Below are 288,358 nucleotides of genomic sequence, written 5' to 3' on the forward strand. Positions count from 1 at the left end.
AGGGCAGAGGTCTCACGGAAGAGATTAGTGCCCTTACAATGGGCTCGAGGGAGGGGCAGTGCCCCTTGCTTCTCTTCTGGCATGTGAGGACACAGTTTGTCCTCTCCGGAGGAGGCAGAGACTGGGCCCTCAGCAGACTGGAGTCATCTTGGTCTTGTACTTCCTGCCTCCAGAGCTGTGAGGAAACAAATTTCCCTTCTTTTTAAAGTAACCAGCTTAAGGTATTTTTTTCCAGCGATCTAAAGGGACTGAGACATTGTCTGGACTGGGGTTTCCTGTCTAGAAGATGGGTCTGTTGTGGATTCCATGAGGTCATATGGATCTTCTGCATTTGGTTCTAGCTAAGTAAGTGTGATCATAGGTAAATTCAGGTCTGTGTGTGTAGATCTATGTCTGTGTGTACAGCTACCTATAAAGTTTTATTAGCAAGCTAGAACAACAGCAACATGGCACCATGAGCCTCTCCCTGGGGCTGGGGCACCTGATTTGCCTGCCTCACTGCAAGGCTGTGCCCACATGACGCCTGGGGCAGAAGATGTGCTCCCAGCAGCACTTGCATCCTGATGGTTCTGACCCTCACCTGAAACAGCAAGAAATCCAGCTTCAGGCGGTGAGTCTTGGTTCAGGTGTTGATGGTACAGCACGGTCAGGAGGCCTTGCTTGCTGGGGGGGCTTCCCCAGTCACGAGGTCCCCTGGCCCCAACCCCCACTGTGAGCACACTGTGGAAGCCAAGCTCTGTGAAAGCTCCCTGGAAGTGGATGATGTATGGTATTAATAAAGGAGATGTGAAATATTCTATCAGGATGTTCATGCCAGAACCATGCTGGGAAGCACTGTGACCTCCCCTTCAGGTCTCTGCTGCATAAGAGTTGCCAAAGGGTTTACTTCCCCACGAAAGATCCTGCATTCAGACCCCCAGACTGGGTGGGGGCCCAAGAATTTGCCTTGCCAAGCTGTGGGGGCAGAGGGGCTGTTCAACAGGATTGCTAAGCTGGTAGGAGGTATCTCTTTAGCTTCTCTTGTGGGAGGCCTGCCTGTGATAAGGCTGAGAGAGACAGAGAAAGGGAGGGGAGGGAGGGAGAGGGGAGGGGAGAGAGGAGAAGAGGGGGAGAAGAAGGAGAAGGGGAAAGGCGAGAGGGAGAGAGAGAGGGAGGGAGAGAGAGAGAGAGCATGCCTGGATCAAGCCATAGCTGAAGCCATCAATTCAGGTATCTCAGAAATACGAACCTGTAAGCCCCAGTACATTCCCTCATTTTTCTTACAGCAGATGGATTGCGGTTGTAAGAGTCTTGAACGCCACAGGGATCATTACCTAAGAGGTAGAGAAATAAGGAGCATGTGAACCTGCTCATCTGTCTGCCCCAGGCTGCTGCTGTGCGGGCCCTGGGTCCAGTGCTGGGGGACAAGGGCGAATTATGTCCTCTGTCACAGATGTTGCTGTGAGGGTAAACATGAGACCAAGACACTGCCCTGTGCTGAGTGTCGGGGGAAGGGCTTCCCAGAGGAGGCGACACAGAGCTTGTCGCAGGAGAGAGAGAGTGGGCACGGCCATCAGTGAGTTGGGTGGCCAGTTTCGCTATGCTGGGGCTGGGCAGGGCAGTGGGCAGATAGCTGCAGTCCCCAGGGCTCTGGCAGGGCCCCAGGGCTGGCCCTTCTGCAGGGAGCGCTGGCAGGAAGAGGGTGGAGGGAAACTCAGGAGGACACGCGCGGCTGCGAACAGCAGAGAAGGAGGGAGAAAGTCCATTTTATAGCCCCAAATGGTAAAACTGTGTCCCTTTTCTTACGCAGTTGGACTTCTGGCAACTGAGCTCAAGACTGATGCACGCTGTGTCTTAGGGTGCTCTCCTGGGCTGAGCAGGGCCTGGAGCAGGCAGATGTGCTCACAGCTGCCCGGTGCCAGGATACCACAGCCACTGTCCTGCTCAGTCCAGCCCTGGGCTTTGGTGTCCAGGCGGGAGAAACTTGGCTCTGTTGAGCTTTTCAAAATAAAGTGGTTTTTATTTCATATTCACGAGAGAGGTTGCAAAAGAGACTCAGGGTCGCTGCTTTTCATATTATTTATGCATTTGCCCCCCCATCTCTCTTCCCAAAAGCAAGTCACAAAAGGGCCTTTGTTCTCCACAAGTTCAAAGCCAGCTCCTCCAAGGGGAGACTTCTGGGCGATCACACGGGAGGCTGCTGTTCCAACGGCTGGCTGTCAGAGCAGAAATACGGTCCGAGTCAGGGTTCCGGCAGTTTGCACGCTGCAGGAGCCGCCTGAATGGTTTCCAGTGTGACCTGGGCTGAGGGGCCAGGCTGGGGCAGGGGGAGCAGCCTGAATCCGCCTTGGCACACCTCGCCTCCATGGCTTCGGTTTCCTCATCAGCAGAACCGAGCGTGTGTACGCTGGACTCCATCAGAGGGTTCCATGGGGCGCCTGGGGTCGTCTTAGAAACAGGTGGGCTCGGGGGTACCCTGCCCTCTTCTGCCCTTCTGAAGGCTTGAGGGGTTGAGTGTGCAGGTCAGATTTTGTTTCAGGCAAACTTACTTTAAATAAAAGTTTGCAAAGAGCAGGCCCAGATCACGGTGAGGTCCTGGGAGATGCAGGGTCCGGGGTAGTGGGAGGGTCAGAGACTCAGGGCCTGGGAGCCTGTGCAGCCTTTAGCAGGTCCCTGGCTGCCTGGGGCTCCCCTGTCCTTCTGGAACCTGCAGTCCTGGCTGCCCGATAGGAGCCATGCCCAGGCGGGGACTGTAGTGCCCAGAGGTGCAGAGGGGGTCAGCCCCTGCCTGGTGGAGCCAGCAGAGCTTGGACAGGGGGACGTTTGCCTGTTAGACCTGGAGCTCTTGGTCCCTGTCCCCTGAGGAGGTATGTCAGGAACTCAGCACGGGGCACTCCAGCATCCCAGAGGAAATGGAGCAGGCAGCGCCTTTGGCCTCAGTCAAGTGTGGTCTCTGGTCTCCATGGTGGCCCTGAGCTGGGAGAACCCGTGGTGATGTCAGTTGCGAGCCTCATCTGGGAGGTCCAGGACACAGCAGACCCGCCGGGACCCTCGGTGAGGACACCCAGCTTCCTTGGCCACACAGCTATCCCTGGCAGGATCCAGGCCTGGATGGGGGCGTCCTGGGCTCTCCTGTCCCTGGGTGCAGCCCCTGCAGGCCTGGCCACTAGGCCCAGGGCCCATGAGCTCTCAGCGTTCAGGTCGGCTCCTTCCCAAGGCACCTGGAGTCTCCACCACCTGTCCTGCCTTTGTGGCTCTTGTTCATCCATGCACAGCAGGCTGCTAGCGAGAGTGTGGGGTGCCTGTCCTTCCCTGTGGGAGGGCAGAGAGGCGTTTCTCCGGGTCCAGGATGGTGCGGGAGAAGGCTGAGAGTGGGAGTGGGAGGTGCTGCAGGAAAACCAAACCTTCCCTGTCCCAGTACCTGCCCCGGAGATACAGCTCTTCCTGGTGAGGGCCCTGGTGGGAGGGAGCGGGGGGCAGGGGGGGGGGAGGTGGCTCCCACGTGAGCTGCTGGAAGCCCAAGCGGGAGCATCTGTGAGGTCCTCCCCACTAGGCCCAGGGCCCAGCTCTTCCTGGAGCATTGAGCTCGGCCTGCAGAGCCGGAGCCCGCCCCAGAGGGAGGCTGACAGTGAGGCCCCAGCCGGGCTTCTCAGGCATGGACTTCCTGTGACTGCCAGACTGCATCGAGTCCTGGGGACCCAGACCTTGCCTTTCTTGCTGGCCTCCCAACAGTTGCTGGCCGTTGAGACCTCTGATAAATATCGGCTCCGGGAGTTGAGACACAGGGCCCTGGAGCAGTTCAGTGTGGGCAAGGGACACTGTAGGAAAACCACAGCTCAGGGGTGGCCCGTCCGCTCACACCGTTTCTGTGAAAGCAGCTATTTCGACAGTAACGGCTTCCCCACCCAGAAAGGCCACCATGGGGTGCAGGTCATCTCTGAGAGCCCGGGCTGTCCATCCCCACTGCAGTGCCCCGTGGGAGGCCTGAGGCCCCTGGTTCACCTGGGGGCCCCGAGCAGCTGCGGTTGTCCACTGCCCGAGGACAGCTTGCAGTGCTCCCTGTTTTACCCCCAGGAAAACCAAGGTTAGGATCAGGGCTGCTGATCATGCCAGGGTCCCTGCCTCTCTGCCTGGACTCTCTTTACTACACGGTGCTGGCGAGGGGAGGACTCACATTTAACTGAGTCATAGGGAGCAGGCTGCGAGCTACCCACTTTCCCTGGGTTCCCATGGTGCCAAGTCCAGCCAGTGAGTAGCAGCCCATTTTGCAGGATGGAGGTCGCAGCCCAGAGAGGCTAAGAAACTCCTAAGCAAGGGTCACAACTCAGGCCTGCTTCACCCCAAGAGCCCATCCTGTGGGCTCTGCTGCCTTCCTGCACAGCTTCCCCTACTACTTTGCCTGGCTGCCCAGAGGCAGCCCCTGGGGAGTTTAAGAAAAGGCTCAGGACTGGACCCAGATCCACTAGCTGGAGTGCAGTGGGTGACGGGGCATCAGGGCTGCTCAGAGGTCCCCAGGGCTTTCTCAGCAGCCTGGTTGAAAATCACAGCTCAAAGAGGAGCCCCATCCACCTCCTCCTCCTGTGCCATGCAGGGTCAGCGAGGAGGGAGCTTGGCAAACACCCCCTCCAGCTTCCTGACCCCCCAGTCTGACAGGGGATGACTCGTCCCTGTGGGCCCAAGGAGCTGCCTCTGCCTGTCGTGGTCTGGCACAGCCTTGCTCATTTAACCCCGTTAATCATCCCCCCTGAGGAGCTCTCTGTGGGGAGGAACCATCTGTGGCACGGTGGTGTCCCTTGGTGAGTCTAGGACGGCACCGGGAGGCTCATCATCCAAGAGGGTAGAGCAAGCGAATGAACAGGGGGACCCATCATCAGCGTAGAGATGTCCTTTCTCAATTGATAAAAGCCCTCCTTCCAGCCTCCCTGGGAATGGGAGGGGCAGCAGTCCCAAACTAGTGCCCAGGTCAGCCAGGACTAGCCCGGGGATCCAGAGATCTGGGAAACATTGAGCAACTTGTCCCCTAAACTGCCCGAGGGCGGGTTAAGCCTTTGGTGCACTCCTCCTCGGTGGAGAAGCAGAAACCACCCAATGCGAACAGTTTGCAGGATTTGCAAATCCTGCCCTGCGGGTGCCCCTGTAACCCTGCTTTCCTGCCCAGCAGCTGCACACCTCCATTCTGAGGGGGCAGCCACCTCCGAGGGGGAGCTGCCTGCCTGCCTGCGATGGGTAACTGAGCTCGCTCCTCCCTCTGAAGCCCGAGGCTGCCACTAAACGCCTCCCGTCTCAGGCTCCAGGCAGGTACAGGGCTGGCTGGGCAAGAGGCCTCCGGAGCTCGGGCCTCCCAGGAGTCCCCAAACTTGCACGAGGTCCTCCCTGAGCTGTTCACAGCCCCAGTGCCCAGGCCCCCACCAATCCACCCCATACTGTGGGGTGGCCCCACCACTGAGATGCTGGATTGAGCTTCTGGCTGCTTTTTGTTAAGGGTCAGAAAGGGCAGTTTGATGACATGGAGGGACACCAGGATGGAGGTTTTAAGGTGCCGATGGCCCCAGGAAGGTCAAGGTGTCTGGTGGCCCCTGATAACAGTGAAGGCTATGAGTAGGGTCGGAGGGTCCTACGAGGGGGCCCAGCTGGATGTGGGTGCTCAGGAAGCGGGGATGGGTTTGACTGAGCTGGCAGTGAGCAGACTCTGGAAGGGAAGAGGAGAGGGCTGCAGGGAAGGGGTCCCAGGCCGCTGGCGAGTCCCCAGACAAACACCAGGGGAGGCCAGTTGAGCTGACATGCTGACAGAAGGCACACCTTAGGGAGCTGGAATTTCAGGCTGCAGGTAAAGGACACCAGGAGCAACTTTTGTCCACAGGTCACCTTCCTCTGAGTCCTGTGGGCTAGGTGCTGGCTGCCCTCCGCCAGTGCCCATGGGAGCGACAGGCCCCAAGAGCAGCCGCTGCTGAGCCCTGGTGCGTCCCTTGCAGCCCTGGGCGTTTCCAAGCTGCTACTGGAGCCTGGCTGTTGCCCAGTGAACTCCGCCAGGGCAGAAGCTAAACTGGCCACCAAATAAGATTCCCCGGGGCCCCAGCACCTGGCCAGCCTGGGGGACAAGGCCATGGCTCTCGGGTCTTTGTTCAGACTCTGCGCCTGGCCAAGGAGAAGCCAGCGCCTCAAAGTCGGGCCCGCTGGGCCGGGCTGAAAGGGCTGCTTCATGAATTGTGCACGAGGTCATTCAGAGAGGGACCATGCGGTTGCTGCTCTGGCTAGAGATAAGGCCCTCACACCCAGCCTCACTTTCCAAGATTCTCAGTGATATGATGGGTGGTGTTTGTGAAAGGAGTTTGAAAATTTCAGGGCATAAATAAATCAGCAGATAAAGACAGGCCCTCTCTCCGGGCCTGGCGTCTCCTGGTGTGTTTTCACTGAGCTGGCTCTTCCTGGGACATCAGTGAGCCATCTGGGTCCTTGTTGACATCAGTACTGTTTTCTGGATTGTGGCAACTGGCGCCTTAGCCCCTCCTTTACATTGTGGGTTTCAGACATGTCTCAGTGACAAGAAAGGTGACTGAGGCACACACACACACACATACACACACACACTTACATGTGTTCAGTGTGACCAATTATGTCATGTGCTGCAGATAACATGAGTGACTGACAGACCACATGTGAGACAGGGGTCCAGTAAAATTATAATGGAACTGAGAAATTCCAATTTCTTTGTGATGTCATTACATCTTTCTGCAAAGTACTAGTCATAGTTTGTGGTGGTGAAAGTATAGCTCACACAATTACGCACAGGGTCTAATGCTTGATAATGACAATAAACAACTGTTGCTGATTTGTATATCAACTATACTATACCTTTTTTTCTTTAAATTCAAGGTCTCGCTTTGTAGTTCAGGCTGGCCTCGAACTCAGGGCGATCCTAGTGCCTCCCGAGTGCTGGGAATACAGATGTGCACCACATGCCTGGCATACACTTTTAATGTTACTTAAAAGTATCCTCCAACTAATATTAAACAAGAGCGGACTGTGAATAGTGCTGTGTTATGCCGACAGCAGCTTCCTCCAGTTTGTGTTTCAAGTCCTGTGCTGGCATCCAGAGCCCAAGAGGAGTGACTGACCTAGACCAGTGGTGGTGAACCTACAGCATGCGTGCCACAGCCGGCTGTTTGTTATCACTGAAAGCCCTAAAAGGTTTGCCACCACTGACCTAGACCATGGCGTTTGGCCTGAGTCTGCTCTGTGTTGGTAGCACAATGATGAAATTGTCTAACAATGCACTTCTTACAACTTATTCTGTGGTTTAGAGCCGACTGCTTGTGCTTCTACATCGGAGCCCACATCATGTTGACTCATGTTGCTAGTTACCTTAATTTAGTGCAAGTCTTAGGAGCAAAGCCTTTGCCAGCTCTAGCTCAAAGTTCTTAACTGTTAACCATTTGCAACTAATCATCTGTGTGAGTCAGAGTTTCCTTAATATGCTCTAACTAGAAAAAATACAAAAGTAAATAGGAAAACAAGGCCAATATAAATCCATGAACCAAACTCAAATTTTTAATTGCATCCCTGGTCTGGTCCAGGCTCAAATACATCTCAATCTTAAAGAAACACTAACCAGGTAAAAATTTTCACATTTATTTACATCTTCTTGAAACATTTAAGTATTTGGCCTATCGAAGGTTTTACTAAAATCTCCATGCACATCCTCATTTTTTAATCCTCTGAAATCCCAGGGAAATGCCCACATTCCTAGCTTATTATTCCCCATCTCAGTGCCTCCCTCACTGGCTCCTCCTCCCTGGATTTGCTACTTGTTCTCCATCCTCACTGTTCAATTTTTCTTTTCTGATAATCCCCTCCCTTGACCTTTGTTCTCTGACTGAGAGCTAAGGTGAGTGAAGGATGAGCAACCTCCCAAGTTAATGATTTGTATGCTGTTCCATTACGGTTACACAGTTGAACACATAAAATCCACGTATACCTGTAAACTTCTGCTTCTTTCTGCTTATATGTTACCAATCTGTATTCTGTTTCATTTTTAAACACACAATTAAAGGAGTAAAGCATGGAAGGAAGAAGCCCAGGGAGGGAGTGGTTGTCTGGATTTGTCCCTCAATCCAGGAAGACGATGTCCAACTGGGGCTCCAAACTTCGTGGGGCTCCACCCTGGTCCAGAGCAGACCCCCTCCGATTTCCCACCCTCTGAGTTCCCATATGATACTCACCTGGTGCCATCCCGATGACTTGGCTTTCTGGAAATTCCAGCCACAATCCTCCTGAGGAATCAATGTCTCAGCCCCTTGAGAAGAGCACCCTAAAGGTCAATGAATGAACTGTAAGTTCTGTTTTAAAATCTGAGTCTGCTGTGAGTTTAATTGCCCGACTCAGTTTCCCCTCCCTCACCATCCTCCTCTTGTGACTCGGGGACAGGACCCAAGGCTAGCCAGGAACCACAGATGTTGCTGATGGAATGACACCCTGGGGCTTCCAGGTGAAAACCCAGATCATCTCCTTGTCCACTTTCTTCACAGTGGAATCAGATAAGGACAATGCCTGAACCATCATTCACTTGTGACGAGTGGGAGTCCCTGGCCCAAGGCATTCAGCTTCACCACCAGGGTGTGCCCGTGGAGGGTGAGAGTAGCCAGTTCACATCCGGAAAGAGCTTCTCTAGTGAGGACTGATGGTGGACGCATTGGACTTCAAGGGCTCATGTGGTGCCAGACACCAGACATGAGGAACTCCGCGTACAGGGAAACGTCCCTCATGACTAGGTCTGAATGCCAGGGCTCCTTCCTGGATGCTTGGCTGCCCCCTTGGGATGTCCATTTGATGTGAAGGGTTCTTTCTGGAGCAGCTGGACCTCGAAGTGGTTTGCCTGTCCAGATGTCTGAGGAGGGGTCCTGTTGCAGCTGACCCTGGGTACTCTCATCTCTAGCCTGGCTCTGCTATGGAGCACGTTCCGTTCCACTCTGGAGAGTGTGCGTCCCTCGGTTTGGGGTGGTCAAGGGAATGAGTCCTATGATAACATACAAGGCTGTTCTGCAGGCAGCAATTTTGCAAATGAAGCAGAGTACAGATGGCGACTCAGAGCCCCCCAGCTTCCCAAACATGACCCAGAAAATGTGCTTCAGAGAGACTGGAATATCTGCACATTCTCGTCTATTTCTATGGAAAGTGCAGTGTTTACTGCCCAAACCCTGGAAGCAGCGTTAGCCCCATGAGTGTGGCAGCCCTGGGTGTTCCATGGGGCAGGGCAACCACCATGTTGCTGCTTGCTCATTTGGTTTTGAGTTCATTGTCAACTCCAAAATGTGTCTGAGAGGGACGGTGCTTTTAATTTAGAAGTGCTGCATGGTGCCTACTCAGTTCCCATTCACTCACGGAGCCTTACAGAAAACTAAAGCACTCCGTAACACGGCAGGAAATCAAGATTCTATTTAGTATTCAAAGTCAGTAGCCATTTCCAAGGCAAAACTTTCTGTCTTGGTGTAATGAGCCTAGATTTCCCTCCCTTCCCTTCCTTTCCCTTCCCTCGCCTTTTCGTTTCTTTTTCTTTTCTTCCCTCCTTCCCCTCCTTCCTTCTTTTTCTTCCTGTCAGTATGGAGGATTGAGCCCAGGGCCTTAGCACTGAGTTACATCCCAGCTCTCTATTTATTCATTTAATTTTAATTTTAACAGAGTCCCCACAAGTTGCTCAGTTGCCCTGACTGGGTTAGAACTTTCCATCCTCCTTCCTCAGCATCTCAGAGTACTGTGATCACAGGGATGGGGCACTATGCCTGGCTTGGCCTGGATTTTCTATTTTAATGCTATTTTTAGTGAGTATTAACAATACATGCTTCAGATTTATCAGAGGATCTTTCAAATACGTCAAACACAATCTGTGGGGATGATGAATATTGCTCTGGGGTCTGGTTGCTCTGCAACCTATGAGGGAGAATATTCTGGGTTTTCTGGTTCACAGATCATGGTTCTAGGTGTGGGAATCTGTGTGCTTCCTTCCAGCGCCATGCCTGTGTCAGACATCACCAATCCATCACAGTATGTCTACCCTGGTTCACAAACCTTCCCAATAGCTGGCTGCGGACAGTGTTTTCAGTGAACCTCTTGGCCTGTTTTCCTCTTGAAGTATAAATAGTATCCAACAATTATTGAGTGAGTGCCAGGCACTGAAGTAGATGCTGGGAATCGATGGTGAACACAAGAGAAAACATCTCTGCTTTGGTGCCGTTTGCTATTTCAGTGGGGCTGCACAGGAAGGGCCCACGGGAACAAATGCACCATTTCGCCAGTGGTGGACAGAGGCTGGAGCCAGGAGGCTTTGTCCTGGGGATGTTTAGAAAAGTGGCATTTGGGACCTGGAGGGCAGGTGGGGGATGCAGGACCTGGGAAAGGGCGTGTTGAGGGCATGGAAGACCAGTTTGGCAGTGTAGCATCAGCGAATCACAAGACAGAATGACAACAAATTCAGCTTAGAGATCTTAACTGGCTTTTATTTGTGGTTCTAAAATAGAATGAGTGCTCCCATGGATGACCGAGCAGGGAAGTCTGTCTGTGTAGACAAATGGGCTCCAGAAAGCAGAAACAAAACCCAAAGCGGATTGGCTGCTTTCAAGCTGCTTCCTCATAGGGTAAAAACAGAAAAGTCCTCAGCCTGCCGGCCCAGATCCACTGGGGCCCTTTTGATTAGTTGCTGCCAATCTCCTGGTTTTGTTTGGAAGTCAGCCTGGTTTGGAGTTCAGTTTGGTTACATGGCACTTAGCATGAGGGACTCCATTCTGGCTTGGTCCACTGAGGCCTAGTACAGAGGGTTGGTTCAGAACAACGGGCTCCTGTGCACTTCATGGGGCAGGGCGGTGAGTCTGGACAAGCAAGAGGAGAGACCAGACAGGGCCTTGCAGGCCACACTGAGGACTGCTGTCATCACTGAGGAAAAGGAAAGCAGCCCCTGGGCCTCGAGCTGGGCCTAGTACTGTTGGGGCTGCCTGGCGCTCCCCCCGCACCTGGTGTCCTGTGGGCACTAACAGTCTCACAGAGAACCAACCCGGGCGAGGTCCTCCTCGACGTGAGTATGACAGGGCGAGGCCTCTCAAGACTGTGCCTAAGCACTGACAGGAACCAGGTCACTGCACAACCCAGAGGCCGGCAGTCATCGCCTTCCAGGTGGAATGAGCGAGGTGGCATCCTTACCTCCCCCCGGCTGCCTCCCTGCAGAGGAGGTATGTGGGGACACCACTCACAGCGCTCTCCCTCCCTGCGTCCTGCCTTCCCCAAAGGCACTCGTGTGAGCCAAGCCCTCAGAGTCTTCTGCCCTGTTCGGTGGGACCCGTGGCCGCCCAGGGTGTGGGTGTCCTCCCTGCGACATTGAAGATGCACGCGCCTGTTTCCCTGTGGCGGCTTTCAGTGGCGTCCGCAGGAACCGTGGGCGGGGAAGGGGAGATGGAAGCATCTTCTCTTCTTCTTCCGCCTCCGCCTCCACCTCCACCTCCACCTCCTCCTCTCACTCCAGTTCTGACCCCATCCTCACCGGGAGAAGAGGGGAAGATGGCAGGGCAGCTGTCATCTAATCACCATTGTCCTTGTGGCCTGGTGTGGGCAGCCTTCTTTTCCGGGCACGAGTTCCCCTGGGGATGCCTCATGCCACTGTCCCCAGGGCAGGCCGTGCTGAGTGCCCTAACTGGGTGGACTCATTTCCCCGTGGGCTGGCACCTCTGGCCTCACCAGCTGCCCAGCACTATGGCCCCATCTCTCTTTTTTTTTTTTTGGTACCAGGGATAGAACTCCGGTCCTTGTGGTTGTGCAGCAGGCAGGGAAACCACTGGGCTAAATCCCCAGCCCCAGTGGGCCCATCTCTTCTGGTCTGACCCTGGAGGTGCAGTCTGACTTGGCCCCTGCCCTGCTGTCAGAGTAGGGTGCCGGCCCAGTGTATGTTCTTAGATTTCCTGGGTTATGGGGTCCTCCACCCACCGTATGTCCAACTCTGCACAGAAAACATAGCAGGAGTCTGTGGGTTCCTTTTGAGCCCTGGTCATGTGATTGAAGGCGAAAAGGAACACATTCTCTATTCTCCTCCGCTTTGCAGGGTGAAGGTGGGACTCATACCATAACTTCTCGCTTAATTCCAGTTCTCACCTCCAAAGCCCCTGGAGCTGCAGAGCCTCAGTGTGGGACTCCAGGGTCCTCATTTGGCGTGGGGAACTGCTTGTGCTGCTCTATGGAGGAGACTTCTGCAGTGATTCATGTGCTGGGCTCTTGACCTCTCCACCACAGGCTGTTCTGTCCTGAGCAGGTCAGTTCCAGGCAGGCTGGGCAGGAGCCCTTCCTGTCCTCCCTTTTGCCCTGGCCCCTTGGCAGGACCTGCAGCCTCCACGTCTCAGAGCAGGCCCAGAATGAATGAGCTCCTGTCCTGCCTTCAGCTCATGCTTGTCTCTGGCCTCAGGCCTGAGAACCAGAGGGTTTGCATCTGTCCCACTTCCCCTGGCACCGGGGACCCCAGCTGTCACCATGGAGCAGACCTCCAGAGCCAGCCTTGTTTGTGGGACCTGGCCAAGGAAGGAGCTACAGTGCCCATGACAGATGGCTTCTGATGGTGAGGAGCAGCTGTGACAGCCACCAACATTCTGGGAGCCAGTGTTGTCCTTGCTGAAGGCAAGTAGACTCTGGCTATCCTCCTGAGAAGCATGACCATTTGGTCTGAGGGGACAGTGGCATCTCAGTTTCCCTAGCAGTGGCTAAGCAGGCTTCCAATTCCCCAGCTGCCCACTCTGCCCAGCAGGGAAAGCCATGCCAGGGCTCATCTGCAGACAGCCTGCAGTGTCCCCTGCCATACTTAGAAAGGGTGAGTATATAACCAGGGACTGGCACAAGCAGGAGAGGCCAGTTGTCTTCTGGGGTCTTCCAGCCAAATCAGGCTGTCAAAGCGCCTCGCTGAATCCCAACAGAGAGACCCTTTGCCTTCAGCTGGGAATATGGGTTCCTGATCTGGTGTGGATTCTCTTCCAGTGGCATTTGGAGAGAGGCCTGGGCCCTTGGAGCCTGCCACCCATTGTGTGATCCCAGTCACCCCACTGCTCTGAGCATCAGGTGTTTTATTGGCAAAATAGGCAACAGGTAAATAATGCGTACTCAGCAGCTTCTCGATTGGCACCATTTCTGCAGCCTCCTACCTCTGGCATTTGACTGTCCTGAGCACTGTCACCGCCACACCCATGGTGACTATGCCAGGGCCACTGGCCAGCCCCATGAGTGAGTTTTTAGTTGGCTGCAAAACCCCCAGGCCCTCGGCTGCATACATGGCTCCTCTCCTGCCTTCTTGGGGTTTGGCTCTGTGGCAGGTTCTTGATTAGATGTGGCACAGATAGATGTAATCGGAGGAGAGTTCACTCCTGGATTTTACATCTGAAATTGAATTTGCATGAACTTCTGCAACCAACGAGAGGAAATAACTAACATTTTATTGAAAACTTCCTTGGGCCAGGTGATTTACACACATTTTCTTATTGGATCTTCACAGCAGTCCTGTAAGACAGAGTTTGAGAATAGCTGAAAAGCCCCAAATCTGAAACTTTCTGAGCACTGCCACAGTATCACAACTGGACAGTTCCACAGCATGACTCTTATTTCATGGAGAGAATTACTTACAATATTTTATAGAATTATCTTTAGGCTATACATATAAAGCATACATGAAACATAAATGAATTTAGTCACATTCCCACAATATCTCAATGTAAATGCTATGTAAATAGTCATATTATATTGTTTAGGGAATAACAAAAATGAAAAAGTATACATATTCAGTATAGATGCATTTCCCCCCAATACTTTTGATTCACAGGCACAGAGGGCAAACTGTACCTTAGAATCTTTGCATCCATGACCATGTGTAGTCTTCCAGTTTTGGTATTAAGTTCTGTTCTTCTTGGAAAATGTGTTGGCTTATTTTATATTTTGTTGTATGCTCTGAAATAGTTTACCTCAGATGGTAATTGCTTCCTAAAGGTTAGGTAGAGAGTGCATATAAAAATGAGTGGGTCTGGGTACTTTATTAAAAATAGGTGAATCATTCATTTCTACCCAAAACTGTTTCTATTGATCTATCCATGTTTTCAGTATCTTCTTAAGCCTTTTGGGAACAAGTTTCAATAAATTTTTCTTCTACTGTTTCTTTTTGTGTTTTTCTGACTCACTCTTCTTAGGGACCTTGTATTAGATAGTTTTTAACTCCTGCATCTATCTATCCTCCATCCCTCTCCACATTTCCTTCATACATCTCATGTCTTTGTCTTTTTGTATGATATTCTGAAGGCTGCTTTGTCCTTAATTTTAAGAACTATTCTTCAGGGTTGTCCATCTCTATTTTGATAATCAAATGTCTAGTTTTGAAGAGCTTTCATTGGCTCTCTTTTTTATAGCAGCCTGATCTTTTTCTAAATATATTTATTATGCTTTAAAACCTTCATCTCTTTGTCTCAATACCTTACTTTTAAAAAGTATTTTCTTGGTTGGGATTCTTACCTCTATGTTGTAGTGGGTTTTTCTCAGTTATTTAGAATGTTTTCATGAAGTGCCCATCTTAGACTCTGGGATTTCCTGTTGGTGCCTTTGTTAAGTGGTTTATCCATTTCCTGCAGCTATTGTGGGTGAGAAGCAGGAATGTGTTGCCTGGTGAGGAGGGCCACTGAATGGTCTTCTGAATGGAGACACCCTAAGACAGAGTTGGGGCTCTGTCTGTCCCCTGTACCTGTCCTGGATAAACTAGAAGCACTCTAAAGCTGTTCCCTCAATTTCTAGAATTTGAGGCTTTGTTTTCCTCTTCAGTCTGATCCCAAGTTTTTAGACCTCTGGTCCACTTTGCATCTGTGCTCTGGTTGACTATTGCTATTGCTATATTATTATTGCTGAGCAGCAGATCATTCTAAATTACAGTGGCTGTGGTAACAGTCATTTGTATTGTTCTCTCATGGCCATGCGAGTTGATTAGGTTCATCTAGGTAGCTCTTGCTCAGAGGCTTCCATAGGATCGCAGTGAGTTGGTGGCTGGGGCCCAACTCCTCTAGGGTGTGAGAAGGAACATCATCTCCATGAGTCTTGAGCTTTCTCACAGCATGGAGTCTCACAAGCACGGTCAGAAGTCCAGGCAGAAATGGAATCAGATTTTATGAACCATGGCTTCACTTCCGCTGCAGTCATGTCACAGTTCCACTAAGGCTCCAGGAGAAGAAACAGAGACCCCAGTGATGGATGGGAAGTGTCAGAGTCTCTTGTAAGAAAAGCATGTGTAATGAAACATATTCTTATAGCCATCTTGGAAAATACAGCCAGTTACAACTCCCTTTTCCCTAGCAGTGCCAGGAATTAATTTATTCTCCTAAACACCTTTTTTGTATGTTTTAGAATTTAGGGGAGAAGCAGGAGGACAAATATTGTTCATCAGTCACCTTGATGCAATCTCCCCACATCATTCATTCATTCCTGGGTTTTCTGGCTACTGTTCTAACTTATTGTTTATAGCATCTCATCTTCTTGGTGCTACCTACACCCAACCCCTGGGACAGTTGGTTGTACAGGCTTGAGGTGGAGGCTTGTTCTGTTCTCCTGACCTCATCCAGCAGGAACCAGAAGTGGGCCCAGTCCCAGGGACAAGCCACAAATCTCAGAGCTCGTCACCAGCTCTGCTGACCCCCACCACCTCAGATCTCTTCTAGACCACCATGATCTCCCAGTTGGGGTTGCTCTGGGGCATTCTCACTTGTGGTCATCCATACAGGAGAGCCACAGCCACCTAGGAGCTGATGGACAGTATTTCTGGTAGGAATGGCTTGACCCACTTTGAATTCTTTCTCTTGTGTCTTGCTCTTGATGCGTCCAGTAAGCAGAAAGGGCACCTGGAAGTACACCCCCACGCTTGGCTGCTCTCTCTCCCTTCTCTGGCTCAGTCCTGCAGATGGAGGCTGGCGAGCTGCCACATCACCACTCAGCCATAGGGGCGCCTCAGGGGAGGGGCAGCATGGTGGGCCTGAGGAGGGTACTGAAGCCCCATCAGGCTAGAATTAGGGTCTGGGAGCTAACGGCCTATGCTGGGCACCATGGTGGCAGCTCAGAATTGAGAAGGTGTCACCCTGCTCAGCTCAGCAGGGCTCTGAGCTTGTCTAAATGATGGAAGGAGCCTCCAGTCCAGAGCCCAGGCAGAGAAGGCACCTCCTAAAGATGGATTTGCTTTCTGTGAAAGAAGGGAAACCCTAACTCTGTAATAATGATTTTCATTCTATCTTGATCTCTTCTCACCAACAGGCCTGGATTAGTGCTGCTGTTTGGTCCGATGTGACAATGAACTGAACTTGTGTGGCAACGTGAAATAATGACAAATAACCTCCTTCGTGTTAAATTTCCTACCTTCTCTCAGAAGAGAAATATGGCCCCTGCACCAGATCTCGGGCAAAATCTGTGGTCTTCTGACTTCATTCCTACATGAAAGCTTCCACTGGAACAAGATGGGCACATGCAAGGCTGGCCCTGTGGTCTCAGGCACACACAGGACAAAGTGCGTGTCGGGAGGCAGGAGCAGTGCACAGCTATTTTGAAATCTGTGAGCATTTCTCTTTGAATGCTGTCCACTGCACTCTCCCAAGATCTCTCCCTTCAGGCCATCTGCGAAAGGCACAGTGCCCTGGAGCAGCATTTTAAAAAGCTGATTTGGTCTAGGCTTTAAAAAAGAAAATCAAAAGAAAACAAACACCCACCCCCCACAGTGAACAACAACTTTTTCCCAGGCTGGTCAGCACTGTGGCCAGGTTGCTCCGGCAACAACACATTTTGGGGGGGCAGCTTCGCTGGGCCTTTGTTTCCCAGGTGCATTGCGGGGATGGGAGAAGGTCAAGGGTGTTTCCGGCTCCACATCCTGTGAGGCCAAACCCGCACCTCGGAGCTCTCTCCCGCTCGAGTCCCGGCTGGCCTCTCAGCAGGGAGAATAACAGCATCTGTGTGGCAGCTTCTCGGGGCTCCTGCCTGCAGACAGTCTGGTGGCCAGCAAAGGCAGCTGCTGACTTCCTGTGGCCCCGGCTGCTGTTGGTCAGTTGGGCCCTGGAGCTGGGAGCTTTGGTCAGGCTCCCAGCCCCCTGGCAAACCCACCTAATAGCCACAGCCACCTGCTTGCCGTCCTTTCTCCTTTCCTACAAACTTCTGTCCTTTCTGCTCCTGAGGGTTCACAGTGGCCAATGACAGAAGGATCCCAGCAGCAGTCTGGGCCAGAAACAAATGGCAAATACAAGGTGTGTTTCCTGTCCAAGTTTGCCACCCCACAGCCGCAGTAGTTTGCTTTTGGCACTCTGGAGGCATTGGTTGCTATCGTAGCCCATGACTCTTGAGCCCTCATTCAACCATCTGGCCCAGAAACATTGAGCCAGCGTGAGCGGCCAGTCCTTGGTCACCAGCCTCTTTCTCAGGCCTGAAGGGCTGCTGACTGGTTCCCTGGGCCTGGAGCCATGGCAGCTCATGGTGAAGCTGTGCCCTGAGAGACAGCACTCAGGTCCCTGAGGAAGGGTCATTAATCTGCCGAGGAAGGGTCGGCTCTCCAATCACCCTTGGCCTCTTGGGTCCCAACAGCATTTGGAGTAAGAAGGTTGATTGCTGCAGCTTTCTGACCCTCTTTCTTGGCCACTTGTTCCAGTCACTGCTGTGTGGTAATAAACCATCCCAAAACTTAGTAGTATATGACAGTGTCTTCCCACAATATGGTCCTGTGGGTCTGGAATTTGGAGAGAGCACAGCAGGGACATTTGTCTTTACCCTGTAATGTCTGAGGCCTCAACTTCAAAGATTCCATGGTTGAGGAGGATGAAACGTCTAGAACCATCTGAAGGTGTCTTCTCCAGTGATGACCTTTGTGCAGCTTGGGCTCCCTCACAGCATGGCGGCCTCATCTGGTGGCTCAGGGCTTCAGAAGTGAGTGCCCACACTCACTACCTTTTTTGACTGAGTTTTGGAAGTCAGGCCGCTTCATCTCTACCCCGTTCTATTGTTTAGAAAAAGTCATAGACCCTCATGATTCAAGGAGGGAAGGACAAAGATGCCACCTCTGAATGGGACAGATGAGGGATGTGAGATCTGCTGTGGTCATCTGACACAGTCCCCCTGGCTTGCCTTTCTGCTCAGCCCACCCACAATCCAGCTGCACAGACAGGCGTAACAGCTGCTGGGCAGTTCCTCACAGGCCCAGGAGGGAGCTGGGCCCCAGAGCATGGGGGGACCTCTTTCTCTTTCCTCACAGCTGGGCAAGTTCAGGGTTAACAGGAGCCCAAGGGCCACTGGATTTAGTGAATTATCCTGGCCTGCCTGGGCCTGGCCAGCCTCCCTCAAAATCTGTGGCTGCTCCTGTGGCTTTGGGTCTTGTGTTTCTTGGCTCTCGATTTGTGGTGCTGGAAGGAGGGCTGCCCAGCAGAGCCTCACCCTGGAGCCAACCAGGGTGGGGGCTGGAGGGTCCCCCAGAGACCCAGAGCTTCCTGCCGACAGCCTCCCTCTGTAGCTGAGGGTGAGGGGCCTTGGGACTGCACCTTTTTCCATCCCTTGCCCTGGCTGTGTAAGGGACAGGCTCTGCTTTGCAGAATAATTTCTGTGATGGTAGCGGAGTTCTGAGGAGTACTGAGGTCAGGGCAAGGATTGGTAGGTCCCAGCTGTGAACATCCGGGGTCTTTGTAGTTCTAGAAGCTATTTTTGTCCAGAGGCTGTTACAGGAACAATTATTTTTTTCCTCCAGCTTCCTGACTCCTCCTCCATTATCTCCTCTGTTCCTTTGTGTCATGACACTCAGGTCACCAAAGGCCCCCAGAGTGGACCCAGGGCCCTGCCTGGCCATGTGCCTGGCCATTAGGCTGCATGTGAGAGGGACTGAATCGTGTGTGTGCACAGCATACGACGTGCACACTGGAAAGCACACACATGCGCACACATCACATGCTTGTCACAGAGAGCAGATTTAACAAGCTTGTGATAGAAGTGCAGAGAAGCCAAGTTACAGTTTTACAACTTTCTTGCACAAGGAATGCAAGCCGTCCATGAGAAAGTTTCCAGAAGAGCCCCTTTCCCGCCCCCAGGCACACAGGGCTCCTGTGGGCCTCCGGCCGCGGCTGTGCTGCCGCGGGGGTTGGTGTTTGCTCATGTCCACACGCGGCCACAAGGGTTCCTTCTCTCCCAGGTGGGGTCATACTCGGGAACACTTGGTAAAGTAAGCTCATCACGCCCACAAACTCTTCTCAGAAGGCCCAGGAGCCCAGGGGCATCCATTTCTCTGCCAGCCCAGCCCAGGGCTGGTGGGAACTCAGGACAGCGCTGCTCTGCACGGGGCGCCCCCTGGCGGCGACGGTGAGAACTGCACCCGAGAGTGGAATGTTGGTAAGGGGTGCAGAAGCTGAAAGACTTCCCTCTTCCTGGGGCGCCGGCGAAGGGACAGGAGTTCTTATATTTTGGCAAACAGCGGCTCTTCTTGGCCAGGCCCCCAGCTGCTGGTTACCATGGTTGGCTGAGCTCTTCCATGGCAGTTGGAGAGGCAGGGTCCTGCCATCACAGGCTCTGGGGAGCAAAACGTGTCACCTGCGCGGAGACCCCACGGAAGTCTCTGCACCCAGCCCCCAGGCGCCACTCTGAATCAACCCTCCTGTCTCCCCGAAAGTCCTCACAGTCCGGGCCTGACCTTCATGCAGCTCCTTCCGGGGAGGGGGAGGAGGCGGTGGCGCGGTTTTGTCTGGCCAGGGTGGGAGTCTCTCTGAAGGGGCTTGCTGCCTGAGTACGGGTGGCAGGGACAGCCTTGGGCAGTGGCTGAGGACGGGAATGGTCATGGCCAAGCGCTGACTCTGGGTGTCCTCCATGACTTGAGCAGTGGACAGGAGGCGGAGACAATGCTTGCTCTGGATACGCAAAGGCTGCCAGGGTGAGAGAGTGTGCGCATGAGTGTGAGTGACACGGGTCTTCGGCTGCAGTCTGTGGATGTTCCCAGGAAGTGCTGACGGGAAAGGCTCAGGGGCCTCCTTCCTGCACCAGGGTGGCAGCTGGTGATCCCCTGGTCAGCCAAGAGACACTGCCCCCGAGGGACGTGACGCCCACAGGACCCTCTCAGTGGAGGTCTCTGGTGCCCACACCCTTACTGCCGAGTCCTCACTGTGTGCCCCACTGTGTGCAATAGCTAGCTCAGCCCTGTCACTTTCCTGCTTTGTCAAGCAGGGAACAGGGGTGTCAGAGGCCGAGACATTTGTCCTGGGTTTGGGTGGGCAATGGCAGAGGCAAGATTGGAACCTGGGTCTGTGTCTCCAAACCCTGCCCGTCCACCATATTGAGGAACAGCCTTTGGGCTGGGTTCCAGCAAATCCTTTGGTCCTTGGTGCAACCCCAAGGGGGAGGTTTGGGATAAACGGGGCGCTGGGCTTTGGGGTGACAGGGCCAAGCAGAGGCCCCTGTGCTCAGCTGTCCCTCCCTGTGCTCAGGGGTCCCGGGCTCCTCTCTTGTGATGGAGGGTGGCAGTTTGCCAAGTGCATGCTACTGGTTCCCCTTTCACGGGGACAACTCTGCACATGTCACCAGCAATGTGAAGGCTGCTCCAGTCTTTCATGCGCTCCCCAGGTCCACCGAGGAGCAGATACATTTCCGTGAGGGCAGCACACACCTCAGTGTACTTTAGATCAAATGTAAATGATTTTTATAAATAAAATCTAGACAGTGAGTCCATTTGCTTTCACTTCTCCAGCCACCTCTGAGTTGAGGCGTTCGGGCCCGAGGCGGCTCTTGCAGAGGTGGGGGTGGTTTCTGGTTCCAACCATCCCACCTCTTGTCTCCTCCTCTAGTCTCCTCTGCAGCCCCCGGGCGGAGGCTGCGCTGTGCAAGCAGAAGGGTGTCAGAGCAGGCCTTGGCTGCACTTGGCGGAGGGCCATTCCGGCCAGTGGGATGGGTGTCGCTTCACCCTGCAAGGTACACACCACTTCTCAGAGGAGGACGTGCAGAGGCTGGCTCTGCCCTGTGCTGTGGACACCAGGGCCACATGCAGCGCTGTCTAGGGTCCTCTTCTGGGACTGGTGTGGGCTTGGAAGGCAGGGGTCAGACATAGCAGAAAGTGCCTCCTGGAAAGTCAATCATACCCGGCCTGCCAGGACTAGGAGAAGCACTGTGAAGTTCCAGATGACGCCAGAGAGGGCGCTGAACCTGAGTCCAGGAGGGACACACTGGGAGTCCCAAATCCCATCTGCAGCCAGAGTTCAAAGATACAAATTTCGTGCTGGCCCCAGCTGAGAAACGCCAGACCTTCTTGCTGGCTTTGGGCTTTGGTTTCCTTAGGAATGTGGTGAAGAGCTGAGTGGAGCCAGGTAATGTGGTGCTTGCGAGCCCAGGAACATGCATCCGAGGCTCATGAAACCAAGGAAATGGATCACTGATGTTGAGGGCTGGATGAGCTGCACATTTGTTGCTCTTGCTGTGCCCCACTGCGCCGAGTCACATGGAGTTCTGTCCCTGGAAGCCTCCCACGTGTAGGCCAGGACGCCAAGGCCCTGCTGTGCTTTGGTGTCTCTCAAGGTCCCTGTGTTAAGGTGGGGCTGCTGGGAGGTGGAGCTGGTGGGAAGTGCTTGGGTCACAGGAGATGTGCCCTTGAGGGGCCTTAGGGACCCTGGTACTTCCAGTCTTTTTCTTTGCTTCCTGGGTCTGAGGTGAATTTCTGCCCCACTGTGTGCTCACCACCACTGTCATCGGGCACCCCCACCCTCTCCCCAGTCTGGGGCTGCAACCCCTGGAACAGTGAGCTAAGTCAGCCTTTTGTCTTGTAGGGTAGTTATCTCAGGCATTTCATTTCTAGTGATGGGAAGCTGATTAATGCAGGCCAGGGAGCTACCAAGTGGTGGGCCGTGGCCACTGGGGTGGAGAATATGGCGACTCCCCTAGAGGAGAGTGGCCATGAGGCCCCAGGCCTTGGCCACCGTGGGCATGCATTGATCTAGCTGAAGAAAGAACCTGGCCATCACCAGTGAGGGGCACAGAGAGGGGCACTGATGGAACATTGGTGGCATGGGCTGGGAGCGCCCTGGTCCCACCGAGCGCTCTGAGGGACCACGGCTCTTGGGAGCAGCCCATGGAGGGCTAGTGTATCCCAGAACCAATGGAGCCTTGGGCCAAGGGTCTGAGCTAGCCTAGACGCGGAAGTAGGGATCTGAGGAGCATGTGGGGACAGGTGTCCAGAGGGAGCTGGATGACAGCCATAAATCCAGGCAGTGGAAATAGCAGAACACACTGGGCCACCAGCATTTACCAAGCACCTCCTGAGAGAGCTCCACGGAGAAGGAGGCCACCCACAAGAGAGGGAGAGGTGGTCATGTGAGTCTGGGCCCTGGGCCTTAGTCCTTGTAAATGGCAGGCAGGGAAGTGGGGTCTGGATGGCGGCGATCTGAAAGTCCTCCAATATGCAGCGCGCAGCTGGAAGCCTGGCCCTGGAGGCTGACAGAAGCCGCTGCCAGCTCTGTGGGGTCTATGCTGGGTGGGCACTGCCCGGTGCATGCCATCCATGCTTGTGGGAGGTGTGGTGTCTGTGGCAGCTGCCCTCTCTCTCATTCGGAAACTTGGACCCAGGAGGTGGGTTTGGAGGGTGTGCAAATCCCCTTCCAGGTATCCCAGTGCCCCTGGGTCTGACCAGACTCTCCTGAGGCCTGGCACCTATGCCACTGGCATTCAAGGGTCAACATTCACGAGGGCTGGGATTGGATGGGCCAGCAGCAGCCCCCACCCAAGGCAGAAGTGTTGGCTCCAGGAAATGGCTTCTGTGTCTCACCATGAGGGTTTCATCCTCTGCACCGCAGAATGTGCCTCATACAGCCTCTCCTGGGAGAAATAAGATTCCTGTTCAGCCTTACAGGAACAAGATGACTGGCTATCACTTGAATAGTGGATTATTTCTGGATTCTGGAAGCTGGATCTCCAACAAAAGTACTCTTTTGTCTGCTAGAATGCTCAGAGTCCCAAAGCGGACTAATCGCAGCAAGATTGTGCACTCGTTGGTCCAGTAGTAACTCTATAGTTATGAAAAGTGAATATTTTTACAGCTGATTTTTTTTCTTTTTACAAAATAAATAATTGGGACAAGCCAGAAGAAAAAGAATAAAAATGAGCACTAATCTCACGTCAGAAATTACCATTAGTAACAGTCTGGTCTATGTCTTTCTTGCCTTTTCATCTATATCTATACGTTGATAAATAAAAAATATTCTGAACAATTTCTTATTAACATGAATCCCAAGGCTTCCCTGCTTCACTTACTATATTGCAAGCGCATTTTCTTTTCTTTAAACGGCTGGTTGTTATATTGCATAGGTGCCACCATAGCGCCTTTGGAATGAGGAGGGTATTTTGGACTGAACTGTGACCCTTGAAAATGCATATCCTAAACTCCCGACCCCTTGTTCTTCAGAATGTGACTTCACTACTTCCTGTAGGTAAGAGAGGACATCTGAGCAATGATGTCAGAAACAGCTTTCCTGCACCCTGCCTTTCCCCCCAGAAAGGCTCAAGACCTCAGGGGCCACGGTGCCCAACTGTGGGCTCCTGATTGGGTCTGCATTCTCCAGTCACTAGGTAGGGAGAAGAGGCCTAGGTGTCCAGGCGGGGTAGTGGCGGGCTGTCCCAGCCTCTCAGAGGTGGCTGATTCGTCCCACACCTTGTAGCCTCACTCTGCAGAGTCGCACAGGTACGTGCCTGGCACGGCACCTGTCTGTCTGTCTTTCATCACTCACATCTCTTCGGGGACCTCTGGGCTCCTAGGGTGCAGGGGAGGGGGCCGTCCAGCCTGGGAGAGAGGTGACTGTGCTTTGTGGGGAGGGTGGTACAGGACGCCTCATCCTCTGGATCTTCCGGCCTCTAGCTCTGAGGTGAGGGCATTCCAGCAAAGCCGAAGCGACTCCGTCCTGTCTACTTCTGACTGACAGATGTGAGCACACCTGGATGCCCGCTGGGTGCTGCTGGATCGTGTCACTGTCTGCATGCTGTGAGCCTCCCGACTGTCTGTACTAAACATGAGCTAACCCGTCTAAATGCTAACACGCTGCTTCTACATTGAACACGTCACTTTGGTTTGGGGCGCTAAGGGGGATTGGATGCAGGGCTATGCAGGGCTTTATCAGTGAGCTAACATCCTCGGCCCTTTCTACTTATTAATTTTTGTTTTGAGTCAAGGCCTTGCTCTATTGCCTAGACTCACCTTGAACTTGTGACCTTCCTGCCTCAGTCTCCCCAGTAGGTGGGGTTACAGGCATGATGAGCCACTGTGCCTGACTTGAATACATAACACTCGAGTCCTGATAATTTCTCCAATTAAACACTGATTTTAAATTCTTACTAAATCCCACTTGTAAACATTTAATTAAAATCAAAGTCTAAAATATCAGGCCAACTTCACACCTTAAGAAAGAGACAAACATCTAAAATATTATATTGGTCACACAGCAAATGCAATTGTCTCTTGGTATCCACAGAGAAGTGGTTCTAGGACCACCTGTGGGCATCAAAGGCTGCAGATGCTAAGTCCCTGAAATAAAATGGTGCAGTATTTGCATAGAACATACACAGTCTTCCCAAATACTTTAAATCACCTCTAGATTGCTTATAATACCCCATACAAAGCAAATGCTACGTACATAGCTGGAATACAGCATCATTTAGGGAAGAATGCCAAGAGCCGATGTATGTTTGGTACAGACACCTGTTTGTTTTTATTCCAAGATGAAATGTTTATCCCTCAGAGTTTTAGGCCCCACAGAGTTTCAGGCCCCACAGATGCGGAGAGACCACTGTGCTCTAAAGCTACCCATGCTGAGGTCGTAAGTTCCTTCTTTCCTCCTTACCCCATACCAACTTCTCACTGGTGTTCATAGCTCTTCCCAGGGTGTCCAAGCCTTCCTAGGCCTGCAGTAACCTCTGCCGAGCCCAGGAGGAGAGGCCAGGCCTCAGTGTGGCTGGATAAGGATGCGGACACAGTTCTCTCTGGGCAGGGGCTGGAACCCGAGCCCAGGCATCAGCCTGAGTGTCTTTTCCTCACAAAGAGCTCAGTGGTCTCAGCTGTGGACTGCCAGAAACTCTGGCATTTCCCAAACCTTTGTGTGTTTGCAGGCTGATATCCCCCGGGTAAAACGTCTCAAAGACACATTGATCTGCTTCGCTAGCTTCATGGAAAACACATCTTGCTAGCATCTGAATAGGCCAAGTCCAGGTTCCTTCCTCAGGCGTGTGCTGAGAGGGGGTGGGGATCTCATTCTCAGGACTGTCTGGGGACAGCCGGCTCTCTGCATCCTCCGGCCATCACTGCTGGCCACCCCCTTTCTAGCTAGTGGTCAGGGTGGCCACTGAGCAGCGAGACCTGCTCCTTCCAAGAGCATGTTCCTCAGGTTCACTTTTTCTTCTTACCCACACAGGAGCCATGTTTTACAAGGTAACCTTACACATGGGCTGGAAGGAGACACCACTTGTTTATAGGCACACGCCTCTAGCCTTCAGAGCCATCGCAGAGCACACTTGTGCTGAGAGATCTAACTTCCTTATACATTACAACTATCATTTATGTGCTTTGTAATAACTTGTCTTTTGTGCGCCACTGCCTTTCATTGGATATCATTGCATTGTGTTATTTCAATAATGAGTTAACAGTCGTCACAGCTGGGCCAGAGTGAGCTCCTTTTCAGACAACTCCTTTGGCTTTTGACTACTGCCCTAAAAGCCTTTGAATATCTGGGCTGTTCCAGGCCCGTTGTAAATTTTTTGTGTGTACATACGCATGTATAGTACAGGTGTGTGGGTATGGTATGGTGTGTGCATATGTATTTGTGCGATGTGTATATGTGTGTAGTGCATACATGTGCTGAATGTATCTGTATATGTGCATATGTGTATATATGCATGCCTTGTGTGTGCAGTGGGTCTCTGTACCTCTGTGTATGCTGTGCTACGTGTGTGTGTGTGGTCTTGCTCCACAGTCGCAGGTTCCAGACCTAGAAGAGTGTACAAGTTTTGGTGATGTACGAAAGTGCTACTCTTTAGGTCACTCTTAATGATGGAGCTAGAAAATATCTTTGATGACCATAGGCATCTACTTCCTTTTTAAATAAGCTGTGCGCTTGACAACAAGAGTCCATCCCAGAGGTCCGAGTCCCTCCCCGCCTGGGTCTGGTCTTCTTGAAGCTCCTGTGATGTTTCCACCTGCCCACACCTTTCTTTTACGGTGGAACTTCTCTGCCAGTGGAGACTTCACCTCTCTGCCCCTTCCCTTCAGGTGCTGCCTGTCTCGGGGAGCCGGAGCCAGTGGTGCTGGTACGGAAGGCTGGGGGCATTAGAGCCACAAACCCATCAGGACAGGCTGAGTGAGCTGTGTTAACAGAGCCCCCAGGTCCCGGTTCCCAGTTCCCAGCTTTACCCTTTGCATCCATGTGGGTCGTCTGAGAGCTGCGGGATGAAGCTGCATTTCCTTAGAACGAAGGCAGATTGAGAGCTCCTCAGCTCATGCTTTGGATTTCAGGGCAGTGGAATGGGGCACGTGGGAAGCTCGCATAAACAGTGCAGGTGACAGATGTCCCTTCTCAGCACTGGCTTGCCATCCCTAGTCACAGGGCCTCTCCCTACCCACTAACCGACCGCTGTGGACTACGAAATGCAGCCTGATGAGCCTTGGTGACAGCCTGCCAGCGGCCAGGCGGAAATTTATCTTATTTTATTCTTATTTCATTTTTCCAAACATGTTCCCCAAAATGAGGCTCCTAAATATTGCTATCATCTTATACATGAATCAGTCTATTTTTGTGTGTGCACCTTAACTCAATCATCAAACAAAGGTGTTAGTAAAAGTTTGGCCAATATTTCAGAAAGCACAAATTTATTCTGACAGGCGGGCTATTTCACAGCCACAGAACCAGGCCTGCTTCTCAGGGAAGATTTCACAGAAGGTCTTGGGCTGGTGGGGAGCTGGGCCAGGGCAGTAGCACATGGTCTCCCCTGGTCCCCAGCCCATCCTGATGGAGGAACAGTCATGGCTGTTTCACTGAGAAGAAACCAGGGCCACAGAGGCGGGCAACTTACGAAAGGTGAGGCTTCAACTCCACATCAAAGCCATCAAACCCTAAATTTGGGCCTTTGGGGGCTGAGGCTGAGTCCCAGGCCCCTTTGCAGCCGTGTTTTGGTACAAAATGACTGCTTACTGCCCCGGGGAACGCTCACAGATCACACCCTGCTCTCGTGACTGCAGAAGTCAGTGCTGGGGCCTGTGCAGCCACACTGCGTAGCCCTGCCTGAACACGCACAGGTGTGTGTGAGCGCCGGCCTACCTGCGAACTTGCAGTCTTCCGGGAGGGCCAATGGAAAATGTATCTGAACACTGAGGAATTGGATTTGCCTGTAGCCATTGGGAACTGAAAGATGCAGGCATAACGAGGAAGTGTTTTTTTAAAATCTCATGATGTCATGAGAAGCCGTTGGTCTGCAGCCAGGGCTGGGGCAGAGAGCTGCCTCCCATCACCATCCCAGGGGCCTCCCAGCACCCCAAGGAGGAGCCCCGTCTTGTTGTTCTTACAAGGTACAGGGAGGCACCGGTGGGGCCGAAAGGGCTCTTCTCGATTCAGCCCCTCACCATCATGTCCACATTGCCCTGGATGGAGCTCAGCCCAGGGCCAGTTCTGCCTGCAAAGGTGCCTGGGAAACTAAGTGCCAGAACAGTCAAGGTCTGCCATTGAGCAGAAGTGGTGCAGCTACAAATTCTGCCACAGTGCTTGTCAAAGTGCTACTATCGCTAATGCACTCCCCCACGTCCCCCTAGATTTGGCTTGACTTGGCTTTGGATGGGAACTATCATTAGGCGTTTAGAGGTGCAGGGAGTGTCAGGCCCAGGCCCTGGCATGCTGGAAGATGTGCTCCTTCCAGGGCTGCAGCACGCTCACATCTGGGAGTTCATGCTTGCAGGTTTTCCTGAGCCTTGGGGGAGTCTGTTTCATGACATTGCCTCTGAGGCTGCCCAAATGCTTCCTGCGTGAGGAATGACCTGCATAGCAGCATGCACTCTGGCCCTGGAGGACAGAGAAGTAGGGTCTGCTACGCCTCCAGGTAGGGTCATTGCCAAAATCCTGCAGGTTCCAGCATCTGTAGTCAGGGAAGGTGGTGCCAGCCCAGCCAGCAAGCAGTGCATCCAACAGGTTGCTGCTTTCTGGCATGCAGCACAGTGGATGGGAGGCCTGAGTGTTGTCTGCTAGGCAGGGAAGGCATTGACCCTGTTCCTGGGCTGTGTGCTCTCCTGATGGCAGGACGAGGGGACACCAGGGTCAGAACTCACTGATCTTGGCTGGCTGACCCTAGCCCCTCACACCCGTCCGGTCCTGTGCACATCCACCTTGCCTGGGGCTGTTCCTGCATCTCAAAGACAGCCAGGGTGGTTACAGGTCAGCCTGACCTTGGAGGCGAGGCGGACAGGACAGGGTTGCTGCGGGGCTGGCCTTGCCTGGGATGGACCTGACACCCCCCACAGGTTCCGACGGACTCAGGGTGAGGCGCTTCCTTCCTGGGTCCAGGGGAGAAGTCCCTTTCAGCTTGGATCACCACCATAAAAAGGTGTGCATGCAATTCAGAGTGCAGGGAAAAAGGTATAAAGTAAAAATAAAGGGCCTTTCCCTCCATGCCAGACCTTAATTCTCTTCCCCAGAGGCACTGTAAGTCTACAAGGTTCTCAGCATCCTCTGGGATAGTTTTCACGTGCATAGGCGTAGCTCTGGGATATTTTTTATGCGAATGGTAACTAAATACACACTGCACAGCAAGGTTCTTTTTAAAGACAAAATACGCATACTATACCACAGAGAGCGTTTCAGAGCAGCACATTCAGCACTGCCTCTTTCTCATCAGGCTGCAGCGCATCAGACTGTCACTCATACAGAAATTTGACTTCTCCCCTGAGAGGTTGGGAGGTTTCTTGTTTCAGCCATTATGAGAGATGCTGCAATAAACACCCCTGCTCTGCAATTGTGAGGACTGTCAAAAATATTTTAGGATTAAACAGGTGAGTGGAACTTCAGGTCACAGTGTATGTGTGGATCGGAAACAGTAGCATATTCTGCCAAATGCCCTCTGTGAAGTGACCTCATGTAGATCACTTCCCTTTGGTCTCTCCTCCTGCACTCAAGCAGTCAAAGTGGTTCTTTAGGAGACTGTCTGAGTCCTGCTTAAAACTGCCAGAAGCTGCACCAGAGACTCACAGTTATAGCTCTGGGTTTGATGAGTCCCTGAGCTCTCCTGTCGCTTTCACGGGTCTCTCCAAAGAATCTGCTCAGCCCCACCACAGGGCCTTTGCATGTACAAGCCTTTCCACCTGGGGCCTTGAGAGCCCCACACAAATGCCCTTCTCAGATGGTGCTTCCCCACGCAGGGATCCCACAGCCTCAGTGAAATGCAGCCCCTCCGTCACTAGCGAACCATTTCTTTTTGTGTTCATTGTCACCCCACACAGCACAAGTAAGCTCCCAGAAGCTGAGGTTCTCATCTGTATGATAACCTGTGTCCTAGTCATGATGTCTGACATGTAGGAGGTGTGCAAGAAGTAACTGCTGACCCTTGAGCCTTTGCAGTGTGAGGGCAGCAGATGGCATTTGATTGCAGTCTTGTGACTGCTGGGTGGAGCTGCATTTCTTTGTGACAGTTGCCTGTTCAGCCCTTTCCCACTTTCCTATAGGGTTTTCTCTTTTTAATTAAGAAGTACAGACTCTTTGCGTGCAATATAAGTGAGCTATGTCTCTGTTTTGTTGCAAATATTTTTCCTAGTTGGTTGCCCACCTTTGGACTATGTAGTAAGTTTTCCAATTAAGTTCCTAATTTTCATGCAGCCAAGTTCACTGGCCATTTCCTGGATGGTTTTGAAGCATGGTGTGAAGAAGTCTGCTCCTCCGGCTCTGTAGGGCTCTCATCCCAGGGGCCCAGGCCAGGGCAGAGCTGAGCCCATGGGCAGGAGCAAGAGGGCTAGGCTGTGGGAGAGCCTCAGTGTCTGCAAAGCTGCCAGGCTGCAGGTCTGTGACACAGGGCATAGATGACTGAGGGTCGGACAGGACCTGGACTGCCTTTGGGGGGCAAGTGGACAGCTTGGGGTATGGGCATAGGTAGAGAGCAGAGATCCCCAAGGCCCTGCTGGGGAGCAGCGTGGGAGAAGGTGGTGAGGTGGGTGAGAGGCACAGACTTTCCACCCCCAGGACTTGGGGCCCAGGCTCAGAAAAGGAAGTGGGGACCCCAAGCCTGTGGCAAACGAACTGCCAGGGGCAGCTGCAGGCTGTCAGCAGTGGGCTGAGAAGGGGCGCCCACTCCTGCCCGAGAAGGCCTGAGCCTGCACTGCTGTCACAGCACTCAAGAGACTGAGTCCACAGCTGCATTCTTGAGAGTCTGTTTATTTTCAGATACAAGGACTCACATCTGCCTGCACACCCCAGCAAATCCCACGTTTGATCTTTATAATTTAATTTTAGCAGTTTCAAGAACTTGAGGCAGAGTTTGCTCTTACATCCAAACTCCCCGTCCTGGATCAAGCAGCCTTAAATAATCACTCTGGGCGAAGATGTGGCTGCCTGTGCATGTGTGTGTGTGCATGCACACCATTTATACAAATGTTGCTGTTGTGCCCATCCGTCCCCTGTGAACAACTTCATTTTTCACAGTCTGCCATCCACATGTGCAGTAAATGTTTAGCAAATCCATGATTTGGTATAAGCCCCCTACAATGTGATTTCACAACCAGAGGTGACCGCTGAGATATTACTTATTCTGTTAAAGTGATAAACAAGATTATGATGTTCAAACAAATAGGGATTGTGCTCCAGCTGCGTCCAAGTTATTTTACCAGGCTATAAACACATGGCCCTTTCTCTAGGCCCGCAGATGGGGTTTCCCTTTCCCTTTGTTGGTGGGAGAAAAATGAAGGTGAGTGGCCCTCTCATACTGGGCTTCCCGGCTGTGGCACTTGAAGGAGCTCATTCATTCCCCGGGTTGGGTGACAGTCCTCGCCCAGCATCCTGAGTGGGGTTTCCCACACAGACTTCGCTGAGCGGAGATACCTGATCTCGGCTTGCCCGACCCGGGCCCCACTCTGGGGACTCTGGAGCTTGTGAAATGGGCTGAGAGGCTGGGGTGTTGGGGAAGGGGCAGGGGTCCAGCCCTCCTCCTGCCCTGCCCAAACTGCTCCTCACCTGAGTCTCTAGTGTAATTCCATCTGAGACGGGGGCTGAAAACCCCACGGGCAGCTCCACTATGCCAAGGAGGACCTGCCTCCTTTTGGGGGACCCAGCCCACAATGGGGTCCCCCTCCCTTGCTCCTAGAGCCCATGGAAGGCGGGGAGGTGCCTCTCGAGGACCCCACTGCGTTCCCTTAGGCTGTAAACCAGCAACAGGAAGGCGGAGTGCTTGGGTGAGTGCCCTGCAGAACCTGAGAACTCCACACCCGCGCCACCAGGCAGGTAACTTCTCGGCACTTCTTAGCAGGTCGGGGTTAGGAGGAAAACCCCTAGACTTCTGGGTCCCCGGAGACTGCAGCGGGCCGGGAGGCTGCAGTCCCGGCCAGCCGGGCCACACCAGGCTTCTTCGGCAGGAATTACCTTCTCTTGCGCGCGCAGGCCTCCAGCCGGCCGAGCTCTTCGCAGGAATGGTAGAAAATGTCAAAGTCCCTGGCGCCCCAGCCCCTCCAGACAGCCAGGCACCACTCTGTGTTTTCGTTCTCAAAGCCACACACCACGGTGTCCTTTGCCACCACAGCTGCATCCACCAGCAGCCTGCAGAGAGAGGGGTCTGAGGAAACTCATGGGGTCCCCACTTGGTCGGGCTGGGACCCTTCCCCTGCACATCCTCAGAGCTGGCTAAGGAGACCGTGCCAGCCTGGCTCTGGGATGTGTTCCAGTGCCCTCCAGTCTGGGCCCACAGGGGGGCTGAGGCATCATAAACCTCACAAAGGCCGAGGGCATCAATTCACGCTCATGGGCTCTGTCAGTGAGGGACTGACTCTGGAAGGTAACGCATGCTTCCATCCTTGCCTTCAGAACTCGAAGTGCCCAGAAAATGCCATCAGCCTGAATTCCCACCATGGCACGGCCCGTGACTGAGCTGAAGTCAGTCAGTTTCTTTGCTACAGCTCTATGGGATTGTCTGTTCCACTCCTACATGCTTAGGAAACACAAAGCTGTGGACTGATGTGCGTGATCCGTGAGTACCAGTTTCCTCAGGGCCTCAGTGGGCAGCTCCTGCAGCCTCCCTGCCTGTGGGATGCTGTAGGGCTGGCGGGTCACCTCTGGGCACGTGCCATCTGCATGCATCCTGCTGGGCACCGAGGCTTCCTGCAACCAGGGTGCCCAGAGGCCTCTGACTCCCCCATGGCCTTGCCAGGTCCTGCCTTTCAGGGGGCTGCCTGGGCAAAACTTGGCTTTGGGGGATGAACAGGAAAAAGACCACTAGGTAAAAATTAAGGGACACTCACAGCAAGCACAGTAAGGTCAACCAACCTGGGTTTGGCACACCCACTTGATCCCCGAAACCCAATCTGCTAGCTGGGGACTACTTTGGCTCAAGTCTGCCACAGACACTCAGCCAGGGCTTAGGAGCAGACCATAATCTAGTTTCTAGAACCATTCTCAGAGCCCCGGGAGTCACTGAGAAAGCTCAAGTGTGGCAGGCCAGGGAGTAAAACTGCCAGGAAGTCTCCTTGGTCACTGTCTTGCTGTGGGGGAAACAGGCCAAATGGGATTTCTCCACCTTTGCATGCTCCATATAAAATAAAGACCTTTGTCTACAGATGAGCAGTAGCTCATGCTGCAGAGAAACAGGCCTAGTGTGAAGTGGAAAGGCTCCAAAGTACACGTGCAAGCACATGTGCACACACAGGCACACTCAGGCGTATGTACTCAATTTGAATTCATTGAATCAAGGGCTTTTCAAGGGGAGATTTACTGCCTCGGCCCCAGAGTCAGCGTACACGGCGATATTGTTGGGAACTGTGGCCCAGGGCCAGGCCCACATCTCGGCCACGTAGATGGTAACTTAGCCAAGCTGTCCTTACAGATATGCGAAGGTTGGGCACCGCCACGCCTCCTGGTGGTACCCGCCCCAGGCTTGGCCACGTGAGGAGTGACTGTGGCATGTCACCTGGCTCGACAGTGCTGGTGTGCAGGTGGGTCACCCTGGCAGGAAGGGTGGTGAGTCACTGGCAGGGACCCCTGTTTCTCCTGCACGCAGCCCTGGAGGCAGACCTGGTGTACAGGGACACCAGGCACCCAGAGGAAGGCGGCCTTGGCTACAGGCTGAAGCTCAACTTAGCCGGTGTTTGCTGAGTCCCCCAGAAGGACCCGGAAGGACTTCATCTGCCCAAAGGACCCCAGCTGGTCCCTGCTTTGCCCCCGCAGGGCTGCTGGGCTATCACCAGGGACCCTGGATTCCCCATGCTGCTCCCCTGGGTCCCCTAGCAGCCTCCTTCTGTCTTACCCATGTGGAGTCAGTTCTCGGGCTTTTAAGACAGCGATGACTCGGCCCCGCTGGGCACCCGAATCCTTCTCCAGGCCAATGACGATAATATCTCCGCCATGCCTAGGAAACCGAAACCAAGGAAGGGAAGTGGTTTGTCCACGGCCAGCCATACTCTCCAGGGGGAATGGCACTGTCAGGAGGTAAGAAACATGCGGTCTCTGCCATGGGACTGAGTTACAGGGAGGGCACAGCCTTCGAGGCAGATGAGCACTTTCCAGGTCAGAAACCTAGTAGCAGGGGACTGCGTGGCTCTCCTTTTATGGCATCTGCAGCTCTCTGGTGGGCAGATGAGCTTTTGGGGCCCACGCTTAGATTTGCTGAAGAGCTCCCTGCTGACTGCAGAAGGAAGGAGCAAATCCTTCCGCAGAAGCAGCCCGATGGACTTGCTTGGTTTCTGCCCACCCTGCTCCTGAGGCCAAAGCAGCAGGCAACCTGGATGTCCGCCCAGTCCAGGACGCTTACCTGGGAACCCAGATGAGGTCTCTGACGGCGAGGACCTTCACGGCCTGCAGGTGCTGGCTGAGCGGCTCCCCATCCATGGGGGTCAGGTCATGCTCAGACCTGCCCGAGGTGGCGCTGGGCTCCTGCAGCCGCTCCGGGTCCTCGCAGTCTGTGGAGAAAGGCATGCTGGGACTGCTGGCTGGTGGGCTGAGCAGGCTGGAGGGTGGGGACGAGGAGTAGGAGGACATGGAGCAATAGTCAGTCAGTGAGTCCTGGTGGGTCAAGATCTGTGTGCCCAGCTCCTCACTGTACATGATGCTCACATCTGCGATGCAGTCTCCCTCGGGCTCCTGTGGGCTGGCTGTGTGGCTATGCAGCGCTTCTGGACCTGAGGGCCGCACGGGGAACATGTCCCTGAGGGGGCTGGGGTCCCCGCAGGAGTACCGGGCACACAGCTGGTAGGTAGCCGAATGGTACATCACCAGGGAGTTGGTCTTGTCATCCAAGCACCAGACGACTTCCTCCCCTCTGCAGTCCGAGCTGCACACGACCGATGTGATGGCCGAGGGGGTGGTGTAGGGCTCCAGCCGCCTGCTGATGTCCAGGGCTGCGCAGTCGATGACGAGGAGGCCTGGCCCGTTGCTGTACCAGACCTCTGACCCGCTGTTGACCACCTCCATGGCCTTCACCGCGTAGGGGTTCTGCCGCGCATCGTCGTCTGGGATGCCGAACTTGGACCTATTGGCTGTGTGTGAGCACAGGTAGGAGCAACTCTCCCTCGGGACGCCCCGCACCACCGGGAACACGGCCACGAGCCCATCAGCCAGGCCTGCCAGCACCAGGAAGGAGTTCTGTGGGAGGAGAGAGGGGTGCATGAAGCCCCACTGTAGCAGAGAAACAGAGGGGCAGTGGTCCATCTCTCTACATATCCCGGACAGGCATGCGACGTCTGTGAATGTCCCCAAGGAGCAAAGTTCTCAGAAAGGCTGGGTCGGCCAGCAGCAGCCCTGGGCCCAGGACCCAGAGGTGCCGGAGGCCCAGCCTGGTGCAGCCACACTCAGCCCACCTGCTCCAAGGCCAGAGATGTGCCATGGAGGAACAGTGCCCATGGCACTAACCAGGTCACCAGGCCCACAATGCCACCTCCGAGGGGCTGACTTCTTGCAGCAGGAGCAGCAGGGGGCTCTGTCTTTTCCTCAAGGCCACCAAAGCCTCATGGTGCCCTCCCTCATGAGAACACTGCTTGTTCCTGTGACAACAGCTATGGGCATTGTGGGGGTCTGCTCACTGCCACTCTAGGCAGAATGCTCCATGAAACCTGGGGAGGGTCCCCATGCCCACCACTGTCCCCTGGTGTTGGCTGGGTTCAGGAACAGCTAAGTCTCATTCATTTCTGTGGCCCTGGGACGCCACTTGGTTTTCTGCTTCAAGTGGGCAATGAATGCATGTTTGCTGAACTAATTCCGAAAGAAATCACTTCCAACTCATCTTTCTCCTGGAGGCACGTCTGGTCCAATGTACCCACATTCTCAGCTCAGGAACCCCCCGAGATGCCCACAGTACAGCTGATACTTACAGGGTCCTCAGGGCACCCCTACGTCTGCAATAAAGCGTAACTTCTTTGGCAGTCACTGGGTAGAGGCCGCTGGGCAGAGGGCAAAGTTCTAGGGACTGAATGATGGGGCCCCTGTGGGCCACCAGGGCGTCTCTCAGGGCAGAGTGGGAACAGGGCACGGTGGGAGGCAGAAGAGCTCTGCAGGGCAAAGCGGGAGTCAGGACAGTGCAGGGGCTGGGCCTGGTACCAGCGAGGTGAGCTGCAGAAAGCTGCCTTGTTGGCAGTCAGGGAAGTCAGGAGGTTGGGCTGTCCCAGGTACCAGAGTGACAGTCTCCCGCTCAACATCAGGCCAATAAGCTCTCAGAAAGTTTATCAAAATGCACATTTGCGATTTTAGGGAAAGAAAGCAGCCAAGGCAAACAGGCTCAGAGTCTCTGTCCCGAGTCCCACCTCGGCCTCGCCAGCGTGCTGAGCGCCACGTCCAGGCTGGGTGTGAACGTGTGCGTGCAACAATGCAGGGGTCTGCCCTGCACGGCCGCGGGCAGCCAGGCCTCCAAGGGGGCAGGCACCCCAAGCAGGAGGCTCTGCACAGAGCAGGCTTTATTCCCCCCAGTCGTACAGGAGGTGGCGCCCTGGCTCAGGGCTCTGGCTGCTGATGGCCTTCAATGACGCTTTGTGTCCTGAGCTCGCCATCCCCATCTATGGGGCCACGACCCTAAATGAAGCTAAGGTTCACTTCACACTGGTGTTTCTTTTTAAAGAAATGAAACTAGAACAGGGTGGAGAGAAGAGCTGATGTGTTTCGTGACTGTCAGGAGGTCTTAGTAATGCTCTCCATTTCCAAGGGCACTGGCCCGGCGCTCCGGGCATCTTTCCATCCCGCATTCCCCCGTTACTGGGATGGACTGACGACAGTCCACACGTTTTGAGCAGCAGCACCGGCAACTGCTCCCTGTGTGCTGACTGAGGGCACCTGTGGTTTAAACAGGCCTGGCAGGGACGGACCACGCCGGCATTGCCTGAGCAATGCTGGGACCCTGGGAGGGCAGCAGAGTCTGGGAAAGACAGGTAACTGCCTGCCCCGCGGAGGACAGGTCACAGCCTCAACTCTGAGAACTGAACAGGCAGGGGCAGAGAAGGGGTGTGGGCGGGGCTGTTCTTGGCTGGATGGAGGGGCCTGAGCCCGGGGAGCAGGCGCCAGCAGGGGGCCACCTAACCCGCTCTGCCAGGGCCGGGGAGAGCGCTGGGTGGCCAGGCTTGGGGGACTAAGAGGGGAAGTCGGCCTGGTCTGCTGGGAAGGAAACACTGGTCTGGGATGGACAGTGAGCCCCGGGGAGGAGGCGGGGAGGGCAAGAGAGCAGGCTCCCCACAGATCAGAAGCGGGGCCTGCCAGGGCCTGGCGACTGATGGCCGTGGGAAGGCACTGGCTTGGGCAGCCGGGGAAGAGCCTCTTGGTGTCACTGCTACCAGGGGGAGGCGGGGCCTCACACAGCGGCACACTTGCGCCAACACGCATTGCAGCTGAGCCGGGCTGTGGTCTCCGCTTGTGGACAGGAGATGTCCGTGCTAATGGAGGCCTCCTAAGTCTCTAGGGCAGCCTGTGACCGGGCTGGCGGCCCCCGAGGGTGTGGCTGTCCTGCTTCCCAGCCAGACACACCTGGGAGATCCACCCAAACCTGACAGAGGGCGGTCAGAGACCCGCACGCCCACTCCCCCCGCCTCACCTTCTTAATAACAGGAACCGCCAAGAAGCAGGTGACGACAGCTGGAGTGTCCAAGGCCTGCTGGGGCGCGTTCAGGGGGCACATGCCCTTGAGGCTGTAGATGTAGATCTTCTGGTCCTGCAGAGGCAGACGGGCCCACCGTGAGACCCAGGGTGGGAGGGAGCACCTGGCATTTCCCAATACGGTGCGCCCAGCCTGGGGGCTCCTCTTGGTGCCTTAAGCGAAGTGGGTGGAGGCTGCCTGCTTGTTAATGTAGTTCTGTTCTTTGTAGAAATTTTGGAAAACACAGACTAGCCTAGAGAAGAAAAATTAAATTGCCCATATTTCATTTCCCAGAGAAAACCAGCCCTGGGATTTGGGGGCAGAACCTCTCTGAAGTTGTGTGTGTGTGTGTGTGTGTGTGTGTGTGTGCACACGTGCGCACATGCACACGGTACCTGCAAAGGCAGGACTTTTTTGGTACTAAGGATCGAACTCAGGACCTTGTGCTTTCGAGGCAGGCGGTGGAACCACTGAGCTAAATCCTCAGCAGGTAGGATTTTAATACAATGCTGCCTTCTCACTTTTGGGATTTGTTGCTTGTTTTCACAGTACTAGGAGTCAAACCCAGGGCCTCAGGTGCGGTAGCGAGGCAAGCGCTGTACCTTGAGCTGCATTCCCTGCCCTTTCACTTTTCTTCCTGCTTGCTAAACGGGGGTGGCACAGGGCACCACTGCACTCCTCTCAGAAGGACCGCAACTCGGGCAATCTACTGACAGAGGCTGTTTGTCTCCAAGTTTTCACTACTGTGAGTTATACTGAATTAGTATCAGTATCCCCCCATCATGTGTTTGTGTCTCTTAGCTATTTTCTGGGAATAAATTCTTCGAATTGAAATTAGCAAGGCTTACATGGCATGCGTAGTTTTGAGATTTCTGACACATACTGAGCCATACTTCCAAATGTCACGTCTTTCTAGACCGCACCAACCTCTCCCCTCTGCATAACTTCAGAACATCTGGATTTGGACATTCCTCTCTGCGTTTCTCAGGAGACCTGGGGCTTTCCAGGGACTTCCCCGATGAGAAGGCAAAGGCCTTCAGAGCAGAGAGGATGTGCGGCGTGGACACAGCAGCGTCATGGGAAGCCCAGGCATGTCAAACCTGTCTTCTCCAGCTGAGTCTATGCCCAACACTCATCATCCAGAACCTCAGCCAGCAGCAGCGGCAGGAAGGAGCCAGGGCAGGCAGGGCTGAGCCCCCGGGGACATGCTGCTGCCTCACAGGGCGGATGGCATTGCTCTGGGGTTGTCCCGGGATGAGCTTCGGGTTACCAGAAAGCCAAGTTGACCTGGTCCCCCTGGGGGTGGCACAGTGGTGGAGCCTGCCCCATGGGGGCCTGCATGTGGGCCGCTACCTCGGTGGCCGTCCACAGCGAGCTCTGGACCTTGATCTGGCAGCTCAGCTTCATGCCGGCACAGGCCATCCTCTGCACTTCCAGAAGCCCCTTCTCCGTGTTCACCACCGTGTAATTCCTACGGTCGGCAACAGGCAGGTGGTCAGTTCTCGGTGGCCCCTCAGCTGCCACGATGGCCTCAGAAGAGGGCCTCGACCCATGTGCCTCCTTCAGCCCTGGAAACCAAGGTCTCATCTTGCTGTGCTCTGAGAGGCTCAGGAAGTGACTTCCACGCCCTGGGGTGAGCTGGGCTGTGCCTGCTGTGCAGGGCCTGGACATCGCAGGCAGAGCACGGACATCCCCAAAGTGAGGAAAGCCTCTTTTCTTTCTGCTACCTCTGGGGGTTGGAACAGCTGTCCCAGCTTAAGGAGGGGCATTTCCACAAAGACTACTCCCTGCCCCCCATGAGTGTGGGAAGCCCCTCCAGGCCAAGGAGACCAGGCCGAGGCTAAAGACAAGGTGAGCGGGTCGATCAGGGCCCTTCCTGTCGTTAGTGGGACCGGTTTGGCCCTGAGTCCCTCTGATACACCACCCGAAAGAGCCTCCTTGCTCCCTGTGTGTCAAATGTTCAAAGTCCGGGTCTGGCCCAGACCTGGGATCAGCCATTCCTCTGATGAGCCCTGGTTTCCTGGGTCCTAGGATGCTCATGGGTATCTAGGCAGATACCCCTTCTTGTTTCTAGGCCTCTTCAGCTCGATCATGAGGCCATCCAACTTCAATTCAGAACTTCACTTACTTTCTACACACTCTACCTTACATTTACTTTACATCTACTTCCCCTTTAGCTCATGTTGAAAATCACTTTCCAATGACAGCCACACAATTATTCATTAACTTTCCCCCACAGCCACAAATACTATCTTAAGAATAGGAATAATAAAACCAATATAATTACTGGAAATGGTTTTAACATACAGTCCTCCCTTGGTATTGGCAGGGCCCCCTCATCCCCCTTAAATATTCAAATCTATAGGTACTAAGGTCTCTTACATAAAATGCACAGTGTTTGCTTAGATCCTGGGCACATCCTCCTGCATACTTTAAACCAGCTCTAGATGACTTAAAATACTTAATGCAATTAAACTTATGTAAATAGCTGTATTGTTTAGGGTCTAGCGAGACACCAGAAAGTCACACATGTTCAGTAAAGATGCAATTGTATTGAATATTTTCAATCAGCAGGAGGTTGAATCTGTGGATGCAGACTGGGTGGATAGAGGCCAGTAGTATAGGTTTGCTTTTGGTTTGATCTTTAGAATGTATCCTGACAGAAAGGGACAGTCACTGGCCATATCTTAGGGACTTTTAGTGCATCACTTCTTAGTGAGTGTCTGTGTCATATCCCTCGGTCCTAGAGGCACAAAATCTGATGCCAACCTTGCCCGGAATGACGTAAGGGAAATTGCAAAGTTCCTCCTGTTGACCTCATTCCTACACAAGCTCAGCTCTATCTAAGCCTTGCCTGGTTCCAGCACTTTCCAGTGTTTGCCCTCGGGCTCATGGGAAGATGATTCTTGCCTGAGGATTTCTCAGCAGGCAGATAGAAGGGGCAGCAGACTTGGCCACAGTGGAAGGTTCTCTCATGATGGTGACTTCCTGGGGACTTCAGTCTCTTTCCCATGCCCTGGCCCCTGCATCTTGGGACCTCCTCTTTGTCCCTCAAAGGTCCTTTCCCAATCTCACCCCAGCCACCCCCACCCAAGGCTGCACCCAGGTCCTGCCTTTGCTACTGACTGCACCCTTCCTATCCACACCATGCCAAGCATCCTGCCTGACCACGACCACCCAGCTTTTCAGCGCACTCCGCCTCGCACAGTGCCTCCCCAAGGATCCATCTGACACCACAAGACTGGGCCCCCTTCCTCCCCAGTTCATGACCTTACTTAGGCTTCAGGGTCCTTTTCTATAACTGCCTCCTCAAAGACATCCTCAGCTCCTGTCGGCCCTCCCTGTGGGCAAATCCACCACTTTTAAGATCACTTAATTGCCTGCCTGCAGCCTGGGGGAGCAGGACGTGCTGGAGAAAGCCGTGTAACCAGGCTGGTGGCTCTAGCGCCTCAGTGCCCTGCAGGCACCCTGGATTTCCTCACGCCACACGCCCATCCATATAGTCTCTTTCCTTCTGCAAACCTTTTCCTCCCGCTCCACTGAGAAAGAGCGGCCCCTAGAAGGGAATGTCTGTGGCCCTTACTTCAGAGGGGCCCTCTGGCTGGCTCCGGGTCCCCTCCCTCTCACTGTGCAGCCGCTTTACTCTGGATGCTGCCCGCTGCCCGCTAAGGCATCACTGAACATCCTGCACAATCAGGCTGTGAACAGCTTCATCTCAAAGCACAGCTCTCTGGACTCGTGTTCCCCACACACCTGGCAGAGACCATCGTTTCTTGGCTTCTCTTAACCACAAAACTGTACGTGCTGACTCAGTTTCTCTCTTCCTGCTGTTCTGAATGGACTCTAAGCAGGCTCTGGACCACTGAACAATAATCACCATGGTCATTCTCAAATTCCACCCTGACTACAAGCTGGGCAGGGCAGGGCAGGGCAGGGCGGGCGGCAGGAGGTTACCTGGATTCCTCTTTCCCGTCCCAAAACACCACCGTGTAGGCTTGGCCCTGGGAGGAGAAGAAGGCTGTCTGCCTCCCACAGGGCAGCAGGTACATGAAGGTGGCGAAGGTTGGGTCCTTCATCTGGCTCACCACGGACAGGGCCAGCGGGCGCTGCAGAGAGAGCCACGGGCATGAGCGTGCTGGGCCTGTACCCACGGTGTCAGCTCTCGGCCTGGGGGTGAGGGGAATCTGCTCATTCAGGGCCAAGCCCTAACAGGAAGCTGAAGGGACTTGGGACACCAGGAGCAAACTCCTCTGGGCAGCCCGGTCACTGCCAGCCCCAGTAACTTGAGCTCAGCCAGTTAGGCTCCCCTTAATCCCAAGTATTCCACACCATGCCCCCAGTGCATGAAACTAGCTCTGCTTGATTTGATAAATGAGCTTTAACCTTGAAACTAGGGCCTTCTCCAAATCACACAATAAACCAGCTTTAACCGCCTTTTCATGAGCAAAGTTGTTCCCCACTACCTTACAAAGAGGTATTTACATCCCCTCTGCTCTTGTATAGGGATTATATTGCTACAATACACAGTGAATGGGCCTGCAAAAGGTTCCGGATTTCAGGGCATTTTGGATTTTGGATTAGAGATAATCAAACAGTAAAGTCTACACAAATATTTTGAAATCTGAAATATTTCTGGTCCCAAGCATTGCAGATGAGGAATATTCAACCTTTACTTTTTCACATGGTGAAATGACAAAAATTGGGGAGGAAAAGAAAATTAGTTTTTCCTGAGAGTGACACACATAGAACACAAAACTGAGCAGGTTAGCAGAAACTGTCTCTTCCTACGAGAGGCAAATAGAGAACGTGGCAGGACTGCTCTTGGTAAGAAGGATGGTGGTCACCACACAGCCTCCCACCCACAGGGGCAGGAGGCCCCAGCCCCAGGCTCTGCTCCCAGGTACCTTCTCGGGCTTCGTGTCCCAGCACTCCGTCATGAGCACCTGGAGTCGGTGGAACTGCACCTCCTCTGGCTGCCCCAGAAGGGGGCGGATGCCTTTGGACAGCTTCTTGGCAATCTGAAGCTGGTGGTGACCCAGCGCAGGGCGCTGTCCTGACAGCAACTCGTAGAGCACCATTCCATAGGAGAACATGTCTACCTGGCCGGAAAGGCAAGTCAAGTCAGGTCCCCTGCCTGGGCAGCTTGCTTTGCAAGCTGGCCCTGAGGTGGAGAGAGAGGAGAGACACAATTAGACAAAGAAAACATGGGCCCAGACGAAAGGGAGACCAGCATCGATCCATCCACCAGCTTTGCTATTTTCATCTGTTCAATCAGCCAACCAACCATCCTGGCCACCTGTCTTTCTGTCCTCTAGCTATTAATTCCCCCATCTGGCCATCCATCCATCCTTTTGAGCACACGTTCTTCTATTCATCCATCTATTTTTCATCCATCCATCCATCTATACGCCCACTTGTCCTATACTCTTATCCATCCATCCTCTATATTTTTTCCACCCATCCCCCCATCCATCCGACTGCCTATCCTGTCTGTCTGTCCATCCATCCATCCATTCATCAATCCAATAAATACCTACTAAGAGCTTGCTAACCATCAGGTGCTGATTAAGGGCTCCAAGGGTGCCAAGACCCTTGGTTTAACAGGCTTGGCACTGGATGGACCACGAACACAACTCCTAAAAAGCAGAGTGTCTCCTACATCTCAGCCTGTAGTCTCCTTTCATTTTAATTGCATAAAAAAGACCCAGCAAAGAAAGTTATGCAGGCTCCTGTAAGCATCAAGAAATAGCTTTTTAGCAGAAAAATGGCTGAGATAGACTTGAAAAATATTAAGGTGAATATTTTTGTTACAATCTTAGTTTCTAGGAGAACACCACGTCTGAGTCACTTGCTACGAAGAAGCTCTTATTTCTGTTGCTGTGCTGCACCTTTTCTATGTTGGGGAACATACAGCTACAGGTGCCAAGTTAACCCACAGGTGCTTAGGTCATTCTCAAAGCAATCAGTCAGTGACACATCTGAAAATCACCTAGGAACAAGAAATTACAAATGAGGGGTGTTTCAATCCTGGGTGACTAATTAACAGGGCTGGCGGTAGTTGTAAAATATGCAATATGAGATGATTTTGAGGTGTCTGTGTGCATTTGCCAACTCACTAACAGGTTAGCACTTAAAATGTGAGAAGACAGGCATTTAGCTGTTGTCTGAACCGAGGCCGGCTGTGCAGCTGCCTGTGGGGGCCTTGTGCAGGTAGGTCTGCCGGCAAGAAAGTACTCTCTCCTGGCTTGGCATGTGCCTTGGCTAGTACCTTGTGGTGGCCTGACCGATGGCCAGGCCCCTTTACTACTGTATTCTTTCTGCTTTTCTGAAGCCCTTCTGGCTCGAGCCAGAGCCTCCTGTGTTGAGCAGAGGAGTCAGAGACAAGTGTGCCGAGGGGACTGAGCTTGGAAGGGCCAGGTGCTCCAGGTCTGCCTGGCTGGCTCCAGATGGGACCTCAGCATCAGCCCGGCAGGGCAGGCTGGGGAGGGCAGTGGGCTGGGCTGGTACCTTCTCATCATACACAATCCGAGGCCTGATCTCCGGGGCCTGGTAGCCGGGCGTGCCCTCCACACCCAGGGCGCCCTCATGAAAGGACTGCCTCGAGATCCCGTAGTCTGACAGCTTGATGTTGATGTGCTCCTTGACATCCAGGGACCACACGAGAATGTTGTCCGACTTCAGGTCACAAAAGATGATGTTCTTCTTGTGCAGATAAGCCAAGCCTGAGGCAATCTGGTAGGCTATTTTTTGGGTTAGCATGTGTCCCAGGGGCATGAAGGAAGAATCTAAAATGACAATTTTAATCTTTGATAGAATCAAATCAGCATGATAGCAACTGTTTTCCAGTCTTCTCTTCTATTTCCTTGCTAGTTTGTCTTCCAAGGCCCCATGTGTTAAACGCTTGGTCTCAAGCCTGTGGTTCTACTGGGAAGTGGGGGAACTTTTAGGAGGTGGAGCTAAGTGAGAAGAAGTTAGGTCATGAGGGTTGTGGCCCTGAAGGGGACACTGGGACCCAGTCCCTCCTTTCCTTTTGCTTCCTGGCTAACATGAACTAAGCTGTCTTTTCTGCCACATACTCCTGCCACGATGTGCTGTGCTGCCACAGGCCCAACGCAACAGGGCCAAGCCACCATGGACTGAAACCTCTGAAACTATGAGCCAAAATAAACCTTTATTCCTTACAAGTTGTTTAGCTCAAGTATTTTTATCACAACGATGGAAAGCTGACAAACATATCCCCTAATGTTTTGTATTCCATGAACACATCTTCAGTACTCTCCAGGGCCTTCTTAGGTGAAATGGGATTTAAGACAGAAGTGCTACTCATCAGTGCTCCTTTCACAGCATCTCAGGCCTGGAATTCCTGGCATTTTTACTAAACAAGCAAGGATTCAAAGCCCCAGAGTTGATCTCAGGCCATCATTGTATTGCTGGCAAGAGGTGAGCTGCAGGTGTAGGATGTCACTAAAAAATTTATTTTTGAGTATTTAGTGATTGATTTACATAGCATTTCTTCCCCAGTAAAGAGACAGCTACCTCCCGTATTTTGGCAGCAGTTTAGAATTTGGTTACCCATTTCTCAAGGTAAGGTCTCTTTACATTTCTTTAAAAAGTAAGATATGATATAATTGATGCCAGTTCTCAGCCTTATCAATGGCAGGGAGTGAGGTGCATTAGGGTTAGAGAAGGGATTTATTTACACACCTGGTGGGATTGAGGTGCCAGCTGTAGTTGCCTAGGTCTACCGAAGGCTCCTTCATTGTTTTTTTTTTTTTTGGTACCGGGGATCGAACTCGGGACCTTGCACTTGTGAGGTGGGCCTGGAACCACTGAGCTCCATCTCCGGCAACTCCCTCATTTGAGGCCTGGTGCCCTCCCAGTGCGGACTATTATTATCCTTCTTTCATAGGCAACGCCAATTGTACAGCAACTTGATTTAATAAAGAAATGCCTAGTATATTAGCAAAGCACACTTCTGGGTAGACCATCGAGGTGTGACCTTGGGTGCTATATTTGGGTCCTCTGTCCCTTCTTCTCTAGTGCTGTTCCCCTGCTCTGCTTCCTGGCCACCATGAATTCAGCAGCTTGGCTCTGCCACACCCTTCCACCATATTTCTGCCTTGGAGCCAGCAGACCATGGACTAATACCCTGAAATAGTGAGCCAAATTAATCTTCTCTAAATTGCAGATGCCAGGAGTTGTGTCCCAGTGTCAGGAAAGCTGACTAATTCACAAATGAAGCAGTCTCATAGATTATGGCAGGGAACCAAGACTTGAAACCTGGTTCTCCTGTCTCCAAAGTATGAACTCCTCAGGCTTGGCCAATGCTACCATCAGTGCTTATACTGGGTAAGATGACTTGCTATGGGACAGGGCACACTCTGGGCTTAATAAGGACCTCTAGTTCTACTTTTGTAGAACTTCCTGTGGCCCCTAGTGGCAGGGCCCAGGTAGCCCCCAGTGGAATGTTCTCTGAGGGCAGGTGGGTACCTCTGGCATTCTCAGACAGCACGGTGTTGAGGCTGCTGAGCGGGGCAAGCTCCAGGGCAAAACAGAGTGGGTGGATGCTAATGCCGACGAGTGCCACGATGCATGGGTGGTGCAGGGCATGCAGCATGCTGGCCTCTTGCCGGAACTCCGAGAAGTTCTTCATGGCGTCCGTGGCCCGCAGGTGCCTCAGCATGGTGTCTGCAGGGGTGAGATGTGAGTACAGCCATCAGGCACCAGGGAGGACAACAGTGCAGGGCATGAGCTGCCCCACTGGACCTGGGGCTAGTGGGACCCAGCCTAGACTCACTAGGCAGCCAGCCCAGGGCACGAGTTAGGGGCCTGTGGCACTGAGAGCCACCCACAGTGACCAAGATGGGGGTGCAGGGATTACACTCCAGGCACATGTTATCTGACGGACTGCAGCGATACTGCCCAGAATTTGGTCCCAAAAGGCAACACTGTGGGCTGACACCAAGCTCCTTCCCTCTCGGGTGCTAACATGGCCATCATTTGGCAGCTCCTGTGCGACCATCTACTAAGGCCTACTTGGCCCCTTGATGGAGGACTGCCACATGCCCACCCCTGTCACCGAGAGAGAGATCTTGTAGCCCTAAATTCACACCTAGCTGCCAGCCATCTGTGGGCCCCAACTGTATCTTACTCCTTCTGCACCCCTGGGTCTCACTCAGAGCCTGGCCCAGGAGATTCTGGAGTGTAATAAGGTCCCTTCCTCTCCACCATCACAGACATTGAGCATTCGGCCACTGCCGGTCACCTGATTCCTTACCAAGTAGCCTGTGGAGAACCACCGCGTTGAAGACCCCTGGCTACAGCCTGCTACAGCCCTTTTCCTTCTCCTCACTAGCCCTGGCGTGATAATTATAGAAGTGAAGGCAGTGCCAGTTGCACAAAGATAATTTCTTTCTAATTGGCTTTAAACGATGTAACTGGAGTTCAGCCAAGGTGCTGATGGAAGAGCGGTAATGTAGGGCCAGCACTGCCCCCGGTAACAGTGCCCCTGAGGCCCAAAAAGTGACCGATGAGGGGAAGAAGCTAAGATATGGGCCATGTCAGCACTGAAGCATCGAGACTTATTAGAACAAAGTCTTCTTCTCAGCAGTATGAAGTTGCTTATAGCAACATACTAAGTTACCCATTAAGCTGTTACGGAAATGTGATGGTTTTGTGTTTGATGCATGAATGCCTTGTTCCTCTCTTGGTAGCTACCCTGCAGAATTGACTGTTCCCGTGCATTCAACCACGACCCTCTGCCCATATTCCACTTATGCCTCTGTTCCTTGTACATTCAATAAAAGCTGAGAGCTGCAGTGGATAACTGCCCTCTGTTTCTCGGAGCAATTGGCCACCCCACAGCCCTTTTACAACTGCAGTTTTCTCTTGGTTTCATTTTCAGCTGTGTGCCACATCACTGAGTAGGAGACTGAAACTTTCGCAAGGGTCTTCAGTAACTGGGGGCCCCAACAGTAGCCAGGGCCACTAAAGGTGGACAGCATCACCACTCTCTCATCGCCACTGGCCTGTGACAGTCTCCTCAGACCCGGGGAAAAGGCCTGCAGGTGGTGACAGACAATTCCAACACCATGCTGTAACCCTCTTCCGATGCCCTTGAAATTCACCCCCACGTGACGACCGGCAGGAGACCCTGGAGAGGTCAGGAGACATCCGCCAGGCTGAGTGGCTCACACAGCAACAGCTGGCTGAGGCCACCAGGGCGCGTCCAGATCCTGGTTATCTTCTGTGTCCTGTGTCATCCCTCCCCCGACCCGTTAGATTTTAAAATTGAGATTGTGAGATGTGAAAGTTCAAACAACATGAAAACCTCGGTGAGGAAAGACCACCAGCTGTGCCAGATCTATGCATGTGGGGGCCATTTGGTTTTTAAGCACACAGGTTTTGTTTTCCACTATGGGTCTTTAACCCATTGAGAATGTACTTTTTAGGGTGGTGAGAGATCAGGTCCAAATTTGCACCTAATTTAGCCAAGATGGTGACCTGCGATGCCACCTCTGCTACGTGCTGGCTTCCTGTACTGCACAGCCTGTCTCCGTCCCCAGAAAGGCCTGGGCTTACCCCGGGAGAACATGGCCCCAAAGCCTGTGGATTGTAAGTCATACATGTGGGAGGAGTCCTTTTTCCTTTGGCTTTCACTGTACGATAGTCTTAGTTTCTGGACTTGTCTTATTGCACCTGCATTTTACAGTCTGTCAAATTACACGAATGTACACCCTGTTGGAGCCCAGATAAGAACTAAGCTGAATGATACAGTGGTTATTTCTCAAAACCTTAAGGTTTTTATTGCTGCTACAGAGGAAATTTGCTGTGTATGGGAAGGCGGCTGCATTCCCGTATTTGGCTCACATCTAGCAATTTTAGGGAACTCTTATTGTCTGACACTTCTCAACAAATCTGCTAAGATTTCCTGTGCAGAAAGTCACATTCTCATCAGACAATTATTATTTTGTCTCTTCCTTTGTGATCTGTGTTCTTTATATTTTTCTGTGATTCTAATTTTTCTACTGAGAGTATGAATCACCTTATTATTACAAAAGTAACCTGTCCTGAGCCAGGAGGAGTGAGAGATGAGGTCGTAGCTGGCAGGGGTGCTGAGGCCTCCCCAGCACCTGCAGTGGCTGGCATCACACAGTGCCATAGTCTGACTGTGTCCTCCGAAGGGCACGCACTTATGCCCAGTGAAGGAAGTGTTGGGAGGTGGCGCCTGGTAAGAGGTGACTGGGTCATCAAGGCTCTGATCCCATAATGGATTCGTGGGGCTATGGCAAGGTGAACTGGATGCCTCAGGAGTGGGCTTGTTACAAACCCAAGGTCAGCCCACCCTTGCTCTCTGTCTGGCATGCTCTCTTCCTTTCCCACCTTCCACCTTGGGGTGATGCAGTGTGACGCCCCTCACCAGCAGCCAGCCCATCTTCTCTGGCCTCCCAATCTCAAGAACCCTAAGCTAAATACACTTCCCTTGCTTACAGGTTATGCAGCGTGGAGTACTCTGTTAAAGCAGCAGGAAGAGTCTAGACAGGTGCTGATGGGCCCTTCTTGGTGGAGAACATCCCTGAACTATGCAGTTGAGTGGGGCTGAGGGTGCCATCTCTGGTGTGGGCAAGAGGGAGCTCCTTTCCTTCTGGGGGTGGGAGGGTGGGGGGAGCGTCCCACTCCACCCATCTGGAGTACCCAGCTGATCCCAGCTCAGGAGACCACAATGAGGGGTCCTGCAGGGGAGGACCCACTTAGGCCTCACTGTCTGCCTACCATGTGCCAGCATGTACTGGGCACAGGGCAGACAGAAATAGCAAGGGTGGCCCTGCTCTTGGGGACTCACATCTCCAAGAATGACTTCCAGACCTCGCTTGGCCTGGCCCTCCAGCCTGTCCCCAACCTGCCAGGCAGAAAGCCCTGAGCCCACGCTGCCTTACCCACCCTTCTCCCTTCCTGCCTCCTGAGTGGGTGACCTCAGGGCCCCCTAAGGTGGCTCGGAGCTTGGATGGAGGAAGCACACATGCAAAAACAGTGCTGGGCTGGGGCCATGTTACCTGCGGGTGCATTAGCGAAATTCTTGAATTTCTTGATGTGGAATCGCTTCACAGCCACGGGCTGGCCCTGGTACCGGGCGCGGTAGATGACGGTGCCGCTGCCACCCTGGCCCAGGATGCTGCTCTCATCCTCGCTGTGCTCCAGCTTGCTGTTCTCCAGGAAAAGCCTGTGCACACACAGCTCAGGGGTCAGCCCGGGTGACCTGACTTGGGTGGGCTGAGCTGGGTCCTGGGCTGGGACATTTCTTCCTGGGGGACAGTCGCAGTTCAAAGCCGTCTGTAAGGTTGGACTGATCTGGGCTGATCCCACCACATGCCTACGGCAAAGCTGGGCAGCCTATGCAGCCTTGCCAGGCCTCGGTCACTTCCTTGGTAAAGCAGACTCACATCAGGAGCTGCCCAAGAGATGCCATGCTGCCTGGTTCTGGGTGAAGCCTCTAAATACAGTGGGCAACAAGGGTGTCCTTGCATGTTTTACTCTGAAAGATTTTGTGCTTTGAGAGCGGCCTCCCTCAGCCAAACTGCACTGACTCACTGCAGGTTAGTCATTTCTCCACTCTGTGTTAGGTAAAGGCTGTAAAAACACTGCCAGGCAGAGCTTCTGATCCGCATGACTGTGTCCCACCCTCTGGGAGTTTCAGCCGCCTGGTCTATGTGCTCTAATCCCAGGAAGAGACAGTTTCTGTTGGCCTTTTGGCAATGTTGCCAGTTGTTCTTGGACCCCTCGCCCTTCTCTGCAGACCCCTGTGCATCTGCAGGCTCTCAACGAAGAAGGCCAGGCCTGCGTGGGTAGAGGCCTCGAGCCTTCTGGGCATCCCAGATGGGACCAGGGCAGAGGATCAGGGTGGTAGGCCCTCCATGGGCTCAGATTCTCTGGGCTCCGGGGCCAGCATGCAAGGCTTGGGCCTTTGTGGGCACCCTGTACTTCCTGACCACCTCCGGGCTCTCACCCGGATGCCCTGCCTCTGCCTCCTGCTCCTTGCGACTCTTCTTTTTCTTCAGGAACGTGGGGTGCAAAGAAAGCAAGGGAAATTGGTGGGAGGGAAGGGAAAGAATAAGGGGAAAAGGCCACCTGCTCTGCTGAGGTCCACCTCAGTGCCTCACAGCAACCCTACTGGGCGCCTTGCCAACCAGGCAAGGTGGATCCCACAGGCCACCCAGTCCTGCAGGTGCAGCTGTTTCCTGTGCCTTCAGGAGCAGGCTTTGCAGACACTCGGACTCAACTTCGTCACCTCTACACCCACTGCAGCCCTCGGGGGCTTGGCAGAAAACAGTCTGAGGCCCACCAAAACTGCCTGCTTGGGAAGAGTAGGTGTTTGGGAACTCCCCAAGATGGGCACGGGGACCCAGGCTGGGGGTCCCTGTTTGGACTTGTGCAGACTCAGAAGTCTGTAGGAGCTCTGCCTGCCAAACTACGAGATGGATGGGCCCCAGCTGAAGTCCAGAGTGCCTCTGTTGGACTGGGAATGCTGTGCTTTTCAACTTCCTGCCAAGAAACTTCATTTCATGCAACAGCCCGAGATCAGATCCAAGTCACCAGGGACAGTCCAATAAATTCCACCCTCAGTTGGGGTCTCTAAACTGAGTCATAAACATAACAAGATTCAGCAAATAAATAAACATTCTAAAGCTTTGGGGGACCCCCATAGGGCATCTCCCTAAATAAACTGGATTTGTGTTTACACGAAACCGCAGGTGGGCTCTGAGAACAGACCACTCCTATCAAAACTCTGCGAAGGGGGAGTCATTTTACAGAGTGGTGTTCGTCATGCCCACCCAGGAGATACTGAAAAGAACCAGGGGAGGAATCATCTAACGCAGGAAGCATTTCCTTTATTTATTTGTCACCATGTTTGGTGCTGGGGCTGAGCCCAGGGCTTCGTGCACAGTAAGCACATGCTCCACCACTAAGCTCCACCTCCAGACCCCTCTTTCTTTGACAGATTCACCCAGAAGCATTCTTTGGAATCCCAATTCTCTAAAATTACAGTACATTCCACTTGTGCTTGGAGCAATGTGGAAATATAAGAATACAAATATTCTTATCAAAAAAGTCTAATTTTCTTTAAATAAAATTTATAGGCAATATAGCATGCCTTTTCCCCCTCTGCATGGTACCAGGGGTTGAACTCAGGGCCTTAGCACTAGGCTACATCTCCAGTCCTTTCTTATGCGGGGTCTTGGTGAGTCACTAAGTTGCCCAGGCTGGGCTTGTGATCCTCCTGCCTGCTTCCCAGAGTGCCAGGATTACAAGTGTGGGCCACCATGCCTGGTTGATAGCATGCCTCTGAGGGACAAGGCTACAGAAACTTAGAACTCCAAAAAAGTTGACATCAGATTGTCTTTGAGAACACCAAATCATAGGTTCGGGTTCCCATTGACCAAAGACGATGGCATCTTTTACCATCGACTTGGATTTCATGGCCATTTCCTACTGGGTTGGGCCCACGAGATGTTTTCTCCAGAATTCTCTCCCCAGTTACGACAGAGATGAGTACAGGCAGAACCAACTCTAAGAACAGAGTTAGAGGATCCAAATGGTCGGCCTGAGGGCGGCAGATAGGAGTCAGCATTTGCCCAAAAAGGACAAGGAAGCTGTAGGTTTGGGAGCACTGTCCTCAAGGGCCAGGGAACAGGCCTATAGTTACCTTCCATTCCTCCAGCCTGCAGTGCGGCAGGAGTCAGCAGAAGGGGCACTAACTTCTGGGAGGGGAGAAAAAGCAGGGCCACAGACGGCTGCACCTGCAAAGTGCCCAGAGGCACCTGCCGCGCCTCCAAAGTGGAAAGCTAAGGACCCTGTTTGCTCCTGGCAGCCTGGGATGCAACCTAAGTCACCTGCGATGTGGTGGGAGGCAGTGGCTGGAGTGACTGCTGCCACCGGGCAGTGGGGCAGCCACTGCAGTGACCCTGGGTCTGCCCTGGGACCTACTGGCACCCGACAGCAAAGAGCACAGTCCTGGGACCTGCACTGTGTCCGAGGAGGGGCCATGGCAGCATACCTGGCCGGAAAGTCGGTCATGAACAGCTCGGGGACCAGCTCCTGGAGCGGGACTGGGAGGTCCGGGTGTCTGGGGCAGGAGATGAAGTCCCGCTCGATGGCTGTCAGCACGCAGTCTTCCATGTCGAAGTACTGCACGCCCTCCGACTTCTCACTGGGGTCAGCGTGCTGCACCCAGGATGTCTCGCACACAGGGCAGGGCACGTACTGCTCCATGAGTGGGGTCCCGTCACTTTCCGTGGCCGTCAGGGCTAGATGGGGACAGAGCAGGAGCCAGGTCATGCAGAGTGGTTGAGCGGCAGCCCCCGGGGGCCGGCTTCACAGCACTGGTCTATCTGCCCTTGCCTGGACCTCAGGCGGTGTCCGAAGCTGGTCACACACCAGTGCCTTTAGAGTGCAACTGTTGATCCTGAAAGATTCCCCATGGAGAGGGTGGGGACGCGCCTCAGAGTCCCCTGGTGGCCAAAGGCAGCGCAGGGGCCTCACAGCCCCGCAGCCCCGGGCAGGCTGACAGAAGAGGTGCAAGGAGAGGGCAGGGACCCCACCTGGTGGGATTTTGTTCCCCCAAAGAAGCAGCCCCTCCTTGACTTCTAAAGAAACCTAAGCATGATCAGAGGCTTGGTTCCAGCATGTTCTCTTACCAGGAAACCACTGATCGATCAGAGAATTCACATGATCCGTGATAAACGCCATCGCTGAGAAGTCCCTCATTTCTGACTGGCAAATGATTTTAATCCCTCCACTCTTTTTCTTTTTCCAGTTCACATCGGAAGATTCCACACTGTAATGGGAAACAAAAAGAGGCCCACTGTGACCCTGTGGAGCAGACCGTGGGGTGAGCTCCCTCCCTGGAAGAATGGACCAAGAGGCGGGGGACACAGAGAGGCCAGAGCTGTCGGGGGGCTCCGCTAGTCATGATCCATGTGTGTGGGCCTGCTTTGTCCTCGTGCCCACAGCAAGAAGTCTGCAGTGAGGATGCTCAGGGCGGGTGTGACCCTCAGCTGTGACCCCAGGAAGCTCTTTACTCTCTGAACAGTGTCCATCCATCAGGTGGAAGTGTGAACTTTAAATGAGAACATCTACATGGAACCTATAGGCACAAAGAATGGCTCAAATCAGACCCTCTGGGGAGTTACTTTCTCCCCTCTCCTCCTTCTCACAGAGCTAAAGATTCCTTTGCAAAGGTCACTGGAACCATTAAATAATCTTGTGTGCTGATCACTCATTAGGTCTGTTCAGCTGAATTTGTTTCTTTCTCTCTTTCTAAAAAACCCCAAAAGCATCTTGCTGGTCACAGAGGACCCCAGTGCCTCCTTGTCCCCACTGTTCTGGCTCCTTCTCTCAGAGAGGGAGGTGGACTGGACGGCCCCACCTCAGCGACCATGCGAGGTGCCCCAGGCTCCCCCTGCTGCCACATCTGCCCTGGCTTTTCCTGTCCCGTGAAGGGAGTGACCTCAGGGACATGTTCAGGGAGGGTCTGGCATTTCTGGCAAGCAGCCACCATGAGAGCCTCTCAGAAGCAGGATTTCAGACCCAGGTAAGTGAGGCATCTTGTGGGGCTGTCAGGGGGTCCTCGCCACGTCATGGGGTGACCCAGGATGTTCCCACCTGAGGTAGCCCCCATCGAAAGTGACCAGGAGCCCTTCCTGCCAGTAGATGGTCTGGTTCCTCTTCACTCTGAATGTGCTGCAGCGGTTTCTCTGGTTCCCTGTAAAACTGTAAATGGTGACTTTCCTGTTTCTGCTTTTAGTATTCTTCTTGTTCTCAAAAAGCTGAAAGACAGAGAGAAAAGACCCTGCCTGAGCATTCCAGCTCTGTGCTGACCCGGAGCAGAGCTCTGAGCGGCCGGCCGGGCTCCATCTTGATAAATCACCATGGGCTCCCCACCGCCTCCTCCCACGCCTGCCCCATGGCTCCGCTGCCAAATTAACGCTCCCTCGTCTGCAGGGGTCTCCAGGGCACCCTGGAAACAGAGTTTTCCAAGCAATTGGAAATAGGCTTTCCTTAAAAAAAAAAACATGGTTCACTTCCGGCCTTCGTAAGTAATGTGGGCAAGAGAAAAATATAAGAGAGAAAATAAAATACCAGTTAAACAGCAAGCAGAGAGATCATTAAGATTTTGGTATCTGTAATTCCAGGCTTTTTTCTAACTACATATATGTTTAAAAAGCAGCTGAGTCCAGATTATATTCCTGTCTTTGTGTACTTTCTGGGCTGAGGAGGTAGCTCAGTGGTACAGATGGAGTACTGTGCTCAAGGGATTGGGTTCAATTCCAACACCACCAAAAATGTATACTTTAAAATACATTACTTTTCTTACACCATTAAACACTCACTTAAAACTCATTTTTCTAAAGCTAGGAAGTACATTAATTTCCTGAACAATCCCCTTCTCTTGCATATTTAGGTTGATTCCAATCTTTTGCTCTTTCAAACTTGCCATAATGAATATGCAAAAACACAGAGATTTCTCTGGTTTCAAAAGGTTTCCTTCGTTGGGATATTCAGTCCATGGATGGGATTACAGGTTAAAGGGCCTGAATGCTTTAAGGCTCTGGATGCATACTGAGGAAACTGGCTTTTGAAATGCGACCGTCCTATGCTGTGACCACCTGTGTCCCTCTCTGGGGCCAGGGACTGCAGTTTAGCTCTTTGCTAATTCCACAGGCGCCAAGTGGCGTCTCTGCTGTGTGAATCTGCATGCCTCTGATTGCTGATGAGACTGAACCCTTCTCCTCGGTCACCAGTCTGAATTTCAATAGGATTCTTTGCAAGGGATTGGCTGAGTAGGAGGGCTGACCCTGTGCCCAGCTAGGCCCCACTGGAGAGCTCAGCTTCTGAGGGTACTGGTGCTTCCTGACCCCCCATCCAGAACGCAGCAGGACACAGGGTTCACACAGAGGGCAGACAGCCTGCTAAGACCCTAGCCCGCACCCCCTCTTCCAGCCGGTACACACTCCTGGCCTCCTAAACAAAGCTGTCTGCTAAGAAAGGCTGCAAGTTCTGATTGATTTTCAGGCTCTTGCATTTATTTTTTCCCCATCTTAATGGATTAGCAAGATCAAAGAGCATCTTTATTGCACCAAGAAGTTATAATTTAATAAGGGGATTCTAATTAGAATGGCAGAAGTAAACTCACACAGAGGTCAACGTCAAAAGGAGGCAAGGTCAGGGTTTATGCCAAGGGTTCACAAACTGCAGAGCAGAGTGTGTCAGAATCCCGAGGGCTTGTCAAAACCAGAATGGAGGGCTCCACCCTGGAGGTTCTGAGGCAGCAGGTTTGTACTGGGGCCTGAGGATTTGTGTATCTCAGATGTTCCCATGTGATTCTGCTGGTCGGGGAACCCCACTTTGAGAACCACTGTCCTTGGTAACTATTACTCCCATGAACTGTCTTACATGAAATTAATGTGGCCCAACACTCAGGCTGCCTCTCTGTAACCCACAAGAACCCGCAGGACAGCACCTTGGGTCAGGTCTTCATTATTTCCAGTGGTTCTCAAGCTCCACTGCAGAGCAGAATCACCTGGGAGATTTAAAAACACTGATGGCAGCCAGGCATGGTGGCACACACTTGTAATCTCAGCACTCTGGAAGGCTGAGGTAGGAGGGTCGCAAGTTCAAGTCCAGCCTTAGCAAATTAGTGAGACCCTGTCTCAAAAATAAAAAAGGCTGGGGAAGTAGCTCAGTTGTGAAGACCCTGGGTTCAATCCCCAGCATCATCCCCCCCAAAATGTGAGGATGCCTCACCAAGATTCTAATTTGAGTGCCTCAAGAAGGCTGTGTCCCCTGAGTCTGGTACAGCCAGGACAGCAAGACCAGACTTCCAAAGTCATGGGCCAGTGGGGAATGGCTGGAAACGCCAACCCTGGTCCCAGTCCACACTCAATGATTTGGAACTGCTGGGGGCAGGCCCAGCAATGAGTATTCTCATTAGAAAGGGCCCTCCAGGTGTTCTGGAGCAGGCAGCCCTCTAGAAAACCTGCTCTGCCAAAGCCAAGTGTGAGCTGATTTGGTATTCACAGGACGGTTCAATGGCTCTGACCCGAGTTGCCTCCGGGCCCCAAATCACCAGCATGGTGGCAGGAGAATGATCTTCAATCAGGTCCCATTAACAAAATCAACACATCCCTCCCTACGGTACGTTTGCAGGAGCCCGCAGCCTCCCTGTGCAGAGGCCCCAGCTACCTGCAGATCCATTTCAGCCAAGCTGATCAGCATCCGCGCGATGAACCTTTGCCAGAAGCCGACCGGCACAAAGCTCATCTTGAACACCCTCTGGATAGTGTTGGCTGCAGGATGTCGCGTGCCGTGCATGTCCAGGCCGGGTTTGGATGGAAGGAGGTGTGGCAGGAGGTAGCTGAAACACATCAAGGGGACTGGTGACCAGTGTGGCCCAGGCTTTGTGGACAGCTGCCCTGGGGTGGGGTCATCTCTGCTGACACGACTCAGGCTGCAGGTGCCTTCCTAACAGAGCCTCAGGATCCTAGTTTTCAAACAAGAGGGTGAGTTATACGCTGAGAATAAATGCTGTACAAGAAAATGAAGACGGGCACTGTGAAGACATTTATCAAGGTTTCTAAGAGAGACTAGAATGATGTGAAGGGAAGACGTGAACACATCTGTGGTCATAAAAATGTCAGACACACCAAACGAGTTGATTCTGGGCAAGCTTGGCTGTGGTTGGGGATTCACGTCACATTGACTTTGGTTGGTGGAGCAAAAACAAATACAGCTGCACAGTTCTAAGGACAATGCAGATATTGGGGTCAGAGTAATGTTTTTTGTGTCCTGGGAGTTGTTTATTATTCTTGGCTAAATGAGATAACGCAACTGCCTTAAAAGTTAGAATGCAGCTGTTTTGTGCAAAAGAGGGACATTTTATGAGAGCACTCATGGTCATCATAAAAGCACTGTGTCATGTGTGATCGAGGAGTTCATGTCTGCTGTTCTTTGAGAACAGCTGAAACCTGGGAGGTCCTTCCCAGCATGTGCGGGCATCCTCTGTGCTGTGAAGCTTGCGGGCAGGCACGGGGTGGTCACAGGCAGGGGCAGCCGTGGGGAACCCCATGGGTGTGCAAAGCTGGACTCTTATCAAAGGCCTTGCCTTCAGCTCTCCTAACCCTCTTAAAATAAATCCATTCCAGTCCAATAAATGCCTTTAGAACTTTCTGGAAGAGATTCCCTAAAATCTTACACAGTTAGCCCTTCATATCTGTGAGTTCTATACCTATGGATTCAAACAACTTCAGGTCGAAGATATTTTAAAACATCTTGTCTGTACTGAATGTGTACAGATTTTTCTTTGTCGTTATTTCCTAAACAATGGTTCCTTACACTGTATCAGGCGTTCTAAGGCATCTAAAGATGGCTTAGTACATGGAGGGTTGTGATGGTTCTATATGCAAATGTGATGCCATTTTATATGAGACTTGAGCTTCGGTGGATGCTGGTGTCCTGTGAGGTCTTGGAACCAATTTCCATTGCTACTGAGGGTGACTATACAAGGAAAAGCCCAGGACAGCCTGGTGGCCTGAGTACAGAGGTGTAAATTCCAGCCTTGACTTGCTCCGTCTGTGTCTTGAGCACCCACGGGAAGTCATGGGATCCCGACGTGGCCAGGCTGGTGAGGATGGACAGGGGTGACCCAGCACACACAGGTGGGCAGGCTTGAGGTCCCTTTTCACCGCTGTGGGTCTTGGGTGAAAGGACACTGCCGACCACCTGGGTGGATCCCGCTCTGAGTCCCTGCCTCTCCACTCTAACATCCTGTCTTATTTCCTCACAGGCCGAAAATTCCTTGTTTATTTGTCTGTTCAGACTCCTTCTCCCAAACAGGAGGCCCCACCACTGCCTACGGCTGTGTCCTTCTACTTGGACCACCCATGTCACGCTGGCTTTAAGTGCCCAGTGGAAGTGGCTTCCTGCTTCTTGGTTTCCTCGTAGGTGTGTACCTGGCAAGGGGAGGGAACCCATACCAGTGCCCTGCTCACAGCACGTTGCACATCGAACGGCGCCCAACGACATTTCTGAAGGCAGAGATGATTTAGAAGCTGACCTGGAAAAGGAAGATTCCTAGTCTGAGTGGCCACAGAAGCCAGATCCCATAGGGAGCAGAGTCCCTGGGGAGACGCTACTTGTTGAGGAGCATTTAAGATTTGGGAAAGGCTGTCCCGGGGGTGAATTGACAGTCAGCAGGATTGGACTTCAGAGGTGAATTATTCACATGTTTCTCATATATATTTTTTTGGTACTGGGGATTGAACTCAGGACCTTGTGCTTTCGAGGCAGGTGGCAGAACTACTGAGCTAAATGCCCGGCCCTTAATTTTTTTTTTTTCTTTTGGTACCGGGGATCGAACTCTGGTCCTTGCGCTTACGCAGCAGGCAGCAAAACCACTGAGCTAAATCCCTGGCCCTCACATGTTTGATGAGTGTAAATCAACCAAACCCAAGGCAGGGCAGAGTCTGTACTCAGGAGGTGGGCGGGCTCATGCGACCCTGCTGAGATGAATCAATGTGCAACTGTGCCCTTCCCAGGGTTGTCCAAAACTTCTGCCTAGAAGTGCAAACCCTCAAAGGCAAACATGCTTTCAGGAGGGCCATCACCCCCTGAATGTTTCCCCAGGGACTAGCGGGCTACAGACTGCAGGTGGAGGACCCAGCACCCACGGAATGGCACAGTCCCCGGGTCCGTCTGCCTTGAGTCAGAGACGGGAGTGTGGACCTTACAAAAGCTCATGGTGCAAGAAGCTGGAACTCGCCTAGGCACAAGGGAGCCATCGTGGGCTGGGATGGAAAATGCTGTGCTCTTCATGGCTTTGTGTAGAACCAGACTCTGCAGCGACTGTGCCGCCTGCAGACACTGGATGCCCGTGGAGCTCTTAGGTGTGAGAGACACAGTTCTAAGTACCTTATATGTATTACCTAATTTCATCCCCACAACAACTATAATACTAGTTGGTAACAATGGAGAAGGAGAAAGATGCCCAGCAGTCTGGTGCTGTGTTCTAACCCACTGCACAGTGAGCCGCCCTGAGCACTTGGCAGTATGCTGGCTGACTTTATCACCCAGCAAAATACCCAGACAAAAAGAGATAGGTACCGATGTATCAATATTCTGCATTAGCACACAGACAACTGGTTTGCTTTACTGAATGCCAACATCTCCTCATTCCTCTAATCCATTGATAAAGTAACCAGAAAATCGGTAGATCTTGGCTTTGTCAGATTAGGCTCCTGAATCTTGAACTTTTTTGTGAACCAAAGCCAAGGATGCCCCTGGGCATGGGATGAAGGGCCAAAGGGTGATGAATTCTTCTCTGTGGAGGACGCTTCTCTTTTTAGGACCCTGCTCATGGCTCCCATGAAATCAGGGGAGCAAGGATACGAGCCCCCCCACCCCGCCCTGGTCCCCCAAGGCCAAGTGGGGCCCCAGGCAGAAGGGCCTTAGCGTCTTGCCGCTGGCTCCCAGGAGGCTGAGTCCACCCAACAGAACCTCTGGGCTGGGAACACAAGGTCCAGACCAGGTGCTCGCACTTTCCAGTGGGCGTCCCTCATCCCTGCGGGGCTCTGCAGTCAGGGAGCAGGAAGGCAAGGTGGCCTTTGGCAAATGCATAACAAAGGTTTGAGGGCTTGGAGTATCAGCTGCTCCCTCCCTGGTCAATGCCAGCATCAAACCCAGCTATCGGATGAAACAAAGGAGGACAAGCAGGCCTTGAGTACGGAGCTGGCTTAGGGGAGCACTTCCCAGCACTGGGCAGCCCCCAGGGGTCTAACTTCCACATGCTCCCCCATGCCTGGTTTCTCGGGGGTCCCACTGCTGAGAAGGAAGGGCAGGACTGGGGAGATCTGGAAAATCACAGGCCCGGGAAGCGTCCACAGAAGGAGGTGATGATTCGCCACTGTGCAGAGGTCTCTGACCGCCCCCAGGACATGCACAATCACCCGCTCCACGTGGTGACAGTGCTGTTCCTGTCATGTAACCACACGGGCTGCGTCTGGAAGCCAGGTTCTGCCTTCAGCACCCTCACTACGTACCCTATTTTCATTCACTGTATATCCGAGCCAGCAACCCTCTCCAAGATGAACCCCCGGAAATGTTTTAAATGCCATTCTTACAGGTTTCCCCAAACCTTTTCAAAAAATAGATTTCTTCCAACTGCCTGGAAAGAGAAGTCCAGGGCACCGGAGGGACCATTCTGCCACCCCAGGCCGGCAGCAGGACAGCACCTGGTGTTGGGGTGGTGAGAGGGACACCAAGACCCCTGGAAATTTGTTCAGGGCACCAGTGGTCCCAGACTGCAACCTTCTTCCAGGGGCCACCAGCACAGCCGGGCTGTGGCTTTACCTGTCATTGGCGACAGGCAGGGCGATCTCAAACTTGGCCAGGAACTGGAAGTACTGCTCCTCAGTCTGCTTTGTGAAGCCTGTCCCCACCAGCAGCATCCTGAGGTCCTCCGCTCGGATCACCCCGTTCTTGGCTACCGAGCGAGAGCCCTTAATGTTGAAGATCCTCTGCAGACACTCGGACAGCCAAATGGGGTCGAGGAAGTAAAGGTTCCGCAGGCCGTGGCTGGTGTCGGGGAAGTGCAGGAGCGTCCCAGTTTCTATGAGGAAGTTGATGGCTGCCAGGGCCAGAGGGGAGCAGTGTTAGCTGGAGAGGGCAAAAGGGACTCTGCGGTGATCCTGTTCCCAAGGGGTCTGGTCGCTCACTCTTCCCAGGAAGAAACTGGCTCCCCTGAGCTGCTGGATCCCTCAGGTGGGTGGGCAGCCGGAGCTCGGGTACCCCAGAGGACCCTGCACTCCCACCAACACCCCGCGCTGGGAGCTAATGGGCAACTACAGGCCATTCCTTTTTTTTCTAGAATTCCATCTCTGCAAATTGTTCTACCTGCCAAAATGGACCCGAGGCCCTAAAATAAAATACGCAGTGCTTTGTCAGTCATTGGCAGATGCGTGCACAGCTGTGAAAGAACTCGCAGGTGAGCACGTTTATGACTGAGGTGAACAAGGCAATGTTCCGCCTCCTCGCCACAGCGCTCTTCCTATGAATGAGTGTCTCTTTAGTGATCCATTTAGTGCCATATTTTTAAAAAATGTTAAGCCTTTTAGTGATTTCCCTGTTTCCAACAACCCTTCAGCATAGTGCCAAAGCACTGTGTGGGGTTCCTAAGCTTGAGAAGATTGTGATGCGCTTTCCTGAGAAAACACTTGTGTTAGATAAACACTGTTCAGGCACAGGTTACAGGCGCTGTTGGCTGCAAGTTCTGTGTTAACAAATCAACCACATATGTTAAATAAGTGGTTCTCGCCTGTAATCTCAGCATTGTGGGAGGCTGGGGCAGGAGGATTCCAAGTTTGAGAGCAGCTTGGGCAGCTTTGTGATTTAGCAAGATTCTGTCTCAAAAAGCTCTGGGGATGTAGCTCAGGGCAGAGACTGTGGGTTCAACTCTCAGTACTACAAAAGAAAAGGAGAAGGAGAGGAAAAAGAAGAAGAAGCCTCTCTGTATGCATAATACAAGGTTAAGTTCTGATCAGCTGATGAAACTGCTGTGTCCAGAGGTTCAAAGGGACCTGACCCTGCACTTCCCTGTGGTTTACCATCCACTAACTCAGTGGCTGTGACCACAGCTGCCGTGAATAATGCGGGTGAGCAGTAGTTGTTTAGCCTCTGTCTGCCCTCAGTACCCACCCAGAGGCTGCTGTAGATCTGTGTGTGTTCTCTCTGCCCAGGGAAAGGACAGGCAGGAACAAAGGCAGGAGAAACCAAGGAAAGGAGAAAAGAAGGCAGAACACAGGCAGGGCTCTGGGCTTCACTCAGAACCTGTCACCCGTGTTCGGAGTCAGACTACAGCTCTCAAGGGTAGAAGGCTCTTTTCCATGGGTGCCCACGGCCCCCTGCCCAGGGACTCTGGCTCTGCCCAGCCTTCCAGGGTCCCCCGCGCAGTGCCCATTGCATGGCCACCCCCAGGCCTACCAGACTGCAGGTCCTCGTAGTCTTTGATGTCGTTGCCGGGCGTCTGCCCCACCAGCTGCTCCAGCTGCCTGTCCGTCAGGTATTGCACGTCGTCTCCCTGGCTGCGGCGGTGCTGCTCTGCCAGCACGGCCTCCTGCAGGCTCAGGTAGCTCCTGGGGATCTGGGGACAGGTGGCCTTGGCTGGGTCCCTCAGGCCCAAGGCATGGAGCCAGCTCAGACAACCCCATCCCGGCCCCTGGTCTGAACTGAGGCCCCTCGGTCCCACCATCCATCCATCCTTCCCCAGTCCTACTTGGAACTTTGGACCCTTAGACATAGACATGTGTTTCACAGCACAGCAAAAGGGGAGCGCAGCTCTCGACAGTGGGAAGCAGACTCCTCGGCGTACGCACCAGCCTCCCCGCAAGCCGCTGGCAGCCGATGGTGCTGCCCACGTCCTTCATGTTGCATGTGACATGGAAGATCAGCTGCCGTAGCCCCTCCTGGCCTTCTAGGCTCTTGCAGGAGATCTCACTGCATGTACAGAAAGATGCGCGCTTAGTCATGTGCTCTGCAGGGGCCCGCGGTGGCCTCTGTTTGCCCGAGGTTTGTCCTCCACACTGGGAAATGTGGGGGGCTCAGGAGAGAAGGCATAGGGGTTTATGGATGCCTTTCTCAGTGCAGAGCTGGTGCTGGGTGCCCAAGACATTTGCGTTGGTCTGTCTCCCCAACATGGCCATTTTAGGAGGAGGAAAGTGAAGCACTGAGGTACAAGGTAACCTCCAAGGATACTAGCTGGGAAGCAGCAAACTCAGGCTGGACCCAGGGCTCTGGGTTGGAGTCAGTGCTATTACCACAGACCCTCAGGTGTCCTCAGGGCATAGCAGGAACAGCCAAGCCTGCTTCTGCATGCTGAGCCAGGTGACAGGCCTCAGGCTGGCTCCCAAATCGGCATCCAAGGCACTATGTCCAGAGAGAGGAACCAGAGAGCCACCGTGCAGCGGCAGCAATGCCCTCTCTGTTCTCATCAGACCACCTGCTTAATTTATGGAGCCTTAGTTTCACTGTCTGCAAAGTGGGTACAACAGCCCCTATAACCTGCATGCTGTGGTGAGATTCCAAGACAGAAGGTGAGTGGAGTGACAAGCCCAGGTGGCTCATCCTTCCCCACTCTACAGGCCCCTCCCCAGACCATCTCCTTCCAGATTCAACAGCCTCGGGGGCCCCTGGGGTCAACATGACTCCCCTGTCCTCTGCTGACCTGTGAGAGGGATGGTAGTGCCCGAGTTCCCAACTCTTAGTCCCATGGCACTGGCCACGGTGCTGGTGAGAGGACCCAGAGAGGCAGGTGCCTGGTGGGCCATGCCCTGCCTAGGGCCTCGCTCTCCACCCAGAGGTGCCCAGCCAGCCTCAGGAGCCCTGTGCAAGCAGATCCCAGGCAACATGGACAACTCAGTGGCCAGCGAGCACACAGAGGCTGGCATGAACAGGAGGACTCACTGTAAGTGTTTGAAAGTGATGTCCGGGAAGCCAGTGGCTCTGGACCCCGAGGGTGAGCGGCACAGGGCCAGCACATAGGCGCGAAGAGTTGCAATTCTCTCTACTCGGAATTTGGCTTCAATTAAGTCCAGGTGTGTTCCGACCACCAGCACCACTGCATTGGGGGCCTTGGCCTGCGACAGAAAACCCCACAGCTGAGCCCTGTCCTCATCCAGTGAATAAGGGTCAGGAAACACTTCCAAGGGGTGCAGGTATTCCAGGGTTGGATGCTCAGTCACCATGCTGCAGCCTGCCATCTCAAGGGCCTGCTATGCACTTAGGAGGTTTGGGGGTTCTCCTCAACTTCCTCCATGCAGGGGGTGCTAGTTCAGACACAGGGAAGGTATCTGAAGCTTTCAGAAATTCCCTGCCAACCTGAGACCAGGGGTCCATGATACCCCCTTTGGCACCCAGGGTGTGTGTGTGGTGTGGGGGGGTGTCCCTAAATTTAAAGTAAGAAAATTACAAGGGCACCCCAATCCTCAGGCTGGAAAGGAGTCTGAGAGCTCCACTGCGAAAGTCAGGTAAGACCATGATTCTGAGGTGCTCTGTGAAAGCCCCTCAAAATGCATAGCATTTCTCCCTGACACGATCCCCTTTTTCTCAGTACAGGGGGCTCCTGGAGCAGTGGTGAGGACCCCTGTGATGCTCTGGGGACTGAGGAAAGAAGGGAAGAGCCGGTGCCTCTCACCTCGATGCTGAGCAGCCAGAACTGCAGGCTGGCCAGAGCCTCCTCTCCCAGCGCCAGGTTCCAGACCACCACGTACAGGGCCTTGTCCGTGAAGAAGCACTGGTTGACGGTGGCCATGCTGGCAGGGCCCCCGATGTCCCACACGTTGAATTCCACGGACTCAACCTACTTGAGCAACAAGGCAGGACAGGGAGGCATTTTAGAGATCAAGGTTTTAGTAGACCGAGCTGAGAAAACTGATCAACTTCAAATGCTGTGCTTGGGGCTGTGAAGGAGATGTGGCCACGGAGAAGTCAGGGACAGCCCGATGTGTCTCCTGGAGATCAGTAATCCAGAGAGGGGCAGGGGCCCCGTGGCACCAGGGTGGACTTCCGGGGGCGTCTAGCTCCTGCTAACTGGCTTCCTGGAGAGGAGACCTGGGGTGTACTGAAGAGCACTGTGCTCGGTCAGGAGACAATGGCTGCACCACCACCATTAACCTCCTCCTGTGGGAAGGCGGGACTCAGGGGCTGTCTCTGAACTCATGTAGGTCAGAGGGCTGCGCCCACCAAGGAGAATGGGAAACTCCCCTGATGTGGGAAGCAAATAACAGAGGAACTGCTGGGCTGCTGGGAAAGCTGTGTAAACGGCGGTTTCTCTGTCATCCTATTAGGTCACAGCTGGCCTGAGCACTAAGGCCGCAGCTGGCAGAGCAAGGAGGAGTCACTTCCACGATGCAGCACTGGGGCCTCCATGACACAGACAGCGAGCTGACCTGGCTCAGTGTAAAGATGAAAGCAGACAGCTGTGCTCAACTGGTGAAAGGTCAGCCACACGGAGAGTTTTGGGGCTCAGCAGCCACAGGACGGGCTGGCCATCCCTCGGTTATGGGAGGGGGGATTTTGTAATGGCAGGCAGGACGTGCATAGGAAAAATAGAAATGCGATCTCACCCCTCAGGCCTCAGAAAACCATTCGTGAAAAAACAGCTGGAAGAAAATGAGACTGAGTCACTGGTTAAAAAGCGAAGCCAGAGCATGTGCAGAAGATTCTGGTTATTTAGAGAACCTTCGGACGTGAGTCAGCTAGATTCCCTGTCGGGGTGTTCTGGGTGGGCCTGGTACTACTTATCTAATTGTTCTGACTGTAACACACAGGGCTCCATTTTGTTTGTTTTTATGTTGGAGACAGCGGTCAGGGCCTCGCCCATGCTAAGCCCTGCTCTGCTGCTGAGCAGCACCCCGACCCCAAGTGCTCCACTTTAAGAGGACCAGTTTCTGAGTTCCCTGGTACTAGAATACAATTCAGTTCGTTTCTTGAACTGCATTTTCCTGATTTGGAAAGTGGTTTTGTGTGAAAAATCAGCAGAGAAACCTACCCCTTAGCTTTCACTGTGCTTGGGGACTATGGAAAAAATCATGCTGCATGTCAACAAGGCCCCTTGGTGGCCCCTACACTGACCTCCTCCTTGGACCCAGGACCCTGGAGTCACCACAGGCAGCAGTAACACAAATGTGGCAGACAAGGATGGCACTGTCTGTGCATCTTCCTAACCACCCCATGCCACATCCGGGGTGGAGAGCCCCTGAACTCCAGACTCGCCTCTGCTTACAGAGCAAGAAAATGCCCATTTCCATTTGCTGGGTACTAAATGGACAAGAGGGTGAGGCATGGAGTCCTTGGACCTTGGGGTGAAAGCAGAACCAGGGAGGACAGAGCAATAATTCCAGCGATGCTTTCTGAGCCTTCTTGCTAGGGGACAGGCAGATTCTGGGGCGTACTTTGTTCTCAGCCCTTGGTGGGGGGAGCACCCCAGACCATTTGTCCGAGTCTTTGGGGCCAGGGGGTGGTGAGGTCCAAGCACTGCTGTCTTTTAAAGCCCCCCCCCCCCGGGGAATCTCATAGAAAGCCCGGGTTAGGAGCCCCTGGCTCACAGCCTCAGCTTAATTACCATAGAAAAACTACAACGTCGTGTAAAGAGTAGATCTGCTGTCCTTGGCAGGAGCTGGGATGGAACAAGACACAGCACACAGCCGCCCCCGCAAACATCCAGGACTTTGGACAAGAGGTGGAGAAGACCCTGGGCTCTCAGGGGAGAAGGAGAAGGCCCCCAGGAAAGTTCCTCCCTCCCAGGGGCTCTGCCTGCTGACCACCCTTGACCTTGGCTTTGGAGCCTGCCGGCCTCTGGAGCTCCCACTTGGTCGTCCGGATGGTGGCCTCGCTGTGCGCCACCTGGGAGGCCCTGCCGCTCTGCAAGATCTCCAGGAGGGTGGACTTGCCCTGGCGCGGGGGACCCACGACGATCATCTTCATCACCTTGCACTTCTCTGCTCTCCGCAGCTGAGCCCGCAGGAAAGACAGCATTGCTTTGGGGCCTGTGCGAATCACAAAGGGGGAGTGGAGGCCGCTGCTAAGGGACACAGGGGCCCACGCTCACGTCTCTCAGGAGGCCAACCCCTGCTGCAAAGGGTTGCCTCCTATGTGTTCTAAGTGGACAGCTAAGGAAGATGGCCTGATCTGTGGAGGGAGGCCAAGATCCCAATCGGCCCAGAAGTGAAGTATGAAAGTGAAGACAGGTACTTTTACCACCTTGGTAACTACTGCTCTGGGGACAACTTCACAGCCACTTTCCAACCTCATGACGCTGGGCCCCATGGGTCACCCTAGAGCCTGGCAGGTGGATCTGAGTTACTTTCCCAAGGAGAGGCCCAGGTCCAGAGCCCTACCTTCTTTCCTGATCTCCGCAGGCACGTTGCTGATGCTCAAGTCTTCCACGTCCAGCTGCCAGAGGTTGCTCAGCTGCCCCAGCTCAGAAGGGAGCTCTCGGAGGCCAGGGTTGCTGGGGTGCACACACGTACACACACATATGTACACACACACACACACATAGCTCCCATCAGCCTCTGGGGACTGCAAGGCCTGCTGTTGGCCTCCACCCCAGCCCCACACCTTGGAGCCTGATTTCAATGTCCCATTTAAACACTAAGCCCAACACCTTCTCCCTTTCTCCCTGGATCATCAGTGGTACAAATGACAGTTCTGCCTTGCAAGTCTCCATGGCTTAGAACCGAGTCCCCTCCCTAAATCTCCTCATCTCTTTTACCAGCTGCACTACCATCAGGATGACCATGGCCTCCTCATGAAGAGGCAGAGTGTCTTTAAGATGAACATAAAGTCGGGTCTGGTGGTGCATGGGAGGCTGAAGCAGGAGGATCACAAGCATGAGACTAGCCTGGGCAACTCAGCAATTTAGGCAGATCCTGTCTTGAAATAATAAAGGGCTGGAAATGTAGCTCAGTGCAAAGGTCCTGTGTTCAGTCCTTGGTACCAGAATAAAAATGGATTACCATGATAGTTTATATTCTCATCAAGTTTTGCACACTGCCTCCAGCCCTGAAGTACCTGGCAGGTGGTGGGTGCTCAGTAAATGGAAGGGTGGAGGAGTGAGTGGTCCTCTCATTACAGCATGCACAAAGAAGCAAAGCGAGCATCACCCCTCTCCCCTCCACCTGCTTCAGACCATTCCCAGTCTGAAAATCTCACTACTGGCTCTGGTAAGTAGATGGCTTCTTTCTGCCCACCTTCTGTGTCCCCAGGTGACCTAAGGAAGGAGGTCATCCGGCCTCACTTGGCAGGCAGGACCAGGCACCTGCTCTTGCCATGGCTTACTTTCCCAAGTAGAGCTCCGATAAGCTCTTCAGCAGGCAAACCGAGGGCGGGACTGCATCCAGGTGATTGTCATTCAGACACAGGACTTCTAAAGACTCACTCAAGAAGGTTGGAAATTCCAGCACGCACCCTGGAAATAAATGGCAAAGCACATCACTGCATATTTTTAAATGATTCTAGACCATCAGACATGGACAGCAAGTGGCTGTATAAACTGGTGGAACCTCCAGAGGGTGTTCTGGCAGTCATATCAGAATTCAAAGCTCATCTCACCGACCTAGTAATTCCAGTTCTACAGACATCCTTGCATGCACGTGTGGCAAAGATGTGATAATGAGGACGCTCGAAGGCTCACTGCTTGCAATAGCAAAGAGAGAGGACAACCACAGGTCCAGGGGCCAGGCACAATTTTTTCAAAGGGCCAGATCCCATTTTCCAATGGGGTAGGTCACATGTATGGGTGTGAAGGGACACTCAAAAGCTACTGATGAAATGAAAATGCAATGTATCGAATCAGGCTTCTAGGTTTATTAGCATAACAGAAAATGTCTGCAGACCTGCATGTACACACGTGTCATATGCCTGCACACACACACACAATGTACACATGCACCTGTATGCATTACAGATGTGTGCTAGACAAAGAAACAATTGTTAGCCACAGGAATTCCATCACGGTCTCTGGAGAAGGGTCTTAACTACAGGATTGTACATTCATCCCACGGCCTTCAGCGCTGTTTGATAGTTTTGTTTTCATATATACATGGATTACTTCCTTCAATGAAAAGAGGCTAGTTAATTAGAAAAACAATACTGTGGGCTAAGTCTTTATGGTGCCTAAGATAGCACTGAAAATCCAGCTGACTATTTAGTATTCAAATGACTTCATTAATTAAGCTAATTATCAGATCACCATGAAAAGCTTGTCAAATCTGCTGTTTCCGAGGCACGGGCATTTGTGTCGAGAAAGAATGTGGCTGAGGGCTTGGAAATGCACACTAAATCGAATCAGAGGTTTAGATTTCAGCAGAATCTCTGAAGGGCCTTCAGAGGCAGGGAGAGTGCATGGGAGGGCACACCCTGGAGCTCAGGGAATTCAAGATAAAAGGAATGCCTCAAAGTCCTCTCTGGTCCCCTGCCAGAGAAGGAAGATACAAAAGCCAGGATTCTCTTGTTGGGTTGAAACCATGTTTGGTTCCCCTTGATTAGAACTGCCTCTCATCTCTGCCTTTGCTCCACACAGGAGCAACAGTATCAACAGCAGTGGGGTAACCAGGCCTCAGAGAACATCCTAGGAGAGACCACAGTGGAATACCAAGATGGATACCTAGAAAACAGCTAGCAGCAGTGTGAAGGGGACTCACTGCAGGGGCTCCTGTGGAAGTAAACTAGCAGCGGACTTTTTTTTGGTACCAGGGATCAAACTCAGGATCTTGTGCTTGTGAGACAGGAACCACTAAGCTAAATCCCCGGCCCAAGGCAGCAGACTTTTAAAGATGGCTACTAGACCCTGTGCTAAAAAGGTAGATAGTTGTTCTACAGCATTTGCTTAGGGGACAATGACAAGGCGGGAAACCCTGTATGTGTTCAGTACAGATGCAGATTCAGTTCAAAAAGGTTTCTTTTCTTCCTTCAGTGAAGAGGGATGATCCATGTTAGCCTGCCCCACATCACATCTTTCATGAAAGAACATCCATCACAGAAAAGTTTGCTCTCTTCCCAGAGAAAGGGAGCATTCTAAACACCTGGTCTGAGGGTTTTCCAAGCTGAGGGTTTCACCCTGGTGTTTATGAAGCTTCTTCAAGTGATGGGTGAGTGAAGAAGGAGCTACTGCTCCAGAGAGAGGCAACATCTGTCACATACACCCAGCCTAGTCAAAAATGACGGAAACTGGGCCGGGAAGAACACAGCTTGAGGTATTTATGAACTGTAGTTATTTACTCCTAAGTTATTTATGACTCTGCTGGTTTGAATTCTACCCTAAAAATGGCCATCCAAGTTATTTTTGGACAAGGCCACGACACAAATATGACCACCTGAATTTACATAAATCATTCTAGAATTTTACTCTCCATCTGCAAACAAGTTGTCTGTTACAGACAATTCTTTGCCTCGGGGCCTACTTAGGTAAAGTTTGCAGGTTCACACCCCCAACTCCTGCCTTCTTCTCACCTTTCTAGATGAAACTGAAAGCATCAAGAAGCCCAAGCCACCACACACCTCTGCCAGGGAACCCTCCAAGGGGGTGGACTCCTTCCCTGGCTCTCCAGACCTGCTCCTCGGGACACCAGCAAAGCCACTGCCCGGCACCTGGGTGCCTGTTCCTATGCTGTGCTTCACCGAGTACCTTGACCCTCTTGTCCATGGCTGGTCCTCTGAGTGAGGGCCCCTCCATGGTGCCAGGAAGGGGTCTGATTTCTACACTGGGGGCATATTCCAGCATAAAGCTCAGCCCACCCGCAAGTGGCTCTGTGTGACCACGATGCACCCCAACCCCCCTCTCATGCCTTCCATCCCATTTGGCACCAGTGAGACGATGGGGCTTGTCTCTCCTCTCTTCCAAGAGAAATCCCTACATCTGCACTCAGATTCTACAGCCCTAAGGCCCTTCATTAAGACAGGTCCAGTTATAAAATCACACTTGTATTTCCTTATTAATGTGCTAAGGGTCTTCTCCTCTAGCTCCTGGTTGTCCAGACTTCCTTTCCTGCAAACTGTTTATACCTGTTGCTCATTTTTTTTAACCTATTGAGTTGCCTTTTTTCTTTTAAAAAAATCAATTTGTAAGCATTCTTTGCATGTTAAGGACTCGCGCCAATTTGTGTTGCAGCAATTCTTGCTGCAAACATTTCTTCTTTGCCTGATGACTTTGTTTATAATTCATTTTATTGAACAAAACTTTTCAATTCTGACAGAGTCAAAGATTCTTCTCTTTTTAAAAAATGGTTTCTGGATTTCCCAGCTAGCTTTTTTTTTTAAAAAAAATTTGAGACAGAGTCTCGCTATGTAGTTCAGACTGGCCTTGAACTCACAGAGATCCTCCTGCCTCAGCCTTCCAAGTGCTGGGATTACAGGTGTGTGCTACTCCTGGCTGGCTTGAAAAGGTCTTCCTCTTCCTCAAACTATACACATATATTTTCTTAAGTGTTATTTTTTCTTTTCACTTAAACCTGCTATCTACATGAAAACTTTTTTTTAAGCTATAGGAATCAAATCCAGGATCTTTACACTAAGCTACATCTCTACCCTTTTAAATTTTTTATTTTGTGTTGCTCATCCTGGGTGTGAATGAGATCCTCCTGTCTCAGCTTCCCAGAGTCCTGGGATTACAGGTGTTCATCACCATGCCTGGCTCACACAGAAACTTTTGTGGTTGATGTTCTGATTGTATGTTTCCTCTGGTAGCTAGATACTCAATTATACCAATACCATTAAAACAATAAAACATTCTTTCCTACTAAACTGCGATGCCAGCTTTGTTGTACAGTATTAAATTCCTATACAGCTGTCCCTCAGTATCCACAGAGCTCCCCACAGATATAAAAATCCATGGATGCTCAAGGCCCATACAAAATGGCAAAGTATTTGCACTGAACTTATATACACCCTCTCACGTACTTCAGATGACTTATAATGCCTAATACAATGTACATGCTATGCAAATAACTGTTCTACTGTTTGCTTAGGGGACAATGACAAGGGGAAAGCCTGTACATGTTCAGCACAGATGCAATTTTTTGTTAATGTTTTCAATCCAAGGTTGGCTGAATCTGTAGCTATAGAATCTGCAGACACAGACAACTGGCTGTATTTACTTAGGCTTAGTTTTGGATTCTCCTGTCTATTCCACCAACAGGCTGTTACTTTTCCAGTCATGTACAACCAGACAGTCATGTATGACCAATCTGTATGCACACACACATCAGTCCACCCAAAAGCGTGACAGGTGGATGGACAGTCTAGTTCTCCTCCTGCAGACGTGTCCTGGCCTCCGCTACATTTCTCATCCCTCTCTCACCACCTGTATTTTCCAACATCAATCCACTGTGCCAAAGAAGAAAGCTATGACTCACCTAACACGACCTGAATTTTTATGGAACAGTATCCCGACAGGTAATCCTGTGAATGTAGCTGGGTTCAGAAGTCTGAGCTTTGACCAAAATGTCAATCCCATAGAAACAGAGAAGAGAACAGTGGCTAGCAGAGCCCAGGAAGGGCATGGGATGGACAGAGCATGGTTAGGGGAACAGGGGTGCAGTTGGATGTGAAGAACGATGTCTTCAACATAATTCTGCAGTAGCAGAATTATGGCTGCCAACAACTGAATGTATATTTCAAAACTGCCAGATACATGAGGTGACAGAAATGCCAACTGCCTGGATCTGATTGCAGTATTGAAACGTCAACTGTATCCTGTAAGTATGTACAATTACTATGTATCAGTTAAAGATAAAAACATATCAAAAAGACAAAGAAAGAAGTGTTCTTTGAGGTTAAAAAGGTGAACCGGCAGTCTGCTGTGAGGGACAGGTCCATGCCTTCCCCTGCACCTCATGAAAGATAACAGACAAAGAACTTCTTTCCCTAGAAATATCCTATGCTGAGCTGCTGGCTGTGTGATTGGAACAAAAACTCTAGAAAAGTTCTGTTTCTGGCGAACTAGGGAGACCGCAGGCCCTTCTGCAACCTCAGACCAGCCTCGGCCCATGGGGCCTAGCATGGCTCCGACCCCTTGTGGACACTGCAAAACGTTACAGCATGGCAGGGAGGACTTAGCAGCATGGGGCTGGAGCCCCAGGGTCCTGAGTGGAAACCCAGCTCTGCCACACGACCTAGGACAAATCAGTCAACCTCTGCGCTACAGGCAGAAGTGTGTCCCCCCAAATGCAAATGTGGGGGCCTAACCCCCAGCGTGGTGATATCTGGAGGCTGGGCCTTTGGGAAGCAATTAGGTTTAGACCCTTGAGGTCTTGAGGGTGGGCCCTCGGGCTGATAGACATCCTTACAGAGGCAGAAGAGTCCAGAGCTCTTGTCTCTCCAGCATGTGAGGACACTGAGCTGGCAGCCATCCTCCCCGGTTTACCAGAACCCAGCCATGCTGGCGCCTTCAGCACAGTGAGACAGTCGATGGGAGCTGTGAAGCTGCCCCATCCGTGGCCTTCTGTGACGGCAGCCTGAACGGCCTAACATACCCTGGACGCCTCCATTTCCTCCTGAGCAGAATGAGGCGCTGCAGTCCACACCTCATGCTGTGAGGATTAGATTCCAACTTGGAAGTGGCCGCTGCTACCAGCATCCCCGGACTCCAAACTGGAAACCAGAGCCTTGGGACATGGGCACGGCACACACACGCGTGACCTGAGTAATAGACCGTGCACTTTTGCATTTCTCAGCCAACCCCGGCCACCTCTGGCACTCCAACAGGGCACCGAAGGGGACTCCACGCCCGCACACACCTGGCTCTGACCCTGAACGCTGGCGGCCTCTGGTGGTGAAAAAGGAAATGCGCTTTGTTTTAAGTCCATCTTCACTTCTGTAGGGAGAAAAGAGCCAACATCTGAGAACAGCATGACAAAGACAGTAAAACGTGGGCTGAGACTATATAACACGGAGCCTTGGAGAAGGCAGGCAATTCCCGAAGCAGGTGTTTGTGGCTCTGCAGCTTATATGAAGCAGGGAGAGCACAGGGTCCTTTTGGGAAAAGCATTTTAGAAAGGATGAGCTAACGTGGGCTTGACTGCTGGTTCCCATTCTCAGGCTGTTCCACTCCAGCAGGTGCCAGGGTTTCTGTGCCCAGCGCATTCCAGCGGCTGCTGCTCCCCGAGCACCACCCCAAAGGAAACTCCCTCTGGGTGTCTTTCTGCTGAGATGCCGTGGCAGCATCGACCTTCAGCAAATGACCTGGGGCGGGTCTCCCTGCTGGATGACCACTGGGCCTGTCTCCTCTCCACCCTTTCAGCCTTTCCTGGAAGGCTTTGGGTGGGTTCTTTTCAGTCAGTCTACACCCACGTTAGCTAGTGACTGGCAAAGACTTTTGTACAGAATTTTAGTTTCAGCTAAAGTGAGAGGCAAGAGTGTTCAGCAGCCTTTAAAAATTAGATACCAAAGCTCACTGTCATGGGCTGAATTGTGTCCCCCAGATTTCGTTTGTTGAAGTCCTAACCCTCAGGATCTGAGGACGAGGCTGTACTTGGAGATGAAAGTTGAGCATCTCTAATCCAGAAGTCTGAGATCCAAAACTTCTCCGAAATCCTACTTCTGTAAGTACCACAGTGGAAAGTTCCACACCTGACCTCGTGTGAAGGGTCCCAGTCAAAGCACAGGCACACTGAACATACCAGGTAAGCAACCCTCAGGCTATGTCTATAAGGTGCATGTAAAACATAAATGCATTTGTGTTAGACTCAGGTGCCCTCCCCAAGATGTCGCAGGATGTAAATGAAAATATTCCCAGTCCAAACACTCCTGGCACCAAGCATTTCGGATGAAGGAAACCCAACATGTACCGAAGTAGGGTCTTTAAAGAGGTGAGTGGGCTGTAATCCAATGTGACTGGCGTCCTTATACGAAGAGGAAATTCATCCACTGACCCACACAGAGGGAGACTCTGAGAGACATGTGGAGAAGATATCTCCAAGCCAAGGGAGAGGTCACAGGAGAAACCAGGCCTGCTGACACCCTGACCTCGGATTTGCAGCCCCAGCACTGTAAGCAGCTAGTTCTGCTGGGTGAACCCCCAGCCCGTGGTCCTGTGGGCCCGGCATGGACACTAGAACATCTCCCGGGCCTGTCCACTGTGGTCTGACACACTTAGGGACACACAACCCCTTCTTACTTGCCAAATTGGTTTCTGGAGAGGTCCAGGGTTTTGAGCTGTCTGCAGGTCCACTTCTCTGGAGGAGGCAGGGCCACCAGCTGGTTTCCCTGTATCCTCAAGAACATGAGGGCCTGGAGAGAGGGAGGGAGAGAGAGGCAAAGATGGCATCACATACAGAAATGGAGGGGAGACTGAGGAGAAAAGTCAGTCAGCTGCCTCACAGAGCATGGCCAAAGGGTTGTAGCTGATTCCTCTTTACAGAGGTACCAAGTATGTGGGGTCTGAACAACTTAGGACCTGGGTTCAATCCCCTGTACTACAAAAACAGCAGCAAAACAAAACACGAACAAACACACAGGAGATTTCATCATAGCAGATGGAACGAAGTGTCTCCCTAAGAACGTCCCTCCAGATGCAGGAGGACCAACTGCGAAATGAAAGGAGTCCTAGCAGTTCCAAGAGTTCTGAAGTCCCAAGAGTCACCATTAGTGGTGGCCTCTCCTGGGAATAGCGCCTGGCCTGGTACACACAGAGTCTCCTCTCCATCCCATCCTGGTGACCTCCTGGGCCGGCTCAGGTCTCAGGGACAGAGGGAGAAAGGCTGTGACACTGAAGGTGACCTGCCCGGCAACACGTCCTCTGCTGGTCAGCACAGGGTCCCTGGGGTGCCCTGGGGGTGGCTCAACTTTCAGTCCTCTGCCCGCTGCTCCCAGGTCCACGGGAGCCCCTGTCACCGAGGGGGACTACACTTGACTTGTGGCACATTTTTCTTTAGTGGGAGCGTCAGAGACACACCGTCGCCCTTCTTGACGGCATCACAAGGACCCTGCCTGTCCCATGCACAGCTGCGTGGCCCAGGAGGACAGCCAGGCCGCTGTCCCCCACGAAACCCTGCTCCTTGAGTTTCTGATTCCTTCCCGTTGAAGGGCGGACATCACCACCCAACATCAGGACCAGGGTGGTGGCCTCTGTGGCTGGCTCAGGCTTGGGGCTGGCGCTGGGGACATGGGGGTCCTCCCAAGGCCCTGGTTGTAAAAGGAGACCATGAGTGAACGTGAACTTCCTCACAGCCCAGTGCTGAGATTCTGGGAAAGGCTGTGTCCCTCCTGGTGGCTACTTCTGCACTATGTGGGAGTCAGAAATCCAAGACTGCAAGGTGGTGCAAAGCAAGGAAAACACTCAGAACAGGGACCTAATGGCTGTGGACTCCTCGCCAGGAGAGCACTGAGGCCAGAGGGACACGGGTCCTCGCCGACTCCTTGAGTGGCCCTTTCTCCTCTAGCTGTGTAGTGCATGGGTCCCTTTCTTTGGCCAGTGTTTGCCCATGGGCTTATGACTCCAGGGTCCCTCCTCTCTGATAACTGCATGTTGAAGGGACCTTTGCTACCTTTTGGGGACCCTCAGGGAGAGATGGTGGTGGTCTCGGCTGCTGTGTGTCCTCAGACAGTCACTTTGCCTGCAGAGTGTGGCCTATGCATCCACCACCAGGCCCTGGAGCAGGGGCTGCCCTGATGCCTTGGGCAGGCACTCAGCAGTCCCTGTTCTGGGGCTGAACTGGGCTCAGTCTGATGCATCTGACCACAGTCTGCCGAAGGCCCACAGATAGCCTCGGGTGAGCTGGGTGTAGGCACAAGGGCTCTGGGAAAGCCCACCCCCAAGTTCAGGGTGCTTCTGCCCCAGTGGGACTCCCCAGGAACAAGGAAGGGACAGTGCCAGAGACAGTCAGGATGGAGTGGCCACTGGGCAGTGCATGAATGTTTCAACATGGAAGGAAGTCCTGGGTGGCTACTCTAGTTTGGATCTGGAATGGTCCCCAAAGGCCCCAAAGTTTGGACTCCAGGCCATGGTCCCATTGGGAAGTACTGGAACCTCTGGGAGGAGGAAGTTAGGCTGTCGTGGACAGAAGGGAACAGCAGGAATCTGCTCCTTCCTCCTCTTTCTTTTGGGTATAGCCATGAGGTGGGCAGCTCTGCTCTACCAGCCCCACGCTCCCTGCCATGATGTTCTGCCCACTGCAGTCCCCAAAGCATCTGACTGTGGACTGAAACTTCTAAAACTCTGAGCCAAAATAAACTTTTCCTCAATATAAGTTGGTTGCCTCAGGTATTTGTGACATTAATGGAAAGCTGACGAACAGAACAAACCCATAATTCCACCACCCTGAGGCCCCTGCACTCCCACCTCCCCATCTTTGCTTATGACCACGAGTACTTTTTATGAACTTTTCCTTCATCCCTTTTCCTTAATTGTTTCAGAAGCTCAGGAAAGGCATACAGATTCCACTGCGTTGTGGAGTCATTTTTGTCACTGAAGCTGAACATGAGAAATAAAGTGCCGTTAGACTTACATCAAGCTGGAAAAGTCCTATGGGAACTTCTTTCAGTGCGTTTTCTGAAAAATCCACATCCTTAAGGTGGCTTTTCCAAAAGATACACATTTTGTCTGGCAGAGATTCCAGGGCATTTTTGGATGCTTTACAACATTTCTAGGAGATTGAGGAGAAAGAAATGAGTATTAATTAGCCCTTTCAATGCAAAGATGCCTATCAGACTGCAAATTTAGTGTTAAAAATAAGACCATTGTAAACAGGGCCCTGTCACAAATAAGGAGCAGTGTGAGTTCAGAGGCCATGAGCTCTTGCTGGCCCCATGGTCCTGCCCCGCTCCGAGGAAGGGATGGGAATGGCGTTTTCTGGGGAGACAAAGGTGGCTCACAGTCCTTCCCTTCCACCCCAGAACACCCATCTGCCCCATTGTTGCTGGAAATAATGGAATGATTCAGAGCCATGCTGGAGCTGGTTTCCCACACACACATGGTCAAATGAGAGATGCTAACGTGAGCGAGGGAGAATTTCCTGGTTGAAAACCAACAGCAGTAAAGCACACGTATTCTTTATGCTGTTCTACACTCCATCTGTTTTCACAAGCCAAGTCTCCAAGAAACAAAAACATCATTTAGCTGGCAGTGGTGCCAATGCAGATTGTTTCTTATTCTTATTGGATTTTATAGTTCTCCTAAAAGAACTGATCCCGCCCCCTGCTCTGTGGGTGGAACCATCATGCTGCGCCAGGGTGCAACCTGCCGCTGCAAAAAGCTCCACAGTGTTATTGTGTGGCTCATGGCCCAGAGCCAGGAGAGCTGGCTTACAGGTGAGCTACCTGCCCGAGACACTTGGCCTTGCTGCAATGTCGAGCGACAGGGCTCAGCTGCATGGGAGCAACAACCCTGGTTCCCGGCGTGGCCTCCAGGAGACGAAGGGAGAGACTTCGTGGAGAGAGCCGTGCCAGGTTCCCTGGAAACAGAGGTGACTGTGGCCGTGTGTGACACTAACCAAGGGGCAGGCCCAGGGGTCTGGGAACACCTTCAGACTGTTTCTGGAGACATTCAGGCAGCTGAGCGATTTGAAAGAATGCAGGAAAACAGCAGGGAGTTCTGTCAGTTTATTGTCAGATATGTCAAGTTCCTGTAGCTTCCGAAGACCAATCCAGTTGGTGGCTAGGGGGAGGAAAAAATATGAGTCGGTCAAAAGAGAATATTTTTGTCAGGAAAATGACTTAATTACATCGGGTCACTGATGATGAAACATACCACTTTCTTCTTCGAACAATTTTTCTAAATAATTTTTAGATGCTGTCAGTTTTTGAAGTTTTGAGAGGTGCAAGAATCCAGGCGGGAGGTGGGACAACTTGTTGCTGGAAATATCAATGTCAAGCAGCCTGGGGTGGGGGAAGAGGGACGCCAAGTCGTCAGATGAAAGAGGCAAACAGCACTTTACAATTTTCTCTGTAAATGAGGTATTACTTTTTCCCCCACACGTGGTCAGAGTGTGCACTAGAAATGTGGCACATGTGATATGTATTCACTCGGTTAACGGTTGCCACATCTGGTATGCAGAGGATGGAGTCTCTCCTTGGCGGTCCTGTTCCCACTGACCAACAGGGATTAAAATGTGCGATGGAGCAAAGTAAGACGGTGCCCTGCCAGCTAATGGAAGACCGCAGAGCAGGGGCCGAGCTTTTCAGACCCTCGTGGGCTCATTTATCCAGCCCAAGTTAAAGAACCTATGCAGATAGTCGTTGCTCTTTTAAGTTTCTGGTGCACAACACATGCCTATGAGCCCAAGTTCTTTCCAACATCCTTGTCCCTTACTTCACTTAGAGGCTTGGCTTGTGCAACCAGCTCAAATCCTTTATGGTAAGAGGCTTTGCAGATATGGATACTGAATGAGTAAGTTAAGTAGGTTCTTTCCCTACCCATGCAGCTTCGGGCAGAAGGTTCAGGCCTCTCCGAATGCCCCCGAGAAAGCAGGCAGAGCCCACGCTGTCCCCGCACTGCCAAGTCCCAGAGAGCAGACCCTTTCTCCCAGGCCCGTCCCACCATTCCTGGGGTGGAGTAAAGGTTTCCACCAGCCCAGGACGCTCTCGCCTCCCTCCTCTATTCCTGTGCAGGATTAAGGTGGGCATCTCGGGCAGGCAGTTCTGTGGCCCTTCGTGTGCTGTGCAGCCTTGGCCAGACCATCTCTCTAGACTTCTCCGAGTTCACTGAAAAGGGCCACAAAGGGCCTTGCTCCTTTGCTCCCGAGAGCTTGTGTAGGAGCTGGCAGAACTTCCTTCTCACATTTTAGCCAGAACTTTTGTTTCAAAACCACAAACCCAGGAGCCCATGCAGAAGGTCAGTGGGGGTGGCTGGGGTGCACTGGGGGCCCACCTGGAGCAGATGATCTCGTCCGATGACTGCACACTGGGCAGCTCTCCCAGCTGGTTGTCTGAGAGGTTCAGCTTCTGGAGGTTGATGAGTCCCCAGGGGATGACGGAGGGGAGGGAAGCCAGGCAGTTGGCAGAAAGATCGAGCTCTGTGATCTGGCAGGAGATGTCTATGAGCCAGTCGAGATTCACCCAGGGCAACCTGAGATGGGACCATTTCACACGCAGTGGCTGATGGTAGAGAAAAAGGAACCATACACGTGAATGGTGAGCCTATGTGAAATGCTGGGGCTGAGTTCATGTTGTCTCTCCAGTGCCCACCTCGGTGGGCAGAGGCTGCCCCCACCTACTCTGACCTCCTCCCGAGTCTTGCAGGGATCCATGCATGGCACCAGCAAGTCACCCTCCAGCCTCTAGAGAGCACAGGTGGGCTCAGAGCCAACCCTTCCTATGCTGGTCCTCGAAAGGGAGGACAGGGTAGCAGGAATCACCCATGTAAGAAAGGGAGGCTCCCTGAGGCTTGGAGGAGCCTCTCCTAGGCGGACATGAAGACTGAGGATGCAAACTTGGTCTGTGACCTCTTTTGAGGGCCCCCTTTTCTAGGACGAGGGCAGCTGGCATGTCCACCTGTACTGTGCCAGGCCACACTGCATGCTTGTGAACAGGCTGCTTCCAGAATAAGTGACTGAATATATAAACGAAGAGTGGCCACAGTTAGAAACAGGGAAGTCGAGGGAGCTCTTCCTTCAACTATAAACAGCACCACCCTAATGATTATCTGTGTTTAAACTCAGGAGATCAATACCAGCAAGAGACAGAATGGGAGGCATTAGGAGTCATGGGCGTCTGACCCTTTCAATACTGGCAGCCTGAGTTATCCAGGGTTCCTCTTCCTCGTCCTTTTTCTGTTTGCCCTTCTGCCTGTTCCTGCTGCTACTGTCCCGTGATCTTCAATAAATGTAGCTACTTACTACGAGGTGTACGCTTGACAATCCCTTGTCATGCACAAGAACATGGACTATTTTTGGTCCATTCAACTGTAACAGCACAATATATAAAACCAGACATCTGACCCACAGCCTAGAGCAACAGGACTAGGAAACCAACTCTTTTAGCTATAATAAATAGCCCAGACAGCCAACCTGCTGCCAGACATGAAGAAAGTAAGCTGTACTAACAATTCAGGGAGCTAAACAATAACTGCTGTGACATTCAGCCCCATACAGCCAGGACTGTTCATAACTGGCAGCTTCCCCAAGTGTCAACCCTACTTCCAACTGAGAACAACCAGGGAAAGCTAACTGTGCCCCTTAGCCAATCCCTTAGGTGCTCCAGCTTCCCAGGCCAACGGCCTGCTATAAGGCTACCGAAGCCTCCCCTTTCTTCACTCTAAAGCCTTCCCATTCCTCTGATGCTTTGAGTCTCTCCATATGCAGGTGACAGCAGCCGACTCTTCTTCCCCTGGTAAGCCCAGAATAATGCTTTTCTCATTTGGTTAGTCTCTGTTTATTTCCACAAGAGGAAGTCAGGAAGCCCAGTGGTTCGCTGGTGTAGAGCAGCTAAACGGATCTGGCTAAATACATACTAGCGGGACTTTTTTCTTCCTTCTTGATTATCAAAGAATTTGGGCTCAATTAGGTTTCTGGGGAGAGGAAATCTGCTTTTTGGCTTGTTTCTCCAAAGCAAGTGGAAATCCATAACGGAAAATTAGAGGAGCAGAAATATAAACAGAAATTAGTGCTTTGCAAATGGGAAAATGTAAGAACCCGCAGGGACTGCGGGAAAGGTACCAATAATGTGGGATAAGATGGCCTTCCAAATTGGCAGCAACTACGGGGGCGGGGGCGGGGGGGGGGGGCGCCATCTGGCCACTAGACGGCGCTGTGTACCTTGTCTTTATCTCTCCCACAGCCAAAACCTGGAGCTGGGCTGGGCGTGCCCTCCCCGGCTCCTGTTCCTCCCCTCCCTTGCTTTTCTCTTTTTCCCTCTCTGTGCGTTATGTATACACAGTATATCACTTTGAAAATTTAAAAACCCCGATTCATCAATTTTTAATACACGTCACATTTACTTATTTGTTCCTCTCTCCCAACATACACACACACACACACACACACACACACACACACTTCTGTTTTTGCTGAATTATTTGCAAGTAAATGATACATCATGACATTCCACCCCTAGACACTTCAGTACACACCTCTGAACGGGAATATTATCTGTACGGGATTCTAATTTTCAATATACAACATCAATACAATGTTATCAAGTCCAAAGTTTACATACAAATATTCCCAGCTAACCCAGAATGTCCTTTATAACTATTCTGTGTCCTAATACAACACAGGGTCCTGTCAAGAATCACACCGCAAAGCCAGGCGTGGTGGTGCACACCTGTAATCCCAGCACATGGGAGGCTGAAGCAGGAGGATTATCGTGAGGTCGAGGCCAGCCTGGGCTACATAGTGAGTTCAAGGCCAGCCTGCACTACAAAGTGAGACTCTGTCTCAAAAAATCAAATCAAAACAAGACAAAAATCACACACTGTATTTAGTTGTCATGTTTCTTTACTTCTCTTCAATTTGAAGGATCCTCAAACCTTTGAATTGTTTTGACATTGGCATCGCAATTTTCAAGTAACTCCAGCTGTCTTTATAGAAAAATCCCATGATATGTATTTACTCAATTGTTTGGTAAAGTTTAGTTGATTCAAGTTAAGCATTCCTTCCGGGGTTTGTTTGGAGACGTGTCGAGTTCCTACCTACACCACCAGGGGGCGCCACACCTTAAGGTGCAGCCTCTCAGGTCCCTCCTTTGGAAGGCACATTTTACCCTTTGTGATTCACAAGCAAGCTGCAAGGTGATATTTGGGCACTGAATATTCGGTGTTCCTGTGTTTCTTCCAGTGGGTGTAACATCCAGGATCTGAGTGGTCTGAATCAATCAAACCACAACAGTGGCTGTAAAGCGGTGATTTTTCCCAAACGGCCATTCCTTCTACATTTATTGCCTGGCATTCTTTGTGCAGAAGAGCGCCCCCTTCCACGCTGAAGTGTCACCATGGACTCCTGGGTTCTTTTTTACTAAAAGTATTATAATTCATTTTATCATCATTATTATTTTTATTATTTTCTGGTACTGGGGATCAAACTTGGGACCCTGCGACTGAGAGGCAGGTGGCAGCATCACTGAGCTAAATCCCCAGACCCTTATCATTATTTCTTTTAATATCCAAAATTTGTCCAGAGGGAGCCGTGTGTGTGTGTGTGTGTGTGTGTGTCTGTGTGAGTGTGTGTCTGTGTGAGTGTGTGTGTGTCTCCTGTGTTCCTCTGACACCTCCATATCAGTGTCTGGGTGTTTCCTTACTTCTGGCAAAACAAGATGCTCCAGTCTCCATTTATACTGTTCAAACCCTGCCATTGGCTTTGGTTCCCTTTAGTGGAAAATGGGATTTAGAAACTAAGATCTGAATGTTAGGGGTACTTGTCACTTGTGAGGCAGGTGTCACTGCTTGTTGTCCTGGTGATTAGACACAGTTTTCTATTTCCCTGAGTGCATTCTGACACCCCCAATTCAAACCCAGCCACATGGGCTTCTAACCTTTCCATGATTCAGGACTGCACCACCCTTCAGATGCAAGGTGAAAAGGAAGTTTCAAAACCAAGCAGGAGGGTGGTTTTGGTTTTGATTCTGACAATGCATCTCAAGTATCTTTTCAAAGTCTTCTAAGTAAAACTCTGCAGGACAAAAGAATTTAATTGTTACTATGACATGAGCCAACAGTACAAATGACTCAGACATCCCTGGGTGATCACCTAAGATGCTGCTATCTCTAGAATGGGAATCTCCCTCCTGCCATCTCCATGTACCGGGACCTGGATCTGCAGCCTTCAGCTGCATAGGGAGGAAGCCTCCATCTTAGCTGACGTAACTAATGCCCTGTGCTCTGGACAACTCACAGCAGAAGTGACACATTCCCGCAGTCCATCCAGCTCAAGTCCCCTGTACCTCCCCACTGTGCCACGCAGACTCAGCCCAAGTTCATCTCTCCTGCTGCAGCAAGCAGCATGGCTAAACAGAAGGGCATGGCAGAGGAAAGGCCCTTACCCCTGGCAGCCAGGAAGTGGTGACCCTTCTCAGTCACAGCCAGGGACCCAGTTCCAAATGGGGCCTAACTTAGAAGTCTTATTATCAGAGGTCAGACACAAAGAAACCCAGTGGGTGTAGGACCTAGAAAGAGCTCTAGGAATGGGCAGCAGCCTCTGGTTCTTCCCCTTCCTCCTGTCTAGGGAAGTCAGGGGTACACACAGTCATTCACTTTTTCTGGTAGAATGATCACCCCAAAAGAAGCATGGGAGAGTTCCACGCAAGTTTTCTTTCTTGGCTGGGCGGTCACTGTCACACTCATGAATCCATGGAGGTCAACAAGCCCTTGAGCGAGGGCAGCCAAAGGAGCATACACACCTACACATCCACACACACCTCTTCCCTCTGAGTCCTACACTTCCTGAATCTTGGTTCTGTCTGCAGTATCTGCAGCTTTATTTCCACCCACTTCTGACAGATGGTTGATACATAGACCTCTGACCAACAAGCCCCAACAGAAGTATTAAAAAGGAGAAGTCTGAAAACACAAAGACACATTTGGAAGACTGACAAATTGCAAAAGGATGCATGCCGGACTAGATGGAGGTAGGAAAACATGTAAGACTTCTAGGTTAGATAAGAAATGTTCCCCAGAGTCTCACGAGTTTGGAAGGTGACTGGCCCCTGGGGTGCTGTATAATGAGTCTGGCAGCTGAGCGTGCTGTTAGGAGGTGGGGCCTGTTTGGAGCTGGGTCCCTGGCGGTGACCAGGAAGGGTGCACTGCTTCCTGGCTGCCAGGGGTAAGGGCCTTTCCTCTGCCGAGCTCCTTCGCCATGCTGTTTCTGCCTCGGAGCCAGCCAACCATGGACTGATTCCTCTACAAGTCAGGAGCCAGAATAAACCTCTTCTCCTGTAAGTTGTGGGTATCAAATGTTTTGTCCCAACAATGGGAAAGTGACCAATACACTGGTCTTGGGTTGGTTTGAAAAGCTGGGATTTACACAATTTATTATCTTTTTGGTGCAAGGGCATCACAGGGTGCCCAAGTATTTACAAAGTGCCAGCGAGAAAGGAGAAAGGACACACAATTAGAATGATGTTCAAACACTTGATGCAGAAACAGGCCCCGCCAGCCCTGAAGTGCTCATGGCTTGTTTGTGTTTAGCCCAGGCAGAGTCACAATAAACAAGGTTCTGAGGGAGCATAGCCAACCACTGTATAATCCAGTCCAGGAAGAGTGAGCTGCAAAATCAAGGACAGCTGGCTGCAGGGCCCCCACCAACCCAACAGTGCACTGGTTCAGCCACTCTCACCCTGGAGTAAACAGACGGAAAATGTGCTCATGTTTGTCTTCGAGCTCGAGCCCTTTAAATGTCGGGCCAAACAAAAGGGAGTGCACTCTCCCCAGGAGCGTGTCTTAGCAACTTGTTTTCCAAGGGGGCGGTGGTGATGAGAATCATTGCAGGAAGGATTCGATTTAGTTAAGGGGCTACACATTCATGACCATCAGAGATGCATAAGAAAGGGCTCCCATCTGGTGCTGGACGCTACTGCCCAGGAAGGCGATTATCCACCCAGATACAAGGCTTCTTGCAGCCACTGGACATACAGTGTCTGAGTGACACTGGGCCACGATGACATCCCTTATGTTTTTCTTTTTTGCCTGTGCAACCCTACTGGTTAAAGACAAAAATTGTTAAGTGAAGGGCTGAGTCCACAGTGCTTTTAGCCTGGCTATGAGGCTCAGTGATTCAGGTTTAAAACTGGTCTGCAGCAGATGCAGAAAAGATGCCCAGACTCCCAGGACAGGCAGGAAACCCTGTCCCTGTTTGATTCTGCTGGGTAGAGTGCAGCCCTGTGGAATGGAGTTCAAATGTTCATTCCCCACCAGATCTCTGCTGACCCCACAACACAGGATTCACAGCTCTTCTCCCTGTGTTCTCATCCTCGCTTAGCTGATGGCTGAGGCAGAATCAGCTCCCCTGGAGCCTGTGAGCCTCTTGAAGGCACAGAACACTGCTCACTGACAGCAGTGAGTGGATGTTTATTCAATGAAGACACAGGTGTCAAAGTAGGGGGGCCCAGAGCATGCTCTAAAATGTATCTGTCAGCCCTTGGCCCACATAAACCCCATGATTTTTCCTCCGTAGTTAAGCAGGGTCATAGTGGAAGTCACCTTCTCCTTGTTGAGCTGGCCGGGGAGACATGCGCCACATTCTGATATGCGAAGGAACAAGAACAGTAAGGATCCAGAGAAGCTGCACAAGGTGGCCCACGTGCATTATGCTGACCGGTTGGGGTCAATTCCAAGCTTGTGAACCTTGGCTGGGAATGCAGACCCTCAGAAGCAGCCCTGAGTGACAGGGACCGAGCTGGGCAGGGACCCAGCCATGCAAGACAGAACCCCTGTGCATGGCAGGGCGGGAACAGAACCAGAAGCGTGGGCCTTGTCCTCGCCAGCAGGTGAAATCCTCAGTGAAGTCTTCCAAGCACCTGCTTTTTAAGTCCTTGGACTGTGGTAGAGACAGGCTCTTGAGGAGGGGCATTTAAAATGGAAGGATGAGAAGGACGCTGAAACCTGGCTGGCCATCTGCCTGGCATCTGGAGTGGCCCATGGCGGGTGAACCCAGGCTGAGCACAATGGAGCAATGGCCTTGAGGACAGCTGATGGGTTGAAGCGTGTCCTTCCAGAAAGGTATGCTGAAGTCCTAACCCCTAGTGCCTCAGTGATGACCTCCATCAGGAACAGAGCTTTACCGAAGGGGTCCGGCTACAGTGAGATTATTCAGGTGGGCCCTCATCCCCCCTCCCCGGTGTCCTGAGGGAAGGAGGAACTGGGACACAGAAGATGGGAAGACAATGTAAGGATGCACAGGAGAAGGCACCCATGACTGCAGGAGTTCTATAAGCCAAGGAATGTCAAGGACTGCAGGCAAACACCAGCAGATGAAGAGGCAAGGAAGTATCCTGCTCGGAGCTTCTGGAAGAAGCCAACACTGCCAACACCTTGCTTTTGGACTTCTGGCTTCCAGAACTGCAAGAGAACAAATCTGTGTTGTTTTAAGCTATCATGTTTTTGGTACTGTTATGGCAGCCCTAGGAGACTCACTCAGGTGGTAACAAGGCAAGTGAACTAGAAGGATGCTATTATAGTTTGGGTCTGGAATGTCCCCAAAGGTCCATGGGTTAAAGGCTTAGTTCCCAGCTTGCTGCTATTGGAAGTGGTGGAGCCTTTAAGAGGTGGGGTCTAGGGAGAGGTCTTCCAGTCACTGGGGGCGTGGCCTTGAAGGAGATACAAGGACTCAGCCATGAACTGAGCAGCTTGCTTAGTACTTCCTGCTACAATGTACTGTCTTGCCACAGACCTAAAACAACAGGGCCAGTTTATCATGGACTAAAACCTATGAAGCTGAGACAAAATAAGCATTTTCTTTTCATAAGTTACTTTACCTCAGGTATTTTGTTATAGTGACTAAAAGCTGACTAAAAAAAATGGAGAAATTGTGACCTGAAAACCTGGAACATTACATCAACTCGGACCCACAGATTAAGAAAGAAAAAAAAAGGAACCAATTCTTAAAAACCAAAAAGATGCTTGTTGAGATAGATAGAAAATTTAAAAGGTAATTAAAATTACCATTAAATTAGGAGAGAGCTGTGAAAACTTTACGGTATAAAAGGAGAATTTCAAAAAGGACTTGAGAATAAATAGTGCAGACAGCAGGGAAGGGAGGGACTTAAAAAGGGAGGGGTGAGAATTTCCTTCTAAACTTAGAGGAGTTTATGCAAATTACTGAATGAGAGAAAAAGATAAAATCAGTTCCAACAGCAACAAAATCAGCGCTAAAAATACTGTAAATATCAGAATTAGCAGTGGTTAGCTGCTCATATAATATTAAACAAATGAAGAAAGGAAATATCACCATGGAAACTAGATAAATGAGAAATGTTAAATACAAAAATTATTTACAAGACTAACTTCTGATTGTATATTGAAGAATCAACTCACAGCAATCTGTGCTATCTATAAGGGCAGTGTGATGGTTAATTTTGGGTGTCAATTTCAGTGGACTGAGGAATACCCAGGGAGCTGGGGAAGCATTGTTTATGCACGTGTCTATGAGATGTTTCTGGCTTTTGAGTCAGTAGGCTGAGTGGGCAGACCTGATCTCAAAGTAGGCAGGTGCCATCCAACCAGCTGTGGCCCAGAGAGAACAGAAAGGCAGGAGAGGGGTGATTTTCCTTCTCTCTCCTGCAGCTGGGATGCTCTTCCCCTACCTTGTATATTAGAACTCCAAGCTCTCTGGCTTTTGGATTGTAAGACTTATACCGGTGGTCCTCTGGGTTCTCAGCCCTTCATGCTTGAACTGAGCAATGTTATTAGCAACCCAAAGTCTCCAGTTGCCAGATGGCCTGTAATGGGAATTCTCATCCTTCTTAATTGCACGTGCCAGTTCCTCTAATAAACCCCCTCCAACTGATTGAATGATCCATCAATCCATCGATCAATCCATCCATCCATCGATCGATCCATCCATCCATCCTACTGCTTCTGTTTCTCTGCAGAACCCTGACTAGCACAGGCACAAGAAAGACCAGACTGAAGGTGAACAACTTGGAAGTTGAACTGTGATTAGCTGGCAACACCTTCTTGGTGACTTCTTGCAGGGCATACAAAAAACACCTTTTCAACTGATCCTTCCAGTAACCTTTAAGGCTGGTGCAACTTGTGAAACAAAACAAAACAACACAGAACCTTAGAGAGGCGACCTGTTTCTGTTATGAACCAGGACTGTAGTTCAGATGACTGATGCTTGATCTGGCTCCCTTTGTCCTGTACCACCACGTCACATGGGCATGCACAAACTGGCAGAACAATTCAAAGGTGCTAGGAGGGAAAACCATGGCAGCACAATAGGTGATAGAAGACAACCACGACCCCAAAATACAGCAATGCTAAATCTTCATTTTTCAACACAGGTCTGAGTAAGTAAAAGGAAAATGAGTAAAAACAAAAGAGCAATGCTCTATCAGATTATGAGAGATAAAATACACAAAGAACAAATAGAGGAATTATAAAAGCACACACACTGGGAGATCACCAAAGGGCAGGATGAGAGAATGAATTCCATTTTCAAGTGATAGGAAAGTCACTCATTAATCGATTAGATTCTGAGAAATGAAGGAAAAGTAAATAAAAAGGCAAGACTCCTACACATTGTATCCCTTATCCTATGTATCTTTTGGCTAGCAAAAAGCAAATTAAAGAAGAAATAAATCAGTGATGAAAAGAAGACTAAAAAGTACCCAACTGTTTGGACAATGAAACAGATAATTTTAAATAATACTTGAATTGACAAGGAAAAACCAATATATAACAGAACAGAATTTTTGTAACAGTGAAAACCTCTCAAATAATGGAGAAGAGAACCCAAAACTCTAATCAGTTTAAAAAGAAAAAATGAAACATCATAAACTAGCTCTGCTCCACTTAGAACAGAAAGCTAAAAGAAGGTTGGAAAATGAAAATAATTGCACTAAGAATAGAAAAACCAAACTGAAGTAAAACCAATGAAATTGACAAATAAAATCAAAGGTTTTTGAAAAATAGTAAAATTGATAATCAGTTGTTTAAATTAAAAATAAAACATACTCTAATAAGCTGTGAGTAAAAATGACAAAAACAACCAAAGGAAAACCAGTGTTTAAATAAGGGGAGCTTTATCTTCAGTCATAGCTAACAAAATAACAATGTTGAAATGTAAGATTTACTTAAAAAAATAAAAGTCCTCAAAATGATACAATAAGAGAGAAATAATACATGAGGGAAACAAGGAAAATAACTGAAGAACTGCCCTAAAAGTCTCCTAATTCAATATAAATTGTTTTCAATCAAATCGTTCAAAGAACAAGTGTCCCTGTCTTATATAAATGGTTGCTTAATATTGGACTCACTTTTGTTTATGAGTTGAAACTAGTAATTTTGCAAGGGTGATGTATGTACATGGATGCAGAAACTGCCATAAAATCTTTTTCAATAAACCACAACCAGACCAAACACAAATGACTCAGTTCTGAGCCCACGCAGGACTCCACATCGACAAACCAGAACATGGTGGTGACAGAGAACAGCAAGGAAAGGGAGCCTCATGCTCCTCCTTTGACTGTTGGAATGCCAAAAGGTCTTTAGTAAGGTTTACCACTTTTTCTTCTCTAAAATTCTTTAAAGTAGGTCAACAGAGGGGTTTTCTCCCAAAAACAAACATTTTGCTTGCCTCTCTGTTGTAGTATTTCAGTTATTCCTTTTAAGATAGGAAACTTAGAAGAAATCTCTCATCGGTAGTCCCAATTTAAGAATTTTGCCAATAGCTACCTGAGAGAAACAAAACAAAACAAAACAAAACCAAGCAATAAAAATATTATCTGTAGTTAACTAAGCTGCTTACTATTGACAGTATCCTCAGTTTCCTCAACTTTTACATAAAGACTTCTACCTCACAGGATTATATATGGATTAAAATAGAATACATGCCAAAGTACTTTTAACACATTCACAATGGGGCTATAATTCCTATGTCTTGCTGCTAGACAGCTTTGAACCACTGGTACATGCATGACTTCCCCATCAGGTGGCATGGGACAGTCCCATCAGGTGGTAGAAGTCTCCAGACGGGACAGTCCTGAATGTACCACTGACGGTCCAAGCCAGGAGGAACAATTAAAGGTATGATGTCCTAGGTAAACAGAAGGGTGGTTATTACATATAAAAAATTTCTACCATCAATTCTTTTTTTTTTTTTTTGGTACCGAGGATCGAACTCGGGTCCTTGTGCTTGTGCAGCAGGCGACGAAACCACTGAGCTAAATCCCTGGCCCTCTACCATCAATTCTTCCATTCACCTATTTATGGAAACATCCATCCATCCAACCATGTAACCATCCTTCCAATCATGTATCCATGTATCCATCCATCCATCCATCCACTCTCCTATCCATCCATCTATTAATCTTGTTTCAGGCCCTGCAGTGAGAGGCAAACACAGGGTGAGAAAAGGTGGCCAAGGTCCCTGCTTCCAACAAGCTTCTGGTCAAGTAGAGGAAATGACATCAACCAAGAATGTAATCCTAACAGACAACCCTGAACTTTGCTATGAATGAAGCAGACAGGGAGCTCTGAGAGGTATAAGGAGGTGTGTAGCAGTCTGGTGTGGTGCAGGAAGCCCTTCATGAGGATGTTGTATGGGGCTAAGATCTGGAAGGTGTCCCAGGGTCCAGGAGGCTGTGTTGAGTGTTGAGGAGGCAGGTCTGCTTTTCTCCTGGCTAGGTGGGGCCCACCTGCTGGACAGTATGGTCTCTCCCTGCTATTGGACATTTTGGGGTCTCTTCTCCCTCAAGTTTCTACTTCTTTTTTTTTTTTTGGTACTGGGGATCGAACTCGGGACCTTGCACTTGTGAGGCAGGTGCCAGAACCACTGAGCTAAATCCCTAGCCCCTCAAGTTTCTACTTAAAAATAACAGCCTTGGACCACATTTGTGGTGATCATTATTTATTTCTTTTGAATTATGTCCTTAGAGGTATTGTTCAGAAAGGAAATACCAAATTCAGAGTAGCTCACTGGAAGAAAAAAATAGCTCTTGTCACATGATATCAATTACTTTTGCACACATGGAACCGGTTTTCAGTGCCAGGAGCATGATACTGGTGTGCTCATTTCTCTGAAACCCTTCCAAGTGTCTTATTCAGCATTTCTATTTATTTTTGCTAGTTTAATAGGTGTGGGACAATGCTTTTAAGTTGTGTTAATTTGAATTTCTATAATTGCCAGTAAGGTTGTATATGTTTCTATGCCATGATTTGCTATCTGTGTCTTTTCATATGTCAATTAACCAACTGTTTCTCTCAATTTCTTACCCAGTGGAATCCGTGAACGCCCTGATGGCCAAGGTGTGGACTTGGCCTGGTTGCTGTTCAGTCCCAAGCATCTACTGGGTGGTTCACAAACGCTGGCTGAATGTATCCCAACCATCAGTTCACACATACTGTGTCAATGATCTGGATTTACGGCTTTGTCACTTTTTTTCAAATGTTTTCTTTGTTTTGAGTTAGGATCTCACTATGTTACCTGGGCTGATCTTAAAAGGAAGAGCTCAAGCTATCCTCCCACCTTAGCCTTCCACATAGCTGAATTATAGGTGTGTGTCACCATACCTGGCTTATTGCCTTTCTCTCAGACATATTTTTTAAAAATATATTTTAGTAAAAATCATTTTGCTTTACTTTTTTTTTTGCAGTACTAAAAATTGAACCCAGGGGTTTACACATGCTAAGCAAGTTCTCTACCACCAAGATACATCCCCAGATGTATTTTTATATTTTTACTTTTTAATTTTGATGAGGGTGGTCTCACTAAGTCACCCAGGCTAGCCTTAAACTCATAAACTTTCTGCCTCAGCCTCCTGAGTAGTTGGGATTACAGGCATGTGCCACTACATATCTATTTGCTTTACTATTTACATCACCCTGCCCGGAACTTTTTTTTCTTTTTTGGTACCAGGGATTGAACTCGGGTCCTTGCGCTTACGGGGCAGGCGGCAGCACCACTGAGCTAAATCCCCAGCCCTGCTTCACTATTTAAATACATTCACATTATATCTCATTATATATCTTTATATTTGGAAGTATATATTTAAAATTTATAAACAATCATCCTTTTATAACTGAAATAAGTGTGCTTTTAAATATATATAGATAAAGATATATAGACAAAGGTGAATAGATATTCTGATAATTTCCAATACTTAATTCTACCCTGTCTGGAATGTATTTGCATCATCATTAATATAAATCTCTATGCTAATATCCAACAGTTCAAACAACATTGAATTCTTTTACTCATTTATTTTCTTATTCTTTTCTAATTTGTCATATAAATTCAGATAGTTTCACTATTTCTCATGTTTATTTTATTATTCATTTTCTACATTTTTAACTGAATAGGAATGATTTATATAATTGCAGATTTCTATTGTGACTCAAAACCTAGGAGGACAAGATGAATTCCTATCTGAAATATTCAGGATTTAGAAACCAGAGAAAATGCACACTTGTATAACATACGTGTAGACACAGCTGCTGGCTTTATTCATAGGGGATATGTTTTATGACCCCCAATAGATCCCTGAAATCACAGGTAGTACTGAATTCTCTACTGTATATACTTGGCTTTTTCCTATACATACATATCTATGACATAAATTTAATTTTTAAATTAGGCACAAAAAATAAAAAATTAAAACAAAATACTATAATAAAAGTTATATGAATGCTCACAAAATAGCTTTTTGTATATCTGAATTGCAAGCATGAATACTCTTAAGCTTTTGTGCCACAATTAGTAAAATAAGGGCTACTTGACCACAAGCATGAGAACCTCAAGAGCCCATCAGGCAGGTAGTGTATACAGCATGGATACACTGGACAAGGGCATGATTCACATCCTGGGTGAGATGGAACAGAATACTGTAAGATTTCATCACAATACTCAGAATGGTATGAAGTTTAAAACTGATGCAATTTTAAACTTTATGATTTTTTTCTAGAATTTTCCATTTAATATTTTTGAACCAAGGCTGCCTATGGAAAACTAAAACCATAGAATGTGAAGCCTCAGATAAGGAAGGACCACTGCAATGAGTTGAATTCCTTACCAGGGAACAAGAAAAGCAGAATTGATGGGCACGTGCCAGGCACAGGCCTGAGTTCGCTTTTGTGACTATCAGAGAGCAGCTGAGAGCTTTTTCTTCTCCTCACACGTGGTGAAAAGGCCAGGCCATGGGGACTCATTCTGTTCCCTTGTCTGCCTCTTCCCCATGGAGCCTAGCTGGTCCAACTTGTCGGGGAAAACTGGTTTCTAGCCTGCCACAAGAAACAGCACCACCAGATGGTGGCACTGCCTGTGGAAATGCTCTGGAAAGCATCAAAGTCTAGAATAAAACCTCTGCACCAAATATGAGCCCTTATCTGGGGCTAGAGTGTCCCCAGAGGCCCCAAGTGTCCCTCAGGAATGGCACCCAGCTGCTGGCCATCAGGCACACTGGCAACTCTCTGCCCTAACTGAGCTGATGAGATCAGCACAGGCCGTAGGCCCAGCAGGACAGAAAGGCCTTCCTTGCTGCTTTCTACCCTTTCTGAGCATCCTGCAAACACTCGGATCTGCAGGTGAAGGAAAATGTGTGGCCAGGGTGCTTGCGTTTGGGCACCAAGGTAGGGAGATGAATGCTGGCCATCCGGAACTTGTAAACTACAAAAGCCAGAGCGAATCCCCAAAGTAATAACAATAATAATAAATATAAGTGCACTCTATCTTTAGGTTTGCTGCCAGATTTGAAAGAGGAAATTAACAATTTCCCCATTGGCTTGTTTCAAAATTAATTTCAGCTCTTGTTTATTTCTAGTATTTAAAGCAGGCCCAGTGAGTCCTCCTGCGTGGCACTCTAATAGCTGAATTGGTGTGAGTGTCATGGTTATTCTAGGTCCTGACTAAGTCTTTCTTGGCATTTCTGAGTTTTCCTACTCCTTTCTGGGTGTCAGAGCAAAAAGTTATATTTTGTGGCAACACAGAAACATTGACAGGATGTTCATTACGAACACATGTCTTGTTAGACATTCAGGCAAGAGTTTGGTGGCTTTAAGAGGACCACTGCACAGCCAGGGAAATGACTGTGCCAGCTCTGGCTTGGCTTTACTTTTGCTCTTCTAAAAGTGCTTCCTACCAGCCCAGATCATGCGGTGTGGTTCTGGAACCTTCCTTATCCAAACACCAACAAAACGCAAGGGGCCAGCTGCTACCCATGGAAAATCAACGTGGGCTTCTGTGCAGCCCTCCGATTGCCAGCAGACGGGGATTCTAGCAGTCTGAGGACCAGGTAATGCCTGATCCAGGAACATCCATGAGGGCCACCGAAACTGAACCAGCCATGTTTTCCACTGAGGCAGCAATGGCATTAAAAAGTAGGCAGTTGGGAAAGCAGAGCACAAACACACAGACAAGATGGCAACACAGGACAGTCACCCTAAAGTGTCACAGTGTGGCTTTACAGACTGGCTGCACCGGTACTGTGGTCAGCATAGGTCACCTGTGCCTTGGTGTGACTGCTACTTCATGAGGCCGTTGCTGTGAATGCCAAAATGTCACGGGCATCTGCAGCCCATCCACACTGTCAGCAAAGCACTCATCTAATGCCCATCATTAGGAATTAAATATTCGGAACCAAAAATGTTAGTTCAGTGCCACGGCATACCTGGCAAAGCAGGAGACTTACCTCTGGCTCCCGGGCCATTGTTCCTGCATGCTGAGCTCTCCTGGGCTGCCCCATCTCTCCTTTCTTTGGCCAGCAGCAGAGGGAATGTGTTGTTACAAGACAGAGATCACAGGGCAGCTGGACACACCCATTCCAAGCCCTTGCCCTTTGAAATTCACTTGAATCACAAAAATAACACCTGCTTTGGGGAAGCACAAGGAGCCCTTATGACTCATGCTGTGGTGAAATTTCATTTCCTTTCCTGTGTAGACCCAGAAAAGCCAAGGAGAGGAAAAGCAACACTGTCTTTTCACTGGCAAAGTGCAATCATCACTTTGGTACCCTTGGCCAACCCTGGCACATGTAGTGGGAGTTACCCCACAGGAAGGATCCCAGACAGAGAGGTGACCATTTCTGCTTTTCACTTCATGCCAAGAAAATTAAAGCCACTGGCTCTAAACCTTGGGTACATGCTGGAATCCCCTGGGCAATGTTTAAAACTCCTGATGCCATGTCCCACTCAGAGGTTTAGATTTAGTCAGTAGAGGAGGTGGCTTGAGTGTTGAGGTTTTAAAACTCCCGGGCATTGCAAGGTGCAGAAAAGCAAGGATCGCTTGTTTCCATGAAAACTAGAAGCCACGGATCAGAAACTGAGAAACAGGGAAAGCTCTGCTTTCAGGAGACTTAGGTGCTCTTCTTATCTGGGTGTCCCACTATCTAGTATTACTGTCTTTGCACAAGGAATATATGTCTTTGTACCTCCATATTTTCATGTGTAAAACACATTATATTCCTAGCAATGCTTACTGATGTGCTGTGAAGATCAAATGCAATAAGACAAGGCTGAGAAAAACACCAAGAACTACATAAAGGCAAGGGTTAGATGATCATTATTTTCTTTGGCAACGTGAGGCTGACAGCAATAATATCAATATTTATTGCATTTACTCTACACCAGGTCCTGTGTTAAGTGCACAGTTCCCTCCACGGTGGGCATTATGATTCTGTTTTAATGCTTAGAAAACCAACCAAGACACAGGAAGGTAACAAGGTACAGAAAGTGGAATATCAGTATTCGTTAGCAACAAGGAGACTCAGAAGAGTAAGAGAAGGGTAAAAGGAAGTAGCAACAAATATAAACAAGGATGGAAAGAACAAACCAATATGGCACTTCTCCAACAAATGTGAAGTACATGGATTCTTTCAAAAGACACACCGCTAGGATTAAAAACTGAATGCTCTTTATATGAGACAAAGAAAAAGGCTGAAAATAAAGGTCTGAGAAAACTTGTTCCAGGTGGATGCAAAGAAAAGAGGAGGATATGGACATGTGGAGAACAGTCAGCTCCCAGAACAGGGTACCAATAGGACCGAAGTGATGATTTGCTTCAATGAAGATGGGTGACTCTGGGTCACAAAGCCATCACCCACGTATGCGAGGCAAAACCAGGTATGTGAATCAGTAGAAAGCCAATAGGATACTTTCCTAATGAAAACTCTAGTGAAATGAATACATGGAAACTACCTAAATTTAATAAGTATCTACTTAGCAAAAACCCACAGCAAATGCTCATAAATTGCTGACACCAAGACCTTTAAAATCAGGAACCAGATGGACGCATCTGCTGTAATTATGACTACTCAAGTTTTTAAATTTCCAATGATATACAAGAAGGCATGAATATAGTAAGTTATACAAATACTGAAAGAGAAAAACTAGTTTTGAATTTGCAGATGATGTTATCATATAACTAAGTGTCTCGGGGAACTTTATTAAAAACTAGCAAAATTAATAATGTAAGGGGACTGTTAAAACAAATAATGAGAGACAAGCGTGATGGTGCATGCCTATAATCCCAGCACCAGAGAGGCTGAGGCAGGAGGATCTCCAGTTCGAGGCCTGGGCTACACAGTGAGTTCAGGGCCAGCCTGAACTACAAAGGAAGACCCTGCCTCAAAAAAACAAAAATCAAAAACCATACATAAGGAAAGAACTCATTTCCACAACAGTAACATCAGGTTGGAAGTAGCAATGGGAAAGATTATATCTAGTCCATTCCAATGGTGACAAAAATGATAATCCCAAATAAACAAGGAAGCCCAAGATCTTTAGGAACAAGACCATAAAAACTCATTAAAGAACAACAAAGCTACATCAAGTGACCATGGGAACTGTACAAAATAGAACAAATGTCTAATGGTAACTCTGAAAAAATGAGTAGAAAATTTGTATTAACAAATTATAAGACTTAAATGAAGTGCTCATAATAAAAAGTGTAGCATTTGCCTGAAAGAAGAACAGACTAGAGTACCAGTGCTTGAAAATCCAAAATGTACACAAATACATGTGAAAATGCTAAAGGCGACATTTCAATTCAGAGAGGAAAGGAAGTTTTATTTTTAAAATTGTGCTGGAATAACTGGCCATCCATCTAGAACTGATGAGAGCTAGACACCCTTTCCTCATATAACACACACGGTAAATACCAGAAAAACTAAAAGACATAATATAAAAAGTAAATGAGGGCAAGGGATTTAGCTCAGTGGCACTGAGCCTGCCTTGCAAGTGCAAGGTTCTGAGTTCAATACTCAGTACTGCAAAAAACAAAACAAAAGTAAATGAGTAGAAATGTGTCTCCAGGAGAGTAATTATATAAAATTAGAGTGAAGGTGCCCTTCTTATACAGCCTAGGTTCCATAAAGGAGAAGATAAGCATATTTGAGTCTATATTCCTTTTCTGGGGAGTGGGGGGTTCAGGGGATCGAACTCAGGACCTTGTGCCCGCGAGGCAGGCAGCGGCACCACTGAGCTAAATCCCTGGCCCCTTGAGTCTATATTCTTAGGCCTTTCTATCACAAAATCTAACAGAGAAAAGAAAAATAATGGATTGGGAAAAACACTTGGCAACATATAGGATCAACAAAGGCTTACAATCCTTAATGTTCAAAAGACCTTCCAAAGTGACAAGGAAAAGATAAACAGCTGCTTAAAAAAATAATCAACAAACATTAACAGGCAGCTACATAAGAGGAATGCAAATAGTTTGTGAACATATGAAAAATATGTTCAAGATCATCGGTAATAAAAACATGGAAATTGAAACAACAGATGTTGTTTTGACTTAACAGGCTGGTGAAAATGAGAAGGCTCCAGTGTATCTAATGCTGACCAAGACATGGCGACAGAGATTCCCGGGTACGCCAGTGAAAGTCCGACTCCAAGGTTTTGGGGCAGTCCATAATCGCAAAGCCTGTACTCTTAGGACTCGGATCTGCACAGCAAATACAGCCTGGCTCTATTACAAGGGGCCCCCAACAGAAATGATCCAAATGTGCACCTGTAGAAGGGGGAGTCACCTAACTGACAATGGCTTTGTTGATAAAACGCATGTATTTAAAAGAATGAGTTACATCAGCTAATCTACAGGGAGTCTAAGGGAAAGCTGTTTTAAAAAGTCAAGTTGAATATAACGTAAATAATACAAGTTGTTTTTTTTTTATTAAAATAGAAAACTAAAACTAATCCCTGTATGGGTTTATAAATGCTTATACAGCTTTACATATACAAAAGCGCGAAGACTGGTAAATTATGTACATCAAGGGAGGCAGACTGGTAATTTTTATTACATTTCCCCCAGCAGCAAGTGCATGATAACTTTTGTTAACTTAAAAATGTAATAAAGGAAATGTTAAAAAAAGATATTGGTAAAAATTACGGCCTATTCAACCAGTTTTGGAAAATGTGAGCAAATAGTAGCGGACACTGGGGTTTCAGGCCCCACCCCACAGGCAGCGAGCACTTACGGTTTTCCCCGCACGGCTGCCGGGCAGGACGCTGGCTTCAATGAAATACTTCCTGAGCAGATGCCGGCTGGGGTCAGGACTGTCCAGGAGGATGTAGGAGCAGAAAAACGCCCCGTGCCGAAGCAGGAATATGGCAATGTCTTCATTCCCTAATGGGATGAAATACAGAAAGCTAAGGACAGCCGGTTATGGGGGTGCATGCTTACAATCCCAGCATCCTGGGAGGCTGAGGCAGAAAAATATCAAGTCCAACTTGGGCGACTTAGTAAGATTCTGTCTCAACATAAAAAACGGGCTGGGGATGTACCTCAGTGCAAAGGCCATGGGTTCGATCGCCAGCACTGGACGAAGTAAATAAATAAATAAAAAAGCAAGCAACTTAAGGACATGCAGACGAGAAACGGGTCCCTGCTGCCCAAAGTGGCAGAGCCCCCTCTGCACCCTGTGACTTTCTCCTTTCCTTCCCCGGGGCGCCGAGTTCCCGGCAGCCAGAGGACTTCTGTGGGACTCTGCTCCCTGAGCGCTCATAGGGGCCCATTCGCAAAGTTGGTCCCTGTCACCGAAATCCCCTGCAGGGCAGGGAGGGGGGAAGGAGGAGGCTGCACAGGTTTCCAAGAAGAAACAGAAGAGGCGGCTGCAAAACTTCCCCTCGGTGCCAGGGCGGCGGGGGCGTCACAGCCGCTGCGGGAAGAGGGACGCGCGCACGCACCTGCCTTGATGGCGGCGTAGAGCGGCAGGCGCACGATGACCGGGAACTCGTTCCTCCGCACCGCGTAGCTCTGCGGGTCGGCCCCGTGCGTCAGGACCAGGAGCTTCACGACGCCCAGGTGCCCTCGCTGGCAAGCCAAGGCCAGCATCCAGTTCAGCAGGCGCTGCGGGCTGGAGGGACCTGCGGAGGCGACTGCGGAAGTGAGGCGAGCGAACTGCCCGCACCCGCGCCATCTGCTTCCACCTCAGAAGGAAAACAGAGCTGCTCCGTCCCAGCTGGCCGAGTTCTGGGGAGCGGACTTGACCCAACCCGCAGCACCACGAACCCACCTGCCTGTCAGAGTGCGGAGAGCAGACAAGCAAGATCCACAGTGCTACTCACACTGTGATCCTAACTGAATAAAAAAAGGTACGCGTGGAAATCAGGACTGGACTCCCGCGGGGCTTTGGAGACAGACAGCCCAGGGTGTAACTATCATAGCTGTGTAATTCTGGACACATTCCGTAACCTCGCTCTACCTCAGTTTATCTGTCAGGAAGTGGGTAGAATATCACCATCCTCTCAAGTGTAATGCGAGGGTTACATAACAATGTATGTGGCGCGCCTGGGTCAATAGATCCCAAGTCATATTATGTCTTCACGTTATCAGGGCACTATGACTGGCACTTCTCAATTATCTGTTATAGATATCACATATAATATATATTACTTTATATATATTTTTAAAAGCTTTAACAAAAGAGATACATCTAGCTCTGCAGCCTGAAAGGGTTAGGATTACTTCCTGAAAGAACCGCCTCGCCTCCTTAATTCCAGGACAAAACAACACTTAGCACATCAAATGCACAGGGACCGCATGGACTGAAGTGTTACCCTGTCTTCAAGTTCAAAATAGCCCCGGATCTTTGTGCTCGTGTTGCCATGGAAAAATGGCCTCATCTGAAACTTCCCAGAGTGCAAAGTTCTGAGGGACCAAAGTGGTCTCAGCTGGGTGAGGGTGCCCTCCCGCTCTGTGGTGGACACCGACCAGGAAACAGATACGGATGAAAGCGATTGCAGTTCACGGAATAAGCATCGGGCACAGAACCTGGGCTGCAGCGGGTGTCGGCCCTCCAGTTACCCTCCACCACCACCCAGAATGAATGACTCAAGCTATACTAACAGCACACGTGATCCCTAATCCGTTCCCTGCATGGTTATCAAGGCAAGAGAAAGAGTCCTCACGCTGCGGCCTTTCCTTGAGATGCAGATGTGTCAATCTCGAGATAGGTTGTTATAGTTCAGAACCACGGCTTTAAGAAATCAGAGGAAACCATGGCTCAGAGAGGCCGGAAACTTGCTGAAGGCCCTACAGTTGGTAAATGGCAAAGTCAAGACTTAAATCCTGTTTTGTCTGAAGCCAAAGCACGGATTCTTTGAGGCCTAAACCTGACACTCAGAGGAAGCCCCAGTTTGGTGTCCACTCCTCTTCCCCTGCCAACAGCTCTGCAGACTAGCAATTACAGCCCGACAGAGTTCAAAGAACCTCTCCTATCAACTTCTCATCGCTGTTCTCCTCAAGCCTTACTTCCTCCTCTGGCTGCCTCCTGTTTGTCTTCTGGCTTACTTTGTTCCTGCCCAAGCTGTCTTTCTTCCCCCGCAGCATGGGAGTTCCCAGCAGCACACACTGTTCTGCCCGTCTGTGCACTTCCTGTGGGGCCCACCACAATGTCCTGGAATCCTTCAGTTCTCAACAACCGCCCAGAGACGAAAGACAGGATGCCCTGGGAGCAGATGAAAACCATGCTGAGTCCCAGCCTAGCTTTCTGCCTGTGAAAGTAGGCAACCCAAACCCTCCTCTAGTTTGTGAGCTAAGTAAACTCCTATTCACCCTACAAAGCCTCTGTCAGATGTCAGCCTCTCTCTGCAGACTCAGTCCAGTATGTGTGCTGCCAGACCTCTGTGTAAAGACTCCAACCTCAGCATGATTACATTGCTGGTGTAGACTCTTTGGGGCTAGAACAGAGCTAATCTGATCTTGGGGGTCTCTAAAAAAGGGTCAGCCTTTGGCTCCTGAAGGCTGCCCAGGCTCCTCTCTGCCCTTTTATGTCTTGCCTCATCTTGTCCCCTTCTGTGGGCCCTAAGATTGTCCTGATTTCTACCTACAACCTCATTCCCCCTCCAGCGTATGAGAGGGCCCCATCTTGGAAGTAACTGAGAATAGATCTGTCTCAAAACACACAGGTGGGCACTGGCAAAAGAAATGCCACATGATGACTGGGGCTCAATGAAAAATGAAAAAAGAAACAGGGCCCTTTGTTTAAAATGATGAAAAATAAGAGGATGGTAACTATGAGTATTAAACCAAGAGTGAGGCCATTCTAGGTGCACAAAGCCATCCCTGATCCCCAGCAAACTTCCAACTCCCAAAGACTGTTTCTTGGTTCTGCCCAGACTCATAGTTGTAGCACTGCCTGCCTGGACTTGTCTGTTATTGCTGAGCTCAGGCCACTGTGGGAGATTACAGGAACCAGGACACCTTGAGACGACCAGAGGCAGAACTACAGATGGAACACAGCCCAGCTCATCCATACACTGAAATATCACCCAGCCATAAAAAGAATGAGCTACTGAGTCATGAAAACACATGGAAGAACTTTAAATGTCTGTCGTTAGGTAAAAGACATCAATCAGGCTAGATTCAGTGGGATTCCAACCCTAGGACATTCTAGAAGAGGCAAAACTATGGAGTCAGTAAAAGATCAGTGGCTGCTAAGAGCTAGGGGAGGAAGGGATGAACGACACAGGGCAGTGAAACTATTCTGTGTGACACAGTAATGGTGGATACATGTTGTTTTACATTTGTCAAAATTCACAGAATATGTGATGTTGAGAATAAGTCCTACTGTACACTGAGGAGTTCGGTAATAATATATCAATATCGGCTTATCAATGAAAACAAATGCACCATACTAATGCAAAATGGAAATAACAGGGGAAACTGTGTGTGGAGGGGTATATGGGAACACTACATTCCTATCAATTTTTTTAAATCCTAAAACTGTCCTAAAAGCAGTCAATCAAAAACCAAGCTGCACAGGCCTATATTCTTTGCAAGTATGATCATGAGTGCTTCCCTCATGGGTCAATGGGGGAAAGTACAGGACATCTGCAGACACCTTTGTTTGGGGTGCCAGTTGGATGCCCCAGATTTCCTGATCTCATTGCTGAAATCATGAAGAAACAAGAATTTTGGTTGTAGCCTAAGAAGAGGGCCCAGGGGGGAGGTAAGGAGCGAGTGCACTGTGATTTACCTGACAAGGACTCAAGCAGCTCCTGCACAACTTCCGTGTGCCCAAAATGTGCAGCCACGACGGCTGCATTGTCATCAGTGGGCTCCGTGGACAGCTCCACCCGTTTCTCGGTGAGTAGATACCGGACCGTCTCTAGATCCCCATGGGCCGCTGAGATGCTCAGGAGCTGACCCTGGTCAAAACACAACAGGGCTTCCGTGAGACAGGCTCTGTCTAGAACCACCAAGCGAAGTGACTTTAATGGCCAGGGCAAGACTGGACCTTCCCAGCCCAGGTTGGCAACACCTGCCATGCTCAGCTGTGGCTGTCCCAAGGGGCAGCACGGGAATGGAAATTCACGTGATTTCAGAGACCTCGTACAAAAGGTAAACTAGCTCATTTGCAAAGTTGATTATGTGTTGAAAAAACAATCTTTAATGTACATAGATTCTCCTCGGTCTATAGTGAGTTACATTCCAAATGAACCCATCATAAATTGAAAATTCTATAAGTCAAAAATGCATTGGGTCCCCTAACATAACGTACCCTAGCTTAGCAACTCAACACCCTGGAGTATCAGCTGTTTCCCCTGGTGACTGTAGCTCCCTCTGAGCTGTGGCTTGGTGTCCCTGGCCAGCACCATGAGAGAGGATTGGACAGCATAGCATAGACTGGGAAAGGAGCAAACCTCAAAACCCAAGTGTGATTTTTACTCATAGCATGTGGTTTTCACCAAGTCCCAAAATCATTATGAGGGGTGATCAAGTAATATGGTGAATGTTTAAATTTATTTTTTTAAAAAAACTTATTACCTTAAAAGACACACTGCCAACAATGATAGGATAAGTGTGTTCAAAGAGATAAGAGTATTTTGTGTATTATGAGGGGGATTAACAGAAATGTGTCTTTTATTGTAATATATATTTTAATTTAAACATTCACTGTATTTACTGATCTACAACCTTCATTGATCAAACACTTATGGGAATGTCTGTCAAATAAAATATTATGGTGTGTGCTCATCCACCTTATTCTCCAGATCTGGCACCAAGTGACTCCTGGCTCTTCCCCAAAGTCAAAATGGCCAGGAAAGGTGGAGATTTTGAGTCGATTCAGGACATCGAGGCAGCCACAACTGCACAACTAAAGGGCACTTCCAGAACGGCTCCACAAAATGGCAAGAGAATGATGGGGTGAGTGTGTGGGAAGCAAAGGGAGTACTTTGAGGGGGATTAGTGGCAATGTGTCTTTTACTCTAATAAAGTTTGTAAAACATTAGCATTCACTGTATTTGTTTTTCTTTTTTTGGTACCGGGGATCGAACTCGGGACCTTGCACTTACAAGGGAGGTGCCGGAACCGCTGAGCTAAATCCCCGGCCCATTCACTGTATTTTTATCACATTTCCTAAGTCAAACCACTGTGAGTTGGAAATAATATTAACATTTCTTCTGTTTCTGTCTCCTTCCCCTCTCCCTCCTCTTCCTCCTCTTGGTTTTATTTTTTGAGAAAAGGTCCTCTGTAGTTCAGACTGGCCTTGAGCTTGGTGTGTAACTCAGGCTGGGCTCAAACTGCCTCAGCCTCCCAAGTGCTGGGATTACACACATGCACCATCATACCAGGCTGTTGACTTCTTTAATGTGGCTTGGAAAATGTGATACTGTCTATGTGGTTTACATTCTATTTCTACTGAACAGCACTATCCTTGGCCATCTGCTTTGTGAGGATCAGGACCGTGTGAGTGTCCCCTCCTGACATACAACCAGAGCTCAACTGCCAAGTGATTCAAGTTGAGTGAATTTAGGAAAAGGGGGAGCAAGTAAACTCTGTGAAGGTCCTTCCTACAGGTTACTGTCAGTGGACTGTGACAGATGAGGAGACTGGACAGAGCCAAAGGTCCTCCAGGAGCCTACAGTGGGACTCTGGACTTGGTAATCCAGAGGAAGAGACCTAGTGGAAATGGACCTCACCTGAGTGCTGACTGCGTTCCAGCCACTCTGGTATACGGAAGCCCCGTGAGGCATACAGTGTACTACTAACACATGGCAAGGATACAGAGGTTCAGAGAGGTTTCATAACTCGCTTAAGTTCACACAGCCCACCAGTGGCTGTCACAGGCTGATGTAAAATGGCTCTGATGTTTCACAGGCTCCTGGAGTCTACAACAAGGATGCTCAGGTGGATGCTGGGTTGGTGGGTGACATGTGAGATGGGTTGCTGGCATTTTAGGTCCTTCTGGAATGTGGCTGCTTCCACAGACTTGAGCATCAGCATGTTCAAGGAGGTGGAAGGACACAGCTGCTGCCACCATCATTTAGAGAGGACCTACTATGTGTAAGATGCAAGGCTGAGCCCAGATGGTGGCAGGCAGTTTCCAGAACCTGTGTTCTCTCCATTCTACCCGAGACCTTCTGGAAAAGGCGGGACATGGACGACTCACGTACTGTGAGTGCAGTGGATGGGCAGGTGATGGGCCATACAAATGCAAAGCAAGGTGAGAGACAATGTCGGAGGCTGGAATTATTTGGAGGATGGTAGAAAATCACAGATTCAATATGACCAGAAAAGAACCCACCCACCTGCTACTCTGTCAGGGTGGGGTCCTGCAGCTCTGCCATTCCAGGAAAGCAGTTGCATTATGGAGAAAACCCACAGTGATTGATTAAGTGACTCATTCAGCTAACAGCTGTCTAGACTCCAGGCGATTACAGGCTTAAAAGCCCCATCCTCACCTGGTAGGTGATGTCACAGAGCCAGCCCAAGGCCAAGAGGGACCCAGAAGGCGGGAAGGGCTGGGGCCGTCTCCCTGGCTGGAGACAGCCTGGAGAACCCTGTGGTATGCATTCACTGTAATTCAGTATAAAATAGAAAGCAGGGCTCCTTTTATGCCTCTACTTCTCAAATGCCCTCTCAAAGGCAAGCACTCTTGCTTCTAGAGTTTTCTAGGCCTTCTAGAATATGCTTATCCATACATACGGGTAATCCATTTGGAACCAAATGTTCTTTTTACCTAATGTAATGACTTTTTATCACTGACAAAAAAATGTAAGGAAATTTTGTGTTCAGTTAATGAACTGCCACTTGATCACACTCCTATGACTGTCCCCAGACCAAGGAGCAGAATATTGCCTGTGCCCAGAAACCATGTTGTATCCCCTTTCCTGTCACTGCCCTACCAGGAGGAACCACTATCCTGATGGCCAGCACCATAGATTTCTTTTGCCAGTTTTCCGACATCATAACAATGAAATTATACTTCACATGGTGTTTCTGAAGCTTTCTGGTATGAAACTGTGATTCACAGGAAGTTGCAAAAATAATACTGGGAGGGGGCCGGGGATTTAGCTCAGTGGTGCCGCAGCCTGCCTCACAAGCAGAAGGTCCCGAGTTCGATCCCAAGTATAAAAAAAAAATAATACTGGGAGAACCTGAGTGGCCTTCATCCAGGTTCTCCAGTGGTAACACCTTCCAATACTGCAGTGCTATATCAAAACCAGGAACGTGATGTTAGTACAAGGCAGGTGCACAGTTCTGCCATTCTGTCATATGTGTAGACTTAAGTCATTACTGCCACAGTCGAGATAAAGAACTTTCATTTGCAAAGGCATCTCCCTCATGCTATCTCTTTAAAGTCTTATGTATTCTCCTCTTCTCCACTACACCTACGCCCGGGCAACCACTAATCTCTATTGCATTTCTGTAATTTTGTGGAATTACAAAATGGAATCACATATGCACTGCCTTTGGAGATTTGGTTGGTTGCCCCCGACTCAGCAAATTGCCCTTGAGATCATCTGAGATGCTGCATATTTCCACAGAGTGCCTTTATGTGGCCCATTAGTAGCCCTTGTCACCCACCTGCCAAGAGTTTCTGACTATATCTAGTTTATGACCATTACCAAAAAAATCCTGCTCTGAACAATCTTGAACTTATTTTAGCGGTACCCAAGTTTCATTTCTCTAGAATAAACGCTCAGTTCAATTGCTGTGTCATAATGTAAGCATATTTTTAGTTTTTAAAGAAACTACCAAACTATTTCCAGAGTTTCCGTATCATTTTACATTCTTACCAGTAACAAAGGAGAGATATTATTCCTCTGCGTTCTCATCAGAATTGGGCACTGCCACTACATGTTGGTTATTTTAGCCATTCTGTTAGGCGCAATGCAATGTCTCATCATGATTTTAATTAGTATTTGTCTAATGGCTGTGATGCTGAACAGCTTTCATGTGTGTGTTTGCTGCCTGTTCAGCAAAAGGTTTTTTCATGCATTTCATATATTTTTGAAATGAATTGTTTGATTTTTAATGTTCAGTTTTTAGAGATTGTTCATCTTCTAGGTATGAGTCCTTTGTCAGGTGTGTAGTTAACAATTATTTCCTCCTATTCTATAGCTTGTCTTTTTATCCTCTTAACAGAATATTTCTCAGAGCAAACATTTCAGTTCTCATGCAGTCCGATTTATCAATTTTTAGTGGATAATTTCTTTTACAGATTTTCTATGTAGACTACCATGTCATCTGTAAAGACAGGACAGGTTTACCGTTTTCCTCTCAGATCTATACACCTTTTATTTAATTTCCTTGCCTTATTGCATTGGCTATAAATTTCAATAGTACACTGGACAGGATTATATTAAATATAATTATGTTATAATTATTCTTGAACGGAATTCCCAGTATCCTTGGAAATCCTTGCCTTTGTCCTGATGTTGGGGGGAAGCAGCCTTTCACCATCGCTATGGTTTCAATATGGCTTCTCCCCTCCAGAATTCATACTCAGATTTGACTGCCACCCTGGTGATTAGGTCACTGAGAGCAATTAAGGCCTTGGCATGGGAGGGGATTGTTCTTCCAGGAGCAGGTTATTAAGCAAGGCTGCCTCTTGTGGTTGTCTCTTCCATGCACACTGCTTGCTGTTCTCTTTTCTGCCGTATTACGATGCATCTCACAGTCTGTTCCAGGGCTCCATCTTGGACTTTCAGCCTCGAGCACAATGAGCCAAATGAAAACAGAACCCAAAAAACAACCCCTCCTTTCTTTTCCTTCCTTTCCCTCTCTTTCTGTTCCCTTCCCACCCTTCCTTTCATATTCCCAGCCCCCTTTTTTATATTTTAGTTGAAGACAACGCCTCATTAAATTGCCCAGATTGGTCTCAAACTTACCATCTATCCTCTTGCATTAGCCTTCCATGTAGCTGGGATCATCACTATCCTGGTTTATTCTTATAAATTTCCCAGTCTTAGGTATTTTGTTAGAAGCAATAGAAAATAGATTAAGACCATCATCAAATATGATGTTAGTTGTAGTTTTTTGATTTTTTAAGATTTCATAGGTTTTTTAATTCGGTTGAGGAAATTCCCCTTTATTCTTTTATTTTTATTTTTATTTATTTTTATTTTTTTGGTACCAGGGATTGAACTCGGGACCTTGTGCTCAGGCAGGTGGTGGAACCACTGAGCTAAATCCCTGGCCCATCCCCTTTATTCTTAACATTCTTAACTTTCTACGAGTTTTTAAATTATGAGTGAGTATTGAATTTTTCAAATGCTTTTCCCAATTTCTCTTTTTTTTTTAATTTAAAAAATTTTTTGTTTTGTTTTGTTTTTTGAGACAGGGTCTCGCTATGTAGTTTAGGGTGGCCTTGAACTTGTAGTGATCCTCCTGCCCCTGCCACCTGAGTGCTGGGATTACAGGCATGCGCCACCACACTGGGCTCCAATTTCTCTTAATGTATCAATGTGGAGAATTATACCATTTGGTTGCTGAATACTGAATCAGAATTGAGTCCCTAGAATAGGCCTCACCTGGTCATGGTACATGATTCTTTTCACATATTACTGAATTTTAGTACCCATATTCATGTAGAATTGGTCTGAAATCTTGTTCTTTCTTTGCCTAGTTTGGGTATTAGGTTAATAATGGCTGCATAAAAGTGTTGGAAGGGGTTCTCTCATATTTTCTGAAACAGACTATCTAAGAATGATGTTAATTCTTCTTTAAACATTGGTAGAATTGTCTACTGAAACCATCTAGGCCTGTAGATTTCTTTTTTAGTAGGTTTAAAATTATGAATTGAATTTGCTTAATACTCCAATCATGTGTTTCATACAGAATGAGTTGTAGTGGTTTCTACTTTTTAAGGATTGGCTCATTTCATCTCAGTTATCAAATTTATGTGCATAGAGTTGTTCATAGTGTTCTCATATTATCCTTTTGATGCCTGCAAGATTGGCAGTGATATTCCGTTTTCTTCCTTATATTAATAAGTTTTCTTTTTCTTTTGTCTCTGTTCATCTTGGTAGTGATCTGGCCAATTTTATTAATCCTTTTAAAGAACTGGGTTGTATTTCATTGATTTTCTTCACTGTTTTAAAATTTCATTACTGTTCCACTCTTATTTTTGGTATTCCTTTTCTTCTGTTTGCTTTGGGTTTATTTTGCTCTTCTAATTTTTTTTCTTGATTGGAATTTACTGATTTGAGACCTTTTTGTCTTTTCTAATGTACACATTTAGTTCTATGAATTTCCCTCTTGTCACAGCTTTATTTGCATCCCATGTGTTTTGATATGTTGTATTTTAGTTTTCATTCAGTTTAATATAGTACTTTCTCCTGAAACTTTCTCTTTGATCCACGGATTACTTAAAAGTACATGATTTGTTTCCAAGTGCTTGGAGATTTTCCTATTATCTTTTTGTTATTGATTTTCATTTTTGAGCCCACTAACATTAAGGAATACATTCTGTATGATTTTAATTACTTTAAATTTGTTTCAAGGCCTAGGATATAGTATATGTGAATATGTTCTGTGGATATTGACAGGAATCTATGTTCTAATGCTACTGGGTAGAGTGTTTTATAAACGTCAGTTAAATCCTGCTGGTTGACAGTGCTTGTGAGCTCTTCTGCACTCTCAGTGATTTTCTGTTTAGCTGTTCTATCAGTTGTTGAGACAGGGTGTCAGAGTCTCCAAGGTTGTAAATGTATCTAGCTCTCCTTTCAGTTATGTTGGCTTTTGTTTCACGAATTTGTCAGCTCTGTTGTTTGATGCATGCACATTTAAGACTGCTATGCTTTCTTGGTGGATCAAGTCCTTTATAATTATATGACAACCTTCCCTATCCATGTTAGTTTTTGCTCTAAAATTTACTCTATCTGATATTAATAAAGCCACTCCTGCTTTCTTTTGAGTAGTTTTGAAGGGTGTATCTTTTTCCATGTATTTACTTTTAACCTACATATACCATTGTATCTAAAGTGAGTTTCTTACAGAAGTATACAGTTGCTTGTACTTTTTTATGCACTCTGTCAAATTCTGTCTTTAAAATCATGCATTTGGACAATTTATGTTTAATATAATTATTTAGATACTAAGGCTTATGTCTGCCATGTTATTTTGTTCTGTTTGCTTTCTTTCAATTTTTAATTTTCTTTTCTCTGCCTTCTTGTGAGGTACTTATACATGTTTTGAATTCCATTTTGATCGATCTACAGTGTTTTTGAGTATATCTCTTTACACTGTTTTTAAGTGGCCACTGTAGGTATACATAACTTATACATAACTTATAGAAATCTACTGTTTTCAGCATTTTATCAGTTTGAGAAAAATCTGTTTTCAGCATTTTCTCTCTTGGTATCACTTTACTCCCCTCCATTTATAAAATAATTGTCTTGTCATAAAAATTTTTCTTCTCTCTATATTAAGAGCCACATTAGTCACTATTATAGTTTTTGTTTCAATTGTCAAACATAGAGAATTAAACATTAGAAGAAAAATGGACTCATATTTTTATTCTTACCATGTTCATTTTCTGTTTCAAAATTCCTTCTTTTGTCTCATTTTCTCTCTGTTTAGAAAACTTTAAAAAAGATATTCCTTTAGGAAAGGGCTTTTGAAAATCTGTTCTTAGTTTTCCATCATTCCAGAATGTCTATTTTCTCTTCATTCCTGAAAGATATTTTCTCTGGATATGGAATTCTGGGTTGACAATTTTTTTTCTTTCACCACTTTAAAAACCATTGTGCCATTTCCTTCTGGTCTTCATGGCTTCTTATGAGATGTTTACTGTTCAACAATTTCATTATTTTCCCCATAAAGGCAATTATTTCTCTCTGGTTGCTTTTAAGATTTGTTTTGTTTGATCTTTTGTTTTCATTAAGTTTGACTATTATATGTTTGGAATGTATTTTTCTGGCTCCTGGTATGAATTTTTTTTATTAGAATTTGGAAATTTGGGACAATATATTTTAAGACTCTGGATTTTAGTTAAGTCTTGTGTTCAGACAACTAACTCTGCTCTGGCATATAAAAGTATGGTGCCACATCATTACTGCCTGGTGGAGTGGACATCAGAGACTCCAGTCAGGATCAGTTGACATTGTGGTGGGAGGACTTCTGGGCATTACTGGACAGGGGTGAGATACAAGGTTCATCATCAGGCTTGCTACAATTCCTCGCTAGCCATAGGAGGTGTGTCTCACTGCTGCCAGTGTGCCAGGTGAGGATACAGTCCACTGGGGTCTACTAGGGATGTGGATGTGGATTCATTACCACCTGCTGGGGATTTATGTCCCAGTTCCCCTCATCTTCCCAGACATGCTGGAGGAAGAAAGACTAGGGCAAAGGTAGAAGTCTAGGATCTCTACTTGGCCTTTGCTGGTAAGGGTTTGGACTGGGGCTGCAAATATTTCTGTATGGTTTGCTGAAGTAGGGTGGTAATTGCCTATAAATTTTCTATCTTGCCAAACTTCCCCTTGCCAGGTCCTTTGTCTCAAGACAGCAGGCCTTCCTTGGGGCCTTTATTCCTTTGTCAGTTGGTATTTCTAGGTTACCAGCTTCTTCAACATCTAGTCTGGGATATATGAGGTAACCCTTACCCCAAGTATATTTATTACTGTGTTTTTCTTGAGTTCTGAGATTACTAGCTGGTCTTTCTTCTTCTCTCCACTTTCCAGAAGCTCTTTATAAAAAAAACAGGGACTGAACCCTGGGCCTTTGCACTAACAGGGATCTTCCCCCATATTTTTTTTTGAGACAGGGTCTCCCTAAATTGCTAAGTTCCCCAGGCTGGGCTTCCAACTGTGATCCTCCTTCCTCAGCTTCCCAGAGTGATGGGATTACAGGTGTGCACCACCATGTCTGGCTACCTACCAGAGTCTTATGCTTGCTTTATATGTAATATCCAGGACTTTTAAGTGCACTCTGCAAGAAGAAAAAGGAAAAGTATACCTAGTCCATCTTCCTTCCATCTACTGGAAGCCCAAGCCCTTCACTTATTTATTAAAATTACATTGGTGTTTTTTTCAAAATAGCAGCTAGAAATGATTTTTCTCTTTTGGAGTGTCCCATAGCCTGCACACACTGAAGTGTATGTAGCTGTCACCTCCTGTAGATGTAATAGGCCGTCTGATATAGAAGGTATTCTTTTGCCATATATGCGATGAATTAATAATCAGAGGGACCCCAAATGCCCTCCCATCGATGACTTTTAAGCACATTATGCTCCAATTTCTAAATGTCTGAGAACAGACTAGAAGTCTAAGAATGGAATTATTTCTTTTATTAGAAGAGATATATTAAGCTTATGCTAATCAAAGTATTGCAAATAAAACCTCAGTAAAGTTTCCATGATAACATCTAATTCTTATCCCTCACAAGGGCAAGAACACAGTATTGACCCTCTTGAATTGTGGGAGGGAGGTTTATTTGTACAGATATTTTGGAGAACAGTTTCACATGTGTTCCAAATCTTTTAAAATGCTTGTATCCATTCTCCATTCCTGTAAATCTATGCTAAAAAAAATCCTTGCAATAAGAAAAGAATTAGGCAAAAATATTCAACAGCATTATTTATATTAGTAAGAAATTAGAAATAACCTGAATATCCAACCAAGAGGAAAAAATGAAATTTAAATTAGTCTCTCTATTAGATAAATATCACATAGCTATTGAAGGTGATCTTTATAAGGAATTCAGAGTCATACAGAAAATTCTTGATATATTAGGTGAGAAGTATATGAAAAGCTATATATATGGTGTGACTGTATCACACTCAATTAGAAACAACATCCATGTATACTAGATCAGAGGAGTGGAAAAAAGAAACGAAAACTGTTAAGTGCGATTGCTTAGGTATTATTAAGAATATGGCTACTTTCCCCCCTACGTTTACATATTTGCTAAATTTTCTTTTTTGAGCATGTGCTATTTTTAAAAAGGGAAACACTGTAAAAGCACTGCTGGGTTGAACCTGCAGATGGCACTGGGTGCTTTACATTCCAGTGGCCCCACTCTGGTCCCTCCCAAGTCTGATATGGAATGGTGTCGAGGGGCCTGCTTCCGTGATAACACTGTGAAGAAATGGACCCGAAAGGGGTGGCACTCACACCTTTATATGCAGAAGGGGTTATTTCTAGAATACAGCAAAACATCCCCACTAAGCTTTTGCCGATAATCTGAGCAGTAACCCTCATCCAACCCAGGACCGGTGGTGGCCCCCGGGCCAGCATCCACTCTACCTTTTCCAGCTGGGATGTGCTGTCCTCACAGGCCTGCCTGAGCAGGTCTCGAGCCCTGCTGAGGTCTCCCTGTTTGTATGCGGTGTAAATGCCCTCCATCCTGGGGGACCGAGGTGCTGTGGAGTCCCCACCTGGCGTGGACAGCTTGCTGCCCATGTCCCTGGCACCTGCATGGGAAGAAGCACACACACAGTGTCACCATCACAGCCAGTGTGGCATGGGAATCATCAGATATGACAGCACAGGGATGCACTGTCCATGACAATTCTGGGTGCTGTAGGAACAGAAAGAATGGCCTTGAAATGCTGCCATCACCAAGCTCCCAGTGCCCAGGGACCTGCAGCCCTGTGGGAAGAAACTTCCTGGGGCTGGTGCTAAAGCCAGGATATCTGCAAAGGCAGCAGGCAGTTGCGCACAGCTCAGATGGGTTCTGCAGCAAAACAGCTGCCACGTGGAGCTGTGCCAAGGTGTGAGAGCAGCTGTCTGGTGGGAAGCCACTGGCCTGACTTCACAGAGGAGGTTGGAGGAGCTGGGGCTTCAGGGGAGAGCAGATGGCCCCACTAAACAGCCCAATTGCTATGTCCCTTGGAGGGTAGAGTATCCTTGAAGAAATGGAAATCCATACACTTTCCCTGCATAGAAAACCCCACAAAAGGCACAGGATTTAGGATCCGCAGCCCTCACTCTACCCCTGTCCCTGTATAGACATGCCACACTAAAATGTTGCGCAATGCCTGGCATTCTGGGTCCTGTGCATGCTTGGACCCCAGGTGTGACTGGCCCAGGCCTCAGTTCCCTCAGATGCCTCCTGGCTCTGCCCTTCTGGTTCTCTGAACTGTGGCTTGGCTGTGGATGCAGTCCTGTTCTCTAACAGTGGACACTTGCCTGTACTAGGTGGAAAAGGTGTGGGGCTTCTCTGGGTCAAACAAGTGCCTGGTGTTTCTTGGGGAGGAGAGGGAAGTGTCGTAGAAGGCTGAAGCACTGTCAGGCCATTCTATAAAGCCACAGCCCTGCTGGGCCATTCATTCTGTAAATGCACTCACTGAGTAGCTGGACATAGCCGATCACTGCACTGGGTACTGAATAAACACAGGTAAAGGAGATCTGTTCCCATCCAAATCTCTCCAGAATAGAGGTTCATAATTAGGAATCTGTGGGCATCAAAGGCTGACAAAGGGGCTTCAGAAGCTCCCCGAACATCCTAGAATTGTACAAAACTAATTTATGTGTGTGTGTGCTTACAGATTTCTCTCTCTGGGGAGAAAATTCAAGGGTCCTGCCAGACACCCAAAAGGGTTAGTAAACCAGAGTTACAAGCTTTACATATCTCGGTATTATAGAAATGACTGTCATAAATGAGGAGTTAAATTCTGATTGTGTTGAGCGACAGCAGAAATAGGAAGAGAATTCCATCATTCCTAGCCAAGTTCACACAGCCAGTACGAGGCAAACTGGGACTGATGATAGCTCTCCCAGCTCTCAGGGTGGGGATGATCTGCCTTTCTTACTGCTACCTCTGTGAAGGAACAGGCTTTTGAGTATTTTTTAAGTGTAAATGCTGAGTGAGGTTGGCTTCCAAACGTACACATCACAAAAATGAATCATGCAATAGTAGCTAACATTAAAATACTAATTTATTTATAATAGCATAAAATTACACTCCCAGAAATAAATTTAACAAAAGATAGGCAGGATTTGTACACTAAAAATCTGTAAAATTCTGCTGAGAAAAATTAAGCAGGACTATATAATGGGAAGACATCCCATGTTCATGGATGAGAAGAATCAGTACTGTTAAGATGTCATTTCTCTCTGATTTTATCAATAGATTCAATTTAATTTCAACTATAATTCTATAGTATGCTTTTCAGGTGGGCAGAAGTCAACAATGTGATTCTTAAATTTATACAGAAATTTGAAGAATCTCAATTATCCAAAGCAATCTTCAAAAAGAGTTAGAGAACTTATACTACCTGATTTCAAGACTTTCTGTAAAGCTATGGTAACTGAGACAGTGTGGTATTAGTACAGAAAAACACTCCCATTGGACAGGATAAAAAGTTGAGAAATGACTTGTACTTATATATCTTACTGATTTTTGACAAGGGTGCCAAAGGAATGCAATGGGAAAACCAAAATCTCTTCAACAAATAGTGTTGGTATATTGGACATCCTCAATGAATTTAAAAAAAGTTACTGTGCCCTACTTCTCAGCATACACAAAATTCATTTGAGATGGATCATGGACCTAAATATAAAGGCTAAAAGAATAAAGCTCTAGAAAAGCACACAGGTGACTACCTTCATAATCTGAAAGGAAGCAAAGGTTCCTTAGATGAGTGTGGTTTGTGTCTCCCAAGGGTCCACTGTGATGAAAGCCCTGGTCCCCAGGGTGGGGCTACTGGAAAAGGTGGTGGAATCTTTAGGGGTGGGGCCTTCAAGGTCCTCAGGTTACCAAGAGTCCGAGGCAGCTTCTTCTGTGATCCTTGGTAGTTCTCATATAAGGGTTGCTGTTGAAGGAGTAATCCTGCCACCTCCCTTCCCCTCTTGGCTCTTGCCTCTTTTGCCTGCTACATGTGCCCCAGCATTGCCATTCATCATGAGGTCCTCATCAGAACTGAGTAGAGGCAGATGCCATACCCTTGGGCCACCAAAGCTGAGAGCTAAATAAACTTCTTTTTCTTTATAACTATCCTCTGTCGGGTATTTTGTTATAGTGACAAAAAGTAGACTAGTACAAGGGACCATAGAAAATCCATGAAAGGGAAAATACTAATTAAACTTCATCAAAATTTAAAACACTCATTAAAAAAACCTACTTATTGATGAACAGGCAAATTATAGGCTGGAATAAAAATTTGTAAAACATATCTGAAAAGGTATGGTACTTAGAATAATAAAAAGCCCTATAACTCAATAATAAAAAGACAACTCCAGTTAGAAATGGGCCAAGATTTGAACAGTGGAAGATATTCAAAGAGCTTAATATCATTAGTCATCAAGGAAATTCAAATTAAAACCACAATTAGACACCATGTCCAACAGAACAATTCAAGTGTTTTTTCTTTTTTTTGGTACCAGGGATCGAACTTGGGTCCTTGCGCTTGCGCAGCAGGTGTCAAAACCACTGAGCTAAATCCCCGGCCCTCAAGTGTTTTTTAAAAGACTGACAATACTTAGTGAAGATATGGAGCAACCACAATGCTTGTAGTTTATTGGTTAAAGAGTAAAATGCCATAACTTTGGAAAGCACTCTGCTGGTTTCTTATAAAACTAAACATATACTGATCCTATGATTCACAGTTCCAACCTTAGATACTTACCCAAGACAAACATGTCCAAAAGAGTTACCTAAGAGTGTTCACATAGTCGTTTTGGTTACAATATGTCCAAGCTATAAAAAGGCCCATTGTCCACCCATAGGAGAATGCATTGAACAAAATGTGGTCCCATGACTACTCAACAATAAGGAGCGATGAAATATTGATCCATAAAATGACTGATATGTATCTCAAAAACATCATGCTGAGTGAACGAAACCTTGCACGAAATGATGCCATTTATATGCTGTTCTAAATTGTGTTTAAAAAAAACCCCAACATCAGCAGGATGTTACTTGGGGACAGGGCAGGCAGTGAAGTTGATCAGAGAAAAGGCATTGATCGGGTCGATATCTTGTTGGGGTTTGCATTACACAGGTGCTGTACTTGACAAAACTTATCAAAAGTCCACTTAAGATCTGTGCATTTTCACTTGATATACCCTTTAAGTAAAAAGCAACTATAAACAATATCAAGCCTTAGTCAATAATACGCATGCTGAAGTGTTTAAGGGGGAAGGATCCAGATATTTACAGCATAGGTTGAAATGCACTAAAAATGGAATGGAAAGAAATGTGAGAGGGCAATTTTAGACCATGTTTATGGTATACTTTAGGTGATGGGCATAGGGGTGTACATTGGATCAATTCTTTACAAGTTGAAAATTTTCACGATAACATGTTGGGAGAAAAGGTGAGTCATAATAGTAAACCCTACATGCAGGGCCCACCATAAGACATACAAAGTGCGTTCCACCACCAACAGAGAAAACCCCTGTTGTGTAGGAAGGCAGAGTCACACTGCATACAGAGAAAAGGGCCTTAAAATCATCCAGGGCTTTTATTACTCATCCTAAGCCACGATATGCACCATTTCCAGGGGAACTGTTCTGAAAATCCTTGAAAATGGATCATCACACACAACTGGCACCATTCCTGAAATGCCAATGTAGGATTGTGCAGTGTAAGTGAAGATTACTGGGTTTGGGGTTTTTTCAGGGGGAGTGATGAGTATTTTTGGAAAGAGGAATCAGGATAAGACTCCGTGTATAAGTGCTTATACATGTGAGTAAGGCAGCATCGCTTCCCAATACACACTGACAGACCCCATTAATTATTTACAGCCAGAGACCCTGAGACATCTAAGAGCAGGCCAGAGGGAGAAAGGCCATTAGCAGGGGCGAGAAGAGAGTGGAATCAAGGCAATGTCCTCCACCAGAAGGAGGCACTTAATTATGTCAGAGCTCATCTTTCAGAATTAAATAAATATTCTCCTTATCTAGTAAAAGGCAAGTGGGTGTGGGCGCACATGTGCGAGAGCAGGTAGGAAGTAATCTCTCTTCCTCGTGTTAGGTACATAACTACAAATAGTTATACCTTTAAGTCCCAGTAAAGGGATGCCGTGAAGGTGGAACTTAGGTTACATGTAGGTTACACGGCACATGTGAAATTACAAGGGTGAATTTACTTTAATATGATGTTTACAGATGCCTATGTATGTGGAGTAAATAGTAAGAATCCAGAACCCACTCAAATCTCTTCACATTGTTCAGTGTTGTGGTTTTCAGTTTTGAATCTGATTTTCTTAAGTTGCATGGGCAACAAACATTCACCGTCACTGACCCTGTGAGCTAGAGCTCTAGTCTGATCGAATTGTTGAAAGAACACGATGGGAAAACATCCCTGAATGCATTTAATTTAATCTTCCAACTTCACTTAATTTCCAGAAATGATAAACAGAATGGTTAACACTTATTTAGGCTGAAAGGAAAAACCAACCTGCTCATAATCAGCAGTAAGGACAGGCTGGGGAGAATCAGAGAGAGAATTAGAAAAGACTTCACTTTCTAAGTTGTCATGGAAAGACATCATCACTTTATTTAAACTTTAAAGAAATTTCACAGATAATAAAACATTCTCATTGGAAAATTAAATACAGAAATATGTAAAAAGCAGAACCCTTTCTTCCACTATGTGACATCTTCTCCTAAAAGTGGAAAAAATTTTCTTTGCCCAAAGTACTACAGTTTTATATCTGTGAATCAGTTGAAACACTGAGGAATATATTTAAACTACTTGAGATTATTCAGTTATTCATACTTACTTATTCAGTTGTTTATACTTTTTTATCAATTTGTTCAGTTCTAAATGTACTCCTAGTACAGATTTAAAATGTACTAAAGCCTCACAGTTCTAAATGTATTCCTAACACAGATTTAAAATTTATATTAAAACATATAAATCTTCCAAACTTATTCTATTTCAATAAGACATTACTGTCCTAAATAAATAGCAAGAGCTACTAATAAAATAATAGAACATTTGAAGTTTACTTCCGAATTTAAAAAATACCTCTTGTTCGGTATAATTTGTGCCATTTTCCAATATAGCACTACAAGTTTGCAATACACACACACACACACACACACACACACACACACACACACAGATAATTACAAACAGGCATCTCATTTACTTTTAATATAAATTAGTACGCTTAACCAAGTACCTAACTAAGGAAAGGAAGAGAAGTGTAAACTGATAGTACAGTTCATTTAAAAAAAACATTTAGTTGGTGGTGCTTGTTTGATTTTGGTAAACAATCAATTAGAAGTGGGAACTAGCGAGAGAATATAAATGTAGTGAATGGCTAGGGTCAAGACTATGGTACATGTAGAGTTATTCCAGAATACAACAAATGTTTACAATAAGCTCTGTATTCATAAGTTCACATGTTCTTGGTTGATGATAAATATTAACGCCAACAATACCCTGGTATGTCAAGTGCTGGACATGAACAGTAAATTAAAGTCCATTATGTGAAAAAATATTTTTTTTTAAAAAAGGGTGTTTTAAAACCTGTGGAACCAGAACATCACTTTGTCCTTCCTTTTATTTTAATACTCTATTCAATAAGTACATGCTTTCAGTCATGCCGTATATTCCATACAGTCTGCCTTTTCTAGGAGAAATGAGTTTAGTCACTGATAACTCAACATCTAAATACCATTGCCATAATTCATGTTTTAGAAAAACGAATTATTCTAACGATAGAAAAAGTAGCAGAAATTAGCTGTCTTTGGTATTCTGGCAAAATGGCATTCCACAAATATGAGAGAAAATGCATCTCCCATAGAAATGCACTGTGCTGTTCTGGCACAGCCAAAAGAACCTCCTTTGTCTGCTGGTCCCTGAGAATGCTCTGTCCTACAGTCATTACCTTTTCTTCTTGAACAACAGGATTTGTTAAAGCATTTCTCCTGAGACGATGACTACAGTATTCTTTTATTCTAAAATCCAGGGGAATGGGGAAGTTCTACGACAGTGGCTTTAATTTTCTAAGTTTTAATGTTGTCCGTGTGTGTGTGCGTGTGTGTGTGTGTGTGTGTGTGTGTATCTCTACTTCCAATCAAAGAAAACATCCCCAGTTTAAGGCAAATGTTTGTCAATGCAAAATGTGTGACATCCGCCCATCTGAGACATATTTGTGTCTCTTAGAAGACACTGCTATCTTATTTGCACATCTGTGATATTTTTAAAAACTGCATTCACTTCCAGCAGCTGAGAAGCAAAAATTGAAAGTGAACCATCAACCCATAGCTCACTGCCAAACAAACACAAGAAAACTTTAAGATGCTACCAACCTGATCATAGCTGCTTAATGACCTCCCTGTGCCATCTTCCATCGAGTCCCCATGGGTCACAGCACCAGGGATGGAGGTGGCCCTCCCCGGAGGTGACACCCACCCTGCACTGCAGGGGCTGACCTCTGAGGCCCCGGGGTGACAGGTCTTCAGCAGGCAGGGTGCTTCGGTCCTCCCTAGATATCATTCCGGGGTTTTAGCCTCAGCAGCAGTTTTCATCTCTGGGTCGCATTACGGTGAAATCCAACCCTTTATTTCTTCAGGGAAGATGCAGAGGCTGCAGAGTGTGCAGGGGAGGGAGGATGACACGGCCCCTGGGTGAGCCTGGGTGGCAATTCCTCCCGGGCTCCAGATGGCCGGTCCTCAGCCTCATTCCGCTGCCCCCTCCACCAGCGTCAGAGAAGAAACCAGGGTCCCCTGTGAGCCCACACGGACCAGCTCTGCCTCAGAGGTGAGCAGGTCTCATTCCAGCAGAGCTCCTGGCACAGACTTCTAACTTTCTCCTGGCTGTTCTCACCAAATCACCGGAAATCTGATTCTCACCAAAGCACTGGAAATTTTTGTTGATGAAAGGGAGCTGGAGCTGGATGGGGTGGCTGTTATACCAGCACTCTGGGGGCTAGGGCAGGAGGATTGCAGTGTAGCCTGGGAACTTAGATATGTAGTGAGACCCTGTCTCAAAATAAAGAAAAGAAAATATGGAAGAAAAGGCTGGGCATGTAGCTCAATGCAAAGGCCCTGGGTTCAACCCCCAGGACTGGAAAAATAAAAAAGGAGATGGGTGGTTACATACAGGGAGTTTCTGGGAGAGAAAATCACATGAAAAACTGCTCATTTTCTTTAGTAATATAAATCACAATTAATCCTAAAATGCCATGCTATATCCACCTGATACTGAGAAAAATATACATAAAGCCTTCTAACTTTCACTGCTGGCCAGAGTGTGGTGAAACTGCCGTTCTATGGCAAATCTGCCATTGCAGGAGGCCCTGCAACTGACCGTCTATTTCAGAAAACAACATGAAAATGCTCTAACCCAAGACTGTCGGGGGAGGTCCTGCAGGTTCGTCTGTGGTTTTCTCCCCTCGGAAGTCACCTACAGAAAGAATGTAGCACAAACAAAAAGACTCATTCCTGACTCCAGGCTGAGTCACCTGTGGCAGCAGAGGGGCAGCCTGCCAACCTGGAAATGGCCAAGGCCAGGGAAGTGGGAAGCAGTTGACAGTCAAGTCATGCCCAGGGCACACAGGACTGTGGCCCTGATTTATGCCATTTAATTCAGGGCTGATGGCAATGCTGAGAAGGAGGTGATCTGGTTCCCAAAAGTTACAGAACCCGGAGGGTCAGGAGCAAGTGGCAGCAGCACTCCCTCACCCCAGTGACCAACGGAGCTTCCTCCCTCATCAGACTCCCAGGTGAAGGACTGCTCTGTAGTGTTAAAGCTGATGATGATAAGACTGAGGAGAAGCACAGAAATGACGTTTCATACTAAGCCAAAGTGCAGAGTATGGGACACGCCATATAAAGCATCATGGAAAAAACACAGAACACTGACACTGAAAATAGCCAAAATGAAAGCATTTATTACTGGTTTGTAGATCATGTATGATTAAAATTTCTTGAAAAGAAGGGCTCCTCATGAATATTTTATACACACACACACATATATAAATATAGTGAACTTTGTAAGAACTGATTCTCTTTTTTTTTTGGTACTGGGGATCGATCTCAGGACCTTGCATTTGACAGGCAGGCACAGCACCACTGAGCTAGATCCCTGGCCCCAAGAACTGATTCTCTTTAAGGAGACCTGAAGGGCACACATAAATACATAAGCGAGTGCTGGTTGTCCTCAGCAGGTGAAATGACTGGAATTTTTTTTCTATTTGTGTTTTTCTGTGTTATCCAATACACTGAGCTTATAATCCACTTTTGCAATTAAGAAAAAAAAACATGTATTAAAAGATTAAATGTAGCTAGCAAAAAGTTGACCACTTTCAACCTGGCTTGCTGAGCTAATTCTGCAATGGGATTAAGTAAACAAAAGCAACTGTTTGCTCTAGGTACACCAAGTTTTGACATTGTTCTAGAACCAAAGAAAAAGAGCAAGAAAATCTCATGGATCAACCATTGGCATAGGTGTCTCAGATTGTAAGAGAGAAAATACAATGGTCTATAATAATAATTCAGTTATCATTTGTGTCATTTGTTGAGCCCTGCAAGATGATCTAGGAAATGTCCAGTTGATACCTACCTTCCTCCCAACACCCACACAAGGCTGGGCTTCTCACTGCTTCTTCACTTACATGAAGTGCTGGTGGTTAAAGAAGCTGCGCCCCCCGGCATGCCTACCAGTCACCAGCATAGCTGCACAGGCACTTGCAACAACCCCCCCCCCCCCCGCAGCCTCTTGGCTGTACAGCTACCTGGTTCCACACTACTGAGGCACAGGGGGCATAAAGGCCATTGTCCTGACCTGCAGAGGTGAACAACAGAGAGAGGGCCTCTCTCAGGCTCCTTGATGAAAACTGAAGCCCACTGGAAAAGTGAAGAGAATCTCTGCAACAAAGGCACACCAGACCACCGTACTTGGCAAGTTGGAGGGATCATCACCTCCCATCTGAACCTGGACTATCTTCAGGAGAAAGGCAGCTGGAACCTGCAGTAAAACCTTGCAGAGTTCAACCCTGCAGGAGGACAGGGAGCTCAACTTGGGACTTGCAGCCAGAAGTCTGCCTGAATCTCATGGGTCTGTAACTGGCTTGCTGAGACTCACTGACTTCTATCTGCACACTGCTGCCTACATTGTCTATTGTGACAGCAGAGACATACCCTGAAGGAGGCCCTTCATTTTTATCTATTATTTGTTATTTTCAAAATTATCACTATTTTTTTGCTTATTTTAATTTTTTTTATTTTTCTACTCTTTTCAAATTTTTATTTTTCTCTTTTGTCTTTCTTTTTTTTTCTCTCTCTCTCTCTCTCCCTTGCTCCCTTGCTGTCCCACATTGTTCTTCACCTCCCTTTGTGTTCCTGTTCTGGCCCTAATTCGTATTTTTTCTTTATTTTTCTTTTCTTCTCTTTCTCCTTCTCTCACCTGTGTCCTCTGGCCTCACTGCTAACCTTCCCCTATCCTTCTACCTACCTATCCCTCCCTCCCCAACTCCTTCTAATTCCCCATCCCCAAGGGTAAAGTTGTTATATTGAAGAGTTTATTCACTACAAACATATGTTGGGTTGGCCCTTGATATTGATTTAATTCACACAGTTAAAGGTGACAGATTAATAACTACCACAAATCGTCATTTTCTAAGATGTACTTGATGCTATGGTGTTGTTGATTGTATCACTTGGGCTAAGGTGTTGTGATTGATCTAATCAGTTATCCTTCCTGGTATAATGAAAATGAGACAGCCTCAGACCCATTAGAGACTCAAAACCTAAAGACCTGCTATATCTGGAAGACACCTCTGAGAAGCAATCATTCTATAAGGGTTCTAAATACAAGAAACAAAGATACTTACAATAAGTCACTTCGAAGTATCAACCCAGGAATTAAACAAAGGACAGTACCAAAAACAAAAATGAGAAGACATTTAAGCAAGGCACAAACTCAGACTTCCACCCCACAAAAGGCAAATTCTGGGGGAAATGAGGTGGAAAAGTCTGATAATCAACCACCTGGACACCCTGAACTGATAGCACTGAAAGTACCAAAACAGATGAATGAGGCTCTAGAAAAATTCAAAGCAGAAATAATCCCCCAGATAACTACAGAGATGGTGAGCAGAGTGAAAGACATGATTAGAGGCTCTAGAACAGAAACAAATAAAAAAAAATAGATGGGCTCAGAAACATGCTGGAAGCCATGAATGCCCAGCATAAGAAAGAAATGGAAATCATGAAACAGATTCAAACAGATATTCAGGAGATTAAAAACTCCATTAAAAGTATGCACAGCAGATTAAGGGAATGTGAAGATAGAATATCAGATATAGAAGACAAGATTGTGGTTAAGGACCATGAATACAGAGATCTCTTAAAAATAGTAAGGACCCACGAGAAATCAATCCAGCAGTTGTTAGATGATGCAAAGAAGAATAACATAAGACTAATAAGGAGTCCACGAAAAAACAGGAGAAAGTACAACTGACATTTAAAAACTGTTCACAGAAGTAATAGTAGAAAACTTCCCAGACAGAGGTGGAGAATTGGACACATAGATAAGTGAGGCACATAGAGCTGCAACTAGCCATGATCAGAAAAAATCTACACCTAGACATATAATAGTCAAGATCCCAGAAACCCAACAGAAGAACAAAATCCTACAAGCAGTTAGAGAAAAGAAACAAATCACCTACAAAGGAAAGCCCATCAGAATCACAGCAGACTTCTCAACACAAACCCTCAAGTCAAGGAGAGCTTGGAGTGAAGTATTTCAAGCCCTAAAAGAAAATAACTTCCAACCTAGACTGTTGTATCCTGCAAAATTATCTTTCAAAATCGATGGGGAAATTAGATACTTCCACGACAAAGAACACCTGAGAAATTTCATGAACTCCAAACTAGCACTCCAAACAATTCTAAACAATATGCTAGAAAAAGACAATGAAGGTCACAACTCCATGAGGCCCAACAGAGGGAAGCCACCAGGCAAGGTAAGACACTAATGGGAAAGGGGGAAAAAAAAAGAAATAAAAGAGCCAACAACAGTAAAACATCATGACAAGGATGAATCAATATCTATCAATTATAACCATCAATGTTAATGGCCTCAATTCACCAATCAAAAGAAACAGACTGGGAGAATGGATTAAGAAGCAAAATCCAGCAATATGCTGTATACAAGAAACACACCTAACTCAAAAAGAAATTTATAGACTGAAAGTAAAAGGACAGAAAACAGTTATCCATGCCACAGGAACCCAGAAAAAAGCAGGGGTAGTAATCTTATTTGCAGACAAAGTAGATTTCAAATCAAAACAATTAAGAGAGACAAAGATGGTCACTACATCTTTGTGAAGGGAACAATCCAAGAGGACGAGATGACAATCCTAATTATATATGCACCAAATACAAATGCCCCCAACTATACAAAACAAATATTAATTTACATGAAAAACCCAATAAGCACTAATACAATTGTAGTGGGGGAACTCAATACCCCACTATCACAAATAGACAGATCATCTAGACAAAAAATTAACAACAAAATTCTAGAACTGAACCAAGCGATTGAACAAATGGACTTAATATGATGTTTACAGAGTGTTCCACCCCACAAAATCAGAATACACATTCCTTTCAGCTGCACACGGGTCATTCTCCAAAATAGACCACATGCTAGCTTATAGGACATGTTTAAGTAAATGTAAAAGAACTGAAGTTACCCCCGTATATTATCAGACCATAGTGCAATAAAATTAGAGATCAATAACATAAGAAACCGCAAAACCCCCACAAACACATGGAAATTGAATAACACTCTCCTGAACAACCAGTGAGTCACAGAGGAAATTAAAGAAGAAATTAGACAGTTTCTACAAGTAAATGATAATGCCAGTAAAACATACAGGAATCTATGGGACACAATGAAAGCAGTTCTTCGCAGGAAATTCATAGCAGTGAATGCCCATATAAGGAAAACAGAGAGAACACAAATAAATAACCTAATGCAGAACCTCAAACTCCTAGAAAAGAAGAGCATAACAAACCCAAAGCTCCTCCAAGAGAGGAAATTATAAAGATCAGAGCAGAAATCATTGCAATAGAGACTAAGAGAATGATACAAAAAAATCAATGAATCAAAGAGTTGGTTTTTCGAAAGAATAAATAAAATCGATAAACCTTTAGCCAACCTTATGAAAAAAAGGAAAGAAAAGGCTTAAATCCATGCAATTAAGAATGAAAAAGGTGAAGTCACAACGACCCAGTAGAAATCCAGAGGATTATCAATACGTACTTCGAGAATCTGTACTCTAATAAAATGGAAAGCATAGAAGAAATGGAGAGATTCCTAGATACATATGAATTGCCAAAGTTAAATGAAGAAGATATAGAAATTCTAAACACCCCAATTACGAGTGAAATTGAAAATGTAATAAAAAATTTACCAACAAAGAAAAGCCCAGGTCCTGATGGCTTCTGCTGAATTCTACAAGACATTTAAAGAACTTTAAACTCATCAAGGAAATTGAAAGGGAAACAATACTTCCAAATTCGTTCCTGGAAGCAAGTGTTACTTTGATTCCAAAACCAGGGAAAGACTCAACCCAAAAAAGAGAACTACAGGCCAATCTCCCTAATGAACATAGATGCAAAAATTCTCAACAAGATACTGGAAAACAGAATACAGAGGGTCATCAAGAAGATTATACACCCTGACCAAGTCGGATTTATCCCAGGGATACAAGGATGGTTCAACATACATAAATCAATAAATGTAATACACTATATTAACAGAATCAAGGACAAAAACCATATAATCATCTCAATAGATGCAGAAAAAGCATTTGACAAAATCCAACACCCATGCATGATGAAAACCCTGTTGGGAGCAATGCTACATAATTCTAGGGAAAAATCATTTGATTAGGCCTAGTTCTTCCACCTACAGGCCAGCTATGGCATTCCAAGACATAATTCCATTTTGGCCTCCGGTCACAACTGAGATCTCAATGATCCTGTGATGCTGTAATGCTCCAGGACAAGACCACACCTGTGGGAGACACCCTCGGAAGAACCAAATCTTCATCTGTGTCTTTCCTGGGAGGAACCAAATCTTCATCTGCATAGTTCCTCATTGTTCTTAGATTTCCACAGGAGGTGGTGGTGGGGGGTGTCCTTTTGTTACATCTTGTTTATCCCAATGTGAAGTACTAAAATCTACATATTCATTTGTTACATTTGTTTCTCCTGATGTACTGAATAAAAGGTGCTGCAAGGTAGGGGTTTTTGTCTTTGCTGCCCAGAGCAGCACTGATCAGACCCAAAGCTCAGCTTCTTCTCAGTCTCATTTTTCTACCTTTCCTGTAATTTGCCATGTGCTGCCATGGCTCGCAGGAGACTAGGATTTACTGCAGAGGTTCTGGTAACATCCCCTTCCCCTATTCCCTACAAGACCCTACAGAAATTTGGAATAGAAGGTCTTTATCTCAACCTGATTAAGGCTATCCATGAAAAACCAACAGCCAACATCATACTAAATGGTCAAACACTGAAAACTTTCATGCTAACATCAGGAACAAGACAAGGATGCCCACTATCACCACTCCTGTTCAATATAGTTCTGGAAACAGCCACAGCAATTAGAAAAGAGAAAGAAATAAAAGGAATAAAGCAAGAACTTAAACTGTCATTATTTGCTGACAATATGATACTTTATACTGAACACCCAAAAAACTCTGCCAAAAGACTTCTAAAGATAACTGACAGATTCAATAGAGTAGCTGACACAAGGTCAACACTCAAAAAACAATAGCCTTCTTATACACAAATAGCAGACTCACTGAGGGAGAAATTAGAGAAATAATTCCTTTTACAATAACATCCAAAAAAATGAAATATCTAGGAATCAATCTAACAAAGGAAACAAAAGAACTCTACACTGAAAACTACAGCACTCTGAAAAAAGAGATCGAAGAGGATATAAGAAATGGAAAGACATCCCTTGTTCCTGGGTAGGAAGAACCAATATAGTGAAAATGGCTATACTTCCAAAACTACCATATAGATTTAGTGCAATGCCGACTGAAATTCCAACAATATACTTCACAGAACTAAAGAAAATAATACAAAAATTCATTTGGAACCATAAGAGATGCAGAATAGCAAAAGCAATTCTGGGCAATAGAGACATGGCAGGGGGTATCACAATCCCCAACTTTAAACTATACTACAAAGCTACTGTGATAAAAACCACATGGTACTGGTGAAGAAACAGACCCACAGATCAGTGGAATCGATTAGAAAATGCAGAAACAACTCCAGACATATTCAGTCACCTCATTTCTGACAAAGGAGCCAACCACCCTCATTGGAAGAAAGATAGCCTACTTAAAAAAATGGTGTTGGAGAAAGTGGATTTCAAACTGCCAATGATCAAAACTAGAACCATATCTATCACCATGCACTAAACTAAGATTGAAGTGGATTAAAGATCTAAATATTAAGACAGAAACACTAAACTTGCTGGAAGTTAGGTAGAACTCTTGAAGACTTTGGCATAGGAAAAGTCTTTATGAACAAAACCTCAGTAGCATGGAAACTAGCACAAAGACTTAACAAGTGGGATCTCATCTTATTAAAAAGCTTCTGAACTGCAAGAGAAACCACCACAGAGCTAAGAGACAACCTATAATGTGGGAAAAAATTTTTAGCAGCTGTACCTCAGACAAAGGACTACTATCTAGAATATATAAAGAACGGAAATTCCCCAAATTTTAAGACCCAATTCAAAAATGGGCATCTGAAATGAACAGACATTTTTCAGGCAAAGAAGTAAAATCATCAAACAAGCATATGAAAAAATGTTCAATGTCACTGATCATTCGAGAGATGCAGATCAAATCAACACTGAGATTCCACCTCATCCCAGAAAGAATGGCTGCTATCAAGACATCTACCAATAACAAATGCTGGCTAGGGTGTGGGGAGATAGGAACCCTTCTCCATTGTTAGTGGAAGGGCAGACTAGTGCAACCACTGTGGAAATCAGAATGGCGATACCTCAAATAACTAGGGCTACAGGTCCCATTTGACGCAGCTATTCCCCTGCTGGGTATCTTCCCAAAAGAATTAAAAGAATCATACCACAGTGATACATGTGCACCCATGTTTATAGCAGCACAGTTTGTAATAGCTAAAGCTTGAAAACAGCCCAAGTGCCCATCAACTGGAAACTGGATAAGGAAGATGTGGGTTTTTTTTTTTAAAAAATGTAGTACTACTCAGCCATAAAGAATGAAAAACTAGAGTCATTTATAGCTAAATGGATGCATACTGAGGCCATACTCTTAAGTGAAATAAATAGGATACACATGTGTAAATACCAAATAGTTTCTCTAGTGTGAGAAATTGAAAGTGTAAATAAGGATAAAAACAAATAATTGATAATTTGAAATAGGAAGAAAAGGTCCAAAGGGATAGGAGAAGTGGGAGGGGAAGGGGAAATGAAAGAAGGGAAAGAAAAAATTATGAGAAAAGGAAAAAATGGAAACAAAGTCTATGCAAATAGGGAAGGGTGCACAGGTAATGGGGAAAAAATAAGAACCAAGATACATCATGTACAGGTACAAGCACCCAATGATAAATGTAAACATATTGTATACCTAAAATGTACCAATAAAATAATTTAAGCAAAAAAAAAGAAGCTGCCCCCACCCAGCTCCCTAGAACATAGCTGAGATCTGGACCACTACCATCAAAATCAGCCTTCTGTGTTCTAAGCCATGCACTCCAATTAATCACAAGACTGTTAGTTGGTACATAATGTGCCTGCGGAGGATGTGATAACTGAAAGGTGAAATGATCCTGTCTCCTTGGATGGAAAAAAGCCAGAGAAGAAACTGAAACCAATTCCTCCATGACTTTTCTGCAGCAAAAAAAGAGAAACACAGCTACAAAGATGAATCTTTCCTAATGTTAGTTCCTCTTTCAAAAATTCACTTATTTATTGCTCATTCATTCTACATGTTTGATACCTTCTATGTGCTCAGCTAGACCTTGGGCACACCACTTGCTGAGACAGACAGGAACAGCTCAAGTGTAGTGCTGCATACATCCCAGAGTTTACTTTTTGTTCTTTTTTCATTAAGTTTATCGGTGCATTTTAGATATACACAGCTACAGCAAAAACCGTGCTCTTCACCAAGGTGGGATGCTTGGGCGACTTGGGATGGTCAGCAGACAAAAACTGAGCTGTTAAAGAAGGAAAAGCCATCTGCCTGCAGAAATGAAAATCACAGAAACAGGACAGTTCCTTGACTCAAAACCCACTGATGCAATATAAAATGGTATAATCCAAAGATACAAAAAATTTTTAAAAAACATTCCTATTCTGATTTTTGAGGAATCAATTATGGTTATAAATGCTGAAGACTTAGGATATCATTTGTCATACTAATCCTACTTCCAGGGAACTGACTCCAAAGGAATAATTCTATACATTTAAAATACACCATGCAAAAACCAAAAGTAACATACATAAAGATGCTGATTGCAGTACTGTTTAGTATACCAGAGAATGGAGATTATAGTTCGATCCCCGGTAGCAAAAAAAAAAAAAAACACCACACAATGAATGGAGATTGAGACAATAACAAAATGCATTAAAGTGGACAGATACAGCAGCTGTACTTACAGAAAAACAAAACCAACATGAAGACCTCAAAATTATGACATTGCTTTTCTTTTGCAGTGGAATTTGAGGTCATATTTTTGATATCTTTTTTCTTCTTGCATTCATTTCTCAATTATTACTATAACAAGATTTTTTTTAAGTGAACCCAAATTCCTCTAAAGACAATAGGCAGAAAGGAAGAAAATATTTCAAATGTAAGGGAACACTTAAGGTGAGGCACCATGGTTTTTCCTATAGTATCTTCTACTTGGAAATGTGTTAAAATGTGCGCGACAAAAACAAAACTGTATTCAAGTAGTCAGACTTGGGTTTAAGTTCCAGCTTGATTCAATAGCTTCTAAGTCTTTGACAAGCATTTAAGGAGTCTGAATCTTGGCTTCTTCTTTTAAAAAGAAAATGGTACATACAAAAGATATTGCAGAACACATAACAAACTAACACAAATAGAATGGGCAGGCACACATATCCCCACCCCAGGTGCCTATGAGTCAGTTCACTGCACTTTTATTTCTTCTTGGACTCCAAGATTCTTCCCTTTCCTAGAAGGGGCTCCTACCTCTTCCCTGTTTACCACAATTCTCCTCCTCTCTTGGGGACTGGTGAAAATGGGATTCCCCAGAGAGAGCTGCAGAATTTGCCAGTAGGCGTCTTCCCTGACCTTCCTGTTTGATTTCACTTGGATATTAGATCATCCCCCTGGGAGGGTATCTGTCAGCCTCCTGCTCGGCCTGGTGCTTCCCAGAGGCTGGGCCCCTGTACTTTTCATCACAGGTGCCTAATGATGTACCCTGCACACAGCGGATGCTCATCAAGTGCTTCCTGACTTCAGTGTGTTGCATCTCCAGAGCTCTCTCCACCAGTAAGGGGCCCCGCTATGATGGTGCCCATGCACAGGATCATGTAGCATGGCCCCAGTGGCACACAATTCTCCTGGTAAAAGGGAAATGATTATTTCTGGCCCTTTCTGGGTTTTTCTTTCAAAAACCACTTCACCCTGGGCCCTGCAGCCTGCAGCAAACCTTGCCCTAAGTCAGGCTGTTTCAGTACAACATTTGTAGGGTTCATATGAGGTCAAGGTTTACAGTGTTTCAAGATAATATTCCGGGGCTTTCCAGTTCATAAAAGTATCTGAGACCTTAGTCATACATACTGCTTGGGAACACACAGCTGTAAAGCCCTCAGGAAGGAGGTTCTGCAAAGCACAGGTAGCTCCAGAGAGGGACAGAGGAGTAGGAACAGGTGGGAGTAGGTGACTCCCTCTTCACCGTTTGCACCTAGCTTTCACCTCTGACACATTTCCATCCATTGTCTCCTTGTTCCTCCTTCTCTCTGCCATAAAACTGAAGGTGATGGTAGCACCCAAATTAAAGGCTTGTGGTCAGAATCAAATGAATGGAAGAATGGCTGGTGATTAGAACACTGCCCAACCCTTAACAGGCTCTAGATAAATACGAGATACTATTAACTTTACCTGAAATTAAGTTAGAAATCTGGCCCATGTCTAAAAACTATAAAGCCTGGGTTCTTATCTTACTCCTCTGGCATCTGAGATCAATCATGTCGATTCAAATGGGCAAGCTGGCCATTTTGGGATCTTATTTACTTAGCTGTAGGTCAGATGTGAGTGAACCCAAAAAGTACAAGACAAGGCCGGGGATTTAGCTCAGTGGTGCCACCGCCTGCCTCGCAAGCGCAAGGTCCCGAGTTCGATCTCTGGTACCAAAAAAATAGTAGAAGACAACATGCTTACCTCCAGCACAAGCCAGTGCTGGGGAGCAGAGGTACTTATGTGTGCAAACTGCATGAACATCAACTCCAGACAAGACAGCATTTGCCAGTGGGGAGAGTCAGGTTCTGCACATTGCCCAGCACCTAGCTGAAGCTCAGTAACTACTCAGTGTACATACTCTATGTTGAAATGAGGGAATCCAATTGCTTACTCTGACAGTACCCTTATCTAAAACGCCAATTTATCCTATAGACAAAAATCAAGAAACACAAGGAAAGACAGCAAAAGAGGAAGAAAGAATAAAGGAACTAGAGAACAGTAAAAAAAATTAATGGAATGCATTTCAATAATCACTTTATGTGTAAATGGACTGCATTTTTCTAATGAAAAGATACAAATTGGCTGAATGATGAAAAAAAGAACCAACAACATGCTGCCTACAAGAGATTTACTTTAGTGTTAGGGACAGATGTAGACTGAAAGTGAATGGACAAACAAAGGTATTCTATGCAAATGGTTACTAAAAGAGATCAAAGATGGGTATACTTAGATAAAATAGACCTTTCAAGTCTGTCACAATAGATAAAGAGGGTCACTGTATAATAATAAATGGGTCAATCCATCAAGAGGATAGAACAATTGTAAATAAATATGCAACCAATATTGAAGCAAAATACATAATGCAAATATTAACAGAACAGAAGGGAGAAATAGATACCAATACAACAATAGCAGGGGGCTTCAACACCCTTCTTTTAATAATGAATGAATCATCCAGACAGAAAATCAATAAGGAAACGATGGATTTGAATTTATTGCAGGCCAAATGGACTTAGCAGACATATAAAGAACATTTCATCCAACAGAAAGAGAAAACATTTTCTTCTCAAAGGCACTCAGTATAAAACATACGTTACACAGCAAAACAAGTCCTAACAAATTTACGAAGGGTGAAATCACTTCAAGTATTGTTCCTGGCCACAGTGGTATGAAAGTAGAAATTAACCACAGGAGGAAAGCTGTAGAATCCACAAATATGTGGAAAGAAACAACACACTCTTGAAAAATCAATGGACCAAAAAAGAAGTCAAAAGGGAAATGAAACATTATTTTGAAACAAATGAAAATGTATATACAACATACCAAAACTTATGGTATGTAGCAAAAGCAGTTCTAAGAGGAAAGTTTACAAAAAGAAGTACCTACATTAGGAAACAGATAACATAGACAACATACATTTATACCTTGAGGAAATAGACAAAGAACAAGAAGCCTGAATTATCAGAAAAAAGGAAATGATAATAATTTGAGCAGAAGTAGATGAAATAAAGACCGAAAGGACAATACAAAAAAATTGGTAAAACTGAGTTCGTTTTTTAAAAAAGAAAAACAAAACTGACAAACTGTCTGCTAGACTAACCAAGAAACAGAGAGGGAGGGGACTTATATAAATGAAAGAGGAGACATTTATGACTAATACTATAGATAAATATAAAGGATCATAAGAGATTATTATTATTACACACTAACAAACTGTATCAGCTTGAATAAGTGGATAAATTCCTGGAAATGTACAACTTACCAAGAGTGAAGAAATAGAAATACTATTTCAACAAAGAAATAGGAAATGCAAATAAAGCAATAACAAGTAAGGAGATTTAAACAGTAACCAAAAATCCCCCAACAGAGAAAAGCTCAGGACCAGGTAGTTTCATGGGTGACTTCTACTAACATTTAAAGAATTAATGCCAGTTCTTCCTAAACTCTTTCAAAAATTGCAGAGGATGGAACACTTCCAAACTCATTTCATGGAACTAGAATTACTCTACCAAAGCCAGAAAAGGATACTACAAGAAAAGAAAATTACAGGTCAATATCTTGGATGACAAAAGTGCAAAAATCCTGAAACAAAATACTGGAAAACTGAATTCAAGAGCACACAAAAAGGATCATACACCACAATCAAGTGAGATTTATACCAGAATGCAAGGATGACTCAATATAAGAAAATCAATAAATGTGATACATCATATTCTCAGAATAAAGATTTAAAAAAATCATATGATCATCTCAGTGGATGCAGAAAAGGCATCCATTTAATCTCCTTTAACAATGAAAACTCCCAAGAAGTTAGATATAGAAATAATGTACTTTGACACAATAAAGGCCACATACGTAATCTTGCAGTCATTATCATGTGAATGGTGAAAAGCTGAAAGCTTTCCCTGTAAGATCATGAAAAGACAGAATGCTCACTCTTGCAACTCCTATTCTAAATAGTACCTGAAGTTCTAGACAGAGAAATGTAGGCAAGCAAAAGAAATAAAAGGCATCAAAATAGAAAGGAGGAATTTAAATAATTTCTGTTTGCAAATGATGCTATATGCAGAAAACCCTGAAGATGTCACCAAAAAACCTGTTAGAAATAATAAATGAATTCAGTAAAGCTGCTGGACATGAAATCAACACACAAAACCCAGCTACATTTCTATATACTAATACAAACTATCAGGGAAAAAATTAAGAAAATAATCTCATTTATAATAGCTACAAAAAATACTTAGGAGTAAATTTAACCAAGGAAATGAAAGATCAGGAAACTACGACACTGATGAAAGAAATTGAAGAAGACAAAAATAAATGGGAAAATATCCCATGCTCATGGATTGGAAGAATTAACATTGTTAAAATCTCCACATTACCTAAACTGACTTTCCAATTCAATGCAATTCCTACCAAGATTCCAATGTCACTTGTCATAGAAATAGAAAAATTCCTGTAACTTGTGTGCAACCACACACACACACACACACACACACACACACAAAACACGCAAATACCTGAAGCGGTTGTGAGAAAGAAGAAAAAACCTGGAAGTACCACACTTCTTGATTTTAAACCTGATTATAAGCTGTAGTAACTAAACAATATGCTTCTGGGATAAAAAGACATATAGAACAATGGAGCAGAATAGAGAGCCCCAAAATATAACTACACATATGCAGCCAGGTAATCTTTGAGAAAGGAACCTAGAATACACAAACAGGATAAATGATCTCTTCAATAAGCAGGGTTGGGAAAACGAAATACCCAAGTACACAGAATGAAACTGGACCCTCACCTTATGCTATGTACAAAATTCAACCTGAAATGGATTCAAGACTTAAAATGGAAGAAATGAAACTTCTCTTGCCACAGGGAAAAATCTTAGTAATGATTTTTTTGGATATGACACTAAAAACACAAGAAACAAAAATACAGGTAAACAACCAGGACTACATCAAATTAAAACACTTCTGTACAGCAAAGAAAATACAATGAAAAAGCAATATACAAATTGGGAGAAAATATTTGCAGACTGCATATCTGATAAGGGGTTAGTATTCAAAATACATAAAGAACTTATACAACTCATTAGCAATAATAGTGATAACAATTTTCTTTTTGTACCGGGGATGGAATTCAGGACCTTGCGCTTGTTAGGCTGGCTTGGTGCCACTGAGCTAAATCCCCGGCCCAGTGACAATAATTTTTAAATGGATAGTGAACTTCAGAAAATGAAAATCAAACCCATGAGATGTCAGCTCATATCCGTCAGGAAAGCAACTGTAAAAAAGATAAGAGTTGACAAGTGTGGCAATGATGTGAAGAAAGGAGACCCTGGTACACTATTGCTAGGAAGGAAATGAGGATAGCTATTGTGGAAAACAGAATGTAGCCTTCTCAAAAAATTAAACATTGAACTACTTTATGATGGAACATCCCACTATTGGGTATATATCTAAAGGAAATGGAACCAGTGCCTTGAAGAGACATCAGCATCTCCATGTTTACTGTAGCATCATTCACAATGACCAGGATATGGAAACAAATTTAGTGTCTATTAATAGATGGATGGGTAAAAAAATGTCACATGCACAATGTAGTAGTATTCACCCTTGAAAAGAACAGACTGTAAAAAACAGAAGGGAAAATTCTGTCATTTGGAAGCCATTATGCTAAGCGAGATAAAATTGGTACAGGAGGACAAATACCACACAATATCACTACATGTGGAATCTAAAAGAGTTCAACTTGTAGAACCGGAGAGTAGAATGAGTTTCTATGGGTTGGAGGGTGAGAAAAACATGACAAGGTGTTGACCAAAGGGTGCAAACTTTCAGCTATAAGATGAACAGGTTCTGGGGATCTAAAGTATAGCATTGTGACTATAGCAAATAATACTGCATTGTATACTTGAGATTTGTTTTGGGAGTAGATCTTAAGTGTTCTCAACACACACACACACACACACACACACACACACACACAGAGCTATGTGATGGATATTCTCATTAGCTTGACCACAGTAATTATTTCACAATGTATACATACATCAAATGTCATGCTGTACACCATAAATCTTTACTTTTTGTCAATTATAACCTCAATAAAGCTAGAAAAAAATTAAAATGCTGTTGAGAGACCAGTTAAGGTTCAGATGAGTAGCTTTAGAGTTCAGGGTGCTTAGGAGGTTTTGTTAAAAGATCTTGCTTTAAAACATGGGAAATGCCCAATACATTTCCCAAGTAAGAGGTAAGCTTTATAGTTAACATAGCTTCAAATCCTGCAGGCAATGCTCAGAGTCAACTGTCCGATTAATTACTATAAAAATCACTGAAGAGAGCAATTACTATGACGAAAACTGGATGTCACCAAAAGCCTGATAAGAACTTTGACCCCCATCTCCAGGGATGGGTGTGGAGATGGAATGCTACTGTCGCATCTCTCAGGAAAGAGTGGCTCAGGGCAGCAGTGAAGAGTCCAATAAGAGCATGCTAATTAATAGTGTGTATACAACTGATGAGACACAGGAAAGACACAATCAAATCCATTCCTCAGATGGTACATCAATATACAAGTATATTCAAATGGATTGGAGATACAGATGCAAAAAATGAAACTAGATAAGCATTTAAAAATACAGTTGCATTTTATTTTAACCAGGGAGTGTGTAACCCTCTTAACTTACTTGGAACTTATTAGCCATAAAAAATAGCAAATTTGGCCACACTTTAAAAACAATAGCTTTATTGAGATATAATAATTCACATACCACAGAATTCACCATTTAGAAATGCACAGTGCATTGGGTTTTGGTGTATTTGAAGAATTGTGTAACCATCACACCTTCTAGTTTTAAAACTTTTTTTATTACCCTGCAAAGATATTCTGTACAAATTAGCAATCACTCCCCGCTTCCCTCTTCCCAGTCCCTGCCAACCACTTACCTACTCTCTATAAGATTTGTCTCTTGTGAATGAAACCATAAAATAGAAGGATTTTATGACTGGATTCTTTCACTTTGCACATTTTCAAAGTTCATTCATGTTGTAACATGCATCAAGAGTTCATTATTTATTTTAATTAATTAGTTAATTGCTTTTTACAGTGTTGGGGGCTTTGAGCATGCTAGGCAAGTGGTCTGCCCCCATTTGCCTATACTCCCAGGCCCATTCCTTATTATTGCTGTGTAATATTCCTTTCTATGGATCTGTATGAGCTTGTTTTATCCATCATCAGTTGATGGAAATTTATCTTTTCAATTTTTTTTTTTTTACTACTGTGAGTAATGCTATGATAGCAATTTGTGTTTTTCTGTGAATGTGATTTTGATTTTTTCAAGTATGTACTTAGAAGTAGAATTGTTGGGTCACATGGTAACATATTTGAAATGCTGCAGAACTAACTTGTGGGAAACTACTCAGAAGACTGAGGTGGAAAGACCGAGGCCTGGGTTGACCTCTCCTTGAGACAGGGAGAGGAGATAGCAAGCTATCCTTCTCTCGGGCTGCATGCTAGCATGCCAGCGCCAGCCACTTTCAAGGAGAGAGTCAACTGCAGCTGAAGTCTGATTAGAGAAATTACACATTTGGGTGTAGTCTGCAAATTATGAGAACCTTACGAACTTTCCCCGAACCCTGGATCATATGTTTGCTTGCTTCTTTATGTGAGTCTAATAAAAGTGAGGAGCACTGCCAGTTTGGGGCTCTTCTGTCCACTAGAGGCAAGAGTCCCCTGGTCCCTCTCTTCCAAATTATCTTTGTGTTTTTTTGTCTTTAATTCCCATTTGCTCCCTCTGGTTCAGGATAAACTTGTAGGGTAGATCCTACACTAACTGCTCAACCATTTCCCAAAGTGGATGCACCATTTGACACTCTCACCTGCACTATATGGGGGTTCTAACATCTCCACAACTTCACCACCACTTGTTATTTTCTGTCCTTTTATGTTATTCCTTCTAGTGGGTGTGAAGTGGTATTTCACTGTGGTTTTTATTTGCATTTCCCTAATGACCAATGATGTTGAGCATATTTTCACGTGTTTACTGGGTATTTTCATATGCTCTCTGGATAAATGTCTATTCAGACCTCTATTCATTTTTCAACTGGATTGCCTTTTGGTTGCTGAGTTGTAAGAATTCTTTATATAATCTGAATACAAGGTTCCATATAAGATATATGACTTGCAAATATTTTCTTCCATCCCATAAGCTATATTTTCACTTTGGTGATGTCTTTTCAAGCTTAAGAAATTTTAATTGATGAAGTCAAATGTATTTATTTATTTTTCTTTTTGTCATTTGTGTTTTTGGTGTCATATCTAAGAGACTACTGCATAATACAAGTCATGAAGATTTGATTTTGTTTTCTTCTAAGAGTCTTTTTTTTGTATATCCTTTTATTGGTACATTTTAGGTGTACAATATAATGACATTCATCATTGGAGATATGCACCTTTACATACTCTCTTGGGTCTTATTTTTTCCCCCTTCCCCTGCCCTCCCTTCAACCCCCTTCATCCCTCCCTATTTACAAAGACTTCGTTTCCATTTTTCCATTTTCTCATACTAATTCCATTCCCTTCTTTCCTTTCCCCTACCCCTCTCACTTTCCCCTCCCCTTTGCCCCTGTTCTTTCTATTTCACATTATCCATTATACCTTTTCTTCTAAGAGTCTTACAGTTTTAGTTCTTACATTTAGTCTACTGGTCCATTTTGAGATAATTTTTATATATTTTGTAGGAAGGTATCAAGGTACCTGTAATGGTTTGTTTGGCTTCAGAGTCATCACTTGCTCCCTCATGTGCTCCAGCCATTATTTTCTACCATGATGTGATGTGGTCAAGAAAGAACTGATGTCAGTGTTATGCTCTTGGACCTCCAAAACTGTGAGTTAAGAAACATCCTCTTTGTATGTAGGTTGTGTCAGGCATTCATTATAGTGACTCAAAGCTGACCACTATGTAGGTTTCCAATTTCATCCTTTGCATGTGGTTATCCTGTTGTCTCAGCACCATTTTTGGAAAAGATGATTCTTTCCTCAATGAATGGTCATGGAATCATTGTCAAAAAATGATCGACCCTAAATGGATGGGACTCTTTATTCTATTCCATTGATCACCCTGTCTTGATTACTGTAGTATGCTAGTACATTTTGAAATCAAGCAGTGTTCTTTTTCAAAATGTTTTTGGCTAGTCTGAGTCTCTTACATTTCATCCGAATTTTATGATCAGCTTATCAATTTCTGTAACAATTTCCACTGGGATTTTGATAGGAACTGCACTGAATCTGTAGGCCAAATTACTATCTTAATATTACTAAGTTTTCTAATCTATGAACACAAGATATTTTTACATTTAAGTCTTTAACGTCTTTCAATAATGTTTTTTTTTCAATCCCCGCGCTTCCGCAGCAGGTGGCAAAACCACTGAGCTAAATCCCCAGCCCCTCAATAATGTTTTGTACCTTTAAATATATAAACTTTACACTTCTTTTGTTATATTACCAAATGTTTTATTCTTTTTGATGCTATTGTATTGTTTTCCTAATTTCATTTTCAGGTTTACTGATAGTACACATAACTAATATTTTGTTCTAGTTTTTTACATACTTTCCAAGCTGATTAGTTGTTGTAGTAGTAGCAATAGTTTGTGTATGTGTGTGTTCCTTAGGATATTCCATATACAATATTATGTCATCTGCAAATAGTTTTACTTCTTCCTTTCTAATCTGGATGAATTTTTATCTCTTTTACTTGACCACTGTCCTGGCTAGAACCTCCAGTATAATTGTAAAGAGAAGTAGTGAGAGCGGATGTCTTTCTTGCTCCTGATGTGAGGGAGAAAGCATTCAGTTTTTTACCATAAGAATGGCTAGTACTTGTGGATTTTTAACAGATGCAGTTTATCAGGCTGACGGAATTCCCTTCTATTACTAGTTTATGGAGTGTTTTACCATTAAAGACTGTTAATACGCTCAAATGCTTTTTCTATGCCTGCTGACATGATTGCATGTTTTTCTCCTTTATTCTATTATTCTGGTATATTATGTTGATTGATATTAAGCTAAGCTTGCAATCTTGGGATAAATCATACTTGGTCACAAGGTATAATCCTTTTAACAAGTTGTTAATTTGGTTGGCTAGTATTTTGCTGAGATTTCTGCATCTGTATTTGTAAGAGATATTGGTCTGGGTTTTCTTGTGATGTCTTTGTCTAGTTTTGGCTTTAGTGTTAACATTGGCTTCATAGACTGAGTTAGATAGTGTTCCCTCTTCTATTTTTTAAACTTGCTTAAACATATGGTAGAATTCACCATTCAAGCCATTTGGGACTGGCTTTTATTTGTGGGAAGTATTTTGGTTACTAATTCAATCTCTCTGTTATGTTAAAGTCTATTTAGATTTTCAATTCCTTCTTGAGTCAGCCTAGGTAGTTCTTCTATTTCCAGGAATTTACCCATTTCTTCTAGGTTATTGAATTTGTTGGTATACAATGTTGCATAGTAGTCTCCTATAACCTTTTAAGAATTTTCTGTAATGTTCTTTCATTTCTGCTCTTAGTAATTTGAAGCCCTCTTGGTTTTTTTTGGTCACTGTAACTGAAGATTTGTCAACATTGTTGATTTTTTTCAAAGAACAACTTCTGGTTTCATTGATTTTTTTCCTATTGTTTTAATATTCTCTGTTTTATTTATATCTGCTCCAGTCTTTGTTATTTCCTTGCTTCTAGTTGCTTTGGTTTTAGCCTGTTCTTTTTCTAATTTCTTAAGGTGGGAGCTTAGGTTATTAAGATCTTTGTTCTTTTTTAATATATGTTTGTAAATATCAATTTCCTCAGAACCATTGTTTTAGCTGTATAAAATAAGTTTTAGGATGTTGTGTTTTTGTTTTAATTCATCTCCAAGTATACTCTAATTTGTGATTTCTTTTTTAACCCATTATTGAGCAGTGTGCTATTTAATTTCTATAATTTGTGAATTTCTCAAGTTTCTTTCTGCTACTGATTTTTAATTTCTTTCTATTACAGTCACAGAACATATTTTGTATTATTCCAATCTTTTAAATTTATTAATGTTTTGTAAGTGGTCAAACACAAAATCTGAACACTTAAGAAAAAAACCCAAATCTCTATACCTCAGAACACCACAAGGTAAAAAGATGAATTCCGAATTGGGAAAAAAATTTGCAACTTATAAAGGGTTAACATGATGAGACAGACATGCTCTTACATTCCTGGAGGGAATGCAAAATGGTGAGACCCTTATGGAGGGGAATGTACCAATAATACAAACTTACACTTGCATTTTTCCCTCTTAGCCAACACTCTTTTAGAAACTTTTCTTATTTTTTATTAGTGCATGTTTGCATGTACTAATAATGTTTACATTCATCATAGGGACTAGGTATATGTACTGAACATATCTTACTTTTCCCCTCCCCTTCCTTCCCCCCACTCCATCTCCAGATCCCCTTCCATTTGCAAAAGATCTATGCTCCTGTTTCCTATTGTCTATCTTTTATTGTGTTTTAAAAATTTTTTATACTTTGAGTTTTGCATATGAGAAGTTATGCGATATTTAAGCTGTGTGTCCGATTTATTTCACTTAACATTATGGTCTCAAAGTGCATCCATTTTCCTACAAATGACTCAAATTTACCCTTCTTTATCACAGTAGTATTCCATTATATATAAATACCACATTTTCTTTATCCATTCACCTGTTGATGGATATACAGGCCACTTCCAAGAGTTAGCTATTATGATTCATGCTGTGATAAATATGGTCATGCATGAATCACTGTGGCATGATGTCTATAACTCTTCTGGCAAGATATCTAGAAGGGGAATAGCTGAGTCAAAAGAAACTTCTAGTTTTATTTTTTTTGAGGAATCTGCATACTGATTTCCATAATGTTTGCACTAGTTTATATTTCCACCAATAATGTAGAAGGATATCCCTCCTACAGCCTCCCTAGTATTTGTTATTGTTCGATTTCTTGGTGATAGCCATTCTTTCTGGAGTAAGATGGAATCTCAATGTGTTTTAATTTACATTTCTCTGATGGCCAGAGATACTGAGCATTTTTCACATACTTACTGGCCATTTGTACTTCTGAAAAGTGTCTATTCATTTTAATTGCCCATTTTTTGATTGAGTCTTTCATGGGGGGGTCTGATTTTTTCAGTTCCTTATAAATTTTAGATGGTAGTCCTCTCTCAGAGGAGTAGCTAACAAAAAATTTAACCATTCTGTAGGTTGTCTCTTCACTCCATTAAGTGTTTCCTTTGCCGTGCAGAAGCTTTTTAATTTGATGTAATCCCATTTGTTGATTCTTGATGCTATTTTTGTTCAATCAGTTTTCTGTTTAGAAAGCCCTTTCCTGTGCCTGTCTTCAGGAGGTTTAGCTATTTTATCTTTCAGCAGGTTAAGCATTTCTGCTGTAATATTTCATGTCTTTGATCCATTTTGACTTTGTTTTGTGTATGGTAACAGATATGGGTCTAGATTCAATCTTTTCATGTGTGCACCAATTTTCCCAGCCACCATTTGTTGAAGAGGCTGTCTTTCCTCCGGGGTATATTTTTGGCTCCTCTCTCAGATTACATAACTGAACGTGCCTAGGGTTGTTTTTTAAATCTTCCATTCTGTTCCACTGATCAGCATGTCTGTTTTTCTGCCAGTACAATGCTGGGGGTTTTTTGGGGTTTTTTTGGTACCAGGGATCGAACTCAGGACCCTGTGCTTCTGAGGCAGGCGACAGAACCACTGAGCTAAATCCCCAGCCCCACAATGCTGTTTTTAACCACTGTTGCTTTTAGTATAACTTGAAATCCAGGATTCTGATGCCTCCTGCTTTGTTTTTGTTGCACAGAATTGCTTTTACTAGGGACAGGGATTTAGCTCAGTGGTTCCGTTGCTTGCCTTGCAAGCACAAGGACCCGAGTTCGATCCCTGGTACCAAAAAAAAAAAAAAAAAGAATTGCTTTTACTATCCTGAATCTCTTCTGGTTTCATATAAATTTTAGGATAGTTTTTTCTACTTCTGTGAGTAATGCTGTTGGTATTGTGATTGGGATTGCATTATATCTATTTATCAGTTTTGGTAGTACAATATAAACATTTGAAAATATTTGTTCTGCCATTCAGGAGCAGGGATATCTTTCTATTTGTTAATATATTCTTTGATCTCCTTTTTCAGAGTACTGTTATTGCTATTGTAGAGGTCTTTCCCTTTCTTGATTAGGTTAATTCTTAAGTATTTAATTTTTCTTGGTGCTACTGTGGATGGTATTATTTTCCTAATTTTTTTCTCAGTGAGTTTATTATTGGAGTGCAGGAATGCTACTGGTTTTTGTGTGTTGGTTTTGTATTCTGCTACATTGCTGAATTTGGTTATTAATTCACAGGGTCTTTTGGTGGAATTTTTTTTGTCCTTTATGTAGAGGATCATTTCATCTGCAAATAATGATAATCTGACTTCTTCCTTTCTTATACATATCCTTTTTCTTTCTCTGCTTGATTGCCCTGGCTAACGTTTTGAGTACTATATTGGACAGGTGTGGTGACAGTGGATGTCCTTGTCTTTTTCCTGATTTTAGATGGGGAAGTTTTAGCTTTTTTGTATTTAATATGTTTTGGTAGTAGGACTGTCAAAAAAGGCATTTATTAGATTGAGATAAGGTCCTTCTATATCTATTTTCTCCAGGGGTTTTAGTTTTTAATCATGAATGAATGTTGGATTTTGTCAAAGGCTTTTTCTGCATCTACTGAGATAATCATGTTATTTTTATGTGATTTACTACATTTATTGATTTGAATTGTTGAACCACCCTTGCATTCCTGGGATGAAGCCTACTTGGTCATGATATATGATCTTTTTGATGATTTGTTTCATTCTGTTTGCCAGTATGTTGATGATTTTTGCCTTTATGTCTATTAAAGAGATTGGCCTGTAGTTTTCTATTTAGTTGAGTCCTTGTCTGGTTTTGAAATCAGAGTAATGCTAGCTTCTGGAAATAATTTTGGAAGTATTCCTTCTCTTTCAATTTCATTAAAGAATTTGAGGAATACTGATGTTAGAAGTTTCCTGAGGTTCTTATAGAATTCAGTGCAAATCCATTGGTTCTTGGGCCTTTTCTTATTTGATATGTGTTTTAATTGCCTCAATTTCATTGCCTGTCACTGGATTGTTCAGGATTTTTACATCTTCTTGATTCAGTTTTTTTTTTTTTTGGTACCAGGGGATCGAACTCTGAACCTTGCGCTTGAGAGGCAGATGCCAGAACCACTAAGCTGAATCCCCAGCCCTCTTGATTCAGTTTTGATAATTCATATGTGTCTTGGAATCTCCATGATCTTCTGGATTTTGGTGATGTCCACTGTGATTTCACCTTTCTCATTTCTAATTGCATTAATAAGGGTCTTTTCTTTCCCTCTTTTGGTAAGTTTGGCTAAAGATTTGTCTGTTTTGTTTATCCTTTTGAAGAACCCGTGCTTTACTTCACTGATTTTTTTATACTTTTTTTTGTTTCAATTTCATTAATTTTTACTGTGATCTTTATGATTTCCTTCCTTCTACTGGGTTTGGGTTTGGACTGTTCCTGTTTTTCTAGGACCTTGAGGTGCACCATTAAGTTATTTATTTATGCTTACTCTGTTTTCCTAATGTGAACATTCACAGCACTAAATTTTCCTCCTAGGGCTCCTTTTTTGTGTCCTACAGATTCTAGTACATTATATGGCAATAGCCTTTGATACAGGAATTGTTTAATTTCTCCCTTGATTTCTTCTGTAACCTGCTGAATATTCAGCAATGTGTTATTTAATCTTTGTAAAATTTCTGTGTAAAACTGTTTGTAAAATTTCTGTGACTTGTCATTAATTTCTAGTGTCAGTATGTTCTGATCTAATAGTATACATGGAATAATTTCAATTATTTTGTATTCATTTAAGCAAGTTTTATGAGCTAGTATGTGGTCTATCTGGAGAAAGTTCTGTGTGCTCCTGAGAAGAATGTGTATTCTGCTGTAGTGGAGAACAGTATATATATTTATTAAGTTCGTTTGTTCCAGGGTAGAAATTTATACAAAAGATACATAAGCAAAAAAAAAAAATACGAAATGATGTCTACACAAGGCTATTGATTGCAGCAGGGTGGGGGCGAATGAAAGCCTGAACCACGACCCTCAGGTTGCAGCCCTAGCACAGTGCCACGGAGCAACTGCAGCACCCTTCTCTGGGCTTTGCTTGGTTCTGATCCTAAGGTGACTCTTGATGCTACAGAAAGGCAGGATCTGTGGAAGGCTGCTCCTTCCTTCCTGCCATCCAGGCCTACTGGTCCTACTGCCAACGATTCCCATGATGCCCTTTCAGATTCTTCATGGCTCCACAGGTCCTGTTGGAAAGGTGGGGACCAAACCCACCAGGAGGTGTTGTCTTTGTCTGCCTTTTCCTCTTCCATCCCAGGCAAGGGCAGGGATGGTAAAGGGCTCAGACATCTGCATTGGAGAGGGTAGAAGTGGGGGCAGAAAAACACACACACACATACACACATATCCACACATACACACACACACAATATACACACATATACATAATACACACAGATACACAGATATACACACAATACACACACACATACACATATACACAATACACACACATAGACACAATATACACAAACACACTTTTTTCTTTGTCCTTTACTCTTTAGACACCAACTGTGACTTGTTACTATAGCACTGTAAATTCTACTCCCTCTTCCTCTCCAGCTAGCCCCTTACCACTTGAATTTTCCTGGCTATTCTCACACATTTACTTTTCTAGGTAAAATTTAGCATTTTTTCATATTTCCAAAAGAAATCCTGTTTGTATTTTAATTCTATTGCATTGATTTATAAAACCAACTTGTAGAGAATTGACAATATTAAGAGTCAACAATACTAAGAGAATTGACAATACTAAATCTTCTTATGCAAGATGGTATGTCTTTTTATTCACTATCCTTCGCATCCAGAGTTTAAAATTTTCTTCAGGTAGGACCTATATGTTTATTTGTTTATACTATGTATTTTATATTTGCCATATTCATTTAGTAAACAAGGCAAAAAAGACCATATTTTGGAAACATTTAAAGGTTTCATTTTAGTTTTGTGTTTGTAACTGGATCTTGCCAGGGCATGTAATTATATGTTAATAAGATACAATGCCAACATTAAGAGTAGCTAGAAATTGATAAGCAAGGATGTGAAGAGAGGGTTAAAAACAAAAAAGTGAATTAACAAGTTCTTACACACTTAAAATGCACCCAGTCTCATCATAAGAGAAATGAATATCCAAACTATACTGAGGTCAGGGGGAGTGGCTCAGCAGTACAGCACATGTTTAGCATGTCCACAGCCCTTGGTTTGATCCCCAGCACCAAGCAACGACAACAAATCTGTACTGAAACCATTTTTCACATACCAGGTTGGGAGAACCCAAAAATTTGCTAATAACCATTACTGTCAGGCCTATGAGAAAACAGGCAGACACGCACCCTTTCAGGATGGCCGTCTTCTGACCCATCATTTTGGGGATTATTGTAGAGATGGGCTTATATATATCTGATAAGACACCTACTATTGATAAAGCAAATATTACAGCAATAATGTAGGATGGTCCAATGCCTATTAAGAGAAGACTGTAAAAATTGTGGTATATCTATAGCACAGAGTACTATGCAGTTGTTAAAAAGACCATGGATGATTTACATTACGTGCAAATGTGTGAAAGAACTAGGAATAGTCTCAAACAGTGTTTGTGATCAGCTCCCTTTTATATAAGAGGGGGAAAATAACAATCTATATTTGTTTTGCTTCTTTATGTTCTGGAAAGATGTAAAAAGTCTTAAGATTTGTAGATTATGTGGATATGTAGAGTGTTATGATATTTGGACTGTGTGACTGAATTACATATTCAAACAAGTAACTTTCAATATACAGTCATCAGTCACAATAACAATGCTCTAGGCAACAACAAATGGCAGATACAATAGTAGTCCCATAAGATTGTAACAGAGATGGAAAACTCCTGAGGTCCAGTGATATTGTAGTCCTCAAAAATGTTGTGGCATGAAGCACTATGTGTTTGTAAACAAACTTAGTGAGCTGCCAGTTGTATAAAATATAGCACATGCAATTATGTACAGTACATAGTAGAAAGTAATAATAAATGGCTCTGTAACTGGTTTATGTATTTACTATACTATACTTTTGATCGTTACTTTGTTTTTGTAGCACTGGGGATGGAACCCAGGCAAGTGTCCTGCCACTGAGACCCACCCTCAGGCCCCATCATTATTTTACAGCGCATTCCTTCTACCTATTAAAAACAGTTTACTGTAAAGCTGTATGCCGGGTCACACTGGCAGCAGCATTATATATCTCATGTAGCTCAGTATCATGCTCACATAATTTTCTCTCTGCTTGACATAATCCCATATTGTTTTGCTCATCTTGGCCCTAAGAGCAATAAGCTAGTCCATGTATACAAACAGCAACAGCTGAAGTCTGTCCAAGGCGATGCCACCTAGGTTTGTGTAAGCACCCTCTGTGATGTTCATACGATGATGAAACTGACTAACACATTTCTCAGAACGTGTCCCGGTGGTTAAGGCAATCATGACTGCTGGCAAGTAAAAAAATATGAAATCATTCACTCTTGCTTGCCCTCTGCAAGTCTGCATGCAAAAGTACACACCCTCAAGTTCAAACAACAAAACTGACTCCAAATGACTGTCCTCCATGTTAGAACTTCCAAAGCCAAAATCAAGCACACAACACAGAAACAAAACAAACCCAAAACCAAGGTCAAGTGGGTTCTCCGAGCCTGCTAGAATTTCAAATTGATGGATTTCACACATGGGTTTGAGATGAACCCAACAGTGGATTACAGTGTGGCCTCTGGAAGGTTAACTCCAATGAATCCCACAGTGGAGTCTCATAAAAAATAATGCTTAACAGAAGTGAAAGCTGGCCTCCCAGCCTCTCTGACCTCAGACACCAGCTCTGAGAAAATCTGCAGTCTGCACGAGGATCTGCAGTCCACAGGTGTGTGGCTGGCTGAGTTGGGCCAACACGGTTGCGTGGCTGTCATATCACAGCGATCTGTCTTCTACAGAAAACCCACTCATGCAGTACAAACTTCTGTTTAGTACAAAGGCTGGCTGGACAACAATAGTTCTTTTTTTTTTTTTTTATGAGTGGTATTTTGGTTGTTAGCAACATGATTCCTCAGTAACCACAAATATTCCAGGAATGTCTGGGCTCCTCTACCATGGCCCACCAAATCCTGACTGACTCCTGCCATCATTTTTCTATGATTTGCATTCGAGGTGCTCTCTATGAATGGCTTGAGGCTGAATATTTAAAAAACACCATTCCTTGCAAACAAAATGATCATAAAATGAGCAAGGACAGGAGGAGGAACTAAGCTTTATTTTTGGCTAAGAACTTTAAAAAAAAAAGGAACAGGAGAACAGGGACATTGTCTAAGTCCCAATTTAGAAAAAGCAGTTTCTGATAGCTCACCTTGGCAACTTCCTAAAGCTACTGCTTATTTATTTCAATTTGCAGAAATTATTGAGGCAATCACAACAAAGATAGAAATGTTGTTGTTTTGCAGAAATTTCAGGGAGAAAGAATGGAAGAATTATTTTGTAAAGGTGGTGAGTAAACTGCAAATGGAAGAGATTAATGTATTTAATCTCCACAGGTCCTAGTATTGTAGACATTTATGGACGAAGAACCCAGGTCCCCAGAAACAGAGTGACTTGACTAACAACTAATCTAGATTTGCACCCCCGTGCCCTGGCTGCAGAATTCTCACTCTGAACCAATAAGCTCTACTGTTTTCCTAAATTGCTTTTTATAAACCAGAGCAGGAAACAATCACTTGCCAAGCTGTTGTATCCTACTGAAGTAAAACAAAGAGATTAACCTCATACTTGAAGAAAAGGCAGGCCATTTTGTCCCTATCTTAAGAAGAGGAAATTAATTTACTTCACAGAAACTGTTTCTTTAGACCGGAAGTCTACATGAAGCCCTAATTTGGGACATATTAGGAAAGTATGTTCGTATTTTTATTGTCACTTCTGAGTTACTCTGTGAAAACAGCGGGAAGAAACACTTTCCTGACTCGACCAAAAGGATTCAACACTATGCCAAGTTGATCAGCAAGTACTGGTGGACGAGAATCCCAGTGGAGAGGAAAGGACCGTTCTTCGGTCCAGGACACGCCCCTGACCCGTGAGCTCAGGGTCCCACACGTGCTATCAGTAACCACACTGCCAGCCCCATGCACTCCACGACTTAGAACTTCAGTCTTTCGTTCTTTCTTTTTTTTTATTACCGGGGATCAACCTCAGGACCTTGAGCTTTCGAGGCAGGCACCGGAACCACTGAGCTAAATCCCGGCCCACTTCAGTCTTTCTTTCATGAGCCATGCTGGCTTTGTAATTTGAAAAAATAAATAAATAAAAGGAAACATCCCCAAAATACAAGGCAAGGAAAGATTTTTATTTTAATTAAAATGCTTTCATTGAAAATGTTACTTAAACAGCTTTAATTAACAACTTGATTTTAATGACCGGATTTGAGGGGCACTGTCCTTCAGCAGTATACACATTTGAAAATGAGAACTGGGCATGTTTTAGATTCCATGCCTATGATGGCTTAGAGCCAAATAAAGTAAAAAAATTATTTTTTAAGGACCCCCATTTTCATGACAACAGTGTTATCGTGTTCGCTAGCAGAAACAGTCCAGGTGAGGCTACATAACTTGCCACCAAGGAAAGAGGGAAAAAGGGCATTCTTCGAAGACCCCCCTACCAAATGCATTCGGTGTGGCACAGACTCTGACCACTTGTGTGTTACAGATAAGGAAGGGGGTATGGGAAGAATCGGGATCGGAACCCAGTTCCTTCAGACTCCAAAGCCCACGCTCTTGACACTGTCACTTGGTGTTTCCTGCAAACCACGCACCTCTGAGACACCCATGAGATGCTGGATGACACAATCGAGGTGCCAATGTGAGCCTGAGCTCCCCTGCCACTGCCTTCTGCCCCAAAGAAATGATTAGAAATGTGCCCACATACCAGCGAGCCATATTAGAAAGGAAAGGAGGAAGAGAGACCTAAGAGGACCAGAAGCCATGGCGCCCGGCATGGAGGAGGCTTGAAGGGGCACTCCGGGCTGCTGCAGTGTACACAAGAAGCATGAGGGCTCAAGGCTGCCAGAAGCAGGGGTTTGGGGAGGGTTAACCCTGGTGGGCAGCTCCTCCAAGTCACCTCCCCCAGCCCGCTAGGCAGCAACACACGGGCTACAAAGGAAATGTGGTGGTCAAGACCGGGAAGGCACGAGGAGGCCCCCACCGAGAAGCATGCCCAGGGTGCATCCCACAGTGCAGTCTCCTGGCCCTCCTCCCTGCAGGCTGCAGTAACTGATGCTGGGTTCCTGGAGAGACAGGGAATCCCAAGCACAAAGACCAAAATACAAGCAGGCATAGGAGCCACAAACCTCTGAGGAATGTCAATACCACAAAGAAAAAGAATCCAACTCCACCAGTGCTGCCAGCATGCAGGGCGGGTAACAGATCCGCAGGAAGAGAATCACCCTACCTCCAGCCCACCCCAACACACACAGAAAGTAAGGCCAGTTCCTTCTGACTCCAAAGCCAAGGACGCAAGCTTAGTGGAAGCCTGACAGAAGATAGACCATATCTCACAGCTGCCATCCTTGCACCTCAGGGCTCCCAAGGAGATGTGAGCTGTCGCTAATGACAACGCAAGGCAGGGTCCTGCTACATCTAAGATCCTGCATTTGTGGCTGTACCTTACATTACTACCGGGTTGGGGGCAGGGGGCAGGGGTTACACAAATAAACCAGTCTGAGATGAGGGAGCCTTGGGCTCTGCTGATTCAAGACAAAACTTGCTTCCAGTATGTGTCTTCCTCACCCTGGAGGAGAAGCCTGAGTTAGTGCCTTTACTTCCCTAAGTGGCATCCAGGGCTTTAGCTTTCCAGCATCTCAGGGACCCATTTCTACCCAGAGCTAATGTTACTAAAGCAAGAACAACTCAGAATAAATATTATTGGCCTGCTGAAGAGACATAAGAGGAGGTGGAGTTCACAAGCAAGAATCAACTTAAAATCTCAGAAACTCAAACTAGAAGAGTTGAGCCATAAAACATGGCAGATGGGCTGCAGAGCGGAACGGACAGCCGGAAGGACAAATTAGTGATGGGGAAGACCAAGTGAGTGCCTCCCACAAACACTTTCCTACAGATTCTTTCTCTCGGCTGCTCCAGTTACACAAGGTCCCCAAGTCAGAGGTCTGTGGGAGGCGGGAGGTGGATGGAAATAGCAGGAATGAAGGGAAGGGCTGCTCACTGCTGGGGCTTCGCAGAATCAGAATGGCACTAAGTTTCCAGGCAGGAGCCATAGCAATGGGAACGCATCCTTCAAAGGTACAAATACACCCCCATGAGTCAACAATGATAGGACAAAATGTGCAGGAAGCAAGTGATTCAAAAGTGATGGGAAAATTCACCTGACGGGAAATCTACAGAGGCATCTCAGTGGTTTGTGGGGTGCAGCACATATTTACATAGAGAAATGGTAATTACCTGAAGAACTAACTCCAGAAACAGGACAGGAAGCCCTTCTGGGACCTGACACTAGGGCAGGGCCTGGTTGCTTGCTCTTCTACCATTATAGCTCTGTGTTCCACTGACTTCTTTGACCAGGGTTAGGCATTGATGATTTTTAATGTGCTTACTCTGGGACCCTACAATTCTGCTGCGGCATATTCAGTGGTATTCGATCCTTATAGCAAGCAGAATGGAGGAAGTCTATACAGGCACTGTACTAAGGGATTGGTACAATAACATGGGTTGCATTCTCTTTATCAAATGTGGGGCACATGGAGCGAGCTCTGAGACACCACTCAGTGATAGGCCTGGGGTACAGTTCAGGGGTAAGGCACTTGTCAGGCATACAGGAAGCCCTGGTTAGTGCCGCAAAAAACAGAGCGAATGTGCAGTTGAATAACTCACAATAAACTCAGAAACACAAAAGGAATTGTGCATGTGTGCATGTGAGTGTGAGTGCGCGTGTGCTTGTGCTTAGGGAGAAGTCAGAACACACATCCAGCTCACAATAAGCAGCCACATGCAGGATGGGAAAGGGCCAATGAGAACTCTGGGTTTTCAGTGTCATTTCACCCCATGATGGGAATGTAGGGCATTACAAGTAATTTTTTTCTTATACTTTCTGGAGAAGTGGGGCCCAGGAGAATGCTCCTTGCCTGCTGTCAGGCAGGGGGCCTTTCTTTGCCTTATTGCCTTATCTTTGAACTGATGTTTGCACAGGGATGGGGCACTGCCCATTGGAGCCCTCTGAGCCTGGCAGCCGGGGCACAGACAGGAGGCCCAAGGGGCCCCACCACAGCCTTCCCCACTCCGCTCCATGAGCCGAGCCAGACCTGATCCTCCACCTCTAACACCCACAGCCCAGAGCCACCCTGGGCCATGCACTTGTTCCTGAGTGCTCACACCACTATCTTGAGTCCAAAATGAGCTACTATAGCAACTTTGGTGTCGTTCTTGCCACTCTGAATTCAAATTCCAACCTCAAATTTGCATCACTATATTTAATCAAAATAATAGACTCTTAAATATCTCCATGTCCCTTAAAAGCTCAAAGTGCCACAGAAATTAAGTTTTCTTTTCTTTGATTCTCCTGAAACAAACAGATAGATGATTTTTGTTTGTTTGAGACACAGTCTCTCTATGTTGTCCAGGTTGGCCTTGAGCTAATGGGCTCAAGCCATCCTCCTGCCTCAGCCTCCTGCTTAGCTGGGACCACAGATGTGTGCCACTGCACCTGGCTCTGGGTGGGAGATGTTAAACCAACACTTGGCAACATTCCCATGGTTGGCATATGATGGACGGGCTAAGAAGAAAAGTTGCTAGGCGAAGCCATAGCAAGAATTGCAAAGTGAAATACAGTACTAAAAAATTCTTTACAGTTGAAAATATAATTTCTGACTAATGTGTGATTCCTTCCACAACATCAAGGTTATGAGCTCAGGAAGGATCTTATCATTTCAGATGCACGCTTCTGGTTTTTGGTTTTTCTTTTCTTCTGCCTGACAGATGCCACCCACAGGACAGGTAAGTGGGAGCTGGACAAACTGAACATAAGCTTAGCTGTGATGGTTGCGGTTGCAGAATTAGGTTTACAATGAACACAGCTGCTCCCCAGCTTAAGAGGCGGATATGTTCTGTCAAACCCATCCTAAACTGAAAACACTGCTACTTTGAAAATACATTTAACACACTTCATCTACTGCACAGCACAGGATATGCAGCTCTACACAGCAGAGCACTGGCTGTGTCCCTCCCGGTCACACAGCTGACTGGGAGCCGAGACAGCAGTCCCTGCCCAGCACTGCAAGACAGGACAGGACCACAAATCGTCACCCAGGGACACAAGATCAAAACTCAAAATCTGAACTACAGTCTACTAAACGACGAAACTTCATATTGCCATAAAGTGCAACACTATCTCACAGCATCTTGAGTGGAGAACCACCTGTACTGAGAGTCCCTTGCTTCCTTCCATTCATCAGGGTTCCCCAAAATGGATGTGAAATTTGTACACTAGAGTTTAGGTTTACATGTCATGGGGGGGACAGGTCTATTCCCAGAGGACTAAAGAATTTCTAATGAACCTCCAATTATGGCTCCTTCAAGGTCTGACCCATGTGGACCAGGAATCCAGATGAGGACAGGGAACGAAAGTCCTTGTCCCTCTGTGTAGTGACCTGGGCATGTCCATGCAGGTACCTCCCGGCTCACAGGCCACTGGGCTCTGCATGGGCCAGGGAAGATGGATAAATGCAGGCCAAGCAAACTGGCCGCCTCCCAGCAAGTGCAGAGGCCACGAGCAGTGGCTGTCCTGCCACCCCACATGAGGGAGCAAGTATGGAGCACAGTTCAGAGGGCGGAGGCTTGGAGTGAGCCACACCTTCAGACTCTGGCCACCTGCCCAGGTGGGTGAGTGGAGGTGTCCCCGAGAGACTGCTACACAGGCTGGAGGAGGAGGGGGAGGTGCTGCTTTTAGTTACTCCAAGAAAGGAGTCAAGGGACTCCAACGGACTCACTGGGTGCAGCTAGATGCAATGAGAACAAGACACACAGCCACAGCAAAAACCTCCTAACACAAAGGGTGGCGGCATCTGGTAGGCAGTCAGCTCCCTGCTGTGAGAAGCAAGTACTATATATTCTGGACACATAAGTGAAGATCTAAGCCTCAGGTTAATTCTCAGAGCCCGTGTGACTGGGCTCTGCTTATGGATGGGAAGCACAGCTGGTTACCTGTCACCTTCATGGATGGATGTCCTCAGCCCTTTCTCCCATACACCAGGCCACCGCTCAGCTACTCTCTCCTTGGGCTCACATAGTAAGGGACTCAAGATGCTGGCTCTGCTCCCCAGAGAGGCCCTGTGTGTAACCTGAGGCCAGGCTGAGGCAGGTACTCATCCACCATGGTCTCCTGCCTGGAAAAGCCCTATGCTGCCAGCCCCCCATGGCCCAGCAGGTGTAAGCAGGACACTGACACAAGGAGCATTTTAAAGATGTGCACTTCCTCCTTGGTGCAGATCTGTCCCTTGTAGAATTTCTGACAGTGGCTCAGCAAGAGGGCAGGCTACCACCCAAGGACACTTGCTGCTTCTGTCTCTGGAAGGCAAGAAAAATCCCCACTGGAGCAAACCACTTGGCTCTTATATTACAAAGTCAGATTTTTAATACAGATTTGAAAAAGCCAAAGGAAAACAACAACAACGAAGACAGTGCAAATAGTTATGTTATGACCTGGGATTTGAAGACCCTCTGGAACTTTCCTGCTCTTCCTTTGGTCCATGCTGGCTCTGGCAGTGGACAGTGCTCTGACAGGCAGGCAGGTGGGCTAGGCTTTCAGGGCTGAAGCTAGGAGCTGTCACATGGAGCAGGGACCTTGAGCTGCCTCTGAGTGGAGTCCATCCAGCACCACACCTTCCACCATCCAGGAGAGTATCTGCCTGAATTATCGGAAAGTTTCTTTACTCTGACTTTCCTAGGTGCCCGCTCAGCTGGCGGAACAGGTTTGTCCGCTGTGGCTGGTGTCAGACTTCAGGAAGGAATGTCTAATGATGGGTTTGTCCAGGGAGATCTCCCAGCAGTCCTGGCCTGGTGCTAACTCGCCAACCCTCTTCCTGGCAGGGGCACATTCAACTCCCATCAGAGCCCCCTCCACATTCCTCCTGCACTGCAGGGAGCTCGCTGCTGATGGTGCTCAGAGATTAAGGAGGTGACACATCTTCCTGCGACACAACTGTGCTGCACAGACACACAGTCGGGACACGGCAGTGGGGACACACAGTGGGGACACAGCAGCCATGCCCAGAGCAGCTGGCATAGTGCCACATTCATTCTGTTGTTGCTGTTTTTGTGAGACAGGGGTCTTGCTATGTTGCCCAGGCCGGTCCTAAACTCCTGGGCACAAGTGATCCTGCTGACTCAGTCTCCCAAGTTACTGGGATTACTACTACACCCTTCAGTCCTGGGCTTTGAACCGTTCTAAAAACACTTGAGGTGAGGTTATGCAAGTGGAAACAGGTAGGGGTGTGTGTGTACAAAACACATCTACTACATACATAAAAAAATATAAAATGTCATTATGGAAAAATGGTAAAATACATTTCATTAAAGTTTAAGTCTTTTTCTAAACCACTCTTCCAAGAACACTAAGAACTGACATTTTAAAACATAGTACCTTCTAAGGACTTTTTTTCCGGTACCAGGAATTGAACTCAGGACCTTGCACTTGCCAGGCAGGTGTGACGTCACTGAGCCAAAATCCTGGCCTCCTAAGGAATTTTAAAAGACAGTTGCCCTTGAATGATTTCAGTGTCACTGGTTTTTCTTCTGGCAAGCAATTTTCCTTAGGCAGAGCTGTGAGTTAGGTCTGCAACCGTCCTTCCGGAGATGAGGGTGCTAAGAAGCCAGGCTCCCTCTGATCCTATGACGCTTGGGAAAGGTGAGAAGGAACAATCTGTCCCTGGAGACAGGAAGCCATTCTAGGGGGACACACTCAGATGGGGTACCCTCCAGAGGGGCCAGCTACAGGCAGCCTGATTCAAATACGCTCCTGACAGACACCCAGGGGAAAGAAGCCAGAGAAGCAGATTTGACCCTGGATGTGAGGACACAAGGGTATCAACCAGACCCTAATTCTGCAGCATCAGATTCCGTCTGCACCCGGAAAGAATGGCCACCATCAAGGAGTCCAATAACAAATGCTGGTGAGGCTGCAGCATTCCCACAGTGTTGGTGGGACTGGAAAGCAGTACTATGGAAAGTACTATGGAGGTCAGTGTGGAGATTCCTCAAACACTGAAAACTAGAAATTCCATTAGACCCAACTATTCCCCCTTCTAATCTTTCCGAAAGAGTTCAAGATATATTACAGTGCTACATGCATAACCATGTTTATAGCAGCACAATTCACAATAGCTAAACCTTAGAAGTGGCCTATATGTCCAGCAGCAGATAAACGGAAAAAGAAAATGTGGTATTTACACACGATGGAGTACTACTCTGCCATAAAGAGGGATAAACTTGAGTCATTTGTAGGAAAATGGATGCACCTTGAGACCATAATGTTAAATGAAATAAATCAGACACATAATCTTCAGTATTGCATGGTTTTTCTTATATGAGAAACCCAAAGTATGAATAAAGAATAAAATAATGGACAGATAACAGGATGTAGGGAGATAGATCTTTGGCAAATGGGAAGGGATCGAGATGGAGGGAGGGAGGGAAATGGGATGAAAAAAGGAATTCCAATGTGCTACACATGGACCAGCTCCACACAAGGAGGGTAAACTTAATGTACTGCAGACATGCACTAGCAAAAAATAAAACAACTTGCGACATTATTCTCACTGGAAATGCAATGCAAAACAACAAAAAATGGGACACGTGTTCTTTGTAGAAAACAAAGACTAGAGATAAGCAAAGCACAGAGTCTGTAACCCCAACTCAGATACATTTCCCTCTGAGAGTCGCCCATCCCCGGCTGTGGCCTTGGGGTATACATAAATAGCTCCAGATCACAGCGGTTCAACTTAGGATGTTTTGAGTTTACGGTGGTACAAAACAACCAATCTGTTTTATGTGTTCTGTATAATACTCAACATCTTATATGAGATATTCAACCTATTATAAAATAGTCTTTGTGCTAAACGATTTTGCCCAGCTGTGGCTATGGTAAGTGTTCTGGGCATGTTAAAGGCAGGATGGACGAAACCAGGGTGTTTGGGAGGTCAGGTGTATTAAGTGTATCTGAGCTTATAATGTTTTCAATTTATGACAGGCTTATGGAGACATAACCTCATCATACTTGAGAAGCATCTGTGAAGATGAAATCTAATGTGTGATGTTTCCAAAGTAGGCTCTGCAGGGGGTGTGTTATAGGGTTCAACCCTTGGAATTAACAAATTCTGTTAGTTCGTCAGCTCCAGGTGTGGGGCTCCAGGCTCAACTCTGCCGTTATCATCTTTGAGACCATTAAACTGACAGGGTATGGGCATAAATTAGTAGCTTCTTTATGAAATTCCTTAAGAGGATTTGATTATTACTGTAATGCTTTAATATCTAATATAATGTCCTTCATGTTGAAGCACAGGACAGAATTTCCTGGTGAATTATAAGCCACTTTCCTCTCATCAGCTTCAACTCTGTGACAGTTTGTGCATTTGGTCCCTGCTAAAAACCCCCTCACACTCAGGGGTTCACAGGATACTGAGGGTACCAAGACCTAGGCCTTCTTGAACCCAAAATGAGCTCTCTCAAAACCACCTGTGGGCCCTCCTGAATCCCACAGGATGGCCCAGCAATTAAGAACGAGAATTTTAAGAGTCCAACAGGGTTCAGATGGTTGTTCTACGATTTATTGAGTTGCTGAAAGTTTCTAGACTTCTCTCTCAAGCTCCTTAGGATTATATCAGGGATAAAAGTACCATTTTCACAGTTATAAGGATTAAATGAGATTATTTCATAAAGCTCTAAACTCAGAGTCTGCTACGCTCTAAGAGATTAACAAATATTAATTGTTAACAACAACATCAATGATAGTCTATTGGGGTTAAAAATGAGGCAGCTCTCATGGGGAAATCTCAAAATGTTCAAACTCAGTGTGACTTCTGAAGTTCTAGTTTATGGAAATAACCTGGAAACCATGTACAAAAAGAAAGGAATGGAATGCTTTTGGAAAGAATGAACAGACAGGAGCAACCCAAATGTTCAAAGGAAAATAAAGATCAGGTCAAGAATTTTATATTGTGCTGCCATATAAAATGATGTTTTCACTTAATCAGAGGAAGTAAGTGGTAACTTAGGTCATTGATAAAAAGTTAGGAAAGCACATACAAAACTGTACCTACCTTCTAAGTACAGTGAAATTAAAACAAAGTGTTTTAATCATAGAAAAAGAAACTAGAAGAGAATATGCCAGCTGTGCTTGTGTTTGGAGTAGAGGGACTCTAGGTGATGTTTTACAACTTCCTTTTTTCTTTTTTCAATTTTGCTCTAATAAAGAGGTATTAATTTTAAAATGCTAAAACAAAACCAAATACCTATTTTTTAAAAAGTCCAACATGATGTAAGACCCCATTTCTTAAGATCTTTGAGTCCACAATAAATTTTGTACATGGCCCTTTAATATTTAGAATTTAAGTGCAAATTACCCGAAAAAAAAAAGAATTTAAATGCAAATCCCAAGATATATTTTATGATGAGAAAACACAAATAACTGCCATTTTATTTCCTTTGCTTGAAGATACCCTGTTCTTATGTAGCCTAAACTCTCCGCAGGACAAGCATGGGAGCCAGAGCCCCCTGGCCAGCCCCGTCCTTACCACTTTGGGTCTCCATGGTGCGTTCTGGACTCAAAGTTGATCCCTCTGGGCCCACACACCAGTACATGCTGGGTGGACTCTGCGACATGCCAGCCATCAACCCTTAAGGCAGCTGATCTCCAAGCAGGTCCTGCTGTTGTCACCACTGCCCGGGGGGTGGGTTAGAGCCTGGAGGCACAGTCATGGTTGACCAGAAACCTTTTTCATTCCTGTGGTGAAGAACAGCATAACATCAGAAGGACTTTTTAACTCAAGTCCTTTCTTGCAATCCCTGCAAATATTTACTATTTATATTGGTTCACCGATACTCTGCTTTCTTTCCCAATATTTTTCTTCCTGAGCCACCTATCTGGCCAAACCCACCAGGCGCAGGCAGTGAAAGGGCCAAGCTTCCCCCATCTCACTGTCACTGGACTTGGAAATTGTCTCCTTAAGAAGAAATTTAAGCAATGCCAAAATATGTAGCAGCAAAGGGCGCAGTCACTGTTCAGTCATCAAATATCCACTGTCCCTTACAACACAGCCAGGTCCTGTTCGAGACTCAGGACAGCAACACAGCTAACTAAGGGTTCTGCCCTGAGGGAACCATACTCCAGGTGGGATGGGCAGACACAGTGACAGCTGGTCACAGTACAAGGCCTTCCCTTGGCCCAGGACAGACTCATGTAGACGCCCAGCGACGAGATTCCCAAGCAGCGGTCAGGCAAGGATGGGGAAGGGAAGGTGTCTGGAAAGAACTGCTACTGGCTGTGAACACAACTTAGCTTGGACTTTGGAGGCAAGCAGAAATGGACCCCGTGAATTCTGCCTCTCTCGCAGAGGACATATGGCCATGCCTAGAGACCTATTTTTGGTTGGCACACTTAGCAGGGGGAGGAGATGCTACAGTCATGTAACGTGTAGAGATCAGAATGTTGCTAAATATCCTACAATGCACAGGACAGCCATTGGCAACAAAGAATTATCTGGCCTCAAATAATCCAAGGTGGGGAAACCAAGTTGGTTTAAGACTAATCTCTTAAAGCTAACAAGACTGTGACAGATGACTGAGACCAAGCACTGTTCTTCCGTGCTGGGCTCCCACTGGGCTTGGAGGTCTGCCCAGCATGATTCCCCATCCTGCTTTAAAGTTGATTAGAAGACCAGAAATGTCCTAGCTCAGACTTGGCATGAGGACGACTCCATGACAGGAAGGTATTACACCCTGTGAAATGTGTGTAGACTGTCCTAGACATAAAGTACATGGTCAGGGACACTGAGCCAGACAATTCCAAAATAGTGCAGCCATAATAATAATGGAGAGTGATGATAAGGATAATAAATCAGGGTTATATAAATAATGCCAATATGTAAAGGTAAAAGCACAGTGTGGATGTCAAGGTGTGGATTGCCTCTGATATTCCCCAGTGTGCCCTCCATCTGAAACTTGGGTGTCTCAGTTTTCTCTCTGTTAAAAATAGACACCTACCCCATCCCTGGCGACTTTGCAGGGCTGCTGTGAATTCACTCAGGCAGAGCTTTTGCAGCCAGTTGCCTTTTTACAATAGGGCTGGTGTGGTTATTATCTGCAATCACAATGCTGGGGCATGGGAGGCTGGAGGGGAGGCGCTGTCTCCCCAGTCAGGGTGCCCGAGCCAGCTACAGAACCAGTCTGCAAGCACTCAGAGCTTCTCATCTAAAAGCCTGGAAATCAGGCACCTTGCCCAGTGGGCTGGTTTCTTCCAAGCAGAGGAAGGTGGGCTGAGGACAGCCTGCACCTTTCTGAACCAATAAAGGAAACAGTCCAGAGAAACACCAAGTTTGAAGCTGGGAAGTCTGAAAAGTCCAAGGAGGAAAAGAGAAATGATCCATCTGCACAAAATTCAGAAGATGATTAAAGCCTCGTAAATTGCAAAATCCAGTTCCGAAAATCAAGTTGAGAACTAGGTTAGGGAGAACCAGGAGACAGACTCTGTTTTAAAATCCAGGCTCCAAATTGCACACTAACGTTTAGAAACTGAGAAGAGCAACTGCCACCTGCTTTCACACACCTCTCTGAACAGCTGCTAAACACACCTCAGTTTTCAAGATCCCAGCAGCCGACATTCCTTCTCAGAACTAAAGAGTCTTGCGATATAATGTTTTTGAGTTACAAAAAATAATCTTAAAAAATATTTTAGGTGAATCCTTACCCAGTGCACTTGGTTCCCCTTTCGGTTTCCTTTTGTAGATCGGTCTGCTAGTGGAGGGTTTTGCCGCTGGAGCAGGTTTAAAATTATAATTGGTATTTTAGCTTACACCCGGAGGTAGAAGCTTTCAGAGGAGGTAATTCAAGTTTTGCTGGGTCTTGGCCCTCAAAAAGGTCTTTGCTTTCTCTGGCCTCTTTTGGGTTCAGACCAGTACAACCAATCATGGCTGTAAGATCTAAGTTTTCTATTCATTCTGCAACCTGAAGAGGTTTTCTGCAGTAATGATTACTTTAGTAATTTTTTTAAAGTTACGAATTTCCTTTTGCCAACTCTTTACAGCGCACATTAATGAACAAACTTAAATGCTTAATGAAAAAGACAACAAGGAACCAGACATTCCTTCGGTAAATGTTTTTACTGAACCCTATGGAGGAGGAGCACACTTCATGAGTTTATGAAACTGGAGAGAGGGACAGACAGTAAAATAAGTAATTGCCCTAAAATCTTTTTTCAGGAAGTTTGAGAAGGACTGTCAGTCAATACAAAAGGGGAAGCAAGTTAGAAATGCCCTTATCACCTAGCTCCTTTTTGAATCAAAAGCCTGGATGAGCTGGTTGGCCTGTGGCTGTAGACATCCCTTGGCACTGTTAGCTCCCTGACTATCCTGGCTTGCTTACCGATGTATTTAACAGGTTTGCAGATGCCAGAATATCAGAGCTGCAAGGCAGAGAACTAGACTGCTATCAATCCCAGGTGAGCACAGAAAGGCTGGGCAATGGGAGGGCTGCATGGGACTCAGGCCACACAGGGTCAGGGCTATGTAGTCACCACCCAGTTACTGAATCTACCCCTATGCACAGGGCACCTCTGGTTATGTTCAGGAGCACAGACACTGGCCCCAGGGAGCAAGACACTGACCCCAGTGGAGACAGGGGTAACTAAGCAGAAAAAGAAGGAACACATGGACAGTGGAACTGCTAGAAGGCTGCAGAGTGAGGGATGTGAGAGAGAAGGCACACTGAGGGACGGTGGCCAGGGAAGGTCTGTGAAGACCACGTGCAGAGATGTGGGCCAGAGATACAGAGGCCTGAGCTGCAGAGTGAGCTTGGCCGAGGTGGATGGGCGCCAACGGCCTGATGATCCTGATGATCAGAGATGGCAGCAGCCAGGGCTCCTGAGGGTGGGAAAGGAAGGCACTCCCCTGAGTTTCATGCCAATAGCAAGGAGAAGAGTCCCATGAAGAGGACTGACAGGGCTGTTTACCTGTTTGAAGATCTATGTCTATATCTGCTGTATCGCCCTGGCTGGCAGACCGAGGATGGAGGGAGGGGACTGTAATACTGCAGGAAAACGGGGGACTAAGGCAATCGCGTGAGGAAGAAGTGGACACATTTTGGGGTAGTCCCAACAAGACTTGGAAACACACTGAATCCAGGGATGAGGGACTAGGACGAGGATAACATCTAGATCTGTCATCCCAGCAGCTGTGTCGACTACCAGCCCACTTTCTGAGATGTGGAAGCCTGGAGGAGGGAAAAGTTGGGGCATGAACCCTCCTTTAGGGACAAACTAGGTGTTGGTATGTTATTATCTTTCTCTTTTTCCTTCTGAAACATGTGCAAAGATAACGAAAACCAAATTATAAAAGGCATCTCATGTTAAGGTTTTCCAAAACTGTGCATACTGCAGTTGTCCCTCGTATCCGAGTACTTTGCTATCGTGTGAGTAACAAACTCTACTAAAAATGATGTATCTCGTGAGGAGGTTTGCTAAGAACATAACTGCCTGTCCCTGTTTCTCGTGTTTGTAAGAGAAATACTTCATGGCCTCAAAGTATGAAGGGGCAGGTTAGCTAGCCCTAGCACTAACTTTCCATCCACCTTCAGCCTTCCCAGGCTCCCCGATTCCCTGCCACAGAAGGTAAAGCAACAGCCATGGCAGTTTTTATCCCAGACATTAGGAGGGAGGAGGTCTCCAGGCCACCTCCTGGCCCAGAGAGACTCCAGAGCAAGGCCTCCCCAACCCACAGACGCAGACACACACACACTCACACTTGCTCACACTACCCAGCCTCCAGGTTAAAAGACAGATTTTCTCCAAAGAAACCTGTAGCCGTCCCGGCTGGAGCTTCCTACTTCGTTTCCAGCCCCGGCTCCTCCACTCCAGCCCTCCAACCCAGCCCCGTCTCGCGCGGGATTTCCAGGTTCCCGGTCTGGGGCCCGCACACTCCCCAACTCGCAAGTCCGGCGGCGGGAGGAAGCAGGCGCCCCGCGCGCAGTGCCCCGCCGTCCCCAGGCCCAGGCCACCCCGGCCCGAGCACGCGGCCGCCCGGGCTGCGGGGCGCGGGTCCCGGCCGGGCTGCACTCACCTGCGGCGGCGGCGGGGTCGGGGCGCGGGTCGGCCGAGCGGCGGCTGCGGGCCGGGGTCGGAGGCCCGCCTCTGCCCGTCTCGGGCGCGCGTCGGCCCGGCCCAGCACTTCCTCAATCCTTGGCGGGGAGGGAGCGCGGCGGGTGGGCGGGCGGCGTGCAAAGCGCGGGGCAGGGCCGCCCGAGGGTCGCCGCCCCGGAGCGGGCGCCCGAGGCCCGGCGGTCACCGAGGAGTTGCTCGGGTTCCCTCCTAGCGTCCTAAGGGCCTCCGGGACCCTGGTCTCCCCGGAGCCTCCGGACCTTCGGGCCGGGGTGCGGCCGCGTCCCCTCCGGGGTTGGTGACCTGCTCTCTCCCGGGGCACGCACGGCGAGGAGACTGCACACCAGCGTTCACACTGCTGTGGTAGAGCAACGCTGACAGATTTGTGTCCAGCTCCTTAGAGAGCAGTACAGAAATATACGTATTATTAAAGTTAATCTTGTGCAAAGTGTACCTCTTCCATCACACGAAATTACTAATTTACTCACAGATGTGTGCAAAGATATTGAAATCTGGCGAATCATATATTTTATATATATATACATATATATATATATATATATATTATTTAATTTGTTGAGACTAAGTCGCCCTCTATTGCCCAGGCTGGGTTCCAACTCGTGGGCTCAAGCGATCCTTCTGCCTCAGCCTCTCAGAGTGCAGGGGTTGCCGGCAGCGCCTCTACGCTGGGCTTGGCAAACCATTTCTGATTGTTTCCCGGGGGAGTGACATACAAAACGTGGTTTTAGAAGGTCGGGAATTATCACGTCTGGATTCGTGGAAGTACGGGCATCACCACGCCAGTGGGGCAATAACCAGCGCGCCCCAGCACACCCGCGCCCCGCGGCCCACCTGCGGCCGGGAGGGAATTGTGCTGCGAGAAAGCGGGGGCCCCACGCCCCGCAGGACCGGCAGCCTGGGTCCTCTCCGGAAGTGCCTGTCAGCTCGCTAGTACTCCCGGGACCCTGCACGAGGCCCAGAGAAGTCCGTGACCGCAGAGCCTCTGGGGACCCGGGACGCCTCGGCCGGAGACGTGGAGCCCCGCCCTGGGTCCTCGGGGCAGCTCCGCCGTGCTCGAGAGGCTCCCCGCCGCCCAGCGCCCTGCTCTCCCCGCTGAGGTTCTCATGGCAGTTTGCGAGGGCAGCAATCTGAACGCCACCGAAAAGCCCCCGATACTTTACAGGGCGTGACGTCCCCCGAGGTGAGCGAGACCCGCGACCGCCGGTGGCGCCTCGAGGGCGGCCCGCCCCGCCACCTAGCGCCACCGGGAGGAAGCACACGCCCCGCGCCAGCTCTCACAAGAGGGGATGCGGGAAGCCCACGCGGAGTGGGGCGACTTACGTGCCTTTACTTAAAGGAGCGGGGGAATTGGCTAGGAAACGCGCCCAACGTAGGAAACGTCTGGAGCGTTCGACACACGAACGACCTGTCTTGACCTGGCTATACCCCAGCATTTAACTCTGTGCATTAGGGATGTGCTATAGGCACGGCTTCCCATAGGAAGGTGGTTACAGGACAGTTAAGATTCCTTTCCACTTTTTTCACCCCTGCCCACCCCAGGTCTTCCCTCAACTCACGTTCTACTCAGCTTTTCTGCAGCCTCAAGCTGGAACGCTTCCTGTGAGGGGCCACTGGGAAGCCTAGTCCCTCCCTGAACTAACAGTCTTGCCTTCAGCAGGCACATTGGATTCATGTAACTTTGGGTTCTTTCTTCAGCTGGGTACTCAGTTTCCTCAGCTATTCCTCCCCAGAAGAAATTTAAACACTCCTCATTATCCATTGTCAAGCAGAAGTCAAGCTTGGAGCAAGGAGCAAATCCATTAGAAAGACTTCATCCACCAACAGGAGACGCTAGGACCTTCCAGAGGGCCCAGCTGTAGAGGAAATGCCCACCCCCACAGGTGCACAAATGCACACACACACATACACACACACACACAACCAGATCCTGTGATCCTATTGTCCTCAGAATGGTTCCCTTCAGGAAGTCATGTTCTGGTAATCCAAATAAATGAAATGTCATTTTTCTATCATTTTTCTGCTCACATTTGAATTGAGAAGTCAGATGACCCCAAATACATCAATACATGTGTAAATGCATATTTTGATCTAGCCTCAGCAGCATCTCCCAACTTGGTGACTGCGGAGGCTTCTTGCTAAGTTAAACTCAAATACCTAGACTGCCACAGAGGGAAGTGCTCATGGCGGGAGGATGCCATGTCTTCCTTTAATTCCTATTTTGTGTACTCAAGTCTTTACCACTTTACAGTAGTCTTGGGCAGCTTATGTGATGCCTCAAACTCAGGCCATAAGACCTAAGACCTCTGAGGCCAAGTCCTCCACCTCGTGAAACCCCCAAAGCCACCAAAATGGGTTTTACATTCAGACAGGGCACTCGGTGTGATTGATCAAAGAAATATAATTTGATTTATGGTGCTGATACTATTTTATTACAAGCCATAGTGTACAGCAGGTATCGGAAGGAGAAAAGCTTGCCACAGAATTAAAATGAGTTTGGTTGATGAAAAAAACATTTCTCAAATATCTAAATTTATTTTATCACTGTTGAACACAGTCTGCAGTTGGGATCAGAATTCCCAGTCTGATATTTTTTTAAACCATACCACAGGGGTAAACCTTAAAAGAAGTGAAATCTAACATTATATAGATTTTCATTTCTAAATACATTATATTACAGAAGGTTAAATATACTACCTCTGTGTACTTACAGCTATAAAAGACACATTAAATCTACCAATTATAAATAATGTAGCATTTCATATTAAAGACATTATTGTACAGTGAAAGAGTAGGAACCCTCTAAGGTACTACAATGACGGTTAGGGTCTATAGTTTCTTGGGATACTGAAAATTCAGTGTGAAAATCAAATACTGTTTGACAAGCTATTGGTAGTGTAAGTGATGTGTTCACTGATGGAGCAAAGAAGGTGAATTGCATATTTTATATCTCTGACTAGGATGATATCCTAATTCATATATAATTTTCTTTACACACACATTGGTTCTGACATAGACCTTCACTTTATTATTGTCTCTCCAACTTAATCTTCAAACATAAGCACCATTTTTCCAGTTAGGAAAGTATTGGTTTAGTAAAAGTACCTGAATAACACAACTTGTTTGGTTTTGTTTTTAAAGCTATATGGGAATAATTTCAGTTTTCTAAGTTAAAGCATGGAATTGCCCATAATTTGGATACACAAAAGAGGAAAAGAAAAATTCCTAGTTTGTTAGTGAAATACTCAGATCACTTGGATGAAGATCGAGTTCCTCCATGGAATCCGGAAGTTATTTGTTAACTAATCAGAAATCAATACCAAAATAAAACTTAAAAAAAAAAAAGGGATGAATTATAACAGCAGTCTTCCCAGGTGTGTGCATTTTACTAATCTAAAGTGGATAACAGAGCTGGAGAAAAGGAGAAGTATATAGGCTATTGTAAACCATTACCAAATATGCTAAAATATGTAATTTGAAAAAGTGAATTATGGTTCTGATTTTCCAAATGCAGCACTGAGTTATCCTAGGATTTGCTCTGTTGTTGTGCTGCCAGCACAGTAGGTCCTCAGCAGCTATGGTGATACTGACAATGTCTCCCACATAAGAAAGTGCCTTGGTTAAGGTGAACTATCACAGATCTACAGTAAGCTCTTTGGGATGTCAATTTGGTCAGAGTCCAAAGGCCGTACTGGTTTCAGCGTGAATCCCATAGTCAATGTCAACATGCAGCCCCCCCCACTCAACCCTGTGCGTGCCCAGGGCCTCTGGTACCCTTGCCTGATATGTGCTCCCCCAAATCTCCCCGTCATAACCTCAAAATCCTTTTCTTACTTTTTAACTTGGTGCTAGTCTTTTCCTCTGGAATGGTCTCACCCCTACCTCAGAACAAGGAGGGGCTTGTGCACAGGTGACCGTGAGGGGACCACAGGTGCGGGGCTTGCAGATCATGTGGGAAGCACTTTCCAAATTCTCACTGGAGTTGGATTCAGCAGAGCATCTTGAAGCCCCTGCTAGACATCTGGATTTCTTGCTAACAGAGCCCTGAGAATCTTCACTGTCTCTCACACTTGGTCTAAAGGCAACATCAGAAATGGCCAATAGCGCCCTCCCCAGGTGGAACTGCAATTTCACACACAACATATGGGCATCCAGAGTCAGGTCAATAAAACAGGAGTGTGAGAGAGGAAAATAAAACCCAGCTCCAGTAGACTGAAAGTATCCGGAAGGGAGTGTTCCAGGAAGGTCAGTCCTGTAGTTTTTCCCTTCAGCAAGTCTGGTCTGCCAAGGGAGGTGTCCCGTGTTTGAGAGCCCCCTTTCCTTCAGGGGTTCTTGTCCTCGAGCTTGATGGTGACAGTTTTCACTTCTGTGTATTCAGCGAGGGCATATTCACCTCTGTGAGGACAGAGAAGAGGACACTGAAACTGAGCATTTAAACTGGCAGCTCTGGGGAAATCGTGCTCTTTGGGGCAGTTTGGGGTTTGGAGTTTATGCAAAAGGGCAAAATGTGATGCCCTGCTAGAGGAACAGCCTGAACTGTGACGTCATTAATAATTTTACGTAAATGAAATGTTTAAATACCAAGTTTCTGGTGTGTGATGATTTTGAAACAGAGTAAGAGTTCGCTTTTGAGGAATGAAGGCAATTAAAAACCAAACATGAGGAAAATTCTCTGGGACTGGGAGGCGAGGGCCTGGGTGGGTGAACAAGGAGGAGTGGGGAGCAGAAATTATTACTCTAGGACGTAAGTCTTAGATGGTGACTTGGAGCCAACTAAGAAGACAAGAGGCCAAAGTCCACAGTTACTTATGATGTGGCCAGGGGACCACAGGGACAGAGCGCTGAGGCCTCAAGTTGGCCTTGGAGGGCACAGCTGGGGACCAGCTGTAAGAGGAGCGAGGCCAGCCCGGACGTGGGGAGGCCACAGACCTGGATTCGGTGTCCTTGCCATCTTTCCTGTCTTTAAGTCTTAGAGGGGCCAGGAGAGCCTTCCCAGGGATCCTGGGTCATCCTCGGGGGAGAATCCCTTCCCACAACCCAGAGGCAGCTTTGGCTGGATTAAAATCCTCCTATAGGTCGTACTCTGCCGTTAGGGGAAGAAAATGAATGCTTGTTAGGAAAAGAGGTAGAAGTAGAGGTGCCCCTGGAGGCTCAGGACTAGAAGACCTGAGATAGAGTCCTGCCTCATCCCTTAGATCAGGAGGCCCCCAACTGTGATCCCCAGACCAGTGCCATCAGCCTCAGCTCCAAGCCTGATAGAAATGCAGATGGCCAGGCCTTTCCCAGACCTAGAGGGCAGGCAGAATAAAAAACCTTCTGCCTCCCAAAGCATCCATGTCCCACTGCCCGAACCTGTGAATTAAACCTGTGGATGGAATCCAAGTGACTCATCAGTTGATCTTAAAATAGCGAGATTATCCTGGATTCCGAGTATTCTTAAAAGCAGCATAAGAAGGCAGAAGAGTTTGAGTTAAGCGAGACTCTAGACATGGCTCAGAGAGCTGCCACAGTACTGGCCTTGCAGGTGGAAAAAGGCCACTGACCATGGAATGAGCTGGAGAAGTCAGGGAAGCACCCTCTCCCTATGCCCTGAGCAGACTGCAGCCCTGCTGACACCTTTATTTTAGCTCAGTGAGACCGGGTCAGATTTTTATCCCACAGAGCTATAAAATTATAGGTGCATTTTGTGTAAGCCACTAATCTTGTGGTAATTTGTTTGGCACAATAGAAAACTAATATGCTCAGTGGTTCACAAATTTCAAGGCGATTTTGATGTCTTTCCAAGTTGGAGAAACCTCTAGCTAAGCACTGTATAGGTTATTTGAAGTCATTGCCTTTCCTGAGCCTCAGTTTCATCATCTTGGATGTGGGAAAATCATCACCTCCTTGCAGTTCTAACAGTTAGAGATAATCCATGCAGAACACCTATCATGTGCTAAGTAAAAAGTGAATAGTGGAAAGTAATATCCTTATTTTATTAACAATGTGCCACTGAGGCTTTTAATTAGTTTCCTAAAACATATAACTTAAGGACCCATGATAATAACAACAGAATTATTTTGTAATCTTTTCTAGACATAACACAAAACAGCAAAGCCATAAGCAGACTACTAAATTCAACTTTTGTAGAACAGATAATCCACTTAAACTCCAAGAGCCAAACTAAAAATAATTTACAACTCTGTGTGAGAAAGAGTGCCGTTTCCCTCAAGGTACAAAGAGTTCTTAAAACCAACAGGGAAAACACAAGCAGCCAGGTGGAAAAACTAACAAAGGACATGGTCAGTTTGCAGAAAAAAGAAATACAAATTCCAGTAATTGTAAAAAGGGTACTCAGTCTCTCAGTTAAAGCAATGTAAACCAAAACGGTGGTGAGCCTATTTCTTGTGTGGCAGACTATTCAATTCTAGTAATTTATTCTGAAAATAATTTCCCACAAATACAGAAAGATTTATACACAGGGAAGTACATCAGTATGGTTTATAAGAGCAAAAACTGCCTGAAAGTAACAAATGTGGATTAGAAGAGATTACCACTAAAAAGAAGAGAAGTGTACCCAAAACCCATTCTTGTGAGAAAAAGTTAGTTTTCATTTAATTAAAAAGCAGAAAAGGACACAGTTGTCTGCATCTATTATATGCAGAAAAAATGCAAAATAAGCTTTAAAAGTAAATACATAATGCTGCATTGTAAAGACTCAGTTGTTAATGATCAACTTAATAAAACAAGCAAATAGAATGTTGCAATCGTTTTGAATTAGCACATAACTAATAAGTCCAGAATTAAAATTATTCTTGTAAGAATAACTCCCGGGTTCCTCTCTTTCTATTTCCACAGTTGTCCTACTTCAAATTCTCACTGTTCTTATTCAACCCAATGCAGCAGCTCCTAGACGGGTTCTTGTGCAATCTCATCCCCCTTGCTAATGAAGGCCAACTATGAGCCCAGCCTTTCTCCCAATAAATCTCATCAGAATATCAGGGGAGCTGTGTGGTGGTGCATGCCTGTAATCCTAGCATTCTGGGACTGTGAGACCGGAGAATCACAAATTTAAGTCCATCCTGGGTAACTCAGTGAGGCCCTGCCTCCAAATAAAAAAGGGCTGGAGATGTAGCTCAGTGCAAAAGTCTTGGGCTCAATCCCTAGTACTGGAAGAGAAAAGAATATGGAGTAGACAGGAACTGGCAACTGTGCATTCAAAGCCTAGTCATGCCTACAATGTCAAAGATGCCCAATAAATATTCGCCAAGTGAATGAATGAATGAACAAATGGAATTACCTCTAACAAATGAGTCTGAGGAAGGCCTTGACTCTCCACATGTTTCTACTGTGTGGATATATTGGTTACTGTCTTTTATTACAAAGCAAAACAAAAGACTAAGAAGAAAAATGCCCAGGAAGAAGAGGTTGGGCCCAGAAACAGATCCCAGAAGGGCCCTGGGCGGGTGCCCCAGGGATGGGGAAATCCGTGGAATTCACCTCACAGTGCTCCAGCAGACCAAAGAGGAACTTCTTGCAACACGAAGACAGCAATTTGAGACAACAGAAAATGAAAATTGGTTTTTAAGAAAGTGCCCTTATGAATTATTTTTAAATGTTTTATCAAAAGTCTTGAGACAATACATGCCAAAGGTCCAAAAACAGAGATTTAAAAAGTCCCCTGATGGCTGACCAGCAGGATAAAATACGGACTGTGCATAGTGGATTCTCACCTAACCCTGCTCTGAAAGGGCTGCAGGCACTGCCGGGTGGCGGGAAGGGAGGCTGGGGTGAGGAACCACACAGTGAGTCACCAGGGGGAGGTCCTGCAAAGCAGGTGTCAGGGGGACCCCACAAGCCTTCCCGCAGCTTCTGCATCCCCAACATTTGCGCTGGGGACGGAGTTCCCACTGCCGTGCCTGGCCTGTGGGATGAGGGCTGTGTGGCTCTGGCTTCCCCATCCCTGGCAACCTCACTGACTGAAGGCAGCAGATCAGAGGAGATGAATGACCACTCAGGCCCTGGTGGTTTCATTCCAGGTGACTTACAAAGGCCACCTCTGTCTAGCAAGGCCCTATGCTTGGGAGTCCAAGGACCAAAGTGGCCAGTGGTCATTCCTGGCTGTCAGTCACAAGCTCCCTAGGCTGTTTGTTCATCTGAGAGCAGCTGTCCCCCCTCAAGGACTGTCACAGAAGGACGTGAATTAACACATGGGGACTTGTCTGTGTTCAGCAAATGCTGTTGGAGGACCCTGGGGAGCAGGCAGGTCTCAGAGGTAACGGAGCAGAGGCTCAGAGGATGCAAACACAAACACACAGGCCACCAGGGGGAAGAAAGAGGCTTCTGCAGAGTCCTTAAGGCCATGCACTTACTGAAGTTCCTGGAAAGGGAAATCAGGCACAGGAGTGAAAAGGAGACTGAGGGATGCTGGTCACACTGATGTGCAGAGGGCTCTGGACCATGCAGAGCAGCCTAGAGCAGCTCCTCAGGGCTGGTGGCCACCCTGTTCCCCCATAACATCTTTAAGAATCTGGAGGTGGAGCCACCCAAAGTTCCCAGCAAGGCCCATGCGGAGGGGAAGTGTTTAAGTCTGTTTCCCCTAGAGGATGTGCAACAAGAACAAGGTAGTACATCTGTACACACGACACACAGTGTTGAAAGAAAAGGAAGGACGTGAGCCCTCAGAGATATCCAGGCACAGCCCTGGGGTATTGTCACAGATGGTTCTTTGGGAACATTAAGCCTGCAAGATGTTTGTCCACAAAGGCTTGTAAAACCTCGAGCAGCACCAAGAAGGACATGGAAGGAGAAGCCAGGGTCCAGCTGGAAGGCACAGCGTCTCTGCCCCCAAGACACTCCATCCAGTGCTGGGCCTGGGCCAGATGCAAGGAGCCTGTCCATGAATCCCCACGGATGGGCCATGGAGGCCCAGCAGGAGGAGGCTGCTTATGCCTCCTGAGAGGCATTGAGAAGGAAGCTCAGCTGCCCACCACGTGTCCCTGGGTCAGAATCTGCTTCCTGCTGGGAGTGGAGACCCAAATGGGCAGTGACATCCCACCTCTGGCAAGAAGTGCACCTTACTGTGTCCTCACTCCTCGAGCCTGTATCAAAGATGTACTGAATGTCCCTGGTGTATAGGTACTGGGCAGGGCACAGAGCTGAGTCTGGAGGTGGGTTCTGGGGCCTGGAGGAGGCAGGCTGAGGATGAGGGAGGGTAAGGGCAGAGTGGGGGCAGGAGGAGAGAGGGGAGGAGGAATTCGGAGGAACCCCAGAGGGAAGGGGCCACAAGCCTTTGTGACAGAGTGGCCCAGGACAGAGCAGAGGGATGGGGGACCATTGGGCAGGAGTTCTAATCACTGAGCTGCAAATGTAGCGTATCTCTTATAAACCCCACCAGCAGGCCAGGAGGGACAGAAGCACTTACAGTTCTCTGCCATTTCCCGACATTTTAAAGCCACCAAATGGAGCCTGTGCATAGAGTGCATTGTAGCAGTTGATCCTAGAAAAAAAAAGTGAAAATATGTTCACAATTACCTGGAGAAGACCCAGCTGAATCCTGGGTGCTCCAGCTGTTAGGCACTTGATGCAGTGTTGCCTACCACACGACCTTTGAAAAACTTTCAATGCAAATCTGCGACCAGAATTGTGGAAAGAATTAAGTTCATGAATCAAGGTACCACCATAATTAAAATACAGTGCGCTTGGGCAGGGATTTAGCTCAGTGGTGCTGCCTCCTGCCTCACAAGTGCAAGATCCTAAGTTCAATCCCCAGTACAAAAAAAAAATTATATATACATTGCTCTCTTGGCTCATGCCCTGGAGCCCGCTCTGCTACACACAGCTGGCTCTTTGAAACCAAGGCTCTGGGTTCTCAGTTTCAACCAACCTTGATGGAACAGATTTGAAAAAATGATTGCATCTGTACTGAACATGTACAGGTTTTCCCCCCTTGTCATCATTCCCCAGACAATAGAGTATAGTGACTATTTACCTAGCTAGCATCCATAATAAGTATCATAATCATCTAAAGATATTTAAAGTACACATGCCCAGGTTATGTGCACATACTATGTCATATTTTATAAGGGGCTTGCGTAACTATGTATTTGGGAATCTGCAGGGGGTCCTGGAATCAATCCCTGTGGATGCTAAGGGATGAGAGCCCTACTTGTGCTATTTGGGGCAAGTTACCCAGCCTCTCTGTGTCTTGATTTCCTCCCCTGTGAAGTGAGGTGCTTAACACTACGAGGGCACCCGTTTCAGAAGGTGGTCATGAGGATCCAGCAAAGCGCTCAAACAGTGGGTGGCATATAACATCCAATTTAAAACTCTGTTAGCAGAAGACTACAAAACTGTTAGTGAGCCAGTCGGAGCTGAAACGACACTCCACTCACCAGACTGTTCCTGATTCCAACGCAGAAGCCAACTTCAGGGCTTTGTCCAGGTTTTTTGTGAACACGGCTGCTGTGAGTCCGTAGTCTGTGCTATTTGCTCTTTTTATCACTTCTTCGATGTTTTTGAACTTCAGTATTGGCTGCACCGGTCCAAAAATCTATGATTAATTGCAAGAACAGCTATGAGAGGTATGTTGGGTGGAAATGCAGGCTCTGAGCAGGTATTTCTTTGGTTTTATGTTTTTTCTAAATACCCTGGGTCCACATGTGCCTGGCAACAATGACTAGACAAGAAAGATCATCAAAGATTTTTTTTAGCTGTGTGATGGATGAAATTGGAAGGGGAGGATTAAAATGGAACAAAACCAAGAATTGATAACTGAAAAATACATTGTGTTTCTCATTCCTCATTGTCATCAGGGTTTCTGGGAACTCCAGCCTGAGAGTCTTGGGGTGACCCATGCATGTCGGGATACAGAGAAGTCAAAACTTGGGGGTGACTTTCTGTAAAGTTATCTCAGAGGATTCACAGGTAGGGCTCCAGAACCATGTGCTCTGACCTCCCGTGTTCTGCACCAATGAGGATGCTCTGAAAGGTTTCCAGGGTAACCCCCAGGGGTGGGAATGGGACAATGTTTCCAGTCTACCACACAGCACCGGAAAGGCAGGGAAGAATTAAAGGGGTTAAAAGGGAAGTTTGAAGGGAGCTTGTAGTTGATCAATGCTGGACATGATTCTGCCTCACTACGCCAGTGCCCTGTCTCTGTAAACACCTCCCCAGGTTCCTTGGGACCTTTCATCATGGGGATGATTAAAGAGCTGGGCTTCATGCCACCATGGCAGGGTTAATAAACCATCAAAATCTCAGGAAGCAAGTCTGTAAGATGCCTGTACCAGGAAACCCCCAAGAGTGTGTATTCTTTTACAAAGCTCCACAGGTCACCTCTCAGGACCCACCCACTCAGCACTGGGCTCTTCTTTTACAAATCCTGTGCAGGAACCAGCTTCCATCTCCTTCACAGTAGGATTGAAACACAAAGGTAGATCTACACTCTCTTGGGTGTAAATCGTCATTCTCAAGGATACCGAGGATGGAAAATGTAATGGGCATTCTAGCTGGGACACAACTCTTGAGAATCTGTCATTTAAGGTCAGTCTGGGGGGACCGAAGGCAGCCTTGGTTGTGAAGCCAGAGCAACAGCTCTCCACAGCCGGCTGCATGACGAAGTGAGGGGCAGGAGTCCTGCCCCCCAGAGACCAGGAGCAGTGAGCAGAAACTGAGTCTTGAAAGAACTCTGCAGTCCTTGGGGTTTGCCAGAGGCTCGTGGTAAGTTGGTGCTCCTAAGGACCCCAAAGGATAGGGGAAAGGCTACATAGAAAAAGAAAACCCCACCCCACAAAGACTCCTGGGCCCGCTGGGTCCCAGAGGAGAGCAGTTTGGAGGGCTCCTGGGCCACTCCTACCTCCTCCTTGGCAATCCGCATGTTGTCAGTAACCTCTGAGAAGACAGTGGGTTTGATGAAGAGTCCTCTGTCTTCCATGGCTGAGCCTCCACATTCCAACTTGGCTCCTTCCTTCTTCCCACTCTCAATCAGCTCAAGGATTTTGTCAAACTGTTTTTGATCGATCTGCAAAACATTGTAGGAATTGTCACCAGCTTCCTTGTGGCAGTGGCTACCACCTTAGATTTTCAGCACCATCAGCCACCCTGCCCTGTGTGTTCTTGCTTAGTCCTAAGTCATGGAATGAGTATGCCTTGCAGGCAGATATTCTTCTGATGCACAGATCCGGGCTCCTCTGAGCAGGACAGACACAGGGAGATAGACTATTCCCACCCTCTCCAGGACTGGGGTTCACTGCTGTGTCTGATTCCATTCTCCATGCTGAGAAGCCAGTCCAAGGTGCACCAAGATTGGAAGTGGTCACACTCTGTTCTCTCAGTTTTTTTGCATCCTGCTAGGGTTGTTGGATTTATCAAATAAAAACACTAGATGCCTACCTAAACTTGAATCTCAGAAAAATACCACCAATTTGAACATAAATACATCCCCAATACTGTTTGAGATATGCTTTATGCTACAAATGCCAACACTGTCTATCTGAAATTCAAATCTGAGTGTCATGTATTTCACCTGGCAGCCCTGCACCCTGAACCTTGACTCCATGGATCAGAGGAACACTTACTGGAATTCTCCCTTCACAGTGCTGAGCAGAAGTGAGCAGGAAAGCTGATCACCTTTCTCAGCACCCTTTGAAAGAGCCATGTGAACCTCAATGTGGGCAAGGGGCTGTGCCTCGGCCGGTGGGGGATCAGCTCATCAGAAAGGCTCCATCTTTGCTACCTTGCCTATGAGTCTCATTGGCTGGACTGTGCCTTGTACTACAGCCTAATACTGAGCTAACAGCCAGCTGTTAAAAGGGTGCCCCTTTGGGAGACCCCTCACTGGGTGCAGTGCTCTTCCTGTCTCCTCTACTGGCCTTTATCCTGAAATCCGTGGGAGCTCTGATCTTTGTCCTGGGCCTGGTGACAATCCTCTTCCTCTTGGGCGGAAGAGACAGAGCTTTAATAAGATTTACTGTCACTGAGACTGTTAGATAGAAGAGCTGGTTTCATTTCAACCATGTTAAATAGAAAAGTAAGCAAATCCAATGGTGCATTTGGATAACTGTTTGTCTGTCCCCGAGGAGCAGGCTGACTTTTTTGAAAGGAGAAGATATAAACCAGGCAGGTCACTTGTCTGACCAATGCATGATATATGGACCCAGTTGTAATCAATCTGTACCTCACACCTTATTCCAGGAAAAGTCTAAATAGATCAAAGATATAAGCATACAAACTGAAACCACAAAATTCTTTCATGTGGGAGACTGATCTTACAAAATTTTCTTCTCTATGACTCAAAGTACAGAAGCCAGAAAAGAAAAGACTAATAAATTTGACCACGTTTTATAGAAAAAGGCCTGGGGATATAGCTCAGTGATGCAGTGCTTGTTTCACATGCGTGAGTCCAGGGGTTCAATCCCCAGAAGAAGGAAGGAAGGGAGCAAAGAAGGAAGGAAGCAGGCAGGCAGGCAGGCAAAATCATCATAAGCAAAGTCATAGGGCAACACAAGTTGAAAAAATATTAACAAATCACGTCATAGAAAACTAATCTTTGCAGTGTGTATGTAAAGCATCTTAGAAGTGACAAGAAAAGTGGCCAACAATATGAGAGAAAAATATGCAAAGCAAATATCCATTTGATTGAAAAAGAAACATAAATGTCTTTTAAACGTATGATAATGTATTCTATCTTACAAACCTTGGAAGGTAGAATGTATATTAAATGATATCATTTTTAACTCTCAAATGAACAAGAATTCGTATCTGCTGATAATGCTGAAGAAGCAGACAAGCTGCATGATGCTGATAGGAACATGGTATAAATTGGTTCATCCGCTATGACAGGTGTCCCCAACCACTGGCCATTGTCCAGTACCATGCTATGGCCTGTTAGAAACTGGGCCGCACAGCAGGAGGCGAGAGGTAGATGGGTGAGCAAAACTCTATCTGTGTTTACAGCCATTCCCATCACTCGAATCATTGCCTGGGTACCGCCTCAGGTGAGATGATCATTGACCTTAGATTCTCATAGGGACTCAAACCCCACTGTGAACTGCACAGGTGAGGGACCTAGGGTGTGTACTCTTTTGAATCCTCACAAAAATTACTCCCTTCTTCCTTCCTGAACTCCAGCTGTGGAAAACTGTCTTCCATGAAACAGTCCCTGGTCCCAAAAAGGTGGGGCCTGCTGCTCCATGGAATGTAATTTGGCAGTGCTTACAGAAACTACAAATGTGTTCCCACTTAGCAAACCTACTTTGAGCCCTTCCCATGGACTTTCTCTGAGCGTGCATGCGTGCGTGTGTGTGTATGTGTGTGTTTGTGTGTGTGTGAGAGAAATCACCTATTCTGGGGCATTGTGTGTGATGTATATGCCCACGTGTTCATCAGAAGATGTTATTTAAATCCTGGTGACTTTCAACACCAGAATTGTACATGCATATGAAAAAGAACAAAACAGGTGTCCCCAAAAGGAAAGAAGGGAAAAGAAAAATTATGAGAAAAGAAAAAAATAGAAACAAAGTCTATGTAAATAGGGAAGGGTGGAGGGGGTGAAGGGCGCACAGGTAATGGGGAAAAAATAAGAACCAAGATACATCATGTACAGGTACAAGCACCCAATGATAAACGTAAATGTATTGTATATTTGAAATGTATCATTGAAAGAATTTAAGCAAAAAAAAAAAAAACCCCAAAAATAAAACAGGTGTCGCCAGACAGGTATAGAAAGCTCTTTGAGTTATTAGGGAAAGTAAACAAGATGCAAAATAGTAGAGCTGTCATGGTATCTTTTGCATAAAAATAGGGGAAAAATCATAATATATAACATATTTGCTTGTATATACATAAAGAAATTCTAGAGGGATGCATCAGAAACTAAGAACATGGGGTACTTATGGTGGGGGAGGGTGAGAGCTGGGTGTATTGATGGGGAGGGGTCTTCTCGCAGGAGTGGGAAGCAGACCGTGTGCGTGTTCTCCTGTACCCCACTTGTGAATGACAACTGCAAATGGATCCCGTAAGAGCTCAGGGTCCTCTCAACTTTTCTCTGCGTGAACTAAACCCTGGATTAAAAGTTCCAGAGCTTGCAGAGCCTCCTTCCTTCTACCTGGGGCCAACAGGGCTCCCTCGAGGGGCTCCCTCAAACCACAGGTCCTGCTTGGGTGCTGATCCTGTCCTGCCTGGACGACCTCATCTGTCCCTGGAAATCCTGCACATCTGACTCCTCTCCCTGGTGAGTCCTTACGAACACACTGTTCAGATCTCCCAATCATCCATGAACTATCAGCTGGTCCCTCACAGAAAGGAAGAAGGGCCTGCCTGGAAAGATGACAAGAAGGGGCACAACACCAGAGACACGGAAATATGGCCCCTAACGGCGGGCCCACGGCTACACTCGGCTCTCTGCCAGGGACGACACCTCCAGATCCTGTCCCAGCCAGGTGACCTGTGTAATGTGCATGTGGCTGCTGGCTCACTTGCCAAATAAACCTGATGATTTCGGAGCCTTCCAGCAAGCAGCAACCCAGCAGTGGACCCGGATATAGGTCAGCCCACTTTTTTACAGGCATGAGACAGACTGACTATTTAGACAGCTGTAAGTCCTCTCAGAGTAAAATCTTATTACTGTAGATGAAAAAGCACCCGGGAGAAAAAAAATAAAACCAACAGCATCCTAAAATAATATGCTGAGGTTAGGCAGCTTAAGTGAGCTTTCAAAAGGACTTTGAACTGCGCCATAAAAGTACAGATGAAATCAACACCCGTTCTCCTTGCAGCTGCTTTGGGGACAGCTTCGTGTATCTGGCTTCACAAGTCAAGACTGGAGGCTTGGAAAGACTTACAAATAATAACAGGGTAGAAAGGGGCCCTCAGGATCAGGGATCAAATCACATATGTCCCACTGGTTCTGGATTAGCTGTAAAAATCATGGTAGATTCGATAATGACTTGTGGTCATGTTTGCATTCAGATCTGAAACCCAACCAAGGCCATTGATTACTTTATGCCACTGGGTGCCAAGTTAGGGGCCACAAATGAAGCTTCTTCTCTCCTATGGCATCAGAGTTGCAGAACATGTGAGCTGGGGCCTGGGAGGGGAAACTGAGGCCAGAAAAGCACCCTTCATCCCTTCTTCCCCAACCACAGTGTCCCCACAGATGACTAGGCAAAACTCTTGAACACAGCCTGAAGTCCCATAGGCTTTCATGCCACCTAGGTCAGAGGGCTGTCATTTAATGTCCCTCCCCCTTGAAAAATAACAAAAAACTACCCTGTATTGAGTACTTCCTAAGTACCATGAAATTGTCATAATATTCTTCCATTACTCCCATTTTCCAGGTGAGGAAACAGAAGTAAACGGAATGTATGACTTCTACAAAGCCACAGAACCACATCTGACCTCAGACCCACAGCTCCCTGTGGAAATACGTGGTGCCAGCGCAATAGGCAAGCAGGGAGCTTCCCCGCCAGATGCCAGTGGGTAAGTCCTGGACATGTGTTTTGAAACTTTAGGGCTAGGGCAGGACTTTGGCTACAAGTAATGGGATTGCTGCTGAGCTCCATTTCCAGAATGCATGGGATGGTCAGACTGCTCTCTCTCTCAAATATTTACCCATCTGCTTCACTTCGTAATTAGCTAGAAAGTGATACATTTTCATCCTGTCCTTGGCTGCCCAAACCAGCCTGCAGAGACACGTGTGCCTGCCTGGAGCCCATCCATCCCCACAGCCCTTCCGCCCTCCCTGCAGGGTTCTTTGGGGTTTGTTTTTTTTTTCTTTTTGGTACTGGGAGTTGAACTCTGAAACTTGCGCTTGTGAGGCAGGCTGCGGCACCACTAAGCTAAACCCCGGCCCCTCTTTTGTTTTTTGAGGGTCATCTTGTGCCTTAAGGCACTTGGGCTTGAGGGCCTCAGAGCCCAGACGGCTATCTGGAGATGTCCGTGGCTCAGAAAGAGGACAGCACACCGAGATGATGCCTCCTCCCAAGCCCTGTGCCCCTGCTGAAATCCGATCGGCTTCTAAACAAAGGCCTGAGCGGCAGGCAGCATCAGTAGGCAGCATCAGTCAGCAGTGCTTCCTTTGAGAGTGACCCTGCGTAGCATCCCCGAGGCAGACACATGGATCGGTAGGTTACCTGGGGCCCCTGTTCGGTCTTGATATCAAAGGGGTCTCCCACCGGCCGTTGCTTGGCGTACTCCACGCTGCGCCTGACGAACTCCGCGTAGACCTGCTCCTCCACGAACACCCTGGAGGCAGCTGTGCAGCACTGGCCTTGGTTGAAGAACACTCCCCGATGGGCACACTCCACTGCCAAGTCCACTGGATTGGCCAGGGGTGCGGCGAGGCGCGAGGCGAGAGGAAGCGATTAAGTTGTTAGAGTGGGCTTGCTGACAGCTGCAACTCTAATTGCCCACACAAGAAAACAGGCCCCCGGATGGCTGCGCTTCAGAAATTAATTTTGTTCTCAGCATTTCCCAAATAGAGAGGATGGGAAAAAGGATTTTCAGGTTCACCAAGTCTGGGGTTAAGTAAGTCCTCTGACTGCAATAGGATAATGAGCCCAGACTTGGGTAAATAGGAGCCCAGGAATGGGTACCACTCCCCATTTCACTCCCCATTTCCAGTGAGACCCTTTCCTTCCCTTCTTCTGAAGGAAAAACTAATGTTCTCTGGGAAAAAAAAAACTTTGGTAAGTAGTGATGAAGGCAAGAATTTTTAAGGAATCCACACTTCCCACCTTGAGTGGAGGAGGATCTTAATAAGTAACCTAATACCACCAGGGCCGACAGACTGAGTTTGGAGCTGATGCTGAGTTAAAATCAGCTACTGAAACCCAGCTAGTGGACTGCTCAGTCTGACCTGAGGGGAGATGCTGATGGGGAGAGTTGGAAGTGGGGTGCCCTTTACACTGCTGGGGGCACTTCTAGAGCTCCACGCCTGGCTGGCTCCTCAGCAGCCCCTACACCGTTGCTTGCTCAAGAAAAGCAGTTTGCGTCTGCACGCAGCAATGGCTAGGAGCACAGGAAGGCGACCCGTCCAAACTCGCCAGGCAGCTCTGAGGGACTCTGCCCTCAGCCTGGAGGAGGCCACTGCTCCCGGGAGGGCCATGTGTGTAAACTAGTGGCAGCAGACAGCATTGTCACAAGGTCCCCAGCCCTCCCCGAAGACAGAAGATTCATTTCCTGCATCCTGATGGGAGTCAGGGGTGTTGACTGAAGTGGCAGGAGAAGGATGGTGTGGTATACATCAGGGTTTGATTGTGTGGAGTGGCACCACCTGGAGAAGGAGCCAGAGGAGGGAGAGAAGGTGGGGCAGGGGGAGGAGACAGTTCTGCAACATGTTTTCATGAGTTTCATAAAGCCAGCCCCCGAAAGGGGCACACCCTGGGCTTTAGCTGTGGTTTTCCTCAATGGGAGAACAAGAGCGTGAGCTGAGGTGCAGGTGGGGTCCTCAGTACAAAACTGGAGTCTTTGGGGTGGGAGCCAGAGGCTCCAAATGTGGGTCACAGCAAGGCAACACCCAAAGCAGCCCTGCGTGGCCCCAGAAACCCTTAGCAACACAAATGACACTTCCACTAGGGAGCAGCAACCAGGCAAGAAGAGGGCAGGCTGTCTTCACGCCCTTCCCTGGAGCTTGTTTTCCCTCCTTGTCTGTTCTCCTATTGAAAATCAGCTTCAGGGAAAAGAAGTAATGTCAGGCATTTACAGCTAAGTTGAGAAATCTGGCCAGGGTCATTGTTTTCTCTGGGATATTTGCACTCTAGTCTTATCTGAGTGTGGACTGGAAGCCTTTGTTCTCTGTGACAGGTATTTCTGGCAGGAGGACAGGTGGTGGCAAAGGTGCTTCAAGCTACTTGGAAAGTCACACCTTTTGATAGCTGACCCTGTCACAGGTGAATAAATGCCCAGCTTCGTCTTTTCTGCCCTCTTCTGGACATGGTAGCCAAGAATAGCACATATTGTACAATTGTGTCACGAAGCTTTAGCAAAACGCAAACTGCTCCCAAGCTGCTGGGCAAGTAATTGGCTTTCCCAGGCAAGAGGTGGTACAGGGAGAGGCAGCACACAGACCACGGTTATTGCTTCTGGTTATTTTTTAAGGGTCAGTGCCATTGTCAGACCAAGACAAAGAAAGAAGAAACAACTCTTATCAATCCCCACTGTCACTGCTCTTCAGAGAGCCTGAAAACACTCCACTGACTCAAAATGGAGGGCAACAAAGTCCAGGAATGGGGAGCATCTGCCCACCCCTTTCTCCTTATGCTCTTGACCAGCACCCACAAGGGGATGCTGGAGGAGAAACTGGACCTCCATGCTCCTCATCCCCCAGCTCCAGCAGGACAGGGGCAAAAACAGGCAGCCCATGGCTGCCACCTAAGCCATGTTCCTTTCCAGTGCAGCTTTCTGTCAGCCACAAAGCCGGTGCTCTGATCTCCCCCTGCCTGCTCTAGGGTGGCGGGCAGACTGACCTAAGGCGGAAAAGAGCCCCACTGTGAGTCTGTGCCTGCCTGTCTCTCTCTCAAATGGATCTGAATTGGGGCCTGGAAGTGGGCAGAGATCTAAGGGTGTCCTAAAGGCCAAGTCGCACCCAGGCCAGGCTGAGACTCACGGTCAGCATCAGCACACACGATGCAGGGGTTCTTCCCCCCCAGCTCCAGTGTCACCCTCTTCAGATTGCTCCGGGATGCAGCTTCTTTAACCAGCTTTCCAACCTTCAGGAGGAGATACAGGCCTAATGAACCTGGACGAGGCCTAACCTGGCTCAAATGCACACATCCGCGAACATTCTGGACTAGCTCAGGAAGTAGCAATGTGTGACCAGGGCCATCTGCCTCTGCAGGGTGCCTAGGCCTTGCCACAAGCTGGATTCACTCCCTGGTCTTGGGAGCACCTGCTTGCAAACCAGACCGAGGCTCCTGAAGTCCATGGTCTTAGCCGATTCACTTCTAGCAGTGGGTGGGGGCTCCTGGGAACCCAGTGATTTCTCTGTAGACACAGCTATCTGCCCACCTGCTGGGGCATAGCCCCAGTGAGCCCTGCCTGCTGTCCAGCGAGGCTGGTAAAGGGCTCAAGGCACTGAGGGGCACCTGTCCCAGCCTTGCTGGTAACAGCTAAAATCCTGGCAGCCTGGGGTGGGCATTGTCTGTGTGGCTCTGGTGTAATCTGAGGGAACCTTCCAGAGTCAGAGAAGCAGCAAGGGCAGTGACTCTCAGGAGAAAAGGAGCCACCACTGGAAACAGGCTGGAAGACCGTCACAGGTAACAGGGTCATCTACTGGACAACAAATAGCAAAGCTCAGCCTCCCATGAGCGGGCACCTCACAGGGCTTCTCTGTCTCCATCCACTGCTGGAGAGTCGGGCTGGCCCTATGCCCCCTGCTGACTTATCCAACAAGTAAACGGTAAAGCCAGGTGCCTGAAATTCCAGCACTCAGAGGCTGAGGCAGTAGCATTGAAAGTTTGAACCCAGCCTGGATGGGCCTTGTCTCAAAAAAAAAAAAAAATCTAGGGCCACACACAGAAGCATGCTTGGCCTGGCCTGTAGCTCAGTGGCAGAGCCCACTTGCCTGTTTCCAGAGGTTGGGCTGTGTTCTTACAGCTGAAGACAGCAGGGCAACCCAGGCAGAAAAGCACCCCATAAGCACCCCATTACCGAGATGCCTGTGGCTGAGCAGTGCCGGGGGCGTTCTTGACGCTGATTGCTAAGTGAGGAGGACACCACCCAGCTGGACCCATGGTCACTTAGAGAGTGCTCAGGATGTCTGCAGAGAAGTTGGGCAGGGGCAGGGGCAGGGGCAACTTTGCTACTGGGTGAGGTGACAGAGGAAGACGAGGACGCACTGGGGCAGGAGTCAGGCCCCTGTCCCTGAAGCCAGGGGTAGAGCACCTGCTCTGGTCAGCACTGACAACCACTGGCTGTTTTAATGCTGCACTCGGGACAAGGCGGCTCTAAGTTAGGGCCTCATCTGACCATGACCTGTAAGGATGACCACCCTGGCTGCCAAGGAGGCAGCGTCTCCTTCGGGGCTGCAGGAAGGGGCTGTGGGCTCCTGGATGGACCCAAGAGGAGGGACACGGGGACACTGACTGCATGGGAAATGTTCATTCATTTATTTTAAGTACAGAACTTTCTCATTCAAAATAATTTCATAGGTAGATGTGTATAAATTAAAAGGGGCTCTGTCTCCTCTCACTCTAACACTCAGGACACACCCCGTAGGTGGCCATAGTAATTTCTTGGGAATTCTTCCAGAGAATTTCTATGTCTACACACATACACACACACCCCACTTTTACTACTGGGATCCTATTGTAGATGATTTCCTGTGGTTGGCTCTTCTGTACCTCACAGTAGATCACAGGTATCTTTCCTTGTCTACCTAATGACTGTAAGACATTTCAAAGGTCAGGTATGACACATTGGAAAATATGCTTTTGAATGCTCATGGGAATATTTCTCCAAATACAGTAGTTTCTTTGAAATGGGATCTGAATCAAAAGTTTTTCACTTTGAAATGTTTGATCGATATTCCTAAATCTCACCTCCCACCTGAGGAACAGTGTAGGTGAGATCCTATATTCTTAGTGACACCATTTCAGTTTTTACCAAATTAAGAGATAAAAGGAGAGTCTGATTTCTACGTGAAGGTGCATTTCTCTGACTGTTGGTGACTATCATTTCTCTGATTACAAGTCAACTAATTTTATTGAGCGTAGAGCATTCATATCCTCTGAGCTGCCTGTCTCACCATTCCATTTATCCCTTTTCATTGATTTGTACGACCACTTCACACAGGAAGAGCTGAACAAGATGCCTGCTTTCCTCTCAGCTTATTCGGTTATCTCTTAGCCTTAATTATGATGTTTGCCATATGGATGTTTTACATTTTTATTTTATCTTATCTCAGTCTTTTCTTCTAAGGCTTCTACTATGTATTTACTTAGTTTAGAAGCTAGATCAGTGACTTTTAACCAACCTTATTATTAAAACATGGTCAAATTTAGGAGAAAACAAGTCACATTCGAGCTTCTCCAAGGAGATGCTGGGGGGTCTAGGGTAGGTACCCATGTTGCCCCTAGCCTGGGGAGTTACCTCTGTGGACCCGGTGAAGGCTATCTTGCTGATCTGAGGGTGAGAAGAAATTGCTGCTCCCACCGTGGGCCCAAATCCTGGTACGATGTTCACCACGCCTGGAGGGAACCCAACCTGGGGAGAATGGAGCCAGCATCAGAGAATGAGAAGCTGCGCCCTCGGCAGGGAGCACAGCACAGCCGCTTCACACAGAAACCCAGGACTCAGGCACGCTCGGCTGCAGGCACCCGGGGGCTGGCCTGGGGTCCTCACCCCTGCCGCTGCCCAGGCTGCAGGCTGGGTCCTGTGGTACACCCTTCCCCTTCCAGGCCCTGGGCAAATGTGCAGTGAGACCACAAGGTGGCAGTGGTCCTCGTGTAGCAAGGCACCTTTCAGTGCCTGTGTGTTGTGTGAGTGTGCGTGTGTGTGTGTGAAAGCTTGTGTGCCTATGTATGCATGCATGCACGAGTAAGTCACACATATGAGCGTGTGACTATACTATCGTGTGTGCACTCGTATCGGTGTGTGGAAGACAGTGTATGTGAGTGCATCTGAGTGTGCATACTGAGGGAAGGAGAAGTGCCTGGCCACACCTCCCAGGCCCCAAGGCGGCTGCAAACACTCCTCTGGAGCCATAGCATTCAGTTTTCAATCTGCCCCATTTATGTTCAGAATGGAACAAGAAAGCCATCCCCTCTGTGTCCTCTGCTTGCTCATCCTGGGTCACGCTGAGGATGAACACACCTGGTTCTTTCACACTCACACCCATGTTTGCACGCACAAGGCCCCCTCCTTCACAAGGATGCCACAAACTGAGTGAGGTGGGGGCATCTCCCAAAGGTGCCCCGCATCACACTGAAAACGTTATTTTTAAAAGCCAAGATTTTAGTTTCCTAGCCACCAATTTTTAACGCTGTGATATTGGGACCCTCAAGCCTCATCACTTGGATGATCATGCTCTCTATCGTCAGTCGAAGAGAAGTGAAAACTGGTTGATTATTGCTTGTCCGGCCTTGATCTGGGTATTAACCCAGACGAGATGAAATGAATGGATCTTTTCTCCTGTCCCTCTTTTCCTACAGTCTCTTTCCTCTCAATCTTTGCTACATACAAGCTGATGATAAAATGACTAAAATATGTTGCCAGGTGTGTCTGGGAGAAGGTGTCCCTTTGGGCCGCTGTTTCCCTGAGTTGTGGCTATCTGGGCGAGGGTGGGGATTGCCCACAGGGCAGAACAGAAGGTGCTGATCGGGAGGCGGGCACTGCCCCTGCTCCTGGAGAGAAAAGGACCATTTCATACCCCAGCAGTGCAGAGCCCAGGAAGCTACTGGACCTTCGGCTTTCCCTCGGGTCACCCCCTGCAGACACTCTAGACAAAACACGGAGCCCTAAGCCATAGGTTTGAGCCCATAATAAGAGTGACGCGTTCCCATTAGCACCACTGGGAGGAAGGGCGCTTCTTCCAGCTCAGTGACCACAAGCAGGAGGAAGACAGCATAGCCACCAGGCAAATCACAGGCGTCATTCCCTTCCCTCTCTGCAGGAGCTGGCTGCCACTGTCACGTCTTGGGACGCTGACCTGGTTCCCAGGAGTGGGAATGTTATCAAGAGCACGTAGTTTCTTTTCGGACATCTTACCTCTTTGATCAGTGAGCCGAGATAAAGGGCAGTGAGGGGAGTCTGCTCGGCTGGCTTCAGGACCACGGTGTTCCCACAGCACAGGGCGGGTGCCAGCTTCCACGCCAGCATCAGCAGGGGGAAGTTCCACTGGGACAGAGCACAGGGAAAAGCCTGGACCCACCCTCCCAGGTGCCCAGTGATGCCTCCGCGGAAGGCATGTGCCTTTCATCTAGATTTGGGGCTTTAGGGATAACATAGGAGTAGGCAATATCAGAATTCCTGCCCAGCATCCTGGGAATTGCTAAGCTGCATCCTGGCGAATGCTAACTGGCAGCCTTTGCAAAGAGGATCTGCTGCACGTGGACTACTTCAGCCCCTCCAAAATGTTTGCTGCCCTCCTGATCGCCATAAAGCACTTTTTCAGCCCTTCCTTCCTGATGCCACCTATCTCCCCTGTTCGCTGCCCAGCTGCCATTGCAGTGGCCCGGCGCTTCCCAAAGGGATGGGGAGCATTGTTGCATTCCCCAGGCTCCTACGAGCATCCCATGGTTCAGTGACTAAAGTCCCCATCCCTCCTTGGCAGCCAAGGCAGCTGAAGCTGGCCCAGGTCACCTGACACACGAGCTCATCCCCCCCACCCGCCCAGCACCAGCATCGCCACCACCCCCTTCTAAGTGGGCCACATCTTTGCTCAGGCCATTCCTACTGCTTGGGAAGCCTTTCTATCCTTCAGGGCCCAGCTGAGAGACTGGCTCCCTAGGGACCTTGTCCATGCCTGATCCCTCCAACTGGGACCCACCATGCCTTCTGGTGCCCATCTAGAGCCAGGGTCTTACAGCAGCCATGGGGCCTAACCCATGTCAGGAACCCTTGACCACTGAGCTCCATGCCACCAAGCAACTCCTCAGTAACAACGGTGCTGTGGACAAAGCACACCAGAAACTGGTTCCAAAGGATGCAGGGCAGTGGGGTACTACCTGTGTTGGATCTCTCAGGAAAATCTGCTGTACTTACTGGAGTGATGGCCCCACACACCCCGACTGGCTCGTGCCTAGTGAAGCACACAACATTGTCATCTGCAAGAGAGGTGACAGGCGGGGGACAGACTCAATCATTTAATCAGGGTGAAGAATTTCAAGGATAGAAAGACAAAGAAACCTAGAAGCCCACAAGGGTTCCTGTCTTGTCTATTGCACAAAGAAGTGATTTCAACTCAAGTTCATAGTGAGTGAAAGGGTTAAAGGAGTAGCTCAGTGGAAGAGTGTTTGTCTAGCCTGTGTGGGGTTCTGGGCTCGATCCTCAGCATACTGGCCCCCTCAAGGTGAATAAGTTTCTTAGAAGAAGACTCAGTACAGTGCCACTGGGGGAGGGAGAGACCAGTAAGGAGGCCCAGCAGGAGGAGGTGACAGAGCCCCAAAGAGACCCCAAAGGAGGGGAGAGTCTGTCCTGTCTTGGCTCACCTGTGGGGATGGTCCTGCCCTGGATTTTGTCTGCCCACCCTGCAAAATATCTGAAGGTCTTAATGCAGCCCTCCAGGTCAATGAAAAAGGCATGCAGGAAGGGCTTCCCGGTATCCATCGTCTCCAGGGTCTGCAATGACAAGATGACACCCACTGCAGAAGTGGCTTTCCTTTCTTTCCAACTGTGAGCTTGTCAAAGGTGTGTGTGTGTGGGGGGGACACAGTCCTAAGACATTGCTGTTTAGATCTCAGCCCCAAATGTCATTTCATTTGTTTTGTTTTGTTTTTTTGTCTGTTTTTTCCAGTACTGGGGATTGAACTCAGGACCTTGCACTTGCGAGGCAGGTGCAGCGCCACTGAGCTAAATCCACGGCCCCCAAGTGTCACTTCAGAAAGCACAACACTAAACTGAAATCCACCTGTCCCAGATCAGCAAGGACCACTTTCATTCCCAAAGCCCTGAAGCTGGGGGCTGAGCTGCAGCATGGACTACATCCCCTGCAAGGCTCATTTGAAGCCTTGGTGGGAAGGGATCCACATGGGTGTTGGGGGTCTTCTGTCCAGGGCCCAGAGGCCTCAGCAGTGTGACCTGGACACCTGGGCTTGTGTATCTCAGGAGCTGAGGACAGAGTGGCTTCTTTAACCAAAGCAAGAAGGGCACTGGTTCTTCCCTCTCTGCTCAGCTGGAAAGAGTGACAGCTCAGAGGGTCAAGCCACCAGCACAAAGATGTGATGCTTTCCTAGTGTGCCTCATAGCCGGATGCAGCGTCAGGCGAGGAGCATGCTGGCTGGCCGCAGAGGGAGGTGGTTCTCCAGGCGAGCAGTGGGCGCTCAATGGCAGGGATTCTTTTCTATTTCCAGCCTGGGTAAAAGAGAACTCCTTTGTCCCTCAGACAAGCAGCCCCAGTGGAGCCTGCACTGAAACCGCCAGTCATGGATCTCTGCAGGAAGTGGCCACCCTGACACATAGCCCAGGGCTGGATTCCTGCTGAAGCGTCAATGGAGTGAGATGATGCTGTAAAAAGGAAGAAAGGGCCCTCCCTTCTCCTCTGACCCGGATGCATGCATAGGTCCCATTCTGAGCTGGACGCCTCAGTTCCCACTTGAAGGTACAGATATTTAGGCTAACAGAGCCCGGTGACTCAGCCATGACCACTGAGATAGCCAGCACTGAATTCAGTGTCTGACGTCCACCGCGCACGCAGTGACCACCCCAGGGCGCACGCACCTTGGAAGGCTTGAGATGCTGTGGCCTCCTCTTATCTGATCTCTGCCACAGGGCTGAGCCAAGTCCCCTCTCCACAGGAGGCAACCACTTCTGGCGAATGCCAGCTGAGTGGCCTGGGTAAGTCCCTGAATTTCCCCTCCCCCCGCCTCAGTTTCCAAATCTGCAAAATGAGAACAATAATGGGACCTCCTTCCTAGAACACGTGTGAGAGTCAGGGAGGTCAAAAAACATGAGCACCAAGCACAGTGTGGCCCCAGGTGAGTACTGTGCAAGGGTGCATATAATGATCGATGAAGACTGTAATTTTCCCTCTAGGCACAGACAGGGGCTTGGCAGTCTTTACCTAGGGGACAAAGGAGACAGGGCTGGGAGCTACCAGGGGTGACAGGACCGGCCTGGGCCCTGGGCCCAAGTTCCACCCATAGCAGTTACACTCAGGGAACAGGTCAGTTCAGGGTGACATCCAATAAACTGTGCCTTGAGCGTCTATGGACGGACATTCCAAGTTGGACTTTCATTTTCCCAGGAGAAGCCTAGCAATGGCAAATGATACCAAAAGGCCTCCAGGACTTCGCTGTTCCAGACAATGTCTCTTCTGGGACAGGACAACGAAGAGGACTTTGATGTAGCACTGTGAGTAAGTTCAGGGCATGAAACCAATTATCTGCTTTCAGTTCTACCTTTCTACCTCAGGCAGAGCGAACGTGGACACGTTGCTTATCCTCTCTGGGCCTCAGTTTCCTCATTTCTGAGATGGGAAAATCAATGCCATAGGTCAGGTGCCTGCAAACCAGGCACACGGTGAGTAGTTAACAAGCATTAGCTGATTATTTTTTTTTATCATCAGCTTGGCCAAGGAGCAGCGATAACATAATTTTTCAAGGCTGTTTTTATGGAATTGATCCAAGCAAAACTTAGGTCACAATAGTTTTAGACAGAAAATTCTTTTAAAAAAAAAAAGAATTCACAGGTGAATGCACTCACAGGACTGAACCTGAGAAATCAAGCATTTGCTACTTAACGGAACAGTTGCTTCCTAAGCTTAGACTTATTGTTGTGGTTCAACCACTAGTAAAGCAGAGCCACTCCTAAGATTATTTCCTTTAAGATTTTAAGGGAAAAATGTGCCTTCTGAAAAATTAATCCATGGCAACTCTCAGATGCTGAGGAAGGGTGGAAAAGCACTGGCAGCATTGCCCCTGTGCTGCCAGCATGCCCAGGCCTAAAGCCAGGGAGCCCAGAAATGGCACTCAGGTTGGAAAAGAGAATATGCAGGGAGCTCCCAAAATGAGCAGCTCGCAAAGAGCCAGAGCCTGGGTCCAGGGTGGCTTTGCAAGGGAGAGAGTCAGGGGCCACCAGACCGGCCCACAGGTGCATGCAGACAGAACAAACACCCAGCTCCGTCAAACCACCGAGGTGGCAAGAGTACGGTGGAATGAAGCACTTTGCTGCTTAAGGCAGGAAACCATATCAAGATGGAGCATGAGGACACCTTCCTAGGATGTGGCCAGAGTTTTAAAACCATATTTGCCAGTCATTCATTGTCTTATCCCTTTCATGTTGTGGCAAGGAGCTGGATTTTATTTCTTGTGGGCACCCTAGTCCCAGGAGCAGAAGTGATTTGCTGGGTGGCCTCCAGAGTTCCTCCAGTGCCCCTCTGTCTGCTGTCAAAACACAGTCATGCTGGACAAAGGGGCAAGCTGAAGGGGAAGGTGGCCTTGCAGGGCTGCACCCAGGGTGACACTGACACTTGGGGACAGGGCAGGGAGGGGTGCCCAGGGCACATCCTCTGAGCCTGCTATTAGTCCACACGGACATTGCAGACTGATGAGCTCATGCTGAGGAAAACAGAAATGTTTTTGCAAAAGCCAGTTTGGCAGCTTGAGAGTTGAGGCTGGCTTTCAGGCGGGCACAGGAAGAAACCAAGGGCTCTGTGGAGAGAAGCGCTACCCTGGGAGGGAAACACCTTCAGTGGGATTTGGGTGAATGTGGCCACCTGCAGCCAGGGAGGGAGGGAGAGAGGGAGGCAGCAGCAGGCAGGCAGGCAGGAAGGGAAGGAAGGAAGGAAGGAAGGAGGGAGGGAGGGAGGGGAATTTGTTTCTGCATAGATGTGTCCTCGGGGAAACACCCAGGAGCTCTTCTACCCCCAAGACGCACTCCGGGACAAAAGCAATTTCGGTGTCCTGGCCAACACTGGCCTTTAAAGGGCTGGTCATTCTACTTCTTGTTCCCAACCTCAGAAAAACCAATTTTCCAAATCAAAGGCCAAAAAGGAGATTTCCTCTCCTACAAACTTGGTGTCAAGGTTTGGAACAAGTTTTAAAAACAGAAGTCCTAGCTGCTCACCAACTGGATGTGTTGGTTGTAGTAGAGCTCAAGGCCCCCAGCAGCTCCAAGATGTCCTTCAGTCTCCACCTCGGGACCCAAAGAAGTTCTGAAGATGGTGTCAGATAACGTGTTTACCACTTACTCAGGCCTTCTCGGCCCAGTCTCCCAGGAGCAGTCTAGTGTCAGGGGCTGGGCAGCATTAATATCCCCATTCCACAGCTGAGGAATTAGGAGACTTAAACATTACAGGCCGGCAAGGCACAAAGTGGGGTTGGAGCCCGGGCTTCATGCAGCATTACTATGATAACACTAGTACTGATGATAGCAATCATCTAGTTAGTGCCTACTGTAACACGCCGGGGACTCTGCTGAAGGCCCTAAACGGATTGTTGTCACACAGTTAGATATCATTATTAGTGATAGTTTATGCAATAAACCCAGAGAACTGCAGATAATACCTAACTCCATACATTTTGTTTTTTCCCATACATACATACTCATGATAAAATTTAGCCTATAAATCAAGCACAGTCAGAGAATAACAACAGTAAGAATAATAAGATAGAACAATAACAACATACTATAATAAAACTCACGAATGGAAATTTCCATTTAATGTCTTTGACCCATTGTTAACTGTGAGTAAGTAAAGCCATGGAAAGGGAAACTTCAGAGAAAGGGGGACAATTGCACTTAGGATGAGGTTAAATTGAAGTTTAAAAGAAAGTTAATGTGAAAAAACCCCGTAAGTATCCAAAACCCAGGTAGGACCAGGGTACTGCCCAGCCCGTTCCACGTCTGGGAGATACTGGTGCAGCTCAGCTTCCTTCAGGCAACTTCTCCGTCAAGAAGCTGAATGGCAGGGGACAAAAGTCTGACTTCAAAATAAGAAAGATGAAGTCTGGCAACATGGACTCCAGCTGCCTCAAAGGACCAATAGGTCCACGGCCACTTACGGCCAGCACCCCGTGAAAACAGGCCCCAGGGAGGGCCCTCCTTCCGTGCCTCCCTCCAGGCACCTGTACTCACGGCCAGGATGGCTCGGTCCCGCTCCAGGAGGTTGGCCAGCTGCTGCAGCAGCTGGCCTCGGCTCAGAGCATCCAGCCGGCGCCACGGGGAGCCCCTCTGGAAGGCGGCTTGCGCGGCCTCCACGGCCTTGTCCACATCGGGCTGAGTGGCCAAAATGACACAGAGAGAGAGAGTGTCACCTCTGAATGCAACTGCAGTTTGGGACCGCTTGGCTACGGGGCCCAGGGGCACAGTCCCTGTCTTGTGGCAGAGCAGAGGAAGGAGCGAGTAGCAGATTAGCTGCAAGCGCCAGTGAGTTGTTCAATTGCCTAATTGGCTGGGGGCTTTCAAGTGATTTTTTTCTTTAAGTCTTTTTCCAGATTTCCATAATGGCCAAGAGTTAGTCCCCTGATTATAAGAGCATTTCAAAACATAGTCACCGACCTTGAGTATTTTTCTTGGTAACCTGAGGAATGGAAAGATTTCCATGTGCTAGCTAGTTTGAACGCATGAACTAGGTGGGACGTATCTGTCTGGGTTTTCATTCCCGCTGAGAATGGTGGTCTGGGAGTGAGAGTGGAGGATTCTCGCTTCTGTAGACTGAAGAACTGAGCACACTGGAAAAGTCTGCAGGCCAGGAAGGGCTTTGGTGGCCAGGAGGCCTTTGCTCTTCCTTCAGCCTTTCATACCCCGTGGGGACGGAATTGTTGCAGTGTTGTATAGACAAGGATAGAATAATGATAACAAAACCCTTTCTGTTTTTTATTTTTTTGCTGTGCTAGGATGGAATGAAGGCTTTGGGAGAGCTGCACTCTAGCCCTGAGCTTTCTTCTTAGAGTGAGATCTATTCAGAGGGGCAACACTTATTGCTGTTGTCACAAAAATAAACTTCCCGGGTCTGTCTGCTGTCGAACAATGGCTCATCCCCAAGGGCTCCCTCTGGAGACAGGCAGCGACTCCACCAGAACTCTGTCTCTAAGCTTGCTGGGTGGGGGGCACAGAAGCTTTGGCCAGGGAAATGCAGGGACACTGGATTCCCTGTTTGGGGTTCTGGGGTGGAGGTCAGGACTTCTCCAGCTGCAGGGGACAGGGTGGCTTCTGCCTCCAGGTGCTCAGAGAAGTTACCCAAACAAGTGGAAAACCAGTGCCTGGGAAGGTCTGGGCTTCCTCCGAGACACTGTATAGGGCCCCTCCCTCCTACTCAGCATTAGGCCCTCCCTGCCAGGCCCTCACAGCTTCCCATCTGCTCCTCTCTGCCACCCTCTTGGTCAGCAGAGCTCAGCATGAGGAGCCAGGTGGAGGAAGATCTAGGAAGGTGTGCTGCTGGCTACTGTACACGAATCACAAAACTGCCACAGCTGGGAGGAAAGCTTTACCCACACATACTGCACCCCACACATTCCGACATCATCGATGCACAGATGAAGAGTATCCACCTAGCACCTGCAGGCCCTGTAGCCCCACTACTCAGGAGGCTGGAGGTTTGCTTGTTTTTCTTTTTCTTTTTTTTTTTGTACCGAGGATCAAACTCGGGTCCTTGCACTTGCGCAGCAGGCAGCAAAACAACTGAGCTAAATCCCTGGCCCCGAGGCTGGAGGTTTGCTTGCGCCCAAAGTTCCAGGCCAGCTTTGGCAACATAAAGAGGCCTTGTTGCAAGTAAAAAAATCTGTCCTGTGCTCAAACAGTGAGGAATCATTCACGTTTCTTTCTACAGAAGACCTTAACCTTTTCTTCAATGGCTCTCCCACTCAAAATTTACTTTATGGCTTTGAAATGTACCAAGGATATATCCAGAAGTCCCTCAGCTTCTCTGAATGATACAGGCCCTGCACCAGCCCAGAGGGCTGTACAGACTATAGCTTTCCACAGACATGTAAGTGTCCAGTAGGAAAGAAACCTTCTGCGTATGCGACATTACTGCCACCCTGCATATCACGTGAGGAGCTCGTCTTTCTTCCTTCAGGTTTTTAAAAAAGTATCTCTTACCAGAAAGCTCCATTTGGTGAAACACACCAGCCGGAAATGCTTTCTGGGAAGATTCTTTAATGCCTCCAGGTTCAAATAATTGATAAAAACCTTTCCTTTCACTATGTGACGCAGACCGCTGAGGTCATCCTCCGGGATGGGGAAACATCTATCAAAGGCAGGGACTCTCTGCAGAAGACAGTCTGTAATTAATCCCATGTTGGGCCTTGTGACTGAGCTGCACATGGTGAGGACTGACTGCAGTGGCTCCCCAGGCCCTACCAAGGGTGGGGCCAATCTACCTCATAGCTAAGCTGCAGTGCTTCCTTATCCTTCACTTATCTATAATTGAATTACTTGGGGGGGGGACCCACCTTATCTCCTTCTTCTACTTCACATATTTTCTCCAGAGTTGACGGGTTATATGTGGCAAACTTCTTTCCACTCTTGGATTCATGCCAGTCATTGTTGATAAATATCTAACCGGGAAAGGAAGTGTAACGAATTAGGTTTAAATCAAAATCATATCATTTCAACATGCTAAGGACCTTAGGTAACGTCTTGTCCACCAGCTTCCCCACCGCTGCCTGCTTCCCTGGGATGTTTTACAGATGAGATGAAGGCAGACGGGACGCTCAGAGTCACCTGACTACGAGACCAGCCTGGGGCAGATCACAAGTACCCAAGTTGTCATAATAAGACCAAAGTCATATAACAATAAGAATAATTATTATTAGCAACATATGGATGATCACTGTATCATCTTATACCTAATAAAAGCCAGGGTTGGAATACAAAGCTAAATATCTGGGTTAGAAAAGTCTTCAAATTATATTAAATGATAGAGCAAATCACCATTGAGATCCAGAACTCGAGAAATAACCCACAAAAATAGCTTCTCTGGGAGCCTCAACTATCCAGAATTTCAGCTGTGAATAAGAATGTTTAAAAACAGAGACACCCTAAAAAAAGCAAAACAAAACAAAACAAAAACCAGAGACACCCCGAACAATCCAAGAACAATTCATGAAGTCCTCATGCTGAAATGTACATACTCTTTACTGTTAGGGTGCTCTAAGTTCCAATGGCCTGAAAAAGGTGACATTAAAAGAGAAGGGTTTGGGGAAAGAAAGAGGAACATAACTGATGGATAATACATGAAGCCTGTTCTGGCAGCACAGGGGGCCTGGCTGCCCTGAGAGGGGATAGACAGCTGCTGCTGCACCTTTGGGGGCCTCGGCACCTCAGCCCCTCACAGCTCAGGAAAAACCCTCCTTACAGAGGTGGCACAAAACATTGCGCCCAGTGAAACACCAGCCATCATTTCTAAGGACAGACCTACCTCATCCAATTCCACTTCTACATCTAGATACATAACATACACACAGCTCTAATTCTGCTTCTTTTTGAATTGTTTGGAAGGTGAATTGTGCCACCACAAGGCTAAGTTCAAAGACTATGAAATCGATTCATCCAGAACACTCCTGGATGAAGACAGACAGAACAGAGAGGGACTGTCTGCTCGTGTCTGCAGCTTGCTTACGAGCTCTCCAGCTCTGCGGTACACTGGGGAGGAAGCTGAGGCTGCCCCTTGTGGGGACCATGCACAGAGGACAGGCTCTGGCCGGGCAGGTGGCTCCAGTGGGCCGGGCCTGTCTGACTTCTGGAAGCTCAGCACCTTCCATGTGAGGCCAGGCCCCCAGGGAAGTCCACTAGGAAAAGGCCAGGCTACAATTACAGGTTTTTTCTTCCAGCTGAAACCAAATCCAAGAGTTCACTTTTGCCATGCAGCAAGTATTTACTCAGTAACAGGGAGAAATTAATAAGTGGAGAAGAGGAGCTGCGTTAGTGTGGGGAAGGGCAGCCACGAAGAGAGGCCCATTTGTAGGAAGATGAAATTTCCTGGGTTAGATAATAGAGCCCGCCAGGGGAAACTGCTGATTCTAGGTTCTTCCTGGTATCAATTCCAAAGGGGAGGGAAAATGAGAAGGTGGCAAAATGGAATATAAATGGGGGGGTGGAAACAGATTGCAATGATCAGATGTCTGTTGTACTTCATCTCCAAGTATGCGGCTCCAAAAAAAAATGACTTGGTTGTTCATGACACTGATCCATAGTCCTTGCTAACCAGCAACTTAAAAAAATATTCAAACTGCTTGACTCGAACCATTATTTCTTCATCACAATGTTCTAATTTAGCAGTTATTTTCTTTATATTACAGTAGTAAGTGATCTTGTAAGAGGTTTCTCCTGTTGATTTTCTCGCCACTAAAACAAACAAACAAACAAACAAAAAACACAAATAAGGAAAGAGTTCATGAACGTGACCTACCAATGGTGTTGGCTGTACTGTTTTGAACCCCAAAGCAGGACAAAGGGTCTAAAGGAATCATTCCCTTTGGATTGTGAGTTAGTATGAAAGGAACTTTAAAGAGGTATAAAATGAAACTACATCAAACTGCAGACACAATCCACATTTTACCCAAGGGTCAAGATTGAGCCAGAAGGTGCTCTGGACAGAGGTAAAGACTGCAGTAGAAAAGTGAATCCTGCTGACGCCATTTCCAGCAACTCCCATTGGACATCAGGCCGCCTGCTAAACTCAAAAGGACCGTGTTTTTGGGAGATTTGGGGGAATTTTATTTTCACAAAAGAGACTATAAAAACTAGTGATTTAGAGAACCAGAAAACCTTAAAGAGGATCTCTGCTACTGGGAGAAACTTTGTAAAGAGGGCTCTTAAAATGGAAGGGGCCACCGTCCTCTAGGAGCTGTGTGGGGGGACCCCAGAGGGACACTCCTCTTAGCAGAACCAATCACTAGACCCTACGGTCAACGTTAAAACCTGAGAACAAATTGGCCGACTCTGACAAAGTCATCGTTCTGGAAGTTGATCACTTAGGGAAATCACATGGCCAAGGCCCAAGATCAAACCGATCCTCCATGAGGGAGCAGCACTGTGAGTCACTTCTGAAAAATTGTGCTGCCCGCTCACATGCTCCACCGGGCAGACTCCGTGCCCTGGGCTTTGACTCTGTACTTCGGTGTCTTCACTTCCTTCTTTTTTGGGGGCAGCCCCTCTCCAGCCAGAGGCTCCCTGCCCACACAGGACTCACCCTGGGCCATGCAGGCTGCCCAGCATATTGGCCAGGCCAAGGAGTGGCCCTGTCCCCCACCGGTGTGGAAGGCGAGGCCCTCATCGGAGGCACCATCTCCTGGAGTCCGCTACGGAGCCCAGTACCAGCTCCTTGCATCTAGTGCACCTTTCCTCCGCTTCAGTCACACATCTGTCCCATTCAGCCGGCAAAGACAGGGACAAGAGTCTCACCACAACTCGCTGTCCAGGAATCTCCTAAGATCTATCTCCATAAGGGCTGCATTTACAAGTTTACAGGGCCTAAGGAATTGCTGAAGTGCCCAGAAATGTAAACTCTTCATTTTTGGCAGCTGGCTCTGATAGGACTCAATAAGGTAGAAAGTAAAGGGGCAGCCGTATCTTTACTTTCTGGTTTCTATGCAATTTTATAAAAGTCTAAAAACAAAACAAAGTACCACCACCAAAAACAATAGCAACTGAATATCACAGTGCTAGGATCTGGGGAAAAAAATGAAGGCCCTATTCTCACTGTTCCCAGAATTTGTGCTGGAATTTTCCCCTCGGAAGCCGATACTATTAAGGAAACGACATTAAAAACAATTTCCAGCCTTTAGCCCTGACGCGCCTCTGTTGATTAGAGCCCTCTGAAAACAGTTAATTTAAATGTCACGTAATTTAAGTGTCCGCACAGCCAACTTTGGGGATTAGGTGCCAAAAGATCAAATTCTGACGGCCACACATCGTGGTCTGCCACTTTCTCCGCTTGAGTAAAATTATTTGAGAGAAATGATTGCCACTTTTGACAGTAAAATTGACAAGAGAATTTTCTAAGCCCTGCATCAGCTGGAGTTGGAAGCTATGGATAAGATGCAAAAATAAGGGGCGCCAAGGTTGGAGAAGCGAGGTGAAGGCTGGCCCAGGCCTGAACCCTGAAGAGCCCCGTCTCCAGCTGGGCTACCCAGAGCGGTGATCCCGGCACCCGGGTGTCCTCTCTCTGACGCCTCCTTAACCCTGCTCCCGGGCATCGCCATTTTCCCTTCTGCCCAGGCAGGTGGTCTCTCCGCGGCCGGCGTTCCAGCTTCCCGGGGAAGCAGGACAAGCAGCCCAGCCGCGCCTCAGCAGCCCTACTGCCCAGAGGCTCTGGCCGGGACCCGCGGCTTCCTCATGTCCGGACCTGGAACCTTTGGGGGACGCATTCTTGGTCTGTAAACACCAGGGGGTTTCAACGGTGAGCTCCTTCCTGCTCCCCCTAGCTCTGCGGGCAAACGGGGTCCAGCTTAGCACGGAAGGTGACAGATGCTTCTCTCAGCGGCCCTGGGGACGCGCTTCCCACTCGCAGCTCCCCGAAGCGGCCTGCACTCCGGAGCTCGTCTCGGTTATCTCGGGCACCCCGACCGCCCCCAACGCCCGACTTCTTCAGCCTTGTAAGCGGCCCAGGGACTGGGCAGAGCGCCGCGCCGCGAGTCACCGCAGCGCGCGTCTCCTCGGGCCGGGCGGGCACACGTCAGGGCGCGCGGGGCTGCACCGTCGGCTCCGCTGGGCTTCGAGCCCCCCCGAGGCGCGGGTTCCCACCTGGGACGCCTCTCAAAGAGCAAGAATTGGGGGTGCCCGGCCCAGGCGGGGAGGCTCCGGGCTGGGGAGCGCGGGGTCGCGGGCCGCTCCCTGCTGGCCCCGGCCCCCGACCGTCGCCCGGTAGGGGCACCCTCACCTTGGTGAACTTGACCTCCAGGTCGCGGACGGGGCGCGGCAGGGCGGGCTTCTGGTCCGGCTGCCCGTTTTCCACCTCCCCGTTGATGGTGGCCATGGCTGCTCCCGGACGAGGCCCCGAGTCTGCGCCCGGCGGGGTTCGGGCGGTGCGCGACTCCCGCTCGGCTCGGGGTGACAGTTCCGCGCCGCTTTATGCAGCGCCCCGAGCCTCCCGCCGAGGGGGCGGCTAATTGGCTGCAGGACTGGAGGAAGGGAGGGCGGTGCAGGGGGGAGGGGGCCGGCCGCGCACCCACCCCGCCCCGCTCCTCCCCTCCCCTCCCCTCCCCTCCCGCCCCTGCGGCTCGGAGGCGCGCGGGGACCCGGTGCGCCCTGGGACGCGGAGGTGACCCTCGGGCCGGCCCTCCGAGGCGCCGTGGGAGTCCCAGGCGCGCACGCCCGCCCAGGAGGGAGCTGAGCGCCGCGTCCACTGCGCCTGGCTCCATCCGAGCCCCAGCACCTGCTGCTCTGCCCTCGGCCGCTCCTCCACTCGCCCCGCCGGCCTGGTCCGCGCGCCCCGCTGCGCCCGGGTTGTGCGCTTGCTCCGGGGCCCCAGTGCCTCGGCCCCGTCTGCACCCGCGGGACAGACGCCCTAGCCGGACAGCCGAGGGGGCGCTCTGAGCTCCACACCCCGAGGGCAGGAAGCCGAAGCTAAACCTCAGCCTCTGGACCTCTGACCTTCACAGGCGCTCACGGCCCTCCAGCCCGAGACCTGAGTTGCAGCTATTTTGCTTTTTAAATGCATAGATAACAACTCGATTAAAAATTGAAAAACAAAACAAACACAGGAGACCTTTGTCGCTAAGTGTTCTCAGAGTTGAACCTCTAGTCCCGAGTGGTGCTCTAGCTCTCCGGAGGCAGAGGCACGTCAGGCGCCTCTTGCCTCTCGGTTCACCAGTTGGGACTCGCGGACTTGCCCGGGCTCCATCTAAAACATGGAAACGGCCTCTCCTGGGTGCCATGGACGCCTCCCCACATCAGTGCTTTCATCCTGGGGAGGCTCGGCCTCTTCAGTCCAGCTCTGTGTAATGTAATTCCAAGAGGTATTCTCATAGGGGCGGCTCCTTCTGTATTAGGGACCTCGATGTGCATCCTGTCCTCTGCCTCCCCTCTCACTGCAGCATCAGCAAGGAAGCTTTGGGGAGCCCTCACCTGGCCACCTGGCCTGGGACGCCTTGCTTCTGCTGTCCTGGGTGGGAATGCGCAGCTGGGCTGGGGAAGGGGACCGAGGGACACTGGGCGACTCTGGTGCTAGGCTCACTGACCCTGGTGAGGCCGAGTGGAATCACCTGTTCCTCAGCTGCTCTCGTCTGTTTCTGGGCTCCCTGCCATCCTGTCCCACTGGACCCACGGCTCCCATCTAGTTCTCCTGAAGACATCGGGGCTGATGCCTTCCACCAGGACTCGTGGCTGGGTGCTGAGCCCCAGGATCCCCGACCTTGCAGAGTCTATGGGTGGCCCTCCCTGCACAGGGGCTGCGGGCCCAGGCCTGGGGGTGGGGGTGCATCCCGCACGAGCAACTTGAGAAGTTTGTACACAACTCTTGTTCAAGAGTTTATCTGGAATCCTGGATGGGTTGAACTTAACATCACTCGGCCAGGTCTTTCAAAAAAAAGAAAACAAACTTGAAAATGAAGAGAGGAAATTGTGTTGATTATGTAATTGCTGGATCGTTGGTGGGAAAGCATGTGGGATTGGGGCTTAAAACTCTTCTTCCTTTAGGATAAGAACCTGTTTGCTGGACAGAAGTCCAAAGACACCCTCATGACCCGAGGCATCCTGCCCTTGGCATCCACCTGCGCCTCCTCCCACAGGTGACCCACATGACCCTGGGAGTCTGAGATGGGAGCCGAGCACCCAGCCACAAACCTTGTCAGAGCAGGAGGCTCTTAGAGAGCAGGTCTGGAGGGCGGGCCCAGCTCCAGGCTTGTCTAGGCCAGTGGCCTCCACCTCTGCTCCCTAGCATGTTCCTTGGTGGCAGCATGAAGGCAGCATGCTCCTCTCCCCATTTTACAGGTGAGTAAACAGAGGCCTGTGGATGCTTGCCCCAGACACCACCATCTTGGAGGAACCATGGGCAGACTGTGCGGGGTTGGCAGGGCGTGGAGGATGGTGGTTGTTTCACTCCTGTCCCACCCATTCACCGGGGGGGGGGGGAGCACTAGTTTCCCAAGGGGGCCCCATAAGGGCCACATAGGACACAGGGAGGGCTTTACAGGTGCGAACCAGTGGAAACGTCTCTCCCAGCTGTGCCTTCCCTAGGAATCAAATCCGCAGCCTTGGCCTCCAAAGCGGTGACCACTGGGCTGGAGGAAGAGTAAGGACTCATTTTGCTCACAGTGGCTCACTGGGGTCTGGGGTGGGGGTCGCCTGAGCATGGTAGGTGGTGAAGGCAAGCTCTTTCTGACCACATTCCCGCCCCCATTCTAGCTGTGTGGCCTTGGCTCGGAGGCTCTCCTTCCCCTTTGCAGTGTGCAGGGAGGCTCGAGCAAGATAACACTATGAAAGATGGCTTTATAACCTGCAAAGTGCACTGTACTTGTCAGTTTTTAATTTTCATATTCTTCCTGGGGGCTGGTTCCTTTTGTTCTCCTTGGAATTCTGATGCAAGCTTCCCTCCCTTCTCTCTGGCTTGTGGAAGCATCTCCAGTCAAGGATCCCTCTGCTGACTTCATTGTGAAAAAATATTTTTTATTTTTTCATTTTTTTTGCAGAGCTGAACTGTCTGCTGCCTGCTTTCTTGTTATGTCAAAGGATCGAAGTCTAAGGCATTTCATGTTGAAGGCCTTTGTTTGATAAACGCTTAATAAAAATAATCAAGAATGAAAGAGAAGTCAGAGAACCTCCTCCAAAGCTCCTCCTCATTCCATTTTTAAACCCTAAGCATTAGTGGGAAAGGGCCGAGCCTCATAGCAAAGGTAGTTAATAATTGTGATGAGGATAGCAGTAGAGCCCAAAGCATTTTACTCTAAGTCTGGTTCCTGAGCTGCTCTGAGGGGGGGTCCTACGCCTCCCCAGTGTCCCCCAGGCCCCTCACCTCACTCAGTGCCTGGGAGTCAGGATCAGGCCCTAGGACCTGGGCATGGGATCTGAATCCTGTCCAGGAGAGCCAGGCTCCTCTGGGGAGGGTGGATTTTTGATGCAGAGAGGCCAGTGCAGCTTTGAGGTGGCCCCTGGTGACTTAGGCAGGTGACCTAGTCTCGGTGTTCTTGGCTATAAAATGGGGTGAGAGGTGCCCTGAGGTTGAGGGAAAGTAGACTTTATCATGAGCACCTCCCTGTTGCTATCAGTGAAGTAGATTCTTCATTTTACACGAATTGTCCCCTGTTGCCCAAACTTGAATGAGCAACTACTTACCTTTCAAGCTCACTCGAAATGAAGACCCAGCAAGTCCCCTCTATTCTACATCACTATTCTACACTCAGGGACTATGTGAAAATCTGTTGACCTGAGTTTTCATCAGTGTGTTCATCAGCTATCTGTTACTGTAAGAAAACCCCTGAGACAATAAACATAGAAGGAGGGACAGTTCTGCTTCAGCTCATGGTTTCGAAGCTTCCAGTCCATGGTCTCAGCCCTGTTGCTTTGGGCCTGTGGAGGCACAGGATGTTGTGGTGGGAGTATGGGATAGAGGAGGCCTGTTCACCTCATGGCAGCCAGGAAGCAAAGAGGGAAAGAAGAGGGGCCTTAAATCTCCCTTCAAGCCCACCCCCCAGTGAACTCACCCCTCTCACTCCCTCCCTTTAGCGCCCACTTCCTCAAGGTTCCACCATCTCCCAATAGTGCCGTAAGCTGGTGACACATGGGGGAGCAGGGGACACTTGAGTTTCAAAGTATAGCACTCAGTGATGGTAGCAGAGGCAGGAGTTAACCAAGCAGAAGGAAGATGAGCTGACTGACGTGACCGGGGCATGGAGAAAAAGGCAATAGTATCCACTGTTTCATCCAAACACTTTCTCTTCAATCCACTGGCCCCGTTGGGCCCTGAGGGAAGAGCTTCCACACACAAGTTAATCTGAGGTAAATGAGACTTGTACACCAGGCAGAAGCAAACAGAAGAGGCAACATCACAATATCTATGGGCTGGGCCTTGAGTTGACCTCACACACACAGAGCCTTCCAGGTCATGGCTTCCAGAACTTTGCCCTGGGTCTACCACGCAGTGGTTAGGAGTTGACACAGGCCAGGAAAGAGCATGGTGGGGACAAAGCTGACAGACTAGCTTTGTTCCCTATCCCCTAGCTTTGTTCTTTTTCTTTTCTCGCTCATGGATTTCCGTATTATTGAGGGCAGCGATGTACTTTGATACAAGATACACACAAGATTCTCTTACAAGCAGGAGAGATGAAAGAAATATGGGCTAAAATCTTGATTTGAGCTTTTGCGGGGCAGTCAGTGGAGAGGATTTTTTTCCTTCCAGCTGTCTGGACATAGACATGAAGGCTGGGCTCTGGTAGCTATGTTCTGGTGATAAAGCACTTTTGAAATGAAAGTTATATGGTTAGAAAGTTGGAGCAGACACAGGAGAAGAGCCTAGGTCTTTGATGGCCCCAGAACCAGACTTTTCAGCTCTGGATTTTCTTCCTTGGGTTTTTTTCATGTAAGGTAGATTCCTGTCTTGTCAAAGCCTCCTTCTTGGGTTTTCCATTCTGTGTAGCTGAACGTAATCCTAAACATATCCTGTCACAAGAAAAAGAAAACTGAGTAAAAAATTATGTCATTTTATAGAAAAGAGCAGCACATGAAAAGACATCTTACCATCATTCTACTATTTTGACTTTAATCAAGCACTGTAGATGTACAGTGTTTTTCGCATGGAGTAAATTTTAAAGGCAAAACTAACTCTAATATGTAATAGATGAAGCTATTTCATTGATCAGTTCTCAGCTTCAACACCTACATTGGATGTTGAGGTCCTACCTGGGTGGAGAAGCTCCGTGGAGCTGGGCAGGGAGCCCTGTGTCCTGTGGTGGCCCCAGGTGTTAGCTGGCGAGGAAAAGTGCTAACACTGAGAGAGCAATGGTACTGTACAGGTCCCTGACCATCAGGTCTGGCAGACGCTTGGCCAACCCAGTGCTCCATCTAGGCAGCAAGAAGCCAGACGCTTGGTTTCTAAGAATATAAAATGTCACTGAGTATAATCACAGCGTCTTGCTGATAGCACTCTGCTCTTCTCAATGCCGGACAGTCTCAGCGACACGAGGAGTTGTTTGCAACTTCTGACCTTCTTCAGCATTCAAGGACTCTGAATTTTGACCCAAACTTGAATCTTTTGGGGGGCTTGAGTTCAATTTGTTCTGGGCAAAACACACTTCCTGTTTAGAAGGGAAATCATTTAAAGGGGCTTATGAAATAAGAGATTCGGGAAGATTCTTGGACACAAAGTGATTCTCACTGAACAGTTGTGCTGAGTTCTGCCTAAGTGAATCAGAAACATACATACTAAATTTCCTTTGAAATACACATGGGTCCAAAAATGTTGGGAAAAGAGGCTTAGCAAGATGCATTTTGCCAAACACAGAATGTTTGAAAAATAATTTGGGTGTGTTAGGGTTTGGCAAATCACTCCTGGTTCATCTCTCCTGGTCTCACAGCAGTAAGGCTTCCCCCTGCCCTTCGGCGGAGACCTCCTATAAAGGAGCACCCATAACAGAAGACTCTTCCTTTGGATTTTTGCCATTACGTGAATGCTGGGTTTGGGACAGGAGGAAGAGATTGTCAGAATCTGCATTCTCGTGAGAGTTCCCAGCAGTCCTCTTATGGTAATGCCCTTGTGATATGAAAACAATCGGGCCAAGAGTGTTCATTTCCCCAGTGACCAGAAGTCTCTATAAAGCCCACCACATCTTATTATATGTACAAGGCAGGACAGGCGTGAAGACTCTTTACTTACATTGTCCTCTAGCATTTTAAGTAGCATTGTGACAATTCTAAAAGAGCCATCCCACTCCCAGGGGACTCGAACAATGATTGTACCGCACTTACACTCTGTAATGCTTTTGACTGTGGAACATGTCTTCAGTCATTGGGTTTTCATTATATTATATCGAGTTATATATCATTTTATGTTACTGCAAACAGTTTATTGACAATGAATTGAATATAGTGTGTTTTCCTTTGGGGTAGTAAATAAGCATAAACATTATAAGATGACTGAATGTACATGGCTTTAATGTACTTCTTATGAGTTCCAAAGATGCTTCAGTTACTGTGACTTTGGGCTCGTCTTCTAGTCTATGCTTTTGCACCTGTTCATAATGCCCAGGGATTCCACTGCAATTCTCCTATTGGCCACTAGATGTCATGGGACCAAGGTGAGTAGGAAGTTGCCACTAAGTATGTTCTGTGAGACACGGGCTTTCCCCAATTTACATTGGTTTTGCCCCGCCAATTTATATTACAAATGTAAGTTACAAATTATACACTTGATCTTAGCCAAAAGGCCCAGAAGCGATAGTTACAAATTATATTAGTATGTTCTACATTATTGCAAACAGTTTGTCAAATATACTATATTCAATCCATTGTCTCCATTGGTAAGCCACGTTTGTAGTAACTTAGAGCATAGGATAATATGTAACGCAGCCTGATATAATATAATGCAAACTCAATTGTAAGCTACATTTGTAAGTTGCTTGCGTAGTGGAAGTTACATTTGTCACTTGCATTTGTAACGGAAGTTAGCAGTACATAAGCTTATTAATTGTATAGCACCTAAAACTTCAGTTGGATGAATCCTAACTGGTGGTTAGTGGCCAGCCTGTGGCACAAAAGCCCCCTCATTTCTGGATAAACCCTAAAAAGGGTATCTGGCTTTGAGGTCAGACAGACATGGATACTCTTCTCTGCCTAGAATGAACTTGGCCCTGGCACCTGATCTTTGTGAGGCTCTTTCTCTTCTGAAAATGTGGTTAATGATTCCGGCCCAGCAAGGGGTCAGGAGAGAGCAGGTGTGATGTGCCAAGCATATTTGCAGTGAAACAGATGGGAAAACACTCTGGGAGGTTGAGGCAGGAGGATCACGAGGTAACTGACAGCCTGTCTCAAAATAAAAACAAAACAATAAAAAGGCTAGGGATGTAGCTCACTGTGAAGCCCCTGGGTTCAATCTCAAATACCACAGAAACAAACACAGATAGGAAGACGTCATCGCTACAGCCTGACTCGAGGCAGCTGACAGCTCAGCCCAGCCCCCTCCCCTGTCTGTCCTGGCTTTCAGGTACCACCCACTTGGCTGCTCTGCTGCCCAACGCTCCTTCCTCCCAGCCCCTCCCATGAAGCAAGACAACCAAGAGCCCTCTAATTAAAATATGCCAGAGATCACAAAAAGATATATAATGCCAACTGTTGACTCTATGAGCCTAGGCGGTCAGCCAGGCAAGCACACAGGCTGGGAAGGATTTCTCCTGCAGCTTAATCAGCCCATTATTAAACGCTCTTGGCCTCCGGTTCCCTGTCTTAGAGGAGATGGTAGGGCCTCCTTCAGGGGATGAGAACTGACTAAGATAGCCGACGTGGTAGGGCCACTCCCTGCTGGTGTATGGTGGACACTCCACTTATGTCACCTGAGACTCCCTGTTAGGGAGTTGGACTCTAGTCCCTTCGTTCAGCCTTGGCTGAGAAACCTACAGCCACATGAATAGCTTCTCAGCCCTTCTAGAACCTTATTCCTCATCTTTTCTCTGATGCCACAAGTAGCTTTCAGTGGCTCCAGAAACCTGGGGAACAGAGAGAGACCTTTCACATGCCAGCTCGAGATTCCTCCTGTATATTTACGCTTCACCCCAAATTATAGACACTTTGGAGTACCTTTTAGGAACCGTCTTGGCTTTTGGCTTCTAAAAGCCCAACTTTGCTCTGATCTCTCTCTTTTGCTCTGATCTCTCTCTCTCTCTCTCTCTCCCTCTCCCCCCCCCCAGGTATCTCTCTCTTTCATTAGCCATGTATCAAAACTGATTCTTCTTTGGCTACAAGATTTCTTTCCCACACTGCCTCACACATTGCTTGAGCCCTGCAGCACTGTGGGAAGGATCATCAGCATGTCCTGGTCGATTAGCTATGCCCGCCATGGGCACAGGATGTAAGCAAAACAAGAAGCCAGCATTCTTGCTCTGGAACATGCACAGACATTATCTGGGATCTTGTTAGGGTACATGTCCCATTAAGAGGTCTGAGGCAGGGCTCAGGATTTTGCACTTCTCAGAAGATACTAACAGATAGCTCCAAAGTGTCCTCTCTACATTTGCAGCACTGGTGTCTCCTAGGAGCCCATTTTCAATACAGACTCCCTGTCCTGGCCCTAGACCCTCTGAGACTAAGTCTACAGGCTGACAGGTGCCCTAGGGACCTCAAATGCAAATCACAGTGTGAGAAGAGCTGCCAGGCCCCAGGCTGGTTAGTTCAGGAGGAGCAGTGCCTGCTGCAGTGCAGCGCACTTTGTCAGGGTGGCTGAAATGAGTCCCTTTTCCCTTTCCAGTTCTTGGAGCTCTTGGATTTCTAGCACCCATCCTAGCCAAGAACGCACTCCTTGGAGGCTCATGACACCTATCCTCAAAGGAATGGCTTTGCAGAATTTTAACGAACACAGTTTTACAAGATTGAGATCTGTAAACAAAGGCAATGCTAATACGAACAGATTGTTTTCATTGCATTGAATAAAAATCGGTCATTTACTGACTTTGAATTATAGGGCTTGAGGAAGACAAGCTTAAGGCTTTTGGGGCCCTGCAGGGTTTAAACACTGTGACACTGGAGGGGCTGGGATGGGTTTTACCAGGCCTCACTTTAGGACGTGAAACCACCTGAGCTATGAGGCACAACAAGGTGATTTTTCAGAAAGGTTGAAGTGGGACGTGGAAGGGACCGGTCTGGCCAGTATGGCTGAAGCAGGCATGAGGACAGGGTAAGGGGACAGATCTCAGGCCAGGGCAGTGAGGCAAGGTCAGTGCAGGGCTGTGCCAGTGGGGTCAGAGCAGCTGCCCTGACTCAGGTCTGGGCTTCAAGGTAGAGACTGCAGAGGGGCCAGGGCCTGGCAGGCTGTCTTAGGTGCCCAGTCCTGTGCCACAGGCCCCCAGGCTCCATTGTGAATGCATCTACTCTGCAGATTACATGTACTCCAGAACCAGTGGGGTGTTACATTGTAGCAGACATGTGGCTCTGTATATGCAAAGTTACAATGATGTGTTTATTTGTGTGGTCATTCATTTCACTGTGGGCTCCTTTACTAGATCAGGCTTTTATGTTATGGACTTAGATTAAGTAACTAGTTCCAGTTGTCTTGGCTCCAGTATTTGCTGTCTGCAGCACCTGGATTATGTGGTGAGGTCTCTAACCCTCAGCTCTCTCCCCTGAGAAAGGAGATGGTTTTGCAGCACATGGCTATGGAGGTAGCCTGCTGTTCCGGGGCTGGACTCTCAGGAAAATGGGTGTTTCCAGGGGAGGGGGCCGAGTGAGGCTGAGCGTGTGGTCACTCCAGATTGCTCACAGAGGAGGTCTCCGTGGCCACAGTGCGTCACTGGCCAAGGTCAGGGTTGTTTCTGTTCCCAGCAAGATAGAATGGAAGGTTGATGGCGGGAGAGGAAATTTTTCAGAGACTCATGCATGAAGGCTGGAATAGAAAGAAACACAGCTGGCCTCTGTGTCTGCAGGTCCTACATTCCTGGATTCAACCAATCACAGATTAAAAACATTTGAGACAAAAAAATCACATCTATCCTGAATGTGCGCAGAATTTTTCCCTTGTCGCCGTTCCCCGAATAACACAGTGTTTACACAGCACTTAGATTAAATTAGGTATTGTGTCCTCTAGAGATGATTTAAAGTATATAGGAGGATGTGTATACCACCACATAGGACCTGCAAATACACTGCTATATGTAAGGGTCTTGAACAGCTGTAGGTTTCAGTACCTACCAGTGTCCTAGAACCCACTGCCCCAGGATACTGAGCGTCGGCTGTACTGGCTAAAGTGACACCACCAGAAGTCTTAGGGATGACCCAGAAAATGCATAGAACTACAAGCAGAACTGACTTTTTATTACTTCAACCCAAGGCCTCATGTTAATGTATTCTAGAAAGATTATTATTCCTGATATAAGAAGTAAGGATGCCAAAGATGTCAAAGATCCATTGTCATCAGTCTTCCTTCCCCCTGTCCCACACCACCTGCCCGACTCCTAACCCTTTCCATGGTTGAATCCACACTCCCACCCCAGAGGCCTCCCCGGGTTGACCCTGTGTCGGTCCTCCACATACCCTGTGCTGTGTGCCCGCCACACAGGGAGCTCCTCTATTCCTAAAACACGGTCATCTCCATTTCACCTCATGGCCTTGCCAGGCACAGTTGTACCTGCCTGCACGCCTCTGGCCCAGATCTTTGCATGGTTGAGCTCTTCTCATCATGAGCCTCACCTCAAAGACCCCTCCTTGGAGGCCTCACTAACCAGTCCGTCGGGGTCAGCATCTTGGCCCTTCTTGCACAGCATCTGCTCCAGCGTCTCCGTGGTGCTCATTGTGCCTTTTCTATTTATTTGCTCTCTGGACTCCTGTTTCCAGGACAGAAGTGCCTACCCACAGGGATCCCACATCAACTATGAATGGTGCCATTGGCCAGGGTCAGGTTGCTACTGGATCTTGCAAGAGCCCCCAGAATATTCAGAATTCAAATAGCCATTTATAAATTGGTGTGTTCACCAACTGGGAGCTGGGTAGTTTATTAGTGGGTCTGCAGTGAGTGTACCAGGACCAATACTATTGCTAGAACAAATTAAAATGAGGCCATATGCTGAAACAATAGAAAATGATGTTCTGGTTTTTCTACCCATGCTTGGGATGTTTGTGGATGAAATCACATTATCCAGAGCTAGGCTAGAGTCGAGACCTGCTAGAGGCCACAGCCATCTCTCAAACTATGTCTTTATTTTGTAGGTAAATGAACTGTAGAGCCACAGGACACCCATAGTCCACTGCTGTAGCATAAGGCATGAGTGAGCCAGGATGGAGCGTACCAGACCACTGTATCCCCAGTCTGGGATGATTTTTTCTATATCACGGGAAAACTGCGACCTTTAGGTGTATGCCAGAGCTCCCCTCGGTTTATATCCTGTAGGAGGTGGGATGTTCAATCTTGGTAAACCAAAGGACTTCATATTTCATTAAAAAGCATTGCACGAACCAGACACCATGACTACAGATCGACAGGACATGGTTTACGCTCTCAAGGACTTTGTAATTTAGTTGGTAAAATGGTTATATCCAGGAAAGATAATTAGTGATAAATGTGAGATATTAGTGACATTCCAGAGAGGGAGGAGTGGTGACAAGGGATAGTATTCCTGGGTACAGGGAAGATTTTAAAAGATAAAAATATCTAAGACCTCCATGTTGTCACCCCTCTTTGGTAAACTTAAATCTAGGCTACTTGGCTCCTTTATACCCAAGGCGCAAGGGAGCCCCATCCTTACACCTGGGAGAGGCCTATGCAGACTGCCCTGGGGCTGGGAGCCCTGGCACCTGTCATCTTTTAGAACGGGCTCTGTCTGCCTGGCCCACTCCCCATAGCCCACAGACACATACTTATTTAAGGGTGCTTTGAAGTCAGATACCTCCCCAGAGGGTCACCAAATGGCCCAAGACTCTGAAAATGCTGAAAGCAGGCCTGGTTTGGGTTGTGGCTCGGTGATATCCTGCCTATGTGTTTGGATACAATGCAAAGACCACCAGCCTTTCAGAGCTAGCAGATCTCCCTTCCAAAGGTGGTTTTTAAAGAGTGGTCTACACCCCAACGGTCTCCTCCCTGTGCCCCGAAATGGCATACAGGATGCTGTTTGGTCGGACTGCATGGCACACCCAAGTGGCACCTGCATTTGGGGTTTTTATTCTCAAGAAATCATTTTTTAGTGATTGTTTTTAAATCAGAGCATGAAGCTACATACTATTACACAGAGCTATTTTTGCTCTGTGCCTATCAGGACTAATAGACAAATCTACTTTTCTCCTCAAGTTGTGCAGAATTTATTGCCTAGGATAAATGTATTAAATATAGTAAAAGCTTGGGTAGGTAACCTGATATATGTCCTTACGTACAGTCCTCTTTCATCTTTAAAACAACCTAGTAACTTCCTCTCTATAACTTCTGTAATGGAAGAAACTTATTTTGGGTAACTTTCCCCATCCACAAAACCAATCCCATTTTAAGGTGGAAAAGTACATTGTTGTAATAATGGCGTCACTGTTTTTTTGTCGGTGACAGCAGAGTGTTTAAGCTTGACCCTAACACCAGTTGCTATTGGAAGGTACTACCTTGTACAGAATAACAAGCTAGGTCCCAAACTGCCTGTTTACGGTTATCACGGTTCCCTTCATTGAGCCATAACTCTGATTACATTCTTTCTCCTGCCCTACCCTGAAGGCTGTTAGGAGGCCAAGGGGCTGGGCCAGCTGGGAACCTTGCGTCCAAAAGCACATTTGGGCAAAGCCAATGACTGGTGGGCAAAGGGAACCCTCATGCTTTTGGGGGACCCTCTTGGGGTACCTGCCCCCCATACAGAGCACTTGGTTTCTTGGGGCTTCTGGTGTCTGCTGCAATGAGGAGTCCCTGGTTTAGGAAGGTAAGATGAATGTGAGGACATGTTTTCATCGGGATATTGATATGCACAGGCAGAAATGTTGAAAGGTGGGCTGGAGTGAACGGAGCAGCTCATGGTTGTGGATGACTCAGTGCGGTTGTCCCTAACCTTCTGGGTGGCAGCCTTTCATCTCGGTGACAGTTTTCTCAGCGCCTCCTCACTGCAGCAGATGACAGATCTAGAACATAATGTCCCCACCAGAACTCATGTTGACATTTAATCCCCAAAGTCATTTATTCATGTGTTGGGAGGTGGAGTCTTTGGGAGTAGTTAGGATTACATGAAGTCAGAAGGGTGTGGCCCTGGGGATGACATGAATCACTTTGTAAGAAGAGAAAGGGTAACCCAAGCTAGCTCACTTGTCTGTCTTGGCCTGTGATGCCCTTGGGACTCTGCACAGAGTTTCTATCAGCAAAGACGTCCTAAGATGCAGGCCCTTGGCTTTGGATTTCCCAGCTCCTAAAATGATAAGAAATAAATTTCTCTTCGCTATAAATTATTCACTCTATGGTATTCAGGTATAGCAACAGAAAATGGGTGGAGACAAGGGGCATCTGCTACAGTTTGGGTTCCTTGTGTTGGGAGTGTGATCCTTTGTAGCAATGTGAAAGGTTGTGGGACTTGTAAGAGATACCCTAGGGGCGGGGGTGCGTCACTGGAGGGCATGAACTTGGGAAGGATTAAGGTAGTTCTCCTGGGACCCTGATGAGTTTCTGCAGTAGTGAGTTACTCAAGAGTGAGCCCGAGCCCTGGGTCTCTCTCTCTGGCTTGTCTCCCGTGTGATTGTTTCTGCATGTGCCACTGCCACCATGCTGTCTGCCCCGAGGCCCTCACTATTTGCGGTGCTATTTGGACTGTCAATCTCTAAAACTATAAGCTAAGTGAACCTCATTTCTTTATGCACTACTCAGCCTCAGATATTTTGATACAGAGAGGGAAACAGACTAGGATAGCAGCCTGTAGCTTAAGAGGCTGCCCGAGGAAGAGGAGGGAGTCAGGCCGTGGAGCTGCGATCTTCAGGCTCCCATTCTCACCCTCCGTGGCGTGGGGTCCCCGGCAAACCCTTTTGCCCCTTTCAGCCTTAGCCTTCTCACCTGCTCAGGTGTGCAGCAACCAGTAGCTCAAGATGGCCTTCTGAGTGTACCTCTTGGTATCCATGTCCTTCTTCAGTCCCCTCCCATGTTAACTCTGTTCTGGCCTTACCGCTGCCCTAGCTACAGAACGTACCACATAATGAATGCTAGGCCAGTCTAGGCCTGACCCTTAGGAAGGACTGTGGTTTCTGCCTGTGTACTTTTGGGGACCTGCAGCTCCATGTAAAAAGTCCAGATACCCTGCAGGAGCGACCATATAGAAAGGGCACATGGAGAAGGGGAGGATCTAAGACCCAAGAGAAAGAAAGTCCCTATTATCCCAAGATACCAGCTGAGCCTGATCTCCCTGCTGCCCCTGCCAGGCTCCAAGCAAGTAAGTGAAGTCACATTGGGTGTTCAGCCACAGCTTTCCCCACACTCTGGTAGAAGAGAGTCCCCAGACAAGACCAGCAGAGGGGCCCCTGGCTTAGCCTCGCTGAATGCTTACAATCATAGGAAGTAGTTTTGTCCCAAGCCTTGTGTCTGGGGAGAGTTTGTTATTCAGCAATAAATCACGAACATGGGGCATCGCCCGAGGTAAGGCATGCCAGCTGCCCACACTGTGTCTAAGTCTTGATATGGTGTGCGACACATAGCAGGTGCTTGAAAAAGACTGGTTTTGTTATGAATAAATACAAACAGATTTTCCCTCTTGTGTACTCTAATGATCCCAAATGCTAACCTCACAGGGCCCTGGCTTGGTTCACCCCGGAATCTTGTTTAAGTGCATGGAAAAGGTAATTATCAGTATGCCAGCTCACCAGCAGAACCATAGCTGGGGGGCTTCTCATTCAACAAACATTTCCAGGGCCACTTCATGTACCAGACCTTGAGCCAGCCCTGAGGCTCCAGGATAGGCACACAGCTGGGCTTATTGTTCTCAGGGAGAACATGCACACCAAACTGGCCATGGTACCTGCTGGCAGTGCTGTGAAGTGAAACGAAGAAGAGACTTGGTTAGGCTTAGTTCAGCTGTTAGTGACAGAGGCTGAAAAACACAGTGACTTCAAGACAACAGCTATTTATTTTCACATAACAAAAGTACAGAGATGGGAAGTATAGGGCTGGCAGGGCAGCTCCACAATCATTCACCAGAGGGCCTGATATCTCTCTTTTTTTCTACTCTCTTTTTCTCTTTGGCTTGTAATGCCCACTGTCAAGTTGGTCCCAACTTGGCTATTGGAATTCCAACAATCACAGCTGCTTTCCGAGAGGGAAAGGGAGACAAGAAAAGCTACTTCCTAGTTTAATCCTCTCCCTTTTGAAGAACTTTCTCTGAAGCATCCGCTATTCCAACATCTTCTGCTTACGTTGGCCACAGATGTTATGGACCTAGGAAGGGTAGCATTTTAGCTGGTCTCTTGCTGTCTTGACAATACAGGAGTCCTTAGTCAAGAAGAAAGGGAAATAGGTATTTTTAAGCAACTAGGAGCCTCTATCCTGAGGAGAACTCCTTAGCACAGAAAGTCATTCTGGGGAAATATAATTTTTAAAAAACATAATAGGAAAAAAAGAGACAGAAAGCATTGCAGGTTGAAAAGGTCAAGCTCCACCTAAAACCCAGAGGGAGGGCCTCTCCTATGGCTTCCTCTGCTTAGCAGGAGCTTACTGCAGCTTAATGCCTGTGAAGACCCGAGCCTCAGGGCTGAGGGTATAGCTCAGTGGTGGAACGCTTGCCTAGCACGTTCCAGGCCCTGGGTTCTATTGCACGGAAAAGAGCTAGGAAAAGGTTGCAGTCACCATTCACACTTTGTCTGGGTGGGTTTCCACTCCGGGCCTGAGAACAGACGTGAGGATGAGGGCAATCTGGTGCTGAGGCTCCGGAATGAGAATGGAGAAAGAGGAATCCCAAAACTCAGGGAAATGGATCCCTGCCTTCCTTCCCTCCACTGAGGTGTTCTTTGAGGGGGACGAGTCACCCCCTAAAGTAGTGGCCAGTGAGGCCACAGACCTGAGACTTCTGATGATTTCCAAGAGGACCTGGTGGGCTGCTACCCACTTGCTAAGTATGATAAATGCATGAAACAATATTTAAAAATCACCTCCTCCTGGCTCTGGGTCTGTAGCAAGGACTACTCTGAATTCCTGTTGTCCAGAATCTGCACATCAATTCAGCACGTGGGGAGTGGGAGGCTGGAAGGAGCCCAGCTAGACGTGCAGGCCAAACAAATGTAAAACATGTTGATTTTCTTCCTTTTTTTTTTTTTTTTTCTCTTTTGCCTTTCAACAGCTGGGCCTGCCAAGCCCACTTCAAGGAGAGGAGCTGCATTTTAAGTTAGCTGCATTTTCTGGGATGGTGGGAACATCTTCATTCTCCAGGTTTCCACCTCTGGTTACCTTGCAAGGCTTCTCAGGCCCTCGGTGTCCCTTCGCCGGCTGCATCCCAGCACCTCTTGGCTTGGTGCCCCAGCACATCTGCTGTGGGCCAAGTGCCCAATAATTGTCTGTGAAGGGTTCCATACAGAGGCCTCCACGGCTGCACAGCTGGAGAAGGCAACATACCCCACACATAGTGCATTCGTCGCTGCAGTGTGGTGACTGGCGACCATGAAGCCCGAAGGGTTCCTTCACTTCCCTCTCTCACGAGCTTCCTGTCCTTCACACAGTTGCTATTTAGAAATGTGTGGTTTGGGAAAGGGAGGAGAAAATGGGAACATTATAACCTGGGCACGAAGGAGAATTTACACACTGTCATTAGAGGTCCTAGCTGCTGTACATATTGGGCCAAATGTTTATGGTTGCTCCCTTTGAAAGTGAGTTACATTTTTAAAATTGCCAGAGGCATGGCTGTCAGGATCTGACTCTGGTTTCTTAGAAGGCATGACATGGCTTTAATACACAACAGTCTAATATAATGTTAAATCATTTTTTAAAAGTTTCATCTAGTTGAGCCCAAGCCAAGGTATTCTTGGGTTGGGTTTGCACACCACCCTTTTAAAAAAATCTATAGTTAAAAAGAAACACACGACAAAATACCTAGCAAGTGACTTCACACTTGCTGGTGGCCAAGAGTGATCTCGTGGCTTCACCCGGTCCCTTTGGTTTCCAGGCTTCCAAAGAGTGTCTTCATTTCCAGGATGGCCACGTCTTCGCTGATGCCACCCCCTGCACCAGGCTGCGGCAGGGGAGGTTGGGAGAGGCGGCTGGGCTGGGGCAACCTGGAAAAGCCAGTTGTGTAGGGAGACCAAGGCTGGGAACTGAGCAAAGGCTCTTGCCCTCTTTGTAATTATGCTTCGTCAAATCCCCACGCTCCTTTTCTCTCTACAAAATCCCTCTGATCCTGGAGGCCCGAGCAAGGGCAGCCTTTCAGGAACCTTCCTCCTGTGCCACATATTCGCCGTCACTCTGCCTATCTTTGGAACCTTCTGGAGTTATACTTGTTCGTTTGCCTGTGAGTCTCCCCACTGAAAGAGAGGCGTCATGCCTTGCTTATCCTAGAATCTTAGTGGCCTAGAATCTTCCAGAATCCTCTAGTGCTTCAGTAAATGCAGCAGATACCCCCTTCCGCTGTGCATAGCTTGGACAGTTGGGGAAGTACAGCTCCCGTGGCAGGCAGTCTACCCTCTCTTACCTGCTGCTCAGTAGATCTGCACTGTACCCCAGCTTCTTCCTGACTCTTCTCTTGTTCCAGACCCTGTGTCGCTCACCTCTGGACTCCCCTAGCCCCCTTTGGTTCCTCAAAACACGAAATGCTATAGTGGAGATACTCCAGGTGAGGACATCTGGTCTGGTGGGTGTGATGAGAACATCCTTCCTGTCACAGCCACTTCTGGGAAGCTGCCTGAACCCTTAGGATTGGACGGTACTTAGGAAGAAGGCAAAGTGGTTCAGTAAGTGAAGACCCAGAAGGTCGCTTGGAGTGCTTGGAAGAAGTGTAAGCTCTGGGCTGGGGTGTAGCTCAGTGGTAGAGCATGTGCCTAACAGCCCTGTGGCCCTGGGTTCTACCCTAGCACTGCAAAAAGAAAAAGAAAAAAGAAATGCAAGCTGGGTTTGGGGCCCTGGGTAGTTTCCCAGGAATGTTCTGAAGGCTCATTAGATAGACCGAGCTTGGTTCTAGCAACTAGGGACCCTCTTCCTGGGACCTTGCCATGGCCTGGCACCTGGTCTCCGCCCAGAGACTGAGCACGTCTAGCAGGGCCAGCATTGGCTTGCTCCCAGCTGCTCCTGAGATACCACCAGGCATGGAAGTCCTACGTTGCAAGCTGCTTCCAGATCTCCCTGGGCCTGGCCTCTCCTTCCCAGCCAGCTTGTCCAGTCTGGAGGCAATGACTTTGGAGAGAAACTGCTGCTCGCTGGGTTTTGGAAACCGTAGCCAGGCATCAGCAAACAGCATTTGCGTAGGGCTCCGGAGCCCCAGTGGATGGTATATCTCTGGGAGGTTGCAGGGGAAGTGTCAGAGACAATAGCAGGCATTGTGTCTTCTCCTAGGAAGCTCTGCTTTGCAATGCTTCCAAGGGAAATTGACTCTGAGGCAGTTTGAGTCTGTTCCAAAGCAACAGCTTTATGTGATTATGCTAGGCCCAGGCGAGTAGGATCCCAGGCCTTCCTACCTCATTAACAACACGTCAGGGCCCAGCCATGCCATGGGGGGCTCCTCAGTGCCCTAATTCAACAGGTGGGGGCTGCTGAAGGAAGTCGCAACAACAATTCATCTTGGAGCAGCAGCCCTCTGTGGAGGGAGTGTGGCTTTGATGTGGGACTCAGCCCAGATTGGGGTTGACAGCTGGGGACCATCAGTGTAGGGGAAGGTGGCATAAGCTGGGGTGGCATTTGGGATGTGGGTTTTTGCACCTGGGTCAGATGAAGTTTGACAGGCTTTAACACATGCAAACAACAGCTTTTGTTCTGCAGGACAAAGGCCTTCCCGACCTGAGCCAGGGCGGGACCTCCAATGATGGCACTGTTTCCTCCCCATCGCCTCTCGTCACTCACCTTGTTGAAGTTTAATTAGGATGAGGAGCATTCACAGGCTCATTTCTCAGTCCAGCAACTTTCTAACACTTCCTAACGAGGAGGCTGGAGCCCAAGGGGAGGGAGAGGGCCAGGAGGCTGTGGGCAAGGGGGTAAGGACCGTTGAGGGGGCTGGGAGGGGTGGGGGTGCGTGGAGAAGATCAGAGCAGGCTCAGAGGAAGCTCAAAACCACAGTGATCCTTGGGGAACTTTGGATTGATCTGGGAAGAAAAGAAAATAAAACAAATCCTAACTGGCCTTTGTTTTCTGGGTGGCCAGACAGTAATTTCCCTAACTTCTCTATGGTTCTGGAAAAGAAAGCAAAGGATCAGTCACTGTTGACTTTGTGACTTTCAGAACTGGATCATAAGGGTGTTTACTTAACACCTTCAACTCCTGTTCCTCGCAAGCTTCTCCCATCCACTGGCTTCTCATCGATAGGAGCCGTGGTGACCTTTTCAGGGTCCTCAACCTCCTCCTGAACCAGGTTCAGTTCTTTTCACCCCGGATGGGACATGGGCCGATGCTGTTCTGCATTAAGGGTGCTGTTGGGCTGACTTTGAGGTGATGCTGGCTTTGTTGTGTCCAGAGTGTGAGGAGCTGCGATGGGCTGACAGAAGGCCTGAATCTCCTTGCCTACATCAGCCAGTATAGTTCAGGTTAGGCTGCAGTAACGAGCACCCACAATGGCTTATTTCTCTGCTGCTACATGCCCACGAGGGGTCAGCTCGAGGCTCTGCCCCATATCACCCCCACTGTGGCCCCAAGCTAGTGGAGATTGTCCCATTATTCTCAGTGGTGGACACTGATTTCGTACGGGAAGAAAAAGAGATGCTGACAGCACACTGGCTCTTAAAATGCCCTTGCCAACATGACACACATCGTCTGTCTTGCTCAATTTTATTAGCCAGGAAATTACATACCTCACTTCCAAGAGGGGAATAGGTCATTCTGTCATGTTTCTGGAATCCAGAACCAGAAATATTTGGCTAATAACTTCCTGTTATGGTTATCCATTGCTGTGTAACAAGTTGCTTAGAGGCTTAAAACCATAACCATTTATTTTCTTACTCAGGAATCTGGGAGCAGCTTAGCTGGTGGTCCTGGCACGAGGTCTCTTGTGTAGTTGGTGTCACCACGTTGGCGAGGGCTGCTGGCATCTGAAAGCCTTCCTGGGGCTCCAGGGTGTGCTTGGCACACCCATATGCCTGGTGCCACTCATGAATGAGTTCTGGAGTCATACATCATGCATTCTGCACATGAGAAGTAAGGTAAGAAGTGCAGCCCATGTGTAAGCAGAGGGAAATTTCCATCTACCTCTTGAAGAGAGAAATGTCAAAGAATTCAGGCTGCATCTAAAACCACCACACTCTTAGCAGCTCCCCAGATGACTGTCAGGATACTGAGACCCACTTTTGGGGATGCAAACTCATCCAGGCCTGGTTAAGCCAGATGCTTAGTTGTAGGTGGGACTTTTCCTTCTGTCATCTCCAACTGGGAAGAGGGCAGGAGTGTAGTGTACATCTGTCAAAGCAACCTCATGGAAAAGAGTGGAGTCAGCGATCCCTTCCTGGGTAGACCAGCAAGCTTCTCTGTGCAGAAGCTGAGCAAACAGTCAAGTCCCTTGCTTCCTAAGCCCACAGTAAACACATTAGCTTCTCAGAGAATGGGGGTCAACTTTGTGCTAAAGCAAGATGACACCACTACTACCCCATATCCCTGTGAGTTATTAGCGATGCTTAAGGCCCAAGGCTCTACCCACAATCTTGACACATGTGAAGCTGTTATCAGGGATGCCACCCAACCTAGACTGGAGATGAAAAGGACAGAGCAAAGACCCTGAGAGAACACCCAACAGAAAGCCAGCCAGGATGAAGCAATGGAGGCCCGAAGCGTGTGCTGGGCTGTGGCTCTGGTCATCTGTGGACAGCCCACACAGCCCTGGGTGAAAGTTTCTCCATTTGGAGATGGACCTGCAATAATACTAAATTTAAAAAACGACATTGCTCTAGTTACTCAGAAAAGTTGTCCGAAGTGGCTGGGGGTGTAGTTTAATGGTGGAGTATGTGCTTGGCATGCATGAAACTCTGGGTTCAATCCCCAGCATGAAAAAAGAGAAAAGGAAAAAAGAGAGGAGAGGAAAGGAGAGAGAAGGGAAAGAAAGGAAAAGGAAACTTGTTAACAAAGACAGTGGTTTCCTTTCTACCCTCATCTCCAGTGTTTCAGGAATACCTGGAGCAGGGGGAGGAGTTTCTGGTTCTCCCCTCCTGTTAATTCTGAGATCCTCAGAGGGTCTGTGTGTCAGTGAGGCTGACATGGGGCATTGCTGTTCTGCGTTAGGGTGCTTTTCTGCTGATTTGGATGGTAATGCTGGATCCTGAGGAGACGGAGGAGGGCACTGTCCCCAGAGGGCAGGCAGGACACACAGAGGGCAGGGTGGGGGTTGTTGGCCCCGAGGGTGACAAATCTCCACAAGTGGCCTCATTATTTACTTTTGGCCAATGATTGGAAAGATTGTTGGGCTGGGAATTTAGCTCAGTGTTTCCAGCCAAGTTCAATCCCCAGTACCAAAAACAAACAACAACAAAAAAACCAACAATCTTTCTTTTTTTTATTTTTTATTTTTTGGATATCGGAGATCGAACTCAGGACCTTGCACTTGCAAGGCAGGCGCTGGAACCACTGAGCTAAATCCCCAGCCCCAAAGTAAGATTGTTGAAAAAGAGAACATAGAGAATTTGGCCCCAAAGAAAAGGGCTCAGATGACTTTCTGGATCCAAAATGCAAGTACTCCAGGTGATGCTCAGCTGGAAAGCTAGAGGAGGGCTCCGGAGGCACCTGATCCCCAGAAAGCCTTCTTGTCCCTTAGCTATGCACAGTGGCTGAAAGCCTCAAGGGGTGAACTGCCCAGTTAGGGGCTCACTTGTTTACCCAGAAAAGCCCCAGTGGGCTGTCCAAAGCCTGCCCAGCCCGGGCCAGTTTCTTCCTCGAGAGGAGCTTTCTCTCTGTCTCTGTCTCTGGCTTGTCTCTCTCTCATTCCCATGTGTCAAAGTCATGGTCCCCCAATACTACTGCTGTTGTGGGTAGTGGGACATTTAGGAAGTAGGGCCAAGTGGGAGGAAGTGAGGTCACTGGAGGACATGTTCCTGAGGGGGATATGGGCATCCCGACTCCTTTCTCTCTGCCCCCAGGTCCTGGCTGCCATGAGCTGAGCAGCTCTGATCCACCACACACTTTCTGCTATGATGTTCCGCTGCACCACAGGCCCAAAATGACAGGGTCAAGTGACCATGGACTGAAACTGTGAGCCAAAATAAAGTTTTCAACTTTCTAAGTTGCTTATCTCAGGCATTTTGTCAAGTGATAGAAAGTTGACTCATGCAAGCCCCAACCAGGAAAAACCCAAATTCTATAAAAGATAGAACAAATAAATTGTGGTACATCCATTCGCAGGAAAAGAACACAGCAATGAAAATGCGAGGGCCCAACTCTACAGAGCAATTTCAAACTTGTGGTCCTGAAAGAAAGAAACTGGACATACAGAGTACATGATTCATGCTCCCAGTTGTGTGAGATTCAAGGACAGAAGAAAGGATTCTAGGGAATATAAATCAGGATGGTGGCTTCCATGGGTGAGAGGTTGACGGGAATGGTCTGAGAGCTTTCAAAGCTTGAGATGTTTTGTTTCTTGACGTTGGGGGTGGTCAGATGGGTGTACTAACAGGTAAGAAACACATCAGGATATGTGAGGGCTAGGATGTAGCTCAGTTACGGACCTTGCAGTGCTCTTGGTCAGTCCTTAGCACCATACACACACACACACACACACACACACACACGCACAATCTGAAAGACTTGTCACTTAACTGTCTATGTGCTGTGTCTAGAAAGAAAAATAAAGTTAAAGTAGCGAACAGATTTCTTGTATATTCTGGGTCATTCTCCAGTTTTCAGAGATATTTCCTTAACAATGAAGAATTTGCCATTCCAAAATAAATAAAAATAAAAAGCCAGAACCAATGTCACTTTGCCTTCTGGATGTTGGAGTCTATCAAGGAAGAAATAATTTTAGGGGGGTGGCATTTCAGTCGTAGAACTTTCTCCCTCTAAGAAGGGTCCTGGGGCTCTGTCCCCAGGTCCCATGTTGAAGTCTACACAGCAGCAAATAGTTTCAACGTTTAGATGTCATCTTCCAAGCAACCAGTTCTCATTATGGTCTAATTACCTTGGCTATTGGCAACAGGAAATGAATAGCTAAGCTATTGAGCTTGGTGAAAAGACAGCTTCCTACCTGTGTGTTTTTTAAAAAAGTTTTTGCCTAATTACATATTTAAACAAGGCACCCAACTAAAAACTAATCTAAGGAAGTGTAGTTTCACTCTTTTGGATGAATAAAAATAAATGCGTGGATCTAAGTTATAAATAAACATAATGCCTAATTATATATTTGCTTAAGGAATTTCTGCACATCATGGCCAAAATAATATCCAGAGCATATTTCCCTCTGAAAATATATAAATATTCAAATAAATATAAAATGTCTGATTTTTCTAGTTGGGTCAAGTTGTAGTGAATGGGAATCCTTTTCCTTTGTTAAAATTTACAGTTTGCGGGGATCCTCTAGTCAAAAAAAAACTTTGTGAAAGCCATCATAGTGACAGAAAGTTCCAAGAAATAGGGGTGCTTTCTTTTCCTGTCAAGTGCTTTTTATAACAGTCGTCTACACTTCACCCCTACTTCAGCCTCAGAGAGCATTTCTTCTAAGGGGACAGCGAAAAGTGGATCCCTCAGTCACTTCCCATTGTTCCTGCAAAATATATGTTACGCCCACGAGCCAGGAGAACAGTCCCGCTGAGGAGCATTGCCACGTCTCTCTGCTGCCAGTCTCTGTGATATCGGATACGACATGAAAACTAAGCAAGCAAGGAAGATAGACGTGGAAACCCTAGGAAACAAAATCTGTATATTTTATTTCAAAGGGAAACTCTTCATTAATGTCTCCTCCTGACTCTTGTGAGACATGCCGAACATGGGTGTACTTTTAATCAAGTAAATTAAACTTGCTTTAAAGTGGGATGAAGCAGGCGAATTGCATCTTGGTAGAGAGATCAGCTTAAATGAGTAAAAACACACTAAGTTCCTTGAAACATAACACTGGGCAGGAAATAATTAATGGGACCTCTACCATCTTAAGGGAATGTTCTGCAAACAGAGCCCTTTATCCCTAGTTCAGAAGTAAAGGATCACGTTTTTTAAAGGTTCAGCTGGCCATAAACTCTCAGCCACATTTGTGTGAAGGACAGAGCCTCAAAAACACCTTTACCTGGGTTTCTGTCCCTCTCAGAGGCTGCCTGTGAATTTAGCAAAAATTATTGGTTTTATTAAAATTTATTTAAAATTATTAAAAATAACCATGACTCAACAGGAATGTATTTCAAATCTTTCTGGCACTTATTGGCTTCATTTTCCCAAATAACCATCTAAGATGCCATGAGAACCAATAGGCTGATTAGTTACTTAGATTTATTCTTTGTTTTTGCAGTGCTAGGGATTGAAGCCAGGGCCTTGCGTACCCTAGGCAAATGCTTTAGCCACGAGGCTCAGATTTATTTTTAATATCTCCATGCAAGTGATTGAATAAATGATACTAGAATTGACACACAGACGTGATTATACTTGTGTTATTTTGCAGGGGGAAAAGTTCCATTCTTAAAACTGTCTTAGCTGTTTAATTACAAATGGGCATCTTCAGAGATGTGGGAAATCAGCTATTTTGTAGGCCAAAGCTGTCATCAGGACATCTCTTTTTAACTCAGTTGCCGTGGCATCTCTTTAGATGTGGGAAAAATGGACAGACTCAGAATCCACATCTGCCCCCTCCAGGACACAGGAAGCTTGAACATGACACACCCCACTCAGGTGCCATACAGTGAGGTCCCGACATGCATAAGAACTGCCTCTTTCCAGCAAGGACCTTCCATTTTATCAAGATGGCACTCATAGGATATGAACACAACCAGGACATTATCTTCCAGAAGTTATGCTGGTGCTGGATTGGTGTTTGTCTCAGGATGTCCTCTATTCTTCTTCCATCAGCGAGGGCCAAGGTCATGGTTGGTTCTAAGTCACGCTGAGCTCCGCAACACCAGGGCTGACTCTCAGCTCCAGGCTGTCTATGCTGGAGCCCCGAGCCTTTCCTTTCTGACTGCTGCAAGTCGCTGCCATGGCAGAATAAAAAAAGAAGCAAGGCCAGGTTATCTTCCGGAGAGTCACTCTTTTGAAGCAAAAGTGGAAACACGCGGTTTTGCTGGTTTTCCAGGGAAGGCATCCATCTGTAAGTGCTGACTGAGCCCAGGCTGGGAACCGGCCTCTCTCCCGTGCACACTCAGCTTGCACTCCTACTGCTTCAGGAGGGCACAAGTGACCTGGGGAAGGGAAGGCACATTTCAGTCCTGCTGCATCCTTAGCCCTTTTCCTTCTCATCCCTGCAATGTTTCCTTGGAGCTCTGTGCATTTTACCAACATGGTTTCTGCATTTGGATGGAGGACACTCTTGCCATTTGCTCACGGCTGGCTGTAGGGACCAAGATCTAATGACACTGTCCCACATAGTGCTGGAGGCAGCACCGGGCAGCGTGGCCCTCTGAAGACAGGGGTGTGATCAGCTCTTCCGAGCCCCCTCTCCTCTGTGGCCACTGCGGATAACGTATTCCAGGTGTTCAACCTCAAAACAAAGAAGCTTTTCTCTGTGGCCTGAGAATGAAGCGTTCTCCCTAGTTGCATAAGGTTTTTCCGAGATGGTAATATTTGGTTACAGTAAGATCTGCTATTTCACAGGAAACCCAGCAGAGGTGCCTGTAATTTGATTCATGCAGTAACTGGGAAAACTCAAGGCAGGGAGCTGGGGTGGGAGTTTGGGTGGAGGGACCCCAGCTCATCAATGCCTTGTTCAGTGGGTTCACCATCAGCCTTATGAACTGAACTTGTAAGACAGCCTGCCAGGTCCCTGGCCATCTCCAGAAGCCACTGTCAGTGTGGCAGTTCTGCTGGCATGACTCAAAGTACAACACTCCAGGCAGTTTCCCTGATCCCCATTATTCCATCTGCTTTCATCTTTCTAGTGATTGCTAATGTGCAGTTCTAAAGCCTGAATGAATAGCATTGCCTAAGAGAATTAAAACCCACATTTAAGGGTGTCAAAAGTCAATGGCTGCAAATCTACTGGAGAGGGCTGTAGTGTTTTGGTATCCAAAGAACGTAGTTTTATAAAGTATCCATGATGACTTGAATGGCTACCTTAAGGTTTCCTATACATTTTATATGAACTCATATCTTTCCAGGAATTTTTACATATGCATGAGTTAAATAAATCTGTGAGTGTGAAGTACATGAAAAAAACAGTGCCCTCTCTTCTTTCCTTTTCTAGATTTTAATATGTTTTGCCTCTCCACCATGAGAGCTGTACAGAACCGAGTCTTCGCAGCAGTTTCCTGTCCAGCTTATTCTCCTGGCAAAGTTCTGAATCTTTCTGCTCATTCCTTTATTTTTTTACACTGAGTCAAAGACACTAATCACTCACTTATAATTATATGCATGGTTATTATATCACTGTATTATTATTTCATACTATATTATATATAGTATATTATAATATATATTATATTATATACTGTACTATATTATATAGTATATTATATATATTATAATATATATTATATTATATACTGTACTATATTATATATAGTATATTATATATTATAATATATATTATATTATATACTGTACTATATAGATTATTATACTGACACAAATGACACTGCATGATTATAATATCATAAACTTCTTAAAATGGCTAAACATTTAAAATAAACACTACTTTAAATTTTAATTTTTTCAACTTTATCAAAATTATGAAGACCATTAAAATAATAAAGTATTTAAAAATTTTACTTTGTAAAAATTGGCAGATAAAAGTATATGTATTTAACACTCAAAATGTCATGTTTTGAAATACCTATATCTTCTGGAATGATTGAATCTAGCTAGTTGACATATGTATTATTTCATAAAGTTATCATTTTGTGGTGAGCATTTTAAAAGAACACTGTCATTAGCTATAGTCACCATGTTGTACAATAGACCACTTGAACTTACTCCTCTTGTTGATCAAACTATTGGGACTTTTAATAGCATCTCCCCAACCCCTGCCCCATTGCTCTAGCCCCTGGTGACCGCTATTCCTCTCTCTACTGCTATGGGATCAACTTTTTAAAATTCTGCATGAGTGAGATCATAAGGTTTTTGTTTTTCTGTGCCTGGGATAAATAAACTCTTACTGGCAGTGCTTGTAATAGGTACTTTAAATAGCTTGAAACTATCAAATATGTTCACTTTCCTCATCTTTAAAATGAGGGGAGTTGAGCTACATCTCAGGTTCCTTCTGTCCCTAAAATTTTATATTTTAAGTGTTTGATGGTGAGTCTCGTTTGGGTTAGCACATTCCAAAATAAGACTAACAAGATCAACTTTTTCCCCAACTTACATTATGAAAAATTTTGAACATACAGAAAAGATGAAAAGGCAATACAATGAATATCTGTCTTCTCATCACCTAGAGTCAACAATTGTCAGCATGGCCATATTTGCTTTATCTCTGTATGTATCCTTGTGCATGTCCTCATCACGCCATTTGAAATTAACTTACAGACATCATAATCCTTTGCTCCTAAAGTCCTCAACATGCATTCCTAGAAATGGGACCTCCTTCTACATGAGTGACGAAGTTATCTCATCTTGGAAAACAAACAATTTCAGACTGTCATCTACAGTACCTGAGATGCTGTAGCATCATCTAAGAAGAGTCGCCATGTCTCCTTAATCTCCTTTCATCTAAACCAGCCTGCCTTCCCCCCTTAACACCTTCCCAGACATGGGCTTCTTAAAGAGATTAAGACTAATATCTTGTAGAATGTCTTCATGGCATTCTTTAATTTGTACAAATGCTCCTCTGTTTACCATTGAGCTACATGCAGATAAGCCCACCCTAAATTGAAAATACCCTAAGTCAAAAATAGACCTATTATACTTCCCGCACTGAACATGGTGGGTTAGCCTTTCCTACCTTAAATGTGCCACATCCCTAAGCTACAGATAAGCAGAACTGTCTAACACAAAACCTATTTTATGATAAAGTGTTGCATATCCCATGTGATTTAAATACTGTACTAAAAGTGAAAACAACTGAAAAATTGTTGTATGGGTATGCAAAGGAAAACATAGTCAGTGGAACCATTGTAAGTGAGGGATCCTCTATAGCTTGACAGTTCAGTGTGAAGTCCACCTGGCTTGGGTTCAGGTTCAGGTTCAGTTTCAGGCTTTGGCAGTGTATGAGGTTGCGTGCCCCCTAGCCTGAGGGCTAAACCAGAATGCCACTTGGTTCTTCCTGCACAGAGGGGCAGCCTCAAGCAGCCTGCTGTTTTGGCCTCAACCTTGGCTCTTCTGCTGACTCTGGGTGGCTTCCCTGCCTCTCTGTGCCTCATCTGGGGACAGTAGCAGTGTCTTCCTTACAGCTTTGTGGACAGGCTTCAGCCCCACAGTCCCAGTGAAGTGCTCAGAAGGGTGCCCGACCCACTGCAAGCTTGGATGATGTGGCTTTGGAATCACACATACTTAGTCAGAGGATCACAGTCACTAGGAATTGTCAGCTTCTTTCAACAGCCTCTGGAAAGAGACCTGAATACGTATACAGTAGCGGGGAGGTCACCAGAGTCTTTTTGTTGACTGGATGTCACATACTGGCCCTGCGCATTCAGTGTCTCACTGTGTGGGTAGCCCCGGGCCCTTGGGGACACACTGCTCCCTCTGTCCTGTGCAGACTCCATGCACACCTGCACGTTGCATGAGCAGCATAGTTGCAGATTGCAAGCACATCACCCCTGAGTTGTGTCCCTGAGAAACACACAGTTACATACGATACTGGGAACCTGTCGACTACGGCTAATTATGGTTCATTACCCCATCTGCCTGCTGCTCAGCTTACTGTACTTTTTTTTGGATGGCAAATAAGAAAGCTTTTTATTTTAAATGACAGCTGGAGAAAGAATCAGGTTGCTAATTTCCCTGAGATGCATGAGGGTGGAATGACAGAGAGGCTGGAAACCAAGAGTTGTTTTCCTTGAGAGATACGACTTGAAAGTCAGTCTCTAAATGACTCACATCGGTAATAGTGAGCTCCAAGCCCTACTTAAAAGCAGAGAGCTGGATGGTGGCAGAGGAAGGAGGATTATAAGGTCCAAGCAGACGGTGGTCCGGGGAACCTGTGCACGGTCTGCAGCCCCTCAGGGGACGCTCTTCGGTTTTGTGACTCAGGTCACCAGACTCACTGCTTAGAGCCTGAAGAGGTGGTGATAGCAGTGGCAGATTCACTCCCAGGGCTTGGCCTGAAGTGAAGGAGGCCTTCCCTGCTCTCAGCTGATTTGTCCATCTGTTTTCTCACTGACCTCATCTGAGATGTCAGGTTGCTTACAAATCAAGGGGGACTTAAGTGGCTCCTCCTTGTCTTTTTAAACTCTAACATGTTATCACGAGAATCATTCTACATTCACCTTTATATTCCATTGGATGCTTTGGTTTTTTGTTTTTGTTTTTGTTTGTTTGCTTGTTTTCCATTGGATGCTTTGTTTTTTCCCACTTTGATCATCAGAAAATCTGTGACCTTTGGAATAGTTGATGACCGAGTAGAGGAGCATCCTTGGGACCATGTGCCATGTGGGCGGGAGAGGTTGGATTAAAGCTGGTACTGCTGCAGAGAGGCTGAGGGGCATGGTAAATGGCTTTTATCAGTTTAGGCAAGTGACTAGTGACATGCACCAGGTAAATATTCCATACTACTTGAACAACAGTCATCCTTGGGACTTTATCCTAAGAAAGTTGAAGACAAATGCTGTGAGAAGGTCCTCATTGTACATTTATCACAGCATACCGTATAAAGGTGGAAGAGAGTAATATAATATATATGTCAGAAGGTCAAATTTATATAACGTGATATCCAGCAATTAGAAGTTATATAAATGCTATCAATGGGGAAAGTATTTATAACATTTTAAAAAGAGAAACTGATAAAATTATATATATATAATAATTACAATTGTGTAAGTGTAAGGCAGTATGCAGGAATAAGAAGTTAAAGTAGAATTCTGGTGTAATTATTTTTATTCATTACTCTTTACCCTTTTTTGTCTTAAAAACTTGTAATAAATTACTAAGCTTATTCCAGCTTCAGTTCACAGTTCTGTTCAGTTTAAGACATGCATTAGGAGAGCTACCTGCTTCTTTAAAATATCCAGCAGAAGGGGGATAAAATCAAAATCAAGCAAAGAAAGTCCGTCATATCAGGACAGTTAACAAGCAGACATGTTTTCCCAACACATGCTTCGCTTAGCGTGAACGCTGGTGGTATGTAAGGTACATGTGGCCGCTGTGTGTGGCGTCAGTGTGAGCCTTTCTTTGCTGTGTGGCTCTTCCATCTGAGCCTCGGTTTCCTTGTCTGTGGAACAAGATGACACTTGCCTCTGCAAGACAGAGGTGAGGTGGAGACCAAGTGTCTCGTGAGTGTGGATTCTTAGGAAATAACAGTTTCCCTCTTAGGAGGATGGAAGATGTTTGTTCCCTGCCCCCTTACCTGTCGGAAAACACATTAATATGTGCACTGGAAGGTAAGAAACTTGGGTGAGCTGTGAATCATCACGATGACAGCCCCTCCTGGAGTGTGACCAGTTAGTCACTTGCTGTTTTCTTGTCCCCCTTGCCCTGCCCCTGCAGACAACTCTTTTCTTGATTTTAAAATAAGTTTAGGATCCCAAATGTACGTATGCCTGACTCATATTGGAAGACACTGCTAAGTATGGGAAATGTCTTTCCTGAAACCCGAGCCATTTGGAGGCCATAAGAAGAAGGAAAACATTTCTGAGAGAGGTGACTTTGTGAAAGGAAACGGAATGCTTTCTACATTGAAAAAATAGGCCATTTCAGTATTGATGCATGGGGCTGGGAATTTTCTTTAGTACATAAATATTAACTATTCTGATTAGTTCAGATCTAAGCATGCACTCAAAGGCAGAGCAAACTGGCTATTTCCAAGGCCCTGCTAACTTCCTGAAATACTCAATCGGGGGGCACAAGGGTGTTGAAGCTTCTGCTCCTTGAGAAAGTCATGAATCGGGACCGGGGATTTAGCTCAATGGTTCCGTCGCCTGCCTCGCAAGCTCAAGGACCCGAGTTCGATCCCCGGTACCAAAAAAACAAAACAAAACAAAAAACAGAAAGTCATGAAGCAGAGGTCCTGCTCAGCTGGCCTCAGTCCTTCCCTGGGCCCCCGCACACTGTGTCCTGCTTTCTTTCATGGTACCAGGTGACCTCCTTGGCTGCTAAAACGAGGCCCTTGTGACCGACCCTTCTGGGTTAAGTCCTGATCAGCTGATGGGGCCCTCTGAAGTCACTGGCTGCATATGACCTTGGGACTCTGACTCTCAGTGACCCCAGGACAGTGACTAAGGGTGACTCAGCTGAGGCAAGGTGCTATGCCAAGGTGTCTTCTCCAGATCTGAAGGCCATGTGGCTCTTCACCAGGTTGGATTGCAGAAATCGGGGAATGTGCCGTTGGTTGGATGGACCACATCCCATCCAGGTGCCAATCAGAGTCCGGAGGCTGATGCTTGGAAAACATTTTCACATAAGCAACCAACACTGTCCTGTTGGGAGTGAGCCCAGGTTTCATCCAGTGTCTCAGACACAACTGGAGAACTCAGGGCTGGGAGTGCATGATTTTGATTTTCCTCAGGAGTGACAAATCTTGGTTCTCTAATGGTGGGCTTCATGTGTTAAAACAACTCTAACTCATTCAGATCTGGTGAAAAAAATAATCATTATAGGTAATGCTCTTTTTTATTTTAAAAATTTTATGACCACAAGCAAAGTAATGAGACCACTTTTGGGGTGAGATCTATGAACTAGAAGTTCCAAAAATATTCCAAAGCTGCACTGTGGGAGTGAGCGTCCAGCCTCCTGAAAAGGCAGCTTTAAAAAGCAGCACCCTAGGGCCGGGGATTTAGCTCAGTGGTTTCGCCGCCTGCTGCTCAAGCGCAAGGACCCGAGTTCGAGCCCTGGTACCAAAAAAAAAAAAAAAAAAGCAGCACCCTAAAAGGAGTTTATATGTCCATCCACAGATGAATGGAGGAAGAAAATGTGCTATTTGTAAACCGTGGAGCACTACTCTGACATAAAGAAGGATAAACTTGAGTCATTTGTGGGAAAATTATTGCACTTTAAGACCATAATGTTAAGTCCAATAAATCAGACACATAGTTTAAATCTCACATAGTTTCTTTTGTATGAGAAAACTAAAGTATAAATAACGAGCAAAATAAAAGATAGATAATAGGAAATAGGGAGATAGATCATTTGCAAAAGGGAAGGAAAATGAGATGGAGAGGGAAGGGAGGGGAGGGATAAAAAAGAATTAAGATGTGTTATGTACATGTGTCAAATCCCCACGAGGAGTGTAATCATTGTGTTATACAAATGCACTAATAGAAAGAATGGGGGGAAATAAAACAACGCCAAGTGAAGTACGCAAGTGTGGATTTGGCTGTGGTCTTTATTGATTGTGTCTTATGTTTTTCCAACACAGCTGTGTTCTGAAAAAGACACCCACTAACTGCTGACCTCCCTAACTTCATAGCATTTCCCCACTGACTGATCTTCGTGTAGTTTAGCCATTTCCAGGATCAAGAAGAACTTACCTAAGCAACATACTCTATAAATTATCAATCTTCCTCAGCCAGAGATCAGAGTACAGGAATTATTTGAATTATCTTCTACTTTCCTTGAAAATACCATTCCAGGCTTACTATAGGTTAGTGATACTTACAAAGTATATTCACATTAAGATTATTTGAATTCAGTTTTTAAGAAATCTTTTTTCCTTATTTCTGCTTCTTTCCTTTTTGTTCTCTCTCTCTCCCTCCCTCCATCCCTCCCTCCTTTCTCTTTCCTGTGGTATCTATAGTAGGAGGATCTACCAGTCCAAATTAACCAACTTAGTATTATTTTCCCATAATCTATGTTAAAGGAACAAGAGGATGTCCCAATTCAGTGACTCATGCTTGTTTTTATGAAAGTAACAATTGATGCTAAAATACAGCAAGGTAAAATTGATGGTCCAGCTGTCAAATAGAGAAAGTTCACCTTCTTTTTGTTACCTGGTAAAATATTTGCTTTCTAGGAAGACAGCTAGAGCTTAGTGGTCAGGCTAGAGTGGTAAGCAATTTGGGGGTAAGTTGTAAGATGTCCTCATTTTCCTCTATGTTGACAGCTAAACCTCAACTTATGTTGCTGTGTGTGTCAGGGTGCATGCATGTGTCTTTGGGGAAATGTGTGTGAACTTCCAGCGTGGCTGTGTTAATGGATGACATAAACACACACTCAGGTACGTTTACCAGAGCTGGCTTTCCAAAAATGTAGATGAGGCTGTAATTGCTGCTGAAAGCTCATTGATAATGGTAGAAAGGGAAAGAGGGTCTCATCATAAAGTTAAAATCAATGAACTTAGCGAGAACATGGGAAGCATGAGCACACAATGCAAAACCTTTCAGGCCAGAGCTAAACTAGCTAGGCAGGGGAAAGAAAAGCTTTGCAGCTCTTGGGGCTTAAAGCATCCTTCTCTGATTGTTATCTGCTGCTGATTACCTGGTTTTGAAGGTAAAAGCAAAATGTGCTCACACCTCCGAGGATAACATTAATCCCCTCTGCAGAAATCCTAGCACTGAGTCCCCGACCTGGTGCAGAGGCTGGGCTAGAGAATTTCACTTTTAGCTTTATCTCTGCTGTCCATCTAGGCTGTCAGACCTGTCGCATACCTGCAGCCTACAGCCTGGAAATCAGAGACTTTGATGTTCTAAAGGACGCTTTATCTTGGGTAATTTTCACCAATTCTTATGTTATTGTGTAGGATCCTCTGAGATTGAGAATGAGCGATGGCTTTGTCTACTAAGATCAGAGCAATTTGCAAGCTTTCCTGAGGGACAAAGTCTCATAAAGGGACTTTTGAGCTGGGGTCTGTCAGCACCACTGGGAACTGGCATGACATCAAGCTCTATGATTATTGATAGCTTAAGCATCAGTGGGCAGAGAGAAAGGCCATGGGCATGTGGAATTCCTCCTAGCCAGAGCAGAAGTGCTTTCTGCTTATTACTGGCTTAATGCTAGATTTATTTTTTAATTAAAAATGGAATTCACATACAATATATGGGGAGAAAAGTCAAATTGTGCAATGAAAAGCAGTCTCCCTTCCATCCTGAATTCCCAGTTGAGCTCACCTCTCCAGGAGACTCTTGTGGGTGTTAATACTTCCTGAGTTTATAGTCTGATCCTCCCCTACCTTCTACAGCACACCTGTAACTCCTACTCTTGTCCCTTGGCTGTGCATTTTGCAGGTCATTCTGTAACTGTAACAATGGATCTTACAAGTCTTACTGTGCACAGGATACCATACTTGGTGTTTGGATGTGTATTTTTCATCCTTTTATGAAGATATGCAGAACTGGCTTTGCCTAAAGCTAACCAGTTTGAAGGCACCAACCCAAGATTCCGACCCCAGGTGCAAGCTGTCCATGATCACTTACCAAAGCTGTCCTGAGTGACTGAAAAACTTATTATTACTGTTTTACTAAACTCTTAAATTCCTAAAGACAACTATTATTTCAGACTCAATAGATACAATAGAACATTCAAGAATACGTAGTATTAAGGAGAATAATCCAATCTCGACTCTTGAGCTCATCAAACTGGTCACAGCCAGACGCTGTCAAAAGGTATCCAGGTTCCTGTATACTTCTGCTTTATAAAAATCATTTAACCTCCTATGTTATCATCACTAAACAGTATCTCATTATGTTTTGTTTCTTTTCCCCCTTTAGAAAGTGGGTGTGCTATTTTCTCTTTCATTTTCACCAGTAGCAGAGTCTGTTGTCTGGATCTATCATAATTTACTTAACTGGTGTCCTAACTTATGGGCACCTAGGTGGTTTCATCAGTTTGCTGTTACAAATATTGTTGCTATTAATCTCCTTCTGTGTGAGTCTTTTTTTTTTTTTTTTTTTTTTTGGTACTGGGGATCGAACTTGGGTTCTTGTTCTTGCATAGCAGGGGGCGAAACCTCTGAGCTAAATCCCTGGCTCCGTGTGAGTCTTTACACATCTCTGTGAGTATGCTGAAGGATGCGCTCCTATGGCAACTGAATCGAGAGATGGACAGTACCAGATTTACCTCCCGAGTTCTATCAGTCGCACCTTGCATGACTGCTGAATAAGAGTCCTGCTTCAGCAGAGTGGTGTGCAAAATCAAACTTTACCATTGCCAGTTTCAAAGACCAAACTTTTACACTTTTAGAGTAAATAAAATTTATTTAATTGTGATTGAGGTTGGGAAGCCATTCATATTTCTCTTTTACATAAAAATAGCCTTACTTATTTCTGTTACTTTTTTCTTGAATCTCAACAGATCATTACATATTATGGAAATCAGCTCTTTGTGTCCTTTGACAAATATTTTCCCTCAGATTGACTTACTTAAACATATGACTATGTTTTCTTAAATAGAATCAGATTCATAACTCCTACTGTGTCAGGATATTATGTCTTGCGTAGAGAGGCCTTCCAAAAATATGCAGAGATATTCTTAAAATATTTCTAAGTTTTCTTCTAATATTTTGGCAGTTTCATCTTTTGTATTTATTTAAATATTTCAATGATTTAGAAGATTTTGGTGTAAGATAAGAATGTCCATTTTTTTTTGCAGCTTGATACCCCACTGTCCAAACTCCATTTTCGAATAAGCTACCTCTTCACCTGCTAGTTGGAAATGCAGTTTTGATCATGTATTGAAATCTCTCTCTCTTTTTTGTTTTTTCGGTGACCCTTGGCCTCTTGCACGTTAAGCATGCAACTCTACCACTAAGTCACACCGACAACCTCCCTGTTTCCATACTCACTCCATGAGTCCATTGACCATTTTGTCTATTCATACATGAAAACCAAACTACAGCTTATCATATTTTAACTGTGGTAAGGCTGATCCCCTCTTACTTCTCAAGTTTTCACAGTGTTTCTGGGAATGATCAAATGTCTATTTTTTTCTATGTGAATACAGCATTAGCTTGTGTAGTTAAGAAAAGGAGGGAAAGCCAATTGTATTTTTATTAAGATCACAAATTAAGCAAGTCTACCATTCTTACAAAATTGAGGTTTTCCTGCTTCTTAATAATAGTTTCCTCCATTTTAAGTCTTCTCTTATGTCCTTTGGTATCATTCATAAAGTGTAGTTCCATAGGACTTATACATTTCTCTTTAAGTAGGTCCCAGATAGTCTCTCTTCTTTTTTTACACTTTTCTTCTATTATACTTTCTAATGAGTTATTGTGGCACATAACTCATTTCTAATGAGTTTTGGATAATTTTGTCACCAGCTGTCTTACTAAAATTCCCTTATTCTTCATAGGAGCTTTATAGTTGATTCTCCTGGATGCAGGGTGCAGGAAGTGGGGTGAATGTGTGCGTGTGTGAGTGTGCGAGGGTATGTGCATTTGAGGCATCCTATTGTACCATTTGAAAATAATGAGGAATTTACTTTCTCAATTTTTATAAATTTTATTTCACTTGTCTAATTAATTACACTGGCTAGCAGTTTTAGTGTACTGTAATTTTAAATAATTATGGTCACGGTTCTGACTTCAATGGCAATATTTCCAAAACTTTGTCATTAAGCAAAATGCTGGTGCACATTTGTACAAATAAAATCATAGTGAATGTTTTTCTGTTTTGTTAACATTTGTCTTTTCTAAATCTATGAATAAACTAGTGCAGTTTTTCTCCTTTGACCTACTTGATGCTATACTAGTAGATTTCCTAAGCTGGAACATTCTCACATTTTGAATTGAACTCTCTTGGTTGATGTGTACTTTTTAAAACCATAGTTAGAGTGCTTGGGGCAATGTTCAGGAGTGGTTCATCTACAAAATGTGTGATTCAGCTTACAGAATTCATCTACCGAATCAGGTGGGCGGAAAGATTTCTGGAATGTAATGTTTTGATAGCTTTAAGATTCTTACCAGGCAAATTATTTTGTTTCTATTTTACTGATGTATACTTTCTTACAGAATCATGAAGTTTTTCACATTTGTTTTTCTAGAAGTAAGCAGGATAATAACTTATACTTTAAAAAATTTCCCTGATATCTGAGAATTTCCATTTCCATGTTTACTTTCTCTTTTGTGCTTTGACCCTTTCCCCTTCAATTTTGGTTAATAATTTATTTAATAATCAAAATGATTTAATTTTTTAGCCTATCTCTTTTCCTGGAGAAAACAACCTTGAATTATTGGACAGTTTTTTCATTTCTGTCCCTTTTCTCCCTTTAATTTTACTACCTCTCTCTGCAGTTTTGTCAAATTTATTTTGTTGCTCTCTCCTTAATTTCTTTAGTTGATACATACATTATTAAGCACTTAAAGCTATGAAATTTCCCCGGGGTATTCCTTCAGTAGTATCACATCATTTCTAATATATATATATATATGTTTTATTTCATAATATTTTACATAATATTCTATAGTTCTACTTTCTGTTTCATTTTGGAGCTGGGATCTATATGTCAGTTATAAATTTTTCATCACTTGTTGCTTTTAAGAACAATACTTGCTAAATTGATTACATTTATTTGTAAAACAAAATGTCCTTATATGAGTAGATGATAAATTATAGGTAAATAAATTTTTTGGTTGATGAATATTCTTATTTGTCTATGCCTATCAAAAGCAGATAAAGCAAACCTCTCTTTTTTTCTGCCATGCCTCCCACAGTTTGAGAAACTCGTATTCCACTGCCTAGCTTTTGCAATTTCACTTTCATGGTTTATGAGGGATAGCTTTGGGCTTTTAGTTGAATGATAGGCACCAACTCATATCATTTTTTTTTGGTACCAGGGATCGAACTCGGGACCTTGTGCTTGTGAGGCAGGCAGCAGAACCACTGAGCTAAATCCCCGGCCAAACTCATATCATTTTGAGAGGCTGTATAAATTAGTATATGTTCAATGAAAATTCAGGAGGAAAAATGTATAATAATAGAGACATCTGGGGTATAAATGGGAGAAAAGTGTGATGGTGAAATATGCCCCTAAATCTGTGAATTTCATATTCTAGGAAGCCAAGAGCTTCTAGTTTGTGATGCTTTTAGAGTTCCCCTCAAAAATAATGTGGATCCTCTGATACAATGCAGGAGAGTTTAGCTCATGAGGGTGAGGCAGCATCTGCAGTCCCATTTTCTAGCTAACTGAAGATCTGGCCAACAACCTCTGAGCAGATGCACCTGGTCCCCAAAGGGGCATCACTTCCACCTGACAGGAGATTCCGCCCGCACCCTTGGCCTTCAGACCAGCCTGGCTCCATGCCCTGTCTTTCCCGTGGGACCCCTGCAGAGGTCAAATCCTGCTCCAATAGCTTCCCAATCTGAGGATCCACCCAGCTCTGCCAAGGGTCTCCAAGGTAAGGCGTTGCTTCAAATCATTCAGAGACGTGGCATATAAAGCTCGATGTTCATTTTATGAATATTTATACGCAATCTATAAAACTGTGACTATAGCCCAAATGCTTCCTTAAGTAATGGACTTTGACTTGTTCCCCTAAATCTTCCCACCATGACTCAATCTGCCGAAAATGATATAATTCTCAAGGGGTTCATTTGGTTCCATTGCCCATGCTGTTTGCCATTTTCCACCCTATCCCAATGTGGTGGGTCTTTCCCCATTGTTTCACTTGGCTGATAGCTCTCCACATCTGATGTGCCAGCCCCTGGGTGTGCATTCTTTCTTGAGATATATCACCAAATCAGATTACTGCAGTGAGCTTCCCCTTCCCCTGAGTATTTATTTATTTAGGTATAAGGAAAAATGACAAATGTGTTTTGTATTACATGCCATCAACTACAGCAGGGTACAGTTTGCAGGGCTGAGGGATGTTTCCCATTAAGTTGTCCCTGTGAGCCAGGCTTTCCTTTGGCTGCTAGGTGGGAGAACAGCCTGGGTCTCCTCAATTTGTTGGCTCAAAGTATAGGTAGAGAACTTTCTCTTCAATTTCTGTTCTTGCCATTGCCCTTTTATTGTCTTTTTATTTTTCTCTTTCCACAGCTACTTTTCTTTAGAGCAAACACAGCTGCATATGGATTTTAGGATAGTGTGGTCACATTCTTTATAAATTCCATCAGTACTTGACCTTAGAGTCATACAATCATCATCATCATAATTTTATAATAATTGCTATTATTTCATAATCATGAGCCAAAAAGAAGTAAGGTGTTCTAATGCTTAATAGCTTCTAATTAGGTTCAGTTCTATATACCGGATGTGTATGCTTGTGCGTGTGTGTGCGTGTGTGTGCATGCGAGGTGGTACCCATGAGGTCAGCCACCAGCTCACAAAGAAAGGCACCATTTCCCAACTCGACCAGCTTCAAGGTGTCATCAAATTGTAATCGTGACAGTGACATGAGTTAAACTGTGTTGAACTTTCATACTGCATATTCCAATGCCCCCTTTTTAAGTGCCTTATTCATGTGATATCAATTATTCCAACTCTGTGCAATAGGAGCTTTTACTCCCATTTCACACAGGGGGAAACTGAGGCTCAGGGAGTGAATATTCATCTATGGTAAGACAGTGATAAAAGCCCTGGTTGCACAACCAATGATGGTGGCAGTGCCTCATGGCGAGTATGTCGTTCTTCCCCAAAGTCTTTCCCACGGCTTCCCCAGTCCTTTCTCCAGAAGGACAGGAGCCTCTTTTGAGAGTCAGACAAAGAGTTTGAGGATTCATAATGGAATCAGGCAATGCGTAGTGCAGAAAATACAAATGGCAAAGCTATTAGCACCCTCCTTCCCTTCCTCTCTCGTAGGAGGATTCTCCTTCTTCCTGATCTTTTTTGCAAATCAAATTAATAGAATTGTAGACTCATCAGTTACTTTTTGATTGTCATGAATGGTAATTTTTATAACCTGCCATTCCCTATTTTGTCTCATTAAAATATATTTTATTTCCCATATTTATAAAGTGGGATTGAAGTTTAGAATGTGAACTTAATTTTTAAAAGTGAAATTTCATTTATACACAATTTTGGTTTTTATCTGTTCATTTTACTGTTAGGCCATTATTTATTGAGGAATAATAGATCAGAGCCAAGAAACAGAGTTTCAGCCAATAAGCTGCCACCAGTTCTCTTGGATGCAGATCCTTGAACTTGGGCTCTGGGCATCTGATTTACCTTTTCACCTTATGCTTAACCTTACAATTCACTCTAGGGATGTAAAACTCTGCTAAACTCATGAGAGAACTAATTTTTGTTAGGTACTAAATGTGCCTTGTGGCAGCTCTCTAAGCCTGGCTAAACTTAGGAGCAAGTTTGGGGGCTTCTGTTTGTGAAATCCAGACCATAACTCCTTCCCTCCAAAGTGTCATTATGGAAAACGATCTTTCATAGCACAGACATTTCAGAGCACAGCACAGAGACGGGAATTTTTTCCATTTAACACAGAGTCAAGAAACAGCGGCTATGCTTCTTTGGTAATCGCGTGTGCAGTTATAAGTTGAGAATAATATTTCCTGTGGCTGAGAATCTCAGGGGGCAGTGACCTAGAGCAACAAGGCGCTGCACACATGACTTGAGTGAGAGCGAAGGCCCGCAGCTCCCAGGTGGCAGGAAACCTTCCTCTGGCTACACTGCAAGCAAAGGGGCGGACAGCCCTGTGATGACCTGGTGCGTGCAGGTCTTGGTAGAGATACAGTCTGAGACTGCAGTGTAATTGCCTGGGATGCCCTATAATTTAGGTACTGAGTGTGATAGAAGAGGGCCATTAAACCGGGACGTTAACCATGTCAGAAAGTAAATGAGCTCTTTTGTTGGATGAGTTTCTGAGGTCCTGAACTCACTGGGGTAAATTGTTCACAGAATGCGGCTCCCATGAGGGGGCCATGCAGGGAAGACTAGGAGGAGCGGAGGTTTTGTGCACAACCTGTCTGTGCAGCACAGCAGCTACATTTCACATGGTCAAGGAATAGAATTCAACTTTGCTGAGGTCATTCATTTTAACAGCGGGCTCATCTGATCACTAACTGGGCTGGACAGGGCCCAGCCTGGTCTTTACAGAAAGGCATGGATGTTTCTTCTTCAGCAGGGTCTGGAGAAGGGGTCACCTTGAAGCCAGCTGTTGGTACTTTGCAACGGCTTCAAGTTAGCTTTGCAAACCTTACCTGGTGATTCCAGAAGTTAATCTCAGGTGATGGAGCTTCGTCTTTGCCTGCACTTTGCAGTTTCTTTCTCTCTCGTGTGTGTGTGTGTGTGTGTGTGTGTGTGTGTGTGTGTGTCCATGTGTTTAAACCAATATTTACTTATTTACTTTCCTATGAATCACATCCCAGGGGCTTTTCACCTATATCTTCTCATTGTAGGAAAAAACCTTCAATTTTACAGAAAGGAAAACTAACATAAAGAGAGGGCTTTTAAAAAAAATCATATTAATGTTGGCCAACAGAACAATTGGACATCCATAAGCAAAAAACAAAAGAAAACAAAAATCCCTGATTCAAGACTCATGACATTAAAAAATTAACTAAAACACATAAAAAGATAAAACTCTTAGAGAAAAAAAGAATATCTTTATGACCTTGAATTAAAGCATTTGACATCAAAAGCATGACTTATTTAAAAACTTCATAAGTTAGATTTCATCAAAATAAAAAGGCTGTGCAAAAGACACTATTAAGGAAACAAAAAGATAAGCCATGATCTGGGAAGAAATGGGTTCTTAGACCAAAGACTTACATCCAAAATAAAAAGCTCTCAAAACTCAACCATGAGAAAATAAACAACTCAATTTTTAAAAATGGGCAAAACATGGGAAGGGACAGTTTCACCAATGAGATTGTAAGGATAGTAAACAGGCACATAAAAAGATTCTCAACATTGTTAACACTTAGAGAAACACAAATTAAAACTGCAGTGAAATACCTTTCCTACCTATTTGAATTTATAAAACTTACATACTTACGAGTGCCAGGAAGAAAGTGGCAGTGGACACTATGGAACATGCTGATAGGGCAGCAAAATTGCTCAGCCACCCTAGAAAACAAGTTTATTGGTTTCTTTTATAAATTTAATCACATACTTTCGCTATGACCCGATATTCCTACTCCTAGGTATTTGCTGTATAGAACAGAAAACATGTTCACACAAATGACTGTTAGTAGACACAGTATTTATCATCGCTATATACAGAAACAACCCTAATGTCTTTGGATGGGGAACTCAAACCAATTGTGTTGGCAGTGTACCATAGAATACCACTCAGCAAGAAAAGGAGGGAACTGTCGGTACACAGTGCAACATGGATGAATTTCAAAAATATGACGTGGAATGAGAGAAACCAGTCTCAAAGGGCTACCTGTTGTATGAGTGAGTACATTTACATGACATTCTGGAAAAGGCAAAACTATCGGGAGGAAAACAGACTGGTGGTTCCCGAGGGTGTGTGTGTGGGGGAAGCGTTTGACTATGTAGGGACAGCGTGGGACGTGGCTGGGTCACAGAACTCCTCTGGGACCTAAATGTGGAGGTGCTAACACTACTCTATATGTATCTTAAAACTCAGAACTGTACACTAAATAAACATCCATGTTACTGCCTCTAAATTTAAATATAAATCATACAAGCAAAAATACTGGTTAACATTTACTGAGTGTTTCGATGTCCCAAGCCCTGTTCTAGGTTTGCTGTCTGAAGTCTGGAAGGGAAGCCTGTTCATTCTGATCTCAGCCTCTCTGAGTCCAGCTGTCTACCATACCTTGGCTACTTGTCTTTTTACCTAAACTGCTGCGAATCTAGATTCCCAGAGCAGCTCAACCTTATTATTAGTGATTGCTCTTTAAAAATGACTCTTCGCCTTTGTTTCTTCTCCAGGTTCATAAATTGGTACATGTGATTTGTGTCCTTACTGTTAGGAGCTCTGAGCTGCCTAGGATTGCAAATAGCATGGAGGAAGGACTCAGGCTTGCAACAGAGGCTGAGGAGATGGTGGCCATCCCAGGAGTCAACCCTCTGGCTGCACAGAAAGTATTAAAATCCAATTCTTGGCATAGGGTAAGGGCTGCCCTGGGAGGGCTTAGAAGTAGTCATCCCATGATCCCTAGTTAGGTTCAGAGAAATCAGCATGCTCTGACATAGATAAAACTACATAGCAAGACCTAGTTCCCGCCTCTCCCCTGCCTGCCCCAACCTAAAAGCACACAAAGGCTGTAATGCCTCCTGCAAACACTGCAGGAGGTGGGCTTCATCTGGCCAGATCAGATGTTCTACTCAGGGCCCTTGGCTGTAGCTGACTCTGAACCAACTTGGATGGGCCCAAATGACATGTGTTAGGGATGCAATCCAAGTGCAGTGGGGCATCTGTGAGATGAGTTGGTCTGCCCTCTCCCTCGGCATTGCTGTGTGCTGGGCTGGCCTCTCTGGTTGTAAACCTGAGCCTTTGCTGTTTTCTGAAAGTCTCCCTGATCCTCCAGGCAGGTAGTGGGGCTCTGTGTGGGAAAGGCTCAGCTTTGACCCCCAGCAGAAGGAGAGTTTCCAGTCAGTGTGGACCACGATTTGAGATATAAAATGTGTTTTCTACACTGAGTGGAACTGCAAGGACATTCCAGTCATAACCACGAAAGACAGATACATGCTGGAAGAAAGAGTCTTAAGACCCAGGGACTGTGTTTCAGACAAAAGGGGGACAATTAAGGAGTGAAAGGGGACAATTAAGTAGATTGGGAACGACTCAGAGGGCCTTGCTTTAATTATTTTTCTCAGGGAAAGCACAGGGTGGATAGGATTACCAAGATCACACAGAACAGAAGATGACGTCACCAGGTAGGTGATCAGAGAGCCTGCTGGTGCAGGGGGCTCACCCTGCTCTCGGCCACCCCACAGCGGCCAGCAGGGGTGGGAGCCCCCACTTCAGCAGGCACAGGTGAGAGACTTTGTGGGCCACAGGAACCACTGAGAGTTCCCACGCCTGTAAATGTAGAGTAGCAAGAGTCTGACCTGCCTCGTTGTGAGAATTCTACAAAGCAAGGCATAGCCGACGTGCAAGTTAACATACAGAACATGCAGGCAAAGCTGGTGGCTGAGCTTCATGTATCAGATTTATTGGGCTCCAGTGCTGCCCAGAAGGCAGCTGGAGGGGTGAGGGTGAGGGCTGATAGTCCCTGGATGATGATGTTGCAGTCATACTTCAAGTGTAATATTAACTTTTTTTACTTAATGAAAACACCTAGTACCTTCGAGCTTATAATGAACACATCAGTCTTTTGTTAGGGTTTTTTAAAAAAGCAAATTGAAACTAAAAAAGTAAGCTTTTAGACATCCTCTAATGATTTTCTAGCTCTCTCATCCCTCTTTCTTTCACATTCATGTTCTTTCTCTGTTGGCCACACTGACTCCAAGTTATACACTTTTTTCCACATTTTAAAATGTCTGAAAAATAGGAGGTGACAAAAGAGGACATTTCATTGCTGATTACCATTCATGATCTTTGTGTTTTCTTTGTGGCTCATACAATCAACAGCATGCAGCACTTAATATCTCAAATTTTGGTTAAATCAATATTCATTATTTTGACTCTAAAAGTTGAAAGCTGATCTGCTCAGGAGGTGGGGTTGCATTTCCTGTCTAATGCAATCTTTCTTTGTTCCTTGAGTTAAAACTTATTTTGTTTTATCGTTTACTTAGTTTTAATCTAACTAAACTAACCCTTCTGCAAACACTCCGAAAGGACCATTCAACTCATTTCAGGGCAAACATATTGGTAAAGTGCCAGTCTCATGTTTGTTTTGTTTTGTTAATCAGAGGCAGTTGGGGGTGGAAAATGTTTTAACAACTTGCTCTCTGAAAAAAAGTATGCATTTATGTGTGCAGTTTCCTTTTAAATATCACTGACATCAAAGACATGTAGCATACTTTTTAGAATTAACAATAAGATGTACTATGCTGTTTATTGTAATTCCCAGAATGCTTTCACTCCTTTTGCCAGTCTCTGATGTTTGTAGCAAATGAGTGTAGTTCTTACATGATTATTAGTTGATATTTTCACTGATACTCATAATCAGACAAAATGGTGACAAGGTTTTTTTCTGAACTCTAGGATATTAGTATTTTATTTATTTATTTACTTATTTAAGTTTATTGGTACATTTTAGATATATATAATGATGACATTCATCATAGGGAACTTATACCTGTACATGATATACCTTGATTCTTCTTTTTTTTCCCATTCCCCTCCCTTCCCTTCAACCCCTCTTCCCCTCCTTATTTACAAAAGGTTTGTTTCCATTTTTTTGCTTCTTTTCTCATTTTTTTCTTTTCCCTTCCTTTCTTTTCCCCTCCCCCCCCCAGCTCTCCTTCCCATTGGAACATTTTCTTCCTATTTCATAATATCTGTTATACATTTTGGTCCTTATGTATACTTTCAGTTTCTCACACCAGAGAAACAACGCAGTATTTACACATGTGTGTCTGATTTATTTCACTTAAGAGTATGGTCTTGAGGCGCATCCATTTATCTAGAAATGTCTCAAGTTTATGCTTCTTGATGTCAGAGTAGTACTCCATTGTATAAAAAACCCCCACATCCTCTTTATTCATTCATCAGTTGATGGGTGTTTGGGGTGTTTCCAAGATTTAGCTATTACAAACTGTGCCACTATAAACATGGGTGTGCATATATATCACTGTGGTATGATGCTTTAAATTTTTTCTGAAAGATAGCAAGAAGGGAAATAGCTGGATCAAATGGAACCTCTAGTTTTACCATGCCTCACAGAATTGGAGAAAACAATCCTAAAATTTATTTGGAACCAGGAGAGACCTAGAATAGTAAAAGAAATTCTAACCAACAAAGGCAAGGCAGGGGCATCACAATCCCTGACTTGAAATTATACTACAAAGCTTCTGTGATCAAAACAGCATGGTACTGGCAACAAAGGATCAATGGAACAGATTAGAAGATGCAGAAACAACTCCAAGCACATTCAGCCAACTTTTTTTTTTTTTGGTATCAGGGATCAAACTCGGGTCCTTGAGCTGGCGAGGCAGGCGGCAGAACCACTGAGCTAAATCCCTGGGCCAGCCACCTTATTTTTGACAAAGGGGCAAAACACCTTCACTGGAAGAAAGATAGCTTTTTTTTTTAATTTTAATTTTAATTTTTTTTTGGTACTGGGGATCGAACTCAGGTCCCTGGATTTGCAAGGCAGGTGCCGGAACTACTGAGCTAAATCCCCAGCCCCAAGATAGCTTCTTTCATAAGTAGTGCTGGAAAAACTGGCTTTCCACATGCTGAAGATTAAACCTAGACTCATGTCTTTCACTATGCACTAAACTAAAATCAAAATGGATCAAATATCTTAAAACAGAAACACTAAACCTGCTGGAAGAGAGAATAGGTAGAACTCTAAAAGACATAGATGTAGGGAAAGACTTTATGAACAAAACCCTGATCACATGGGAAATATTACAAAGAATTAACAACCGGTATCTCACCTTATTAAAAAGCTTTTGCACAGCAAAAGAATTCACCAACAGAGTGAAGAGACAACCCACAGAGTGGGAAAAATTTTTGCTAGCTGTTCTTCAGACAAAGGACTAATATCTAGAATACATAAAGAGCTCAAAAAAAAATCATATGCCCTAAATTTAAAGACCCAATCCAAAAATGGGCATCTGAAATGCATATACATTTCAGATGAAGAAGTAAAAATGGCAAATAAATATATGAAAAAATGTTCAACATCACTGGTGATTTGAGAGATGCAAATTAAAATGCTGAGATTCCATCTCACTCCAGAAAGAATGACTATTATTAAGAAACCAACCAATAACAAACGCTGGTGAGACTGTGAGGAGAAAGGAACCCTTCTCCACTGTTGGTGGGAGTGTAGACTGGTGCAACCACTGTGGAAATCAGTGTGGAGATTCCTAAAAAACATAAAAAATTTTAATAATTTCAATAATAAATAATAATTTAATAATTTTCATATTTTATTCATCAAACGTGTGACTCCTTGCTGACCCAAATATGTACAGTATTTTTTGGAATTACTGAAAAAATGTCACCTTGTTCATTTCCTGCTATGCACAATACAATGGCCTCAGAGTTGACACACTTTAAAGTTTAATCTCCATTATTAACAATATCTTCATTATTTTCTTACAGAAAATCCAAATAATGAATCAAGCCCTGATTTTTAACTTTTGCCAATTTCTAAAATGTAAATATGCCCACCCTGAACCAATATCGAGTGTTCAATGTGACTTTACTGAACATAAGAGGTGGGAAGAGGTGTGCATCATGCTTCTACTGTACAAATCCAATGTCTGCTGTGATATTCAGAAGATACATTCCAAGATCCTCTATAATACCTAACGCCAAGAATAGTACCAAACCCTGTTTTCCCTATACATATATACATACCTATGATCATGTTTAATTTATAAATAAGGCACAGTAAGAAGTTAACCACATTGATGAATAATAAGATAGGACAATTATAACAATCCACTAAATTAAAAATTATCTAAAATTTTTGCATTCTTTATTTCTGGAAGTTTTCACTTAATATTTTCAGACCATGATTGATCCGGGGAACTGAAATCATGGAAAGCAAAATCTTGGGTAAGGGGACTATTGTATATATAAATTATATATTTATATATTATATAAATAATCTCAAGAACAAAGGAGCTAGGAAACGTAGTATTAGTATTGGGGGGCGGTGAGTCTTGAACATTTATTACCCTTGTGTTGTAGTTTAGATCTAAAATGTTTCCGTCTCATCTGTTCAGAGGTGTGGCCTGGTTGGAAGAGGTCGGTCACTGTGTTGTGACCTGGAAAGTGTATTCTTGCCCCTGGCTCTTCTCTTGACCCTCTGCTTCCCGGCTGCCATGAGCTGAGCAACTTTCCTCTGCTATACCCTTCTCACCATGCCATTTCTGCCTTGGAGCCAGCAGACCATGGACTGAACCCACTGAAACTGTGAACCAAAGTAAACCTGTCTTCCTTTAAATTGTGGGTGTCAGCAATGAGAAAGTGACTAACACACTTTGTTTCCCACGTATTTAATTGTAAGTTTATATAATTTAATTTAAATGGTTGTGTTTAACAGCTGGCTTGCAGATTTCTTCTATATTTAGCAACTAGATCCCATGTCTGACACTGGCCAAGTCCCTCTCATGACAGAATGCTCCACCTGTGGTCCCCAATTTCCTGCACCAACCCCCACAGAGGACTCTCTGAGCTGCGATGAAACACAGTTGCTGTACATAGACATTGACCTCAGATTTTTTTTTGTCACAGTCCTACAAATTTTCTTTACTTTCTCCTTTTGGATCCCCTTTTCAGGAGTCCTCATCTTCCTCTGTCTTGGAGTATTCCCTCATTTTTGTAGTACATATCCTTTATTAGCTCTCTGAGCAAAGGGAAATGCAATTTCTCTTGACAGGTCATCCAGGCCCATGTTGAATGAGACATCACTTTTCTCAGGTATTAACCATTTGGTTGAGATACACTTCATTGTAATAAGTAGTTAGAAATCATCATTCTCATGTTTCTGATCATTTATTCAATAAGCAGTGAGAATCCACTATGGTGTATGTTTCTGACCCTCTTGATTATAGTAATGAACATTCTTTTGTTACTTAAAGTCTTTCATGTGGAACATTATGCTTTTCAAGTCTTTGACTTTGATATTTTTACCGTGCAGATTCCATCAGGGAACTGCAGTCATTCAAAGCTTGCTGAATTTCATGTTCTTTCCTGCTCCTGTCTCAAATGCTACATACCACACTCCACTCACCATAATTGGTTATCAATGATAACATCTTAATGACAATACTAAAGTCTGACTTTACATGTGACTTGTGCGGTGGTTTCTAAAATATGTTTAGGTGAAACAAAGCATTATTTTTTTATTTGCCCTGCATTCCTGATTTGTGCTTTAATTTCTTAAACCCTTACAATGAAGACTTGACAATCTGGGGACTTCTTTCTGCAAAACTATACAATTATGTTTCATGAGTAATCTTCAGGTGACTTTATGAAGGGAAATCTATGAAGACAATGGAGAAGGGTAGTGGAGCAGTGGGAAATAAAAGAGAGAAGAAAGGAAGTGAGAGCAGAGAGTAGAGGAATCATTACGGGTTGATTGATGGTTGATATGGCTATCTGAAATGAAAAGATTCATTCAAACTAGTGCATTCTGAAACTAGCTAAAAAATTACAATGTTCTAATGGATTTCCAATAATCACACACACACGGATACATACACACACAACTAGTGGGGAGGAGAGAGAGAAAGAGAGAAAGATCTCCTCATATTGAAAACATCTATCCTGGCTCCATGTTCTATTCACTTACTGAATGAAGATAAGGAATCAGTGAGAGGCTTTTAAAATGTCAGCCTTGTTGGAGATTCCAGAAGGATTAAATTTGCCCAAAAGCTTTGTACTGTCTCCTGCATTTTTAAGGGTTAGGAAAGAAGCCAGGTATGACTAATAAATTGTTTAAGACATTTGCCTTTGTGCCCTATGGGGCTGGCATTCTAGTAGAGATGGCCTAAACAGACCAAAAGTCAGCATGCCTAGTATCTTCATGCTCGACCTCCCTCCATCTTTTTCTTTTGAACAGTCATGGCGTCCTACGTACCTAGTGATGTCCATTCCCATAGGCACTTGGGCTTTTTATTCACCCGAGAATGGTGGCACCTGAGCTGTGTTTTTCCTGCTTTTCTTGGCCTCTGGGGCTTCCCTGACTCTGGGTCCATTATCCCTGCTTGTGTGTCCTATTCTCAAGTACTCTGGGTCACAGAACAGCTCTCTTAAATGGGCTGGGTTCAGACCATCCTTGGGCTTGATGCCAGCTGGGCATTGTTAAAAATGGTTGCTTGCTCAAAGAAGGGAAGGTCCACGTGCCTCCTCCTTTCCACTGCCCCTGTGACTGCACTCCTCAATAGTTAAGGCTCAGCTGAAGCCTATGCCCCAGTCCTACACCATTCCAGAAGCTGATCACAGGAACCACAGAGTGTAGGTGCCACAGGGGGACTCAGGCCACAGGGAGATGGGAGGGGTGTCTAGGCAAACAGGAGGGGGCAAGGCCAGAAGGTAAGGTGAGAGGGCTCGGAAGCAGAAAACTAAGTTGTCCCTGGGCCACACCATGAGCACAGACATGGCTGGCACAGGAGTGGTAGTGATGTGGCTTCAGTAGCCAGGGTCAATTTCAAGTGCTTGGGGAGCCACCCAACTGAATGGCCAGGGTTGGGGCAGATAGTCGGACACTCATCCCCTAAGAGTCCCTGTGATCATGGCACCCATGGAGGGGTTTGTTGGGACTCATGGGCCCCTGTGGGACCAATTTCTGCCTGAATTTGGGGAAAAGGCTGCTCTTCCTCTCTGCAGCTCTAATGGCATGTCCTGGTCTGTAAATTAATGTGACTATTGCCGTCATTCTGCAGTGTCTACAGTGGCTTTGGGCCATGATGTGGACCTCTGATTTACACAACTGTTCACACACATGGCTGTCTTTGTGCCTAACTCACTTCTACCACACTGGGGCTCTGTGGCTCTCCCGGGGTCTCTTGCGAAGTGTTCACTTTTAGAGCCAGCGCTCATACATCCACCTCGCTATCTGGACAGACTAACTCAACCTGCTCAGCTCCTCAGCTCTGGCATCGTTGTTGAGCGCTGGCTCTGGCTCAGTCCAGGGTCTCATGACTCTTCTGTCCACACATGAGTGTGTATATATTCTGCCCCTCCAGAGTCCTGGCTAGGACAGAAGATGGGGGGTTCCTCCATGACCCAGCGTCACTGTCAGTCAGGAAGCCCCTTGTCTTGCCTCTACAGCCACAGGCGAAAACCCCGAGAAGGCTGCAGCCAGGAATCAGGACATTTCCCAGGGTCTGGCTGCCTAGGTTTACCCCTGGCCATCTGATTACATACTTTATGTCATTACAAAGCTAAATTAGCCATGTCACCAGCCTAGTACTGGAATTCACTTTTCTGTTGATGGAAACTCTGCAGTTTTACATTAATTATAAAGGGAATTCTAGGTTGCTTATGAGAGGTTTTGACCACAAAGAAATGTTTGGGAACAACTTATGCTCCCAAAATGAGGAACTGGCTGGGGGCGGGGGCTCTCAACAATCAGTGTTTTGACTTGATTCACTGTTAATCAGTTTTCTTCACTTCTTTTTAGTTATCTAAAGAAAGCCAAGTGAACAAAGCTAATGGGTAGAATTAAGAATCAATTGGAAAATTTCCACCAAAATAAGGGGTTTTTCTTTTTTTTTTTTTTTTGGTACCAGGGATTGAACTTGGGACCTTGCAGTTTTGAGGCAGACAGTGGCACCACTGAGCTAAGGCCCTGGCTCAAGGGGTTTTTCTTTTTAAAGCTCCTTGCTTTCAAGCACAGGAGGAAAATTCTAGGAATGTAGGAGAAGCTGAAAGGATGATTAGAGATCATTATGGATATTCATGGTTATTGTTTTTTTAAAAAAGATTCCTAACTTAATTTTATTCTGCATCAAAGGATGCCACACTTTTTACTCTGTCTACCTGTAATGACCCTTTGTTTTTTTTTTAAAGAAAAAAAGTGTTTAGAAGATATGAGATTCTATGCAGTCTATATAATCTAAGCCCCAAACAATGACCTCCTGAGTTACCACTGGTTTTCAGGTGGTTACCGTCATGCCTTGGTTTTCATGGGGATAGGTTCCAGGATCCCCTCCTCTCATAAATCAAAATGTATAGATGCTGAAGTCCCTTATATAAAATGGCATAGTATTTGCATAGAACCTACCCACATCGTCCTGCATATCATGAATCATTTCTAGATGATTTATCATACATGATACAATACAATGTTATTTACATTGTGTCATGCTGTATTGTTATAGAATGATAACAAAGAAAAATGTCTGTGTGTGTTTGATACAGATGCAATTCTTAAGGCTGGGGATTTAGCTCAATGGTTCCGCTGCCTGCCTGGCAAGCTCAAGGGCCCGAGTTCGATCCTCGGTACCAAAAAAAAAACCAAACAAAAAACAGATGCAATTCTTTTCTGAATATTTTCAATCCAAGTTTAGTTGAATACATGGATGCAGAACTCACAGATAGAAAGCTGTATGGAAGAAGATAGCTTTCTGATAGCTGAACCTGGGGATAAAAAAACCTCTGAGACTTGTGAAAGATAAGATTTAAATTCTGAAATTTTTGGTTGCCTGATATGAACATGTTGGGGAATCAACTTCTAAATACAATAAATTTTTTAAATGAGGTAATAAGAAGTGATCTAGAACAATAGTTTCCTCCATGAGAAAATATAATTATTGGAGTCTCAAATAATCTTTCCTTTTTTTTTGGTACCAGGGATCGAACTCAGGACCTTGTGCTTGCAAGGCAGGCAGCAGAACCACTGAGCTAAATCCCTGGCCCTGATCTTTCTTTTTTAAAATTGAATCTTTTATTACCGATGTGTGATTTTTTTTTAATGCTCTGGGACAAAAGTATAGATAAAGAAAAATGTTGAACTCCTGTATTTATAGTGATTTGGGGAGTTGAATTTATCAGCTGCTCACAAGGTTGAAATGGTAGCACTAGGACTGATTTCCTTTCCTAAGTTTTGGCTTTTGCAGTCTCCAGGGATAAATGGTGGGGCAGGTCTATGAGCAACTGTGGAATTTGAGGGCTGGAAGTCTTGTAGTAAGGACACTGTTTTTAATCCAATGCCTTGACATCCTTGCCCATTGTCCTGGCACTGTGAAGGGCAGAGTGTGCAGACAGACAACTCAAGGTGCCTCTGGTCAGCAGTCACTCTCATTCAGAAAGCAGCTCCTTGACCCTGGAGAAATTACTAAGTCCAAGGCAGAGGCAAAATGGGCTTGATTTATCACTAAAGAGGTTCCCAACCTAGCCTTGTCCCAGAGACAACTCCTCTAACCATTCCTGAAAGCCAGATGGAGAAGTTTTGTACTTTGGATCTTGATGATCCCCGAAAGTCTTGGTTCTCAGCCTGTAGAGCCGTTGGCAGGCCATGGAACCTTTGGGAATTGGGCCCACTGGGAAGAAGTTAGGTCATTGCAGGTGTGTTCTTGGAAGGAATATTTCGAGCTCAGGCCCTTCTCTCTCTTTTGCTTCCCAGACACCATGAAGTAAATATCCTCGTCTGTTACCCTGCTCCTGCCATGATGTACTGTGCTGCCACAGGTTCAATGTAGTAGTCAAGCAATTGTGGGCTGAAATCTCTGAAATTGTGAGCCAAAATAAACCTTTCTTCCTTATAAGTTGAATATCTGAGGTATTTTTGTCATAGATACAGAAAACTGTTAGAAGGCTTATTTATCCCCATTCCTCCCATGAAGACAGGTAAAATCCCTGCTGTAACACAACAAACAAACAAAAGAAGATTCAGAAAGAGTGCAAGAAAAAAGATGGACTTCTTCAGGACCTCAGGACTTGAGGAACAAGATGGTGGTGATTTTCCAGGGCTTTCTTTTCATCTTCTATAAGCCTTATATCACATGCTAGAGAAGCCTATAACCCAGAAACACTAATAGATTGCCTTAGTCAATTTCTTCCTTGCTGGGACAAAATATGCAACACCCACAACTTAAAAGAGGAGAGGTTTATTTTGGCTATGGTCAGCTGGCTCCACTGCATGGCAGAGGGGGTAGCAGAAGAAAGCTGGTTATGGCATGGAAGTCAGGAAGCAGAGAAGGGAGGTGCCAATGAAGGAGACATACCCTTCTAAATCACACCCCAAGTGACCCACCTCCTCCACCCAGACCCCACTTCCTAACAGCAAGTCAGTTATAGGACCCCCATAATACAATAACCATCCAAAAGCTCTAGTTCTGAATACATGAGTCTTTTGTGGTGACTTTCTAGATCCAAACCAAAGCATAGGTTGAGGTATTTCAAGCCCATGAAAAGGCCATTCTCTCTAGCCACAGGGCCAAGCACAGAAACCACTTTGACAATACCTCCCCAACTCAAGCTGCTCCCCGTCATCTCTGCCCACCAGTAGTGAGGAGCTCATTGATTCCTACGCCAGCAAACCTGGGTGGGAGCTTAGACCTCCATCCCCTGCCCAGAAGCAGCACATTTTACTCCTCCTTTTCCCAAGTAGGGAGTCAGGGGAGAGTTTCAGAATGGAGGGAGCTGGAGAAAGGAACTCTCTAAACTTGCATATGAAGTCCTGAGTGGACCCCAAGTGACTCACATGTGAAACTGATCATAACTAACATGACAAAAGGTTTGAGAACTGTAGCATGGAATACTACCTACGTTTTCAGCTTGGCCTGAAGGTAGCACACAAATAAAACAAACTGGACCTGTGTGCTAAGTATAAACAGATGAATACCTGATAAAGTGGAAAATTCAAATAGGACTCAGAGTCTCATAATATAATACCCAAATGTCCAGGATATAATTAAAAACAGCAATTGTTATACCAAGAACTGGGAAAACTACAACTTGAAAAAACAATCAACAGAGGCATGATTCAGAATCTGGAGTTTCTGACAAGGATTTTTAAAGCAAATGCTATTAAAATGCCCTAATAAACAATTAAGGACATTCTTGAAACAAGTTAAAAATGAAATATCAGAAAAAAGGAAGATATAAAAAGAACTAAATGAAAATTATAGAACTGAAAAATACAATACTCCCCACTCAAATACTCATTGGATATGCTTAATAGCAAAGAAGAGGTAATAGAGAAAAGAAACTGAGCACTTGATGACAAGTGGGTAGAAATTATCCAGTTTGTACAACAGACAGAGATAGACTAAAAAGTTTAATAGAGTCTTAGGGGACCTGTGGGACAATAACAGTAGATCTAATATTCTTGTTATCAGAGTTCCAAGAGGAGAGAAGAGAGAATGTGGGGGTAAAAAAATATTTGAAGAACCAATGGCTGAAATTTCCCCATATTTGACAGGAAGTATAAACCTACAGATTCAAGAAGCTAATTTAACCCCTAACAAGATAAGCTCAATGGATTCATGACCAGATACATCATAATCAAATTTCAGGAATCTAAGGCTTAAAAGGAGCACCTAGAGAAAAATAACACTTTATCTCAAAGGAAAAAAATCTCCTTCTAATAACAGGAGATTTCTCCTCTGAAATCATGGAGTCCAGGAAGAAGTGGCACATTTTTGAAGTGCTAAAGAAAAGAACTGTGAACCAAAAACTTTAAATCCAGCAAAACTATCATTCAGGAGGGAAAAGAAAACAAAGGGATTCTCAAATAGAGGAAAAACAGAATTTGTTATCACAGAATTACCTTAGAAGAATGCCTAAATGAAGTTTTTTCAAACAGAAAGGAGAAAACAGAAGAAAATATCAGGAAGATAAATGATACGAGTAAAAAGAGAGTTGAATAAAAATATGGTTTTAGCTTTTTTAAGTAAAGTTTGACAGTTGAGGCAAAAATTGCCACATCATTTGGTGTAGTATTTAATGTGTGTAGAGAAAATAGACAATTATAAAGGATAGGAAGAGGCTGAAGACACCTAAATAAAGGTAGGTTTCTCTTGAAGCTGTTAAATATTGACAAGTAATAAATTTTCTATACATATTTTAATATTGAAAACAACTACTAAGAAAAATTCAAAGATGTATTTTAAATATTTCAGATAAATAAAAATGGAATTTTATCAAATGTTTGACTCACACGAAAACAAAGACATAAGCACAGAGAAACAATAAAGAGAGGGAAGTAAAACAACAATAAACTGGCAGACTTAAGTCCTCACATATAAATAATTATATTAAATGAAAATGATCTATATAGACCAGAGATCAACAGAGTGGATTCAAGATCATGACCCAACAATATGCTGTCTACAAGAAACTCATCTCAAATATGATATGGGTAGTTTGAAAGTAAAAGGAGAGGCAGTGAGATCACTGTAGCATGAGAAAGCAAGGGACAAGCTGAGGTTGGATGCTAACTCAACGAATCAGAGATGTCATCAAGTTCAGAATCAAAGTGAAAGGGACAATTCTGAGCTTCCACTATGAAATAGATGTATGACAAATATTGTCCTTGATGATTACCATTGCCCCTATAAGTTCTGGTTTTATCACATTTCATTATGAGAAAACTTGATTCAAGTCTTAGCCTGAGACCAGGCAGCTAATAATTAAGGGATCAGAAGCCTCTGATTAGTCATATTTTTTCTATTTCAGGAAAGGAAAGTGAACACAGCAAAGGAACTAGACTGTTGGAACAGTGGGTTTCAGTAGGGATATCAGATTTCTAGGATGGCCCCATCCTAAAACCCAAAGCCTGAACTTTGACCACACCACTTTTCTCTCTTGCTCCAGTTACATTCACAAGAAATCCAAAATACTTAATGGTTCTAAGAGCTTTTTGTTTTAAAATTTTATATGGTAATGATGTGGTTACATCTTTTAAAAATAACTCAAACTTTTTGGATGGACTTACTTTAATATTTACAGACAAAATGGTATGAAATCTGATTTTCATGTGTGGGGGTTTGGAGGGACATTTGGAAGCAGAGATGAAACAAGATCATTCATGGCTTAGCAAGATCATCTACCTGTGGAAACCGGTGATTGGTACATGTGTGTCCATTCATCTACTCTCTCTACTTTTTAGTATATTTGCAACTATCTGCAATAAAAAATTTAAAATATAATTACTAAAGATAACCTGAAACAGAAATCCTGTGAGAAGTCAGGCCAGGTTTCCACAAGGGTATATTTGAGGATAGGATGGAAGGGATCCTGTTGATGAGCTGATTAGATGCGTATGAGTTTTGGATATTGCTGGCCATGAGCCAGCAGAAATTTTCTACTCTCTGTTATAAGGTATTTCAGCTAAGCTTGGGATGGCTGGAATCTTAAGTCCAAGCAGACTTGTACCTACCAGTGGGAGTCCCACTATAAGAGAGCTTCTCCCTTGAGGAGCTGGTCATCTGAGATGGGCACCTAAGACCAAATGGATAAGACAGAAGCCAACACAACAAGACAGAAGCCCATGCTGGGCTGCATCCTTTTCAAGTTTTGTCCTCCATCCACCTAATTTGCTTCACTCCACCTGGCACTGATATTCAAGCCCTTTATCTTTTCACATTCTCTTCTTGTCCACTCTGTTTTCCAAAGATGTGCTGGAATGCTTTCATGAAAGCACTTTGCTTCCAAGTTTTTAAAAGTGATTTCTGAGATACTTCTCACTCCCCCAAATTCTTCCTAAATATTTAGATAAAGGGTATTGAGTTCTGCTACAATTCCTTCCTCACTTATTCCTCCACCAACTATACTAGCCCGTTTGCTTTTCATTAATGTAAAAACACACCCCCCCGCAACTTATTAATTGTTGTCTGTTTCTAATATTTCAATCTGGCCCATTGTGGTCTGTGCTGATGTGACAGCTGCCAAGAAGCAAGAACCGCACTGGTTTTATTAGTAATTCTGCGCATGTTACTCGAATAAAAGCACCTGACAGCTGCTTAAAGCAAGGAGAGACAAAGGAATGGTAAGAATGGTGAGATGTAGGTGAGCCTTTACCTGCCTCCCTCTCTCAGGTTCCCAGCACAAGGACTCTTCTTACTAGGACCCTAAAGTCCAGCTTCTTTCTTTCTCCCAGAGCTCTCCTCTAGCCAACCTCTTGACTGGTGATAGCTTAATGGGTTACTCCAACCCAGTTCCCATTTGCATTTCAATACCTTATTCCAAAGGGTAAATATTGTTGGCATTTGGGGCACTTCTGGAAGCCACTGGAAGAGATATTTCCGAGTGTGGGTGGTTGTTGGAGCCTTCCTATCAGTCCATGTAGGCTGATGCAAAGGGCTGGCATTGTGTTCAAGTTATACATCACTTAATAAAGTTTGACAAAGGAAAACATGGGACGTCATCTCCAGCTAGTTGATAAAAGCTTTATGAAGATAAATTCTTATCCATGCATAAAGAATATGGGGACCTCTTTCAAAAGAGAGAGTGAACATCATCCCAGACACAACTGGATTTGCTTATGGGGTGCTGACATGGACGAGGGCCTAGTCCTTCAAGGTCCCACAAAATTGGATGGGTTTCACTGTGGGCTCTGCTAAGGAGGTGATAATACTGTTGGAAAGAAGATAGGACAGAAGCCTTCAAGCTCCATAATTCCGGTCTCTTCCCTAAGCACACACAAGAATTGTTGATTGAGCTCTTCCATACAGTATCACAGTGAATTCATGGGAAGGTAAAAATTCTTATCCTGAATGGTCTGGGTCAAATAACTCCTTCAAGGCAGCCACAGATGGTTGAAGGCTTCCTTCCCTTCTTCCTCTCCAGTTTCGGCCTCATGACGTCAGTCAAGGTTTTTATTGGCCTAGAGGCCTTGGTCTTGGGCCCAGAAAGCATCATTGTGGACAGCCCAGACCTGAGGCTGATGGCCCAGATAATTGGACAATCTGGGACCAAATGCTAGTTTCCAAAACCAGACGGATTTCTGCGTAGCTTGACCTATCATTTAAGACAGACAGAGAAGCTTTGACATTTCTTCCCACTGCCTGTTTTTAAACAATGTAAAATGCTGTTCCACATTTAATTACACTCAAGAAATGTGACAACTATAATTTTAGGCATCAAATGCCCCACACAAAAACGTTGTAAATCTTAGGGTCTCTATTCATCAATAAATGATGTACAACCATTCTAAAATATTTTTTTGTTCTTCATTTTCAAAACTTTCTAACCCATTGGAAAATTGCATAGGACAGAGTAGCTTTTAGAGATTGGAAACAGATGATAGATAGATAGATGGATAGATAAATAGATAGATCCTAATTCTTACTTTACATAAAATAATTGATTTTTCACATGAACAGTTACATTAGGTTTTACATACACACAGATTCTTTGGGGGTGGGGGCTACTGAGGATTGAACTCAGGACCTTGTGCTTGCGAGGCAGGCTAAATCCCTGACCCCTACACAGATTCTTATTACCATCATCACAGGTATGATTCAGAACAACTCTAACAGCCCCAAGAAGTCTCTCATGTTGCCTGTTTTTGGTTGAACTAGTCTCCTACCTTTAACCCCTGGCAACCAGTTATCTATCTCCTATTACTAAAGCTTCTCTATTTCCAGAATGTCATACAAATGGAATCCTATACTAGGTAACTTTTTGAGAATGACTTCTTCCTCTCACCACAATGCTTTTGAAATTGTGTGTGTCGATAGGTCTTCTTTTTCACTGTTGAGTAGTACTCCATTATATAGATATAAAAGTTTGGCCATTTATCTACTGAGAGACACTGGGGTTGTTTTTTCTTTTCTGTAAATTATGAGTAATGTTGCTATATGGTATTTACCTAGAACTGTGATTTTAGTCAGTCTTTCACTATGAAGAATGATGTTGTTTGTAAGTTGTTTTGTATGTGTGTTTTATTAGGCTGAGAAATTTCACTCCTATTCTTGGTTTGCCAACATTTCTTTAAAATGCGTGAATGTTGAACTCTGTCCAATGCTTTTTCTGCATGTAGGGATATGATCATGTGATTTTTTTCATTGCTGTACAATCTGTGTGATGGTTAATTTTGTGTGTCAATTTGGAGAGTGTTTGGGAATGAGATTGCCATTGAAATTAGTCAATTTGGGGTTAAAGCAGCTTTTCCTAAATGATGTGGGCAGGCCTCTTCCAATCAGTTGAAAGCCAGAATAGAACAAAAACATTCGCCTCTCTGAGAAAGAGCAAAACCCCTAGAAGCCTGTCTCCAGACTTCTAGCCCACGGGTTCCCCTGGGTCTGGCCCTGACCTTTGAACTGCAATTGCACCCTTAGCTCCCCTGTGTCTTGAGGAGATCTTGGGCTTCCCAACCTCCATAATCTCATGAGACAACCCTTTACGAGCCAACCTCCTTACATATATTATACACAAAATAAGCAAAGATGGCTCCTAATTTACAGTGCTTTGACTTGAAATTTTTTGACTTTATGATGGTACAAAAATGAAACCACACTCTGAGTTTTGATCTTTTCCTGGGCTAACAATATATGGTTTGGCACTGTCTTCCGATGCTGGGCAGTAGCAGGGGCAGTGACCCACAGTTCCAAGCCAGCCCATGATCACAGGAGAAACAACCAACACACATAATGATGAAATACTATGACGCTGCGAAGCTGTGGTGTTTAGGAAGATAAGTGCATTAAATGCACATGCGACATTTTCAATTTACAGTGGGGTTTTTTTCAGGATGTGACCCCATTGTACATCAAGAACCATCTGCAGGCAAAACTTCCTTTTGCTTCTGTTTCTTTGGGGAACTCTGAAAAACACAGATTTTGGTATGAAGAATGGTTCTAAAGAAACAGAATTTTAAGAATGAATTTTCTGGGGCCGAGGATTTAGCTCAGTGGTTATGCTGCCTGCCTCGCAAGTGCAAGGTCCCGAGTTCGATCCCTGGTACTGGAAAAAACAAAAGAAAGAAGAATGAATTTTCTGAGTTGGTTCCTAGATTTCCATGAAAAGACGACTCTATTTCTGATGATAAAAAAATGCAGAGATAATACATGGAATTATCTGTAATAGAGGTCTACAAAATGTCACCTACTTAATAAAACACTTCTCAGAAGCAAGGATTTGTATATCACAGGTATCTAATCTTTTGGCTTGCCTGGGTCAGATCAAGTGAAGGGGAGCTGTCCAGGACTGCATATAAAATGTATGATATAGTTACTGTATATAAGTAACAAAACTTATTAAATTATTTTGCAAAATAATATAACAAGCCCAAGCTTAATAATTAAATAAGAAAATTTACATGCCTGCTTAATAGCAATAAACTCCTGTCTTCACCAACACACATAGGTAGGTAGGTTGAAGTCCTATCATTGGTGGTTGCTGTGTTTTACTTGGCAAGTTGAACAAGTGCATGTAACATCTGATACAAGTGGGTTTCAATTTGACTGCCTTTGTGGCTGGTGCAGGACATGCAGTTAGTGCTGCATTGAACCCTGTCATACACAGCATTCCATGGCTGCCTATGTAGGCATAAAAGTATTGCTATGTGGCTGGTGGTATAGCTTAGTGGTAGAGTAGTTGCCTAGCATGTGCAAGGCCCTTGGTTCAATTCCCAGTCCTGCAAAAGACTATATATAGATCGTGAAAAAAATTACATAATAGTGTCAAAACTGAATGATCTTGTCCAATCACATGACTAGCTCTTCGAGACTGCATTGGCCTGTGGGCCAAAGGTTGGATACTCCTAGTGTATATGATACTTTCCAATATTTTTCTTAAACTGACAAATGTAATCAGATTGGCTGATTGCCCTTAATGTTGCTACACAAAGTGAGAAAAGACAAGGATAAACTTAGGGATTCAAATTCCCAGCTCAAAAGCCAAATTAATAATATAAAGACTTCTATGTCTACTCTGTAAGACAGCCTTATCTTGTGTGGCTAAATGGCTGCAATTGCTAAAAACTGAACCTAGAAATTTGGGTCACAACTGGCTAACTTAAAATTTAAGTTGTATTTCTGGCTTTGCAGAATGTCAACTGCTAGGAAAGAAATGATCCTGAATCTTGAAACAGGATTGATTAGGCAGTAAGGAGCTCTTGAAAGTTAAAATGGTGTGTGTGAGAAGACTGACGAAATTGGGGACATTAAGGCCCTACTTTCTGGAGAGGTATTTTATTAGTAGAAGTAGACTCTCTTCTCCCAGCACAAGGAATGTCCCCACCCCGGTCAGACGAGGTGAGTGCTGCAGTACCTAGGGAAACTATAAGGGCTGCCCAGAGACAGTTCCCAATGTGGCACCATCCCCTGGGGGTGGTAGGTTGAATGCATTAAACTATTTCCATCATGAAAGGAGCAGCATTTTGTTCTTACTGGAATAGACATTGTGCATACAAACTGCTTTTCCTGCATGTACTGTTTCTGCCAACATTACCATCCATGGACTTACAGAATGCTGTGTGCACCATTATGGCATTCTACACAGCATTGCATCCACTCCAGGAATTCACTTCACAGCAAATGAATTGTGACAATGGACCTATGATTATTGAAATCATTGGTCTTTCCATGTTCTTCGGCATCCTGAAGCAGCTGGTTTGACAGAATGGTGAAATAGGCTTTTGAAAACTCAGTTACGCTGCTATCTAGGTGACATTCCCTTACAGAACTGAGGCAAAATTCTCTAGCAGGCTGCCTATGCTCTAATCAGTGCCTAATGTATGGTGTGTTTCTCCCATAGCTCGACTCATGGGTCTAGGAATCAAGGGTATAAATAGGAATGACAGTAATCATCCTCTAACAAAATTCTTTATACTACTTTATAAAACTACTTTATACTTACCTGACCTAGAGGTCCTAGTTCTAAATGGAAGAATGCTTCTACTAAGAAACACAGACTTGATTCCATGGAACTGGCATTTAAGGCTGCCAACTGACTATTTTGGACTGCTCATGCCTCTGAATCAAGAGTGAAAGAGGGCTGGCTAGGCTGACTGCTCTGGATGACATGGTTTAAATATAGTGTCCTTCAAAGATTCATGTATTGAGGGCTTGATCCCCAATGTAGCCATGTACAGAGGCTTGACCTAGAGAGGCGACTGGATTATAAGGGTGCAAATCTCATCAATGGATTGATGAATTCACAGCCAAATGGCCTATTAGGTGGTAGGGCCCAGTTGGAGGAAGTCAATCACTTGGGGTGTCCCATTGAAGGCTATATCTTGTTTCCAGCCCCTTCCTCTCTGGTTCTTTCCTTTTCTCTGTTTCCTGACTGTCATGAGGTGAGCAGCTTTTCTTTACCACATCCTTCTGCCATGATGTTTCTGCCTCACCATAGACCTAAAAATAATGGGAGTCACCTGACCATGGACTGAAACCTCTGAAACTGTGAGCTAAAATAAATCTTTCTTCCTTTAAATTGTTAGTCTCAGGTATTCTGTCACAGTGACAAAATGCTAACACCAGACTACCAAGGAACTACGACTCTGCAATAGACTACTACAGTAGACTACTACTCTACAATTGAGGTAAGGAAAAATATATCTGAAATACAAGAGATTCCCCAGGGCATCTCTTAGTATTACCAAATCTGTGATTAGAATCAATGGAAAACTAGAACAACCCAATCCAGGCAAGACTAATACTGGCATAGACCAGAGATGGTGAACCTATGGCGCATATGATACAGCTGGGTATTTGTTATCATTGAAAGCTCTACAAGATTTGCACCACTGGCATAGACCCTTCAGAAATGAAGATATGGATCATCCTAGTAGGTAAAGAGCTACTACTTAAAACTGAGTTTTTTGAGGATGTTTTGAGATGAGGTTAATATTTAAATCAGTGAACTTTGGGATCAGCAGACTGCCATTTGTTCTATGGGCAGGTCTCATTTAATTAGCTTACAGTCAGAATAAGACAAAATCACTGACCTTCCAACCAAGAGAAAGTGTTCCAATGGACAGCTTATTTCTCATCTGCACTATTGGCTCTCAAGGCTCTGAGGCCACCCTGCAGATGTGGTCTTCAGGCTCTCCATCTCAGCATAAAATCCATTGGATTCAGATATATTATTCTTTTAAAATATTGCTGAATTCAATTTGCCACTATTTTATTGAGGGTTTGGGGTCTATATTCATGAGGATATTGGTTTGTGGTTTTCTTTTCTTATACTTGCCTTAGTCTGGTTTTGATATGAGAGGAGCATTGGCCTCCTAAAATGAGCTGGGAAGTGTTCTCTCCTTTTCTATTTCCTGGAAGAGTTTGTGAAGAACTGCTGTTATTTTTCCTTTCAATGTTTAGCCAAATCACCAGTGAAACCATCTGGATTTGGAGTTTGTTTATTTTAGAAGGTTTTCTAAAACTACAAATTCAATTTTTAAAATACATAGAGGGCTATTTATATAGTCTATTTCATTCTTATTTACTTTTGGTAGTCTGTGACTTTTAAGAAATTGGCCCGTCTCATTTAAATTGTTGAATGTATATGTGCAGAGCTGTTCATAGTATCCCTTTGTTATCTTGCTGATGTCTTGTTTTGTTTTGCTTTTGCTTTTGTGGCCCTGAGGATCAAAGCCCAGGCCTTGTGCATGCTAGGCAAATACTCTACTAGAGCCATATTTCCATCTCCTTCTGATATCTTTTAAAGCATCTTTCTCCCTCTTACTGGTGTCAGTAATATGCTTCTTCCTTCTTTTAATATCAATCTGGCTATATCAATTGTACTGGCTTTCTTGAAAAACCACATTGGTTTCACTGAAGTCATTGTTTTTTGTTTTAAATTTCTTTGATTCTTGCTTCATCTTTATTGTTTGTGTACTTTTCCTACTTTGGGGTTTATTTTGTTCCTTTTTCTAGCTAGTTGCAGTGAAAGGTTAAATTATTGGTTTGAGAATTTCTTCTTTTTGTATGTACTTAGTACTTTAAACTTCTCTTAACATTGCTTTACCACCTTTCAAATTTTTATGTTTCACTTCCATATTCACCTCAAAATATTCTCTAATTTCTCTTAGGATTTCTTTTTCAGCCAGTAGATTTTTTAGAACTGTGTTCCTTTTATATTTGGGGATTTTTCAGACATCATTCTGATAGTGATTTCTAGTTTAATTCCTTTATGACCACACAGATCAATGCTTGAAAAATTTAATTTCTAAAATATTTAAGTTTAAAAAAAGATTTTAGGATATGGCCTTATTTTCTGAGTGTTATTTGAAAAGAATACACAATGTCCTCTCATGAATGAAGTGTGCCATACATGTCAGTTAAGTCTCGTTGGTTGATGGTGTTCTACATGTCTCATATTTTCTGTTTTTTGATTTTCTGATTATTGATTCCTGAGAGAAAAGTATTGAAATATGCAACTTGAACTGTAGATTTGTTTATCTTTCCAAATCTGTCTGTTTTGTATTTTGAGGCCCTATTGTTGGGAACATTGCATTTAAGATTATTATGTTTTCTTTAAACCCATTCTGTAAAAATAATTTAAATAGAGAATAAAGTGACATCCAACTAAAAAGAAAGCTCAAAGGATTATGCCTTTCTAAAGAAAAACTATTTTTTTTTTTGGTACCGGGGATCGAACTCGGGTCCTTGCACTTGCACAGCAAGCAATGAAACCACTGAGCTAAATCCCTGGCCCACTATTTTTAATATATACTCTCAATTTTTTCACTTTAAAAAAGGCCTCTAGATATCATATTACATTATAGACTGTTGTGAGTAAATTTTGATTATCTATTTTTTTTTTCTTTTTCTAAATATCTCCCTGTGTTGTATCAGCTAAGTATAGGTCCTCCTTTCGGTTGATGAAATTCCTAAAATCAGGGGTCGAGCTTCTTTCCTCCAGGCCTCAAAGCCAGTCAAAAGTAGGCAATTTTCCCTCCCTGAACCTCTCCTGAGCATGTCTCCATGTGTGTTTACTTCTCAAAGACACAAGCTCCCTGGAAGGAATAAACACCATCAAATCTCTAAATGCAAAGGCTCTGCTTTTACCTGTAGCCTCCCTCAGTGCCAGCTACTTTGAGACAACCATTAGGAGTGTTTTTAGAGTCCCCCAAGGTGAGCAAGTAGAAAATCTTAGCCATGGTGGGGACAAGTGGAAGAACCTCTTGGTCCTGCATTAGACTCTAGAAAGCGAAATTTAGAAAACCAATCAAGTCTTCTTCAGAAGAACTTTTCTAAGCACTGTTGGATGATGGCTTGGAAACAGCAGGCTCCATACTCTAAAGTTCTTCTTCCTGTGCCAAAGGCAGTTACCTAAAGAAGGTGCTCTGAGGGTAGGAGGCTGGGGGTCTCACAGATTGGCTCTGGCATGAATCTTTCTTGGAATGGGCTTTCTCTCTTTTTCAGCCTTAGTGGCTGGAGGCCCTGAGCTGTCATTCACATCTCCCTACACTTTGGACATCTGCTTCGAGAACCACTCCAATTAAAAGGCAGAAAAACTCCCCAGTGGCTGTTTACCAGGTCCTCCATGAACTGTGAAGTGACCATTTGATACCTAACCCAGGGAAGGATAAACTCACTTTAGCTCATAGTTACCTTTTTAACAAGTCCCTGTATGTTTATTAGTAGTGCTCCTCATTGGTTGGACTTGAATTTAAATACTTGACAGGAAATAAAGCCTTCCAGCTTGATATCCCACATTCATCCAGAGTCTCAGGATGGAAACTTGGACTATACTTTCCAGGTTTGTTTACCGTCTTTATAAATAAACATAAAGTCTTTATTCATAAAGCAACCACTGACTCCAAATAGCTGAAGCCTGAATTGATGACCTTAATAAACATCCAAAGAGGTGGAAGCAGTCCTCTTGGCCCTGGAGGATTCCAGAGACCTCTGTGTGCCTTTGGCTATTGGTGGCCTGGGGTGAAAGCGACAAACATGTCCCCTAGCTGCATCCTTACGGCCACAGAGCTGCTAGATCACAGATTATTGGGCACATGTAATTAGCCTGAGGAAGGCCATGGTACAGATTCTTGAGCTCTGCTTTAGGAAGAGATGGGGAGAAACGGGCCTAAACAGCTTAATTAAACTGAAGGATGGGAATTGCCAAATGAAATCAGTAGGCCTTTTGTGTGGCAGGAGAAGCAGGAGAAAGGGGTCAAGGTTGTGAAAGGTTGGTGCTGTCCTACTTCAGTGCTAGTGGGGGTGGCAGGGAGCTTCCAGTTTTGCTGTGGAGGGAAGGCCACACTCCACAGGTTCCCCCCAGGAGAATGTCTGCAGGCCCAGCCTGAGCATAGCTGGGAATGAACGGCCTACTCTAACCCTAAAGTCAAAAGTAATTCCATCCCACCATCCTGTTTTGTGCTCCTGTGGTCTGTTTCCAGATACAAGTAAGGATTCAGAGAACATCCTGGCTTGCTGGAAACCTTTTGCTTTACTGCTGCCAATCTCAAGAAAATGGCCGTTGGCCTTTGCCATGGTTATGTGACAGGAGAAGGTGCCATGGCGCTGCCCAGCTTTCAATTCACCTCAAATCATACTTCCTGGGATTGGCTTTTTGTTCCTTGATAGTTGTATATGTGGCACTGACTTCAAATGCTATTTTTTCCCTTTATTTTGTTTTGTTTTCTACTTGGCTGTTAAATCTGTGGTATTGCCTGATCTGTCTTATTTGGACATCCTGGGAAATGCTGCAACCTATTTATGAGGATAAACACAAAAACAAACCCAGGCAGGAGACATTCCAGGACACCTGAGACTGTTTAGCTCGTGCCCATGACTGAGGGGAAGTGGCTCTAACCTGGCTGCCTTTGATGTGTGGTGGAAAGCCCTGGGCCACAGTGCCAGTCACACAAGGTCAGCTCTCTAGGCCTGGGCCACCCTCCCTAACTGAACCCAGGAGACAGGGACTCTGGGAAAGGTACCCAAGATCCCTGCTCTGTGTCTGGCATCATCCTGGGCAGGCAGCTGAGCAGCTCCCAGGTGGGGACAGTGGTTGATTGTCTGGCTGAAAATGAGCCTGCGGGATTGTGTGTCATGGGGAAGGATCGGTGTCTGATCTCTGTCCACAGCGACCCAGGACACCTGGAGCCCTGTCAGAGCCCTGCTGCCGAGTTTCCAGCTGAATGGCTCAACAGTGTTTCCATCCCACATGCCCCAGGTTGGGTGCCTGAAAGCAGAGAGGGTTGAGCCCTTGTTATTAGACCCCAGGCTGCACAGGGCCCTTGCTAGTTCCAGGTGTGCCCCTCCACACATACACCTCACACACACAGACACACACCGCCTACCACCCACACTTGGCCATTCTCCTCCCAGGTACACAGTCGCTTGCCTGGAGGAGGTTTTTTATATCTGCCAGTAGTGATCATAGCAAAGATAATGGTATTTCAAAATGACTAGATGAGTCCACAGGTTCCCAACACATGGAAATGATAAATGTTTGAGGAGACTGAAATGCCATCTGCTTTGGTTTGATCCTGACACATTGTATGTATGTATTGAATTATCATATTGTACCCCATAATAAGCACAAATATTACGTGTCACTTCATTATAAGCCCATTTTTTGCCATGATAGAACAGCAGAAGTGCAAGGGCCCGGAGTTGCCACTGGTTCCAGTCAAGCAGCAGCGACATGAGTTGCTCCTGGCAGCGGTGGGGTCAGGCCCTGGAGCAGGGCAGCAGCAGGCAACCCCGGGAGCTTTACTTCAAGCGGGACCTCCAAGGTGTTCCTCCCTTCAAGCCCCAATCATGCTATTCTCCGGACATGAAGGAGAAGTGTACTGCTGCAAGTTTCACCCCAGTGGCTCCACCTTGGCATCTGCAGGATTTGACCGATTAATACTGCTGTGGAATGTCTATGGTGACTGTGATAATTATTCCACACTGAAAGGACATAGTGGAGCAGTGATGGAGCTCCATTATAACACAGGTGGCAGCATGCTCTTCTCCGCATCCACAGATAAAACTGTGGCAGGATGGGAGAGTGAAACAGGCGAAAGGGTTAAAAGGCTGAAGGGACATACTTCCTTTGTAAATTCCTGTTCCCCAGCCAGGAGGGGACCCTAGCTTGTCTTTACTGGCAGCGATGATGGTACAGTTAAGCTTTGGGACATCCGGAAGAAAGCAGCTATCCAGACGTTTCAAAACACGTACGAGGTATTAGCTGTGACCTTTAATGACACAAGTGATCAGATTATCTCTGGTGGAATAGACAATGATATAAAGGTCTGGGACCTACGCCAAAACAAGCTAACCTACACCATGAGAGGCCATGCAGATTCAGTGACTGGTCTGAGTTTAAGTTCTGAAGGTTCTTATCTCTTGTCCAACGCAATGGATAATACAGTGCGTGTCTGGGATGTCCGGCCATTTGCCCCTAAATAGAGGTGTGTAAAGATATTTCAAGGAAATGTGCATAACTTTGAAAAGAATCTCTTGAGATGTTCTTGGTCACCTTATGGGAGCAAAATAGCAGCTGGCTCAGTGGACAGGTTTGTGTATGTGTGGGACACCACAAGCAGGAGAATACTGTATAAGCTGCCTGGCCATGCTGGCTCCATCAATATAGTAGCTTTCCATCCTGATGAGCCCATCATTCTCTCAGCATCTAGTGACAAGAGACTGTATATGGGGGAGATTCAGTGAAGATACAGAATGGAAGACTCTGAGGCTGCTTGACCTTGAGGCCTCAGGCCACATAATTGGCATCCAAGGGTACCCAGGTTCTCCTCCCTTCCTATGACCGCTACTAGCAAGAAACAAGAGCTGGTGGCCACATTCCATCAACCACTTGTACCCCAGTCACCAGGATGATTGAGGCTCCCGGCAGCCTCTGATACCACCTGCCAGACTTCAGGGACCTGTTTCTCTTTTGTTTTGTTTTTAATAAGATTTCTTCAAAGGTCTGCCGCCTGTCTCACAAGCACAAGGTCCTGAGTTTGATCCCTGCTACCAAAAAAAAAAGATTTCAAATGGACAAGACATTGATTGTTGCACAGTTTCCTGTTTTCTAATCCTGGCTGAAGACAGGAAATATCAACTGAAGTTTCTTGGTTTGTTTTGTTTTTAATTTAGTAACTGGCTTGTATGGTTTCATTCTATGTTTTTGAGTCATTTTGTATTAAAAACCAAATAGATGCCTTTTTACAAGAAAAAAAAAAGACCATTTTTTGGTGCAGAGGATTGAACCTACAGCCTTGCACATGGTAAGCAAATGCTCTAGCAATGATCTATTCTCCTGGCTGCTCACATTGTTTTTAAAGAAAAAAAAATCTCAAGTGTTGGGTTTCTTGTCAAAGAAAAAGTATAGCCCATTTCAGAGGACCAGTACTTCCACTGTAGGGCTGAAGCTATTTAGCCCCAAAGACTGGGAGCTTTTTCTTTGCTGAGAATATTCTGGTATATTTTTGCAATCATCAGAGCCCAAATATAATGTCTGAAATGCATGAAAGGAGCAGAAAACACTCAGCCTTGTGGGTAGTAATCATGTCCTCCATATACCCATGAGTCTTGGTTTGGGGGTGTCATCCGAGGATTCCAGCAACACATAGCCTCTCCCCCACCCTTGCCTTCCCGGGACCACAGTTGACGTTGTCAAATTAACTCTGAGTCCTAACAGATGCTTCGGTTTTATAGCTGTTATTCCTGGACCCTGAACAGCCACTGGATTCTCTATTTTGCTCCTCAAATCCCAGGTTTTGATCTGTAGTACAATTCCTTTGGCAATACATATGACCCTCCAGGCTGGGTTTCTCTCTTTGGCGCACCCAAGCCTGCCCAGCTAGCCAGATGGATGGAACTGACCCCACGCCCATGCCTCCTTGGCCAAGCCAAAGCCCAGAGCAGTCTCCTTGCTTTCTGCCAGATTCCTGTCTTCCTCCTCCTCCTGCCCACTTGACTTTTCCTTCAGATAAGATAACAGAAATGATCCTTCCAACTTTTGACCCTCAGGATGAGTACTAGGCTTGAGTTTGCTTTTGTTCCCTGCCTGGCTTTACTCTCTTTGGCTGCGCTGTGTGACATACCTCCCCTTCCACTGCGCTCACAACTGACCCTTTCCACCTGGTCCCAGGACCCTTTCCCAGCATGGTTGATTCTTCCTTTGGGCACGGAGGCCAGGCAGCTTCACAGACCTAGTCAGTACTCGGTGATTTGGTTCTAGTGAATGAAGTAAACTACATCTGAACTGACTAGGGGCTAGGTACAACCTTAGATCTCCAGGATCATAGTTTTACAGGTTCCACTACATTAGAGTAACCTGCAAATGCACCTTGCCACTCACTGAACACATTTACCAATCACCACCATGACAGCTGGGTTGCCAGCATGCTATTAACTTTGGGGGACATCTGACGGTTGGCACAATGGTTTCTCTTGGCAACAGTCCCCTCTTGTTCTGGAGTCATGATTCCCCCACCACTATCCTTGTCCTTGAATGACAGCAGGTGGAAAGTTTGTCAAAGGCTATGGAGACAGCTCCTGATTTTCTCTTCTCCCTGGAAAACAACATCATCATTCAACTTCTTTGGTTCCTGCTTCCCTACCTGCTCATGAAGTCTTTGCTTTATACCCATCAGACCTAAAATGTAGAAAGTCACAGTAGGTAAGGGAAATTTACATGGAACAATGGTGAATAAAAATGCAGAAAAGTCCCCATCCAGAGCCAGTGGTACAAAATTGCTCCCCTCTTTGCTACACTCCTCCATCTCTCCTCTGTCTTTCTTTGGAATCCACCTTCTTCCAAGTTCTCCAGAAACTTAGCCTTAGACATGACCTGCACCTCAGTACACTCACCCTCTGTCTCCCAGCTGGCTCTTCCCATGGGATATTTTGTGTGTGTCTCGCTCCATTAAAAAAGCAAACATGAAAGCTAGCTTGTTCCCATATTTCCTTCCAGTATCTTCCCTCCTTCCTTGTCCTTAACTATGTTCACCTGGAATTTGTCTTATTTGTCTCTGAACTCCTTTTCCCCAGGACTCATGATGCTTTCTCTATCAAATGTGATGTTCTGATAAATGTCCCAGCCTGTTCCTGAGCTCTCTCATGCTCCCCATGTTTGTCGGTTTCTCCTTGGTGTCACACTACTCTGATTACTCCACCTCTGTAAAATGACTTCATGTCTGGGAGGGTGAGGTTTTCTTTGATGATTGTGTTTAAATTGATTTAACTCTCCAAATTCCTTTATTGCTCCACAGGAGTTTTACAACCAATTTTCCAAGATGAATTGAAGAAGTAAACCATGTTTTTAAAATTGCACTAAATGTACTGGTCTATTTGAAGGGAAATTGAGTAGATGTCTATGATGTGGAGTTTTCAATGCATGAAAAGTAAATCAATCCCCCCACACACTCTGATTTTCCCTGCAGTGCAGGGGATTAGACCCCGGGTTTCCACATACTGGGCCCTGGTTCACTGGACCCTGGTATCACACATACTGGGCCAGGGCTCTGCCACTAAGCTACACCTTCAGCCTTGTTTTTCTCTTCTATGTCTTCTAGTGTGATAAATAACTCCATGAAGTTTGCACATTTCTGTTAAGTTTACTTCTGTATGCTGTGTGTGTATGAGTGTGTGTGTGTTTTCTAATGGTGACATTTTAAGTGTTACATTTCTAGTTGTTAGTTGCACATTTAAAGAAGCATTATTGATTTCGTATGCACATACCTTTCTTCACTATCTTACTAATTCTGTTATCTACTGATTTTTCTTGTTTTTTAATGTAGATAATATATAAGCTACAATTTTGTCCAGTTTTCAAATTCTTATTCTTAATGCATTATTTTGAGACTAACATACTCTACTGACTATGAAGTCGTCATGATAATAGACATTTTTCACTATTAGATATATTGTTTCACTAGTAAACTATCTTCAGGAGACTTTTGACAAGTATCAGTTATTATTGTCATGAAATTTCTTTCTATCTTATATGCTTTTTCTATATACGTGTAGCTATAAGTTTTCTTGTGGATGGGTTTCTAATTTTGTCGAATGATTTTTGTGTGTGTATGTCTTTTGAGAGGTCCATGTAGTCTTTCTCCTTTAATGTATTAAGGAGATGTATAATACACGTACTATGTTTAATGGCAGAACTATCATTGCATTCCTGGTATAACCTAAATTGATCATGACAAATTATTATTTTAGGATACTCCTGCATTATAAGTGGTAATATTTTCTGTATTCATAAGTGAAATTGGCCTGTAATTCTACTTTTGTATAAAGACTCTCCAGTTTTTATTTTAATTCAGATTATACAAAGTATGATCAAAATATGATGAATGTTTAAATTTTAAAAATTTATTACGGTAAAAGACATACTGCCATTAATCCCCCTCAAAACACTCCCCCTCAATTCAAACACACATATTTTGTCACTTTCTGAAGCAATTCCAGACGTTCTCTTTCATGTCTTTAGTTGTGTTCTTGTGGCTGCCTTGAAGCTCTGAATCCATTCAAAATGTCTACCTTGCTTGGCCATTTTGACCTTGGGGACTGAAGGATCTAGAAGTCACCTGGTTCCAGATCTTAGGATTAAGGCCAGGATACACTGCTATGTTTTTAGGAGACTGCTTTTCCTTTGGATGGCACTGTCAGCAGCAGTCACATTTTATATCACACCTCTTAAAGACACTAAAGAAAGAGGACTTCCAGAACTGCTTCTCAAAGTGACAAGAACAATGGAATGTGTTCAAAGTGAACAATGGAATAGGTGTGTCCATATTTGCCTCAAAAAGAAACAACTTTACTTACTTCCTACTTCCTAGATAGTACTTCCTATTATCTAAAAGAACTTGTAAAAGTCGAAATTATCGGCTCTTTGGTGACTTAATAAAAATATACCTTAAAAAGTAAAGTAGAGGGCCAGGGATTTAGCTCAGTGGTGCCTCCAGCTGCCTCACAAGCACAAGGTCCCAAGTTCAATCCCTGGTACCAAAAAAAAGAAAAAAGGCAAAGTGAAGTTGTGGCTTGCCATTTCATTCTCTTAATTACTATTAGTTTTTTCAAATTTCCCATGACTTGTATCAGTTTGGGCAATTTCTATTCTTTTTGTTGTTGTTGTTGTTAAATTCTTTTATTGGTACATTTTAGGTGTACAACACAATTACATTTCTCATTGGGAATTGTACCTTTACATGATGCATCTTGGTTCTTATTTCTTCCCCATTCCTAGCCCTCCCTTCACCCCCTCCACCCTTCCCTATTTACAAAGACTTTGTTTCCATTTTTTCCATTTCTCAGTATTTTTCCTTTCCCTTCTTTCCTTTCCCCTGCCCCTCCCACTACCCCTACCCCTTTGGACCTTTTCTTCCTATTTTGCATTATCAATTATTCATTCTAATCATTCGTACATTTTAGGTATACAATATAATGACATTCATCATTGGAAATTTGCACCTTTACATAGTCTCTCTTGGTTCTTATTTTTCACCCTTCCCCAGCCCTCCCTTCAACCCCTCCATTCCTCCCTATTTACAAAGATTTTGTTTCCATTTTTCCATTTTCTTATATTAATCCCATTCCCTTCTATCCTTTCCCCTACCCCTCCCACTTCCTTCCCCTTTGCCCCTTTTCTTCCTATTTCACATTACCTATTATACATTTTAGTCCTTATTTACACTTTCTTTTTCTCACACCAGAGAAACTATTTGGTATTTATACATGTATGTCCTATTTATTTCACTTAAGAGTATCACCTCCATGTACATCCACTTAGCTATAAATGTCTCTAATTTCTCATTTTTTATGGCTGAGAAGTACTCTGTTTTATTGAAAAACCACATTTTCTTTATCCAGGCTCCAGTTGATGGGCATTTGGGGTGTTTCCAAGTTTTAGCTATCACAAGCTGTGCTGCTATGAACATGGGTGCACATACATCACTGTGGCATGATTCTTTTAATTCTTTGGGGAAGATCCCCAGCACAGGAATAGCTGGGTCAAATGGGACTTCCAGTCCTAGTTCTTTGAGGTATCTCCATACTGATTTCCACAGTGGTTGCACCAGTCCACACTCCCACCAGCAGTGGAGAAGGGTTCCTCTTTCCCCACAGCCCCATCAGCATTTGTTATTGGTTGATTTCATGATAGCAGCCATTCTTTCTGGGGTGAGGTGGAATGTCAGCATTGTTTTCATTTGCATCTCTCAAATGACCAGTGATGTTGAACATTTTTTCATGTATTTATTTGCTATTTCTACTTCTTTGTCTGAGAAATGTCTGTTCATTTCAGATGCCCAGTTTTGGATTGGGTCTTTAAATTTGGGAGGTCTGATCTTTTTAAGTTCTTTATAGATTCAAGATAGTAGACGTTTGTCTGAGGAAAAGCAGGCGAAGTTTTTTTCCCACATTGTGGGTTGTCTCTTCACACTGCTGGTGGTTTCTCTTGCTGTGCAGAAGCTTTTTAATAAGAAGAAATCCCACTTGTTGATTGTTTGTGCTAGTTCACGGGCAACTGAGGTTTTGTTCATAAAATCTTTTCCTACACCAATATCTTCAAGAGTTCTACCTAACCTCTGTTCTAGCCAGTTCAGCGTTTCTGTTTTAATATTTAGATCTTTAATCCATTTTGATTTTAGTTTAGTGTCTGGTGAAAGATACAGGTCTAGTTTTAATCTTTGGGAAGTTGAAACCCAATTTTTTCCAGCACCATTTATTAAAGAGGCTATCTTTCCTCCAGTGAGGGTGTTTGGTTCCTTTATCGAAGATGAGATGGCTGAGTGTGTCTGGCATTGTTTCTGCATCTTCTAATCTGTTCCACTGGCCCTCGGGTCTGTTTCTTTGCCAGTACCATGCTGTTTTTATCACAGTAGCTTTGTAGTAGAGTTGCAAGTTGGGGATTGTGATACCCACTGCCATGTCTCTGTTACCTAGAATTGCTTTTGCTATTCTGGGTCTCTTCTTGTTCCAAATGAATTTTTCAATTGTTTTCTCAAGGTCCATGAAGTATGCTGCTGCAAAAAATCTATATGGCAGTTTGGGAAGTATGGCCATTTTCACTATATTGATTCTTCCTACCCAGGAGCAGGGGATGTCTTTCCATTTTCTGATGTCATCTTCAATCTCTCTTTTCGGAGTGGTATAGTTTTCAGAGAAGAGGTCTTTGATTTCTTTCGTTAGGTTGATTCCTAGGTATTTCAGGTTTTTGGATGCTATTGTGAAAGGAATTATTTGCCCTATTTCTCTCTCAGTGAGTCTGTCATTGGTGTAGAGGAAAGCTATTGATTTTTGTGTGTTGACCTTGTAACCAGCTACTTGACTGAATTTGGTTATTAAGCCTAGAAGACTTTTGGTGGAGTCCTTGGGGTCTTCTATATAGAGTGTCATGTCACCTGCAATAATGACAATTTGACTTCTTCATTTCCTATCTTGATTCCTTTTATTTCTTTCTCTTGTCTAATTGCCGTGGCTAATGCTTTCAGAACTATATTGAAGAGGAGTGGTGATTGTGGACATCCTTGTCTTGTTCCTGATTTTAGTGTGAAGGATTTCAGTTTTTGACCATTTAGTATGATATTGGCTGTGGTTTTTGATAGATGGCTTTTATCAGTTTGAGGTAGAGACCATCTATTCCAATTTTTTGTAGGGTTTTTATCATAAATGCATGTTGAATTTTGTCAAATGCTTTTTCTGCCTCTATGGAGATAATCATATGGTTTTTGTCCTTGGCTGTATTGATATAGTGTATTACATTGATTAATTTGCATATGTTGAACCATCCCTGCATCCCTGGGATGAATCCCACTTGATCAGGGTGTATGATCTTCTTGTTTTGTTTTTGGTTTTGGTACCGGGGATCGAACTCGGGTCCTTGAGCTTGCACAGCAGGCGGCAAAACCACTGAGCTAAATCCCCAGCCCTCTTCTTGATGATCTTCTGCATTCTATTTGCCAGTATCTTATTAAGGATTTTTGCATCTATGTTCATTAGTGAGATTGGCCTATGGTTCTCCTTTTTGGTTGGGTCTTTCTCTGCTTTGGGGATCAAGGTGATGCTTGCTTCCAGGAATGAATTTGGCAGCATTGCTTCCCTTTCAATTTCATTGAAGAGTTTAAAGAGTAGTGGCAACAGTTCCTCTTTAAACGTCTTGTAGAATTCATCAGTGAAGCCATCAGGGCCCGGACTTTTCTTAGTTGATAAGTTTTTAATTATGTTTTCAATTTCATTGGTTGATATTGGGTTGTTTAGAATTTTTAGGTCTTCTTTGTTCAACTTGGGTAATTCATACGTATCTAGGAATTTGTCCATTTCTTCTGTGTTTTCCATCTTATTGGCATATAGGTTCTGGACGTAGGTATTGATGATCCTCTGGATTTCTGCTGGGTCTGTTGTAATTTCACCCTTTTTATTCCTAACTGCATGGATTTGGGCCTTTTCTTTCCTTTTTCTGATAAGGTTGGCTAAGGGTTTGTTAATTTTGATGATTCTTTTGAAGAACCAACTCTTGGCTTCATTGATTTTTTGTATCGTTCTCTTGGTCTCCATTGCATTGATTTCTCCTCTGATCTTTATAATTTCCTCCCTTGTATGAGCTCTGGGGTTGTTCTGTTCTTCTTTTTCTAGAAGCTTGAGGTGCAGCATCAGGTTGTTTAATTGGGCTCGTTCTGTTTTCCTAATATGCGTATTCACTGCTATGAATTTCCCTCATAAGACTGCTTTCATTGTGTCCCATAGATTCCAATATGTTGTATTGTCATTTTCATTTAATTGAAGGAACTGTCTGATTTCTTCTTTAATTTCCTCTGTGATCCATTGGTTATTCAGAAGTGTGTTGTTCAATTTCCATGTATTTATGAAATTTTTTGACTTTCTTTTGCTATGGATCTCCAATTTCATCCCACTATGGTCTGATAATATACAGGGGATAACTTCAATTCCTTTGCACTTAAACATATTCTCTGTGTGAGTATGTGGTCTATTTTGGAGAATGACCCATGTGCAGCTGAGAAGAATGTGTATTCTGATTTTGTGGGGTGGAAGACTCTATAAACATCTATTAAGTTCATTTGTTCAAGAGTTTGATTGAGTTCTAGTATTTCATTACTTATTTTTTGTCTAGTCGATCTATCTATTTGTGACAGTGGGGTGTTGAGGTCCCCCACTACAATTGTATTAGTGCATATATGACTTTTCACGTCCATTAGTATTTGTTTTATATAGTTGGGTGCACTAGTGTTTGGTGCATAGATATTTATGATTGTCATCTCTTCCTCTTGGATTGTTCCCTTTACAAGGATGTAGTGTCCTTCTTCATCTCTCTTAATCAGTGTTGGTTTGAAATCTACTTGATCTGCCAAGAGGATAGCTACTCCTGCTTTTTTTCAGGTTTCCGTCTCATGGAGTATTGTTTTCCATCCTTTTCCTTTCAGTCTATGAGTTTCCTTTTGAATTAAGTGTGTTTCTTGTATGCAGCATATTGTTGGATTTTGCTTCTTGACCCATTCTGCCAGTCTGTTTCTTTTGATTGGTGAATTGAGACCATTAACATTGATGGTTATAACTGAAACATATTGACTTGTCATTGCCGTGACTTTTTCTTTTTGTTGGGTTCTCCTCCTCTGCATTTAATTTCTTGTCATGCCAGATGGGTTCATTCTGCTTTGCTTCCTGGGGTTGTAATCCTCAATGTCTGTTCCTAGGATATTGTGTAAAATTCTTTGGAGTGCTGGTTTGGTATTCCTGAAGTTCCTAAGGTGCTCTTTGTCATGAAAGTATCTTATTTCTCCATCAATTTTGAAAGATAGTTTTGCAGGGTACATCACTCTGAGTTGGAGGCTGATTTCTTTTAGGGCTTGGAATATGTCACTCCAAGCTCTTCTTGCCTTGATGGTTTGTGTTGAGAAGTCTGCTGTGATTCTGATGGGCTTTCCTTTGTATGTGATTTGTTTCTTTTCTCTCACTGCTTGGAGAACTTTGTTCATCTGTTGAGTTTCTGGAATCTTAACAATTATATGCCTATATGTAGATTTTTTTTGATCAAGGCTATTTGGAGTCCTATATGCCTCACTTATCTGTATGTCAAGTTCTTTTCCCCTGCTTGGGAAGTTTTCTGCCATTACTTCTGTGAAGAGTTTTTTTTATGTCATCTGCACTCTCTCCTGTTTCTTCATTGATTCCAATCAGTGTTATGTTATTCTTCTTTGCATTGTCTAGCAGGTGCTGGATTGATTTCTCATGTTCCCTTATAATTTTGAAGCAATTTTTCTTTTCCTGGTCATTAATTGCAATCTTATCTTCTATATCTGAAATTCTGTCCTCACATTGGCTCATTCTGCTGTGTAGACTTTCAATGGAGTTTTTCATCTCCTGGAAATCTATTCGCATCTGTTTTATGGATTCCATTTGTTTCCTATGTTGGGATTCCATCATGTTCCTCAGCTCCTCTCTAAATTTATTAATCATGTCTTGCACTAGGAGCACAATCTCTCCTGTTATCTGAGAAATTATTTCTGATTTCATTTTTTCCAGATCCTCTTTTGTTGCCAGTTCAGTGGGTCCAGGTGGTTGAGTATCAGAGTGTTCCGTCTCATTTCCCTTTGGGGTTGCTGTAGGTGATCTGGAAGTCTGGTTTTGAGACTTATTTAAGTGTTTTCTCATTTTGATTAGGGGGGTGGGGAGGTGCTGTTTGCGCCCGTGAGGATCACCTTCTCTGAGCTGGGAGAGGTGGGACAGAGGCCGGGAGCGGCAGTAGGGATGGTGGCCCAGAAGCCCATTCCTCTGGGCTGGGAGCAGCGAGAGGGATGGTGGCCAGGAAGCCCCTTCCTCTAGACCAGGAGCAGTAGGACGGGACTCAGAAGCCCCTAACATTTGGGCCGGGAGCGGCGGGAGGGATGGTGGCCCAGAAGCCCCTTCCTCTGGACCAGGAGCAGTGGGATGGTGGCTCAGAAGCCCCTACCTCTGGGCCGGGAGTGGCGGGACCCAGTACTGTGGTCTGGTGGTCTGCTGTCCTCTGCATCTGTGTAGTTTGGAACCAGGTGGCTGTACAGAGGAGCGGGGGTGGGGGTGTGTCCAGTGGATTGCTGCCGGGGCGCGGACTGATTCGTCATGTTCCCTGCGACTCGCGACCTCCGTAGGGTGTCCGTAGACCTGCCTGTCTGCAGCAGGCCGATTTGGCGTGTTCCAAGCAATTTCTATTCTTTATCATTTTCACTTTTTCAAAAATTCTGATGTAAAGTTGTTCATAACATCTTTCTTCATTACACATATTTCTTTGGTTATGGTTATTTCTCTTTTTAATATCCAGACTGTGTTTTTTTTGATATTTTCCTTTTTAATTGATTAGTCTTATCAAATATTTTTAAAATTTTTGTTTGTCTTTTCAAAGAACCATTTATTTTATGAATCATCTGTATTTTTCACCCTCACCCTAGTTATTTTCATTTTATTAATTACTTCCCCACTTCTTATTTTGTCTAAGTTCGTGTTTTCCAGCCTTTCTTGCTTTCTGCTTATTATAGGTCTTCCTGTAAGTATTATTTTGGCTTTAGTTCATAATTTTTGACAGTAGTTTTGTTTTCACTTCATTGGAAAATTATAATTTTACTATGATTTTCAACTCTATGAATTATTTAAAAGAGGGACTTTTAGTTTTTAAACATGGAATATTTTTAGCTAACTGCATTTTTGTTGATCCCTAATTTTATTGTGCCATGAAGAGGGAATGGAGTGTGTATGAAAGTAGTTATTTAGGATTTGTTGGGACTGCCTTTGTGGCCAAATGTGTGACCAATCTTCATAACTGTTTTATGTGTTTTTTGTTTGTTGGGTGCAAGATTATATCAAATTTATGATTATATTATTATATTCTCTATATCCTTCCTTATTTTTTTGCCTAGTCAATCCTTCAGTTTTTGAGAGATTGGCTAACATATACTAGAGTTGGCATTTGTTTATCCTGTAGGTATATTGTTCATTTTACCAGTATTAAAGGTACTTCTTTATCTCTTTTAACACTTTTGATTTAAGTTTTATTTTATATGATATTAATATTTTGATTGTAGCTTTTCTTTTGTTCATTTGCTCTTTTTATTAGACTTTTTTTCCTTTATTAGTTTGGAAGAGTACTTTGAGTATTCTGGATACTGATTTTTTTTTTTTTTTTTGGTACCCGGGATTGAAATCGGGTCCTTGAGCTTGCATGGCAGGCGGCAAAACCACTGACCTAAATCCCCAGCCCTAATTTTTTATTAGATACATATTTTGTGACTATTTTAAACTACTCTGTGGTTCATTTTCCTCAAAATGTCTTTTGATGAGCAGATATAAATTTTGATGAAGTCTAACTTACCAGCCTTGTCTTTAATTTTTGGTCTGTTTAGTCTAAGAAAGCATTGCTTATTCCCACATCATGAAGATGATCTCCAAGTTTCATAGTCCATTTCAAATTGGCTTTTTAAATGTATGGTGGAAAACAAAAATAATGGTCAATTTTTTCCCTATACAGGTACTGTCAACAAAATTTATCAGAAAAAAATTCAAGGCAAGGAGATTTATTTTTTTAAAAATGAAGAAGAAGAAAAGAAAAAAGAAAAAGCAGTTTGCAAACCGGAGAGTCACAGCCCATGGAACAAAAAGGAAAGCTGGTTCCTTTGAAGAAACAAAGGGAGGGGCTGTCTTCTTAGAGAAAGTTCCCATCCAGATTCCCACACCAGTCCACTTATGCAAATGAGGAATGCAAATGTACTCAATGTGGATGAATAAGTTTTATGTAAATGAAGGACACAACCATTCTTGGTCCTGATTGGTTGATACTGAAATGGGACTGTAGGTAAGATTTCATTGGTCATGTCTGGACAGCAAAATGAATGAAATCTTCTCAGGGCTTTATCCTATCAGTTGAAATAGAAACAGGCCTCAGCAAAAACCAAGGTGCTCTCTGTGTGGTTCTCACAGGAACACAAGAGTACTTGTGTGACCCCCACAGCCAGCAAACGGCTCTTAGGCTCCATTCTGAATTTTAGGCCCAGTTAGCTACCTGGGACCCTTCTTGGAGAGCCCTCTTTTCTTCAAGTCAACAATATCCAGTTGTTTTAGCACTATTGGTTGAGAAAATTTTCTTTTCCTGTTGGATTGCTTTGACATCTTTGTCAAAAATAAACTGATTGGATAAATGTGTGTCTACTTTGAATTCTATTCTGTCCCATTAATCTGTCTGCGGATACTTAGACAAATGACATATAGTTTTGGTTACTATACCTTGAAAAGAAAATTTGGAATTCATGAAACTGAACTGTATTTCCATTTAGTTAGTTTTCCTTTCATTCCTTTAGCTTTGTATTTAAGTCTTACATGTATTTTATTAAATTTATTATTAAATATGTCAGGTTTTCTGATGATATTATAAATGAAGAGATCTTTTGGGGGGTTCAGTCCTGAGGACTGAATCCAAAGGCTTGATATATTTTAAATTTCAATTTTCAATTGTTTGCTGTGACAGACTCTTACATTAAGCTTTGACCTTGTAACCTTGCTAATGTATTTCTAGTAGTTAGTTATAGTCTATGTAAATGACCATATTATCTGTAGGATATTTATATCTTTTCTCTTTTGTTCTAGCCATGTTGGAATGTCTGCGTTCTCCAGAAAAATTATGAACTAAACGAGTGAGTGACTTTTCCTCAGATTAGGGGAAATGTATCCAGTTTTCCATCAGTAAATATGATGTTACCAAAAGGTTTTTCATAGATGCTCTTTGTCAGATTAGGGACAATCTCTTACATTGTTTGCCACTGAGAGTTTTAATGTAAATAGGTTTTAAATTCTGTTACATTTTATTCTGTATTGATTGAGGTGAACGTTTTCTTTTTTCTCCCTTTGGTCTGTTAGTATGTTGGATTAAACTGACTTTCTAATGTTAAACTGTGATAATTCTATTTGGTCATGCAATGGTATCCTTTTCATATATTCTGGATTGCATTTGCTAGTATTACCAATGTTATCAAATTAATGATAATTACTTATCAGCAAATTAGTAATTAGTAATAGCAACTGTATTATTAGGATAAAATACTACTAATTTTTTAATCATTCAGCTTGAAATATCTTAAAAATTTGATTGTGACTTACTCTTTTTTTTATTCATTACATTTATTGGTACATTTTAGGTATACAATATGATGACATTCATCATTGGGAATTTGTAACTTTACATGATATATCTTTTTTCCATTAAGTTTATGGGTACATTTTAGGCATACAGTGCATTTACATTCATCGTTGGGATTTTGTACCTTTACATGATGCATCTTGGTTCTTATTTTTTCCCCCTCTCCTGCCCTCCCTTCACCCCCTCCACCTTTCCCTATTTGCAAAGACTGTGTTTCCATTTTTTCCTTTTCTCATATTTTTTCTTTTCCTTTCTTTCCTTTCCCCTGACCCTCCCAATTCCCCTACTCCTTTAGACCTTTTCTTCCTATTTCACATTATCAATTATACATTTTGAACCTTATTTACACTTTTAGTTTTTCACATCAGAGAAACTATTCGGTATTTACACATGTGTGTCCTATTTATTTCACTTAAGAGTAAGGCCTCAATGTGCATCCATTTAGCTATAAATGTCACTAGTTTCTCATTCTTTATGGCTGAGTAGTACTCCATTTTATAGAAAAACCACATCTTCTTTATTCAGCATTTTGTGACTTACTCTTTGACCTAGAGATTGCTGAAAAGTATGTTATTTGTTTCCAATATTTGTTTTTCCTGGCTATCTTATTCTTACTGATTTCTCATTTAGTTCCACGGCGATCAGGAAATTTCTTCCTCCCTCGTTTTCTTCAGTACTGAGGATTGAATGCAAACCTTTCGCACTGAGCTAAATCTTAAGCTCTTTTTAATTTTTGACACAGAGTCCTACTAAGTGGCCCAAACTGAGCTTGAACTTGTGATCCTCCTGTCTCAGCCACCCAGAGTGCCGGGATTACTGGTACACACCACCGCATCTGGCTAGGAAACATTCTACATAATTTAAATCCTTCTAAATTTATTTAGTTTTATTTTATGACCTAGCATATAATGTATCTTGACAAATGAACTATGTCAACTTTAAAGGAAAGAACAGAGTTTCCTCCATGTTAGAGATATCATTCTAAAAGCATCAATCAGATGAGCACAGCTGATAGTGTTACTCAGTTCACCCCTATCTTTACTGACCTGTGGTTTTGGTCTGGTTTTTCTAACTCTTCCTGAGAGTGCGGTTAATTGGGAGTAGATGAGGTCATGCGGGTGGGTTCTCCATGGTATCATTAGTGGATGAAAAGGAAGGAGGAGGAGAAGGAAGCGGAAGAGGAGGAACGGGAGCGGGAGGGGGAGGAGGAAGAGGAGGAGGCGGCCTCGGAGGATGTGCTTAACCCGGTTGCCGTGTGAAGCCCTGCGCCATGTCTCGATGTAGCAAAGAGCCCTTCACCGGACACCAGTGCCCTGCTCTCGGACCTCCCAGGCCTTGGAGTGAGCTGCGTTCCCTTTCTAGAAGTCGTTTCCTTGGGTGGTGATTAAATGGCAGTTACCTCAGGGCCATTCTGTGCAGTCATGTCCAAGGTGCCTGCTAGGAGGGAACCAATGTGAGATCTGGCCCTTGCTCACTGGCCGTGCTGTTCTGAGAGGCAGCTGCCGCCCAGAGAAGGCGCCTTCTGTAGCCTGCTCAAAGGCGCTGGCGAGATCTCAGGGAAAGACGAGAGCTTGCTTTCCCCAGGAAGGCGCAAGGCACGCAGTGTGCGGCCCCTCCTCGGGCCCAGAGCTGCTGCCGGGTGTTGCAGGGCTGAGAACTGGCTGGTCCAGTCCCCTTGCCCCAGGTCCCTGGCTTCCTCCCTCCCCCGGGGCTCGCTGTGGGGCTGTGGAGCTGGAGCCTGGCAGAGATGGCTCTGGAGATTCGCAGCAGGAAAAGCAGGAGAGGGAGTTTCCAGAGGTTGGTGGGGAACTGCCAGGGGAGTCCCCTGGAGTGGCTGACTCCTCCTTAGCAACATGGAACCTCCTCCGAGCAGGGGCGGATAGGGATCCTGGATGCCAGAAGCTTTTGAGGTGGGAAAAAGAAAGAGCAAGAGGAAAGCAATCAAGACACCCTGGGGCTTCTTAGTGCTGCCCCAGGCGTGTAGCTCACCTCGTGTGCCCACCTCGCAGGGCTGGGCCCACTTGGCTCAAGCCGAGGAGCCCTGACCTGGGGCCGCTCGACGCAGCCACACCATGAGTCAGGCCCAGGCCCAAGCGTTAGATCCTGGCCTGCCTGCTCCCCGTGCCAGCCTGCCTCCCTGGGCGGGCTCCACTCGCCCAGCTTCACCCAGGTTGTGTGGGGGAGCCGGAGCTCGAGCAGCTCTGTGGGTCTTGGCTCTGCCCTCCCAGAGTGGGTGTGAGGAAGGCAGCAGGTGCGTGCTGGAGCCCATGTTCGGTGTACCTGGAGAAATCTGTTATGGCAACAGAAAGGGCACACAGTTTCTACATGGCGAACAAAACCACAGAGGGTTTCTATGGAAAAGCCATGTTGTCAGTCTCGATTGCCAAACGAGGATTTAGCAACAGGATGGAGGGAAGCTGAGGGGCTGGCCCATGGAGCAGCAGGATCGAACAGCTCGAGAAGAGGGGCCGAGGCAGGGAGAGCACAGCAGGAGCCCTCGAGGTGTCGCCGCTCTGGCTGGGATCCAGCCCCTCCGTGAAAGTCACAAAGCAAGTCCGTGCATGGGCACAGGCCTGCACCCACCCCTGGCCGTGCCTGGACTGTTCTGGGTGGAGAGAGCGTTTCTGAGTTTCAGGAATCTTCTGTGCGGCTAGGATGGAGAATCCTGCCCTCCAGGGTCACACCGCCTGTGACAGACTGCTGCAGCCCCTTTCCCTGGAAGCCATTCGTGGCAGTGATGCCACCAACCACCCTAGATCTAGAGAGGAGCCTGAGCTCAAGGGATCTGCGTGGCTCCTTCCTGGAGTTAGCCTTCCAGAAGCGTCAGATGAAGAGAACAAGATGGCTCCAGGGCCGGGACACACCTACTGCCCAGACCTGAAGGCGGGAGTATCAGCCTGCCGGGCTGCTGGAACAAAGTGCCGGAGCCGGGGCAGCCTGAACAAGAAACCTGCTTTCTCACAATTCTAGTAGCTGGAAGTGTAAAATCAAGGCGTGGGCAGAGCTGGCTTCTTCTGAGGCCTCCCCCCTTGGTTTGCAGACAGCCGCTCGCTCTCTACTTGTGTCTCCCGTGATCCTTCTGGGTGTGTCTGTACCCAGTCAGCTGGACCAACTCTAATGGCCCCATTTTAACTTCATTACCTCTTTAAAGGCCCATCTACCAACATAGTCAAATTCTGAGGTACTGGGGCTTAGGGGTTTGGAAAAGGGTCCCGCTAAGCCCCTAGTGGCCCAGGCTGGGTTTGAGCTTGCAATCCTCCTGCCTCAGCCTCCCAGAGTGCTGGGATTAGAGCTGTGCACCACCACACCCAGCTATTTATGCTTCTTAGCTAAAATAAATTTGATTTCACTAAGTGGGCTGATATGAACAGAAACTGACAGGAACTGCAAAGTAAAAGGATCTAACTGTCTGGGGTGTGAAGAGGAAGGCGGAGACAGTCACAATCACCACAGGTGCCTGCAGGCTGCCTGTTCTAGTTTCCTGGACAGCAGATGCGCTGGTCAGTTTTCTGTCGCTATACCAAATACCTGGCAAAATCAGGTTAATGAAGGAAGCGTTTTAGTCCATGGTGGTCTGGTGGTTTAGCCCTGGAGCTTTGGGCCTGAAGCAGCACATCGTGGTGAGAGCAACATGTTAGAGAGGCATGTTCACCTCAGGGCAGTCAAGAAGCAAGACAGAGAGAGAGGAAGGCCCAGGGTCCCCGTGTTCCCTTCAAGGCCACGCCTCCAATGACCTCACTTCCTCCCACTAGCCCTACCCTCTAAGGGTTCCCCCACCTCCCAGTACCACTGCAGGCTGGGGACCAAGCCTGAACGCCCAGGTCTTTGGGGAGCACTCCAGATGCAAACTAGCAGTAAGGGGATGACAAGTGACATAACCTAGAGTTCCCGAGAGTTGGTTTGTGTCTGCCTAGGGAGGACTAACATGCAGGCATGCAGGGTCAAGGGGACCACTGAAGATCACCCTGAGCTCTCTTCATTTTAGCAAGGTGAAAAGCAGCTCTGAGGTATAGGTTTGAAATCCTCATCAGGCCCCAAGGCTGTTACCTTTTACGCATTGCCTATGTGGCATAGGGTACTGCAAACTGGATCCCCACAGGGCCTTGCTGGGAACACAGCCACAGGTGTCATGCCTGGGCCTTGGCTGAGTGGCCAGCCTTGTCCGTAGGGAGAAATGCTGGCTGATGGAGTCACCACAGAAGTGTACCCCAGCCCATGGGCCTGCGGCAGACAGGGCAATTGCTTTCTTGGGAGCCGGAGGAAGGCCATGAGGAAGAGGGGATGCTGGAGCAGAGCTAGGAAATTTGATGAAGATTCCCAGGCAGCCACAGAAGGTGAGGAGAGCTGCAGAGGTCCAGACTGTGTGCTATTTTCCGGGGAACGGCAGGCAGTCTTCCCATGGGGCTAGGCTGGGGACCCCAAGAACGCTGGGCTGCTTGGGAGGAAAATGGCTGGGAAAAAAAAGACCCACCCCTCTCCCTGTCCCTTGCCCCCTCTGAGGCCTCCTAAGGCAGTGCCCCTAGCCTCTCGGGGAGATGGTGTTGAATTTGTGCTAGGGCTTTAGAAGCAGACTAGAGAGCGACCATAAAAATTGCCTGATTGAATCCCTATCCAGTGCAGGATCCATTCTTCCACAGAACCGATTTTATCCACATCCCCTCCCAGCCTTCCTAAAATTGTCCAGGGCCCTGGTGCTCCCCCTTCCTAAGGGTTTGGGGGGACTCTTGGGCTTTTCCCAGTGTAAGAGTGGAAGAATGAGCTGCCAAATGTTGCCTGGAATCGGAACTCTGAGCACTCCGGAGCCAGAAGGAAAGGAATGAATGCAGACGAGTTTCCTTTGGACAGCTGTGCCTACACTCTATAAAAACGTGTCAGATTCAATCACCCAGGTTTGGGGCTGTTGACACCAAACATCTGGATCTCTGGTCAGGCCCCTAAGACGCCAGGATGTTGCACTTCCCACCTGGAAGCCTGCCGTCATCCAAGCCTGGATGGAGATCCGACTCTGGAGTGGAGGGGTTGAGCACCTGGCCAGGCCCAGCCCATTTCCTCCTCCGAGGGCCTGGGCCTGCTCCCTGCAGACAGACATGCATGTTCC

General features: G+C 46.2%; 2 protein-coding genes, 1 long non-coding RNA gene and 1 pseudogene across 9 annotated transcripts in view; 2 read left to right on the plus strand and 2 right to left on the minus strand.

Moving 5' to 3' along the window:
• The window catches only part of LOC101700076 (uncharacterized), an 11,554-nt gene extending 9,546 nt beyond the window's left edge, over positions 1-2,008 (plus strand). For 2 of the 3 annotated variants that reach the window (XR_015441804.1, XR_015441806.1), the window contains exons 2-4: positions 236-345; positions 1,266-1,320; positions 1,790-2,008. This is a non-coding gene — a long non-coding RNA (uncharacterized LOC101700076). Of the gene's footprint in view, positions 346-1,265; positions 1,321-1,789 lie in introns of all 3 variants that reach the window. The other variant, XR_015441805.1, reaches the window with a different exon arrangement.
• An 11,401-nt stretch (positions 2,009-13,409) lies between these two features.
• Positions 13,410-164,788, minus strand: Lrrk1 (leucine rich repeat kinase 1). 5 transcript variants are annotated; one of them, XR_015441803.1, is made up of 35 exons: positions 164,289-164,788; positions 159,753-159,961; positions 113,372-113,538; positions 102,874-103,045; positions 99,581-99,760; positions 98,872-99,020; positions 79,682-79,908; positions 78,563-78,690; positions 78,306-78,469; positions 77,322-77,459; positions 74,993-75,105; positions 73,614-73,690; positions 68,158-68,287; positions 67,215-67,327; positions 66,649-66,863; positions 64,511-64,675; positions 63,781-63,953; positions 62,694-62,814; positions 62,302-62,461; positions 60,673-60,949; positions 56,512-56,683; positions 53,932-54,095; positions 52,965-53,104; positions 52,325-52,574; positions 49,326-49,492; positions 45,763-45,960; positions 43,780-44,057; positions 42,177-42,371; positions 41,227-41,378; positions 38,626-38,743; positions 37,231-37,347; positions 33,973-34,802; positions 33,469-33,570; positions 14,494-31,769; positions 13,410-13,971 (listed from the first exon to the last, which is right to left on the minus strand). XR_015441803.1 is itself a non-coding variant. In XM_021264742.2 (34 exons), exons 2-34 carry the CDS (start codon positions 159,847-159,849, stop codon positions 31,592-31,594), a joined length of 6,027 nt encoding a protein of 2,008 aa, XP_021120401.1. In that variant the 5' UTR covers positions 159,850-159,961; positions 164,289-164,788; the 3' UTR covers positions 13,410-31,591. The 5 variants fall into 5 exon arrangements, 3 of the variants coding, with proteins under 3 accessions (XP_021120401.1, XP_021120402.1, XP_021120403.1); XR_015441802.1 differs by having other exon boundaries at positions 13,410-13,494; positions 13,834-31,769; XM_021264742.2 differs by having other exon boundaries at positions 13,410-31,769.
• A 1,939-nt stretch (positions 164,789-166,727) lies between these two features.
• Aldh1a3 (aldehyde dehydrogenase 1 family member A3) lies at positions 166,728-201,030 on the minus strand. The gene is made up of 13 exons (XM_004852675.3): positions 200,805-201,030; positions 196,375-196,479; positions 194,057-194,197; positions 189,472-189,601; positions 189,026-189,087; positions 188,030-188,158; positions 186,413-186,526; positions 183,930-184,032; positions 181,456-181,640; positions 176,181-176,345; positions 174,718-174,875; positions 173,748-173,822; positions 166,728-168,739 (listed from the first exon to the last, which is right to left on the minus strand). Exons 1-13 carry the CDS (start codon positions 200,898-200,900, stop codon positions 168,667-168,669), a joined length of 1,536 nt encoding a protein of 511 aa, XP_004852732.1. The 5' UTR covers positions 200,901-201,030; the 3' UTR covers positions 166,728-168,666.
• Positions 201,031-268,727: 67,697 nt separating this feature from the next.
• On the plus strand, positions 268,728-269,901 carry LOC101701280 (U5 small nuclear ribonucleoprotein 40 kDa protein pseudogene; annotated as a pseudogene).
• Positions 269,902-288,358: the final 18,457 nt, after the last annotated feature.

The sequence above is a fragment of the Heterocephalus glaber genome, unplaced genomic scaffold (assembly GCF_053883595.1).
Source record: "Heterocephalus glaber isolate CG9 unplaced genomic scaffold, H.glaber_assembly_v1.0 deba00001531, whole genome shotgun sequence".
Classification (NCBI taxonomy): Eukaryota; Metazoa; Chordata; class Mammalia; order Rodentia; family Bathyergidae; genus Heterocephalus; species Heterocephalus glaber.

What these genes read in the sequence shown, in the direction of transcription:
- Lrrk1 (XM_021264742.2), bottom strand. Translation starts at nt 159,849, where the DNA reads ATGGCTGGCATGTCGCAGAGTCCACCCAGCATGTACTGGTGTGTGGGC. An exon ending in TGCGGAGATCAGGAAAGAAG is followed by an intron (nt 66,864 to 67,214) that starts GTAGGGCTCTGG and finishes TGATTCGCACAG; the next exon opens with GCCCCAAAGCAATGCTGTCT. An exon ending in GCTGTCTGAGAATGCCAGAG is followed by an intron (nt 44,058 to 45,762) that starts GTACCCACCTGC and finishes TTGTCATTTTAG; the next exon opens with ATTCTTCCTTCATGCCCCTG.
- Aldh1a3 (XM_004852675.3), bottom strand. Translation starts at nt 200,900, where the DNA reads ATGGCCACCATCAACGGGGAGGTGGAAAACGGGCAGCCGGACCAGAAG. An exon ending in AAGTAGAAGAAGGAGATAAG is followed by an intron (nt 194,198 to 196,374) that starts GTGGGTCCCCCC and finishes TTGGCCACTCAG; the next exon opens with CCCGATGTGGACAAGGCCGT. An exon ending in TCGGGAAATGGCAGAGAACT is followed by an intron (nt 168,740 to 173,747) that starts GTAAGTGCTTCT and finishes CTGTCCTCACAG; the next exon opens with AGGTGAATATGCCCTCGCTG.